This window comes from Pocillopora verrucosa, chromosome 4 (assembly GCF_036669915.1).
Source record: "Pocillopora verrucosa isolate sample1 chromosome 4, ASM3666991v2, whole genome shotgun sequence".
NCBI classification, from domain to species: Eukaryota; Metazoa; Cnidaria; class Anthozoa; order Scleractinia; family Pocilloporidae; genus Pocillopora; species Pocillopora verrucosa.
This window is the reverse complement of record NC_089315.1, coordinates 19,177,570-19,462,164: the sequence shown is the minus strand read 5'-3', so window position 1 is coordinate 19,462,164 and position 284,595 is coordinate 19,177,570. Positions and strand designations below refer to the sequence as shown.

At 37.7% G+C, this 284,595-nt stretch overlaps 20 protein-coding genes, 4 long non-coding RNA genes and 2 pseudogenes across 32 annotated transcripts; 14 read left to right on the top strand and 12 right to left on the bottom strand.

Annotated features, from left to right (window-relative positions):
- Window positions 1-6,423, bottom strand: part of LOC131798294 (putative uncharacterized protein MYH16) — a 41,104-nt pseudogene extending 34,681 nt beyond the window's left edge.
- Window positions 6,424-12,783: 6,360 nt separating this feature from the next.
- Window positions 12,784-16,396, top strand: LOC136280601 (uncharacterized). 2 transcript variants are annotated; one of them, XR_010717392.1, is made up of 4 exons: window positions 12,807-13,188; window positions 13,286-13,917; window positions 14,231-14,272; window positions 14,549-15,372. It is a non-coding gene; the product is annotated as an uncharacterized lncRNA (long non-coding RNA). The 2 variants fall into 2 exon arrangements; XR_010717391.1 differs by having other exon boundaries at window positions 12,784-13,917; window positions 14,549-16,396.
- A 9,816-nt stretch (window positions 16,397-26,212) lies between these two features.
- Window positions 26,213-27,197, bottom strand: LOC131799263 (uncharacterized). Its single transcript, XM_059116972.2, has one exon. The coding sequence runs from the start codon at window positions 26,933-26,935 to the stop codon at window positions 26,213-26,215; it is 723 nt and encodes a 240-aa protein (XP_058972955.2). The 5' UTR covers window positions 26,936-27,197.
- Window positions 27,183-27,895, bottom strand: LOC131799265 (uncharacterized). The gene is made up of 2 exons (XM_059116975.2): window positions 27,323-27,895; window positions 27,183-27,242 (listed from the first exon to the last, which is right to left on the bottom strand). The coding sequence occupies exons 1-2, from the start codon at window positions 27,893-27,895 to the stop codon at window positions 27,183-27,185; spliced, it is 633 nt and encodes a 210-aa protein (XP_058972958.2).
- A 1,366-nt stretch (window positions 27,896-29,261) lies between these two features.
- On the top strand, window positions 29,262-29,952 carry LOC136280078 (uncharacterized). Its single transcript, XR_010717117.1, has 3 exons — window positions 29,262-29,318; window positions 29,647-29,673; window positions 29,914-29,952. It is a non-coding gene; the product is annotated as an uncharacterized lncRNA (long non-coding RNA).
- An 8,544-nt stretch (window positions 29,953-38,496) lies between these two features.
- LOC131798295 (tetratricopeptide repeat protein 28) lies at window positions 38,497-51,946 on the top strand. Of its 3 annotated transcripts, XM_059115957.2 has the most exons (12): window positions 38,497-38,664; window positions 40,205-40,245; window positions 42,389-42,457; window positions 42,908-42,958; window positions 43,161-43,226; window positions 44,169-44,228; window positions 44,526-44,687; window positions 45,130-45,207; window positions 46,030-46,097; window positions 46,836-46,967; window positions 47,266-50,452; window positions 50,968-51,946. In XM_059115957.2, exons 4-11 carry the CDS (start codon window positions 42,910-42,912, stop codon window positions 50,413-50,415), a joined length of 3,765 nt encoding a protein of 1,254 aa, XP_058971940.2. In that variant the 5' UTR covers window positions 38,497-38,664; window positions 40,205-40,245; window positions 42,389-42,457; window positions 42,908-42,909; the 3' UTR covers window positions 50,416-50,452; window positions 50,968-51,946. The 3 variants fall into 3 exon arrangements, with proteins under 3 accessions (XP_058971940.2, XP_058971941.2, XP_058971939.2); XM_059115958.2 differs by lacking the exon at window positions 40,205-40,245; XM_059115956.2 differs by lacking the exon at window positions 38,497-38,664 and having other exon boundaries at window positions 40,130-40,245.
- Window positions 51,947-57,023: 5,077 nt separating this feature from the next.
- On the bottom strand, window positions 57,024-60,194 carry LOC131779999 (uncharacterized). The gene is made up of 7 exons (XM_059096617.2): window positions 60,138-60,194; window positions 59,482-59,638; window positions 58,363-58,499; window positions 58,235-58,260; window positions 58,068-58,142; window positions 57,431-57,496; window positions 57,024-57,165 (listed from the first exon to the last, which is right to left on the bottom strand). Exons 1-7 carry the CDS (start codon window positions 60,154-60,156, stop codon window positions 57,058-57,060), a joined length of 588 nt encoding a protein of 195 aa, XP_058952600.2. The 5' UTR covers window positions 60,157-60,194; the 3' UTR covers window positions 57,024-57,057.
- A 77-nt stretch (window positions 60,195-60,271) lies between these two features.
- Window positions 60,272-74,811, top strand: LOC131779998 (nuclear cap-binding protein subunit 1). Its single transcript, XM_059096616.2, has 28 exons — window positions 60,272-60,409; window positions 61,315-61,403; window positions 61,489-61,589; window positions 62,042-62,126; window positions 62,300-62,371; window positions 62,756-62,863; window positions 63,271-63,318; window positions 63,815-63,888; window positions 64,014-64,083; window positions 64,408-64,461; window positions 64,576-64,635; window positions 65,500-65,601; window positions 65,964-66,061; window positions 66,421-66,484; window positions 66,888-66,998; window positions 67,529-67,593; window positions 68,070-68,132; window positions 68,433-68,507; window positions 68,713-68,813; window positions 69,266-69,400; window positions 69,898-70,006; window positions 70,746-70,839; window positions 71,094-71,197; window positions 71,933-71,993; window positions 72,081-72,146; window positions 72,538-72,681; window positions 72,946-73,059; window positions 73,796-74,811. The coding sequence occupies exons 1-28, from the start codon at window positions 60,370-60,372 to the stop codon at window positions 73,907-73,909; spliced, it is 2,421 nt and encodes an 806-aa protein (XP_058952599.2). The 5' UTR covers window positions 60,272-60,369; the 3' UTR covers window positions 73,910-74,811.
- A 1,076-nt stretch (window positions 74,812-75,887) lies between these two features.
- Window positions 75,888-86,398, top strand: LOC131779993 (death-associated protein kinase 2). Its single transcript, XM_059096611.2, has 11 exons — window positions 75,888-76,202; window positions 76,336-76,557; window positions 77,955-78,093; window positions 80,105-80,228; window positions 80,325-80,373; window positions 81,443-81,469; window positions 81,859-82,014; window positions 82,225-82,270; window positions 83,336-83,422; window positions 83,764-83,847; window positions 85,353-86,398. The coding sequence occupies exons 1-11, from the start codon at window positions 76,129-76,131 to the stop codon at window positions 85,545-85,547; spliced, it is 1,203 nt and encodes a 400-aa protein (XP_058952594.2). The 5' UTR covers window positions 75,888-76,128; the 3' UTR covers window positions 85,548-86,398.
- A 1,057-nt stretch (window positions 86,399-87,455) lies between these two features.
- Window positions 87,456-93,734, bottom strand: LOC131779995 (TNF receptor-associated factor 4-like). The gene is made up of 8 exons (XM_066165563.1): window positions 93,523-93,734; window positions 93,273-93,330; window positions 91,751-91,855; window positions 91,161-91,319; window positions 90,307-90,384; window positions 89,078-89,155; window positions 88,169-88,587; window positions 87,456-87,763 (listed from the first exon to the last, which is right to left on the bottom strand). The coding sequence occupies exons 1-8, from the start codon at window positions 93,696-93,698 to the stop codon at window positions 87,712-87,714; spliced, it is 1,125 nt and encodes a 374-aa protein (XP_066021660.1). The 5' UTR covers window positions 93,699-93,734; the 3' UTR covers window positions 87,456-87,711.
- Window positions 93,735-93,860: 126 nt separating this feature from the next.
- LOC131780004 (uncharacterized) lies at window positions 93,861-101,263 on the top strand. 3 transcript variants are annotated; one of them, XM_066165562.1, is made up of 9 exons: window positions 93,861-94,292; window positions 95,456-95,591; window positions 95,680-95,764; window positions 96,039-96,175; window positions 97,508-97,611; window positions 97,868-97,969; window positions 98,608-98,718; window positions 99,449-99,971; window positions 100,528-101,263. In XM_066165562.1, exons 2-9 carry the CDS (start codon window positions 95,507-95,509, stop codon window positions 100,617-100,619), a joined length of 1,239 nt encoding a protein of 412 aa, XP_066021659.1. In that variant the 5' UTR covers window positions 93,861-94,292; window positions 95,456-95,506; the 3' UTR covers window positions 100,620-101,263. The 3 variants fall into 3 exon arrangements, with proteins under 3 accessions (XP_066021659.1, XP_058952605.2, XP_058952607.2); XM_059096622.2 differs by having other exon boundaries at window positions 93,861-94,612; XM_059096624.2 differs by lacking the exon at window positions 93,861-94,292 and adding an exon at window positions 95,194-95,215.
- Window positions 101,264-102,323: 1,060 nt separating this feature from the next.
- LOC131780001 (methyl-CpG-binding domain protein 2) lies at window positions 102,324-105,295 on the bottom strand. The gene is made up of 2 exons (XM_059096619.2): window positions 105,122-105,295; window positions 102,324-103,651 (listed from the first exon to the last, which is right to left on the bottom strand). Exons 1-2 carry the CDS (start codon window positions 105,232-105,234, stop codon window positions 102,976-102,978), a joined length of 789 nt encoding a protein of 262 aa, XP_058952602.2. The 5' UTR covers window positions 105,235-105,295; the 3' UTR covers window positions 102,324-102,975.
- Window positions 105,296-105,385: 90 nt separating this feature from the next.
- On the top strand, window positions 105,386-122,018 carry LOC131780000 (ankyrin repeat domain-containing protein 24-like). Of its 2 annotated transcripts, none has more exons than XM_066164700.1 (26): window positions 105,386-105,720; window positions 106,919-107,019; window positions 107,961-108,020; window positions 108,669-108,757; window positions 109,306-109,428; window positions 109,592-109,662; window positions 109,937-110,043; window positions 110,153-110,256; window positions 110,707-110,790; window positions 111,172-111,224; window positions 112,066-112,164; window positions 112,588-112,626; window positions 113,529-113,606; window positions 114,048-114,125; window positions 114,557-114,616; window positions 114,771-114,833; window positions 115,401-115,457; window positions 115,939-115,980; window positions 116,225-116,282; window positions 117,096-117,143; window positions 117,240-117,325; window positions 117,808-117,897; window positions 118,571-118,648; window positions 119,036-119,161; window positions 119,846-119,911; window positions 120,339-122,018. In XM_066164700.1, the coding sequence occupies exons 1-26, from the start codon at window positions 105,679-105,681 to the stop codon at window positions 120,411-120,413; spliced, it is 1,977 nt and encodes a 658-aa protein (XP_066020797.1). In that variant the 5' UTR covers window positions 105,386-105,678; the 3' UTR covers window positions 120,414-122,018. The 2 variants fall into 2 exon arrangements, with proteins under 2 accessions (XP_066020797.1, XP_058952601.2); XM_059096618.2 differs by having other exon boundaries at window positions 112,066-112,158; window positions 120,339-122,017.
- Window positions 122,019-122,388: 370 nt separating this feature from the next.
- LOC131779996 (uncharacterized) lies at window positions 122,389-131,178 on the bottom strand. The gene is made up of 12 exons (XM_059096613.2): window positions 131,021-131,178; window positions 130,810-130,910; window positions 129,333-129,498; window positions 128,328-128,488; window positions 127,405-127,551; window positions 126,868-127,004; window positions 125,819-125,882; window positions 125,085-125,172; window positions 124,305-124,417; window positions 123,713-123,810; window positions 123,082-123,174; window positions 122,389-122,981 (listed from the first exon to the last, which is right to left on the bottom strand). The coding sequence occupies exons 1-12, from the start codon at window positions 131,127-131,129 to the stop codon at window positions 122,894-122,896; spliced, it is 1,365 nt and encodes a 454-aa protein (XP_058952596.1). The 5' UTR covers window positions 131,130-131,178; the 3' UTR covers window positions 122,389-122,893.
- Window positions 131,179-132,144: 966 nt separating this feature from the next.
- LOC131779997 (cyclin-Q) lies at window positions 132,145-137,251 on the bottom strand. 2 transcript variants are annotated; one of them, XM_059096614.2, is made up of 6 exons: window positions 136,999-137,251; window positions 136,082-136,179; window positions 135,420-135,505; window positions 134,646-134,778; window positions 133,612-133,836; window positions 132,145-132,435 (listed from the first exon to the last, which is right to left on the bottom strand). In XM_059096614.2, the coding sequence occupies exons 1-6, from the start codon at window positions 137,150-137,152 to the stop codon at window positions 132,343-132,345; spliced, it is 789 nt and encodes a 262-aa protein (XP_058952597.2). In that variant the 5' UTR covers window positions 137,153-137,251; the 3' UTR covers window positions 132,145-132,342. The 2 variants fall into 2 exon arrangements, 1 of the variants encoding a protein (XP_058952597.2); XR_009339829.2 differs by lacking the exon at window positions 132,145-132,435 and adding an exon at window positions 134,286-134,350 and having other exon boundaries at window positions 133,729-133,836.
- A 40-nt stretch (window positions 137,252-137,291) lies between these two features.
- LOC131780009 (uncharacterized) lies at window positions 137,292-138,485 on the top strand. Its single transcript, XR_009339830.2, has 3 exons — window positions 137,292-137,423; window positions 138,113-138,242; window positions 138,333-138,485. It is a non-coding gene; the product is annotated as an uncharacterized lncRNA (long non-coding RNA).
- A 12,810-nt stretch (window positions 138,486-151,295) lies between these two features.
- LOC131780003 (RNA-binding protein MEX3B) lies at window positions 151,296-154,079 on the bottom strand. Its single transcript, XM_059096621.2, has 2 exons — window positions 153,726-154,079; window positions 151,296-153,625 (listed from the first exon to the last, which is right to left on the bottom strand). Exons 1-2 carry the CDS (start codon window positions 153,952-153,954, stop codon window positions 152,319-152,321), a joined length of 1,536 nt encoding a protein of 511 aa, XP_058952604.2. The 5' UTR covers window positions 153,955-154,079; the 3' UTR covers window positions 151,296-152,318.
- Window positions 154,080-156,761: 2,682 nt separating this feature from the next.
- Window positions 156,762-158,840, top strand: LOC131780012 (uncharacterized). The gene is made up of 2 exons (XR_009339831.2): window positions 156,762-158,569; window positions 158,723-158,840. It is a non-coding gene; the product is annotated as an uncharacterized lncRNA (long non-coding RNA).
- A 1,554-nt stretch (window positions 158,841-160,394) lies between these two features.
- LOC131780011 (conserved oligomeric Golgi complex subunit 1) lies at window positions 160,395-179,288 on the bottom strand. Its single transcript, XM_059096630.2, has 28 exons — window positions 179,066-179,288; window positions 178,885-178,969; window positions 178,296-178,340; window positions 177,438-177,504; window positions 176,789-176,895; window positions 175,507-175,579; window positions 175,218-175,337; window positions 174,641-174,706; window positions 174,250-174,291; window positions 174,044-174,167; window positions 173,223-173,336; window positions 172,971-173,045; window positions 172,756-172,827; window positions 172,079-172,160; window positions 170,990-171,095; window positions 170,294-170,413; window positions 169,646-169,911; window positions 168,986-169,231; window positions 167,821-167,937; window positions 166,940-167,047; window positions 165,903-165,930; window positions 165,457-165,530; window positions 164,740-164,833; window positions 164,077-164,154; window positions 163,923-163,999; window positions 162,654-162,948; window positions 161,766-161,972; window positions 160,395-160,915 (listed from the first exon to the last, which is right to left on the bottom strand). Exons 1-28 carry the CDS (start codon window positions 179,148-179,150, stop codon window positions 160,811-160,813), a joined length of 3,078 nt encoding a protein of 1,025 aa, XP_058952613.2. The 5' UTR covers window positions 179,151-179,288; the 3' UTR covers window positions 160,395-160,810.
- A 103-nt stretch (window positions 179,289-179,391) lies between these two features.
- Window positions 179,392-185,478, top strand: LOC131780002 (HCLS1-associated protein X-1). The gene is made up of 9 exons (XM_059096620.2): window positions 179,392-179,563; window positions 179,860-180,092; window positions 180,864-180,988; window positions 181,432-181,482; window positions 181,996-182,059; window positions 182,369-182,520; window positions 183,511-183,558; window positions 184,080-184,185; window positions 184,581-185,478. Exons 1-9 carry the CDS (start codon window positions 179,487-179,489, stop codon window positions 184,682-184,684), a joined length of 960 nt encoding a protein of 319 aa, XP_058952603.2. The 5' UTR covers window positions 179,392-179,486; the 3' UTR covers window positions 184,685-185,478.
- A 1,214-nt stretch (window positions 185,479-186,692) lies between these two features.
- Window positions 186,693-203,775, bottom strand: LOC131780008 (recQ-like DNA helicase BLM). Of its 2 annotated transcripts, none has more exons than XM_059096628.2 (22): window positions 203,536-203,775; window positions 203,418-203,466; window positions 202,749-202,798; window positions 201,267-201,344; window positions 200,347-200,489; window positions 199,904-199,953; window positions 199,050-199,310; window positions 198,180-198,976; window positions 197,141-197,186; window positions 196,476-196,624; window positions 195,935-196,017; window positions 195,111-195,674; window positions 194,298-194,566; window positions 193,370-193,557; window positions 192,527-192,709; window positions 191,433-191,564; window positions 190,851-190,977; window positions 190,233-190,417; window positions 189,319-189,658; window positions 188,503-188,721; window positions 187,566-187,789; window positions 186,693-187,139 (listed from the first exon to the last, which is right to left on the bottom strand). In XM_059096628.2, the coding sequence occupies exons 1-22, from the start codon at window positions 203,703-203,705 to the stop codon at window positions 186,950-186,952; spliced, it is 4,497 nt and encodes a 1,498-aa protein (XP_058952611.2). In that variant the 5' UTR covers window positions 203,706-203,775; the 3' UTR covers window positions 186,693-186,949. The 2 variants fall into 2 exon arrangements, with proteins under 2 accessions (XP_058952611.2, XP_058952612.2); XM_059096629.2 differs by having other exon boundaries at window positions 203,424-203,466.
- Window positions 203,776-203,907: 132 nt separating this feature from the next.
- On the top strand, window positions 203,908-227,171 carry LOC131780007 (integrator complex subunit 3). The gene is made up of 30 exons (XM_059096626.2): window positions 203,908-204,084; window positions 204,176-204,259; window positions 204,747-204,830; window positions 205,499-205,612; window positions 206,490-206,641; window positions 207,819-207,960; window positions 210,135-210,193; window positions 210,827-210,897; window positions 213,319-213,416; window positions 214,171-214,218; window positions 214,559-214,702; window positions 214,934-215,021; window positions 215,301-215,380; window positions 215,635-215,726; window positions 216,523-216,611; window positions 217,804-218,209; window positions 218,364-218,421; window positions 219,246-219,340; window positions 220,001-220,045; window positions 220,123-220,242; window positions 220,823-220,919; window positions 221,016-221,075; window positions 221,238-221,306; window positions 221,785-221,863; window positions 222,541-222,703; window positions 223,758-223,931; window positions 224,364-224,458; window positions 225,191-225,263; window positions 225,445-225,556; window positions 225,952-227,171. The coding sequence occupies exons 1-30, from the start codon at window positions 204,001-204,003 to the stop codon at window positions 226,033-226,035; spliced, it is 3,159 nt and encodes a 1,052-aa protein (XP_058952609.1). The 5' UTR covers window positions 203,908-204,000; the 3' UTR covers window positions 226,036-227,171.
- A 4,792-nt stretch (window positions 227,172-231,963) lies between these two features.
- LOC136280152 (putative uncharacterized protein MYH16) lies at window positions 231,964-238,289 on the top strand. The gene is made up of 7 exons (XM_066164871.1): window positions 231,964-232,140; window positions 232,857-232,914; window positions 233,829-234,104; window positions 235,482-235,670; window positions 236,402-236,578; window positions 237,525-237,668; window positions 238,138-238,289. Exons 1-7 carry the CDS (start codon window positions 231,964-231,966, stop codon window positions 238,287-238,289), a joined length of 1,173 nt encoding a protein of 390 aa, XP_066020968.1.
- Window positions 238,290-241,154: 2,865 nt separating this feature from the next.
- Window positions 241,155-241,895, bottom strand: LOC136280353 (piggyBac transposable element-derived protein 5-like; annotated as a pseudogene).
- A 9,515-nt stretch (window positions 241,896-251,410) lies between these two features.
- Window positions 251,411-257,768, top strand: LOC131769583 (putative uncharacterized protein MYH16). Its single transcript, XM_059085308.2, has 7 exons — window positions 251,411-251,587; window positions 252,128-252,185; window positions 253,204-253,479; window positions 254,871-255,059; window positions 255,827-256,003; window positions 257,008-257,151; window positions 257,617-257,768. Exons 1-7 carry the CDS (start codon window positions 251,411-251,413, stop codon window positions 257,766-257,768), a joined length of 1,173 nt encoding a protein of 390 aa, XP_058941291.2.
- Window positions 257,769-267,074: 9,306 nt separating this feature from the next.
- Window positions 267,075-273,387, top strand: LOC131779992 (putative uncharacterized protein MYH16). The gene is made up of 7 exons (XM_066164870.1): window positions 267,075-267,251; window positions 267,968-268,025; window positions 268,919-269,194; window positions 270,572-270,760; window positions 271,461-271,637; window positions 272,643-272,786; window positions 273,236-273,387. Exons 1-7 carry the CDS (start codon window positions 267,075-267,077, stop codon window positions 273,385-273,387), a joined length of 1,173 nt encoding a protein of 390 aa, XP_066020967.1.
- Window positions 273,388-284,595: the final 11,208 nt, after the last annotated feature.

The following is a 284,595-nucleotide window of genomic DNA, read 5'->3' as shown; positions in this document are numbered from 1 at the left end:
TGGTGGCATGGTCCGTTTGAGCTCGTGAAAGAAAGGAATATTTGGCCCTACGTTGGAAACTCCCACGAGCCTTCAGACTACAGAATGCTACGATTCCATTCAAGGCCAAGTTCCCAATTTCCTACCAATCAGATCAGTACCTAACAGTTCTTATGATTGAAGATTGCCACAAGCGAGTCCTTCATAACGGAGCGGGAGAAATCCTGGCAGAACTTAGGTCTAGATTCTAGATTGTGAAAGGAAGACGAGTCGTTCGAAGATTCTTTCAAAATGCGTGGATTGCAAGAAGATAGAGGGACAGCATTATACTATCCCGACGACCGCGCCCCTGGCTCAATTTCGTGTGAAAGAGAATCCTGCCTTCACCAATACTGGAATCGATTTTTCTGGGCCGTTGTTTGTTAAGAGTGGCTATAAAGAGAATGGTAGTATGGAGAAAACCTGCATCGTGTTGAACATTTGTGGAAGTAGCAGAGCCGTTCATCTTGATTCTTAATGAAACATTCATACCAGAAGTTCAGAGTTTCCTTTTGAGTCACAAGAATAAATTACATTCAATTTCGAGTTAGTGCCGTGGTGAGGCAGTTTCTTCAAACGCATGATTTGTTGTGTTTAAATTTTTTTCTCGAAAAATTTTGAAGAACGCGTAATTGACGTATGACGAGCTTTTGACTGCTGTGGTGGAAGTGGAATGTGTACAGAACTCGAGACCACTCACCTATGTATCCTCATACGATACAGAGGAACCTCTTACGCCTTCTCATCTGTTGACAGGGAGGAGAGTTCTGTCCATCCCTGACGAATTTGCAACCGCTGAAGAAGATGAAACTGATGTCCAACTCCTCACCAGAAGGCGTTATTTTTCTAAATTGATCGGTCAATATTTGGAACCGTTGGAAACGTGAGTACGTGGTGGATCTAAGGGAGCACCAAAGGCCTGCTAATGAAGGTGCCAGCGTCGCACAATCAGTTGCACTAGCTGATATTGTCACCGTAATGGAAGAAGGGAAGTCAAATCGTCGTACTTGAAAACTTGGAAGGATTATAGAGGTACATCCTGGAAACGATGGAGCTACTGTGGAAGTTGCTTTGAGCAGTGGCAAAAGAAAATGTCCGACAAGACCCTTACAAAAATTGTTTCCGTTAGGAGTTCGAGAAGTTGTGGGCACGGAACAAGTTCCAGCAAGTCCGGGAACAAACACTTTCAAAGGCGGAGGAGTAATACCGCCATCACAGGGGAAGTTAGAAGAGGAGAATTCGATCAGTTTCTTCAAGAACAAGAGGACTCCTTTTAAAGGAAAACTTATCGAGGGGGAAAGATGTAGAAAATCTCTTTCGTTTGGAAATTTCAAGTAGCAGTTTTTCTCTTCCTCTCCCCCATTTGTTCTCTTTTTGTATTCACAAATCAAATTAGCCAATCATGTAAAAGAACTCTAACCTTGACATTGGAAAACTGACATGGACATGTTTCGCGTACTTTTAGTTTGTTTTTCGTGGAGATTTGGTTTGCTATTTTTGAGCTTTCGTTCACGTAAATTTGTCACTACTTTGTTTGGAATTTTAAGAAGTTTCGGAGTTTTTATTTTAATCAAATGTTGTGGTTCATTTAACAAGTGATGGGCTCTTACTTAATACACTTTTTCTAGGCTCTTTTTTCGTTCCATTTAAGTTCCATTTAGACCATCATATGAGTTAAGCTTTCGCTTTACTAATCCTGATGATTATTATGATTTAAAAGAAAGCTTCAATTATGTCAGTTTTTTATGTATGTTTTTTCTCCTCTGTCAAGTTCGCTTAAATTATCTGATTATCTTTCTTGAAGATCAATCTGCATCTTTTTGTCCTCATCCTGAAGGAAACTGACCTGCTTAACCAACCTAGAGTTAACATCTACAAAGGGAAATAAAATAAATCATTCAAACTTTATGAACTGAAAGTGCTCCTGCAAATGGAAAAAATAAAAAACAACAAAAACAACAACAACAAAAAAAGAAACAAAAAAGTAACTTTGTTAATAAATCAACCTTATCAGGTGTTATTGGCAATAAAACAAATAAATCAACTTTAAGAACAGATAACACTCTTTCAAGTGGTAAAAAAACCTGACAATTCCTTCATTTTTGCTTCGGCATTAACCGCCGCCTTGAGGACCAAATTTTTCACATGGAAAAAGACACTTTCTTCCATTTCAGTAATTTAGTCCTCAAGGCAAGTGTTATTCGTTAACAATTCGGATTTATCGACTGAAAAATCTCACTAAAACAGATAATTACTCCTGCAAGTACCTAAAACGAAAAAAAATGTCACCTGACAATTCCTTCACTTTTGCTTCGGCATTAGCCATTGTTTCTTCCATAACGAAAATTTTTTCCTCAAGGCAACTGTTTTCATTCAACAATTCTTTATTATTGGCTGAAAATGGCAACAAAAAAAAGTAAATCTAACTTTAAGAGCAGGAAACACTTTTTCAACTGGTAAAAAGCGAAAGAAATTGTTACCTGACTATTCCTTCATTTTTGCTTCGGCATTAGCCACCGCCTTGAAGACTAAATTGTTCACACGGAAAAAAACGGTTTCTTCCATCTCAGTAATTTGGTCCTCAAGGCAAGTGTTCTTCGTTAACAATTCTGTTTGTCTGGATTTTCTTTCTTTTTTTTTTTTGATGTACGCAATAATGATAAATTACCAGCTACCTTTGTTAAAAATCGTGCTTTGAATAATTTTGTGTTGCCAAGTATTAACCCGCTATGTTACACATACCTAGAGAAACCTTCAATCTTTCACTGATTTTGTCAACATCGTCTGCAGCTTTCTGCAGGCTCTTGTGATAATTCCGCGTATCAACCGTTAAGTTTTTTATAAGATCTTCATATTTGTTCAGCTGAGATGTAAGCTGTTTAATTTTTTTATCTTTCTCACTGATTGTCTCCTTTGATGCAGAAAGAGTCGCTAAAATGAATAAAAAAGGGAATATTACAAAGCCATTTAGTAAGTAAGGCATTTAATAATTACTAGTAGTCAGGCACAGAATTTAAAAGCTCCTCAGAGATAATACAAACGTCACTCACATTGGAAATATCTCAGATTGCTTTCAGCCACATCCTTCGAGTTTTCATAAAAATTGTATATTTGATTAATCTCGTATTGCCAAAACTGAACCACATCTCCCCCAAATGAAAGCCAAGTCCAACAGAGAAAGTTTTGAAGTCGGCTAAAGATTTCTTCAATTTGTTCAATCATTTTTTATTTTCTCTTCCAGCTCAGTGAAATCTCTTTCAGTCGGCCACTCAAGAAGAGTTGACGGTTTATAATCATTCTTAATCTCGGTTTCTAGTGATTGTAAAAGCCTAGCTCATCAGAGATCAATCGTATCTCTATATTTCCATTTATTTCCTCCTTCGCTGCGGGTGTAAACATGAGTAGTTTATGAATATCGCAAAAATCAGGTGGAGTTCTAAACTTCTGGTACAAACAGATTACTGGAGAAGAGGACAAGTTGTCTTCTTCGCCTGTAATGTGCTTGTACAAGAAGTGAACGAGCATCCAGTTCATTGGATGTCCTTTCTAAAGCCAGCGTGTGAGGCAACGACAAACAAACAATTTAGAGCCGATTGAGGAATCAGTTGGCTCGTAATTGTGGGTGGGAAGACTGGGGAGGGGTGGAACCGACTGTATCCCAGCCATTTTGTCATGCATCGTACATTGAACGTAAATAATTGCATAATATGTACGGGCGGCTGACTTCAGTTTCAACCATGTGATTTTTTTCCAGAGTATTCTCATTGTGTTTACGGGTTATTGTTTGATCCTTTGTAACGTTTTTCTTGCTAATCTGCGGTTATCTACAAAATTGACTTTGTACATTAGACTTACCTTCACAACCCTTCATCCCTTCAGAGAGATTAGAATTGACCGCCCGAGCTTTGTCCAGTTCACTCCGGGAATTAGCTGCCATCTTTTTGAAAATATCTTTTTGTTTTGTATGACACTTTTCTCTGATTGACAGAGTCTCCCTCAAGTCTTTAATTTCAGTCTGGAGAGATTCGTTTTCCTTTCCTTGCTGGATGCGTAGATCTTTCATTTTTTCACTTGATTCTTTCAGCTGGTTTTCCAAGACAGAGTTCTTTTTTAGGAGTTCTTTCTCCCTCTCTAAAGTAATTTTAAAAGCTAAGCTCAGTGGTGGATAATCGAATCGTTGTTAATCTTAGAGTGTGGTCTTACATGGTCTAATATCAACCAAATTTATGGAGCTTCTCTAATAAGCCTTAGAAAGTTAGATAGTCAGTTATGAGCAATGAGCCAATAATCAAGTTACTAAGCGGTGACGTGTCACATGTCATACCAATCGGGGATGAGTCAATGTCAATTAGCATGGTCCTTTCCGGTTGGTCAGTCAAACCGTATGTCGGTCAGTCATTCAGTCATTCAGTCAGTCAATCAGTTGGTCGGTCGATCAGTCAGTCAGCCAGTCAGTTCGTGGGTCAGTCGGTCAGTCAGTCAGTCAGCCAGTCAATAAGTTACTCGGTAAGTCGGTTAGTCAGCCAGTCAGTAAGTCAGCCAGTCAGTCGGTCAGTTAATTAGCCGGTCAGCCATTCAGTCAGTTATTCAGTCCGTTGACCAGTTAGTGAGTCAGTTGGCCGGTCAGTGTGTCATTCAGCCAGTCGGTCAGTTAGTTAGCCACTCAGCCAGTCAGTCAGTTAGTCAGTCAGCCAGTCAGTCAGTCATCTATTTGTTCGTACGTTAGTTGGACAGTTAATCAATGAGAAGGTATATCAGGTTGACAGTCAACCCATGTGTCTGTCAATCAGCTATAGGTCAGGTCAATCAGTCGTGTGCGACCTGTCAGACACCCAACTGATGTAGTCGGTCAGACTAGGTTTTTAAGCCTTTATTTACTTTCAAAGGATTTTCTCTTTTCATTTCTTGTATCTCCGTCCTTTGCATAATCTCCTTCGAACTTTCGAAGTTGCAGCTTTGAAAGTCTCTTATCGGCCAGGCTAAATTTTTAATCTTATTTAGACAGATCAGTTATAAAAATATTACCAGTACATCATTCACGAATACCTTGATGCGTTTGGGCCGGGATGTGACATAGCTTTCGAATATTTGATAACTATACTCCTTCCCCCGACTTTCTTTCCTTGTGAATTTGTAAAAAAGGTATCTTCTCTTTGCAGAGAGCAATTACCTTTGGTAAGTTCTAAGTCAATGGAGACAAGAGAAAAGGTAAGGAGGCGGGAAGGGGGTGCAAAACAAACGACGAGGATTGCACTAAGAAATATGACGAACAAACTCGGCCGTTTCCAGGGTTTTCTTCGCCCACTCGCTCTTACGTTGGTCCGCACTGACTACCAGCCTGGATCAAAGTTTGAAAAAAAAATCTTACCTAGGAATTTTTGTTCAAGGACTGCCATCTCTTCCTCCAATTCTCTCTCCTTCTTACCCTTGAACAAGAAAATTGGGTAACTTTGACGTTTATGTAAAACGCATTTTTTTTTTGACTGAATGTTAAACCAATATTGGCCATCGAGCACAAAGGCTTACTTCATACGAATTACTGATTTCTGCCTTCTAACAGAGTCACTCCCAGTATTTATCGTCTCGTGATTATTTTTTGTTTTCGCTGAGAAAATGTATCGAGCCAGGACCATTTAAAGTGCGCCGACCATAAGAACTCCGCAATATATATACTCGATAAATCTAATTTGGGGTTTCGAGGAACGAAACAGATCAGGATGTAGATAATTAGGTGTGTTGGAAAGTCAGCCGAATTAAATGTAACTTGTTCTTTTGCTTATGAATTGGAATGAAAAAAGATGAAACAAGGGTTTTAAATTCCACCGCCGCTGTGATTTGAGGCAATTGGACTTTTGAAAGCAGAATAAAAAGATAATGATGGAATAAAAAAATATTTAAACTCTCTTCATAACAAAATAATTACCAACTAACTTTCAGCCTTTTTCTGTTCAGTTGGAATAGATGGGAAAAACTTTTCAAGGTTTTCCTTTAATGACGTTGATCAAAAGGAAACGCAATTGGTGCGTCATAGTCGAAGGGCATTTGCGCGCGCTTGGTTCTTCTCAAAATTGAGAAAAAAATGATGGAGAAGAACAAAGTCCTCAACGTAAAAAACATTGTCAATCAGTCCGTTTAACTATCTATTAATTTGCCTGACAGTCTTCAAGTAGTGCAAAAATGAAAGAATAAATAAATAAAGACACCTACGTTTCTTGTTATCTTTCGCGCCCCGAATGATTCCTCAATCGGTTCAACACTATTCGTGGGAAGATCTTTGATCCATACATTGCCTTTAGAAAGGACGTCCAACGAGCTTGATGCTTGTTCATCATGCTCTCCTGTCATTTGTTTGAAAACGAAGTTTAGAACTTCAGATGAAGTTTTTGACATCCACGAAGTGCTCATGTTTCTCCCTCGCAGATATAGGCGTTTCTCTCGAAATCGCAAATGTTTCCAGTCTGATTAGTTGTTATGGTTACCCGCGGTAAACGGATTGCATCGTCATATAATTATTAATCACTTGGTGAAGGGAAGCGAGAGACCTGGGTCGCAGCAAAGATTTTTGTGGCCCAGAACTCCATTTGCTTTATTCTAAGTTAGCCTGATAAAATTCTAATTAAAAGAAAACAATTCTTCAAAATAATCCTTGCACCAAGTTAATTACATTTTAAAATCAAATCAAAGATGGAAGCGAAAGACCGAAAATCGGAATTTGGATCTGCGTGTGTTATGATAAGAACAAATTGCGTTGAAAGTTTAAAAATTGGACCATTCCCAGTTAATTATCATGCCAGATGTCGAGATTTCATTTCTGTAATTTTTAACTCCGGATATTGCGTTTCTAGTATTCTGATTTGTTCAATGAATTCCAGTCATTTAGCAAATAAACCCCTTCATGCGGCTGATAATGTCTGCGGGTGAGATATTGTCTGAAAAATGGCAAATGTGAAATTTTGATCACAATCTCTCTTCAGCTAAGAACACTATCAGCCGACAAACAAGAAGCAAGAGGGGGTTTTTCTATTTCATTCAGGGCCTCCCCTATCACATGTTGACGGCAAATTTTGTAGAATTTCACACTTTCCAGAGCGCCATTACCGCCGGACTATACAAACGAGTTCGTTTTTCTTTCGCTGACTTCGTTTCTTCGCTATTTGTAGCATGATAACTGACCAGTGCTTGTGCGCCAGTACTGCCAAGTACTGGCACACAAGCACACGCGACGGTATATATGCCATGGCTGAATGCCATATAGACGACAAAATGGCTGACAATATATATGCTTTAAGGTTCATGTAAAACTTACAATATGTCCTAGTTAGCCATGTTCTACCACGTTAACCCACATCTACCCTAAGTTAACCATGTTCTACCACGTTTACCCACATCTACCCTAAGTTAACCATGTTCTACCACGTTAACCCACAGCTGCCCTAAGTTAGCCATGTTCTACCACGTTAACCCACATCTATCCTAAGTTAGACATGTTCTACCACGTTTACCCACATCTACCCTAAGTAAGCCATGTTCTACCACGTGAACCCACATCTACCCTAAATTAGCCATGTTCTACCACGTTAACCCACATCTACCCGAAGTTAACCATGTTCTACCACGTTAACCCACATCTACCCTAAGTTAGCCATGTTCTACCACGTTAACCCACATCTACCCTAAGTTAACCATGTTCTACCACGTTAACCCACATCTACTCTAGGTTAACCATGTTCTACCACGTTAACCCACATCTACCCTAGGTTAACCATGTTCTACCACGTTAACCCACATCTACCCTAACTTAACCATGTTCTACCACGTTAACCCGCATCTACCCTAAGTTAGCCATGTTCTACCACGTTAACCCACATCTACCCTAAGTTAACCATATTCTACCACGTTAACCCACATCTACCCTTAGTTTGCCATGTTCTACCACGTTAACCCACATCTACCCTAAGTTAACCATGTTCTACCACGTTAACCCACATCTACCCTAAGTTAGCCATGTTCTACCACGTTTACCCACATCTACCCTAAGTTAACCATGTTCTACCACGTTAACCCACATCTACCCTAAGTTAGCCATGTTCTACCACGTTAACCCACATCTACCCTAAGTTAGCCATGTTCTACCACGTTAACCCACATCTACTCTAGGTTAACCATGTTCTACCACGTTAACCCACATCTACCCTAGGTTAACCATATTCTACCACGTTAACCCACATCTACCCTAAGTTAACCATTTTCTACCACGTTAACCCACATCTACCCTAAGTTAGCCATGTTCTACCACGTTAACCCACATCTACCCTAAGTTAACCATGTTCTACCACGTTAACCCACATCTACTGTAGGTTAACCATGTTCTACCACGTTAACCCACATCTACCCTAAGTTAGCCATGTTCTACCACGTTAACCCACATCTACCCGAAGTTAACCATGTTCTACCACGTTAACCCACATCTACCCTAAGTTAGCCATGTTCTACCACGTTAACCCACATCTACTGTAGGTTAACCATGTTCTACCACGTTAACCCACATCTACTGTAGGTTAACCATGTTCTACCACGTTAACCCACATCTACCCTAGGTTAACCATGTTCTACCACGTTAACCCACATCTACCCTAAGTTAACCATGTTCTACCACGTTAACCCACATCTACCCTAAGTTAGCCATGTTCTACCACGTTAACCCACATCTACCCTAAGTTAACCATGTTCTACCACGTTAACCCACATCTACCCTTAGTTTGCCATGTTCTACCACGTGAACCCACATCTACCCTAAATTAGCCATGTTCTACCACGTTAACCCACATCTACCCGAAGTTAACCATGTTCTACCACGTTAACCCACATCTACCCTAAGTTAGCCATGTTCTACCACGTTAACCCACATCTACCCTAAGTTAACCATGTTCTACCACGTTAACCCACATCTACCCTTAGTTTGCCATGTTCTACCACGTTAACCCACATCTACCCTTAGTTAGCCATGTTCTACCACGTTAACCCACATCTACCCTAAGTTAACCATGTTCTACCACGTTAACCCACATCTACCCTAAGTTAGCCATGTTCTACCACGTTAACCCACATCTACCCTAAGTTAACCATGTTCTACCACGTTAACCCACATCTACCCTAAGTTAACCATGTTCTACCACGTTAACCCACATCTACCCTAAGTTAGCCATGTTCTACCACGTTAACCCACATCTACCCTAAGTTAACCATGTTCTACCACGTTAACCCACATCTACCCTAAGTTAACCATGTTCTACCACGTTAACCCACATCTACCCTAAGTTAGCCATGTTCTACCACGTTAACCCACATCTACCCTAAGTTAACCATATTCTACCACGTTAACCCACATCTACCCTTAGTTTGCCATGTTCTACCACGTTAACCCACATCTACCCGAAGCTAACCATGTTCTACCACGTTAACCCACATCTACCCTAAGTTAGCCATGTTCTACCACGTTAACCCACATCTACTCTAAGTTAACCATGTTCTACCACGTTAACCCACATCTACCCTTAGTTTGCCATGTTCTACCACGTTAACCCACATCTACCCTAAGTTAACCATGTTCTACCACGTTAACCCACATCTACCCTTAGTTTGCCATGTTCTACCACGTGAACCCACATCTACCCTAAATTAGCCATGTTCTACCACGTTAACCCACATCTACCCGAAGTTAACCATGTTCTACCACGTTAACCCACATCTACCCTAAGTTAGCCATGTTCTACCACGTTAACCCACATCTACCCTAAGTTAACCATGTTCTACCACGTTAACCCACATCTACCCTTAGTTTGCCATGTTCTACCACGTTAACCCACATCTACCCTTAGTTAGCCATGTTCTACCACGTTAACCCACATCTACCCTAAGTTAACCATGTTCTACCACGTTAACCCACATCTACCCTAAGTTAGCCATGTTCTACCACGTTAACCCACATCTACCCTAAGTTAACCATGTTCTACCACGTTAACCCACATCTACCCTAAGTTAACCATGTTCTACCACGTTAACCCACATCTACCCTAAGTTAGCCATGTTCTACCACGTTAACCCACATCTACCCTAAGTTAACCATATTCTACCACGTTAACCCACATCTACCCTTAGTTTGCCATGTTCTACCACGTTAACCCACATCTACCCTTAGTTAGCCATGTTCTACCACGTTAACCCACATCTACCCTAAGTTAACCATGTTCTACCACGTTAACCCACATCTACCCTAAGTTAACCATGTTCTACCACGTTAACCCACATCTACCCTAAGTTAGCCATGTTCTACCACGTTAACCCACATCTACCCGAAGTTAGCCATGTTCTACCACGTTAACCCACATCTACCCTAAGTTAGCCATGTTCTACCACGTTAACCCACATCTACTGTAGGTTAACCCTGTTCTACCACGTTAACCCACATCTACTGTAGGTTAACCATGTTCTACCACGTTAACCCACATCTACCCTAGGTTAACCATGTTCTACCACGTTAACCCACATCTACCCTAAGTTAGCCATGTTCTACCACGTTAACCCACATCTACCCTAAGTTAACCATATTCTACCACGTTAACCCACATCTACCCTTAGTTTGCCATGTTCTACCACGTTAACCCACATCTACCCTTAGTTAGCCATGTTCTACCACGTTAACCCACATCTACCCTACGTTAACCATGTTCTACCACGTTAACCCACATCTACCCTAAGTTAGCCATGTTCTACCACGTTTACCCACATCTACCCTAAGTTAACCATGTTCTACCACGTTAACCCACATCTACCCTAAGTTAACCATGTTCTACCACGTTAACCCACATCTACTCTAGGTTAACCATGTTCTACCACGTTAACCCACATCTACCCTAGGTTAACCATGTTCTACCACGTTAACCCACATCTACCCTAAGTTAACCATATTCTACCACGTTAACCCACATCTACCCTTAGTTTGCCATGTTCTACCACGTTAACCCACATCTACCCTTAGTTAGCCATGTTCTACCACGTTAACCCACATCTACCCTAAGTTAACCATGTTCTACCACGTTAACCCACATCTACCCTAAGTTAGCCATGTTCTACCACGTTAACCCACATCTACCCTAAGTTAACCATGTTCTACCACGTTAACCCACATCTACCCTAAGTTAACCATGTTCTACCACGTTAACCCACATCTACCCTAAGTTAGCCATGTTCTACCACGTTAACCCACATCTACCCTAAGTTAGCCATATTCTACCACGTTAACCCACATCTACCCTTAGTTTGCCATGTTCTACCACGTTAACCCACATCTACCCTTAGTTAGCCATGTTCTACCACGTTAACCCACATCTACCCTAAGTTAACCATGTTCTACCACGTTAACCCACATCTACCCTAAGTTAGCCATGTTCTACCACGTTTACCCACATCTACCCTAAGTTAACCATGTTCTACCACGTTAACCCACATCTACCCTAAGTTAGCCATGTTCTACCACGTTAACCCACATCTACCCTAAGTTAGCCATGTTCTACCACGTTAACCCACATCTACTCTAGGTTAACCATGTTCTACCACGTTAACCCACATCTACCCTAGGTTAACCATGTTCTACCACGTTAACCCACATCTACCCTAAGTTAACCATGTTCTACCACGTTAACCCACATCTACCCTAAGTTAGCCATGTTCTACCACGTTAACCCACATCTACCCTAAGTTAACCATGTTTTACCACATTAACCCACATCTACTGTAGGTTAACCATGTTCTACCACGTTAACCCACATCTACCCTAAGTTAGCCATGTTCTACCACGTTAACCCACATCTACCCGAAGTTAACCATGTTCTACCACGTTAACCCACATCTACCCTAAGTTAGCCATGTTCTACCACGTTAACCCACATCTACTGTAGGTTAACCATGTTCTACCACGTTAACCCACATCTACTGTAGGTTAACCATGTTCTACCATGTTAACCCACATCTACCCTAGGTTAACCATGTTCTACCACGTTAACCCACATCTACCCGAAGTTAACCATGTTCTACCACGTTAACCCACATCTACCCTAAGTTAGCCATGTTCTACCACGTTAACCCACATCTACTCTAAGTTAACCATGTTCTACCACGTTAACCCACATCTACCCTTAGTTTGCCATGTTCTACCACGTTTACCCACATCTACCCTTAGTTAGCCATGTTCTACCACGTTAACCCACATCTGACCTAAGTTTGCCACGATTTACCACGTTAACCCACATCTCCCCTACGTTAACCATGTTCTACCACGTTAACCCACATCTACCTTAAGTTAGCCATGTTCTACCACGTCAACCCAAATCTACCCTAAGTTAGCCATGTTCTACCACGTTTACCCACATCTACCCTAAGTTAGCCATGTTCTACCACGTTAACCCACATCTATCCTAAGTTAACCATGTCCTACCACGTTGAGCCACATCTACCCTAAGTTAACCATGTTCTACCACGTTAACCCACATCTACCCTAGGCTAACCATGTTCTACCACGTTAACCCACATCTACCCTAGGTTAACCATGTTCTACCACGTAACCCACACACTGTAAAATGAAAAGAGCCAAATTGACCCCAGAAGCCAAATTGGCCCCAAATTCTCGAGGGCCAGTTTGGCCCATCAAGGTTCGTTTTGGACTATTTGAGCCAAAACGGGCGGGACAGGTACCATTTCGACCCCTCCAAAATCTGAATTGGCCCCTATGAATTCTACTTTGGAACTTTTTCTCAATTTGGCCCTTCCAAGAGCCAAGTAGGATTGACCAATTTGGCCCCAACGAGGTGCAATTTTTGAAAAAAAAAGAAAATATAAAAATAATTTTCTTTTTTCGACCATATTTCGTTCCCCATACTATTCCTTATAAAGTGTTCAAATTTTCAACGGTTCCTCTCGTAACTGAACACCGAGTCACACAACGAATTAATCGTTGGCTTTTTCTCGAGACGTGAGCGTGAGCTGCCTGTGATGGCATTAGTCGAACCTAGACCACGTGCGTCGGAAACAATAATGAATTATAGCAGCGAATTCGTCACTGAAGAGGCTGTTTCTTGGCTACAGTCGCATGGAATGAGACTTAAGAAAGGAAAGGTAGGCAAAAGAAATTTCTTAACAACGTATTTTACTGCAACTTTACATTCACAAACTTGACCGCTCCATTGATCTTTGTTCGTATCTTATCTTGCAGAAAAAGACGGTTGCGATGGCCAAGATCTCCTTGCCAGCGCCCAAGATGCAGACGTACCAAGGCACTACATCCCTATTATAAAAGAGCGTCTAAAGCTCAAGAAATTGATTGCAATGAACGCTGAACCTAGAGATGACACGAGTTCTTCGTCGGTACGATAATTAATTTTCCCACCAGAGAATTTGACGCATGAATGGTTCGCCTCTTCTCCCGAGTCTTGTTGAGTCTCAGCGGTTTCGCAACTAAAGTCACGTGATCAAATTTTGGCGCCGAGAGATAGAGACGGTTACAGTTCGAATACTGCATTTGCACAAGATGGATTTAACTTATTTCAAGATTCACTGATTTTAGGATCTCTCACTCTGAATTCTTAATCTTTTTCTTGAAAAGATGAACTGATATTTTTATGTCTATGTCTTTGTTTGCATCCACTTAAGCTGATTTTTTGGCTCTCACTCTTTCAGCGTGCAGAATCAAGTCCTTCGAGTAAGACGGTTCAAACGTCGATTGATGATTCAGATAACATCAGCGATTATGAAAATTTAGAGGTGACATTGGCACCGAAAGAAAAGGGTAAATCGCCCAAGGATCTCTGTTTTACGGACGAGGCGACAGAACTGAGCACTGTCTAAGTAAGTTCTTGTATATTAAATTTAGCAGGATGGTGAAGAGTACATTATCGATTACTTTCTTTCGATTATATCCTAAAGGAAAACACACAAGGTGCCAGTTGGTCAGTTAAAGATGACAAATCTCGGGGATTGCACCTGCAAAAATTGCGAGATTTGCTTTATTTTTATTGAAATATATTAGATATGCATTTACTTGCACCATGCATAAAACAAAGTAAACCCAATTTTTAAATCTGGTAAATTAAAAAATTAGTGAATTGATAGGATGTTATCAGACAGTTTAATTTTTTTGAAAACAAATATTTACCTACAGGTTCCTCCTGAATGGCTTTCAAAATTCCAACTACTATCGAGGGTAAGAAACTTTTCTTTGTTTTGTTTTTTAAGTCTACAAGCAATCCTTATTTATTCATGAATGCTGAACTAAAACTGAAGTGCATAGAGGTATGATTTCTTTTCTTGATAAGTACATATACAGTTTGGTGAAAATACATCATTGATGATCACCATTATTGTGTTTTTACTTCTTATGCACAGTTTGCTTACAAATATTTTGCAACTTTGTAGTTGCAAAAATTTACTGTTCTTCAACAACAAATTAATTTGCTCATTTGTTTGTTTTTTGGTACAGTTCTCTTCCTCAGTAGAGTTGGATTCCCGGAAGGGATATCTCATCAGCAGCCTAAAGTACTCTGAGCAACAGTGGATTGCCAAAAAAAAATTATTGCAGAGTATCCTTGTATGGTTAGCAGGATACTAGACTAAGTTGACTTGGAAACTGAATGGATTGGTATGGTCTAAAAATCTATTGCTTCACCTCTTCTGCTTGCAGTGAAGAGAGACAATTTTGTGGTGCTGAATCTCTTGCCTTAAACTAAAAAGTTGCAAAATAATCACTCTCACCTTTTAAGTTCATGACCTTTGTTCTTGTGTGGTTGTCATCACATGCATTTAATGAAGTTGTGACCATTTTGGAGGTACAAGTCCAAAAAACTGCTACTTTGGTACTGAGATGAACAGCTAAAATTTCTGAGCCCATTTGCCAATGAAGTCCAGATACAAAGGTTCAAGTACTTTGGGGTTGTATTAATTTTGCCTTTTTGTTTAGTTTTTTTGATTTTGCAATTTTTTTAAATATTCCTGTTGTCAAACCATTAGATAAATATTGGACATAGAATAGCTGATTTTTTTCAGATATTTTGGGAGTCATGCATTAGTTTTTCAAGTCTTGAATGGGAGACAAATTACACACATTGAGCTAAACTTCCACTTCCATTTCTGGTGTTTTAGCTTATAGTTTTAGCTTATAGTTAAAAACAATATATATATATATATATATATATATATATGTAAATGTGGGGGTAGAGTCTACCTTGGCATAAAGTGCTCAATGCTGTGGTAGCAGAGCTAAGTATACACAAGTTAAAGAATTAAAGAGGACACATCAATTCTCTGTGACTCTGAATTTCACACCTAAGCGCTTGTCAGACAGAACTTTTCTGTCTGACAAGCGCTTAGCCACAAAACTCAGTCACAGAGAATTGATGCGTCCTCTTTAATTCTTTAACTTAAGTGTTTATATATATATTCTTTTTTTTTCTGGCTACGGGCACTTTTTGCACTTTGGCTTGATTTTAATGTGGTTGTAAAACTTGTTTTTATTGCATAGAGTAGCTGATGTTGATTCAGCAATCAGAGATTATGTCCAGCACAAATTTTAATTGTTGGAGATCTTCAATACATCAATCACCTGAATATAGTAACAGAGGGAAGTGTAATTTGTCACTTCTCACAAGAAAAGATTCTTGATGCTCTCATTGGGTTACTTGGCTCATTTATATTTTCTTACAATCGGTCAAAGGCAATTTTTTTTTTAGAGCAAGCATTGCTTGAAATTGGGCACAGGCAGACTCTTGTCACTGTTTCCTCTATTTTCAATGACTTGGCAAATGCCTGCGGTAGTACTTGCTGATAGTTTATATTTTGATAATATCTAAAGTAGCAATATGAGTGCATGTATTCTCACATCCATTGGAAGAATACTCTTTGCTGCTCTAAGGCTCTTTGTTTTTCATATGAAAAAATCAAACAAGATCTATATTCTTGTGCAGGAACTGGACCATTTGTTGCCTCTGTCTTATTTTGATAATTTTCTGTACTTTAAATCAGTCTTAATTATAAGCTGCTTTACATTACCACATTTGCTAAGTCATTGAAAAGGGAAGCTTTACTCACAAGTGTCTCTTGGGTGTAATTTCTTGCAATGCTTGCACTGTTAAGAAGTATACTGATTTAGGGAAGAGATCTATTTTAGAAAATGGTTGAATTAATGTTAAATATGTATGTATGTTATATTCTTTCACATGATGTTTCAAAGTTTGTCTGTTTTATACCACAATTAAGATTCTTAATAACTGTAAAATCAGGTAGCATAAAAGGTTTCTACATAAACAATATCTAGAACCTAATAAATGAGTGTTTGAAAGATAAAGTATGTGGTGTATTTTCATTATTTGAATGTAAGGGGGAAAATCAGCATGGAGAGGAAAGAGCCCTCTACTTCTGAAGTGGCCCACATTGGAGCCGAATTGGCTCTTTTTAAAGGGGCCATTTGTGAGAGGGCTGAAATTTCGGGGGCTGTTTTGGCCCCTATAAATTTCAAAGTGGCCCCTGTATTTTTCAAATTCACCCTTCACATGGTCCAATTTGGCCCCTACAACAGGGTCAATTCAGCCCCAAAATTGGTACCAAAAACAGCCCCATTCCAATGGGGCTAAATTGACCCTAAGCGAGTGCCAAACTGGAATCACTCGTTTTGGCCCCATTTTTGGGGCCAAATCAACTCTTTTAATTTTACAGTGCATCTACCCTAAGTAAACCATGTTCTACCACGTTAACCCACATCTACCCTAAGTTAGCCATGTTCTACCACGTCAACCCACATCTACCCTAAGTTAGCCATGTTCTACCACGTTAACCCACATCTACCCTAAGTTAGCAATGTTCTACCACGTTAACCCACATCTACCCTAAGTTAGCCATGTTCTACCACGTTAACCCACATCTACCGTAAGTTAGCCATGTTCTACCACGTTAACCCACATCTACCCTAAGTTAGCCATGTTCTACCACGTTAACCCACATCTACCTTAAGTTAACCATGTTCTACCACGTTAACCCACATCTACCCTAAGTTAGCCATGTTCTACCACGTTAACCCACATCTACCCGAAGTTAACCATGTTCTACCACGTTAACCCACATCTACCCTAAGTTAGCCATGTTCTACCACGTTAACCCACATCTACCCTAAGTTAACCATGTTCTACCACGTTAACCCACATCTACTGTAGGTTAACCATGTTCTACCACGTTAACCCACATCTACCCTAGGTTAACCATGTTCTACCACGTTAACCCACATCTACCCTAAGTTAACCATGTTCTACCACGTTAACCCACATCTACCCTAAGTTAGCCATGTTCTACCACGTTAACCCACATCTACCCTACGTTAACCATGTTCTACCACGTTAACCCACATCTACCCTTAGTTTGCCATGTTCTACCACGTTAACCCACATCTACCCTTAGTTAGCCATGTTCTACCACGTTAACCCACATCTGACCTAAGTTTGCCATGATTTACCACGTTAACCCACATCTCCCCTACGTTAACCATGTTCTACCACGTTAACCCACATCTACCCTAAGTTAGCCATGTTCTACCACGTCAACCCAAAGCTACCCTAAGTTAGCCATGTTCTACCACGTTAACCCACATCTACCCTAAGTTAGCCATGTTCTACCACGTTTACCCACATCTACCCTACGTTAGCCATGTTCTACCAAGTTAACCCACATCTACCCTAAGTTAACCATGTCCTACCATGTTAAGCCACATCTACCCTAAGTTAACCATGTTCTACCACGTTAACCCACATCTACCCTAGGTTAACCATGTTCTACCACGTTAACCCACATCTACCCTAGGTTAACCATGTTCTACCACGTAACCCACATCTACCCTAAGTAAACCATGTTCTACCACGTTAACCCACATCTACACTAAGTTGGCCATGTTCTACCACGTCAACCCACATCTACCCTAAGTTAGCCATGTTCTACCACGTTAACCCACATCTACCCTAAGTTAGCCATGTTCTACCACGTTAACCCACATCTACTTTAAGTTAGCCATGTTCTACCACGTTAACCCACATCTACCCTAAGTTAGCCATGTTCTACCACGTTAACCCACATCTACCCTAGGTTAGCCATGTTCTACCACGTCAACCCACATCTACCCTAAGTTAGCCATGTTCTACCACGTTAACCCACATCTACCCTAAGTTAGCCATGTTCTACCACGTTAACCCACATCTACCCTAAGTTAGCCATGTTCTACCACGTTAACCCACATCTACTTTAAGTTAGCCATGTTGTACCACGTTAACCCACATCTACCCTTAGTTAGCCATGTTCTACCACGTTAACCCACATCTACCCTAAGTTAGCCATGTTCTACCAAGTTAACCCACATCTACCCTAAGTTAACCATGTCCTACCATGTTAAGCCACATCTACCCTAAGTTAACCATGTTCTACCACGTTAACCCACATCTACCCTAGGTTAACCATGTTCTACCACGTTAACCCACATCTACCCTAGGTTAACCATGTTCTACCACGTAACCCACATCTACCCTAAGTAAACCATGTTCTACCACGTTAACCCACATCTACCCTAAGTTGGCCATGTTCTACCACGTCAACCCACATCTACCCTAAGTTAGCCATGTTCTACCACGTTAACCCACATCTACCCTAAGTTAGCCATGTTCTACCACGTTAACCCACATCTACTTTAAGTTAGCCATGTTCTACCACGTTAACCCACATCTACCCTAAGTTAGCCATGTTCTACCACGTTAACCCACATCTACCCTAAGTTAGCCATGTTCTACCACGTTAACCCACATCTACCCTAGGTTAGCCATGTTCTACCACGTCAACCCACATCTACCCTAAGTTAGCCATGTTCTACCACGTTAACCCACATCTACCCTAAGTTAGCCATGTTCTACCACGTTAACCCACATCTACCCTAAGTTAGCCATGTTCTACCACGTTAACCCACATCTACTTTAAGTTAGCCATGTTGTACCACGTTAACCCACATCTACCCTTAGTTAGCCATGTTCTACCACGTTAACCCACATCTACCCTAAGTTAGCCATGTTCTACCACGTTAACCCACATCTACCCTAGGCTAGCCATGTTCTACCACGTTAACCCACATACCCTAGGTTAGCCATGTTCTACCACGTTAACCCACATCTATTCTAGGTTAACCATGTTCTACCACGTTAACCCACATCCACTCTAAGTTAACCATGTGTTACCACGTTAATCCACATCTACCCTTAGTTAGCCATGTTCTACCACGTTAACCCACATCTACCCTTAGTTTGCCATGTTCTACCACGTTAACCCACATCTACCCTTAGTTAGCCATGTTCTACCACGTTAACCCACATCTGACCTACGTTTGCCATGATTTACCACGTTAACCCACATCTCCCCTACGTTAACCATGTTCTACCACGTTAACCCACATCTACCCTAAGTTAGCCATGTTCTACCACGTTAACCCACATCTACCCTAAGTTAGCCATGTTCTACCACGTTAACCCACATCTACCCTAAGTTAACCATGTTCTACCACGTTTACCCACATCTACCCTACGTTAGCCATGTTCTACCACGTTAACCCACATCTACCCTAAGTTAACCATGTCCTACCATGTTAAGCCACATCTACCCTTAGTTAGCCATGTTCTACCACGTTAACCCACATCTGACCTAAGTTTGCCATGATTTACCACGTTAACCCACATCTACCCTAAGTTAACCATGTTCTACCACGTTAACCCACATCTACCCTTAGTTTGCCATGTTCTACCACGTTAACCCACATCTACCCTTAGTTAGCCATGTTCTACCACGTTAACCCACATCTGACCTAAGTTTGCCATGATTTACCACGTTAACCCACATCTCCCCTACGTTAACCATGTTCTACCACGTTAACCCACATCTACCCTAAGTTAGCCATGTTCTACCACGTCAACCCAAAGCTACCCTAAGTTAGCCATGTTCTACCACGTTAACCCACATCTACCCTAAGTTAGCCATGTTCTACCACGTTTACCCACATCTACCCTACGTTAGCCATGTTCTACCACGTTAACCCACATCTACCCTAAGTTAACCATGTCCTACCATGTTAAGCCACATCTACCCTAAGTTAACCATGTTCTACCACGTTAACCCACATCTACCCTAGGTTAACCATGTTCTACCACGTTAACCCACATCTACCCTAGGTTAACCATGTTCTACCACGTCAACCCACATCTACCCTAAGTTAGCCATGTTCTACCACGTTAACCCACATCTACCCTAAGTTAGCCATGTTCTACCACGTTAACCCACATCTACCCTAAGTTAGCCATGTTCTACCACGTTAACCCACATCTACCCTAGGCTAGCCATGTTGTACCACGTTAACCCACATCTACTCTAAGTTAGCCATGTTCTACCACGTTAACCCACATCTACCCTAAGTTAGCCATGTTCTACCACGTTAACCCACATCTACCCTAAGTTAGCCATGTTCTACCACGTTAACCCACATCTACCCCAGGTTAGCCATGTTCTACCATGTCAACCCACATCTACCCTACGTTAGCCATGTTCTACCACGTTAACCCACATCTACCCTAAGTTAGCCATGTTCTACCACGTTAACCGACATCTACCCTAAGTTAGCCATGTTCTACCACGTTAACCCACATCTACTTTAAGTTAGCCATGTTGTACCACGTTAACCCACATCTACCCTAAGTTAGCCATGTTCTACCACGTTAACCCACATCTACCCTAAGTTAGCCATGTTCTACCACGTTAACCCACATATACCCTAGGCTAGCCATGTTCTACCACGTTAACCCACATACCCTAGGTTAGCCATGTTCTACCACGTTAACCCACATCTATCCTAGGTTAACCATGTTCTACCACGTTAACCCACATCTACCCTAAGTTAACCATGTTCTACCACGTTAACCCACATCTACCCTAAGTTAGCCATGTTCTACCACGTTAACCCACATCTACCCTAAGTTAGCCATGTTCTACCACGTTAACCCACATCTACCCTAAGTTAGCCATGTTCTACCACGTTAACCCACATCTACCCGAAGTTAACCATGTTCTACCACGTTAACCCACATCTACCCTAAGTTAGCCATGTTCTACCACGTTAACCCACCTCTACCCTTAGTTAACCATAATAATATTAAAAATAATAATATTAAAATTTATAGTGCGCAAATTCCATAAAATGTTCAAATGCGCATTACAAGATTAAAAATTACCATTAAAATAGACTTACAATAATTTTAAGAAACAATTAAAAGTAAACTTAGAATGGCTAAAAAAGCTATAAAAATGCACTACGAAAAAGGTGAGTCTTAAGTTTAGCTTTAAAAATATTTACTGTTCCTGCGCTCCTAATATCCAGCGGTAGTTCGTTCCATAGTTTCGGAGCAGCACAGGTAAAGGAACGGTCCCCCAGTGTAGCTTTCGATTTAAATGATGGATGGCTAAGTAAAAGCTTATCGCTGGAATTTCTTAAATTATATTTGGAGGGGGGTCTAAGGGAAATAAGAGAGGATAGATAGGAAGGGGCTAAAAAATTAAGAATCTTAAAAGTAATTAACAATATTTTAAACTCAATTCTATATCTAATTGGTAACCAGTGTAACTTAAAAATTAAGGGCGTAATATGACAAAATTTCTGTTCTTTAAGAATAAGTCTGGCACAAGCATTCTGTACTTGTTGCAGCTTATTCAACAAGCAGTCCGGTAGTCCATATAATAGGCCATTACAATAGTCCAGGCGGCTCGTTATGAATGCATGGACAAGAGTTTCAGTTGACTGCTGTGAAAGGTACTTTCTGATCCGACGAATATTATAAATGTAGTAAAATGAAGAGGCACAAATTTTCGTGATGTGTGTTGCCATGGAAAGCCTTGAATCAAACCAGGAACCAAGATTTCTCGCAATTGGCACGGGGTGTATGTCTGAGTCGCCCACACGTATACTGATATTATCGAGCTTTCCCAGCTGTTGTGATGTGCCAATGATAAGGAATTCAGTCTTGTCGTCATTTAATTTAAGATCATTATTCAACATCCAAAGACGAATGTCTCTGATGCAGTCCTCCATACTCCTCACTACAGCAAGTAACCATGCTCTACCACGTTAACCCACATCTACTGTAGGTTAACCATGTTCTACCACGTTAACCCACATCTACCCTAGGTTAACCATGTTCTACCACGTTAACCCACATCTACCCTAAGTTAACCATGTTCTACCACGTTAACCCACATCTACCATTAGTTTGCCATGTTCTACCACGTTAACCCACATCTACCCTTAGTTAGCCATGTTCTACCACGTTAACCCACATCTGACCTAAGTTTGCCATGATTTACCACGTTAACCCACATCTACCCTAAGTTAACCATGTTCTACCACGTTAACCCACATCTACCCTTAGTTTGCCATGTTCTACCACGTTAACCCACATCTACCCTTAGTTAGCCATGTTCTACCACGTTAACCCACATCTGACCTAAGTTTGCCATGATTTACCACGTTAACCCACATCTCCCCTACGTTAACCATGTTCTACCACGTTAACCCACATCTACCCTAAGTTAGCCATGTTCTACTACGTCAACCCAAAGCTACCCTAAGTTAGCCATGTTCTACCACGTTAACCCACATCTACCCTAAGTTAGCCATGTTCTACCACGTTTACCCACATCTACCCTACGTTAGCCATGTTCTACCACGTTAACCCACATCTACCCTAAGTTAACCATGTCCTACCATGTTAAGCCACATCTACCCTAAGTTAACCATGTTCTACCACGTTAACCCACATCTACCCTAGGTTAACCATGTTCTACCACGTTAACCCACATCTACCCTAGGTTAACCATGTTCTACCACGTCAACCCACATCTACCCTAAGTTAGCCATGTTCTACCACGTTAACCCACATCTACCCTAAGTTAGCCATGTTCTACCACGTTAACCCACATCTACCCTAAGTTAGCCATGTTCTACCACGTTAACCCACATCTACCCTAGGCTAGCCATGTTCTACCACGTTAACCCACATCTACTCTAAGTTAGCCATGTTCTACCACGTTAACCCACATCTACCCTAAGTTAGCCATGTTCTACCACGTTAACCCACATCTACCCTAAGTTAGCCATGTTCTACCACGTTAACCCACATCTACCCTAGGTTAGCCATGTTCTACCATGTCAACCCACATCTACCCTACGTTAGCCATGTTCTACCACGTTAACCCACATCTACCCTAAGTTAGCCATGTTCTACCACGTTAACCCACATCTACCCTAAGTTAGCCATGTTCTACCACGTTAACCCACATCTACTTTAAGTTAGCCATGTTGTACCACGTTAACCCACATCTACCCTAAGTTAGCCATGTTCTACCACGTTAACCCACATCTACCCTAAGTTAGCCATGTTCTACCACGTTAACCCACATATACCCTAGGCTAGCCATGTTCTACCACGTTAACCCACATACCCTAGGTTAGCCATGTTCTACCACGTTAACCCACATCTATCCTAGGTTAACCATGTTCTACCACGTTAACCCACATCTACCCTAAGTTAACCATGTTCTACCACGTTAACCCACATCTACCCTAAGTTAGCCATGTTCTACCACGTTAACCCACATCTACCCTAAGTTAGCCATGTTCTACCACGTTAACCCACATCTACCCTAAGTTAGCCATGTTCTACCACGTTAACCCACATCTACCCGAAGTTAACCATGTTCTACCACGTTAACCCACATCTACCCTAAGTTAGCCATGTTCTACCACGTTAACCCACCTCTACCCTTAGTTAACCATGCTCTACCACGTTAACCCACATCTACTGTAGGTTAACCATGTTCTACCACGTTAACCCACATCTACCCTAGGTTAACCATGTTCTACCACGTTAACCCACATCTACCCTAAGTTAACCATGTTCTACCACATTAACCCACATCTACCATTAGTTTGCCATGTTCTACCACGTTAACCCACATCTACCCTTAGTTAGCCATGTTCTACCACGTTAACCCACATCTGACCTAAGTTTGCCATGATTTACCACGTTAACCCACATCTCCCCTACGTTAACCATGTTCTACCACGTTAACCCACATCTACCCTAGGTTAACCATGTTCTACCACGTTAACCCACATCTACTTTAAGTTAACCATGTTCTACCACGTTAACTCACATATACCCTTAAATTGCCATGTTCTACCACGTTAACCCACATCTACCCTAGGTTAGCCATGTTCTACCACGTTGACCCACATCTACCCTAGGTTAGCCATGTTCTACCACGTTAACCCACATCTACCCTAGGTTAGCCATGTTCTACCACGTTAACCCACATCTACCCTACGTTAACCATGTTCTACCACGTTAACCCACATCTGCCCTTTGTTAGGCATGTTGTACCTCGTTAACCCACATCTACCCTAGGTTAGCCATGTTCTACCACGTTGACCGACATTTACCCTAAGTTAGCCATGTCCTACCACGTTCACCCACATCTACCCTAGGTTAAGCATGTTCTACCACATTTACCCACATTTACCATAAGTTAGCCATGTTCTACCACGTTAACCCACAGCTACCCTTTGTTAAGCATGTTTTACCACGTTCATCCACATCTACCCTAAGTTAGCCATGTTCTACCTCGTTAACTCACATCTACCTTAAGTTAAGCATGTTTTACCACGTTCACCCACATCTACCCTTAGTTAGCCATATTCCAGCACGTTAACCCACATCTACCATAAGTTAGCCATGTTGTACCTCGTTATCTACTATGAGTTAGCCACGTTGTCCCACGTTGACCCACATCTACCCTACGTTAACCAGGTCGAAAACGTACAGAGACAGGTACCAAATGTTAGAAAATGCCATGGGTGAGGCAAGTGCCAGTGTGGCAGTCGTAACTGCATTAATGAGGCAGAAGTTGTCGGCTGCCATAGATGGCGAGATTGACAATTACACGGACCGTCTGGTCGAAATGGCTGATTTTCAAGAGCTTGTGATAGATCAGAGGGCCTTGGTCTCCTACTCTCTTCGTTTTCGTATGCAAAATGGTGAGTATACGAATATAAACTGGGGAACAAAGAAAGTTAGCTGCACTGGGATGGAAGCCATCGGTTCTATATTACGACACATCAGTTCTGATGTTTAGTGATTAGATTAATCCATTTGAAACAGAGCGAAAGTGATAGGTGCATGGATGGGAAGTTAAACCTTCAAGCTGAGCAAATAAAAATAACTGAAAACTAATAATTAATGTTCTACCACGTTCACCCACATCTACCCTAGGTTAAGCATGTTCTACCACATTTACCCACGTTTACCATAAGTTAGCCATGTTCTACCACATTAACCCACATCTACCCTTTGTTAAGCATGTTTTACCACGTTAACGAGGTAGAACATTGCATTAATCCCGTTTAAATCGTGACTGTAAGTTAATTATGTGTCACGTTAGATGTTGTCTATTCAATTTAATGCAGATTCTTGAGAAGGTTGGCCTACCAGAACTGTTCATCCTCGTAGAGGAGAAAATTGAAAAGGTTGTCCTTCCGAGTTATGTGGAGGCCTCACGTGTCACTGAAACGTCTGTTCAGTTGCCGAAGGAAGTTAGTAGTGACACAGACAAAGCGTTGAAGAATTTCTTCGCGTCAATTAACTTTCGACGTTCAGAACGTAAGTATTGATAATAGTTTCATGATCAGTTGTTATTTGTCCCAACTCATTATTCATATAAATAAATATATATATATATATATATATATATAATTTGCACAATGGAGAATGTGCTTCCGTTTTCAACGCTTTATTCAAGACCCGACGCGTTTCGGCATTTGCCTTCCTCAGGGGCCTTAACATGCAATTGTTACAGAGTCGTAATTGGTTAATTGTGTGACGTAGTACAGTGCATGTTGCTTAATTAAATGCTGAGTAAAATCTCTCGTAAACAATTAGTGTTTCTAATTGGTTAACAGTTTTAAAACCTTTATAACGTATGTTATAAACAATTTATGTACCTAAAACTTTATAAAGGTTTTCGCGTAAAAGCTTTATCCAGTTCTTTTGTTTAGTCCATATGGCTGAAAGGAGTTTAATGTTCTTTGCCAAAAAATCTCTCTTTCTCTAAGGACTTCTTTCTTTTTGTCAATCTCTAAATGATCTTTTCGGATTTGCTCTATAATGGTTATGGTAACATTATTGTTAAAGTCGTGAGTTCGTTTGTTATGTAAAAAGTGTTCCGTGAGTTCGCAGCTACTCACTCCCTTTTTAATATGGTTTCTGTGATTGTTTAACCGTAGGTTAAATGCAGTTTCGCTTTTGCCAATGTATTGAAGTTTGCAAATGTTACACTCGATTATGTAAATGATCCATGACGATTGGCAGTCCACTGTATGAAATATGGTATAGGTCGTGTTGTTATTGGGACTGGTGAAAGTTGTGGTCTGGTTGATCTTTTTACACCAACTACACTTCGTTCTTTCACATGCTCTACATTCTTTTGGTATCAAATTCTGAGGTGTTTCATTTACAAATCTTGAACGAACAAGTCTGTCTCGTAGACTTTTCGGTCGTCGGTAGGCTACTAAAGGTGGCTTGTTGAAGATGAGTGATAATCTTTCTTTTGATTTGAGAAAGTTCCAATTTCGTTTAGCAATTTCTGCAATAAATGTGGTATGGGGGTTGAATGTAGTAACCAGAGGAATTCGATCTGTTGGTTCACGTTCTTTGGTCTGTAAACATTCCTCTTGAGTCAATGTTAGCACTTTCTGCATTTCGTGGAGAACTTTGCGTTGTGCATAACCACACGCTACAAAGAAATCCGAATATTCCAGGATTCGTTTCTTCAATGTGTCTGTTGAAGAGCATATTCGCCTCAACCTCAAGGCTTGACTGTATGGGATGCTCCGTTTCAGATGAGGTGGATGTGCTGATGTCCAATGGAGGTATGGATGAGTATCAGTTGGTTTCTGATAAACATCTGTACTGATGTTGCCTTGATTGTCCTTTAGAACGGTCGTATCAAGGAAATTCACTGAATGTGCAGAGATTTCGTGTGTAAACTTGATTGAGGGTGCTACACTGTTAAGGTAATTTATGAAATTAATCAAAGAGTCTTTATCACTTTTCCAGATAAGGAATATATCATCTATAAAGCGTACCCAGAGTATGATATGGTCCATCCACTCTGTTTGGTACACGAATCTTTCTTCAAGTCTACCCATGTATACGTTTGCAAAGTTAGGAGCGACTCTGGTTCCCATGGCTGTTCCTTTGATTTGAATGTAGTGTTCATTGCCAAAGGTGAAGTTGTTAAGCTTAAGAACCTTCTCGAGGAGACACGATAATGTCATCGGTGATGGCTTGTTCTGGTTCGTTTTGCCTAGCTCTTCCTCCACAATAGTGAGTCCTTCGTCTGTGTCTATATTCGTATATAGGCTTGATACGTCCAGAGTTGCTAAGTAACACTTTTCGGGTAACTTGCCCAAACTCCGTATTCGCTTAATGAAGTGTGTGGTATCTTGTATGTATGACGGTAGCTTTTCTGCTATAGGTCTCAAAAATTCGTCCACATAAGCTGATAGCTTCTCCGTGTGGCTGTTCACGGAGGATACTACTGGTCTACCTGGATTGTTAACTTTGTGTATTTTGGGGAGCATATAGAATATAGGAGTCCTTGATTGTGCTGGTCTTAAGAGTTTAGCTACTTCTTCTTCTAATTCTCCGTCGTCCATAAGTGTATCTAAGCACTGGTTTATGAGCTGTTCGTGTTCAAGAGTGAGATCTCTTCCTACTCTCTCCTACTCTCTCTTCCTACTCATCTGCCCACATAAGTAGGCGTTACCTTGATGCTGAAATTTTGGGTGGACTTGATAAAGGTAAAATTATACGATGCAAAAATATATATATATATATTGTGTGCATTTTATTTATTTATTTTTTTTGGATGTTGTAAAATTTGGCTGGCCATAATTACTATTTTGACTTCCTTGTCAGGTTGCTCCCTTTGTCAATAATAGGATAAAGCCCACTCGATGCGGCTGTGGGGAAGCAGTAGCTTTTAATGTGCCTTGCTTAGCTCGGCACATTAAGGTTACTGGCACCGACCCGGTAATTACCGATGCCAACATACGGCATTTTATAACGTCGAAAGCGATTGGTTGCGTAGGCAAGTCGAACAAGTTTTGGAGCCGAACAACAAGCTCGACATCTGCCCACATAAGTAGGCGTTACCTTGATGCTCAAATTTTGGGTGGACTTGATAAAGGTAAAATTATACGATGCAAAAAACTGATATGCTCTTTTAACAGTAGTTTTAATTTTACTTTGCCCATACCATTTTGTGCAAATAAGTGGGCATAAGTGGGAGAACCTAGAGTCCAAAAAGGTCTTGCATTCTTACAAAGTACAAATATATACTACACACGTTTTCAAAAACGTCGTAATTTGAAAATATATAGATATACCTTTCCTGTTCTCATTTAAAATGTGATAGACGATGCATGTATATTTCAAATCAAAGGAACAATACTTGAGGAACTAAAAGTGAACTGCCCTTATGGGCAATTGTTGCTTTTTCTACCAATTTATATCGGTTGTCAGCGTCTTTCGGAGGAGACTATAGCCTGTTTGAAGAGAATTGTGTTGCTTTGAAGGCCTCTTTGATGTTTTTAAAATCTTTATGTAAAACAACCTTGACTGAACTATGACTGTCTATACACCACAACAAGTACAAAAATACACAAGGCTTCTGTGATAATTCTGTTTCGCAAATGATTATTGTTTTATTTTCTTGTTTTCAGCTTTTTCATCACTGACTGCCAGTACATCATCTATAGTAAGTACTAATGAATTGAATTAATTGATTTAAGTACAAGTGTTTTACCATGAAAACAACCAAACCAAACATGTTATCAGTGAAAGTCAACCATACAAATTTCACATCCAGTTCGATTTTTTTGTGTCTTCTAGATAATGATTTATTTGGAGTAAGAAACTATCAAAAAGGAAGCATTTAACAAAAGAATCTGATAAAATAATACTCAGAGATTGAAAATTCACTAAATGAGACAAAATACTTATTGAAGCTCCCTGTTCTAGATGATTCCCCAAGAGGAACAGACATAGGCGAGACAAGCTCATCTAGCGATGTTCAAGGCAAGTTACAATTTTTCCAGCATCCCGTATATTTCATGGCTTTTTTACGTTGCTTCTATGACATCTTTTTACTCGCAGGATGAAGTTTTGACCTCATTTTATGCCAGCGTTTTCCAATTTTCTTAAAACTATGATGAATGTTGTCAAGCATGCTCGCCTGCATCGTCTATATGTGACAAAATCTTATATGCCCTTCCCCACGTTGAGACTTAAGAGAAAAACCAACGAGCAATCTGGCTATCAAGCAATCAGAGATTGAAATAATACGATAAAGCTCAGAATGTAATTTTTCAGTGCCACTTATTAGCCGTGTTACCTTTTCCTTCAGGTGATGTACCAACAGATGCTGAGCAAGGTAATCTTAAGAATGTTGATGAACTTGATCTCCCCCGCCCTTTAGTATTTCAAGAACTCGTCAATTAAAATTTACCAGATTAAACATAGACAAAGAAACAACAAGAAAGCTGTTCACACGGTTGAAAAGCAAGGTTATCTCCATTATACTTGTGAAGATTTTCTGTCGGCACCTCGATTTCTAGATTGTTTACTTTGAACTGTCCTTTTTGGCTGTTACAAATCTCTCGAACTTTTTCAGACGCAATAATCGTGAGTGATGCTGAAGAGAAACAAGAGGTATTTTTTGTTATCGTACAACCATAAAATATGTTTACTTTTCTCTCCTTTCTTCTCTTATACTTGATTCATTTCCTGCAAAAAACGTGCATCTTAATTATGTTGGAAAAAAGGGTAGGAAACCATTTTTGTTACAGATTTGTTCTGAGGACTTATCAACGTGGATTTATCATCGCTGTTCTCAATGCCCAAACCTACATGAACGATGCGCAGAGTTATTTCCATGGCAGTATGTTAGTATCATGTTACGTTTTTGCAACTTAATAATGATATAAATTTATCGACTGTTGATAGGGAGTGGAGAACCCGACGTCTTCAAAAGTTACAGGTAAAATTCCGCGTATTTCACACGGAACCATGGAGGATGGAAACCTCCTGTTTTAATGTAATAATATTAGTCTGCCATTAGAGTGTGCCCAAAAGTTTCGAAAAGACATAAATGACTAGATTCCATTTTTCAGTGCGTATATACTCTAGTTACGCATAGAGGGCGTCCAAACGTAGATCGTTTGCTGGAAGTTTAACCTGTGCATGTCAATTACCAGTCGGTTTTGCATTTTAATCACTGCCTAGTGATTCTGTTGTTTGAGCACCTGGAAATAGATTCTTCTTTTCTTACAGAAACAAGGACTGGTGGAAGACAAGTCTCAAAGACGAAAGAGCGAAAAGGTATGAAAAAACCCTTTTAGTTTTCTCACAATTTTTTCGGTTGTCGCTTTAAAATTTAGAATTAAAAACGCCGGTTCATGTGTAATTGGCAAAACGGTAAAACTTTGGTCACAGAGGTGAAGAGATGGATGTATTTGAAAGCGTGACTGTGGTTGATTGACGAAAAAACGTTTGAGATAAAAATTGCTCCTTTTCTGATAGATAGAAAAAAGTCCTAGAACCTGTGTGGCATTTTCGTTGGACCTCTTATCTTTCAGAATCTATTTCGATTATCCTCACTCATCGCTGCACTATTTATTGATAGGGACTGAAGATACTGAAAAAGAGTGGAGGGAGAATTACTGGAGAAAGAAAAAGTGAAAATGCTGCATGACTCAAAGGATTAAGCAGCATTTCTAATCAATGAATTTTTGCACCCGTTGGAAACGACCAGCACCGTACCTTGTTACGTCAACTCAACGACGCATTCCGGCACCCCTTAAGAAGTGAAGCTTAGTTCGTCACGAGATGTCAAAACTTGTAAAAACAAAGATTTGAGGAAAAGGGAAAACGATTTTCGAGTGTGTGCAAATATTTATAGAGTAGAGACATATGTTGGGCTTGCTTACACTTTTTAAACAACATTTTGGTGCATGAAAAGATAAAACAATCAAATTTCAAAAATATTAATGAATGCTTGCCATAATCAGTAATCTATAAAAGCTCCAAATATTATTGTGGAGTTTGAACTACTTTTCAGTTCGCGAACAGATACAATATCCAATTTAGTGTTGATCTTTATTTGCAGATGAATTGGTCTATCTCTACAAACCAAAAAAAAAATAGGTGTGAACACCAATAACAAACTTTCTATTTAAATTTCCCGAACGAAAAAGTAGAATTATTCACCTCTGCTCCAAACCGACTGGAGGTAGATCAGAAAAGTTGTTTGCCAGAGATAGGAGTATCGGTTGAGAGAGAACCGATGGGTTCTTAGAAATGACGAATTTCAACGTCTAAATAAGTGTTGGTGTAGTTAAATCGAAATATATCTTTAAGTGCTTGACATTTGTCAGAAACGACTGGCCAAACCGGTGGATTTACTAGTGAATACGCCTCTAAATCCTTTTTTTTTTAGAGTGTTTACCCATATTTATTATAACGTACGGTACCGCCCGGAAAATGATCGATCTGATATACAGCTCTGATTAGTGACGAAATTTCCTTTATACAGATATGAAAACAAAACAAAAACAAAACAAAAGACAAAGAAAAGAAAAAAAAGGTTCTGGCGGCCAGTTCCGCATTAGAGTAGTCACCCTTAGTTACATAGTTTTTGGTATGAGCTCCCACTTTTAGTTGACCAATTTTGTGAGAGATGATCACTCCAAACCTTCCTCCAGTGCCTTCACTCAGAAATGATAACTGTAATAATAAAACCTTGCAATACTTTATTTAGAACCTTACTTTGTCGTGATATCAGGGGTGTTTCTCTCTTAAACAAACAAACTACACGAATGCTCGAAGTGGGATTTATGTTATCGTCAAGAACCCCATCACCCTTCCCGAGATTTCTTAGCAAAACTTCTGCGAAGTACACCTGAGTACGGCATCGTTTTCCCCTGGAGAAAGTAATTAGTCAATTCTTTTCGTAACTGCGTTATTAATTGAATTTCTACTCCCTTATTTTCTAAATAACCTTTAATTCATAAAACTCAGGACAGATGATTACCTCATGAGTTTTTAAATTACTTGACGATAAACGAGCAATCTTACACTGAAAAGGGAGACGCAACGGACAGATAGGAGGTGAAGAAAAAAGGATTAAGTCTAAAGGAATTGCATGGATAAAGGGCAACTTAAAACTATTTTCTTATATTCTGATGACGAATCAAATAATGAACTGCATTTCGTTTTTGCTAGTTCTAAGAATATCTTGTTGACAATATCCCAAACGTTGCTTTTCAATACGATGCAATGATAGTCTTGTTGGTGATAGTTAAATATATAGCTTGACTGTTTTCTAGCCACCAATAGAGCCACTTGAGAGAAGGCCATCAAACCCGTAACAGCCTATTTCTTAAACAAAACTTTCTACGCTTCACGGTATCAAAAACCCTCTTTGCCTTTATAAATAAGAAGCCACTAATCATATCGTAATATATCAATATTGAAACCCTAATCAGTTGTCATGAGGATGAAAGTGCAAATACGTGCCTAACTCAGAGTATGTGTGGGTGAACAAACTTAAACGAGACTCACTTGAGTTAAGTGGGCCTAAACGTAGGAAAACAAGGTTAACTTTACGTATATGTCAGTCAACCAAAAAACACGAACTTAAAATGGGGTAGATTAGGGTAAACGTGATTAAAACGTGACTAACTCAGGGTAGATGGGGGATTAGAGGTAGAACATGCTTTCCTGAGGGTAGATGAGGGCGAACGTAGTAGAACGTGGGTTAACGTAATAGAACATGGCTGACTTAGAATACGTGGGGGTTAACGTGGTACAACATGGCTAACTTGGGTAGATGGGGGTGAACGTGGTAGAACATGGGCTAACTTGGGTAGATGGGGGTGAACATGGTACAACATGGCTAACTTGGGTAGATGGGGGTGAACGTGGTAGAATATGGGCTAACGTGGTAGAACATGGCTGACTTAGGGTAGATGGGGGTTAACGTGGTACAACGTGGTTAACTTAGGGCAGATGAGGGTTAACTTTGTAGAACATGGCTAACTTAGGGTAGATGTTGGCTAACGTGGTAGAACATGGCTAACTTAGGGCAGATGTGGGTTAACGTGGTAGAACATGCCTAACAAAAGGTAGATGTGGGTTAACGTGGTGGAACATGGCTAACTTAGGGTAGATGTGGGTTAACGAGGTAGAACATGGTTAACTTAGGGTAGATGTGGCTTAACGTGGTAGAACATGGCTAACTTAGGGTAGATGTGGGTTAACGTGGTAGAACATGGCTAACTTAGGGTAGATGTGGGTTAACGTGGTAGAACATGGCTAACTTAGGGTAGATGTGGGTTAATGTAGTAGAACATGGCTAACTTAGGGTAGATGTGGGTTAACGTGGTAGAACATGGTTAACTTAGGGTAGATGTGGGTTAACATGGTAGAACATGGTTAACTTAGGGTAGATGTGGGTTAACGTGGTAGAACATGGCTAACTTAGGGTAGATGTGGGTTAACGTGGTAGAACATGGCTAACTTAGGGTAGATGTGGGTTAACGTGGTAGAACATGATTTACTTAGGGTAGATGTGGGTTAACGTGGTAGAACATGGCTAACTTAGGGTAGATGTGGGTTAACGTGGTAGAACATGGTTAACTTAGGGTAGATATGGGTTAACGTTGTAGAACATGGCTAACTTAGGGTAGATGTGGGTTAACGTGGTAGAACATGGCTAACTTATGATAGATGTGGGTTAACGTGGTAGAACATGGCAGGTAATTTAGTGTTAACAACTGGGTTGAAAACGTAAATTAGCCACCGCAAAGGGTAAAAAAGCTGACGTTTCGAGCGTTAGCCCTTCGTCTATCGCTCTGACGAAGGGCTAACGCTTGAAAAGTCAGTTTTTTTACCCTTTACGGTGGCTAATTTACGTTTTCAACCCAGCTGTTAACACTTAATTACCTGCTATACTCTCCCACCGACGCAGCACCACAGTTTCTTTAGAAACTTACCCCTTTATTCATTTGTGGTAGAACATGGTTAACTTAGGGTAGATGTGGGTTAGCGTGGTAGAACATGGCTAACTTAGGGTAGATGTGGGTTAACGTGGTAGAACATGGTTAACTTAGGGTAGATGTGGGTTAACGTGGTAGAACATGGTTAACTTAGGGTAGATGTGGGTTAACGTGGTAGAACATGGCTAACTTAGGGTAGATGTGGGTTAACGTAGTAGAACATGGCTAACTTAGGGTAGATGTGGGTTAACGTGGTAGAACATGGCTAACTAGGACATATTGTAAGTTTTACATGAGCCTTAAAGCATATATATTGTCAGCCATTTTGTCGTCTATATGGCATTCAGCCATGGCGTATATACCAATCACAGTTTTGAATGCGACTACAAATCGTCTTTTATCCTCATATTTATAAAAGAAGGATATCACGTTAGGAAGTATAAGAGATACATAGATGATCCCAGTGTACCAGTACCTAAATCTACAAAGCTTGACCGCAGCAAGCGTTCAGCAACACGTTCCAACACCGCCATCTCGATTCCTTCAGTCAGTCGTTTCCACTGAACTTAAAGCAGTGGTGACAACAGAGTAGAGTGTGTCTTACAAAGGAGAAACATTTTTTCAAGAGACAGAAGTAACTATATGCGATTACAGAGGTGCGTTGGAACTCTAAGTCCACAATTAGTTATGCACTGTCCGAAGTATAAAACAATTTTGTTGATAGCTGACAGACAGAGAAGAACAACAAGTAAACTTTAGAGCTGTTATTATTGAAGTGTGACTTGCACTTTTCATTTGTATATAAAGAAGGACTTGTATTTTGCACCAAAAATGAAAAGATGTGATATTTTTGGGGAGATCCAGTGATTGAGACATTTAAGAAATTAAGTTATGAAGGGAAACTTGGTTTGTACTTCTCACTACTAACAAGTCTTGTTGACAAATATTTTCAGATCAGAGTTTCAAATTAAGTAAATTGAAGACGTCATTTAAAAGGTGTTTTTTCTCAAAGAGAACATTGACTACCTCTGTCTTGTCTGCATGCCAAATGTTTGCAAAGGGTGTGGATGATCCACAAGTATTGGAACTCTTACAAAAATGTTTTGCAAGAATAAAAACAGCAAAACGAATTACAGCAATTAGTCACGAAAACAGAGCACAAAACTGAAAAAAAAAAACCAGCAACAACAATCATGAAAAAAGAAAGATTAATTAGGTGTTGAATTTGTTTGTCTAAGGCATGAAATTTCTACTAAAAATAATGAAGTCTCTGACAGTGTTTGAGGCAACTGAGCTTGACTGTTCCAAGGTGTTCTAACAAAGGCAACCAGTAATGTAGGTTAGGGAAGTAACTTATGTTCATAACTAATAAAGTTCTTTAAGTGTAGATAACAATGTAATTATTGTTAATTATTGTGGAAGTTGTGTACCAAGGAACAGCTAATGAATGTTTGATGATTTTGGCACATCAGTGAACATGAAACATTAATTTGCATCACAATAAAAATATTTTATGAGCATGGAATCCAAGAGTCCTTTGAGATTAGAAAGCAAATCTGTGATATGAGTACATTGGATTAATTGGCAATTTCAATAATAATAAGTTTCATGATCTTTAAGTTATAAACATATACATGTATGTATATCTCTTGGTAAGTTTTGTATCACATACCTTTTATCGAGCCAAAGTTTTAAGCCTCTGAAATTACTCCTTTTCTTAAAACCTTCACATTCAAGGTATTGAGAATTTTTTAGAATTCATGTGGACCTCAGGGTATTTAAATTGCCTCAAATTCAATTCCCAGAAATTCCCAAGAATTCCACCCTTCTTAAATTATAGGTAGTTTGTATAGCTGAGAATTCCTAGGAATTCTTAGGAATTCCAAGTCCTCACAAAACTGGAGTCTTCCTTTCCCAGAAATTCCCAGTAATTCCAAGCTTTTTAAATCAGAGTTAATTTGCATAGTTGAGAATTTTTGAGAACTTCTAGGAATTCCCAGAAAACTGGGAATTCGGTTTGCAAGGGTAATTTGTATACTTGGGAATTTTTGAGAATTCCTAGGAATTCCCAGAAAACTGGGAATTCAGTTTGCAAGGGTATCTCTAAAAAACTCATAGCAACACTACCTGGGGATAAGAAAACACAAACATTAAAAATCAAAGTGTAAAAACAAATAGTGTTATGGGACAGTGTTCTCCTTTTCAGGTGATACACAGTGAAATTCACTGCCTGTTGTACATGTACCTGTTATTACAGGCTAAAATCAGTTGGAAATTGGAAGTCTAGAAAATTAAACAACAACAGCAAAAAGGTTTGCTTAGTTGAAAAATTTATCTCACCTGTTGTGACCAAAAATAAGCAAGAACATTGTATGATATACTAATTATAATATAAATTTATATCATAATATATAGAAACATATTGTTTAGTATACCTTTTTTGGCATTCTTTCATCTCTTTGAGTTCTTACTCAGTTTAAAATAATATGTAAATGTCACATCACTATCATAAATATGACTGATTTATTGCAAAAAAATTTCATGAATTTCTCACAATTTTGACCACATTAATAACCCTTATTGTTACAATTCAAATTCTTCTAACTGTTCTCTTTACATTTCATCTGGTAATGACAAGGAGAATTTGGTTGACAATCAAGAGCTTCCCAAATTGGAGATCATTTCCATTATTCTTATGACCTTTCCATTTGATTCATGGGTGATACTGTAAGGAGAAATTTGTCATTCTTAGAGGTTAAAGAGTTATTTAAAAAATTGGTGATTCAATCCAAAACATGTAGAACAGTTTATACTCACTATCATATTATGTTCTTCCAATTGTCTGTATTAGAAAAAGTTGTGTCCATTCACCAACTCCAATCTTCACAAACAAAGTCAGTAGATATCCTGCACTTAAAACCCACAAAAATGGACTGTGAAGCATTGTAATAATGTAGTCCTTCTTGTCCTCTACTGTTTTGTTTTCAGTTATTGATTTCATGGTAGTTCTTTGGGTAAATTCCTCCAGTCCTATTTTAGATGGAGAATCACAAATAAGGTAGTAAGCTAAAACAGACATTGCAGCAGTACTGACTTCAGGAGTAATGAGTGCTGCTGACCAACCAAAGTTTGAAGTAAGAAATGCTGTAAACATGGGAGAAATGCTTGTTGCTAGGTTACAGCCAGCTGTAAGAAGACTCCACAGAGTACCCAGCATAAATAGACATTCACAGATAAATAAAGAGTTTCAACTGCATATTAGCCAAATAGGTACAGGATGTAAGCAGAATCAGTATTCTACCGTAAATGCAGCTGTAATCTGACTAGTTATGCTACTTGCTACAGTATCTATTCTGTGATAAACAAAATAACTGACACAAACATGAGCCCTTCTTGTTTGTATTTTGATTGAACAGTAGATAAACTTAAACAATCAGATTATTTGCTCTCCATTTTTATGCATGATAGAAATCCCTCTCTATGTAATTTTTAATTGGAAAGACAAAATGCTTATCCAGGCTATGATGTGTTCAGGGAGTTAAGGTCTGTATCAATAGATTATGTACCTCACCTTTCTCCTATTCATAAATTTTGAGTATAGTTTAAGGGAAGAAATTCAGCGAGCTTGAAGCTTAAATTTCTCAAATGTGTACCATATTTCAATGTAACTATACTCTGTTATCGACGACGGATCCCCCCTCCGTTTCTCCCCCTCCCAAAATTTTATCCGGGATTTCTCCCGACCTCTACCCCTGACCTCCCCCCCTTATTACAACAATGCACAAAATTGACGTCAAGATTTCCGCTCTAGTCCTGATTTCAATTTTAAGCGTTCGACTTCATTTTTGAAACTCCAACAATCAGTCAATTTGTATTTATTTTTAGTTACGTGCATACCTGATATCAATAAAGCAAACCATACAGTAAAATTAAAACATATTTTCACAATATACATTTGCGGGCAAAATGGAGTGAGCTCAATTGAAGAAATGTAGAATGGTTTCCGAGTTTACATAGCCTGATGTAAACACGCGGGAGGTTGGGAGAACACGAGATAAGCGTAGGAAACCACGACGCGAACACATACGCTCATGTAAAATGGTTTTATGGCCAATCAGAGCGCGCGTACTATTTGAATTATTTTATAAAATAGCGTTACGCTTTCGTGACGAAGATTTCCGCTTTCAGTTTCTAAAAGCTAAGTAGGGGAGCCCCCTAAAAATATTGGGAAATTTCCCTTTTTTAAAAGGTTAAAACGCCCCTCTGTTTGGGCTGGTATATTTCGATAGCTGCCGTGGGATATTTCCAAATTCATGCTGCCGATAGAGGCTAGAGAAGAAAACTAGATAGAAGTCGGAAACGCCAAGGTGAGATTTTAGTTGTGGTATATGAGAATAATCTCGCCCTCCCGATAACTCAGCGACACAAACGTAGGTACAATTACAGATGTCCGCTAATGTACATAAATTTTCTTGTTTGGCAAAACCTTCTTTGAATGAACTCAAAAGCAGATGAATTTTGTCAGCTTACAATATTAGCGCGGCTTTTAACTTTCTTTAGCAGTGTAATTTTACTCAGACAGGAGCTCCTGACTCAGAATATTTTATTTGTCGGCGAAAAGCCTGTCAAAATTCGCAGATGGCGGAGATATGAAATTGGCTTCGTTAGGTTTACTCAGATCCACAATGCCACATTGAATTTAAACGGGCATAAATCTGGTCGATGAATTTACTGCAAAGAAAACTGAGTTAACATGTCCATGGTTGTACAGACGATAGATTATCACTTTACAGAGTGAAGTTCTTATTTAAATGTAGTTATATTCCATGTCAGCAGTCGTAACGCTGTAAACCACATCCAAATTTCCTCCTCATAAATGGTTAGTTTGATTGTTTGTCCATATTCTACGGTTTACTGTGTCTAACGTCAGTCAGCTGAAGATATTTGGAATAACTCACGCGGTCTGGAGAAGTTAACTCCAGGTGAAGTTATAACCTCATGATTTATTTGTAGCTGATGACTTCCGCTGTGTCTGTTCTCTAATTTGGCTTTCATTTAGTGACTCCCAAAATTATTTGTAACTCGTGCATGTTTTGTAGGTGACTAGAAGTGAGGATTTGACGATTTTTTAATGGTAAAAAAGTTGCTTTTAAAGACTAGAAAAATCGGTCCAAGGTTTATCTCACAAAAACAAAATGGCTGACCTCGTTTCAATCGTTATGAATCTCTAAAACACCAAACCAACCAGCCAAAGTTACACGAGACCAAAATAAACCTTTTGTTAGGAACATGACATATTCATCATGTCAAGGATTCCACCTCTGTTCTCGATTTTGAAAATTAGGAGAACCCAACACTTTCCGGCATTCAACGTCCTTTATTAAACTGTAAAACCGCTATAGTCTCCCACTTTATATCGTACAATTTAGCTTCGAGTAACTTTGCCCATTTGTTTGGGAATTACAAACAGCTTTTTTCAGTCTTTTCAATAGGGGAGATGAAATTTAACTCCCGAGGGCAGCATCAATCAGTTACTGTCAATCATGAACCGACGCCTTCCTGTTTGTGCCTGTATGTGAAACTACCATTGCCAAATACTAATCGTGGACGAAATATGAATTAAACCACCCATGCAGAAAAACTTAAACCATTTTTTACAATGTTTTCATTCGACGCAAAATGGGAGTAAACTTACTAGGACACCCAATTTGGCGGAATATTTTCGTAATAATTATTGGGTTACGTGACCTAAGCATTTCCGCTAAAACTAGGGGGAACCCCCTCACTTGAGAGGTCAAAACTCTCGTGCGTCTGTGCGAGTTCCAGTTGTATATTTGCATAGTCTTGCAAACGGAGCTGTTGCTTTCGGTTTATTATATCAGCTTTTCTCTTTGACTCTTTGTTAAGGCTGGTAAGAAAACTTAAAAAAGAAGGTCGGAAACACGGAGGTAAGATTTTGGTTGTTGTATATGTGATTAAATAATTTTGCCGTCCTGATGGCTCGGCGACACAAACGTAGGTACCTTTGGGCAAGTCTATAGTTGCCGTTAGATATTTCCAGAGTCCTCCAGTAGGTTACTAAAAAAGAACTCAGGAACTCCGCGGTAAGAGTTTGGCTGTAGTAGGACTAGTAAATGTGGTTGAACTCACCCTCCTTAAAACTCAGTGACATACACGTAGTTGCAGTTATAGATGTCCGCCAAGTTAAAATTAATATTACCCCGTTTGACAAAACCCTTTTTTCAATGAAGACCCCTAAAAATAGCGGAATTCTGTCAGCTTGCAATGTTGGGGTGGCCTTTAATTTTTTTTACCAGAGTATGTTTACATAGAATATTAATTATTCGTTGAAGAGTCGGGGACATTGATCGCATTCATAACTGTATCACGGTCAGGATACATTTTGCTTTTCAAATGTAGTTACATCTCTTGTCATCAGTCCTAACACATCAAACATCGTGTTCATTGCACCTTTACCTACGTAAATCGTTGGAAAAATCGTCTGCAGATATTTCACGGATTACCGTGGATCTAACACAAGAATAAACAGATCTAAATGCTAATTGTCAGTTCACCAAAACTGACAATTAGATTCTTGATTTGGGTAGAACTGATGGAAAACTGCCAGTAATGACACACTGTCGATGATTGCCTGTCAGCGAAACCAAGTTGTAAATTTTTCCTTGCTAATATCGCAGAAATAACTCCAAGCTAGTCCATGGGACAAAACTAAAAACTGCTTCTACATTTTACATTTATGTTCAGAAAAAGATCTGAATGTTCGAGGTTTACGGTGAAGGAATGGGTGACGTCATGAGTTCCGGTTTCAGTTTCTAATGGAGGGGAACCCCCTTTTCCCCACTTTCGGGGAAATTTCCCTGTTACGCTTGAGATGTTTAAAAAACTTCCGGCGCGTTTTAGAAGGTCCACTATAGTAGTGATTGAAACTGGGTCTTTTTAAGGGAAGTTCCATCGTGGACAAATCATATTCCCTTCTGTTAGGCTGTTATAGGAACAGTTTTCAATAAAAGGCGAGAATCTGGTTGTAGTTTCGTAAACTTTGCCCCGTTTACTAGAGATAGAATCCTAACGAACTAGAATCAATCCATAGACTCGATTAAGCTCAACTGTTTAATTGCACTCTCCTATTCACTCAGTTACAACGGGTGTGTAAAGAGCTACTCTGAATAACTTGTAACGAAATCACTCTCTTTACTACATTCTCTACATTGTGATTGGTTGTTGCTAAGTACTGATATAAAAGGTTATTCAAGGTTGCGTCGATTATGCAAACCTTTCAATGTGCCAAAATCACAAAAGGCGGTGCTTCTAGCTCTTGATAACAAATGACAGTCTCTTTAACTTAAAAATTGTCTCTCTTGATATAATGTTTACACTTATTATCTGATATGTGTCACGCACGAAACACAAGGTCTCCGACAGTAGCAGAGGTGTTTATTACATTCGAACTCAGATGATCTTTAAACGTTGTTAAAATACAGCTGTCTACGCATTTACCTTTAAGTGATTCCAGTAACATGTGTTAAGTTGGCACAAGGTTTTGTAAGCTGTTTTTTGCATTATGTATTCTTTTGCACTATAATTATATCCGGGCTATGGGAGATGGTGTCAAATTAAGTGAATTGGCTGTTGATTTACATTAAGCCTTGAATAAAGGGGTAAGTTCTATTAAGGCTTTGTCAGAAAGCGAATCTTGTGATCTTTTCCCTTTTCCGGTTGAAAGGTTATCTGCCTTTCCCAGTTCAGAGCTTAAATCTGTAACCGAAGTTACCTTTACAGACTCTCGGTACCAATAGGCGCACATGCACGCATAGCGTAGCCGTTATCCAGGGGAACCGTAAAAAACTCTTCCCTGGGTTATAAACAGGCACTTTCCTCAAACTGTTCTCATTTCAAACACTGTGACTGATATCGTCAGCTCTTTAAACTGTTGCTGACCCCTTTACAATGTTTTGCTGTTTCAAAAATATTGAATCTTGTGCTCTTACAATCATATTTGTCAACCTTTGGTCTGATTGTGGCTGATTGATTTTGCTGTTAAGGGCTGAAATAGCGTGTTTTTTCCTTTAGGTTGACAGGTCATGTGACGTATCTAACGCTTGTGCGCCAAGGTCGCTCTGTTTACTCTGAATAACACAGGTTGGTTGTGGCTCAAAATCAATGTTACCAATGGTGCTATAATAGCTCTAATTCTCCGAATGAACCCCTCGATTTCCTACTATCTGGGAATTTCATTTTCCGTCGAAGCCTTGAACTTTCTTCAAGAAATAATTGTGGAATACTCAACTGTCTTGATTGTTTTCGCCCATTTATATCATTATCAGAAAAGTTATTACGAAAAATCAACTAATGACGGGTGAACGAAGAAATGGTTATGTTGAATTTTGGGCTAAAAGGGCTAATACTTAAATTAGTTAGGAATTATACATGGCTGAGGCTTGGTTGTGGACTGAGGCATGCCTGCAAATCTAAGCAGGTATAAATGTTGAAAGTCCTTCCTTTTCGATTTCAGTTTAATACAACCAAAGCCGGTAAGATTGATCTCAAAATTGATATCATGAAGTTTTAGAGTATTTCGTTCTTTTGCAGTGATGGCGGAAGATGGTAAGGTCAGCGTTGATGATGGGAAATCTACAGACGGTAAGAAAAAAAAAACCTTAATTACAACTAACTTTCTGTCACGGAAAATGTCACATGATTATCATTTCCAGGGTGAAAAGCAAAACACATTATTTTACAGATTCGCTCAAGCATGATGAAAAATAAAAGTAAAACCACTTGTGAAAGGTCTTGTTTTTTAAGGGTAATGGTTTCACCATGAACGTGATGTTGTGTTTTCCAGCTGCAGAGGAACGTCAAGTCAGATCTGGTGACTTAAAAGTGAATTTAGCTGATGATATTCAGGCAGGTGAGTAAAGTGGTCTTACATGCAGGTCATAGTCACAACATGAATTTATGGTGTGATTCATTTCCATGTTTCAGATGCCAATTCTTGAATTGAAAGGAAACTCAGTTCCACGCCAAAACTCTTATACTAAGAAAAAAATATGGGAGTATGAAGTTATCGACTGCTTGACCTAACCCAACCTTTAGGATAGCGTATTTCTCAGACTGTATGGAATAATAAATCTGATCTCGTAAGGAACATAAAAATAAAACAAAAAAAACTCAGAAAAATTGTTGTCCTTTTCGTGCCTTCGGGTATCTAACCTTATGAAAAAGGACCACCAGTACGATCTTTTCTTCGCTTTGTCCTCAGAACCTCTCTCCAGGTAAATCAGTTCCTCTTCATCTACTTTTCCGTTGTCCATCTTAAGGTCTCTATCGTTCTTCCTCTCACCCCCGCCTCGATGGAGTCCAGCACCTGACGTTTTTGTTGATTTTGTCGATAAGATCAACATATATCTCTCCGTTAAACTCATTAATCAGTGTTTAATTGTTTAATCACAAGGCATGCCGGTACCGTGGCGTGTATCTTATGTATCATATCTTATGTATGGCAGGAATCTTCTTTACATGGCGTACTTTTTTAAAACCTTATTTCGCCGCTTCTACATCTTAATTTTAGTTTCGATGGGTAACATATATCAAGCACTGGAGATGGAGTTCGACTATTTTCCCAAATACTTCGATTCACGTTGTTTTGAATGAACTTATCAGTGTTTGTCTATGTTTGCTAAATGTTCCAACGTATTTGATTCTTTACTTTACTTGAGCTGGTATGGTACAATTTAGGTTTGAAACTGTTCAGTGGCTGAACTATCACGCCACAATGCTTCGAGGCCAACAGAAAGATCAGAAAGATCCTTGTCCCCTATATACTTGTCTGATTATTTTTCTCTCGTCATAGACGTTCCGGCCGTTTTACCGTCAGATGGTACATCGCAATTTGATGATGCAACCTTAAAAGGTAATAATAACAATTAAAATAAACACAACCTATTCAATAAGGTATGGTCATCGAGTCAATTAGGGTTACGCAATCCTTTTAAGAGAGGCACACAAAGGGACCTGTACCGCTTAGTGATCATGGAACAGGAAAAATGCAGACAAATTTTGCAAGTCAACAAAATGACTTTAACGTTTGACAGCCGGTTCAAACTGCTGCTCTCCTGGATATTCTACGCATCTGTATATGTCTGGCTGCTATTTTGTGCATCCCTATTGAGTTATATTCTATATCATCATGTTTTCTTCTTTCTGTTAGCGATGGCGGAGGTGTACTTGAAAGAAGGTGACAACGAGTACAGCAAAGGAGAAACCAACAATGCTGTACACTTTTATTCGGAGGGACTGCAAGTGAACTGCAAAGATGTCAAACTAAACGCCATACTCTATAGCAACAGAGCAGCGGCTCAGCTCCTTCTGGGTAAGAATTAATCAATCATTCCAGTTTTGTATTCATTTTGATAGAGATTGATTACAATCATCTACAGTTCGAATGGTGTGCGTGAATGAAAACTTTCGCCGTGCTTGCAGCAACCTCAAGGTAATATGGGAAGGTAGCGCTGGCATGACTGGGACAGGCTCAATGCATGGCCCCGTCACCAACATCACTCGTTCTGGCCGATTCTCTATTCGTCCGCTGGCTATTTGAAAGATGGGATAAAACCTGACACTAAAAATTGTGAACCTCAAATTAGCCAATCAGATATATGAAAATCAGACAGACCGAAATTCAGATGCTCTCGCAAGACTTTTTTGCTTTGGCAACTTACCCAGCACTGAGAAGACTGAAACGTTTAAAGTAGACTCTAGTTCTGAAAGTTGAGAATTTGTCCTTCCGTACTCACACCAAGTTATTTTGTCAGGAAATTGGGAAGAAGCTTTGGATGACGCTACAGTGTCTGCTCAATTGGCACCAACTTTCATTGAAGCAATAGAAATCGGTAAGTTCTCTGCAATTCCTGAGACATGCAGAAAATGTCTCCGAGGATGACCGAAAGATTGGACTCATCTGACCAGTTGATCATTCAGGAAAAAAGCTTGTGCTGGGGTTCCGCATTGTCTGATCTCCTTAAATCATTTCACAACCTAATTTATTGTCTTAATTTCGACTTTGCATTTGACAGATCTTCTTGCAAAAGCACAATGAAAATTCCAAATTTCTCATTTTGAAAAGTAATCCGCCTACTCTTATAGGGTTTTGGATTAAGTTGTAAGTTTTGATAGTTAATGAAAAAGCTGCTATATCATTACGTATATTATATAAACTGTGATGTTTTACAATGATTACCAGGCCTGAGAAATGTCTTACCAGCACACGTGTAAAATTACGATGAGCCTTATCGCCCACGCACTTTACAACTTTTTTTTCGAGGGTCGAGGATCCTTTTTTCATTTTATTGTCATAAATTAGTATTATTTTTATATAATATACAGAATAATACATGGCTGCTTAAAGAAATGGAACTTCTCTTCGAGTGTTCAACCGGATATCCTCCTCTTCCCCTGTTCTCACTCGTAAGCTATCGTGTTGATCACTCGAAGAGAAATTCCATATCTACGCGCACCCATGTATACCTCTCAATTTCTTAACCAGTCTCCATCTCACACTCGGTCTCGAGTCTGGTAATTTACTGTGTACATTGCGAGACATCACTAAAGTTAAGATTTGTAAGATTGAAATAGAAGTACAAGTTGAGGTCCTTTATTATCCGCAATGCGAAAAATGATCTTTCTTGATATCAATTTTTTTCAATTTCTTTAAGGGGCCAGTGCATGTGTACAACAACACTTGTATCAAGAAGCCATTACCTGGTGTCAGAAAGGATTGGCAGTATCCTTTGACCAATGTAGAAAAAGCCAATTCTGCTTTGGAGATTTCTTTCATTTAATTACTCATGTAAAATAGCGAAAAGTAGGCGGTTCCCATATCTTGTTGACTCTGATAAATATACGAATTCAAGAAACCGGGCGACTTGTCATGTATATTAGAAGGCCAACAATACCAGAAATCATCTTAAACAGTACTGGGTTCAAACGTTCACCTGAGTGATGCCCTTAACTATATCAGCTCTTACCATAATGCTCAGTAGGTGCCAAACAACTCCAAATTCCTTTCAAACCTCGTGCCTAAAAACAAAGTTCTATAATTCCTTTTCTCTCATGTCTTATCACTGGAGTTAAAACCGTCTGCCTGCGCCATTGGCAGTGTCATTGCCAGCTCCAGTCACCGCAAGTGTGCGGAGTCAGGTGCACATTTACTTGTATGCTTATATATTCGTTAACACAACTAATCTAGATCATGAGAATTAAGTGCACAATTTTGCACAATAATGCTGGCTGTGCTTCTTGCACTGGTAGTACTTCTGCTTCTACCACCCTCACCATTACCGGTAATAGAAGCAGTAGAGGTGGTAATAACTGTATTTGTATTACTTTCAGCTATTGTGACCAATTTTCATTACACTGGATTGAATGCTGGCATGAACTGTGTTGAGTTTGAAATTGTAGTGTAAATAGAACTGACCTAAAACTCTTTAGAAGGCAAATTCTTTGACTCGAGCCTTTTAAGATTAACAACAACAATAAGAAGTTACTTGATTTGTGGACCGAGTGTGATAATCAACCAACTGATGGCACAGATGAAACGAGAATTAATCAGGAAATTAACACTAACCGTGACGATACCAAAGAGAAAATCGAGGTAAGAGAAAGTTTACGACTTTAAAATTAATCAAAAACCAAGAGGTAACGCGGAAAGGGACGCTTCCATGGAAGACAGACCAGCTCAATTTTTCCGTATATATATATATAGTAGTTAAGTGCACTATAAGGGTAACCTTCTCAGTCCATATCCAGCTGGCTTTGTTGCATAAATTGAGTAGCACCATAAGCAAGTCTGGCCCATATAATAAGCCATCGAGAAACGTAATTAAGGATAGATAAGCCAAGGGGATAAAAGGTAGTCAAACCATTTCAATATTTCTAATTTTAAACCTTAGGATATGCAAATCAACGATCAGCTACCTCAAACGGCTGTCCAAAAGATCCTCCACTATGCAAACAATTTGCATTTTTCTATTGAAGTAGGGGACAAAGCTGGAGAAGGGAGGAGTTACTGCAATCTCGGCAATGCTTATCATAGGCTTGGAGATTTCGAAAGAGCCATCCAGTATCATGAACGTCATCTAAAAATTGCCAAAGAAGTGGGAGACAAGGCTGGAGAGGGAAAGAGTTACTGCAATCTCGGCAATGCTTATCATAGCCTAGGAGATTTCGAAAGAGCCATCCAGTATCATGAACGTCATCTAAAAATTGCCAAAGAAGTGGGAGACAAGGCCGGAGAGGGAAAGAGTTACTGTAATCTCGGCAATGCTTATCATAGCCTAGGAGATTTCGAAAGAGCCATCCAGTATCATGAACGTCATCTAAAAATTGCCAAAGAAGTGGGAGACAAGGCTGGAGAGGGAAAGAGTTACTGCAATCTCGGCAATGCTTATCATAGCCTAGGAGATTTCGAAAGAGCCATCCAGTATCATGAACGTCATCTAAAAATTGCCAAAGAAGTGGGAGACAAGGCTGGAGAGGGAAAGAGTTACTGCAATCTCGGCAATGCTTATCATAGCCTAGGAGATTTCGAAAGAGCCATCCAGTATCATGAACGTGATCTAAAAATTGCCAAAGAAGTGGGAGACAAGGCTGGAGAGGGAAAGAGTTACTGCAATCTCGGCAATGCTTATCATAGGCTAGGAGATTTCGAAAGAGCCATCCAGTATCATGAACGTGATCTAAAAATTGCCAAAGAAGTGGGAGACAAGGCTGGAGAGGGAAAGAGTTACTGCAATCTCGGCAATGCTTATGATAGCCTAGGAGATTTCGAAAGAGCCATCCAGTATCATGAACGTGATCTAAAAATTGCCAAAGAAGTGGGAGACAAGGCTGGAGAGGGAAAGAGTTACTGCAATCTCGGCAATGCTTATCATAGCCTAGGAGATTTCGAAAGAGCCATCCAGTATCATGAACGTCATCTAAAAATTGCCAAAGAAGTGGGAGACAAGGCCGGAGAGGGAAAGAGTTACTGCAATCTCGGCAATGCTTATCGTCGCCTAGGAGATTTCGAAAGAGCCATCCAGTATCATGAACGTGATCTAAAAATTGCCAAAGAAGTGGGAGACAAGGCTGGAGAGGGATGGAGTTACTGCAATCTCGGCAATGCTTATCATAGCCTAGGAGATTTCGAAAGAGCCATCCAGTATCATGAACGTCATCTAAAAATTGCCAAAGAAGTGGGAGACAAGGCTGGAGAGGGAAAGAGTTACTGCAATCTCGGCAATGCTTATCATAGCCTAGGAGATTTCGAAAGAGCCATCCAGTATCATGAACGTCATCTAAAAATTGCCAAAGAAGTGGGAGACAAGGCTGGAGAGGGAAAGAGTTACTGCAATCTCGGCAATGCTTATGATAGCCTAGGAGATTTCGAAAGAGCCATCCAGTATCATGAACGTCATCTAAAAATTGCCAAAGAAGTGGGAGACAAGGCTGGAGAGGGAAAGAGTTACTGCAATCTCGGCAATGCTTATCATAGCCTAGGAGATTTCGAAAGAGCCATCCAGTATCATGAACGTGATCTAAAAATTGCCAAAGAAGTGGGAGACAAGGCTGGAGAGGGAAAGAGTTACCACAATCTCGGCAATGCTTATTGGAGGTTAGGAAATCTGGAAAGAGCCGTCAACCTGTATCGTTCTTGCGTCGTAATTTTTGACGTTATCCGAGCCAATTTGCGGTTCAGAGATGATTGGAAGATTAGCTACCGCGACATGCAAAGAAGCGCATACACTTGTTTGTGGTGTCTTCACTTAAAACTAGATCAAATTTTGGATGCGCTTTTATCTGCTGAACAAGGACGTGCACAGGCTCTTAATGATCTGATTTGTTTCAGGTATGGGTCGGGAGGAACACAGCCTGGGCCTCACACTCCAGGGAATTGTGATCTTGAGGTCCTTGCAAGCTGTGCTGTTTCACATACAGTTTTCATGGCTGTAGATGATAAGGCACGCAAGATATTCTACTGGTTTATTAACAGCTTTCAAGATATTCAATTGAGAAGTACTGAGATAAGTAATTATGGCTCGTTCGAAGATGTCAATACCTTTATTGGAAGCTTAATGAACACAGCATCAAGAGCGTTTAAAAGAGGTGTTATTGAATGTGAAGATCGCTCTCTTGATGAGCCATGCGCTGAAGAATTAGCGAAGAAAAGGTCAGGTCGTGGTTATTTCTCTCCTGAAAGCTCACCGAAAGCTGCCTTGAGGATGTTGTATGACGTTATCATTGAGCCGATTGGTGATCTGATCAATGGCGATGAAATTATCTTTGTTCCCGAGAGTTCATTGTGGTCTGTCCCTTTTGCTGCATTGATGGATCCCGAGTCAAATTATTTGTGTGACTCTTTCCGAGTTCGAATGACTCCATCCCTAACTACTTTGAAGTTGATAAACGATTACCCAGACGACTTCCACAATAAGAAAAGTGCTTTACTTGTGGGTGATCCATGTTTAGAGGGGGTTCTTTACGAGGGGAGGAAGTTCGATCCACTGCCATGTGCGAGAGAAGAAGTTGAGATACTCGGGAGAATCCTTGGCGCTGATCCTCTTATTGGTGAAGAAGCAAGAAAAGATGAAGTGTTGAGGCGACTTCCCTCTGTTGCCTTGGTGCACTTTGCTGCACATGGCCGAATGGAAACAGGCGAAATTGCCTTGGCGCCACGAATTACCTGCTCATCACTGCTCTTTGTTGAGGAGGATTTTATTCTAACAATGAAAGATGTGCTGGATGTTCGGATGCGAGCGAGGCTGGTTGTGTTAAGTTGTTGTCACAGTGGTCGTGGAGAGATTAAGGCTGAGGGAGTTGTTGGAATTGCAAGAGCGTTTTTAGGTGCCGGCGCTCGCTCTGTTCTCGTGTCGCTGTGGGCAATTGATGACAAGGCTACTCTCGTGTTTATGAAACATTTCTATGAAGAACTGGTTACTGGCAAGCTTGCAAGTGAAGCTCTTAACCAAGCTATGAAGAGCATGAAAGAGTCTGAAGAGTTCAGCGATGTGAAGTACTGGGCACCCTTTGTACTCATTGGGGATGACGTCACTCTGGAATGAATTTGAAGATAGGAGTTTGGGATATTGTCAGATGGAGGTAGGCAAATATTAATTGATAATATATTTTGAATCAAGCCCGCATCATATTTGCATGAAGAGAATCAATCACGCCAAGGTATAAGTTTCTGCCATTCAAATTTTAGTGCTCCGAAAATGATCAAATTCGCGAGCGGCTAACTGCAACGGCTTTTATGTCTTCAAAGATGATTTGCTCTTAGCCACGCAATCGCAACGTATGATATGCAAAGAGCAGCAAAATGATATTCTGGTTTAATGGAAGACTTTAACCAAAACTTTTCCAAGGATATGTAATGATGAACATGATGACGTAATATCAATCTCGGAGTGTGTACAATGTATATCGTTCCGCGCTGTTGCTACGCATAGCTCGTATCGTAAATGTTGATTATTAAGTTCATCACTCCTTCAATTTCTGATACTTCTACATATATCGGTGTGTTAAACAGGTTTCTTACTTCAGGAACGTATTCAACCTATGTTAAAATGAACAGTTTCTATTTTCCTTTCTGACCCTTTTTATCCTGTTTGTAGAAAAGACGAGATCCTTGCTGATGGTTTTTGGCAACGATTTGAAACCAACTTCTCCGGCGACAGGAATTTCCTTGGTATTTTCGGCGATTTAGCTTGGTTTTAAAGGCATAATGTCTCAGTTTTAAAACGTCCTGATTATCTCGGCATGTAGCGATACTGTCTGTCAGTAAAAATACACTAGTTTTTAAATTAACTCAATTTTAATTTCTTAGTGCATAGTGTGAAAGACAACAGTGTGTTGCAGAATAGTCGGTGAACTATGGTAGATTTTGCTTACAATTGAATTTTAAAAAACTAATTTCCGTTTTACTGATCACGATTGAAATAGTAAAAGTATTTTAAGAGACTCAAGAAGTAGTGGGCACTTCCTCAGTTAAAAAATTTTGGCGAATTTTTCATTTGTTTCTGGAATGAGTAGAAAGTTAAACTTGGAAGATTTATTCACAAAGAATTTATTTCAAAGGACCATCTACTTTATTTGTAGATTGGGAAGCAGTTTATTTCGCTAGTAGGTCGTGTTGGTGATGGTTTTCAATATGAATCTTACGAATGATTCAGTTGCATCGTAAAATTTAATTCAATTTTAAGTTGAGATTTCCGTTCTTGGTCAATTGCAGCATCGAGGTAGTTTCTATGCAAATTGAACATTAAAGTTTGCCGTATGTTTTTATATAACTGTGAATCTATGACAATCATATTTGTCTATATACTTCATATTAACTTCATTACTGCGAAGATCGCTTTCATATTTACTATCTTTAATATAGTGTTTAGTTTTCGGTTTTTAGAAAAGAGTTTTGATATCATGTCAAGATCCTTGTGTCTTTTAAATTTGCTTGAGTTGGATTTTTCTTTCATCAAGCCCTCTCTGTAGAGACAGTTTTTTTAGCGAGTTAGGTACAGTGATTGACTCGGAAAGTTATTGTAATCCCTTTGACTTACTTTGTTATCACGTGAAAATAAAAACTGAGTAACAGAATGTCCTTTGTTATAGATCTGGGCCCAGTTGTTCAAAAAGTGGATAACGCTGTTCAACAGATAAATCACTATCCAGCGGATAACTGTTTAGAAAACGTACTGCGCTATCCAGTGGATGGCGATTTATCCAGTGGATAGCGTTATCCTACTTTTGAACAACCGGGCCTGATGATGGAACTCAGCCCGGCAACATCTTGTAGCCCCGAACATGGACGGATTCGAAGCTCAAGCATTTTGATTTTGTGGTTGGATACTGCTGTGGTTGATCATTGTTAATAACACCCTCTGCGAAATTGGAAGGAAGGAGATTCGATTCTCGAGGGGAACTCAAATCTTTTCAATCAATTTGAGTTCCCCTCGTTTAGTTCCTCTTCCCTTTGTGTCACGTTCGTTACGATTTTGGAACAGCGTTTTATTTTCTTCTTTTCTCGTTTGAGTCATTGAAGATGTCGTAAATTGTTAAAGGGAGTGTAATACATGTTTTCCTTATTCAATGTAAAACAGTGTCATAGAAAACGAACTTGCAGTTCGTTTTGTCCATTTGATACGAGGATGGAGAGCTTAAGATGTTGGATATTCAGTCGATGATCCTCGCACAGAGGGTGATGGTATTAAAAAGATTTACAAATAAAGATTATAACAGCTCTTGGAAAATAACATTGAATTACTTCCTTTCTCAGGTAGGGGGAGAATTTGTTCTTAAGTCTAATTTTGATACCAGTCAGTTACCTATCTAACTTCCGACCTTTTATAAGGAGTGCCTGGACGCTTGGTCCATGTTAAGGCAACCTTCGATACTTTCGTATGAAGATGTAGGTCACCAGGTTATATGGAAAAATAAAAATAATACTGTCCAAAAGATCTCACTTTTCGAAAAACACTTGCTTTCTAAAGGAATTGTTACGATCGGTGATCTCATTTCTGACACTGGAATCTTCTTAAAGGGTGTGAAGGTATTACATGCAAATTTATCTCCGATACCACATTTTGGGTTAATGAGCGTCGTGGACGCCATTCCTCGTGACTGGAGGCGTATTATTAGACAAAGCGCTCAACATCTCCCTTCTCATACCGATGACATAATTTATTTGAAATTAGAAAATTCTGATGTAATGCTAGCAAAAATCACGTCCAAATCACTTTATAACGCGTTTAAAAGCAAAAAGCAAATCCCTCCAACTGCGCAAAAAAAGTTCGATGAAAAATTTCCACAGTTTCCGTTTGACTGGAAGAAAAATATACTCCTTGCCTTTTACCGTCACAATTTAAACTAAAATTAGAGAATTCCAATATAAAGTATTAAATAATATAGTATTTACAAACGAAAGATTGTTTAAGTGGGGATTGTCGGATTCGCCTTTATGCACTTTTTGTAGAGTGGTTGAATCCTTCGAACATATATTTTTCTACTGCAATGTTACAAAGGCCTTCTGGGAAGCTTTCTGTTCTTGGCTTGGTGAATGTCAATTTAACTTTCAAACATTTTCAATAATGGATATATTTTTTGGAGTTTTCAATGCAGAAGAGGACTTGATTATTCTAAATCATCTAATATTGACAGCTAAATTTTATATATACAAGTGTAAATTGAATTCTAAGAATCCCTCCATACGAGTTTATAAGGCCAAGATCGGGGAGATATAACAGATAGAAATGAAGATAGCAGCAAAGCAGAATAAATTAGCAAAACATTTTCAGAAATGGGATAAGCTTTTGCCACATATCGGTTTATGTGATGGGTGTCATCCAAACAATGCAGAGTAGCAGAAGAAGTCAAATTTTATTGTAAAGCATACAATTTCGCTATATACTATTAGTAAGATACTGTAAGTAATTTACCGTAACATATTAAAAGTAGTGTAATTTGTCGTAAAATAATGAAAATGTAGAGTATTGTGTCGGTAGTGTAAGTAATCGAGAGTAAGTCATCTTCTGTAATCAAGTTTATTGTAAACTATGCTTTGTTAGTAGTGTGTTCTCAGTAAATTATTGTAAGTGACGCATTGTAACTGAGTCCTGTAGTGTATTGTAAGTAGAGTAAAGTTTTGTAAAACGCAAAAAAAGAAGAAAGAAATCACAAAAAAAAATCTTGTGCGGTAAACAAAATCCGAAACACTTTTCCGGCGGATTTTGGAACGTTTTTCACTGTATTAAACCCCTAGCCTTTGAGAGAAAAGGTACATGTTAATGCAGATATGGTTATTTATGTCTTACAGCACTAGCGGTTGTGCCTGTTTGTTAGGAGATATTTATGTATTGCTTTCCTTTATCTCCAAAGCATTTTCATCTTTAAGCAAGTTATAACTTCTACATTTCTTTGTATGGCCTGCATAATTATCGAATCCTGTTTGTGTTTGCTTCCATTGAAAATACTAAAAGATAGTTTCGCAATCTGGAATCGGGATCTTTTGAGCTATATTCAGAATAAAAAAAAAATAGTCCTTCTGATCTTTGAATGTAATTCAACTGCTGTGAAAACTGTGACATAAATTCTTCAACTGTTGTTTCTTTGCAGGGTTTCTCAAAGGAAGCGGCAAGTGGGGTTGGCATGGATTCCCATATAGAAATAAGAGTCAATTATAGCATCATGTATAAAATTCTTTATATCAAACCAAAAAAATTGCTCATTACATCACAAACCCACATCAACGAATTCTCTTTCTTTGACATATGTTTTGAATTCATGCAAAGGTTCAGACAGGTTAATGTCTTCTATGGGCTCAGCGCTGGCTCCCGAACTGGCTTCCCCACAATCTTTCAATTGATGAGAAAAAAGGTGCTTTTAGAGAATCGATAAAGCTTTAGTTATTTAATACTCGTAGGGTTTCCATGTCAATCAATTTAGTACTTACTCTGATGACCTCTAACTTTTGAAGAACTTCACTTCTCCTCGGTTTTTTGTCAGTGCGGTCGGCCACTTCCGAATCCTCGCCGTCTGCCGACTGTATGGGTCCCCTTTTTACTTCAGAATCATTTGCTTCCGGTAGGGCCTGAATCGTCGGTACAGCACTAGGAAGAAGTTGTTTTTGCAGTTTAAGGCCCATTTCAACCATGTAGCTTTTCTCATCGCAATCGGGAGAAAAATGACTGCTACAAACAACAAAATGTTCAAACGGCTCGACGAAATGGACTCCTTTTACTTGAACAAATTTAACCCTTTGTTGTTTCAAATTTGCTTCATTTGGAAATCTTTGCATTGTATGCCCAGTTTTGTTTGAATCAGTACAAAACTGGACGACACAACGCTTTACCGTTATGAAAAAAATCGAATATATTGAAACAAACTATAAGTAAACAAATCTTGACGACATCAGTAAACAACGGCTGTGGAGAAGACTTATACGTATCTCCCGCGAGTGTGAAACAAAACTTTGGAGGTCACAGAAAAGATTGCGCCATTCAAGATGGCGCTTGTCTGACGAATGGTACTTTTGGTATACTTGATATATTTACTAAACGTGAAAAGAAAATGTAAAATGTAGATGTGGGTTAACGTGGTAGAACATGGTTAACTTAGGGTAGATGTGGGTTAACGTGGTAGAACATGGCTAACTTAGGGTAGATGTGGGTTAACGTGGTAGAACATGGTTAACTTAGGGTAGATGTGGGTTAACGTGGTAGAACATGGCTAACTTAGGGTAGATGTGGGTTAACGTGGTAGAACATGGCTAACTTAGGGTAAATGTGGGTTAAGGTGGTAAAACATGGTCAACTTAGGGTAGATGTGGGTTAACGTGGTAGAACCTGGCTGACTTAGGGTAGATGTGGGTTAACGTGGTAGAACATGGTTATCTTAGGGTAGATGTGGGTTAACATAGTAGAACATGGCTAACTTAGGGTAGATGTGGGTTAACGTGGTAGAACATGGCTAACTTAGGGTAGATGTGGGTTAACGTGGTAGAACATGGCTAACTTAGGGTAGATGTGGGTTAACGTGGTAGAACATGGTTAACTTAGGGTAGATGTGTGTGAACGAGGTAGAACATGGCTAACTTAAGGTAGATGTGGGTTAACGTGGTAGAACATGGCTAACTAGGACATATTGTAAGTTTTACATGAATCTTAAAGCATATATATTGTCAGCCATTTTGTCGTCTATATGGCATTCAGCCATGGCGTATATACCCACGCGACTGCCAAGTAGCCTAAGCAGTCGCGTGAAACTTAGTAATGGGTGAGTTAAAAATAAACCAGAGCCTCCAATTGGCGCCATAATATGCACGGATATTTATCCGCTGACATTATTCGTTGCGGGATGCGAACAATTTTTGAAAATTGCGAGCTTCGATTGAAGGTTATTGTGTTTATTAATCGTCAAATATTTTTCAACGCTCGGGAAAAGTGCTACAGTTGGGATTTGTCGACCCTGGACCTGTTTTAAAGTAGTTCGTTGTTTTGATTTCTTATACTCTGGTGCAGTAAATAAGTCATTTGAAGGCAGTGGTTAGTTATTGACATCTCATGAAAGAAGAAGTTTGTGGAAGTTGATAACCCAGCTTTACATAATCAATCGTTCATTGTATTCTATGTTCCAGGTTGAACGTTAAGCGGAGTTTCGAGCACTACATAATGTGGTTCATAAGAAAGAGGCCAAGCGAAGTGTTCAAATCCGTTAATGAGAGAAAACTCGAGAAATTTCCGTTTCAATTTCAACAGTCAACAAATAAATGGGTAGTATAAATATTCCTAAAATTTGAAAGCCTCCCCCTGAACTTATTCTTTAATAACAAAAAATGGGGCAAAAATCAGAATCATATGAGAATGATCTTGAGGGAAATTATGAGCCGAAGTAAGATTCGTCCCTTCACTCAGCATTCACCGGGCTGAGGCGGAAAAGAATACACATTGAAGAGCAAATTATTAGAGCTGATTATTTCACACCATAACTCAGTTCAAACGATTGGAAAAAAGGCAACAGCAATGACAAGAATGTGGGTAAATGTCTTGGAACTGGTACGTTGTTTTGTTTCTTGTTCTTTCTGTTGAAGCCTCCCTGTGTAAACAAATATACACTGATTTCTGAGAGCTGTTGCAATTTATGTTCCCTAGATGTTTAGAAGAACAAACCACAATCTGCCTCAAATTGAGAACTTTTTTTAATACTTTGTCACTTTACACTCTTCTAACTTTTCTGGGTCTACAGCCATTATGAGGAACAGGGGTCACATCTGTAACTGAGACCACGTCCACTCCAGCAAATACAATGCCATTTACTGCACCCTAAAGATAACAAGAAAAAGAGTATAAGGGTACCACAGATCTGTTTCAAACAAAAACAAGGATGCAATAGCGTTGAAACTGGGAAATATAGACTATGGGTAGTCCCTCTTTTACAGCGTAGTCCTTAAAAAGAGTAAAACACACCACAGACTCTATTTTACTCATGGGAAGGACTTTGCCAAAAAACAAGGAGATTTCAAACAGATTTTCATACAGTATTCTAAGAAGAGAAATTTATGCTATTTGGGAAATACACTGTAAATACCTGTCGTCCAGTTCCAATACCACGGATTTTTATTCGTGCTTTGTCTACTCCTAATGAAATTGCTTTCTGAATTTCAAGAGAAAAGTAAATAGACACTGTAAACCAAAAATAATCAAATCAAAATGTAAAAGAACCTCATAAATAATAGTTATTTCACCTTAGTGTGTGGGAAATGCTGCTTCATAAGCCCTTTGATTATCATTATCATTGCACTATCATAAAAATATTTTAATTTTTATTACCACTAAATAAATATAAGTAGAAAATTCCAAAAATTATAGAACAAAATTATTATTAAAGGCCTTTTATCACTTTTTTATTCCATCAGGGGATGAAAATTTAATAGACTTCAATCTAAGTAAAGAAGATAATTTGGTTTTAACAACTGAGTCAACACTGTTAACTCTTCCCACTGTAGAGAGTTTCTTAAGCTGATTTTGTAAGTTTTAGCCTGAGCTACTGCTTGAAACATCAGCTTTAGAAACTCTTCACAGTGGCCAATGTATTTGATCAACTCAGATATTAAAACCAAACTATCTTTTCATATCCCCAAAAGACACATCACAGTTTCTTACGAAAGTCCCCCCCCCCCCCCGCCCATTATTCATTAGGTAAAGAGAGCTTACAAAAATCTTACCTGAGCAGCTGCTATTCCAGCCTGTCGTGCTGCTGTAGAACTTCCTCCCCTTGCATTCTTGAATCCCTCTGTTCCCTGACATTCACAACACAGAAAAAAAATTTTTCTTAAAATCAAAATCTAATGGAAAATTTATTGAGTGTGAGCAACCATGTTCACTTACTTACCGCTGAAACCCATCCCAACGTTTTTTCTAAAAAATAAAAGTAATAATGTTTTCAACAGAAAAAAAATAAAAAAGAAATCACAGATATTGACAATGAAAAGATACAATAACTTGTTAACCATCTCTCACCATTTTTGTCCAATATTGTAATGACTGTATTGTTAAATGTTGCTTTGATATGTATCACAGGAAGATGATTGAATTTTAATATTTGAGAGCCATATGCCCTGTGATGCTTCTTTATGTCCAAATATGACCCTGCTGATCTATAAATGAAAAGTCATTTCAGCAATGTAGCTAATTTATCTTTACAGTATCACTGGTGAATCAAAAATTAAAATCAAAATGTAAAGGGAATTCTCACCAACTAAAGAAGCTCTTGATTGTTAAACAAATTCTTCATGGCAGTACCAATGGAAATTTATAAAGAACAGTATGGAGAGTATGCACACTGATGTTAGGATGAAGAGGGTTTGTAAAGAATTTACTTCCAATATCATATTGGCAATCAAGCCCTTATTTTGCAAGTATAACACAGTTTCTAGCTTATGAAAGCCTAAAAAGTTTAACAAAATCCAAATATCTTTCCTGGGATTTTTTTGTGTCTAAACAGATGGAAAAAAGTTCACACTAGTGCCAACTAGAATTACATGTAGTTGTTTGCATAAGATATGTACAGCCTGAGTGTGCTTCTTGCTCTTTGTTTATTGTTTTTTTGAAACTAAAGATTTTGTAATCCCATTATTTCAATCTATCCTCCACACCCAAACCTTGTATCTTTACTACAAGTATAGGAAACAGAAAATTGTAAACACAGAATTAATTATTCCCAAGATGTAATTGTTAAGTCTCCCCTCTAGCTGCTTGTAAATAGGTTACAACAATTTTATGTTAGAACACGATAACAATTTCCACCTGATAAATTTGAGAATTCTCTTAACCTGTTTGCTGGACAATTTATGGATACTAAAGGGAGAGGTTACACTTTAATCACTTCTGCAAGCTAAAGGGTTACAGAAAAACCAGTAAGCCTTGAGTATTAAACTGCTAGAAAAAAGTTAAGAAGTTGGTTGTTTTGAGGTGTCCTGGAAGGTCTTGAAATTTGTTGCGATTGGTTATGACAGACTACTTAGAATCAAATCACAGTTTTCTCAGATGGTTTCCTAAGTTTCACAGTAAAGAGCTGAAACATGATTATGTAAATTTTCACAACCCTTTGTTCTAAACCCTACAAAGCAAAGAAATTACCTTCTACCAGGAAGTATGTTATTACTTTGTAGTATTCTTGCTCTGTCATTCCCAAAAAGTGCTTGAAAAACACACCAAGAAATAGGATGAAAACTCTGAACTTCACCAAACCAAAATTGCCGACTTGAAAGTACTTGAAAGCGACTTCTAAACAATCCTTCAAGAGAGATGACATGCAATTCCATTCATGTATGATTCAACAACATGCAAATAAGTGGCCCTGTATTTTTAAGTTTTACCTTGTCTCTATCTCGTGGAGATAACCATCTCAGATCTCTAGTCAGATCACAATAAGAAAACGGTTGTTTTTTCCAGTAAAACTACAGAATATAGGGCCACTTATTTGAATTTTCCCTCATTGGTTTGTTTATAAAATAATTATATGCATAATTAAGCATGGAACTATACGGAAATATCGCCCAAATATGAACTGATGTCATTGGCGAAGCAGTTTACTTCAGCGATTCAACCACCGTCATTTCATGTTTTACAGCTGAGTAGAGTTGATCTACCTCTCCTGAACCCCAGATCACTTGTGACCAAAACTTTTATACTACCTCGAAACTTTTATATTTAATTTCTTGGGAAGCTTCGCGAAAATTCGCACAATTCGTTCCACTCTTCCCTTTACTGAAGCTACAAATCCACAACCCTACCTTGCAAAATAGTCGCCATCTTGTATTAACTAAGACACCGAGCCTTTTACTCATGTCGTGAGGGAGATGGAGAACGAGGCGAGTAACCGTTGGTGGTACACTATAGTAACAATATACGACGTAGCTATCCGTGCGGAAACGGTAACACAAGGAGCAACGCTCAAAAGCATTCACCGAGAGTTTGTCTTCTCTCGTCTTCTCTAGCTTACTAGAAAAGCTTGGAGCTCAAACCATGTCAAGAGAGAAAAGAAGATATTATAGTGAAGAAGAAGGTTTGCTCTTATTTCCTTTCTCGTGTGATGTATTTATTAGAGTTCCCCTTTGTTGAGGTGCTCGTGCGATGGTGACTCTAAGTTGTCACGTTTAATTCATCTGCTGTACTACAGATAAAGATTATATCTTCTTTACATGCGACAGCCTCGAAGTGTTTTACTTTTCCGATTCCTGATTCAAAGACGACGTGAAAATGGTGGGGAACAAAACTGTTGATCTAAAGAAGAAGCCGAGGACGAGTGGCTCATCGTTGTTTTTCTCACTAAGGATTTCTACTGTCAGCTGTGTGTCTTGCTTTTGTGCTTGGAAAGGCTGGCGAGATAGAAAATATTTTGTTTTTTTAAACAATAGGATGCAGAGCCACTTGCTGATGTTATTTTTCTTCTATTGTGGTGTTTTTTTTCGTTGGTTTGTTTTTGTCACCGAATCATCATATGTTAGTTCCCATGTTCCCATTCTTTGAAGTGTGCGGACAAGGTGGGCCTCATTGGACCATTTTATATCTGGGTGCCACGATAACTTTCAAAATCAGCGATTTAACACTGATGGACCCTGCTTTAGATGTACAGCCAATTAAATCATTCTTTTCAGGGATGACCAATCAGTTTCCTTTGACCAACTAATTTAAATGTAACAGTTGACTGACAATTTCATAAACTCTAAAGATAATTAATAAGTTTTATTACGACTCCAACCTTTCATATTGCCAAGTCCATGCTTCAGGACCATTTATCTTGAGATACACCATGTACAGTAAATTTAGATGTTTTTCATTTTTAGTACCTTCATGTTCTCAAGGGAGTGTTATGACATCTGTCCTTATTGCTTTGAAGAATGAGTTTGTGACTTAAATGGTTTGTTATTGATACTTTATGTAATGCTTTTTGTTCCTGTAAATTCTCAGATGGGAGAGCACGCAAAAGAAGAAGAACAACTGAAACTGTGGATATTGAAGATCGGTTAGAATCCCTCATTACACGTGTTGGAGAAAAGGTACAAGCTCTCAGTGCAATACATGTATATTAAACTTTCACTGTCTATTAGAAATACCTTTCTTTGAATTTATCTCTTGATACAGAGTACTTCATCGCTTGAAAGCAATCTGGAAGGTCTTGCCAATGTGCTAGAAGCTGATCTGCCAAATTATAAAGAACGTATCCTGAAGATTATTTGCACTTGGTAAGAAACCATAGCATATTTTTTTTTTTTGATTGGCTACACAAGAGTTTATTATTCCACTACTATGCCATAACAATGTAATACCGTGTCATATCTTGTGCATTCTGATATGGCATCTTGGTTGATTTCCCTTTTGGGGGCTGTTAGCTAACTGTTACATGTAAATTTATTGGTCAAAGGAAACTGATTGGTGATCCCTGCAAAGAAAGACTTAATTGGCTGTTCGTCTAAAGCACTGGAAAGCAGAGCAATAAAACAGTTGCGCTGATTGATCCATGACTTTTGAAGCAACAAAATTTAAAGAGCGTCACATTTTTTGTTAGTCATGAAAAGCACTTCTATGGTTTTACTTGTGTTGTACATTGTAAATTTATCAAAACTTCAGTGTGTTTCTCACTTTTCTTTGTTCAGTTTTACAAGCTTGAAATTCGCATGTGAATTTATGCTTTCAGTGCTACAAATCTACCAGAGAAAATCACTATCTACAGCACACTTGTTGGACTTTTAAATGCAAAGAGTTACAGCTGTGGAGAGGAGGTACTCTGTCAACTCAAGTTTTTTGTTTCAGTTCATCAAGTTTACACAAAAAATTGCCAACTGAGGTTTTGATTTTGATTATACATAGATCAGAAAAGAAATGTCCTTAGTGAGCTGTTTTTCCAGTTTAACCCACTTTCTGCTGGATACTAATGGCTCAATCTATTGTTTAGTTCCTAGACATGATTTTGGAAAACCTCAAGGAAGTGCTGATTGCTGCTCAATTTGATAGAGCTAGATTAATGGTAATCAATTAGCTTTTGATATATTTATTTCTAGGGTATTTATTAATTTCATTTTAACTGATCTTTTGTGGGTTGCCACTGATGTGGAGTAACTTGGAGTGTTAATGCTAGTTTGTTGCAAGTAACCCTTGACCCCTCTTGGTTCCTGATAATTCAGTACTATAACCCATATCCTTAGGTTTTGGGAAAGATTGGGTTACAGAAGCACAGAACACAGGCAACCCAGCAAGTACTTACGTCTAAACCTTTCAGTCTGGTCTGATTTAAGGATCCTAATCACCATAAGTAGGATCTGAATCTCTTGACACACTATTATTTCTCTTGCATGTAATCAAAGTGTTTTTAATCAAATTGTACAGTTTTGACATTTATTGTTTTTACTAGGTGCGGTTTCTTGCTGATCTCGTTAACTGCAGAGTTCTCATGCATAGTGGACTGCTGGAGTTTTTTGATAAGTTCCTGGCTGCTACTATGGAGGACAATGCTCCACAGGTGAAAACATCCTTGTTTTTGTACATGTTATACCTTAAAAAAGCATTCCATGTAAAGAATTTTGTTTACCATTTATAAGAAAATTCTTCACTTTTTTTTGCTTAAAGGTTTTCTTATTCTTTGCTGTATAATGTGCTTTCATTACTTTCATAAGATGATTCCTAGTCATTTGATTTGAACCGTTCACTCTGCAAGTTGTCATCCCTTTAAATCTGCGATCACATCTAATTTCATGATGCATTTTGTAATATTTATGGTAACATAAATATTATTTATGATATTAATGATAATCCTGAAAGTAATGGTAATGATTGTTTTATTGTGAATGATCAGTAAATCTTACACATTGTCCTGACAGAATTATCTTTTCAATGGGAAAATACTATTGCCTGTTTAATATGTTTTAGGCCCGGTCTGACTGGTTTGTGTACACAGTACTATCTTCATTGCCATGGGTAAGTTCAACCGCAAAAGTCGATTTAAATGGGAAAGTGTTGACATAATTTCATCTTATCTGAGATAGTGATCTTTTGACCCCTAAGAGTGACTGACAGTCTCCCTACCAATATATCACCCCTGAATCAAACATCAGGGTTATAAGAATATGAAAATGATCACCAACTAAAAAAGCTCTTGATTGCTAAACAAATTCTCCTTGTCAGGTCAACCCCTTGTCCACATTACTTAGCTTTTACTTGGTCCTATAAGTAAATGTTGTCAGTAGATGTACAGTATGACAACATCTAGTAATTTGAACAAAACGCTTAATTTTAACAGCCTAAGCAATACAAAAAACCAGGATTAATGTAAGTCTAAATTCTAATTTCTCCATATCTGTAAAACTTAAAAATCAACCAAGAAATGGTTTCAACCCCCATCCCTTCACATGGATTGATTTTAGCAGTTTCTTTTGTGATTAATAAAATTATTGAGGTCTCTCTCTTATTCTAGGCTGCCAAAGAACTCTCTGAGAAGAAGAGTCTGGAATTTGAACGGTTGTTGTCAACAATTGAAAGCTACATAAGGTACAATTTTAAATAGAGGTCAACTGAGCTGCTTGTGAAAAGACCTGCTGACTTATCTACTTGTACATGCAAATCTGTCAGATGTTATATAAATGTTCTTGATGTTTATTTTTTAAATTGACCAGTCAAAGACAGAAGACCCACATTCCTGCCTTGCGAGTGTGGTCATCTGATGAACCTCACCCTCAAGAAGAGGTAAGATGTCATAACTGTTACACTGCACAAGGAAGAAATTTTTATCTTGCTCTGTCATACTGATTAAATTTAAAAAGTTAAGCTTAGTCACATCTAAAATTTTTAAACTGGTTACATATGGCACTATTATTTTCCATTTACATTATTATACAGTTATATGGCATAGGAGCTGATAACCAAGATTTTTAGTGAACCAATCAGAATGCTGAAAATGTGATATGGGAGGTTGAGCATTTGATTAATTATTGTTATATTGCATTCAAGGTCCTGCAATTGATATTAGTTTCATGTTTAAAGCCCCTGAAAATTTTATTGTCTTAACAGTATCTTGATTGCCTATGGGCACAGATTAAGAAGCTCAAATCAGACAACTGGCAGGTTTGTGGCAAAAATAGTCTACTTGTTTTGAAAGCAACCTAAAAATGAATGGACAAAACAAAAACTGAAATGCTTCTTGGCATTACATCAATATGCTCTTTTTCTTTTCTGCAGGAAAAGCATATCAGGAGACCTTATCTAGCTTTTGATGATGTGTTGGGAGATGCCTTACAGGTAAAAAGTCTGAAGAACATTCAATCTTATTTAGCAAGCAGCATGTTTATTGCATGCTTGATAGGGTCAAGATTGAAGAGGTGTAGGGAAAACATCCCAATGGACTTCTGCAATATTCCTTTTCCAACTTATTCCCTCTTGTTATAATGCACCAATGGTCATGAAGGACCTTCATGTTGACACCCCTTCAATTTATTTCTCTTAAATTACAGTCAACTCTGTCGTAGGCGGACACCCTCAAGAATTGGAAAAGTGTCTGTTGATAGACTTACATTGTAGTCTACTAGAAATGGTTTAAAGGAGAGTGTAAACAAAAGAAAACTAAAATTTTCACTCCCAAGTCTGTCTGTGTCCTCTTACAAAAGAGTGTCTGCTTATGGGAATGTCAAAATACAAAGTTTGACCGGAGGCAAAACAGGGAATTCAAAAAAGTGTCTGTAAGTAGAGCTGTCCACTTACAAGAGTGTTTGTTGGTGGAGAGTTGACTGTAGTTTTTGGTCTGTTTATCAGGGAAGGATGATGTACAGTGTATTCTTTATGTGGAATCAATACATAAACCACCATTTTACTATGGGATGATGTGCAAGAAAGGCTTTATTTGTTTTGGTCAAACCCTATCAGTATTTTAATTAATTTCTGTTTAAAATGTGACACAGGCTGTTTTGTTAGTCAGTTTTATAAACAGCTATTGCAGAAAATTGGTCATTCACATATAAAAATAGCTGACAGGGTTTTATACTAAGTTAAATTTTGATAAAATTTTATGATTCTACTACCCTAGTTTAATGGATGATATTGATTTTGTGATTGCTTTACTTATGAAAATGAATAATCGCAAAAAATTGAATCGCATTTTTTCCACAGCACACCCTTCCTTCATTCGCACTTCCAGCAGAGAAGGATGGCACTGTTTACCCACTTCCATATGTAGTTTATAGAATGTTTGATTACACTGATGTACCAGAGGTAAGTTTATTAATGCAAAGCTGACTTTTGCAAAGAGTTGTATCTTATTCTTCCTTGCACATTTTACCTTTAGAGAGGGTGATAGTACAGAGACATTACTGGGGGAACAACACACCGTACAAAGTTAATTTTTCAATGATTTGCTATAAATGCTACTATTGAATATTTGATTGGGGATTCTTCTGAAATTGAGGACCAGACTATTGATATCAGTGATTTTTTAATCTCATTAAGGATGCAATGCTTGAATAGTTTGCTTGAAATTGTGTGAACTGTTTTTTTAGAAGTAGAAGTATTTAACAATTCTTTTATTGTGTTTTCAGAAAATCACAAAAATTAATCGGTCACTTTGCTTTTCCTAGGGTCCATCTATGCCAGGAGCTCATGCAATTGAAAGATATCTGATAGAGGAGGGTATTCGAAGAACAATTCATGCTCATTTCAAGGACAGAAAGGAATGGTGAGAGATGTGTTGTTAGCTCCATTGTAGCACCTGATGTCCTCTCATCTCATAATAAAGTGTAGTTGTGTTCTTTGCTGCAGTTAATAATAAATGTTATTGTTGATGAGATTTTAAATGCAAAGCTCAGGTTTTCATGGTCTGTTTGCAATTTGCTATCATGATGGATGAGATATTGAGTTTTATGAGCATGGGGTAGTGATCCTAGGGACTATTTAAATATGTCCCTAAAGCCTGAGGTCTAACACACTCTCTCATGATATTAATAACTATAAGCAATTTTTTTGAAAATTTGCATTAATTTAGATTTACTATTACAAGAAACATTTTTGACATATTAATGCATTTTCCCCTTTTAGTGCGAATCAGCTGCTAAATTTACCTGGAAAGTCTAAAGTGCCTATTAATTATTGTGTCATTGAGGTAAATCATGGTCAAACTGTGACATATGAGGTTCTAGTTAATAAAGTTATTTTAATCTTTTATTTGGCTTTTTGTTAACTGCTATTGTTGGTGGAGAGGATAAGCTGTGAATATCCACTACAACTCTCTGAGAAGTGAATCAGCACAATATTTGAATTTGATTAAATAGTCTACTCAGAAATAAATGTGGGGAAACAAGTCTTCCTTTAACTGCTTCTTTTGAACCTAAGACACTATCATGATTTACATGCACATACCTACGTATGTGAAAACCTTAACCAAGAAAATGATCCAAACAGATGAAAAAAAGAAACTGAATACACTTATTGTTGGATGACATTAAATTTTTATTTCTGTTATTTTCTTATTACCTAAAGGTATTGTAATTGTATTTCTCTTTCAGGTGATCTTTTCAGAAATGTTCAGACTTCCAATGTCATATCATACTCAAGTATTCTATGGTTCCTTGATTATGGAACTGTGCAAACTAAGATCAGACACAATTCCAGGCATTGTATCCTTCCTTTACTTAAAACTTAAATATACGTAGTCAACAAGAAAGATTTTTTGACTGTTAATGGACAAATTAATGTAAACCCAGCACTTTTTTATTTTCAGTTCTTCTGTAGTCCTTTACCAATAAGGATCTCAGGTTGGGATGAGCCAAACACAATGATTTTGAGTTGTTTTGACAAAGGCAGAAGTTGAAAAACTGATAAAAGTCAAAACAAGGTGAAAGTTAAAACACTCCTTAAAGGTGAAAATTTAAAAACATTTCAGCTTAATTTTCAAACTGAACAAACTTTGACAAATTTTGAACTCCTTTCTGTGAGAAACTATGTGCATGCTGCAAAGTTGTAACAGCAGCTAGGAAGTTTTTTTTGCTGTATATAAAACAGTACAGAACATGACTATTAGCTGCTTTTGTAAGATAACGTGAAAATATAAGTTTAGTACCACAATGTGATTTGCAGCAAACTAAGCTGTACATAAATGCATGTCAGCTGATTCAAATTAAAGTTCTTCCTTAATGGACATCTTCAGGTTGCCCAGGCAACAGAATTATTGTATGAAAGGATAGATACAATGAACACAACTTGTGTAGAAAGGTGAGTTCTGAATTAAACAACCTCTGTTTAAAAGGGATAAGCCTTACTTTTGTTGCAGCATTCTCTTGTTGTATCCTTTGAGGGACAAGCCTGTACTACACAAACTTCTCACAAAAATTTCATCCCTGAACTGAATGGCTATCCTAACCAACATCTACTTTGCAATGCATTAGCTGCCCATTCAATTTTTTGCTGTGCACAAGTGCTCCTGAACATTTTTTTCTTTAGACACTTTAGCATTATTTTAAATATTTTATTTTATTTATCATATGTTTTATATATCTTACAACTTTTTAATCCAATTAGTTAGGGAAACGTTACAGAGTTAACTAGTATTTTTTTCCTTTTTAAGATGTTGTTTTGATAAATTGATTCTCTTATCTTTAATAAATATTATGCCGTTATAGAATTTGTCTCAGGTTTGATTGTCCAACTAGGATATATTCGTTATGAAGATTGATGAAATGTCTTCATAGGTTTGTTTGTTGGCTTTCGCATCATCTCAGCAACTTCCAGTTTAAATGGAGTTGGGATGAATGGTAAGTCTGTTAATTTTGTTGAAGCATCATTTTATCCCAAAAATGTACAAGCAATGATTATTTAAATACTTTAAAATCGCTTTTCGTAAGAGGCATAGAGAAGACGGTTTGCAAATCTTTCACCGTGCTGTAGAAGAAGATCTTTCAACCTCCCGGAGGGAAAGAAGAGGGACCCTGGGAATGGGGTTACTGGTCGCGATTGCGACCTGAAGATAGTACCATCTTCGTTTTGACCTTGGCCAAAGAAATGAACGACAAGGAACCGTCCTGTCAATTTTGTTCTTTTTTTTTATTTTGAAGGGTATCTGCAACTGACGCTGGACTGGAAACACCAAGATGTGTGTTCTTGAATGAACTTTTTGAAAGAATTCGAAGGTTAGTTATTGTGGATGGCAAAATGGTAATTTTACGTGCCTTTGCAGCAGTGCGCATTTTATATGTCGAATTCATAGAATATGACAAGAAATTGCGCTTCAGATGAGAGAAGTTCGCACTTAAAACTAATATTACAATTCTCTGAAAATTCTTGAATTCTGACCGTTTACCGTCTTTGCTTAATGAATGATTTTAATTTCTTTAGACTATCGTACCATCAGTTCCTGGTTGAGAACATCCCTGAGGGATTACATGGCGTTCTCCCCGCTGTACCTACACCCAACTACCGATACTCAGACGAGGAAGGTATGAACAATACGGTACTTCATTTTAATGATTACGAAGATACTTCCGATTAGCAAGCTCACACTTTTTACCTTGTTATTGAATTTTCTGCGGCATTGTTGCCATGTTTTGGCCGGAGAAAACTGAGAGTGCAATACGCATAAAACAGTCAATTTTTTTTTAAATGCTCCGTTCCTGCCTTGCTTATTCTCTCTTATTTCCTTCCTGCGAGAAGGCAAATTAGGAAACTCCTGCGTAAAGGTGTTTAATAGACAGGATTTATTCCCCTTTCTATTTTCAATTCATAACTTACAACATAAATCAGTGATAATGCAGTACTCTATACACAACAATGTTGATTCAAAGTACCTACCACGTTAGTTTACTTACGCTACGTGTTATCAGTCCACAATTCTAGTCCAATACTTACGAACTACAAAGCATCTTATAAGTTACTTCTAATTTTCTGCCAGGCAAGTTGGCTGGACAAGACAAAGCGAAAGAGCTTATCGACGCAATCAGAGCCAAGAAAGATGTCGATCATCTTCAGACTATTTTAAACAACATACCAGCAAATGCAACTGGTCAAGAAGATGACAATGCTGATGGTAATAGTTTTGTGTTTTTTCGTAATCAGGCAATCTTTTGTAGTTAAAATTTGATGCAGCACGAAATTCTAAAACTTATTTAACACTGCAAGAGGAGGTAGAAGCCTAGTGGAAACAGTTTCAATTTTCTGCGCAAATCCACATTGTTAATCATGCCTTCTCCACTATTTTTTGTTTTTCCCTCCTACGATGTAACACTGAAGCAGAGGAATGTTTTTGCGTCTCGACTAACAACCGGAAGAACGCAACAATTTTTGCTAGTGCGCTTTGACATAACAAAAGATAACTAGAAACCCCTTGTTTTAAAATTTTGCACGCAAAGCAACAGAATATAGATTTGTGGCAAGTGCGAGGATGCAGAACACTTTACTTCCGTTATCCATTTACGTCACAAAAACGTCTGGGTTGCGCGATCAATCTTAATCTAGACCAAACCTCCTCATTGTTTGTGTAACGTGATGATTCATAGCCTGTAAGTGTTTCTCTTATCTTTTCAGCGCCAGTAATCGACCATACTTTTCCAGTATTACGTCTGGAGGTCTTGCTTCAAGTTGTGTTCAAACTCGGTTCCAAGTCTTTAAGTCATTCATTCAGTGCTCTTACGAGGTAACAAATGGAAATATTCGCTAGAACTATACTCGGGCTTGCTATCGAAGAACGGAGGCCAACTCGAAATCGTCCCGATGAAATTCTCCCCTTATAATTATTGAAGTAAACAATATGATCTTAGTTGATATTCAAGTAAATGATTGATCGTCGCCGGTTAGCTGCAATCAATAAAATTGAGGGAAAGAAGCCAGAGAAAATTCAGGCTTCGACGAAATTCGAACCCGTGCCTCCTATTCAAGTCTTCTCAGCCCAACATCAGTATGCGTATTCTCCATACTGCTCTCTGTTTACTTCCTAAGGGCTGACTTGGAGAATTTGTGTAACCATCAAGAGCTTCTTTAGTTAGTGACCTTTAATGTTTGAGAAATAAGACGCTAGTCACTCTCAAAGGTCAAAGAGTTAAATAATCACATTTGTATACCATCCGTTTTGGGGATTTTCGACGGGCCTCGAGAGTGGCTTCATAGTGGGAATCCGACTGTAATAGTGGTGTAGTGTGAGAGTTACTTGAAAATAGAGAATTTGACGAGGGAGAAAAACAGTGCTTTGTTTTTGCAAAGATGAACACCTGTGATAAACTGCTACGTGTAGTATAGTATACGTGTAGTATGTTTAGCTGAGTTGACAATCGAGGAATAGGGAATTTAGCATCCTTTGGATTTTAATTCTCAAACTCTCAGTAGGATGTACTTAGTAGTTTTTTCTTGGAGAGGTTATTTTGAACTTTGATTTTTAGGTTTCATAAGCTGTTAAAAAATGTTATCGTGAACGAAGAAGCTCAGATCCATTGTTTGAAGATTTTGCACGAGTTTTGGTCATCAAATCATCAGGTTTGTAATCACCACATTTAAAATATTTAAATCTTTACTTATTTCTGTCTGGGCTTTTCATGATAAGTTTTCCTGGTAAAACATGCACAGTTACTTGAAAACTGTTGATCTTGGTAAACTTTTACGGTTTATGTTCACACGCTATTATTGCGCAAATAGTTTGCAGTTCAGGCTACAGAACGCCAAGTATTTCTTTCGTGGCCAAAATTTAGTGGTAGCATATCAGTGTATGATAGCTGTGGTTCTTTCTTTAGATCGTTGTGGTGCTGGTTGATAAATTGGTTCGCATGCAGATCACTGACTGTTCAGCGGTTGTCAACTGGCTTTTTTCCAAAGACATGAAGGAGAACTTTACAAGGTATTTTATGATGGAAATTTTACTTTTATGGATCGCGAAAAATTGTACTTACAAATAACCATGTTTTTATATCAATCATTAGGATGTTGAAATTATATACTGCATGTAGAAGGAAATTACAGTTTTATCAAGACTTAAGTTAATAAAAGTATGTTTCAAGATGTTACATCTACCCACGTGGTTTTGAAACTCAAGTAGGTAACATTTTGTGGTTGAAGAGTTGAACGTAAGTAATTTTCAACGTCACAAAAAGCGATTTCTTTCGTAGCTCAGTTCGGTTGTTGAACCCTTCCACTCTTAGGAGTGACCGAAAAGTATTTTCTCTTAACAAAATCGATACCTTCCAAGGGGACAGGTGATGAGAATTCAGAAAAAAAATACCAACAAGGGGGTTTATATTAGTTGCCGCCAATTTCTCAGGTCTAAAATGAAAAGAAATCTGTGGCAGACAGTTAGGAGAATTACTCTTGAGATATTGGAAGAGGAAAAGGGCAAATGAATATTGCGAACTCTGTTGTGACATAAAGTATCAATAATCTAGATTTCCCTCCTTTTCTTACACTCTTACTAGTGATATCCGGTTGCTGTTTATCATTTGAGCAGTTTTAATCCTCAAGAAAGATTGTGCACTTAGTCGTTTGTCTTTTGTAGCTCCCCTGTCTCTTCTCTTCGTTCTTTCTTTCTTGTTCGATCCCTTTCTGTTAAATAATTTGATTCTTTTATCTCCTTTCTAAGATTATACGTGTGGGAAATAATGACGAGTACCTTAAAGAAAATGAGCAAGCATACTTGTAAGGTAGGAAGGGTTGCACGTTGTGCTTCAAAGGTTCTTAAAATTCGAGTGAATTTTAAAATTTTAAAGTCGTGTGTGTTGTGTCTGTAGGTTTCAGGAGAAGTACAGGAAGCCAAGGAAAAGGTGGCGAAATTGGAAGAAAAAGCCAAGAAACAGGTCAATGGTGTGATTGATGAAATGTCATGTAACGCATAGTTCTAATGTGGTTTTCCCTTGAATCGCGTAACTTATTTTTCTTGTTCGGGATGAAAACCTGTACTGAAAAAAAGTTAAAACTCGAACAGATCGTGACATTTGCATAATAGATAGCCCTTACATTAGGACTACGCTGTGCGGCTATTTCGTCAGTGCAACCACCATGTGTAAAGAGACTTGGAGGTCCGGTCATTTTCAATCCTGTACTTTTTCTCTCTCTATTACAGATGACCGCTGGAAAGTTTTTTTGCACGTGATCACGCACAATTACCAACGATCTGCGGCGATGATATAAAACTAGTTGCACGTGTAGGTGTTTCTCTCTTTTAAATATGATTTCTTTTTGAGTCAGGCAGGAGAAGCGAATGGAAATTCAAACCTTGAACCTGGTGTAGCGGAAGATTTAAGTAAAAAACAAAAGCAGCTGGAAGAACTTACAGAAAAACTGGAAAATGCCCAAAGAACGCAAAAGCAACTCTTCCTTATTGTTTTCCAGGTTAGAAATAGCATGAGTTTTGAACGTGATAAGTAGAGAAATTTAATGGTATTATGTTGTATAAAAATTAAATTTTAGGTAGTCAAGATCGTTTAAAATGAAAGTTGAGTTGGTTGGCTAGATTGACCTATAAATCTTTTTCTGTCAATATTATCATTTTGATTATTAAGATTGTACAGTTCGTAATAAGAGTGTTTGCAGTTGTTGTGAAATAATGACAAATTTCTGATCTGTGTGTTCTCTGTCTTTATAACCATATTCCAGCGTTTTATAATGATCTTAACGGAACACATTGTTCGCTCTGAGCAACAGCAGTTGGATGTAAACACTCAGTGGTTCAAGTACACAACAGAAAGACTCCGAGAAATATTAATCACGGTAATTTCTCATATTGTTATTTGATAGCTAAGGATTGGCGTATTCCTTTAAGAAGCTATAGAAGAAAAACTTCTAATGATGTACAGAAAAATAAATTGACCAGCCCTTAAGAAGCTTGCACTTGCTTTAAACTGCTGTATTGCTTGGTAGACTATGTTATTATCCCGCAGCAATAGATTGTGTTTTTTTAATCATCATCTCCATCATTTTTGTTATTATTATTATTTTATTATTAATTAAAGTATTGCCACTGTTCTTATTACTTGCATTATCTTTTTGAATTTCATGATAATCGACATTGTCATTATCATCGTCATTAGCATAACAGTTATTGTCACCGTTATTACATAAGTATGATTATCATTATTATCATTAATATTATTCTGAATTTTTTTAAATGAGCTACGTTCGTAATTTGGAGTCTTTTTCGCGCACGCGCAATACCACCTTCGTTCCTCGAGAGAAAACAAAAATTCTCTCAGTAAGATAGAAAAACATGACAACAATAATTCAGGTAGAAGCAAGGACGGCCAAGATTGTAGAAGATTGTAAGGGACGAATCTAGGCTAACTTTCTAAGAAGCACAACCAGCCTTAGCTCATGTGAGCTGTTTCATTTAGAGAAGAAGCATTTCTTATGATCCTCAGAAGGAGTGGAAAAGATTGCAGTTAGGATTGAGGGGTGTGTGTTTACACCAGAAAACGTTAATTGTCTTTATTTCATCTGTTCATTTCAGAATCATAATCAAGTGTTCCAGTACCTGAGCTCCCTCGAAACCTTGCTCTTCACATCTGATCTTGATCCGCGCATTTTGAACTTGTTCAATCATTTTAAAGCCTTGAGGTCGTAGATGGATGGTATTCCTAACCTTTAAGTTTAAGTTAGAGTAGTATATACACCACACATATGGCGGAAAATCGTAAAAGTTATTTTACGAAGGTTTCCTCTCACTCGAGCAAGGAACAATATGTTTTTTCTCATGCGCTAATTTTCCAGAGTTTTCTTTGTTCCGCTTCACTCGTAAAGCGATGAAGGGTCTATGGTTTGCTCTACGTCTGATTTTAAGTGTTTTATTTCTTGTCATCATATATTTTATTGCATAATTATTTTTTTCGGCATAAATTATCGCTCAGTTGCACATGCAACGCAACCATTCTCAGTTGGGTAAGCAACGGTTGGGTCGTTTTTAAGCCAATCCCTGGCTTTGTTCCTCTCTCCACACGAAAACAAAAGGCCTATTGTTTAACAATCGGTCGCTTCTGGTCGTCATAGTAAGCTATGAGTTTTTATGACTTTGTAATTGGCAATTTTAAATATCCAATAATTGGAAAAGTGCTGAATTCTTAGTCAGAATCTCAAAGATTTGTTGTCGTTATGAATTTTTAATTTAGTGTCAAAAGTAATTCGGTATTACTTTGATTTTGCTTTACCTCGCACTCTGATTGGCCTAGAATACTCGCGCCATCCTTTCAACCAATCAAACGCAAAATGACTTAATCACCTGCGCTTTCACGTCCTTGAGGCAGTTTGCCTGAGTTTGCTTTGAGTTCTTATTGGCCTATTATGATGTTAAATTTTTTATCTGATTGGCTGTGTTGATTACTCTACTTTTGGTTTTTTGACATTCAATTAAAAACTTCCCTAACCTTTGATAAAAATTGAGCATGTGTTTTTATCAAACAGCATGTAAGCTGGGCACCCTCGTTTTAACAAAACCATTACGTTATCTTTTAATAAACAATAACCAACTTGCTAACGGTGTCGTTCCTTATAATTGACTCCATCGTGTCGTGCAGTTTTACGTGGTTTTGTAAGAAACCTTTTCGGTGTTCGGTGTAAAAAGACCAAGAGTAGTCGCTTTTACCCCGCCTAGTCCGTTGCATGAGTCAAAAGGAATCAGCGGCGTTTAGATGTCTTCCCCCTCCTCCCATGCCATTCAAGGTTATCAACAACCCTCACATCCGGAAAGAAAAAGTCTGAAGAAAGAACAGAATGTTGTACCTTGTTGTGCCAAGTTTGGGGAGAAATCTTTCTCTTTTTCCTTTAGAAGTAAAGCGTGACATCCATCTCGCTTTATCCGTTTCATATTACATACGTCTGTACCAAACTGCATTTAATCATATTATGATGTTGATTCTAATATTCGAGCACATGCCAAAAAGCGAATAGGTTAGAAGGTTAAAGTGAAAATTGGGGAAAGGAAATTTGCGACTTTTTAGTTACTTGTATTTATTTCTTTCTTTTCAACACAAGAACGTTATATTAAGTAGTGATGCTGGTTGAAGCTGTGCAGGTCCTAAATAGTAGCATCCTTGAGAAGTCGTTGATCGCTAACAGTATCCCATTTATCCAAAAAGCCTTGACAAGTGTAATCATGAAGATATGCTCGGAAGTGACAACAACAAATCTTAAGTTTTCCACTGATTTCATCAAACTGCGTCAGACAAAGCTGCCAACCTTGACGATAAGAAAGTTTTGGTTCAGTTGAAGATGGCTACTATGCGTTTGAAAGATTGCTAGAATTTAGCGCGGAATAAATTCAATTATACGTGATACATGGAAACGAGAAGAATTTTTTTGTAGACTGGGTCCTAGGTTACGCTTAAACACTTTAACACGATCACGCACGTTTGAATTTTACGGTAATTTACGCTGTGATCTTATATTAAGTTTCCTTTTTTCGTTCTTTCATTTTATAAAATCTTATTTCGTAGTTTTATTTGCGTGATTTACATGACTGACTTTTCTTCCTTTGTATCGGTTGAAGAGATCATTATCAAATTCTCTTTCATTCGATTAATTTTTTTCCCTAACTGCTTTCGTTACATGGAGACCAAAGCCGGAAAAGTCCTACAAGGCAAAAATGAGGATTACTTTTGGATTGGATTTGAAATGTTCTTCAATAACTTAGTCCTGGGCCCGCAGCCCATAGTCCGCTGTCCACAGTCCATATTCCCTGTTCACCCTTTCTGTGGCAAAGCAAAAGCTCTAAAATGAGTGGACGAAGAGTGGGAGTTTACAATTGAATTAGCGCGCGGCCGGCCCACAACTGTGTTTTCCATTAGCTGAATGATGACGGACTCATTAGTTTTCAGAAAGGACAAAGTTGAAGATTTTTACGATATCGGTGATGAAATTGGGCGGTGAGTAATTTAACTAAATTGATGAAGTCTTAGCTGCTAATTTCCTTAAGCTTCTTATATTTGAACATTTATAGTTTGTAAATAAAATACTTGAAATTTTATGATGTAGATGTGTGAATTTTGTTCTCTTTAGAGGACAGTTTGCCGTCGTTAAGAAATGCGTGGAAAAGAGCACAAATACAGAATTTGCGGCCAAATTTGTGAAGAAAAAACGGAGCTTAAGTTCGAGGCGAGGGGCTACGGCAGAGCAAATCGCTTACGAGGCAGAGCTTCTTAGAAAGGTTCAACATGATGGGGTTATTTATCTTCACGACGCTTTCGAACGCGCTGCGGAATTCACTCTTGTCCTGGAACTGTGAGTCATCTACTTTTAACATTTTTTGCTATTCTTATCGTTCAAGCGAAATATTTATTTGTTTTTTTCATTGTGTGATTTATTTGTGAACAATCATAAGAAAGATATTCTCGAATGTTCCAGTGGGACTATACGTGAAAGAAAACCACTTACCGGTACATGGACATGCTATTGGTTCTTTAAGCTTATTTGTTGAATCATCTCAATAAAAAGTAATTTATAATTAATGATCTATGTTTCACCGGGTTATGGGTACTTTATGGACTAAGTTAAAGATACAAAAGGATTTTAAATTGATCCTTTTCCAAAAGTCAAAATTAGCATATGTCTCCTTAGGCAATCTCAAACCTTAATGCGAATTTATTAGACTTGTCACTGCAAATCAAGAGGTATTGGCAGATTTAATCAATAACATTCTTTCCAGCGTCCCTAGAGAGCTTTGAAAGAATTTCCTGACGTTCAAAGGTTAAGGGTTTCGGGTTCTTAAATTTTTGTGGCTCAAGTTTCCCGACCAGTTTCCTAAAGTGTTGTCTCTCTCATAGCATTTTATTAAGTAATACTTCAAAGCATGGGAATCCGAAACTCAAAAACTGTGAAAATTATTTTTTTCCTTTGATAATCACTGTGTCTCGGCCCTTTAACAATTAAAAGTAACTTCAATTATAAAACAATATATTTTTTTTGTGGGCATAAATATGTTTTGGGTCAGACTCAGCATCATTTTACCCCCTGCCTAAGGGTTAAGTGACTCTGAAAAAGGCTTAATACTATTTTGACAAAAAAAAAACAACAACAACATTCTGAACAATCACTCAAGTGTGAGAGTGTGCCAAAATACATTTTAAGCCGTCAAAATGTCTATTTTAGCATGGAAAAATATACCACAATGCACAAATAAGTGATGGAAATGAGATAATTATTGTCCAAGGAGTCTCTCTGTATGAACATTTCACCATTGTTGTTTTGTCAGTACAAGATTTATACTCCATTGAGTAGACTGCTTGTCCAAATATACAATTTTTCTCGGGATGAAACGCAAGGAGACTTAAAAAAAAAGGTTCACAATTGTGTTTTTTTACAAAATAAATTGTAGTGTTTGTTGCAAAGGAGAACGCAGGAGCCATTGTTGAATATTATCAATGGGATGTTTAATATTCACCATTACAAACATGTAGATAGAGCTTACATTTTTAAGGGAGCTTCCCAAAATGTGGTTCTGATCAAGTCTGTATATGTCTGTGGATACAGTTCATTGGCAGGGTCAGCAGACCTTGAATGAGGAGTGCACCATAATAGTTTATCAGCCTTGCTCCTTAAAGTGTATATTTTATATAACATTTTATATGATTACAGCGGATGAATTGACAACCATTATTATTTATGCTAAAATTAATCAGATTGAGTGGAGGAGAGTTATTTGAGTTCTTGATTGAACAAGACTACTTGACAGAAAATGAAGCAATGAGCTTTATACAGCAAGTTGTGGAAGCAGTTGATTACATTCACAACCGTCACATTGTACATTTAGATATTAAGGTGAGTTGAATTTTGCTTTTTTTCTCAAGCCTTATGCCCCCCCCCTCTCCCCCTGGTGGGAGACTCACTGGTTGTGCAAGGATATATTTTTTTCAGGGATATGTATGCATACCATTTGAATTTTAAAAAGCATAAACGTAAGTCCTTTTGCAACAAATTTAAATTTTGTGGGAATATTTATTTGAAAATCATTCCTCTTTTGCTTGCCCAAGCAACTTGGTCAACTGTGTGTTGCTAATTTATTGATGTAGAAAAGCTCTAATAAGGATGAATCAATTAATAGGAGATTCACAACTGCCACTGATGTTGGTCATTTACCATGCATGAAATCTAGATGGTTAAATCGTTGCACAGAGTGTACTTTGCTTGGAATAGAAGAGCAATCTTGAATTGGTTAAAACTGGTAAAGAAAGCTGTCTGGCTGCACAACATGAATTGCTCCACACCTTTGAGCAAAAAGATTTTAAGTGCAAAAAAACTGCAGGTTAAAGGTTTTGCAGCTCCTCAAGCTTAGTTTATGGTCACAATATAATGAACTAATTACAGCTTCCTGTTAAGTGAGTTTGAATTTTTAGTTGGAGACCTTGGTTACTCTTATTATGTGTCAGTCATCATCATGGGTCATCTTCATCATCATCATCTTTGACAGATCATTTACCTCTGTCAATACAAAATTGAAGCTGTTTTTAAATGAAAGAAACAAACATTTCTCAGATGAAAAGTCATTTAACTTTATTGCCTTGGTTGAGCTTAGTTTTTTTCGCAACAATCTCCTATGCGAACTAGCTCACTCCAACTCTGGTTGAACATAGACAAAGAAGCATAACATTCTAGATTTTATTTATCCGTCAGAGTCAAGATTATTTTCTATGGTATTTTTCATGCTGGAGGTTTTACTGACATCACATTGTACACATGCACAACACACTGTAAGGAAACTTGGGAACTAGTGCAGTCTGTTGCAAGTCCACAATACAATTATCAGAGCTTTCAGACTTTTTTAATTTACTCCGTAACTTCTGAAGATGTGTTGGGGCTTTGATACAGTGGCAAATTTTGAATGAAATTGCATTTTGATCAAAAGAAAAGATTGCAGGGTGCAAAGAACCAATTGAATCATAAAAATTACTATTTTGAGCAAGATATTGTCTAATGAGTGTGGATGGTAGATCATGGTCACATCATGGTTTGTATTTCATGAGTCATAGCTTGTTTTTGAAGTTGGAGCCCTTAATATTCCATTTTGTATTTCATGGCAAAAAATTAATTATTATGCAGAAAGTATTTTTTGTTGGATTGGGAAGGAGGATAGGAGTGCAGTAAATCTTACACAGTGACTGCAATGTATTTTACCTAGCAGTCCTATTACAATGACCTTTACATAATGTGAAAACTTTTCACTCAGTACAACTTCAAACAAAATGCATGATCCACAATGCACAGCCTACAACTAACAAACCACATCCCATCTTTCTTTTTCACAAGTCAATTATTTCCCTTTCAATTCCAAAAATCTGAGTATTAATTCTCCTTACTGTCTACAATTTCTATGATGTCAGTTGAGAGAACATGGCATTAGATCAACTAATGATCCCCTATTTTATTTTGTTCTTTATTCTCATCGCTTAGCTGCTTGATATTGTATGGATGTTGTAAGGCAAAATTTAATCTTGGTCACGCGTTGGAATTACAGGCTTAATAATCTTTTGAATTTGACAAAGCTTAAAGTTCATCATCTTCTCCTTTGATTTACCAATGAAATGACCAATTTTGGAGCCATGCTTTGCATTATGAAGGGTTCAAGAAGTAATTGTCATATCTGATCTACACAAACAACTCAGCTTCTCTTGGGCATTCTTTTATTAAATAGCCACTCCACATTGTTTACTGAGTTTATATTGTGTCCTTTTTATTTTTAGATTGTTTATATCCAATACAATGTGATCTTTTGAGTCAAATTGAATTACAGGGTATTTCACAGTGAAACTCTGGAATTGAATTGTTTTTTCAGCCAGAGAACATTGTGTTAAACAACAAAAAAGAGAAAAAAGTGAAGCTGATTGATTTTGGACTGGCAAAGATTATTCCACCTGGAGATGTGGTGAAGGCTATCATAGGCACACCAGAGTTTGTAGGTAATTATACAGCTAGCATGGGTCAAGTTTGCTGTTGAGTTCATGACAGAGTTTTATTGAATGTATCATAACTATTCTATGGTAATGTTTCCACAGCTCCTGAAGTCATCAGCTATGAACCAGTAGGAACACCAACAGATATGTGGTGAGGCTATGGTATTACGTCATTATATCACTCAGTTAGTACATGAGCTATGATTGGTCAGTTTAGCAGGCTGTAATTTACTGTATTTAAGCTCACTGAATTCAAAAGTCTGATTGAATTGAATAAAAATCACCCTCTATTTGAACCCAGAGATTATAATGCATATCTGCTAACCTTGTTTTCTTGGTTCATACTGTAAGGTACAGAACCTTGCTTTTTTTTCTGTTTGGATTTAAAACCTGCATGTTTTGTGCCACTCAGTTAGGAAGAGGTGTACATGCACTTTTTGTAGTAATAGGAAATGCAAGGAAATGCACCCATGTAAATGTCTTTCAAAGGTCACCATGAGTTCCTAGTGATATTGTATCAATAGAAATGATCTCCAAACATCATTGAACTAATGGAGATTAAGGAAGTGATTTATTTATCTGAGACTGTTAGAGATTAAAGTGCATTTAATCCTACCTGACTAGTCACTGCATAAGCATAGCCACTAACGCTATTTTCATATAGTAGTTCAAATTAAACTTTAAATTATTTTTCTTTTTATGTGAATGTATAAATATATAATAATTTATTATACAATTATTGATACACCCGTTTTGAAAATCTGAAAATATGCATTAATTATATGTACCTCTTCTTGTATCATCAAAAATGTGTTGCATGATGCATTTATATTTCACATCAAAGAAACAATACTTTTTTTGATATTGTGCATGTTAAAGTGAAACAAAGACTTTGGAAATTTGTCACCAGCTATTGTACTTTTCTTTTGTCCCTATAATTCATTCTTTCCATACCCTTTAATGGAAAAGCAAAGTTAATTTAAACTGTAAAGTTTTTGAAAATGGGTAAATATGTATATATTTATATGTATATGTGCTCCTCTGGTGGTTACTCAGTTTCAATATTAGTCCTGTAGGTCCAGTTCTACTGGATTTACAACTATGTCTGTTTCCTTTTTCAGTCATCAGGGTATTTTTCTATCAATAACAAGTAAATTCTCTAATGTAAGTTACTGACTGCAGATGATGGCTTGTTGACTTCCTCTTTTATTTTTTCCTAGGGCAATAGGAGTATTGACCTATATACTGTGAGTACTTAAATTTATTTTCTACTCTGTTTTGAGGTTCAGATTTCCCAAGGAGATGGTTATGACATCACTGGAAACAATATATTGCTATCTAGAATAGTGGCAGGCAAAATTCCTTTCCATCTAAGATGTTGTTAAGGCACACCATTTCAAAGCTAACACCACTGTGGTTTGGTCACCTTAAGAGCCATGCCATTTTCTAATTGTCGTCAAATACTTCAGTTCGTCAACTACTTACTCTTTAGGTTTTAATGCCTTAACTGAAAAAGTTGTGTTGATTGCACTTTCTTTTTAAATTCTTTTTTATATTGGTGACTCAATTATGCTGTGCTACTGGCTGCTCTTCTTCATAACCACCTCTTACAATGTCTTTATCTTTTCTCCTCCAGGCTCTCTAGTGGGGCATCCCCATTCCTTGGAGAGGACCCTAATGAAACATTCGTTAACATACAGAATGTTGAATATAGATTTGATGAAAAATATTTTGCTGATATTAGCCCTCAGGCAAAAGATTTTATTAGTTCCCTTCTAATTAAAAATTCAAGGTGAGTGTGATGTATGAGTCATTGCTTAGGGTTAGTCTCTCTTGAGAGTCAAATTGTTAAATCGGAACTTTTATTTAGCCCACGAAAGTTTTACGTTTGGTAATAATGTAGCATTTTGAGGTAGCCTTGGTTTATTTAGGGTTAAAATACCTTCGATTTCCAGATTATATTTTGGTTTTAAAATAACAATATTTTAATTTATTTTTTCAGTGATAGATTATCTGCAAGAGATTGTTTGACACATCCCTGGCTGAAGGTAATTTGCTGAAGCACTAATCAATCTGCAGTAATTATCGAATGGGAACTGTTCGTATTTCCTCGCCATAGCATTTTCCAGAACACCTTACGAACTTTTTGATGTCACCTATGTGGCACTTATGTATTCCTCGGAAATGAAGAAGCAATAGCCATCATTTGGCGTAAATGTAAGCTCGGATATTTGTCTGCGGAAATTGTCTTTTTCCTGAAGCGTAAAGTTTTCCAATAGAAATCTCGAAGAAAACTGTGGGTTTTGAGGATCAGATGATGAAGAAGGATAAATATTCTGTATCAGCCTATTTTAGCCAGGTGGAGCCTATTTTGTTTTATTGTCTTTCAAATATCTTAAAGCGCGCGGGAAAAAATGGGTACAAACAGCTTACCGCAAAACAACTTGTACAAAATGCGATGTTGATTGTCGACCAGTGATCTGTCGTGGCCAAACCAGTTTACTCCATCTCTTGTTCCAATGAAAAAACCCTCTACCATCTTAAGTGAAATCGTTGACGACGACGGTTATCGAAATGAATTTGAGGTCTAAAAATCAACGAATATCACCTGGGATTATCATTGGGTTTACCATATTCCCAACGTTTGGTTTATTTCGTCATGTGATGTGTCCTCACCAATCGCTACCAGTTGGTAGAAGTTGAGTTAAGGTAACCACACCACGAGAAAGACCTTTGGGACCTTGTTTGAAAGAACTACGAGGTATAACTATCAACCTGAACTTTACAACCCTTCAACAACAGCAGGTACATTAGGCTGGCGTTCATATCTGGAGACAAGGGCGAAGAAACACATACATATTTTATTTACCCATGAAGATCTCCAGCCTGTATTATTTATTTCATTCAATTTTTAAGTCTAGGAATATTATATCACAGTTTGAATTGCAACCCTTTCTCTCTTGCGAAAACCTTCATGGCCGTATAGCATATCTTTTATCAGTCAGCAGGATTGTTAATGTGTCGTCCAGGATTATGAAAGTCACCTTTGAAAACCAACGTCTCTTCCTCTAGTGCGTTATTACGACACTAATTGACTTTTTTTACGATCTTAGACGGACCTTGAAGTGGCTACGAAGAGAAAGAGTACCTTGATCAAAACGGACACTTTTAAGGCATTTCTGGCCAGGACACAATGGAAGGTAAAAGTGAAAACATGATGTCAGAATACTGAATCTTTTGATCTTTTACAGTATAGGTGGCAGTTCTTCAGTTTTCCTTGAAGTTCTCCAGTATTGAGAAATTGAGGAGGCACATCGCGTGGGTGTTTTTATGCTAATAACTAACGACTCTTAGAATTCAATTGTTGTAAGCCTGTGTTTGGTCAGGGAAGAGCTATGAAATCATTTAGTGGATTTACTTTGGTTGAAATTCGTTTTCTTTACTCAAAACTGAACGTCAGCAGCTCTGACTAAATTTTTTTAGGAGCTTTCCCCGTTTACAAGATTTTCATCATATGCAAAAAAATTTTCTCTTCCAACAGAAATCCTTGAAGAAAGTAATAGCTATAAACAGACTAGCGGTTCTTGGAAAGAGGAGTGATGCATGTAAAGACTTGTTCCCTGAGGTTTGTATGCAGTGTAATTCTATTTCTGTAGGTTAATTTAGTTTGCTGGACCTTTCTCCGTCGTATGTCAGCATTACAGGTGGCAATGCAATCAGAGGGATACAATCTTAAAAGTTAATGTTGAACAGTGCTCAGAGGTTAAAAACGTGAATTTTGGGGTTCCGCAAGGCTCCATCTTGGGTCCGGTGCTATTCAATATTTATGTTGCTGATCTTCAGGAGAACGTAAATGTCAAATGCTTCCAGTATGCGGACGACACAACAATCTACGATCATGCTCAAATATCTGACCTAAATAACTGTAGAAACACTATCTCCCAATCAATTAATAAATTAAGAGCCTGGTCTAAGCAGAGTACCCTCGCCTTTAACAACGACAAAACCAAGGTTATGATCCTATCCTCCCCGCAAATGTCCAGAGTACATCACCTTGACGAGTATGATCCTAACATCGTAGTCAGTGCTTATAAACTATAACGTATTAAATCTTGCAAACTGCTTGGAGTTCACATCAATGAGCATCTTAAGTGGGACGATCACATCAAGCACATGGTATCTGGATGCTACGCCACTCTATCGATACTAAGAAAATTGAAATACCTTGCCAAATATGAGCTTAGAAAGCAACTGGTAGAAACATTGATTTTGTCAAAACTAGATTACGCCGATCTGGTTTTTTACCTTTTAGCACAATTCTTACTTCGCCGTTTGCAACGAGTTCAATTTGCTGCCGCAAGTTTTGTACTCGGTCACTATGTCAAGAACTTTCGGGATGTACTTAAAATCGGATGGCTTCCAATCAATGAGAGAAGATATTTGAACCTCCTGAAATCATGCTTTAAAGCTTTGCATAACACTGAGACTTGGCCAGATTATCTTAAAATAATAAAACAGGAATGCCGCATGGAACTGCGCCCAAGCAATTCAATTAGATTAGTGGTCTCGACTGAAAACAGCACTTTCCAAGATAACGCGTCGAAGCTATTTAACAATTTACCAGAATCTATTAGAAACTGTAAAGATTATGGAACCTTTTTAAGACTTTCAAGGAATTTTTTATGTAGTAGAGTACAGAGTGATTAGTTAGTTTTACTGTAATTTCTATTCTGTTAATCCTACTTCTACTTTTAATTGCATATTGCGTAATTTGTGAAATAACTTAATTTAATTTTTTTACTTTAATTGTAATTGATGTATTTTAACAGGGAAGAGCCACCTGGTGGATCTGTTAATAAAACATTATTATTATTATTATTATTATTATTATTATTATTATTATTATTATTATTATTATTATTATTATTAAAAGGGGCAGGCATGGAGTTGAACTCGGGAGAACCGAGAACAAATACAGAGCGTAGCAGGATGGAGGGCGTGAACCCAGGACAACCAGATTACAAGACCATCGCCCCAACCACTCGGTCACACTGCATGCCTCCTCAAATATGATATCCCTCACTTCAAAAAACCAGGATACCCAATCATGGATTGTGTTCTATCCTACAGGGTGATAGCTGCTCAGACGCATCAGACAGTGAGACAGAAGGGCCCGATTACAGTCCAGAGAAGAGAACCGCGCTAACGAATTCAAAATTGCTTGAGGATAAAACCAACGCGGTTCTTCAGCTGAATGACGGCGAACTGTTGAAAAGTTCAAATATCGATAGCACACCGAAAAACTCCTCGGATGGTTGCTCTTAAAAGTAATATTCTTATGCTATCAACTAAACAAGGCAGATACAAAGTATGTAGGACTGAAATGTAGCTCACTCAGAGAAAAGAAACAAACAGTAGTGTAACTAGATTATTCCTTAGAGATAGGTAGCAGGGGTTTCAATAAAAGCTGGTTATGGCCTGCTAGCCCCTAGATTTCAATTTTTATTGTCCCGGGGAGCTTGAGTTAGAAACTGAAGATGAAGGAAATGACGAAACGCTCCGTGACCATTGAAAAAATTGAAAAATATGATCAATATAAAAAGAAATATGACCATCATGATGAAATATAACATCATTATTTGAACATTAAAATCAAAACCAGCCAAACGCAGACGTCGTTCCTAACCTATAGAAAGCGAAAGTAGATAATGTTATTGTAAACCTCTCGAGGCCAATTTTTTTTTTCGGGTAAACTTTGCCAGGATTTTCAGTATAACAAGCGACGGGTTAGAAATGGTTACTAACCATTAATGGTTATTGATGGCTATCTACTTTTGTTGCTTATTATGGGTAGTAAACATTTATATATACGTAAGATTTCTTGTCATAAATATTTTATTCATGGCATGCATAAGGTGAGCTAATGGGTGAAATAGACTTACTGAAGAAGTTAGCCCAACGCAGGTTTTCTCATGAAATGAAAACAACACATTTACTATTGTTGTTTATTTGTTACTTTCAATGGGTTACCATCCCTAAGCTGGGAACTTCCCAAAATATAAGAAGTAGTTTCTGTAACCTGCTGAGCGTGCGTGAGTTTGGCAAGCGAGTGCTCAGTGTTTTCTTGGTGAAAATTGTAGCTGCCTCCTTTGACGTTTACGGCAGCGGAAGGCTGGGAAGAGAAATAAATTTGTACCAAGGGGACGAGGAACTGTCAAAAGGAAGGAGAGGGGAGGGGGTGCGGCAATAGAATCTTTACCGTCCACTCTTACTCAAAATCAAGCCCTCGTTTCATTAAATATATTTTGTTTCTCTCGGAAATTGTAAAGGTTATGATTAATTGGTACTGGCTCTTCTTGTCTTCCTACGTTCCAAAATATATAAGTTCGGATTAAGATTCAAATTGGAATATGAAGGGCATCGTTTGGTTAATGGGAAAATCCAACTCGAAACAAACATATGATGCATTCGGATCTATCTATTATATTGATATGTTGTTTCTGTCGTTTTTCTCTTGGTGTTTTACTTTGGTTGCCTTTCTATATTTTCGATGCCACGTGTCAGTAATCATACTCGTGGTTGACAAATCAGACCCCCGCGATTATTACTATCGTGTACTTCAACGGTCCATAAAATGATCTTTTTAAGACTAGTTGGTTACAATTTCCCCCCCCCCCTTCGGTAAAAAATTGAATGAAATTATCCCACCCAAGAACAATTTGTTATTGAACAATTCTTTGTGTGATCAACGAATTTCCTATATAGGAGTGATGCCTTTTACGGCTAACGGTAAAAATTTTGCAATTTTACAGTTAACGATTAACTTTTTTTCGATTAAATGAAAAATTTAGGGTTAACTTTTTTTACGACGAACGGTTTCAATATGTTAAACTTGTACGCTCAACAGCTAAACGGCGAACTGTTAACCCCATTGAGGCCCTTCTATTAGTTTTTGATACCGCTATTTGGTTTTTCGCTTGGAAGCATCATTGTATGATGTGACAATTTTCTTCTTAGGCATTTGCTCAAGATAGCGTACTCTTTTCCGTTAAAGTTCTCCACATTTAAAATTAAAATATATTTATACCGTTGGTTCAATTTCCCACCCCACCCAGGCAAAGTTCAATTCCCCCTTCGGGTGCATGGACGACAGGCAAATTCCCGTGGGTTGCTCGGGGGAATGTTGCAACTTCGAATGGATCAAAACATGATAATAAAACAAGGGTATTAAAATGGTTCAAATCTATCGCCAACAGCGACGATTTCCGTTGCTGGACCTTTATTTTGTGCCCTTTATCCAAATTATACATGTAGTGACAACGTTAGGGTAGCCATCCTCGTGGTGTCTGTATTATTTGGCAGAAAAAAAAAACTGATCTCTTAGGGAACTAGAAAATGCTATTAGACTAGAGGAAAGTGTCTTGATGGTAAGGTAAGACTAATATTCCTATTTAAGTAAATAAAGCAAAATACAACAGTCAGTTTAACACTAATGTGGACTTGGAACTCTTCCAGACGATCTTCTATAACGCGATGGTTTCCTGAAAAGACAATAACATGAAACATTACGGTAAATACGAGCCCTGCGTACCTTATGTTTGCTTTGCTTTCGCATATTTCATTAGTTATATAGGCTTCCTGCAAGTTGTTAAAGAAAGAGTGGAGCAGTGTTTAGAGGGAAATATATTTTACAAAGGGTAGCATGCCAGCCATTTCAAAAATCTCTTCATAACTTTCTGGGAGGCTTAGAAGGGTCTGAGCAAATCATTTGACGCGCCCGCAGCTATAGTCTCCCCACTACGTGTTGAAAAACTCCTGAGAATGGTACAATACAGAATAGAAAGCTATGACAAAAATAACTTAGGGGTAGATTTCAGCATTCTTAAAATTTACTGGGGTATGTTGCTTCTGAAGTAGACTCATAATTAATACATTTAGATACTTACGGCTTTTTTAAGCGAAGAAGACAATCCGTTTCTTCATGTAAGGAAAACGGATCTACCACTTTCAGCACTTCTTCCTTGTTATCGGCCACCTCTGTTACCTCAATAACATCAACGAAATTCTTTCTTGGTGAAATGACATTGTGATGCAACTCTTTAAGTTTCATTTGCAGCTCAAGCACATCCTTTTTCAATTGCAGATTTTCAAGTTTTCTCTCCGCCTCTGACAGCTTAAGTTGTTCAACATCTCCTTTGGCCTCTTCCAATGACTTTTTCACGGAATCTATATCGGCTTGCATGTGAAGTTCCACTTGCTCCAACTCATTTACCCTTTCTGTTGTCTGAAGCAGCTTGGACCAAGTTTTGCTCAGATGTTCTTCACATGAAGCATCGATGTGGGCGTTTAGATTGCTCCTCTTGTCCTATAAAGATTGTATAACAATACCAATTACGTTGATAGGTTTTTCCTGTACATTTGATATATAGCGCTGCCAAAAAGACTATAATTACACAATCATAAAACAATCTAGTTATACAGATCATAATTACCTTAAAATGTTTGCAATGATACTCTTATTCTACTAAAGCTACGATCTTTTGTAAACACAGCCTGGATTGGATTGCATGCCAAAAAATTTCACACAATACACTCTACTGAGAAACTGCTTGGTTCATAAAATAAGAGCAAATAGAGGATGAATGCAAAAGATTGCAGGCAAAACAACAACAAAAAACTAAAATCTGAACATAACATCATGTTCTTTAGCTTGAAACCTTGCGACACGAATTAGTTCTAGAGCTGCGAATTCAAACCCGGCCAACAGCGAAGATTCAAGTGCTCTCTAACATTTATCAGTACAAATTAGTATCTTCCTGTCATCAGTAAAGTGGCTCTTTATCTACTTTACTTACATAAAAGTTGCATCCTGCTTCTTCATAAGGACAAGGGACCAATGTCATCATACAATCATCCATTACGTGGGACTCCACCTGAAATAGAAGGTCAAAAATTAGTTGTTGTTGTTGTTATTGTGTTTACATGAGCAAAAATTTAGCCTTGAGGAATTTGGGGACTTTTGTGTGTCTTGCGATCGTAGAGTGAATCCTGGAACCCTAATCTGAGTAAAGTTGATTTCTCCTTCGCAATCCATTCTGAATGAGTCTCCTTTTCATAGTCCTCGCGTTGGCAGAAATACCATGATATTAACAAGAAAGTGAAAAACGGTCTGATAGCGAAACTCTCTTTCACAGAAATGTTCCCTGGTGAATCTTTCGTCTACCAAAGTGTAGAACACACTTTTCTATTCACTTCACTCTAGCATTCTACACCTTTATATTTATGGCAGAACACCCTACTTTACATCCTGGCTTCATTTCTCACGCTCCTCTGGCATTTTAGATAGCGGCAACGCAGTAAACCTCTATCCATAATTGACTGCTGACGCGAGTAAAAAATTTTCCGCAATTTTGTAAATTAGTGGGGATTTCACGGCCAATCTTGGATCGCAAGTCATATTTGTTTGTTTGTTTTTTTAAGTTATATATGGATCCATAGAGCCAATAATTCAGCCAGATTTGTAATAGCTTTTTGGAGTAAGAATCTCTTCCATAAGGTTTGTATGAAAAATTGAGATTTGGAACGTTGGTTTGTATTTCAAAGTTTGGGATTGTCCCATATCGACTTCAACAAAGAAGGGGACGTGAATAGACGGTAGAAAGCAATTTTAAGTAAGTGAAGAAAACGAATCCCTACACTGAAAATATGTCAGGCTTTGACGAGTCTTGAACCCATGCCCTCACGATACACGTACCGCCCCGCCGTATATCTGTTTAACAAGGTTCGCTTTAATTGCGTCTCCCATCTTATTCCATTTGTGGTTGCAAGGATACAAGAATATTCACAATGATGATAACCTGATAATGGTAACATTACTAATAATGACAATAATAAAAACAGCAATGATAGAAATAATGTACTGTAATGGTTCAAATGCAACACATCTACGCCAAACTCCTAAAAGCAGAAAAACGAAAAAGACTGTACTAACTAAACAGACATTTAGGACATATTTCTCTTAGGTATAAGCAGAAATTATTAATTAATATATAATGAACACTTGCATCGTGAAAAACAATTCTACCTGTTCTCGAGGTATCCCGAGTACTCCACATTCTTGAGGACAATCGAGCGGCCAACGCAGGCATTCATCTTCATGACTCTGTAGATTTCAGGAGAAATACAACTTCAATGTCATGCAGATCAATATTATCAAAAGACATTTCTCTTTGGAATAATTGCCATTAAATTCTACTTTCATGCAAATGATCGTTAACTCGCAACCACACGTGAAAATACGACATAGTACCTCAGAAAAAGATATGGTAAGTAATACTTGTCCCCAGCTTTAGGAACCTTTAGCCCTTAGCGTCTCCTCATTCTCCTTTCAGTTGAAAGACTTTCATGAAATCAGGTTCGAAAAGGAAAATTGGTCATTCAAAAATTATGATTGTGACAGAAAAAGGAAGCTGAATATTCCTCGAAATATTTGATACTTATGACATTGTCTTTATTCCGATCTAGTACAGTACGGAATTCGAAACTTAGAAAGAAGCCTTAACTGTGCTCTGTTATGTTGCAAAGCACGCAGTGTTAGCTGTGTTTGATTTTTAATAATAATTTGAGCAGAGTTAGGAAAATGCGGATTGCACTAAGAACCAGTCAGATTGCAGGGTTCGTTACCGTACCCTCTGAGAAAAAGTGAGGTACAATTTTGCAGATGGCGTGACAGCTTTAGCTCAGTTCTATGTTTTGTACTCTTATAAAGCATGCTCTTTCAACCAATGACAGCGCGCGTTATATCCGAACTTTATTATAAAAAGCTATTCATAAGTTTGCCACTAACCAATCAGGAGCACGATAGGTCACAGGTGTAAAAATTCTGTTAAATCTCTTAGATTTGTTAAAAAGTTAATTCCACAGACAGTACAGCCTCACCTCTATTAGCCTGAAGGCAAACTCTATTGCGCAGTGTTCACATTGCACAATCCTGTTGTGACATTCTGTAGTTTGGTGCGTGTTTAGGGACCTTCTTTGCAACTCTTCGTTACAATCATCACAAAAAACATCTTCATATTCACACAACTGAACGTGATCCTGAAGGTGAGTGGAAGAAACAGCAATTGCTTTTCTCTCTACCTTAAAAGATTTATTCTATGTTCTAGCATCTTATCAGAAACGTCAATCTGAAATACCCCTCAATTGAACTCTGTGACATACTGAGGTGAGAGAACCCTTTTTGCGTTTCTTCGTCGCATTAAAAAAAAAACTCAATATCTGCCATTCTTGATCCGGGGTGTAAAGTGTCGATTTTATTCTTTACATTTTTGGTTTGGAATAAATCTTTGACTAAAGGAAGTAAAAGTCTAGTTTATAATGTGGATCGAGTTGTCTTAAGATCGAGTGTCTTATTTCGTGCCATTAAACAGTGCTTCTTGCTACGACGAGATGAGATCTGAGATAGGACAAAAGAAGTTAACAGATGTTTCGTATGGTATAAAACTTCCCTTGATCAAACAGTGAATCACCTCATAGTAACGGAGCATTCCGGTCCAATCACATCCTCTCGCACTCTTCTTGCATTTGACTCGTAGAGAAAGTATATCCCTCTCCCACGCCACGTCACGAAAATACTGTGGAACATGCAGGATAAACGATGGTGTTATTAAGTATAGTCTTAAAAACATGAAAGACACAGCCCTTTGGAATTTTGTATCATGCTGGGTCGATTAAATCCTTGAAGTGTCAATCAGTTGAATGCTGCAAGTCAAGCATGTTAATTTCGGCGACAGAAAAGGGGGCCTTGAATAAACATGACGTACGTCGTCGTCTCCGCAACTTGTATTTAACTTTGTTACTATTTTACTCCTGCCAATATTCTCCAGTTCTCCGTAGCCTCTTCTCTAGAGCTTACTGCCTTACCTTGTCTCCTCTAGTGTTCCTCGATCGTAAGGAGAAGGTAGAACTGACTAATTTACTGAATACTGTAACTCAAACTTTCCATTAGCTCGAAGTTAAGGAGTTTTCACGTTACGCTGGGTCAATAATGCTGCAAAATGAAATCTGAATTGTTCAGATTTTTCATTTGAACAACGTGGTAATCTTTCCTACTTCCGGCATGGTTTATTAAAAACTATTTGATAGATTGACAATTGGCTTCGAAGGCCTTTATAAAGAACTTGAGATATTGGGATGGTAGTGGTTCTAAGGCCTAGTTCAAACGTCGATCTTTACATGTACCGAACCTAATTGCAATTTGGGTCGACTCGAATAATTAAGAGCGGCAGTTGATTCAAACGTCGATCGGAATTTAGTCGATCCTAATTGCAACACTGAACATAACTCCATTGTAGTCAGCGGTTAATGCCTACCAAAATGGCGGAAAAAAATGCGGAAAGCACAACTTGTGGAAATGAAGAGCTTGTTTTTCTTGCAAATGCGATTAAAGAGGGTAGAAAAAGGCGACTCAAGATGCAGTTAGCATTAAACAACCTTGCTGCCAGGAGAAGACGAGTTTTGAATTTGGCTTGCCTTCTATTATTGCTTATTTCCCAAAGGAACATCACAGTTCTTCGTCCAGTTCGTTCGTGTCGTCGACTGAAAAGAAATTCTGGCTGGTGGAGCCTTCCTACTTTCCGCCATATTGTTTGAATGGTTCGAAGGCTTTCGCGCATGGCACGTAAGCGAACTTTCTTGAATTGTGGGTAAAACATAATTGTTTTAACGTATGTATAATGTATGCATTAAGTTCGGTACATGTAAAGTACGACGTATGAATCAATGCCGATCTTTTACCGTTCTATCCGACTAGCCGAGTCGGATAGAACGGCACTGTCGATCCGAATACAAATCTGCCGATCCTAATTGATTCAAACGTCGATCTTTACATTTACTTAATAGAAACGTTAGGTTCGGTACATGTAAAGATCGACGTTTGAACTGGGCCTAAGAATTCGCGACTAAGGTCGTCATTTATGACGAAACAAGACGGCCAATATATATGTGCTACGAAAGTACTCAAGGCTACGTTTCCAACATCGATTTACTCACCCCCCCATCTTCAGGAATAGAAGTCCTATCTTGAGGACAAACCCGGCCAACTCCTTCCCTGAAGTGCAAAAATACAAAGCTGAGTTATTTGTGCATAAATAGTTGCATATCTTTGACGGAAATATTCAGCCTCCGAGTATTCTTGGTCCCTCGTTTATGTCAGCGGTGTATAAACACACTAGCTTTCGACAAATAGGCTTCAAATTAAACTGAAGCTAGCTATTTACAAAGATGTAATAAACGGAAGTACCTAAATGTCCCCAATAGACAGCTTTCGCAAAAGCGATGGCCACAAACCGTCTGTACGGGATTGCACATCGCCACAAGACAAATTGGGCAAATTTGGCCGAGAGACAACTCATCTACAAACACAAAATCGTGGCCACCCAATTCGGGTTCTTCTGCGGAGAAAAATTCCTCCTCCATCGCTAAATGGAAGCGTAACTGTAAAGTGAAAGTGCATTCACAGCACCCAGACCAGTAGTGGGCGTGCCTCTATTCCATCACTATGATTGGTTTTTATTGATTGTCACTCAAGTTGAAGGCGGAAATGAAAAGTGGTCTTACGCTTAAATCAGTAAGCGGCCTGTTTTCGTTTCATCATTATTATTGGCTGACCTTTTACTTACTCGCACGCACTCTTCTGTTTGCAGATGGAACCTCGTGGTTTCGATATCAGTCTTTCTGATCATGGTTTTACACAAAATGGAGCCTGAGATGGTTCACCCGATAATATTTTTGTAATAAACTTGAGTGAAGATTAGGAAGAAACACAAGACAGTTGTGCCATTACAGATGACAATCAAAGCGACGATGAAGAAATTAAACCCTATTTTGGTGGCTATGAATACGAATTTGTGGACGAAATATTACGCAATCAGAAGTGTCAGTACGGAGTTGAGAGTGTGGCCATTGATTTTGAAGGGGAATGTCAACAGAGGATTCTAATGGAAACTCTCGAAACACTTCATTGTTTGAAGCCTGAGCGATTGAAATAAAAAGTCGGACCCTTGTGCTTAGGTCAGTACAAACCTGTATTTCTGAAAAAAAAATGCTTATTTTTTGCATGAGTGTAAGCTACCATCATCATAACCTGCCTGAAATTCTGAGAGGTGAAAAACTTCTCCACGACCTGGTGACAACAACCACCCGATGGTAGTCGAGAACAATAACGCCTGTGAAGTCAACTGAACTGTGCGACGTAGTTCTCCAAGATTGCAGCTCTTCAGTTTATTTAAAACCAATTATCTTATGCGACGTTTAATTGATTTTTTGTGCCTCCGAGTGGATTGATCAGTTACCTCACGTGGAGGAACAAGTGACTATAGTACATCACAAAGGTATAACTGATGTGTGGAAGTGAAACATGCAAACGTTTTCAAACATCTTTTCGTACAAGTTTAACTATATTTCCATAGCTTACGCAAAAACAGATAAATAAAAAAATGTATTGATAGTTAAACAGAAAAGAATAAATTACGCTGTCAATTTTATGGAAATACGATTGTTAGGTAACATTCATCATCGACAGGACTCTGAACGCCTACACATTTATGGAATTCCATTTGCTCTGACAAAGGGTTAACGCTCTTAATGTTAGCTTTTTAACTCTTAACGGTGGCCAATTCACGTTATCAACTCAGTTGATAAAACCTGATTTTTATTCAGTTAGCCCTGTTTAACTAAACATGTTTAGCTGGTGTGAATGGGGTAACAGTGTGTTGACTGCCAGGACTAGTTCTTTTTCATCGAAAATCAGGCAGTTATACACATTATTGTGTTATAAAAATAGTTGCTTGTCGAAAATATTGAGCTCCATCTTGAGTTTCATTGATTCAGTCTATCAATGTCTTAAAGTCATGTAGCACTGAAACGAGTTTTAGGAACAAACTTCGACAAACTGCTGAGATCACACGTATAGAATCAGAAAAGGGTTAGCAATGGTAATAGATGAACTCTTTCTTTCCTCAGGAACAAAATAAGTCTTTTCCTCTTGTAATGGAATAAATTTCATGTTATCTGTGGATGAAAATCATGCAAAGAGATGATCTTCGAAAGTGCACTGCTTTCTGTGACTCAGGGCCTAGTTGGACTTACGTCATTATGGGATGGGGACATGACCGTTCTGCTTACACTAAATACTTACCTCTAAATACGCAGAATTTCGTGATCGTTTACTTTAGTTTACAGATGGAGGATGATTAGCCAAGGTTTTAACTTAGCTATGTGCGAGAATGATGTTTGACGAAACTCAGGTGTTCGAAGGATTGACTGCTTGGTTTTCTACGAGTGTACCTGCAAGTTTGAAGTCTCGATGGGGTACGTCGAGCCATGTATGTTTATTTATGGTGATGCACGTCAACTTGGCGGTTTTTTTATTCTATGTTTATGTTTACTTGATTTCCAGTGAAAAGTGGGGGACTTGTCGGGAAAGAGTTCAGTGATGTAGACTACATTTTCAGCAGCAATGCCTCTGCAAAAGATACGTTAAGGTGCGTTTAAAAACAAAGTTTCTTTACTTACTTAATTACTCACCGTTGCCTATGGCCCCTCTTGGCGCCTAGTGCAGCGACGAATTCTCTCTATTTTTCTCCATCTTCTTCTCCTCCTCAAATGTCCGCCGTCTTTTAGGAATACTGAAATTTGACTTGCTCGAATTCAAGTCGATAAGAACCTTTGGTGCTGAGTCTTTTACTTAGCTTGTTTTGGTGCTATTTGTTTTAGGTTCATAGATTAATCACCTGAAAAGCTTTCTTCATTTTGCAGGATTTTCGATTCACACAATGAAGAGCTAACCATTTTTAATTCTTCATTAATTGAGGATGCTGTTAAAAATGGCAAAATCGTTTTGAGTGGAAAATACTCTGGGGATTATATTCTCATTCATCCTGCATATCAGAAAGGTAATCATTTTCAGCTCTTTCTATTAAATTAAGTAAATATCCTACGTACATTAAACACTAGACTATTACAACAAAAGTATTCAACAGATACACCAAACAATGCTTCATTAATAAATTACAAACACTTATGAAATACAGAGACAATAAGTTATTAATCAGGAATAAATTACAAACATAGATTCATATTAGTGGAGGTGTTATTCACATAAAAAAACAGAATCTAGGCAAAAATTATTTAATGCTGTTTATATTGCAAATAACAATATTCTAATTTTTATACATAGATAGTTTCAAATTTTGATTTAACAAAACATAAAAGAGGCACTGAGTGCCAGTAGTTCAACAGAAAGGTTGTAACTAATCTTTTTGCTTTCTGCAAATTAGCTATTTGCTTTCATCCTTTTACTGATCTTACTTGTGAGCCATATGTGTAGGCTGTTACCATGCAAGTCCAAGGCCATTTATAATATTATACAGAAATGCGATGTCATGTACTTACAGCTGACTCTGGATTTATTACCCCAGGTGCTAAATAAGTTTGAAATTTTAAGCCTTTTTCTCTCATGATTGCACAAGACAGAATTTTTTCCTCAAGTATCAATAGAATGTCAAGCAAACTAGCGATAGGAATAAAGAAAAATATCAATTAGGAGATTATTTGTTGATCAAATACCAAATTCTAAGAACTAACGTCATAAGAATTGTTTGGCAGACAGTAAGGAGAGTCACCAATGAGATCTGGGATTGAAAGGGTTATTTGCAAGGACTATTTAATGAGGGAAAGGCATTCATTTATTTAGAGGATCTCAGTACAAAATCACTGTTTTTTGTTTGTTTGTGATGATTTTTTCTCACATTTACCAGAGATAATAAATTTCAGGAAGAGAAAGTGATAAATTTTCCCTTCTAATCCTTTATTACAAAATCACCTTAACAGTAATTCAGGAGTTAGCTTGCAACACTTTAAAATGTTATGAAACCTCTGAATAAAACCCTTATCTATAACAAATCTAAGTGTGAGAATGAACTGCTCTGTGCTCCAGAGACCTGTAGTCCAGTTAAACAGTGTGCTACATATTCATGGAATTGAAGTCCTATTGCAAACACTCAGGGGAAGCTTATCAGCTGGTTACCAGCATCTATGATTTTTAGATAACTATTACCAACAAGTTATTTCTATTTTAATTTAGTCTCTCGCAAGTTTTGTTGTCTTTATTACACAGAAGTTAGATTTTACAATTATGTGATGATTTGTTTCTTTTTTTTATGTAATAATTTGCTCACTTGACACAGTGAAAAAAAAATCTCTTGAAATTAATTTTATTATTACAGAAATTGACAATTTTTATAAAAATAAGTGTCCAAGACTGTACAGAAGTGATGTGAGACTCACAGGAATGAAAGATGGCAAGAGAAGTGGTTTTCATGAAAGTAAGGTAATACACAAAGTTTGTAGCAGACAAATGAAAGCAACAACTTTTTTAGGCCTTTCATTCCCAAGATCTCATTACTAATTCATCTTACTGTCTGATATACAATCCTAATGATGTTAGTTTGGAAAATTTGGTATTGGATCACCTAATACTCCCTTAATTGATATTTTTCTTTAGTCTCATTACTTGTCTGCTTGATATTGTACTGTCTCGATCATCTTGATCACTCATGGGAGTTAGTTTTTGCCATTATTTGTAGATCAAGAACAGTATGAAGAAAGCTAAGAAAACTAATGATGATGAAGATTCAGATGAATGGGAATTTGAGGACAGTTCTTTGCCTAAAGTTCTTGATAAAGTGGTGAGCATGTCTGGTTTGCCTTGAAACAGAATAAAGTATATCTTGGACTAGATATTTTCTGACCTACAGATTCTACTACTGTAACAGTAATTTTTTTATTTTGGCACATTTTACCAATTGAAATAAACTGGCTTTGTTCACAGTCAAGTTATTGAGGAAAGGATCTTGCAAATCACACCCAGACCATGTCAGATCAGCTGATTTAACTTTACTTTGAGTAGATAGAGGGGGTAAGGTCTTACAATCTTGATCTCACTTTTCATTGACAACCAGCTGTCACTCAAATTTGTTTAGTATGGGAAAAAATCAGAGATAAATGTGAACAAACAGAGGACTGGAAACAGTCCATCCCAAGCCACACTCTTACTAACTCTTTAAACATCAGTTACTAGGGTAAGTAAAACCATTAGCCAATTTTTCTTTTTAAAGGAGCAAATTCCAGTTAGTGATAACCTGGTGTAATAAATGTAAAAATCACTCCTCCATCATCTCCTCTCACCATGCCACTTATACAAACCTTTCCTTACAGGCCCTTGCAGTCACTAACCTCTAATTTGAACACTGTAGAGACAACTGATTTGAAAATCCTTTGGGAAAATAGGCTTTAGAGAGACATTGTCAGTTTTGTTGTCTTTTAGAAGAAGAATATAGCAGAACAGATTGGTGATGATGACTCAGACATGTGGGACGTAACAGATGACTCAGAGATCTCCTTAACTAGTATGAATGCAAGGACACAGCCTAAGGATGTAAGGAAATGTATTATGTCACTTTGTGGTGTCACCATTTTCATTAAATTTACAGTTCACTTTACTATAATTTATATCATCATGCCCTTAATTATGCCTTTATATGGGTAAATCTGATGATCAGGATCATTGCTATGGTAAAACTCTTATAAACTATAAAGGGGGTAAGTTTCTAAAGAAGCTGTGGTGCTGCATCAGTGGGAGAGTATAACAGGGTAATTTAGTATTATCAACCATAAAGAGTTAAAAAGCTAATGTTTCAAGTGTTAGCCCTTTGTTAGAGTGAAGGGCTGATGAAGGACTAACACTTGAAACATCAGCTTTTTATTGCTTTATGGTGGTCAATTTACACTATCAACTCAGTCAATAATACTGACTTACCCTCTCTCAAACTATGTTGAGTCTATGACACCATTCAACAATAGCCTTGATTATGATGGTTGATTTCTTCAGAGAAAATTGGAAACTCACATGCTGGGGCCAGAACTTTTCATTTGAGGGAAAACCATCATGTCAATAAGATTATCTATGGACATTTTTAAGGCATAAAGAAATTGAAACCAGTGTGTAGGTGCTTAAAATGCTTTTGGAGACAATCAGGCTAACTTGTCAATAATTTGATAGTCAAGAGTAAAGTTGACCTGTTGTGTGAAAAGATGTTATTTGAACTAATCTTAATATCTGTCATTGTATTTATGAAACATTGCCTGATTTGATTCATACCTTGCAGATTGAAAGTCTTCCAAGGGAGATTAAGAATACAGAGCAAGAAATGTCTGATGAATGGGATTTCAAAGATGATCCTGACCTTCACACTAAAAACTTAAAAGATGCCGAGAACAAGAATGTACAGAGGGACAGAAGACACTCGAAACTGTGTAGATCATCCCATTTTAATCTTGTTGCAGCTCCTCAGAAACAGCCATGGATCACTGTACAACCAAACAAAACAAGTGAAGATGTTAGAAATTTGTCTAACAATCCCAGTGCAACATTTTCAATAAGTGACACGTCTCATGATAATTATAGTCAAGCTGACGAGAAGCAACAAGACCAGGGTGGGTACCACCCACAGAAACCAGTAGAGCAAGATAGAGAGCAGCAAATGCACTGTGGTGACTGTCAGGAAATGCATACATCACATTCACAACATACTGAGCAAGGGGAAAGCTATCTAGATGATACTAAGTCGAGAAATAAAGTTTCACCTGATAAAGGCATTAGACCCCACTTTCTCAGCAGTATGGATGATGGTGAGTTTGGCTATTGCAGTCTGACCTTTGCTTTGTTGAGGTTTATTAAGAAGGGGTCTGTAGAAGAGGATCAAATTTCTTATTGAAATTGGTTTTTATTCTGTAGATTTTGTTACTTTGTGTAAAACCATACATGGCTGTGAATAAAGCTATTTTACTACAATGATACCTTGAAAAAGATCAAAGGAGACCACTACTGATGAATGAGCATTTAAGCATTTTTCTTATTTAGAGTTAAATTCTGTGCCTTGACAAAAGAAGAAGTCTAAACATTTCAATCAGTATTGATCAATAATTTACCTACCAGAAACAGGGAGTAGCTAAATTTGTAACCCCATGTGGCCATCAGAAGTGGTGGTAACCAAAAGGTGATCATATTATTGTTGGCTAAAATTCAGTGCTTCTATGGACTAATACTATTACAGGAACCACATTCATAAAAGAAGTGGGTTAGAGTCTCCATCTTTCCCACTTTGTAAAATCATGACTTCAGTTGAGAAAGAACCGTATTACTTCTAATTTAGTTTTTCTAAGTATTTTTTTCTTTTACTTTCAGGCTTCGTTCATATTGATGACATCACACTGCCAGATACACCTATATGTGACTTCATTCCAAATCACGCTGGCTGCAGAGTGGATGCCAAATAGACAATGCCAAAACACTCTCTTAAAGATTTTGACTTATGTTATAAATTATTGCTTTCAGTTTTAGTTGCTTTTTATTGGAAAGAAGTTTATCATGTTCATAAAAAGTTTAGAGTGTACCGGAAGCTCCATTTAACCAGATTTTGAAGGGTTTTTTTTATATTCATGATGGTGCTTAAGATGTACATTTTTTACTTCATTGTAATAAAATCATTTTTCCATTTTGAAATTTCTATCCTTCATATTATTCCTTGGAACAACAATGCTATTTTTGGCTGGCATCAATTTGTTCTGATGAGGATGTTTTAAATGTTACTTGACAAGCCATGTTACTTGAGTTGATTTGCACTTGTTCACATTGAAATGGTTGCCACAGGTCTGGAAGTATTTAGGGGAAAAATTCTTCATTCCTAGGGAAAGTCAGTGAAATTACAACATCTCAATTCAAACTTCTCTCCAGTTCCATGTTTTTTTTGTGTATGTGGCTGCAACAGGTTGTCCCTATCATCAAATAACAGGCTCCATTTGCACAGATACACATAGACATGAGGCAGCCTAGAAAAAGCCATCCGGTTTTGTGCGCTCTTTTGTATCTTCTGAGAATGTGAATTGAAATTGTGGATGTCAACTTAAAATAAAACAATTGAAAAAAGGAGTCACTTCTTGGTGAATTACAAGTTTTTTGTCTTGACTTGAATTAAAAGCAGGAGAATTTCTACCTTCTATTAATTGGCCAGTGTGTGCCCTTCTTTTGTATGCAAGTACTTCCTATTTTGGTTGTAAAAAAGTTTTAACACTAAGTGGTCAAGTGATACAATGCTTTTTGCCTTTAGTGTGGTTTCAACAAAATGCAAACTCTGAGGTTCAGGATAAAATTTGTGCTTCATGTTATACTTGTGTTAAGTATTAAGGAAATGGAAAGTTAGCAACTGAAATTGTCTGGTACAACTGAGGAGTTACATGTACATGTCAGAAAACCAATGAATAACATGGTTGCTACAGATGAGGAAAAAGTCGGAATTTAACTATGGGTTGGGACAAATTTACATTTTTAAAAGAAGTCAGGGAAAAGTGAAATCTCAAGTTGACATGAACTCATTTGTCATGTCTCAGCCCTCTTCATACTAACAATTTCTTTGAAATCAATGTTTCTCATAAACAACTTGTTTAGTAGTTCCTAGCTTGCCTGGAAAGCATGTTACTTCCCCTTGTAATGCAAGTTCAGGTTGGTTTGTGAATGAGACTGTACACTTACTTTTTCTCCTTTTTCATTGTTTGTGTGGTACTTTCTATGGACATAAGACAAGTAGGATTGATAGGATATTTTTTAAGAAATTGAGTGACAAGCTGATATTGTGTTTCCAAGAACAAGAATCCTTTTTCCATGTTATGTTGAGGAACTATCAATTCATGTACACTGCATTTAACTGGTTAATAGGATGAATAAATGGGTGGAGGGGATGGCTGCGATTGGTGGTTGGACATAATTAACAGGAATTTGACATTTGTTGGGGAAAAGTTGGGAGAATTTCTAGCTTGCAGAACAGGCAGAAGTTTTTGTGTTTTTCAGGTGAACCATGGTCATCACGAGGCAAGCCCAAAGTGATTGAGGTGCTCCTCCACTGGTGCTGGCCTCTGTTTGCATGAAAAATGCAAACAGATCATGCCTACTCTGCATGCAAGGGAAAGCACAAATGAGATTGCTAGAAATAGCAGGGTAAACCTAGGACCAGCTAGCCTACTTCAGGGACTCAGTTACTAAAATGGGGAGAAATACTAAACAGCAGTATATTAGTGGCAGAGTAAAACAGCAAGGGAAGTTTGGGTCATGTCACATAAAGAAAGCTCATAATCCACCCTGACCCAAACCTCTCTGGTTTTCTCACTCTCCTACTACCATCTTGCAGTTTATTATAGTACTTTGTTCTACAAACAGAATGCCTGGAAAAGGCTTAGGACCAGCCAGGATAGAAAAATAGAGGTTTCTATTTAAGAAGACATCAGTCTACTTTTTTATTTGGTTTAAGTTTTTTTTCTTTGCAAATGGAAAAATATATGTCATTCAATAAGATAGACAAACAAGTTGCTCAATGTGTTCAGGCCATTCAGAGAGAGAATTTGAAAAACTCTAAATTGTCACATTGCCTCTAAAAAGCTTGTTCAGTCATGTCTTTCACACTGTCCAGGGAAAACTATATTATTAAGTTTTGGCACCTTTGTTTCCCATAAACCTTGTTCTCTTCTATTAAGAACACATCACATTGATGCTGAAGACATAATTCACACATTCTATGACTGTAATGTGCATACAGCTGTTCCTTAGCAAGTTTTCAGTTGAGTTGCTGCTTCACAAAGCAGTTTACTTTGGTGGTGGATCCCTCTTTAAATGCTCATATTCAACTAAGGCCTCATATAACTGCCTTCGTAATGTGGACACCTTTTCTTCTTGTTTCTTGACATCTGCCTCTGTGATAGTAAAGGGAGTACACAGAGGTTGCTCAGCATTTAGCCAGACCTCTGGGTGCTTTTCCAGAGCTATAGCAGATCTGTCTTGCCCTTTTACACTTGCTTTGTTATGCAAATTTGTCACTAAAGAATGAATTAAGTTCTTTTGGCTTATTCCAGGGCCTACACTCTTTATTTGATCTGGCAAGCGAAAACACTTGAGCACATCCTGTTCCAATGAAGTAACTGAAATCCCTTGTAGACGTTTTTCCCAAAACAGCTGCTTTGGTTTATCTTTGTCAGTTCTTGCATTTAATGCCTCGTGTTTACGTTTCTTCTCTTTTGAAGGAGCCACTGCCATAGAAGGGTAATATGTAACATGTTCCCCTGAAAATGATTTGGCATATTGACGCACAGGAGCAGGAATTATCCCTCGATTCAAATCTCTGCCAAAGCTTTGATCTCTTTCTCCTTGTCTCCTCTTACTTCGCCTATTGAAAGTACCACTTCTAAAGTCAAAATTTCCAAGGTCCAATTCTGGAAGGTGTTGTTCTAGCTGAGGCTTGGAACGGATTTTCTTACCATCTGGACTGCTCAAAGAAAAGTAGAAAAATGTTACACATTTATGTCTTTGTAATATTATCACATCTTCTAGACCAAAAGACTCCATATTGTCATGCATCTGTTCTGCAATAGATCACATATGACAACAAAATGTGGTGAGAACAAAAAAAGGGGAGCACATGAGGCACAGCTGAGAAATTTTCAAGACTCCAACAGGAACTTGTTTGATTATCGAAGTGATCTTCATGGTAAAGAACACTACTTAAACAGCATGACCTCTGCAAAGTGAAGTGGAAATATTCCATTCATGTTAAAGCTTTGTGGTCAGTCTCTATGTTCAACAATTATTTTATCCCATTATTAGATCATAAACAAAAAGTGTTTCCTTCTGCTGGTAGGAATTCTATATTTTGAGATCTTCTCTTCTTTAAGTCCATTCGAGGAAGAAAGAAAGAGGAGACGCTCTCAATTAAGCCCATATTATGCATGTACCCATGGGGGCATTCAACAACTTCTTCCATGGTCTGAGATTATTGTAGGTAGGGTAAACTCTGTACTAAAGTCAAGTGGCCCAAAAAGCCAGAGCTTATCCTGGTATAGTTCACATTAATACTACTCTTCTCTAGTTGGGATGCCAGTCCAGTGCAAAGTTATCCCCCAGCATCTGCTTAGGCTTCCCTGAAAATTTGCAGGTACCCATTTATACTCCTGGGTGGAGAGAGGTACTGTGAGAGGAAAGTGTTTTGCCACACTATGGCATGACCAGGTCTCAAACAAGGATCTCTTACCCTAGACCCAGACTTCAGCACAATAGCCATCAGGCCCTCATGCCACCCCCCCATGATCAATGTATTGTGGCCTAAACTTCAATGTAATTTCAAAATGTATCCTGCATAGCAAGGATTTGGCCTGAGACTTGATAGTTCATATTTATCCAAATGTGAATGACACATCTATTAAAATTTCAGTAAATGATCATATTTGTGTATCTCTCTAAATTAACAATTATGTGCTGTTTTTTTTCTTGAATATGTTTGCCAGCTGAAAACTTTATCCACTTATTGTTTGTTTGCTATTATTACATAAGTTATAATACTGCATGACATCACTGACTCTCCGTTTCTCTCATACAGTAAGTCCCACAGTTTGTATTTTTCTTTAAAACTTAACACTCGGGTGAAGGATCACCAGAATTGTGTGGATTGAAAAACTGTGCACATGTTTACCAACTAAAACGGATAATTCGTTTCGTCGACACATGTGAAGGTCTCCACGTCTTTTGTCACCGGTGCACAGAATTTTTAAGTGTATGTTACAGTTAAAATCTTAGGATCGCTTAGATCGCGTCTTGCCTCACCGGAAAATGGTAAAAAACCCTTTAAATAAGGACTTCAAGGCATTATATGGCACTTTCCAGTTGAAGAAGAGTGATACAAGAAATCAAAACGTGAAGGACTTCTTCTCAAACAAATTAACACGTTCCCACGTACATGTACCTGTAATAATAAACGTCGCTTCTCCCGGCTGACAAACCTGACTTCCTCATCACAATTTCGCGCTGCCAGCCGTTAGGAAGACTGGGGCACTCCATTCTCGATTTCTCATCCATATCTAACGGAACAAAAACCAAAACAGTAAGAAAAGCGGAAACTCAAACGAAATGGTGGATTTTCGATCCACCTTCGTCCCCAGGTTTCCTTGTTTCCTAATTCTGAGGACGAGCCTCCCTGGGAACGACGTTGCTTGGTTCCTGGATTCCAATACAGGCTTTGGCATGATGCGTAAAGAAAGCGTAAGGAACAAGCAATCTCGTGCCGCATCTTACGAAAGGATGGTCTAGAAAAGCATTTTGAGTGGTTTATTTCTCCTAACTGAGCCTTTCTGATGTGAAGGAAATTATTTTTAGAGATCAAAATATTGAACATATGCAAACAAAACTATCAAATATATTGGAAGCCTCACGGATGATCGCATCAAGGCGACCTCCCAGCTGGAAAGATGGATTAGAAGTCAAGCTACTGCCGCCGTTATTGGGAAAAAGATCTAGTTTGGAATGAAGAAGATTAAGGGGAAGCTGGTGAAGCGCACCTCACAGGTGGGTGTGATTTGCACAATCATGCCGTAGTAGGAAAATCAACTCGAAAGCGGCCTTATATAAGGTATCAAGTGTATCTTCAGTCCGGTGATTGTTTCAAGACAAAAGTTTGTAAACAACACGAGCTCAGTTTATTTACTACAGTTATTTACTACAAGGCATTATATTGTACATGCGTGTGTGCACAGAAGTAGAAGGTGCTGTAGTGATTGTCTCAGATTGTTTTGGAAAGTTTGACAGTCTACAGTTTACGTACAATATCTATTTCCGCCAAAAAAAAACGTAAGTGGTACATGTCAACTCAAAATTTGTCGAAGGCTATAAAACTATCCTACATTTAGTATACAGCAATATCGCTATTATTCTAGATGTTGGTTGCTCCACTTTTGTAGGTTATTGCCTTGAATGAGCAATTACAACCGATATTTCTTTAGAAAACGTTCAGTTCTTGGCATTATCCACTTGAGCTTACTCAAAAGTGACTGGTCAACAATTATTCACTGGTATAGAGGTGAATAATCGTCGTAGTATGTACCACACAGAAACCATGAAATTAGTTTATTTCTGTCAATACACTGAAAACTTGTCTCCTCCATTGTGTGGATGTGACAAGTTCTAATTGCTCATCACTTCCAAACTAGCCCATCAGTGCATGAGGAAAGCACCATCCACTTGTGTGGTGTATAACAATTATTTGCTGAGGTGGAGGTGGATTTTATAGAGTTAAGTGGATTTTATAGAGCCACAAAGCAGCAAAGTAAATATCCACTGCTTTTCACAGACATTAAAGTGAATAATTGTTTTAGGATAAGTATTACAAGACCATACAAGAACCAAAACATAGGTTTATTTCTGTCAATGTACTGAAAAATTTGTGGAAAGTAAGCTCTTGACAAACAATTTATCTCCTTGCTTCTCTGAGGTGAACAGTACTTGCTAATCACTTCCTAATCAGCCAGTCACTGTGTGGAGAGCACTCTTCACCTGTTTGGTAAATACTTAAAGTATTAATTTTTAATTAGTAAATGAAGCAGGATATTAATTTACTGATGTGTTAATTTATTTATGAACCTGGTCCTCATAATTTCTTTTTAAACATTTAGAAAACATGTTTTATTGAGGACATGAACATTGACATCCATTTATTCTCTGACTAGTTTTTTGTTAATCCAAAATAAGTATTTTGTTAACTATGCAGACTCAACTTCAAGTAAATCCACCTAGTGAAGATGATGCTTGGACTAAATATGATGAACGGCTCATTGAATGTGTGGTGAATGGAGATGTAGAAAAACTCAAGTAGGTTCAATTAAAAAAATATACGATTTGTATTCATAAATGTATATGTCACCTGTGTTAGGGTAGTGTGAAGGTCAATTAGAAAAGACACAACACTGGGTAATTCAGCAACAAAAGTAATTAACTGTTCTAACAACAGTTAATTATGTTCTCAAGACAGAAAGGTCAATCTTGTTGATGGTGAACCCCATCACACAAAACTATAATATAGACATTAAAATTTGAATTGCATAAGTGAGGTAAAGAAAGAAGTGAAGTATGAAATGAAAAAACATATAAGTCCCCCACTTTGTATGAAACCTCAAAATTTCAGATATAATGGTATAATTGCTCTATACCTCTGAGATTCAGGGAACTCATTAAGTTTTATATTAGGTTCATAAGTGACAAGTGTGATTATCAGTGATGTTGAAGTGATGAGTGTTAATATAAAATAGATAAAGAAAATGTTCCTTGTTCCTCACTGGCACAAGGAAAAAATGACAAATCTGAGTCCTTTGGACTCAAATGTTATCTCCTTTGTTTCACTCTTGTGATGAATAATCAATGAGCAAGTTTAAAATTTTATCAAGTTTTTTTACTTCAAATCTGGGAATGATTGAATACTCTGATGCATAAGGCTACTCTTTTGATAAACACATTCTACTCTCAGTCTTTGTATCGATTCTCGTTAAAAAAAAAAATGATACAGTAAATAACTACTCCTATACAAACAGGAGGGCAGTGAAAATATCACCCTTAAAGGGCTTCAATCCTATGGAAGGCCGTAAAATTTTTTAGGCCACCTTTATGGCTGTCATTGTTCTTAGAAAAGGTGCCTTTGTTAGATTTCATCATGATAATGATTTTCAATTTCTTTTAAAGAATATAATGGAACTCCAACTACCACTCCAACAAAAAATTATTTTATTAATGAGTATAGTATATTTCCTCTTTGTTAGGACTACTCTTGCAAAAAAGGGGACATCAGCAATAAAGTTGGGACCAAATGGGACAACAGCGTAAGGAAATCTCTTACCAACCTTTATATTAATTAGCTTGGGGTAATTGTTACATGTACATTAACTGGTTAAGATGAGGACTATTGGTTTACAAAGAATTTGTGCAGTGAGAAATCTTAAAGAAACAAAACAAAATTATAGTAAACCACATATTAAGAGTAGTGAAGAGCATATGAAAAAGTAACAACAAAGTTATTTAAAGCAGTTTAGCAACAGGACATCCTTAGAGTAGTTCTCCATCAATTGATTCCTGGCTAAATGGAAAAGTAAAGTGTTGTAGGGTGGGAAATTGGAGAATGCACAAAAAATCCTTTTGGGTACCAATAAAAAACAAATACAAACTCAGTCACCTTGGCAAGTTCATGAATTGAACATGTGCCTCACAGAGCAAGGCAAATTTTTGTATCACCCCTCCATCCCTTGTAATCTCCCAAAGTATAAGCTCTCCTATGTTTGGAAAATGCTAAGTAACTATAGGAAATAATTGACTTCAAATTATAAGGTTCTTTATATTCATATCTTACATCTGTCAGTTAGTAGATGAGCTATATATGAAAGGCTAACTGGGCCTTATTTTGAGTGTGGGCTCTTCATACATCAAGAGCATGTCCTGATGAACAAAGTAATTTGTTTTTCACTTTTTCTTAGTCTTCACACAGCATGTGAGAAAGGAAATGTTGAGTGTTTGGAGGTGTTACTGGGAGAACAACCAGACCTATCATTAGTGAACAAAGCAGGTGAGTCCTTTATAAAGCTACTATTTATGTGTATCTGATAAAAATACCTTCGCAGTCACTGTGTTACATGTAATTCGTTGATTGATCCTTTTTTTAAATTTGGTATTGAATGCAAGGTATTGAGTGATTACAACAGCTTTGATAAAAGGAGGATAATCAAAGAGTGTTTGTGGTTTAAAAGCAAGTCTTTGAGTATAGGTGTTATCCACATCAGAAGTTTCTTAGCTTAATTGCAGTTCTAAAATGCAGTTAATGTACTTTGCATAGGAATTGATTTTGGAGTTGTGCTATTACATGAAAATACTGTAAAAGTGAAGTGATTCTCAACAACTAGTATGTAGCTGTAAAATTTATAGTCTCTTGAAGGCGATTAATTTTCGACCGTATGTTAAAAGTTGACACTCAGTTTTAAATAAGTATTATATTTTCAATTAAAATACTTCATGTAATATTAATCAATGAATGATGTTCAAGTTGGTAAAGCACTGACAGAGGTGTTCTTTAGGTACCACTGTATCTCCTTATTTTTTGAAATATTTTTCTTTCAGGCTGCAGTCCTCTCCATGTGGCTGCATATTCTGGGAACACAGAATGTGCAAAGAAAATCTTAGAACACAAGGTCCATGTTGGAACTCAGGATGGTAAAAAAATGACAGCACTTCACCATGCAGGCAAGTTGTAATGTTTATTCTTTTTATCAAAGCCAATCTGTTGCATGAGCAAAGCATCATTGATGTTGGATAACTTATTATTTTCTGGTGTTTTTGCGCCTAAGAATTTGTTTCAATTATTTTCTGTCACTGATGTTCATTTCATTTACAATGCTAAATACAGCTGCCAAAGGTCATAAAGAATGTGTTGAACTTCTTCTTAACAACAAAGCTTCTCTTAATGGCAAAGACAAGGTAACTTTTGTTCATGCAGTTAATTTATTAATAAGGACATCATGAATGGAATGCTGAATTACTTACTTACGTAAAATTGTAAACTATTTAGCTCAACTACCTTTTATAGTATTTAAAAGCATCTTACAAAAAGTCAGAGATGTGTTCTAGAGTACTTCTGCATGTAGTACCCTAACATATGGTTCCTTCAGTTAATTATGCAACACTTGTATAGAAAAGATGCTGTTTTTGAGTTATCCAATGTATGAGGGGTAATTTATATATTTTTTTTCAGGATGGAAGAACTCCTTTATTGATGGCTATACAAGGTGCACATGAAGATGTTGTCAAGTTATTACTTGACAGAGGAGCAAAGGTTAACATAGCAGACAATTCTAAAAAGTAAGTCAGAAAAAACCTTAAACTTGCTTTTGGTGCATGCTGGTTTGAAGAGTAGTTGTTAGGTTAATCCTCTTTGTGCCTCATGTACCTCTGTCATTGTAATTTATAGGACAGCACTTATGTATGCATCACTTCTGGGGCTTTCCATTACTGTAGAGATGTTACTAAAAAGGGGTGCTAATCCACAACTGACTGACAGTAATGGTCATACAGGTATGTTGGGCAAAAATTCATCATTTATATGTGAACAGCATTTGAATACCTCAATCTCTTTTAATAACCTTCCCCACCACCTTTGGATTTATTTTTTCCTGCTCTTTTTGAAGAGATGGGTAATAGGAAAGACATTTTCTGTAAAACTTGACAGAAGGAGACAGTTGTAAGATTTAAGGGCTGCCAATTACAAAATACAAACGTAGGGTTCACATTTACAAATATGCAGTGTGTCTAGCAAAAGAATATTCTGACTCTGTTTGTCAGAAAGATGAGGAATGCTATCCACTAGATGGATGTCTATCTTGTGGATAGCACAGTAATATTGTTTAGCTAAAACTTATCCACTGTTGAATAACTGGGTCAACAACTGGTGTGGAAGCACTGATAGTGGCACTAGAACCAAATTGAGGTGTTCATGTATACACTATCTTTTGTTTTCGTCAACAGCTGAGGAGTTTGCTCGCTTGTGTAATTACCAAGATATCATTGACCTTATGCACAGTGCTCCATCTGTTGCAATGTGGGATGCAGGTATTGTTATAATCTAGATCCTTTCTCAGCCAGAAATTGATTGCTAAAAGATGACATGTAGAAAATTAAAGTTTGGATTGAGAATTTGATAGAATTTATAAACATTCTGGTATAGCATTTTTTCGAGGCATTACACTAGATTAGATAATAATTGAGTTCATTCTCTTAGTTACACAATGTTGATAAAATCAGGAAAAATTAATTTTGCAAATTAAAGAAGCTAAAGTCCATGATCAGGGGTGTGAAGGACCCTATGTGTTAATGGTCCCAAACAAAATAGTCTATGTCTTATTATTGTAAAATAGAAAAGAGTGTGAAAATTGTCAAACCATCCTATGGTTATTTATATTAAATCTTAATGAAAAAAATTTTGTATACCAGGGGAAACCTCAGAGGATAATGAACCGGATGAAGAGGATTCAGTTGTTCCAAATGTAATTAATTTTATTAAAATAAATAATAGAAAATTGTGTAAATGCCATCAAATAAGGCATTCTTTTTACGTGAATTTATAAGTAGCTATTGTTTTCGTGGATTGATGAAAGATGACCTTCTTTAACTTAATAGCTCTTTGTACTTTGATTAAGTTTCATTACTGTAACAGCTTCAGACAATGTCAATGAAAGCATCTCAACAAGTTTGGGAAAAAGGGATATTTAGTTGGTTTGAACACTGTGAAAACAATTAGTGTTTTTTTTTTTTTTAACTAATTCAATAGATACACTAGGAGGGGAATTTGGTGTACATGCTTACCTTGCAGAACTGAGCTGTTTACTGGCAGAGAAACAGTGATTACTGATGGACAAAGGCTCACTTTGTCAGGCTACCAAATTAAAATTGTCAACCTTTAACTTTTCTTGATTATAATGGATGCAATTGTTTAGCAAAATGCAGGTCATTTGCCATTACTGTAGGTAATTTTGTAAGTATAGAATGAAAATCATCCCAACTTACTAAAGAGTAAACTGTTTAACACTGTTTTTAACTATACATGGACATCAGTGTTTGAAGGCAGTTTACAACTTGGAAAACATGCCCTAACACTTTAACTCCCATGAGTGACCAAGACAGAATTCTCCTTACAATAACAATACAATATCAACCAGAAAAGTAATGTGAATAGAGAAAAATATCAATTTGGGGATAATTAGTTGATCCAATATTAAATTCTCTTAACTAACATTATAAGAATTGTATGGTTGACAGTTAGGAGAATTACAAATTTGATCTGGAAGTTAAATGGTGAACATGCATATGAATTTGATTCTTTGTCAGGGTGAGTTAATAACAGAGTTCAGCAGTTTGGAAGAATCAGAGACAGAGGTAACTGTTTCACTGCACCATGAAACAGTTTCAAGTACCACTGGGGTAAGTGTAAGTCTGATCTTGTTTTTTGTCAGGGTGGAATCAAAGATAAACTACCATTAGTATCTATTCTATACAACAAAAGTTTTCTTTATAATTATCACTTTGCCACTGAAAGTAAATCTCTAAGTTTGCACTCATCTCTGAGCAGCAAATTTAAATCATCTTGACTTCTTTTATAATGGTTTGTTAGTGTCTAATTTTACTGTAGCAGTGGTTTGAAGTTTTTGGCACACTTTCTTTTGGTGTGTTATTTTTTTCATGAACTTTGATATTATAAAAATTTTAGGGTGCTGTTATGGAAATGAAAAGCTGACTTTTTGTTAATTTTTAACTGGAGAAAGTTTTTATCAAAGGCAATTGAAAATGATTTTAATGTGATAAAGCTTACAGAAAAAAGTTCATCGTAATGTATGATGTTCATTATTTTAGGTTCCAAGCTCAGTCAACAGTGGTAGTATATCACAACAGGTAACTATATGTACATGTAGAAACACACTCAGATAATTTGGGGTTTTTACCGTTTTACAAATATTCAGTATGATGTGATATGATAGCATACACTTCAATTCTGTCTTTCCATAAATGATTGACTGTCATAGACAATTTACATTTATGAAATGTACTCATTTGAATCTGAGAATAATTCATATGATTGTGCATAACTATATGTACATTGGCCATTTATGTGCATAATTAGATGTACATGCACAGGCCATTTTTCTGCTATCACTCAAAAAAAGATTCGCCATCTTATTAAGTGCTATATTGCAATGACTTAATTACTAGACATTAAGCTGGTTTCCCTTCCTTCAAGATTGGCAACTTGTTTGGTGTGAAAGACCCTGTCCCTGACAGGCTTCGTTCATGTGTGGTTTATAAGTTTGTATGTGCTGGCTGTAATGCCTGTTAGATCGGTGAAACATACCAGCATTTTTCCACACGTGTTAGAGATATCTTAGTCAATGACAGGTCCTCTCATGCTTTCAAGCATCTGCAAGATTCTGCACATTGTCGCACTTTGTGTTCAGCAGATATCTTCCATGTTTTAGATCACGCCTTTACTGGTTTTCAACTTAAGATAAAGGAAGCTATTCATATTCAAAGAGAACAACCATCCTTGAATCAACAATTACACCGTGTAAATCTGAAACTATCCTTTTAATTCTCACACTTTCATGCTTTACCTGTTTTCTTCTTGTCACTATTTATCATAATAAGCATTGTTCTACTTGCTATATAAAATTAATTCAGCTTACAAGCTTTATACATTAATTAACTGAAGACGACAGAAGTTTCTGTTGAAACATGTATTACAAACTTAAAAGTTTTGTTGCTTTCTTTAAATTCTATGTTCTGTTTGTACATTGTAGGAATCCTTTTCATCCAAGGCTTCAACAACGCTGTCCTCCCCAAGAGCAGCCAACCAAGATCTGTCTCAAGATATCACGGTAGACAATTAATGATGAAGAGAACTGGCTCATATGGATAATGTTGCTTAAACTGTACATCACTGTGCTAGAAAAGTTTTGTCATCTTAGATAGGTCAATTATAATATTCAAAAGTACTGTCTGGTTTTTTTTTTATGAGAAAGCAATGTTATATGATGTAGTAAGTCATATATCATTGCTTTCTTCCTTCGTGGGGAATAAACCATTTCCAGAACTCAGTCCTTTTGAAGTGGCTTCAGTTGGTAGTCTAGTTACAAGAAGCACTAAATTATTATCTGGAAGGCAATGGTTCCATTCCTTTCACAACTTGACTTTTTTGAAGCTTTTGTCATCACAGCCAATTCTTATAGTCCAGGGATTACCTTCTATAAATAACTGTCTGCTATGAAATGCATTTGTGTATGTCTCTTCATTTTAGGTACTTTGAATTCTCTTTTTAGGAACTGGAAGAGGAAAATGAAATGCTAAACCAAGAATTGAATAAACTAAGAGTTCAACACCAGAAAACTCTAGAAAGGGTAACAAAATTTACCAACTGAACCTTTTTCAGTCATTTCGCAGATAATTATGATACTTTATGTTATGATGTCTTTGTGTGTGTTTACATTCAGTTGATAAACTAATAGTACTTCCAGCCTTGATAAGCCCTTCAGTTTCCTTACTTTTCTGTGGCCCTGTTATCTCTCCATAAGTATATTTTTGTTTATTTCCTACATGTGAGCCCCTGTGGCAAATAGTAATCAAGCCTGATCTTTTTCCAGACTTTAATTTTAAAAGTTTTATGTTACTGAATGTGTTATACATTTCATCATCCTTTAGTACATAAAATCTTTATTCCTTAAAGTTCACATTGTGAGCATCCAAGGAGTGTTTGCCATTAAGAGAGGTTAAAACATACTGTATGTACAAATTCTCAGAGTAAATCATGTTGACTTCTTTTTGGCTGCAGCTTCGTGGCCTTGAAGCCCAGCAAGAGAGCAAAGCACCAGTAGTGACAAATCATATCAATGTAAGATATTGTAGAATTAATATGTTGTCATTTCCTATTCATAAGTTTACTACGTACTCTCTGCACTATAATCTTCTTTTTTGTTTTTTCCTCCATTTGCTTAAATGTTTGAGTTTAAGTAAATACATGGCTTCTTTGTTATTGACATATTTAGGGCCATATAGAGGAAGAATTATTAGAAGAAAAAGACAAAAAAATACAGGAGCTAGAAAAAGAGGTAATGGCTTCTTTCTGAATTTCTTTTGCAAGTCCTTTCAACTGCTTTTCAACTGGGTCTGAATTATTTTTTTTTTGGGGGGGGGTAGGGTGGTGGAGGAAAAGGTACCAAGTTTTCTCTGTTCTAATGTGGTGGACAAGTAGTTAAAAGGAGTTTACAAAACTCAGAGTGAGCAAACATTTTCTTGAACCACTCAGTGTAGTCTCTTTTGTGATCATAACTGAGTATCTGACAATATTGTTGGGTAAGTCCCTTAGTTGATATCTGATCTTCTGCTTAGATTTGAGTGGATCAGCTTTCCCTTCTTACCAAAAATAATTGAAATGACATTCATTGCAGTCTTCTATTTAATACTCTTGATTAAGTAAAATATTAAAGAAAGGAGCAAGTAAATTAAAACAAACGAATTTCAATTAATTTCAAAAGTAAGGAAGTATGATTAGAGAAGTGGTTGGACTGAAAAGATAGCGAGAATTAGTACATTAATTTCATTCATAGTTGAAAGCCTGTTATCTGGTGAATGCTTCTTTAATGTTTGATAACAAGTCTTATTCCTTAAATGACCAGGTTGAGAAATTAAAGGAAGATTTAACAAATGAGGAAGAGTCCAGATGTGAAGCTGAGGTAGGAAACTTACTTAATCCATTGATCCCTAAGAGTGACCAGCATCTAATTTCTCCTAAAAATATCACCTCTGAATCAAACAGTAAGGTCACAAGAATAAAAGAAATGATCACCAACTAAATAAGCTGTTGATCATTATTAAAATAAATTCTCCTTTTCAGAACCCTAAAGAATGTTTAGAAAACAGTATGGAGAATAGGTATACTGATGTTAGGGTGTAAAGGGTTAACTGTAGATAAAGTCTGTAACCTAAAGCCCACTACCCCTTCCCTTTAGATTAGACAACTGGCTCTGAAGCATTCATTTTGTTCTCTCTGTTTTGCTAGTTTCCTTTGTTTCTTAATTTATAAAATTTCATTGGTGAAAAGGCAAACAGAGGCAATGTTCATCTATGTACTTTTAAAATGGTGCTGACTGAAACAATAAAGGATTACTTACATTGATCTTGAAATAATTAATTTGTCATTTGCTTTGGTTTCAGCAAGAAGTAGAGAATCTCAAAGCTCAAGTGGCAACATTCCAGGTCAGTGACTGTGTTAAAAAAACTATGTGATACTGGACATTTGAATTACCGTTGTTTTCCCAGGGTGGTTAATGCTTTTTATTAGTGAGTGCTGCAAAGCACCTTTTCGGACATACACTATGAGCAACCCTGTTTGAGAAAGATTTGCTTTATTCAAACTTTAATTTTTTTTAAGGTAGGTACTCTGTGTCACTAATATTCTTATTGAGGCACCCTGATATATCATTATTTACTACTCTTTCAGGATGAAAATCAGGGTGAATTTAACTCCAGTGAAACTGATGATGATATTGATTTACCAGGTCAGTCCTGTCCTTTTCAGATCAAAGCAATTCATATTACTGAAATTGCTCTGATTCAAAAAAATAAAGCATCAAGGACTTTCCAAGTGTTATGTCTGTGTTTAAACTGATGACTGAACAGATGATTTAGACTGACCATACTAGTAAAACAATTCCACAATCGATCAATATTTTTTAGTTTTCAACTGCCACCAAAAGGATTCACAGTGGATGCCTGGGATTTGGGAACCAGAACAGGAAGGAAAAAATCCAATGGAATGTTATGAAACTTAATTTATCTTGAAACTGCACCCTTTAAAAATAGGATGTTTACAGAAAAGTGATTTCCAGAATCTATTGAATACATTTACTCTCTTTTCATCTAACTAAGTTGCACTAAAGTTTTGGATTTAGTGGATGTCATTAAAATGCTGTAATTCTATAATAGCCCAGATTATAGTGCAAAAAAATAAAAGGCTTCAACAGCAGTTGATACTGAGGATCTTGTGTTCCTTTTCTTGTTTAAGTGGAAGGGAAGGATTAGTGGTAAACACACTAGTTCAGGGCTGAGGGGTCAATTAATGAGCATAGTAGGGTCAGTGTGTTTTGTATCAGGGTAAGAACACTTTCCTCTCACAATGCCTCTCCACCCATTAGTGAAAATTGGTACTGGTTATCTGTCAGAGAAAAGAATTTCTGGGAGGGGGGTGGGAAGGGGAGAGAGTAACCTGTGACAAAGCCATCATCCAATGAAGTGAGAGTGGCCAAATGAGCTACAAGAGTGAGGAAGCAGATCTCGACTTAACCTTTATGGTGCATTTTCTTTCAATGCAGGTGTTGATCAGAACTGGGATTCAAAGAACAACAACAAGCTCTCCAAAAGTAAATTACTGTTTTATTGCTTTGTGTTTTTCTTGAATTTTTCCAGCCTCCTTTAAAAACATTCAGTTCTAGTAAAGTTGCTTGTTTTCGTGCTAGATGCACAGCCGGACCAACTCATTTCACTGCATGGTCAGGTCACAACTCTTAAACTTGAGAATGAAATGCTAAAAGAGCAACTCCAGGTAAGTTCTGCTAAAACAAAATGTCCTCCAAACTGTACAGTCAGTAACTGATGTAAATATCTATGTTTCCCTTTGGTAATAATTGCCGGTACGTTGATAACTTTAATTCTATGGTAATTTGTGTTAATTTTAGACCCACTTAAATTTAGAGAGTTCGTCTTTCTAGGAAAACTCCCTCAAAAACAAAATATGATATTATGACTACTCACTTAATAAGACGAGAACCAATTTGTTTTTGAAACTCACTAAGTTTTGATTGTATTTTTCAATGATCTCTTTAGGCCCGAAATGTTTTGTAATTTCTGTTTTTTAGAATTAATTCTTTTTCTATAGAGGCTCTTTATGTTCTAATATTTGTCCTCGGCTTTTCTTCCGTTGGAATTTTTTAAAATTGATGTCTCAGTACCCTATCAATGTTTTTTCGTCTTTTAACTTTTCTCCCTATGTTGAATATATTTTTTTTGACTTGTAAATCTCCACAGCGGCATTCTCGAGTCAATGGAGATTTGATTGATAGCCGGGTCGATCGCGACATACCCACAATTCCACTGACAGTTTATCAGCAGCTCAAGGTAAGATACATTTACCCCACAGCAACTTAGCGACTACACTGTTTACAATCAACTAAATACGTTATAAACTGCAACAAAAATTCCTTAAAATGCGCAAGATTTGAAATAAGTGCAGTAGTTATAGGAGGGGAATGAGGAAAAAATTTAAGAAGGTTGTGTTATCGCAGAAAAGCGAAATATTTGATTAAATGACAAGGCCATCTAGAGAGATGAAGAAAAACTTTTATCTTTGGCTACATTTTGAATATTTCTCCTATGAAGGTCAGTTTCCTTACCTATGTTCTACTCTATCTTTTCCTATATTTTTCTCTCACTTTGGAAAAGATAAGAGCGCCTTCAAAGTTACAGTGTCTAACACTACCTGAGCTACTCTTCCTCGCACACTTTTTCACGCAACGCTCTCTCACTTATTATTACTCTCACTCTCACTCTCACTCTCACTCTCACTCTCACTCTCACTCTCACTCTCACTCTCACTCTCACGCTTATGCTCATACTCACGCTCACTCTCACTCTCACGCTTATGCTCATACTCACGCTCACTCTCACGCTCACTATGATCCTTGAGTTTCATACTCTGCGTTTGAGATTCACATGCTTCAATCCCGACGATGTAGCTTATGAATGAATGTTAAATATACACAGGTGTTGGAATTGTTTCCTTCTCTTGTAGGAATCAAATGAAGACGAAATATTTAAGTTGACGGAAGAATTGGAAGAGCTCAAGATAACAAATGAATCCCTTCAAAAGGTGTTTTGATAAATTTAATTTTAAAACTGAAGTAAATACGACGAGGGATAACTCCATGATTCAGTCGTACGATAAAAATTTTTAATTCTCAGATTATCTAGTAACGTTTTTAATATTTTTGTCACAACTGGTCGTTCCTTTGAGGAATATCTCGATAAGTTTAAATTGTATGTAATTGGCCTTTAGTTAGTGTCTCAACAAATTGTTTATCAGATTGCTCCTAATTCTTTCTCGGTTGTCTGTTAGGGAAAGAAGCTGGATAGGAGCGCTTTAGTTGATAGGCTTTCTCCTTTCCCATTACCTCTTAAGCGCAAATAAATGGTCAGGATTCCAGTCGGGTTTCTATTTTCCCTAACAATTTGTGATTTTTTTCTCTATTTTCAACAGTCAATCGCCAACAGTGGATCATGTCCTCAATGCGGTCAGCTCAAAACCAAGTCGGGAAGTTCATCAAATAATACAACAGAACAGCGATTGATTGCAGAGTTAAAGGAGCTCGAGTATCAATTTCAGGTATAAAAACAAAAAGAAAAACAAAGAACATTGTTATAACTGAACATGTCATTTAAACTTTATCCAGCGTAAAAAAAGATGTTTCATCGTCTTATCGCGAACTTGGGATAGAGAAAAATTGTCCTCATTAGGAATTCAACCTCAGACCATTTGATTCCGCGCTCCGATGCTTTACCACTTACCGCGGTATCTGAAAGTTTCACCCCATTGCGGTTTTGCCCCCTGAAATAAAACAAGTTCGCCCCCACCTTTACCAGTTCGCTCCCAAATCTTTCAACTTGTTCCTTAACTGCAGAACGTATTCCTTTTCTGTTTAGATCATACTGTATATCGATCCGCGTGAAGTTTTCTTTTTTCTGAGTCAAACGTTTGATCAAGAAAGCGTGCTAAGTCACGACATATGAGTTCGAGTATCAAACCACCAAATGCTTACTGGGCGTTGGTCGTTTAGAGCGTTCGTCTCAAGCAACTAGTTTGTAATGTTAAAATCAAGGCTTTAAAATTGATGGCTGGTTCAAAACGTATCCAAGAAGTTGCTCAAGTCTTCCGCCCGCCGTTTGCTTCTCAGCCGAAAAAAATCTTTTCAAAATGGTTTTGATTGTCAGTCCCCAGATTTAAGGGGATTTATGACACAGGAAAACTGCCGTACCTGTATTACTTAATCCACGTAATTGTATTCGGTAGGAGGCTGAAAGAGGATACAGAGAGACTATAAACATGTACAGACTACAACTTCTAAATGCAAGCCAGGTAAGACTCTCTTTTCGATTTCGTGTCTCGTCCCCAATTCTCTTTTTATAAAAGTTCAGAAAAAGTTGGCTAGGGACGAATAAGTCTGCGAAGGGCTGACTCTTAAACCGTGGGCATTTCCAAATTTGTTGCAGTCGAAGATTAACCCTTTACACCCTTACATTAGTATTCATATTCTCCACACTGTTCTCTATACATTCCCTACGGTACTGACAAGGAGAATTTATTTGACAATCAAAAGCTTTTTAAATTGGAGACCATTTCCTTTCTTCTTTGGACTTTAATATTTGATTCAAGGGGTATACTGCAAGAAGAAATTTGAAGCCAGAGAATCTTAGGGGTTAAATGGTTACACTATAACCCAATGGATAAATGTTAGTAAGTAATTGTGTAGCGATCAATGACACTTGTTTTTCTTTTTACTCAGCTTGAAATGGACCCTGAGATACAAGAAGTTCTTCAAATGATCGTTAGGTTAAGAAGCAGTGAACAGTTTTGCTAAATAATTACCTGCTGTGTATAAGCAAAGAAAAGTTCCTATCATTAAATACGAGGACCTGCAGTTGAAGTACTTCCGAAATAGAGATAATTTAAGTCCGTTGAAATGAGTTTTGCGATGAAAGAAGCATTTATCATACCAAATTCTTCTCAATTTATGCAAAGAGAACTTAGTCTATATCAGATAGTGTCATATATTTATTTATTTGTAAGAATTATTCTAGTGTACGTTTTTTTTAAAAACTTTTTGTTTCAGTCCTCTCGCGGCTCCGGCGTTAAACGCAACATGGCGCCGCAAACCTGCGTACGCCGGAAGTTTAAAGCTTAGTTTTAGTTTGAAGGCTAACTATAAGATAAACGAATATAATTGTCTCAAGTGCTAGCACTTTTTTCTACCAGCAGTATGGTTTTCAAAAGAGGAGACACTGTACAGTGGAATTTTTATATTTCGCAGTTTTCAACTATCTTAATTGGTTGAATTGGTATTTTGTAAGATATTTCATACCTTTCGTCAAGTTTCCATTTTATTTTAGAGCAAATTTTTATTTTAAACGTTCGTGCGGATTTTGTATTTACCAATCTCTTGTACATTACAAAACAAATGACCTGTTCTTTAAGTTATTTGTTTTTTTTTTTATCAAGTTATTCTTAAGTTATGTTATAACGTGTAGTATGTATTTTGCATGAATGAATTTTACCTAGTTTTGGTATATTGTGTTGCCATACAGTTTATTGATAGTCTGTCGGACTTCCTCGTAGCCTATAACAGCTCTACATCCACTTCACCCGACTGTATTATCAGAGGAATAACAGTGACAGTGGTGGTGTGCGTACACATTACATAGGAAAAGGAGTTATCGTGGGGATCCGAGATGGAAATATCTCTCGTTATATGAGTGACGTCATAGTGAAGGGAGCATGTCATAGTCGCACAATACCTGAGGGGGCTGGGGTTGGGGGTAACACTGCATGACGCCAGAATCCCAAAGGCTTCTGTAAAAACTTACGACTAAATAGACATCGAAAGACGAATCGACTGAGTTTCATTGACACTCACGAACAAAACAAAGGAAAAAAATACCATTTTTCTATTGCGCGGGCATCGAAATTGCATACAAGGCCTCGGCTGGTCTCACCCATGCTTAGTCGCTCGGTAGTGGCTATGGTTATTAAATAACATACTCACTAGATCAAACGTGCATTCCCCGAGATAATTAATTTCTCATAGGTGTTTATAGAAAGCCCTCGATTACTGCTTCCTCTCGACATTCATTCTGCATTTTTAGTGTTTGCCTACAATCTCCCTCTCTTTTCGCCACGCGGTTTAGGTTAGAACTTGCGGTTTCACCTGGAACTTTGAAGGTCCAGTCCGGTTAAAAGAATTTGAGAATAAATAATATCCTCTATGTGGCGCGAAAGTATGTACGGATAATTGTTCTCGGAGATTATCGGTTCCTGGAAGCTCACTTTTCATCTCGGAAAAGATAACATCCAAGGACAAATGTCCGTACATGTTTTCGCGCCAAATAGATGCTATTGTTATTTATCCAAATAACTACTTAAATATATCGAAACGAGCTTTGAGAGGGAAGATGATTAAAAAAAGTGTTGGAAAAGGGAGATTGAAGTCATTATCATTACCGCCATCGCGTCAGCCAATAGGATTCAAGTATTACTTACATTGAACAAAGTTTGACGATTGAAATCGGACTTTCAGTCAGTCATACGGTCTAGTCGTACTTCTCTTGGTGAAAAAAATAATAAGTTGATATCGCCATCGTCCTTTCAGTGCAAGCAAAGAGAATGTTGGAACCGTGACTAGCCACTGGATGAAACCAAGGGTACTATGAATGGTCATTTAATCAAAGGTTTCTTTGTAGATTTTACAAAGTGGCGACTTACCTGAGCCGATGAACAACTTACCTTCCTCCAAAACTATCATAACAAGAACACATTTTCATCCGTCTGAAAAGACTCGCTCACTTTTAAAATCTTAGCAACTTTATTTTCTATTTTGCAAGTACATACAATAAACCACACATTATTCACACTACAGAAATTTTGAGTCCTAACTACAGAGTAAGCTTACTAAAATTTTTGGCAGCTTGTTTCAGATCACAAGTAAAAGATACGTTATTGGCACTCACATTCACCACACAGCATATCACATATGCAAGAATTTGCCACTGATACTGAAAGGATAGGACTTGACTGGCCTGACCACAGAATAATCATAATATGAAAGCTCAGGCAAGTGCCCGTGTGCAAAATACATTAGTAAAATTGAACTGATTAGTGCCAGTTTTTAACAAAAAATACATTAGTGATAGTCACACTCATCTCAAAGAAAATTGTATAGTAAGCAATAGCTTGGAAATAGTTCTGTCCTAAATTATAATGAACACAATTACAGGGCTAAATCTGCCACTGTATTATCAGTCTAAAGGATTATCTGTAGCAGGAACTTTGATGGCTGACTCATCATCATGCAGGAGGTTGATAAAGGTCGTGAAGTTGCTTCTCAACAGCATCAAAGTACTGTTCAGTTGAGCAGTACTGGTCCCGCTTTACACTATACAAAGCAACAACAAAATTTTAAATTCTCTGCTGAAATAGATAAAAAATAAAGCAACATGAAACATTCCAATCTATCTCGGCCAAGTTCAACTTACTTGCTAAGTCCATAGATACAAGCAGCAAGATCTTTAGTCATATGACCGTTGTCAACAGCATCAACACATGCCTTCTCAAGTGCCTTGCAGAACCTGGTGGAAAAAAATTAAATCATTTGGTAATCAACTGGGGTCATAAAATACTGCTGCTCCTATTAGGGTTTGTAGATGTGTTTGTGTTTGCTTGTTCATGTTTCCATAATTTTTGGGGTATAGCTACTTATGGTGATATGTTACAAAAAAAAATTCAACTAAGCACAAGCTAAATATTGCACTAGAGAACTAGTTCAGTAACTTTGTTATTAAAAGAGACTATTTTGTACATTAGACCTTTTCAAGACATTTTGCAGTAATGGCTGAATCTATGTGGGAGAGAAAGGCAGTTCCTAATCTAATCTGTTAGTCTTCCACTTAGGGTCTTAGTTTCCAGTTTCAAGCACTGGCCACAGCCATTATGTTCTGTCTTTGGGGGGGAAAAATTGTGTTCTCTCGATTTTTTGGGGATACTGAAAAAAGGTGCTCAAGTGTTACCTATATTGGAATACTCTAGATCTGTTTGCATAGCAGGTACATGTTGGAAGGGGGTTCAATATGTTGAGGCTTCAGTCACTAAGCAACTTTGAAAACATACTTTTTGAGCTCAGCATTCTTGTCTAGTCTTGCTCTGTGACGTAAACCTTGAGTCCATGCAAAAATACTGGCAATGGGATTGGTACTTGTCTCATTTCCCTACAACATAAACATCAAAACAAATATCAAATACTACAACTTGTCAGGAGTTTTTCAAGCACTTCATTCATGACCATTAGAATACAAAGAATCGACCTCCTTAAAATCCCTGAAGGTTCCCTGATGGGTAGATACCAAAAAAAGAGTAAAAGGAGATTAGAAACAACTTAGCAAAAAAGTCAATTTGGCAGCCCAACCACATTGAATCCCTGGCAAGATATCTGTTCAGAAATCACTAAGAAACCAAAGTGAGGGATGAACACTCACAAAGAAAGCACAGGAGGGTGGAAGGGTGAGGGACAGAGTGGATGAAGGGGAAAGTGGAGGGACAAGGAAAGGTTGCTATGGGAGCTGGGAGAGAAATATGGAGGGAGGGTGCAATGGAGGGAAGGAAAAGAACATGTAGATGACTTTGCCAGAATGATCAGCCTCATTGAGAAAACACCTTGATTGAGTAAAAATCCAGGATTTCATAATAATCATGTCAGCTGTACCTTCTGGTACTCCCTGTAATGTCTTGTCACAGTACCATGGGCTGCCTCAGCCTCTATTGTTTTGCCATCACCACATACTAATACACTTGTCATAAGACCAAGGGAACCAAAGCCTGCAAGAAATCAGAATCATTAACACCCTCTAGCTAATCAATGAGCTCACTGGCTAGAGTAACACAAGCTTCAACAAATCTCTCCTCATACCCTATCATGTATATGTGCATTTACATTATACATTGTACATTGTATATGGAGCCATCATGTAAAAAATTAAGGAATAAGCCAAAAGTGCTTCTTGTAATTTCTCTCCACCTTGTTCTTGTTCAGACTCTTTGGAGATTCATAGGCCAGGGTAAATTTTGGAATTATGGGGAAAAGTTTGCTGTGTAGTCATCACTATCCTGCATAACAAGTTTGACTCACTTTTTTTGAGCCTTAAATACTCAAAAATATGATATCCAGCCAGTTTTAGCCCTTGAGAACTTACTCAAAATAAATGGCACCCCAACTGATAGTCCTGTATGCCACACAAGTGGCACCTTATTAACACAGCTGTACTTTGTCTTTTCATGGACTAAACTCTCAAGTATTTTGTAAAGTGACTGAGACTACCTTAGATTAGACCAGTAAGAGTCTGAAGTTTCATTTCGACTGGATGACATTCAGTTAAAATTCAATCAGACAGTAATTTTCTTCAGAATTTAATTTGGAACTGACTCATTAGTGAAGCCAATTACTACACTTTGTGTAACCACCACAAATGTGAATTATGGCACATACCTTGTGCCAGTGTATCAGATTGGACATCCCCATCATAATTCTTTGCTGCCCAAACAAATCCACCAGGAGATTTCAGGGCATAGGCCACCTAAAGAAAAAGAAACCTCACTTGTCATGACAAAGCTTGATACAACCATAACACGATTCACACAAGAACACATGGCATTTTGGCATATCAGTAATTAAAGGCTTCTTTGTGTAACTTAATGCAAAATTACTGGACACCATAGATGTCATACTGATTCATGTAGGAATATCTAATAATCATCTTCTTGTCTAGGGAAGTTACTATTATTATAGTAGTGGTGCAACCTGCCAAACTTGAAAGTTTGCTGATACCTAAGAGTGACTAACATCTAATTTCTCTGTACAGTATCACCAATGAATCAAACACTGAGGTTAGAAAAAAGAGGAAATGATCACCAAATAAAGCAACTCTTGATTGTAAAAAAATTTTCCTTATAAACACCTCAGCAAATGTATAGAGATCACCATGGATAATATGTGTGCCAGGGTTAAACAGCTGGTAATTTACCTGCTTCAATACAACCTAAATTACAACCAAGTTATACAATGAATAATGGCAGGCAATTGGGCAGATACAACTGACCTGCTTCATACTCATTGAAGAAAATGAGTAAAATGGTCTTTAGCAATGGCTAGCTCCATTGGAAGAAGCAGGTAATGTTATAACATCCAGTCCATACTTACAACAAACACTGACTTTCACTTACCATGTCATCAATAAGTCTGTGCTCATACCAAATTCCAGCTTCCTTAAATTGATCTTTGTAACTCCTGAAATGTAAAAACAATCACTATGCATTTGAATGATCCTCACTTAACATGTATCTTTAACCCTTTAAGTCCCAATATCTAATTGTTAATTCTCCCCTCTAGCTGCTACACATTTCCTTGTACATTGGTAAGGAGTATTTGATGTAAGATCAAGGTAAATACTCCCACCTGATAGGTTTTAGTATCCTCATTACCTGTTTGCTGGATAATATAATTATGTAATATTATAACCTGGAGAAGTTAAACAAGTAAATCACTTGTGGAAGTTTACGGGTTAGGTCATGAAAATGGTTCATCCAGATTTAATGCTAAGCATGACATTCACCAGAGGTTCCTTATGATGTGAGTTTGGATCAACTAATAATCCCTTAGTTTATTTTTCAAAAAAAAAAACCAAAACAAAACATTTCTTTATTCTCTGCTTGATACTGTAAGAAGAAATTCTATCTTGGTCACTCATGGAGTTGTGGTTAGTGCGCTCAACTCCAGATCGAGTGGTCTGGGTTTGAGCCAGGGTCTATGTGTTGTGTTCTTAGGTAAGACCCTTCACTCTCACAGTGCTTCTCTTCACCCAGGTGTACAAATGGGTACCAGCAAATATACTAGGGGTAACACTGTGATGGACTAGCATCCCATCCAGGGGGAAGTAGCAATATTCCAAGCCGCTTCATGCTAAGGACACTGGAGCTAAGCCCCAACCATGGGCAACTTGGGCCTGTATAAAGGCTTTACTTTACTTTTTTCACTCATGGAGTTAAAGGATTAAATAATTCAGTCTGTGAAATAAATTTACAAATTTACAAATTTACACAAGAGTCATGTAGTTTTACCTTCAAGGTAAGCATGAAAGAAAAAACTACCTTTAAGACATCTAAAACCAGCTACTATAAATAATTTTACAGAGAAAATAAATTTATAATACTACTGCCCATTGCTTGACTGAAGGGAGTAAGGAACCAAGAATAAACACCAAATACCATTATACCTTTCGTAAATCTCTTCAAAGATATCCTTAAATCTGCCATCATACTTCTTGAGAATTGTATTCTTGGTGCTCATATACAGGGGCCATTCTTTACTCAATGCATATTGGAAGCAACTGTGAGCAAAATCCCTGATGGACTGAAAATCACCAACACAAAATAAAGCACAGAGAATGAAATTTTTACATTTCATATCTGCACAAATGTCATATCAAAGAGTGCTTTTTTTCAAGGTTGGGCCTGCTTGAGGAAGAAAGAAATGAAAATAACTTGCATTGAGGCATCCTTGATAGCACTTTTTCCATATTTCCTTACAGAAGAAGATTTCTTAAACTGGCTAAGACAATGAGAGAAAACAACACAACAGCTATGCCTTGGAGGAGTTCTGAAAAGGAAGCCTCCTCCCTAAACTATATTAAGACTCTTCTCTTTCCTCTTTGTATGCACAATAATTTTAGAACAATTGATACAAAACTGACCAGTCCAGTTGAAGTAGTCAATATAAAAAGAAAGCAAGAAATAACTCAACAAATGAATACCTCATCAGTGTTATACATGCCCATGGTGACACCTCCAGTCCCTGTAAACTCAAACACCTCAGTGGTCAGCTTTTCACTGCCATCAGCAGGTCTGTAGGAGATTTCAAACACTCCTGGTCCATTCACGACAAAATCTCTTGCACGATACTGGAAGCAAAAAGAGAGTTTCAGTCAAGTCACACAGCAAAATAATTAGAATACTTTCTTCTCGAGACTAAGGTTTAAGAGCTCAACACCTAATTTCTTAGGATACTAGCGGTACATGCATTTTTAGGACACATATCTATGCATTAATTTGATCTCTAATTTAAACTGCCCCTCAGAAAAATGTTATTTATTAACAACTGGTTCATCACTTACTTACAAGGGTGCTTTCAGAAACAGTAACTCTGCAGAAAATGTTCCAGTATCCATCCAGTTAATGAAATGGTAAGCAGATGGGAATCAGTTGAAACTGTTGTCAATCATGTGTCATTTTTGTCTGCAGTGACTTGCAACTGTCAACCCTGTGATCTAATTTCTGTACCCACTTGTCTCACATATATAAAAAAAGATGTGTTTGTTGTTTATCATGGTTCTGAATAAATAAATGTTTGATCATTCCTTTCATGATAAGGAATTATTATCAATTGTTTCAGTTGTATATTAAAACATTTTGACTGCTTCTGAAAAGTGAAAGTTTTTGTTGAGTGAGGAGATTGTTTTTATGCATCACTGTATGTAGTACATTGCTAGGCTGCTACTGATTCATTTTGGAATGCTGCAAGGGGTGCAAATAAGTCCTTAATATTACTCTCACAAGTCAGTGTAGTTATCTCTGGTTTAGTATTTGATTAGGCTCAAACTTTTTTCCCATTCTTTCACTGCTCAATACTTTTATGGAAGGAGCTACTTTTTTATATAACCTAGTCTGATATGGTTACCTGGTCGCCATGAGCATGCCTTCCAATCACAATTGGCTTTTCCCATCCAGGGACCAGTCTGGGAACTTTCTGGCAAATGATTGGTTCACGGAATACAGTACCACCAAGGATGTTTCGAATGGTGCCATTAGGACTTCGCCACATTTTTTTCAGGTTGTACTCTAGAAAATGTGTATAAAGGCGGTTTGAAGGACATTTTGTTAAAATAATCAATACTCACCCACAAACAATATTTTTGCATGTTATGATTTGAACAAAATTGCACATTGAAGGATATCATAAGCAAAAATTGTTTTAACCCTTTACACCCTAACATCAGTATTCATATTCTCCATACTGTTCTCTATACATTTAGCAAGGTGCTGACAAGGAGAATTTGTCTAATAATCAAGAGTTTCTTTAGTTGGTGATCATTTCCTTTATTCTAATAACATCAATGTGTGATTCCATGGTGATATTGTGAGGAGAAAATAGATGCTAGTCACTCTTAAGGGTTAAAGGATTCAAAGGGACACTGTCTCAGTGGGTTATAGAGCACTCTTAACCCAATACATGTGTACATAGGGAAAAATGAGAATATTGTACTTGCAATTTAAAGGAAAATTAAACAAATGAAAGCAAAACTCTCGTTACGTTTCTAAGAAGTTTACATTTTATCGAGTTAGAGTCACATCAAAAACAGCAAAAACATCTTCACAAAAATAAAATTAGAAGATCTTGAACACTAGAAAAAGAGTGATGACTCGCATAAATTCACTCTTTCTCTTTAATTTTTAAGGGGTCAGAGATTGTTCTTTTCCTAATTAACCTAGTCACTTAAAGTAGGCTTAAAAAATGTCCACAAAGATCTTGTTCAACTGTATCTGCTATACACTGTAAAATCATGGTCTGTGGAGGTGGAGTTTGGTATATATTAAATAAAATGGAGATAGCTGATATAAGAACGCTGATAGATGAAATTCTTTGCCATCCTTACTAATATCATTTACATACAGTTACATGTACCTTTAACCCTCTCCTCATCTGGAGTGATGGTTGCACATTTAATTCCTACACTGTAATGCTTGATGGCTTCAGCAGCTTCAACTGTTACTTTGTCATCTGTATCGTCTCGATGTGGCAAACCAAGATCATAGTATTTTATATCCAGATCCAGATATGGTTTAATGAGCTAGCAGGAAAAAAATATCAAAGCTTTTAAATTACCCTTACTTTAACCTTTGGCCTTAATTGATGACTGCTCTATAATGAAAACTGATGGCTAACAACTCTGTGTCTTTCATTATCAATTTTCGTGACAAGTTTTTTTCAGTTTTTTTAAGTCAGCATTAAATTCTACATTCCAGAGTTTGCTCCTTCTTTACCACAGCTATGTGATAAAAGTAGCCACAACAATCATGTTCTTATTGAGGTCATTAAAGCCTAGTGCTTTCTACTATCATAAAAATGCATTGAATGTTGCCTCACTTCATTCACTATCGCCTATCACTTCATATCTTCAGTGTTACTTTAATCCATTACTTACCGCTGCCTTAAACTGTTCCAGAGAATCGCTGGGAAACATTGATTATCAGTGAAAACCTTATTTCACTGACTACCCGTAGAATTACGGAGAAATCCCCTTTACGTATCAGTTTAAAAAAAAAAAAACGATAATTTTACTGCTAACAGTGACTGTAATATCCACCACAGACGCAACACCTCAGATGATGAGCGAAATTCACAATACTCCAACCCAAGGAATGAAATAGAGGTACATAGATGGCGTTAAGTGTTACAAATTCGTTTTTCCTCGCAATTCTTAATTCGCAATTACACTTCCCTTTCATTATTGTACCGCAAATTTGCACAAATTCTCATTGACTACCGCACACAATATCTTAATAACACTGGTTCCAACTCTGCAAACACACCAGCAGATTATTTGTGCTTCTTATCCTTCTTTCACAGTATTCAAAATAATACAAACATTGGTTTGGGTACTTAGCACACAAACAGTCTTAATCAAAATTATTAGGTAGCTACAGTTAACGGTTTCCATGAACACAGGAAGAAGGCTTTGAAATGAGACCACACATTGTATAGCTTCAAACCAGATCGACTAAACTTACCTGAATGTCAAGGTTAATACGTGCGACTGACTTCCTTCCCGTGTAAAATAATACATGTACTTAAGAGCCGGGTGCAAAATTTCACGCCAAAACGAGAAAATAGTAACTTGAATAATTATCCCTTCCTCGAAAGTTGCGTGTAGTTTTCTCGAGCTCAAACAATATTATTCAAAGAAACACTTCTAAGCCGGACTAAATCTTACGTTCTTGTTGCATAGGGACTTGCAAAGGCACCATGTATCTTTGTTAATAAGAGGCTTACTTCCTTAGGTATCCGAGTATAAATAACAATTCCTTTGTTCACAAATCGTTGCCAAACAAAATTTGTGCTGGCCAATTAATTTCTAGATTAGAAAGATCGGTTTTGTTACCCTCTCTTTAATCATTGTCCATATCACACGAGTCATCTCATCGCCGTCCATCTCAACAACAGGCCCATCCACTTTGATTTTTGTGTGTCCATGATGGCAAACTAAAACAAACAACATTCACGAGATCAAAATCAACATTCGAAATTCCATGTGCTTCGAGTCCTCCGCGCCTACTAGAAAGAAAAGAAACAAAAAATTATGCATCGCTTACAGTTCTTTTGCTGCCTGTGAGTCTCGAACGAAGCAGAAGAAACGAGAGCTCGCAATGTACTGCGTGCTCCAAAAAGAAAATTTGGAGAGCGTCTCACAATTGCCGCCATCCTTCGATACCTGAGGCCCGGAAACTGAAAACAAACCGCAAAGAGGCTGGGTACTAGGGGAGTGTCAAGGTGTTAGCAGAGGTATGTGCTAAGCAGGTCATGGTTGGTCAGTTATCGATTCCAATAAAGGTCATATTTGTGTAGCTATCAAAAGCTCCAATAGCTCTTAGCTTTTTCACATGAAAAGAAGCTTTACACGCACAGTTCTAGAATCATTCCTTTTGCCCCCCCTCTTTCGGGAGGCAAAAATTAATTACAAATCGAATGGCCTTGTAGAAATATGTAGGTCAAATGTTGCCTTCATTTTTGGGACGGTTTACCAATAGCACTACAATAATTAAAAATACTGTGAGCGTTATACAGAGTCTATACGTTTCAAAAGCGAGATATGAATTTGACGCGCTCACAAAATTACATTCGTAAGATTAGAAACGTTAAAATTCGTTTTGTTATTCGCTGGGTCTAAAAAATTAAACCAAAAACGATAACTTCGTCCGAGGCGCAATTCACGAAGAGTGAACAGGGCCCCAGATATGAAGTATTGAAACAGCACATGCGGTTTCAATATCTGGACCAATACAAAGGCAAACACGCCAGCAAATAACGAAAATTTCTTGTAGTGTGACCGTAAGTTCCATCCGTGATCTGTTTCATATCAAACAGAGAGGAAATAATGTCAATGGTGACATCATCTTCCCGTCTTCTGTTCAACAGATCATCAACGGAGTCACGGCCAACCACGAAGAAGATATTCAACAGCATTCCTCGAGAGTAAGGCGTATTCTAGCCAGTATAAATGGCACCTAAAAGTGAACTGTCTGACAAAATTTAATTTAAGTGGAATCGTTAGCTTTCCTTTTACAATATAGACTGTAGCGAGTCAGAGGGCAAAAACACATCTGGATTATTCCTCCCATCTTCGTTCGTCCATTAGCCCTTTGACACATCTTACTGGTAACAAGTTCGTCGCCACGGCGTCTTCGCCTTCCCATAAAAGCCCCAATCAGATAAAGCACACAGGTTTCAGATAATAAATATATTTATTTCAAAACTGGTGTTTATACATCTTATAGCGAAAAACAATATTATCTACATTATGGTCTCACACTTTGACAGCGCAGACGGAGTTCTTTACCAAGTTTCTTTTTCCTTCCGTGGAACTGGGGTAATTGGGCATGAGTAAACGGTCTAAAGAATTAGTACGTTCAAATTTTCAATCGCTAACTACGTTTTCCAATGAATAGAAGTCAATCATATGGAGTATTATAGCTTGTATTTCGTCTTCTGTGCTTCTTGGACACAAGGCCTGCCAATCAAACAGAATGAGTATTTCAAAATTACTCCAGGTAGGCTCATTCTGTTTCAAAAGCATTAACAAGAGAAATAAAAACAGTTTTGGTGGATTGCCTGTCATACTGACAAGATCAATTCGCTATTCCATAAACAGTTTAACTCCACACTTGAAGTAAACGCGTTTCAGCGCAACACCGGGTCTTCGTTCCAGTCTGGCGAACCTTCGTTTTAGTTCAGATAGCCTTTATTTTTGTCTGAGTTGTCTCCGTTTTAGTTCACACCGCCTTCGTTTTGGTCTGGAGAGTTTTCGTACTGGTTCGGAGGTTCTTCGCTATAGTTCGAAGGCCTTCGCTTTAGCCTAGTGGGTCTAAGTATAAGAGATTGACCTTTGAGACCTGGTTTTAATGACACCCTCCCTCAGATCTTGGAAGGAAAAGACCCCATTATATTGACTCTACTATGGTACATCTCCACTTTCGTCTACCAGATGAAAGTGGAGATGCATTATTTTGAACCATCAGTCAATGGTATTGACGTTCAAGAGGGCACAACTCCATCAAACCACGCAGTGGTCTCATGGATTCATGATACTTAATTGATAGCAAAAAAAATTGTTGCTGGAGCATTATCTCTCTGTGGAGCTAATTACTCAGCGCTTTCATTTGGACGAAAAAAACCGAAAGAAATCTTTTATCAAAAATAACGGGACTCTCCTTTCTAAGAATTGCCGTAAAAAAGATATTATTTCTGAATTTGTTTCCCCCATTTTAAATGGAAAAAAAACTACAGCAAAAAGGGCCGTATTAATTGAGTTCCCATCACAAATGGAAGACGCCCACTGTTTTACATGTTTGAAACTGATTCAGTATGAAGGTACAGCACATTTAATTGAAGTGTTGTGTACCAAATACTTCAGTAATTATGACAGCCAATCAGAGAAAAGGTACAAATAACAAAGAGCCAATGGGAACTCAAAGTACAATGAGGCAAACCGAGTCAAGCAGGGAAATCGGAAGTGACCAAGTCGTGATTAGTTTTGGACTGTTTGCATCTGAATGTGCGTGATTGTGCGTGTTTGTGCAAAATTGTGGGCGATTTTTCTAGACCAATCACAAAGCGAAGTCAAACAAAACCAGTAAGGACCACATTACTTTTGATACTCAATTTAAAATCACTTAAGAACACCAACCTTCCACCATGAATGTCTTGCACCCTGTGATGGAACATCAATCCCAAGGCATGTTAGAGAAAAGTAGATCATCGCTATTGCAATAACAGCTGGACTGTATTCCAAACATAATGTAGTGTGGAAACTATCTTGCAAAATACTCCAGCTAAGTTGACTTAAAGAACTGGTGATAGTACATTCCTTGTCTAGCCAGTCTTCAAGTGAGTTCAGGTAATGGAGAAGATACTATGACCAAAAAAAACCTTAGTAATCCATGACTGTCCTTAAAATAACTAAGGGGCCAGATAAACAAGTTGAAAAAAAATAAAAAAAAGGAGAGACTACCAACTCTTTCAGTAATCAATATTAGTGAAATAAAGCATGATGTTTAAGGTAACAGCAATTGGCAAAAATAAGCTCTGATTTTATAGGGCCTTTCATCTTGTCATCACATTAGGGTACTGATGTATAAATCTCATGTCTGACTACCAAATAGGGCAAAAAAAATTGTGCCAAAGGATAAGTATGTTTTATGTTCTATGTCTTCAGTATTTGGAAACACAAGTGACAACAACATGGATATGATAGCTGCTATATACAATTCACTAGCACAAACTTAAAGCCTCTAACACTCTAAATTGGCTTTCTCTTCTTTGATTTCTATCTGATTAGACTTTACAAATATGTTTAAATACCTTTTAGGATAACCCAGCCCTTCTTGGGGTCTCGTTCTTAACAAGAGGGCCACCAAACTTTAACCCTATAACCACAAAGAATGACTAGCATCTAATTTCTCCTTACAATGTCTCCACTGAATCACACACTAAGATCATGAGAATAAATGAAATGATTACTAAATAAAGAAACTCTTGATTGTCAAAAAAAATTCTCCTTATCAGTGCCCTAGGAAATGTATAGACTGGTATGGAGAATATCCTTACTGATGTTAGGGTGTATAGGGTTAAAGTGGAAGGCTAATTGGGCCCTCTTTGACCATTTCTTAGAAGAAACCCTCATATGGATTCAAATTAAGACAACATTTTACTCAGTTTTACCTTGTGTGGACTGTCAAAACTGACTTGAAACTGAAGAGCTCGTAAAATCATCAGCTCACAATTAGCCACACTGTCGTGAAGTTCCCAATACAGAGACCCTACCTCCAATGGTGGTTTATCTCTGTGTAATAATCTGTTGGGTTATAATTAATTTTATTCATGGTGAGATTAGTTTTGAAAAGAATGAAACAAATGAACCAAAGTGACTTCATCTTTAGATAAAAAATACAGTACGTGGATAGGAAGGTTTTGAGTTATTGAGGGTTGCATTTTAACAAAGTGGCCAGAAGGGAAGAAAAACACTTTCATTCAGTGGGAGATTCAAAGGTTATCAAGTGTCAGCTGTTTCTATCAACTGTAAATCAGTCTGTTTCTATCAACTGTAGATTCCACCCTTTCACTGCCAAAATTTAAGTCTAAATTCTCTGCACTGTCTGCAGTACATATCTCATTATCTGAGCCCCTACAATGAATTGATATTGTTATTTCTTGTCATCTTTTTTCTGCTTTTTTATAGTTAATCCTGGAAGCAAAATGGTTAAAATAACTTCATCCCTTCCTCCATTACATTAGTTTACTTTGAGCAAATCATGAGTTGGTTTAGAAACTCAGTTTCCAAAATTTTACATCATAAGCATCATGCAAAGTTCATAGCATGCTTTGCACTTGGTTCAAAACAAAAAATTGGACAGAAGTTATCAGCTTAACTCTGGAACCACACTGGGATTAAGAAAGGTGAAACAATTAAAAGAAATAGTTAACAATTATCTTCACCTGTAAGATACATTTATCACATCTCGTAACTTGCAAGGAGATTCCTCAGTTTTGGATGCTAAATACAAAGCAGCAATGGCAACAAGCTAATGATGTAAAATAAAAAATTATTATACATGAACAATAGAAAATCATGGGAAAATACTAGTTTAATAATACTCCAAGACCTCTCTCTCTGTCTAACTCTTCCATATACTACAATTCTAATTCAGTAAAGAATTTGGGAGGGGGGGGGGGAAGGGGAGGGGGGAAATATTGGAAAATGCAATCGGAAGAGCATTCATCTAAGCTAACTTTAGACTGACAAGGGTATTTTTTAATTTTTTCTTCAGCTTGAAATATTCACACCCCAGGTATTCAGCTTTTGAGTGGGCTTCCTACCATTTCCACAATCAGTCCACATGAGGTATTACATAATCATATATGCAGATTAAATCCTACACCTGTTAGCTGATAAGGATCTGAGACTGTACCCTCTTTGAAATTTTCAATTGCTGGAGTCCATATACCCCCTGGAACCTTTAGCTTACAATATGCTTATAATATGCTCACCCAAGGGCAAACAAATTATTTGTGACATTTAGGGAGCATCTTACCATGCAAGGAAATTTATCCTATTGCTACAATTATGTCATTTAATATGAAGCAAAATGACAACTTACATTTGGATCATATTCACTCTGAAAATACTGCTTGTACAGACGATGATATAGAACACAAGCAGAAGCACAAGTGCCTGGCGGGAGCTTTAATCTTTGGCCTGAATTAAGAAATGTTGAAAAATCTAAACACAAATAATCTTAAAGAAAAACCTATTTCTACTATTTTAGTGACATCTTATTGCTTATTCAAGATTGATACATTCCTGGGCAGGGGGAGACATATCTTATCAATTATCACCAGCTGGATTGTTCAGCTTGATTTTTTAGCTCCTGCCAGTTGTTCTCCTTCTAATAAGAGACAACCACAACTAAAGTGTCTTCTTTTATTTAGCATTGCATGCATATATATTTCACAGAGTTTCAAACCATCTTTAAAAATCTATTTCACAATTTCAGAAACTGTCACAGAGTTGTTCTAAGTATGTGAAGGTTGAAATGCTTGAACTCTTTAAAATATCTTAGTCCAGTGCACGGATTGCATACAGTGATCATAAGCAAGAGGAAAAAGGGATGATGCCTTCTGCTTTAGCTCAAACTAAGCAGTATGAGTTTGATCAAGAGAAAGAAGTAATTGCAAGCTATACTATAAATATGTCTTAATGTGTGCTGTGTGGTTTTTTAAAGATATTTGTCTCTTTGAGTTTTCTCAATAACGCTTGCTGCTAATAAATGATGGGCATCAATTTTTTCCAATGCTGCTACCAATTCAATTCATACATATTATTGCTCTGGATTAATAGTGCAAGAAAGTTTGTAACATGAGCAGATGTTTCAACATTCACTAGCCAAGAGCCCCTCCCCCCCCTCCCCCAGCACAAGAGGTAGACCAACTATTCATACCAAGCAATAAGTGGAAATAAATGATACCGTTAAAGACTTCTATTTCATTCCTGTGTTCACATCACGATCTCACTTACCAGCCTCCATGATAAATGTTGTGATCTTCAAGTGATTTTTGCGCGCTGTCTTACTTTCCACTACATTCACGTTGGGACCACTTTTAATCTTTTTCTCGCAACCTTGCCTGTCTACATTAGAGTTCTTGCTTGTTAAAGCTACTTTACGATCCATTGGTGTAACTACTCCGTAAAAGTTTTGTATTTTGTCAGTTTACATGAAAACATGGCGGCTTTACATCTCTTTTCATCCTTCCTAAGTCTACCATTTTGATTTGAGCCGTCAGTATTATGTCCAGCAGTTGATAACTAAACTCATGCTCAAAGTCAGCTGCGTGATATCGGTGAACCGACGGTCGGATCGTACTACTCTTGCTAAATATGAGGGAGTTAATGAAACGTTACCAATCTTTATCGAGATTCTACGCCACCCTTGGAAAAAACTGGTAAGCAATTACATTTCTACATATATTTTAAGACGTGCCATTGCCCCATTTTACATTGAAACCCCTCTGAAAAGAACCTCTGGTTTTTCGTGAATGGGTGTCTTTAAACCGGTCGAGATTTGTAACCAGGAGTTACCTTCGTCTGGGTATCAACTGTATGAATTGACTAGAACTGGTTTTACTTCTGAAAAGTCACATTCCTAGTTATAGCTTTGTGTTAAAAGCGCACTGAGTCCGGGTTTACCACAACACTAGGCCTAATGACTCTCGAGGTGATATATATTATTCAGGTATCCATATTGAGCAAAGTTTTTCGGTCTCTTTGCAATTCTTAGGTTACATTTAAGTTGCATTTCATATAAACCAAGAAAATGTCACATGACTCAAGAATTAAAACTGGACGTTATTAAGTTTTTGTTTTTAAACACTTTTCCAGCTATTGCAATTGTTAATGAAAACCCTTATTATAATTAAGCAGTGCTCTCAAAATTTCTTAACTCTTCAACTCCCTTCAGTGACTGCCTCTATGAATAATGTGCTCTAATAAATTACATCCTTATTAACCTGGTTTCCATTTTATAAACATCAAATTCTTTTAGCCAAAGGTTGGTCATATTAATTTCATCCAGCTGTATCTGTTCCTCACAAAGCATGACATTTTCCCATACTTTTTGTGTGCAATTTTACAGGGTACTAACAGCTGGTGCATGGGGAACAGGACTGGGAGTTGTTTTCTTGTACGTAACAGACTGGAAAGTTGTCACCCAAAAGATTCCTTTTATTAAGGATAAATATGATCATGAAATTCCTAAATGAGCGGTAAGTTGGCTAGTTTATCCATGATGTAGAAAATCACAGGTTAGATTTCATCATGATTATTGTTCCAACCTTTTTCTTATTTCATTGCAGGAGAGCTGAGATTTGCACAGATGCCATGTTGCTTTAAGATGTCAGAGGACTGAATAATTATTTTACAGCTTCAAATATTTCCATTTCTGAAGCCAATGACCTTCTGGTGTTGTAAAGACTGTTGATTATTAAATGGTACATTTGTTTATAGAAGTAGTGTTAATGTTGTATGGTTAACTCCAATCAAAACCCATAAATGATGAAAGGAGATTTATGCTTTACAAATCATGGTCTTGTAAAGCAAACTAATTTGACCACTGTGAAAGTGCTTTTGTTTCAAAAACCTTCAGTTTTCTTGTTCCTGTTCTTGTTCTCTGTGGGCACTGTGTGAATGCTTGTGTGCCTGTAATTTCACCTGTGCTTATTTAGACTTTGGTCCTCAAGAGTGTTAAGATAAATATATCCTATTACACATTTTGGTGTGTAGTACCTCTGACTATCTTTACAAGTTTTGACAAATTTTTGTGTGCCCATAGGGCTTGCAAAATGCAAACAATGATTAGAAATACTCAGTGAGACCACTCTCCAAAATGTCTAATAACTTATTTAAAATCCAACTGCTTCATTTTATGCAAATTTATTATATAGCAGGAAAAGCAAAGCAGATAGAGAAGCATAGCATGCACAGCTGACAGGTTAAACAGGTTTTTTTTACATTATAAAATAAACAAGATGGCCAAATATTGGATGATACTCGATTCATTTGTTATTTGTGTTCTGCTCAGTTTTAAGTGACTTTGGAAAATACTGAGACTTAATTGTCACTTTCAGGATCATTTTCTAGAAAGGCCAATTTCTTAAAATGTGTAATCAGGAGATGGTTGATTTTTTAATTTGCTTCCAAAATCCCCCTCCCCCCCCCAGAAAAAATCTTTCTTTAGCTTTCTTTTGTTGTCCAAAGTCCAGATTCATTAAAAAATGACCATAAAAATACTATCCTTGACCAAAATAAGTTTTCATAGAGTGAAAATTTACTTGATTCCTTTCTTAGATGCACATAGGTGAGATATCCTAGGTAATCTAGTGCACTGAGACTGGGAGACTCCCAAATATTTATTGAGAGTTGGAATTTGAAATTTCTGAATAAATGTTCAGTGGAAGTGCTCTTGGTGGGACAGAGGTTGTGTTGATAAGTCAAACTGTAACAATCTCCCATTCAGAGTTATTGTCCTACAGGCCATTGATCAACAATCAGTCAAGTGTCTTGAACATGTGAAATGTCAATTTTTTAATATTTTTGGCCTTGAAATACCCATACAAACATATTGACCAGTAAACAATATCTTGAAAGCTAATTTCCAATGGTGATACAATTGCGGCTCTGTAATGACATTGAGTTTAAAGAAGATACATGTTACTGAATGCATGAGTATATTTCTCCCACCTCTATTGTTAATGCATCCTTCACTTTGTAGAAGGATGTTTCTCTTTGCCACTAAACAAAAGTCTCCATTTGGGGCGAAAATATGCGCTGATATTATTTTTTCCAAGATGCAAACAGTTTTCTAAGAGCAAAGCTCAAGAAAAACTGTGAGCTTAGAGGAACAGATTATTTCCAAGGACAAATACAAGTGCATATTCTCGTGCCAAAGGGAGGCTGTTGTGTCTATTATCCTTTAAATATTTTGCAACGTTGAAAAAGCGTTTACGAACAGCTTACTGTTTGCTGCGTGGGAGTTTTTCTTTTGAGTCTTCTCTCTTACGACTTACGAACAAACAAATATTTACCTTCTTCTGTAACAGCCACAAAACACCCTCTCATCTTGAATTAAATTTGAAACCGAGACTTATTGAAGAGGACTTAAGGTTTGAAAATGGGGAGTATCACTCGGGTGATTAATATCCCCCCTCCATTTTAGCTGGAAATGTTCGGACACGTGATGCGTTTAGACCAGTCGCGCTTGAACAAGAATATTTGATTGATCATAACTGCGGATATTCCCAGTTTGAGCGCGGGTATATTTGGTCTTTGATGCGTTTAGATCAATTGCGCGCGAGCAAAAATATTTGATGGGTAATAATTCAGAATGAAGTGAACATCCTCTTGAGATTAATTTTGTCAAGGATTTTTTGGGAGAAGATTGATGCAGTTAATAACGGTTAATTTTTTAAGCAAAGTGACGAAATCAGTCGCTAAACGATCGTGAACCAAAATGTTATATTGTTATACCATAGTTACTATACCTCTACTAACTATGGTTATACTGTTACGGTAGTGGGGTATATTCGGTATATTCGGTATCAGAACACTCCCTTCACTGCTATGTCAATCTAATGCTTTACCCCCCTTGAACACTTAAGCTAGATCTGAGGCATGTTCTTAATTACAAATATTTATGTATCATTTTCTGCAGCATCACGAAGAAGTTACCGATGTGTTTGTCCCATAAGTTTCAGTGTTGTCTCCGTGTGGCTCCAGTCGAGAGTCCAAACATCTGACCACCCCGAATATAGGTGCAATACCAAAATGATATTTGACAGCCGACAGACATAACTGATCAATTCCTGCTTGAACTGGTCGAGGAATTGTTTGAATATTTTATTGCCGAGAAATTTGACGACAGATATTTTGAAACCTTTATACTGGAAAGCTCAGTGAGGACTGCATGTTTATTAGAAGATCAAAATACGCTCAGAATTTAGCCATGTTGTAAAGATCGGTGAATAGGTCGCGTTGATGCAAAACATGAAGTACTAAGACTATGCCTGCTAAAGAAAAGGCTATTTAAGATAAAAAATATGTTGGAAATGTGCCTTTTGAACATTTCTTTTGGACAGATGGTTTACCTTAAAAAACAAAACCCTCACAATTCATATTGGGACTGCTTCCCGGCTAGAATAGGAGTGAATGTCTTCGAAATTAGGGTCGGCAATTATTTTCAGCATGGTTCTGGAACCTAAATAAACAAAAGATACTTAACTTTATCAAAAGGGGAAAAAACTCTCATTTTTTAACCTTGTGCGAAAAGATGATGTTCAGTGTTCCTTATAACTGAATTTGGGGAATGGTATGTCTGAGAAGAAGCTTTCACGGCGTGATGGTGAGATATACATGTTTGAACAACTTTTGTGAAAGCGGTAAGCCACTGACCCCGATATTTGTTCGCAAATGGTATTCTTAAAATGTAAATTTATCTTTACAACAAAAGATATATGTATATATTCACAAACGCTTGTGTTCTTTTCCTGTTGTAAGCAAAAGTGTTCAGCTGCTTGCTTTAAGATTCAAGACACAGCCAAAAAAAAAATTATTGCCTAAATTAAGGAGGTATTGTACAAAAAAAATAAATGGATACAACACAATAACTGATGATGGCATTAGTTGTGCAGCCAAAACATATCTTTAAAAACTACTTTCGTTAGTTTGAAATTTATTTTGATTCGATTATTCTATAGATTTCTCCCAGTGAGCAAACGAGGTAACTCGGTATTATTCCTCAAAAACTGACAATTTGATTGAGCCGGCGACTACGTTAGCATTAGGAGCATTAGGCTCATTAGACTCATTAGACCATTTGACGTGATGTGCCTCTAGCTCTGCTCAGTTGCGAAGGAGAGTTAGTAGGATTTCATACCGCAAGAGAAATCTTAGGAGGAGTTTAGATTAACGATTAATTTTCAATTTGATTCTATTTCCATGAATTTGATTTTTACCGGTGATAGGGAGCCGAGAATCTAAGAACTAAGTTCTCGACCCAGAAAGCGTAAGATTCTCAAGCCACTTGAAAGAAAAGAGTAAACTGCGGGTGACGTTACTACCATAGAGCTCTCTGAAGTTAGACTTGTTCATTATCGCTAAAGTTTGACTCTCTCTCTTGGCGGCAAAATGCGGAACTGCAAAGCGAACGGCTGCTGTACCTGAATGCGCCCGATGGCTCATAGCGTTCCATCGGGAGAACAATCTTGCGCAATAAAACATCACCTCAGAATCCTAAAGCAGCAATTGTGGTGACATCACCAACCCGTTACTTACATCACCTCGCGAGGAACTGACCTTATTTGTCTTATTGTCCCTAAACATGAAAGTATTGTAATGTTATAACGCAAAATGAATGTGTGCATCCACTCCTAAGTAAGTCTCCTAAATTTAATTCCTAAACTCTCACGCTCTTTTGAGGGGTTAAACCCAGGAGCTCGGCCGCCAAAAATCCACCCCTGGAAAGGCCGCTGAAGGAAGAGTTTGAGTTTAAGGACTGTTCTGTTGTCACGTCAGTTAGCTTTCAAAACTGTCCTGATTATCAAACTTTGATCATTAAGTTGTATCTGGTGATTTGAATAGGCTTAACAACATGGTCAGCTATAATACCAGCTGTGACCCGGCAGGCGATGGGTATGCTGGAGCGGGGCCAGCTGTTATTTACTTTCCACCACACTTTCATCCCTAGTAGGAAATTTAAGCAGTCAGGACCACAACACCGAGGAAGACGTCGCTATAAAAATAAATTTATATTTTAAGTTAGAAATTCTCGAATGGCTGGATGCGTTTACCTTCTCTTACGGCGCCCTATCTCTACTTCAGCATAACGTATGTGAGACTGAAGCGTTTACTTCAAATTGGAATTTTAAATAATTTGCCCTCGAGGTTTCCGTTCTTAGACCATGCAAATTTTGGCGATTTGTGTAGGACGGTAAAGAAAATGTACACATTTTTAAAACGCACGTGCTGCATGAGTTATTGCCCTGCTCGTTAGAACTTTTGTTTTGCCACATTTGAAGAAGAAATGCTTGTCAAAAATGTAAAGGCGAAATCAAGTTAGCTGTGATACGACTCAACTCCTTTATGCAGCTTCTACTTCTACTGACAGTGTAGGAGTATCGAAGAGTAGTTGTGTTTTTTATTCGTAACACTGCCAATTGCTAGCTAGGCGATGCTTCGCTTCTATGATGCCCGAATGAGTTTGACAACTTCGTGAGTAATTTCCTGGATTTTAAATTACCAGTGTAGGATGAATGGCTCTCCTTCTGTTTCCTTATTTGTTTGTTAGGACTGCTTTATTTACATTTGTGTTGTAACGTTTTAATCATATGGCTTAGGCTTGTCGCCGATGTAAGGCGCACTTTCATTGGGCGTGAGCATTTGAAGAGGTTTGATACATTTATCTGCGTGCATTTAGGTACGGTCATTGATTCCTAACTCAGACCGAACTTTCTCTTGCCATGTTGTGCCATAACTATACTGAAATACGTTTTGTGACTGTTAAAATCAATTGTCTCGAAATAGATATCTTTTCACGACGGATTAACCACCAATACATTTCACCTGTGCGGTTTGACCCCGGTTTGAATCGAGTGCTGTAAAGTGAAATTCTTGTTATTTCGTTGATTCATGCGGTTTGGCAATTGTTTTCATTTACTGTTGTGTTTCGTTTACCTTAAGAATCTTATGACCTTAGCCATACAAGTGCTTGTCTAAAATTGTAAATGCGTGGTAATTGAGTTTTGGAGTCAAATTAATCTAAAATTAACCAAACATTTATCCAAACTAGGCATGCGATTTGTTTGTCTAATTCAGAAGTGCACGTGAACAGGAGATCAGGTGCAGTTGCTGTATCAAGAACACCCAACTCTCTAAATCGATTGAGTTCTATCTGTCTTTTATCCAATCAGAGGCTAGGCTAACGTCATGTCCGTAGTTGTACTTTGAAGGAACGACTACGAAAGGAACACGGAAGGAAAGGCAAGGAATTATCTTCGGCAGCCATACCTTCCAGGGATCGTATTTGTGGTCAAATGTGCTGTCACCTTCGGCTCAGCGAAAAACCTCCTGTATATAGCGTGTTTTACTCAACTTTTCCTTCAAATGTCTGTTATCAACAAAACTGGTACAACAGACAATAAACGAGTAATATTCCATAGATTCTCCATTCGCATCTTTACACTGAGTAAATAGATAGTTAAGCTCGCGCCTCGCCCCTTAACAAATGACGACATCAGCTTAAATTAATTTTTCTTTCGTAAGAGCCGTTTTTGTAGCCATACATAGCAACAACTTTACAAACTCGACTGTTCGCTCTTTTCGAGTAAAATCGCTTTATCATAAAGGCAAGGCCTCAGGGTGAAATTTTTCAGTAACGACTAAGTTCTCTATGGCAAAACTGTTTATGGTATGCATCAAAGATGACGATTGTAATTTTCAAATGATTTACGATTTTGAAATGCGTTTATTCTGTTTGAGGGAGTAAGATTTCCTGGTTCCAATTTCCAACAGCCGCAAAATTTAAGAAAATAATACGATCTTACAAGGTAATAAAAAATTGAAAACCTGCCAGAGTTTGGCTAACAGAGCGCGTTATAAATTTTGGAATAGTAAAATACACTGTTTAGTCATTTTCGGAAAGCATGAGGAGATCTTTATAGTTTGCCCTTCTGCGGACTGAAATGAAACTTTGGAAAACCTAAATAGGTTGAATTGAAGAACGAACATTTTAGCAATTTGTCTGAGCGATTGCAGATTGAGGGGGCTTGGGCGAGTGGTTAAGGACACCGGGCTAGAATTACGGAGTTCCTAAGTTCATATCCTCCACCCTCGCCTACGACTTATCTGAATTTCTTCTTCCCAACATTTCAAATTTTCTACAATTTTCAGCTTGTACCACGATATGGATTTAGATAATTTCATATTATATCAATCTATACTCCCGTAACTATTCAATTGTTCCAAGATCTATAAACCTCTCTCTCAGCTAAAACTCTTGAAAATTTATTGCAGTAAGATCGATCGGAGAATAGGTTTCAGGCACCGTGGTGGAGTGAGAAGTTCACCGGCTAAAACTGACCTGTAATAAATGACCTTTTTAGCTGTTAGTGCTTTAGCAAATGATATAGGTAGAAATGACTGTATTTTTTGCAATCAGACATTTGTGACTTCAAGTGTTCTTCATAGTGAGGTAACCGCCTGTACTCTCGACGATAGCTACGAAAAACCTTGAATAAATTACCTCGACGAACGATATTCTCACAGTTATTGTTATTCCGCGTCAGCGAACGTTTTTCCTTTTTCGAAAAAGTTGTTAACCCTTATAACACTTAGATACAAGCCACAAATGAGCGTAAGGGTATTTCTGCATCATCATTTATTCAGTTTTCTTGTGCAAAGGTAGAAAGGATCCCATTTTGCAGCGCCTTTATGCTGACGCCTATTCTGGTTATCACAAGAAACTTGCCTTACACGGTTTTTTTTATAACTTAATTTCAAAAACAAGTTGACTTTTATTCAAAATATCTATGAGCTTTTGACGGAGCATATAAAGCTCCTGTGATGTGTAACAGCTTAGCTGATACCCTTGTTGTATACCCCTCGTTATCATCCACATCACATAAAGGGGAAAGCTTTGGTAAGACAATGGCTAATCTACTGGTATTTTTTCAGCTGATTTAAGGCAAATAGAACTGGCTCAATGTAGTTTCTATACCGCAGAGCCTCTTCTAGTCAAATTAAACGTATTCAACCGCCATCAAAAATGGATTAGGTCTCCTTTTGAGATGACAGATTGATAAATAAATGCTGTACACTCAGCTGATTTAACAAACAGCCACTCACTGTTTGCCAATCCGCGTGTTCTGTTTCTTCCCAACCTTCCTCGTTCTTGGCAAACATAGTTCGACCTTTGCAGTACCAAGGTGGACATACTGCATCGTTATTTTCACACTATGGACACCGGCTGCCTCAGCAACTTTTAAAAATCGATTTTTATAAAATAATTCAAATAGTACGCGCGCTCTTATTGGCCATAAAACCATTTTACATGAGCGTATGTAAACACGATTTTCATACTGAATGATCTGCTTCGCGTCGTGGTTTCCTACGCTTATCTCGTGTTCTCCCGACCTCCCGCGTGTTTACATCAGGCTATGTAAACACGGAAACCATTTTACATTTCTTCAATCCTTCATACTGAAGATGAATTCCATCTACACACTCGGCAGTCTTCTTTTCTTCCAGTCTGAAAACAATTATTTCTATCAAAATGACCCGCACGGTCCTTCGCGCACTAGCCCATGGAAAACCATGGTGAAACCTGACGTGGATAGAGCAGGAGATGTTGGTCGGGAAAAAGCCGTCCGGCCCTGCACTCACACCGCTCTTTAGCAATTTCCGAGAACGTGAGGTGACATTATTGGATTCTACTTAAAATAAAACAAATGGAAAAATGATTCGCGTTTTTCGATGAATCATGAGTTTCCTGCTTTGACTCGAAGAAAAAAAAGGAAAAGTTTTTCGATTTCTGTAGAATCTTTTATGGGTTGCCAGTGTACGCCCGTCTTTACTTTGCAAGTACGTCCTATTTAGGTTCAAAAAAGAAAGTTCAAAATTTTCAACTCTTAGTGAACGTGTGATAAAATCTTATTGAGAGAGTTTGGTCGGGCCTTATGGGAAATATTTGGCTCCCGGTCATGACGCATACGGGGACCTCGCCTCGCTCGGTCTGTACGTCATGACCGAGAGCTAAATATTTTCCCGTCCGGCCCGTCCCACTCAATTAATAGGTACCAATAAGAGAAAATAATGGGACCATTATTTTATCTTGGTACATCGTCTGGTGAAAATTTTGACTCGCAAGTGTTACTTCACAATAGAAAAACAAAGCCTAAAGAAGAAAAATCTTAAGAAAAACCTTACTGTTTATTTTCATTGGGGCTCAATTGTGTTGGATTCATTTAATGAACATGAAAGTTCTTGACTGTGCATCGCTGTGTAAGGTTTTAACACTGTTGAAGTTTTATTTAATGGTGAAAATTCTGCCGAATGCTATGGATCTTTAATTTGTCAATCCTTTCATCCAGTGCAAGCATTTAGCGGAGTTCTTGGGTTTAAGCAAGCACTAAGCTTGCACTTGTAGTTTGTGCTGCACCGGGCTTGAAATTAGACGGACAACGTTGAAAGGTAAAATAACACAACCGCAGTTTTGACACCGGCGTCTGAGAAAAGTACGAAACAAACCAATCCTAGTTGCGTACAAGTGGAGTTTGATCAGATGAATATTGGCGAACTTTGATTCCCTGAGATAAGACATATATTATCGGGATTATGGAGAGCATGTTTTGCCTTCTGTTTACGCACAAATGACGTAAACGAAAACGTATAAGTATATTTTCAAATATGCTCGCTGAAGTGGATACATAGAAGCGGGCAAAAATCACGCTCATCATTAATCACTTTTGGACAAAATTTTCCTGAGAAACTAACAGGGAAAGAGGATTTCTTTTTATATTAAAAACCCAAGCCTGGGGTTCAGGAAAATCATATAATCTTTTAAAGTTGTGCTCAAAAAAGTGACAAACAGGGTGTTATGAGTTGTGGCTACAAATTCTTCGGATCAGCTCAAAGATAGAGGAAAAGGTTGCTTTCAAAGAAAGAGCCTAAATTTGGTGCATTGAATATTTCTGAAGAAAAAGTTTTGAAAAGTGAGTTGTTTGATTACTTCTTGAACCTAATTTCCATATGAAAAAAATTGCGTTCTACCAAAAAAAGGTTTCTGTGTCATACGTGTCATGAAACTAATCAAGTTTAAGAATGTGTTGTACAGCCTAAAGTATTTCTCCTTCGATATAATCTAACTTTCGTCAATAGCAGAAACAAACTCTTTGTATTTTATGGTAAATATGTGTGTCATGTTAAAACTTTTGTAATCTTTACGCAATTTACAAATCAGATTGTTTGAAAAAAACGATTTGAATACGACAAATACAGCATTTACTGAAAAAGAGGAAGGGATTAGTCTTGAATCTTTAGTCCACGTTTTCCAAATACCGCATGATTTTAGGTACGAAATACTTCAAACATTTGAGAATTCACTGAAACCTATTTTAGATGTTGAGTTTGCACCGCGTATATTGGCTTCGTCTCTCTTGTTTCTAGCAAACCGCAATAAATTCCTTGTTTATAATCAAACAATTCTGAAAAATAATTTAAACCTTATCAACCCTCTTGGCTGCCTTGTTTCATTTTCGTATTCCAATCAAAAGAGCCACCTCAAATCGTGTTCAATTTTTTCAGGAAATTAGCGTGGCTCCCGTTATGTGAAGTAGTTAAGATTGAAAATGTTCATCGGTCCCTTAGCGCTTACTAGGAAACTGCCCCGTTTGCATGTACGATCTACTTGCATGTAATGCAGACTTATATATACGAATTGTTCGCCACCGTAACTGAAACCTCCTCTGCCCTCGCTGGTTAAGACTAATCCTTTTCTGTACTTTAGTAAATGCTGTCTTTGCTGTATTCAAATCGTTTTTCAAACAATCTTATTTGCAAATTCTATGGCCACTTTTTGAAAGGCCTGTCACAGCTCATTTCTTTGTTAAGATATAGGGAAGTGGAACATTTTATTCCGAATGCAATATAAATTTCATTTAGCTACCCAATCTATTTTTGAAATTTCCTATTCCGTTTAAAATTAGACCTTCAGTTTCTCTGTACAAAAGTTGTTATATAGCTGTTTTTAGGATCGAGGCCACTCCAGTAGTTTCGCAGTTGAATTACTATAAAGTGATGCTCTCGTTAAATAAAAATTTACTTATTTTTTTCATTTATCCATCTACTTAACCTAACAAAAAGTTTTTTACAGAACATTTTTTTTTGCGGTCTTAATGATAACATATGAAAGATTCCGACTTCCTCTCACCAACTAAGCAAGCTGATGTCATTACGTCAACTTGATCGTCATAATTGATATTTGATTTTGTAATAAGGTATAATATTGTTAACAAAGTACATTAGTCGTTCCCTGAAGAGAAATGGCAAGTTTACTGATGAAGAAGTAGTTTTAAAAATAATAATTATAACTGGATCAGAACTCACTTAGAGCATCTTTAAAACTTGTGTGAAAAGTAATAGACGTGACTTGTTTTTATTTGGAGGAGGAGTAGTCATCACGTTTGATTGCCGAAAAAAAGCTTAGGAAATTCTGTAGGTGTATTTTGTTCTTTTGAATACCCTTTTCAGTCCCTATTTCAAAGGTTAAAAGAAACTGAATTGTAGCGTGTTTTAACGCATTGAGCCGGCATCACACCTCTGAATGTCTGCGTCACATCAAAGAACCTAGTCAAAAAAAAATCAGTAATCCCAAAAGAATCTTTTTTTAGTCTTTTTATTTTGCTTTTCATGGCTGTAGCTAGTTTCCATCGTCTGAATAGGCTTACAACACAAAGATACCGCTACCTAATTAATCCTGTAGGTGCAACAGCCATAGTCCTTATTTAAATAAAGAGAACAAACATCGGATTCCTATAGTTTCCTCTTTGTTATTTAAACGGAATTTCGACAGAAATATTAAGGACAGGAAACTCATAAAAGCAGCAGAAATAATGGCTTAAATGAAAGGAAATTATTCATCGTTTAAGTAGAAGATCTAAAGTGGTGTTTATAAGGAAGTTCACGAGAGTTGCCAAGGAATAAGGCAAAACATTTTAGTCTTTGTATATTGATTGAGTTTTGAACAGCAAGCTGCATTTAGAACTTCTAGAAGGCACCTTTTGTGTCAAAACAATGACGCCTAAGTACTATAGAAATTATTTGACTGAACATAGCTGAAAGATCACAACTCATTGTAAAGCGTTCTAGCTTTGCCGTGGCTGTTCTTGTACAACATTTGCGAAGACTTTTGATATTGGGATACCATTTTTAACTGTCGGCGGAAATATATTTTAATTACTTTACTAACTCGTAGGACCTTTCGTAATAGTTTAAAAACCTCAGTCATTGCTTGACTAAACGGTACTGGTTAATTCCTGAATTATTATGCAAATAGTTCTAAACGTGGAGGCATTCGCTTTGTTGCTTGAAAGTGATAAATTGTTAATCCATCCATACACACGAATAGACTTTATAATGCCAGATTGTTTTCGCAGCGTAGTTCGTGTTTCGTTGCGAGGGCAATATCACTTACCAGCCTGAGCGATAAGCTAGAACCTCCCATATAACTGCCATACTGACCATAAAAAAGGAATTTTATTTGCTAGATTGTGTATAAGGAGGTTTGCAATCTGGGGCACTGCTGCAGCTGGTCTTTACTGTTTGCAAGGGTTTTTAATTAGGTCTTGCTAGGGAGACTCTAACACAATAGCTCTTGACAGTTTGCCAAAACATTACAGGGAAAACACAGTTTTGCCAGAGGGACAATTTATGCAAAACAGCTGATACACTCGAGAGAGCGTAAACAGTAAATAATTAATGTCATCGACAGCCAATAAGGTGATGATATGATAATCGCGAGCTCCGTGTGACGTCAACGTAATTGGCGCCACTTCGATCGTTTTGTTTGCAAAGCGTGTAAAGCTTGGACTTTGAAATAAAGAAAATCCACATTAAAGCTTTTCTGTAAATTTTGACTCTTGAGAATCGAAGTTTCACCAAGTCCTGCAAAAGATCTATAGTTACCTTTCCCAACCCATTTGAAATCTAGTTTCTATAGCACTGCTAAGCGTAAATTTCACGCACGACATCCTGCAAGACTCTCGAACTAAAAACTATGGAAACTACTCCTGCTGCTCCGGCAAACTAGATGGCGAGACTCTTGATTACTATCAGCTGTTTTAAAGGGCCGCCTTCTAGATTTTCACGCGAGTAGCTTGCGAACTATTTGCCCCAATATCTCCAAATATATGCGTATTGCATGGCGAAACGAAATACGTAAGATGCATCCATCTTTCCTTTAAGGGCGTAATGACATGCAAAGTTCAAGACACGTTCCGTGTGTTTACTGAGGTCATTAAAATTTAAATACGAAAGGGTGGAAGGCGAGATATGATAAACAAAACTTCAAATTTATGTTAACCCGATGAAAATATGTTTCACGCGTTTTCTGCGTCGAACTTTGTAAAATATGAATATGTTGGCCCACGAAAGGCGTATTGTATCGTGGAGTCGTTTAACTAGCTTGACATGTAGTTCCTTCTTCGACAATTTAGCCTGCGTATCCATGAGAGACGCCTGGTATTTGAACGCAATCAATGGCAGCAAAGCTCTTCTAAAACTTCTCAGTCCATTTTATTTAAACAAATCTAATACAACTACGTGACCATGCAAAAAAAATTTTCAGAAGCCTTCCGGCAGCCAACGATACTGATATCTAAAACACTGCACGCAAAGCTTCTTAATCACACTACTGTAACATCTAAATTTTAGAGCTAAATTTGATCCAAGAATACACATTATAGACTCAATTTTAATAGCAAAAAATAAAATTTACACTTTATTCTCTGTATAATTCATATAGTATTATCAGTGTGCCATAAAATAAAAATACTTTAAACTCTCAATTCTCGACCAAGAAAAATCTGCGAGCATTTGCTGCTACTAAATATACAGAAGAACTATAGTCTTGGCCGAGTTCTCTCAGCAATATTAAAATAGTAAATAGAACTATGGTGCAACACAATATTATATAGAAATTATGACTATTTATACAAATATCATATATTTTAAGGCCATAGAATTCCTTAGAAGACTGTATCAAAAAAGTTATCGAATATGACATAAAATAGTCCACATAAATATACCTATGCGTTGTGCTGGGTAGAGGAATCTAACCCGGTTATGTTTCATATATAGCATGTACTTTCATTTACTGATTCCAGATAATTTTGCTATGACGGTTTATAAACTTAGAAACTAATTTTTGAATATAAGATTTGGGTAAGTTGGCTCCAAACACGGCCAAGCGTGTTTTTATTTCTCTAGATAATTTAACCCAGCAACGTGGTTTCTTTACATAACTTAAGTCTTTCTCATTTGTACTAATCTTAAATTAGCAAAAAATCTAGCTTTACATAACGTTATCACTAACAAAAGTATAGATTAAAAGCATCCTTGAAAATTTCAACTAAATATACATAGAGAAAAATTCTCTCTGAATTAATTCAAATACACTCCATAGATTACTTCAAAATGTTTATAGCATTACATGACATTTCAATTCATAGATTTCAAATTCACTGAACTTCGTCGAAATGTAGTATCGTTATATCGCTCACACTCGTGCTTAGATCTTAAGAAAATATACGGAGAACTTGGTCTATATTTTTCTGGCAAACTGGGCAAGAATTATTCTCATCTTTGATGCGGTTGGCACACTCCATACAAAACAAGTTGTGGCCGCACGGGACGAGAGCTGCCACAACTTCGCTTTCACAACAAATGACGCAATCCTTCTTTTTGAGATCTTTACCGAGCGGGCTTAATGTGGTGTTGTTATTATTCGCTTCCTCTGCAGAATTAAAACCAATGGTACTCACCCCGTTTGTTTCGCTTGTGTTGACAGTTCCATTGGAACTTGTAGCTGGAATGGATGAAACATTTGATGTGGTAACCTGGGTGGTAAATGGAGTAAATGCTGACAGTGGCGAAAAGTTCCCATTTAGAGGATCGCTCTTCATGCGTCTTGCGGTGGTATGTGGACTTGTAGGCCGACCGATTGCTGAGTTCATAGCTTGGCTATTTAAACTGGAGCTACGTGTAAATGCTGCCGGCTCGTTGATGGAGCGAGTAGACTGCACGTTTCCCCAGATGGACGGCGACGGTGGAGCGGGTGCAGGATCAAATCCTGAACCAGACGAACTCCCTTCTGATCCAACATCGCGGTCCGGCGAGGGCAGTTCATTGAAGAAGAAACTATTCGCGGAAAATGGGCTGGTGATCGGATTAAATCCGCCATCGTTGATGCTAGAACTCTTGCTGCTGGGGTAGCCGTAGAATGAATCCGAGCTTGTACGCTGAGGCAAAACCAGCGAACTGCTCCTCTCACTAAACGCAGAGAAGCTTGACGACACGCTGGAATATATCGAGCTGGGAGTGAAATCGTTGAAGGAGCCTTGTAGTCCATCACTGATGAAAACATCGTCTGTTGTATCCATTCTACCGCCGGTACGCGTAGTAATGTGGTTGTCGATTTCTTTTCGCGCACTTTCGACGTTGTCAGGCATTCCAGTGACTTCAAACACAGGCTCCTTGTCTCTTGATGGAGTTACAATGTATGTGTTCGTTTGCTGCTGAATTCGTTTGATCGTGGCTCCTTTTGGACCCACAACGAGACCAACAACTCTATACGGTACTCGAACGTGGATTGTAGTTTGTCCCGGAGTGGTGGGGCTCGGTGGCCCAGGAGCAAGTGAATTCAGGCTGTTGTTCTTTCGTTGAGCTCGAATTTGCGAAAAGTGCTCTGCAGCTGAAATAATTTCGCGTTTGGCCAGAGCTACATCTTCTTTCCTCCCCGTTACTACGAAGACGGGATCTTCACCACGTACAGGTGTTTTGATGTAAGTGTTCGTCTTCGCTCGCAAAGCCTTGATTTTGCAACCTGAAATACAGCCAAGCACAAAAACACGTCAAATACACGCGGTTTCCGCAAGTCACTCAGCTAATTTGATTACATACTAGCTAGCGACTCCAAAACGTACCTTGTCTTCCAACTATCTCGGCTACATGCTCGGAACTTGGTACAGGAACACACTCCGTCATGTTCATACTTTTCTTATTACGAATATCGTCAAACGCGTTCGAAGTTTGATCGTCGTCATTCGTTAGACCGAGCATGGAGAGCTCGAGGGCGATTTGCAGAGCTCTCTGATCTGCCTCTAATTGCCCATTTGTGGAGCGGTCCATTTCGACAAGAAGTGAGCTCGGCATATGGAAACAGTTGCTCCGAGAGCCGTCAGCTGCAACTCCGTAATTGTGCCGTGGTTTACGTTGCGAGGTTCGAACCACCTCTAGATAGTTCTAGTTTTGCTTCAAGTGAAAGCCGGAATAGACGTCATTTGGTTTTGACCTCAAGTCAGGCCATAATGCACCACTCATTAGCAACATCTGCTACACGTGGGGCTCTTGTCGTGCTCTGATTGGTTGAAGTTGGCGGGAGGTGCAGCGTCTTGTCAATTTCAACCGCCGCTTGTCAAATATGTGTCACAGTGTTGATTGGGAGAGTTTCAAAGACCATCACGCCCTTACGTGGAGTTGATATATTATTTCCTGATTCAGGTTGAACAAGACTCGTAACAAACATATCCAACTGTTTTCTCTACATTCTTGTGGACAGCTAACAGGACGAATAGTCTTCATCAAAGTCGCATTGCAAAATAGGGCATCTTCAGAGCGGAAGTCTAATATGCAAAATCTTCCCGTGTATTGTTGTCACCTTGTCTGTAGCACACCCAATATGCAAAATAAGAACATTGTTTATGATCGCGTCTTCACATCTGCTAAGCGATGCGAAATAAGGAGAGAATAACAATTGTTCAGGTCATGCAAGAGCTCTACGCTAGTTGGTTTTCACAAGCAAAGATTTTTCAGAAAGAAGTCATGTCCAAAGGGCAGAGAGTCCTATGTGTTTCGTTTTAGCAGGTGAAAGAGAACTAACCACGGCAAACAATAATCTTGAGTCTTAAGCATATGAGGCCACCCGCGAACTTGTAATTTCCAAATACCTTACGACCTCCTAAAACAGCTCAGGAAAAATTTCTTTTGTCATGGGCGTCACTATCTGTAGCGCGAGTAACAAATTTGAACTGGTTATCTTTATTTTGTTGTCATTTTTGCCAGCATAGAGCATTACATGACTTTTTCCATATATACGATCGGCTGAACAAAGGTTATGATTTAAACATAAGGGGTTTTGAACATTTGTAAACCATCGGTTCAAATCTATCAATCTGAGATACAAACATACACGCAGTCTGCGAGACTATTGGACTATAATTTACATGATGATCTAAGGCGGCGAGGCCATAGTTCTAAATATTCATTGTTTCCGACGCAAATTATATGCAGCTCCAATGTTTACTTGAAAAAGAGCTGTCAAATTTAAATTCATAGTTCTATTATTAGGCTGTCGAGTTTGGCTGTGAGTTTGAATATTGACTGAGTCATCTCATGCATAAAGAATATCGTCTCATACATGGACCCGTCGACTTGGGGAGAGACCTGGAGGTGCATGCAGGCGTTTTGCTTTAGCTCTCGTGTCCTTGGAAAATATTGCTGATAGGAGGCTGAACACAAAATTTTCTTTTTAAAACATCAAATTTTGTTCTTTTTGTATTTAAAAGTTTGCATGATATCTCTGAAAACGAAACATTATCTTCTATTACATCTAATGCCGCAAAAAAACTTCAGCAAACATGATACAAACTGCTGTGAATGGGGAACACGACCACAGATCATTGAGAATAAAAACATTATCCTTGAAGTCTCCAATTGTGAGTCTCTTAATTATAGATATTTCATAAAATGAATGAAACACAAAACAGAACTAATTAATGTAGTTTGCCTGATATACAATTCATCTCGCGGCCGTTTCAAAAAGTAAAGAAAGACTTTGTTTTGCGAATGCTGTGCCTTCGCTACTTCTTCCTCGAATTTTCCATCTTAAGCTTTGTCTTGCCAAACATCAAGTTTTATCAAAGATTATCTAAAAATAGCTTGAGTAGGTGCAATCGGCTACATTACATAGGGGAATGAATGAGGTTTTTAGAACAAGCAATGGCCACTTTTAGCACGATCGCCTTTTATGCGGTAAGCTTTGATGTTTCTTGCTATCAGATTACTATTATGGAAAGCTTTGTCGATAATCGTATGCGGAATTAAGTGGAGGAGGCGTGATTCACCGTCGTGTTTACGACACATTGTTCGTAAAAAACCACAGAAACCATCAACGGCACTGCATAATAAAAGGATAAAACTCAAGTACTAAAGGCGATTGTTGTTGTGATCTTGGCCTAGAAATATAGTTTTAACAAAATTGGAGAGTTCGTAACAAAACCTGGACACACAGTTTAACATCACTAGTAGGGTAATTAATTTTCATTCAACATCCTGTCAAACTTAAGGCTCTTTTTAATTTTATTCACCCTTCGCAGTACCTCTGCATCTAGTTAAATGAAAACCTAAGTCTCTGAATTCATTTACAGAGCTGATTGGATCCACAAAAAGTGTTGTGACGGGTATTAATGGACCACTCGGGTCGCCACTCGACAATAAATAAAGGCTCTTTTCACAAGAAGGTGCGAGTTGACCGTTTCGAGCAATTAACTTCTGAAAATTCATCTTAACTTAATTCATTTTGTTTTCTACCTCCAGAATGTCTCGCGATCCAAAGTTGTAACGAAAACTCAGAAAGGAATGAATAATGTTTGTATTGCCCTCATATCATGCAAATTAACGGTTACGACCTTAGATAGCCGTTCAGTCAGTTACGTAATGTAGATTTACTACACTAACTCTACTGCCCAGAAGTTTGTTCTTAATGGGTAATTAATAATCAAACTTTCTATTAAGCTTGACAAAATGAGCACTGCGTTGAATATAGAGCTTAATTAGCAAAGATCTTGACGTGGCGCTGGTATTTCTAATTACAACCCCCGCAAGGGAAATTCGTGACTTAAGCGTTAGTTCCAAACTTCCTTTCCTACTGAATCGTATCTCCTCTGGTATGTAGAACCAAGGTCATTTTTTGGCGAGTGATATTAATCTAGGACGTTCTTTCCAATTGTTATATTGGACTTTCCACGTGCGATTTCTTCGGAGCTCTAAGTGTATTGACGTCAACCCAGCTCCGTGTCTGTATAAAAGCCAAGAAGCTGTATACAGGTCTGCTACAAAACTTGAAGAAATATCTTACCAGTTACGTAACAAACTGCAACAGACGATAGAAACAAAGACGACAACTCTCGAACTGAGTGATTTTTGCTAAAGAAAACCGTAATGGTGATAGACCTAAAAATGGCCAAAACGTTATTTTTTTGTAAAGAATGTAAAATGTGGAAATAGGATCTAAACAGCAATTGTCTATGGGCATTTATAAGTTTTACACATTGTGATAGTTTTCACTTTAGGGAAAATAAATCGCTATCCATTCTCGTAACAGTCCTAAAAAATCAGGTTTCCACAGTGAGCCACCCGTCTTCTTCAACTGTCACGGGACATAAAACAAAATTGATTGGCAGATAATGCCGAGCTGTATTCTACAAATTAGACTAAATTAGAGAAATTTAAAATAACTCGATTTAGTTCTCCTAAGAAGGTGTTCGAAACTCGCGCAATCGCAACTTGTATATTATTCACGAATTCAGTTGCATCAGGGCACTCATTGCTAAGAAAACTGATGGCTCCTTATACTTAGCTTATATAAACGTCTATTCGCGGAAGCTAATAAAAGACCAGCTTCCAATGAGATCGTCAACTGATTTCTATTTTCTGATCTTATGATCATTCAAACTTGTGATCGAAGTTTCCTTGCAGGTCACGGATGACCGCACCCTTGTAAACAGACAAATAGTTTTTTCAGTTATTGACCACTTGCTGTTCATCACAATTTTCCATTTTGAAGGAAGAATAAAAGGAGCTTCAAAAGACGTCCTTACACGGCAGCGAAAAGTTTTCTGACAACTCAGTGCCTGAGAGAATCGAGTTTGTGTCTGTTATGAGTAGTGAAGGTGAGTGATGCTTGTTCAAAGGTGAGATGGATTCGGGCGATACCAAGTTCTTCTCTGAAAAATGTTAGTGACAATATTTCAGGCACAGTCATTTTTTGAATCAGCATTTGAACTAGAAGCAATCTCATTCCTTTATCATTGCATATTTCAAAGTATATGCTCTTCAGCATCATTACGCAACTCAGTGCGTGTGAAGCAGAAGTGTTTCGAGTAGCCTGAAACTAAAATGAATGAGTGCTGTTCGTAGGAAAAACGCTTTAAGTAACGGAGTTGCATGTTACCCAAGCACAGGGTAAAGATAAGTCCTTCTGAAAATCGAAGGTTTGCCATTTTGGCACGCAAATTTTCCTCATGCTAGCGAAACCAGCCGTCTGTAAAAATCATTCAACACAATGATAAGCTCCGTACTTATATTACTTTCCTCTAGCAGTTCTCTAACGAGTTTGAAGATTCCATAGCGGTGAGAACGTGCATTTACTAAAGCAGTTATTCCCTGACAATGGTCTGATTTCTTTTTTATTGTGATCAACCGCGCCCGACAGGTCGGTACTCCTGATTCAAAAGTAACGCCCAGGGGAAGTGAGAGAGTACTGAAAAACAAATCAACCAATCAAATGGATAACTGAATGATGTACCGGACAAAACTTAACAAAAAACCCCACGCTCCATTTTACGTGCACTAGACATTTGTCAATGTTCCCACTACTTCAAACCACAGAAATCCTGGTAAAGTGAACTTCAACTGACCCCTGTGAGAGTTTCAATAACTTTTTCCATTAGCGGTAGCCAATGGTACGATGTAATAGCTGATATAAAAGGTAACGTAAGGCGAAAACAAAACACGACTGATAGCCTCGGAGGCTAATCAGACGGCGGTAAGAGATCTTATTAGCGACAGTAGACTAAAGGTAACCAGCTTTCATTGAAGTCCCTGCCTTGTAGGTAACTTCTCTTTCACCTTCCCTCCCAAGGCAACATCAAAGGAACAGCAGAAGTTTAAATGGAACCCAAAGCTACAATCCGGTTGTTAATTGCAGACGAAACATGGATAATTTCTCCAAGAGAATCAATACAAAAATTTTTAATTTGGACGGTTCATTCATTCAATGGGTTTGGGGGGATGCAACTATGACCGAAAGAATTCAATGAATTTTTTTGGAGTGCGACTTGAAACAGAAATTCATGAACAACGAATTGCACGGCTGTTGTCTTATGTCGTCAGTTGCCATTATCAGACTCCATTTGCCACTTATCACATTCGTCATTTTCGTCTTGAGAAAGTTGCTTACGTGACTGGTTGCTATTTTCAATGCTTTTCTTTTCGATAAAAATTACCTAACGGCTTTATTTAGTACGTACGTATCGCCGAATTTTCCATTTCTTTCCATTCAACCACGTTCCGCATTGTTTGAAAATCTTTAATCTGAACATAAAACACTGAAAAGGTTGTTGTCTTAAGGCCTATTTACACGGCACGACTTTGTCGCATGCGACAAGCTTACGACAGGCCTACGACATGACTTAAGAGTCGTAAGCGAGTTGTAGGTTTGATTTACACGAAACAATTCGTGTCGTAAGCCTGTCGTAAGCTTGTCGCATGCGACAAAGTCGTACCGTGTAAATAGGCCCTTAGAGACCCACTCAATGCCGGCCCTTGTGTCGTTGTTTAAGAATATTTGTTTCCGGGCTTCGCGCTACAATGAGCGTGTATTTGATAAAATGTCCGGTCCTCTGTTTTACATGACACAGCCTCCTTGTTTTACAATGTCATAAAAAGGAAGTCATTACATGTGCCGAGTCAGGTAACCATGAGGTCACTTCCTTTACTGCATGCTGTCACCAGCCACTGTCCTTTTCACGTGCAGTCAAGTCATGACGGTCATTTAATGGAAAATGTCTTTTTTAATCGAAATTGGTGGTTTTGGACTTCGTCATCGATTAATATATATCGCCACTATATTTGAAAAGAGGCATGTCTCTTATGGCACATGACGTCATAAAAAAAGTCTCAATCTTTTATCAACGTACATGTCAGCCAGATTTCAATTTTTTTTGTGTGTTAACGACTCTTCGATGGAGGTAAACAATTTAGGAACTCCTATCGGGATAACATCGGGGTTTTTCTTCTAGAATTATGAAGAATCATCGTGGTACGTCTGGTGCGTGGCAGTTCAATGATATATGCTTACAATTAACTGATACTGTTAAGTTCAAACCAAAGACTGACCCAGCCATTAGGTCGGAAACAGGTGGAATACTGAATGAATCTTGAATGAATAATGAAGCGCGGAAGATTGATTCATGACCAAAGCACAACAACCTCCCAATCAAATTGTTAAGTAATGGATGTCACAATCAGTTTCCTAGCCGATGTCAAGTGTTTCAGCTACGCACGATGAGTTATATTGTAACGGCTATCTGTGGATTATTCTTTTGTGTTGGTGTGTTTTTTTTTCCAAGTAAAAATTCGAATAGTATTTGATCTATGTAATAAGACGCAAATATAAAAAATCAAATTGGAACCGACTAAACTGACTCACAAGCTCAAGGCATTTGGCCACGGACCGGTGTAAATGTCCTTTTCACATGCACCATAACGAGGCCACATGTTCCTAAGTTATAAAGCACGACAATGACAACTAATTGAGGTTAGACCGAACATAAATATAATATTCTGTGCGGAAAAAGACACAACTAAATTTGAGTTCCGTATTCGCGAACCGCAGATGTCCCTAACTTCTTTCAAGACCTTTACAGTTACAACGGACACGGAGTTGGATCAGTTCATCTCTGCTGTAATCTGCGATTTTTATCCTGGATATCTTCAACCCTTAGACCAACCTCTTTCTGGGGCCTTTACCCAGAATTTTTTTTCACCACAAAAGCTACATCCCCGAATATCATAAACACCTTTTTTAAATCATGGGTAGTTGTTAAGAGCCAGTTCCTTATATCTTGAATTTTTCGGAAAAGTGTTCATCACATGAGCGAGAATCCACATCTGTTACTTCTACAGTCGAATGTCTAAAAGTATTACCAAACATGGCAACGTCTTGTCTTCAGCCCTTCACATAACCCACGTCTGAGTTAAAAAACTGATAGTGTTTAAATAACGCTGTGCGAGTCACCACCTGCTGTGAATCTTCATGTTGGTTCAACGACTCCTGAAAAAGAATGAGATAAAAGTAAGTGGTACAAGAGGATTGTCTGAAGACACAAGCTATGGTTTTACAGTCAAATTTATCACTGAAAATTCTTAAGACTAAGCCAGCCACGATTACGCTTGAATTTTAGCGGTATATTTCCATCCCATAACTTTTTAACTTAAATACACGAATAAAACAAGCTTTTATATGAGAAAAAATAAAATTATTAAATGAGCAACTCAAAACAGCAGTACACCTCCTATCGAACGGGAATGGATATAAAGGTAATAAAATGCCTACCAGCTAAGTCTAAATATTTTGGACAGTTTTCACCTCGTAGAATATTTCTTTAGGAAAGGAACCGTGGCCGCAAGGGTCGCGATTCCAACAAATCTTTAGCTATCAAGATCTGATTGTTAATTCTCCCCTTTATTGTAAATTGGTCAAGTGAATTTAGTGTTGGATCAAGATAACAACTTCTACCTGATAAGTTTGAATATTCTCATTACCTGTTGGCTGGATAACGTATGGATGTTAGAAAAGAAAGTTACGAGTTAATCAGTTCTGGGAGTGACAGGGTCAAAAAGTTAAGATTAAAATTAATGAAGAACTTAAAATATTTCAGACTGAATATTCAAGGATGCATAAATTGTGATGAAGACTGGAGGTCACATTTTTAGAAATATATAACGGCACTGTACTCTTTCACCGCTCCTAGTTTGAATCTTTCTTTGGATGTAATCAAGAGGGAGCTTTGATATTTCTTCCCTCCCAGTGGTTCTGCTAGGTCTGTTTCAATATTTCAGTTTGTTGAGTTTCAAACAAAACAAACACAGTGAAAAACAAATATGCAATTTTCCAGGTATACCTTTTGGTGGCTGTCGTTGTGATCTCCAGTTTGGTACGCAGGTCCCACGCTTGAATAGGAACTGAGGGGCAACAAGTTAAATCGAGGTGGATTGGGAGCCAACGGCATAACGTTGTGTTGGTCTTGGGAGCCTGGGGAAGGACGTTGCGTAACTCCAAAGGAATGAGAAAAGTGCTTGTCAAGACTTGATAAGACGCCAAATAAAACCTAAAAACAAAATATTCATGAAGGAAAATTTTGTCTCACGAAATACGACATCAAGTGAAGTTTTGACTTGAGTGGGCAAGAAAATGTCTGTCTAAATTCTGCTTCGAGTGCTTTCATAGGAGCACAATCAAAACTAAAGCCATTAGCGTAAGGTACCCAGTCACTTCGCCGACGTGTCAACTCACCGATCACCAACTCGCCGACACCATTGGTCAAAACGCCGACATCCTGATTGATATCATTTGAACAAACAGGTTAGCTACCTTCCGTGAATGTATTGAGTTGATCAGTGTTGTAATCATGTCACTAAAGGTGTCGGCGAGTTGACGTGTCGGCGAAGTGACCCTTCATCTGACGGACAAAAAAAAAAATCATTTACCCATGGAAGGTCCCATGTTAGGGTTCTCAGCATGCGTCTATCACTCCCGTTTCATTACCCCTTTTAGCTTTTACATGTGAAAGTATCTGAAGTTACATTTCACTGTATGAATACTTCACACTTATCTATGTTTGCGTAAACCCAAGAAACCGGCGGATAATCAAGGAATCAATCTTTTTCAGAATTAGACACTTCATTCAACGGTCCTTCTCGCGGCATGAATGCGTCAATTCACGTAAGGAGCGCAGAAATTCGTGACTGTGAAACCCCACGAGAAGATTCTATCTGCGCCTTGCACTCACCCCGCATTTTTGAAGCTGTCGGTTGACATTTGTTGTCATGTGAGGAGAAAACACATCTAGATCAAACGGATCGATGCAGCTTTCTAAAGTGTCTATGACATGTTCCAGCCGCTTTGAAAACTCTGAATCATCATCCTCGGCTCGTCCCATGAGGATTGTTGTTATGAATCTGAGGTCAAACAGTATCTGTAGGGCGCGGTTTTGAGTTAAACTCGATTTGTGTTCCTTGACTAATTTCTCGTGTGTTGACAAAACCCCATGCGCCAGGCTAGTCACCAGCTCTTTGAGCAATGTCCTAGAAAGGCAACAAAGTTCCAGGTATTCATTAAAGTAAAATATCATATGTCGTCAAGCTAGAACTCGTTTTCATCCGAGACGACGGTAGCAAGAAAACTGAAAGGATACAGTCTACTGTGAGCCTTCAAAATTTGCGGCTTTGAATTTGAGCGAATTGTGCGTATTGTCCTTTGATCCACACAAATAACTTTCTCCAAGAAAAACAAAATACAAACCCCACAATACAATATACATAAAAGAACGCCGAAAAAAAAATTCACTTCCATAGTTTCATTGAACAATGTCCAACGTGTAGGGCGCTTTTTCAAACTTGTTGCTCTATTGTCAATCCTTTAAGACAGCAAAATAATTTCTTTAACCTTAAAAAAGGTCAGTAAAATATTTATGGTGTGTAGTATTTCCTGGGATAGCGTTCAACTGTTCTGTCCCTATCAGATCCTACTCATTGAGAAAAAAAATCGCAATAATAATAACAACAGTAAAGGCATTTCTTTATACACGATAAAATTACAGCGTGGCTGAGGTGGTCGCAAACAATTGCTCCCGCAAAAACAGAAACAAAACAAAACAAACAAACAAACAAGCAAAAAAACCACCACGCTTCGATTTAGATAACCCTGCTAAGTCACAGGTAAGCGGCGAGGTTGATAAGCAAGATTCGAGATGGTGGTGTCCACAGTCGAATATCACGCACATCTTCTAAGGTTTTGTTGCACTTTGCGTTTAAAAATAAGAACAATGCGATAATTTCAAATTTACTTTCAAATAGTGGAGATGAAAACTGTATGGTTTCTGGAGCATACCACTCTATTAAAAGAATCACTTTATGGACCCTCGGGTGTCAGTTTGTCACTGAGCTACGGCAATAGCTCTGAAGTTTGGTTGAATGCGAACTTTTTTTTCTTTAATGGAAATACAAGGAAAAGAACATCCGGCTTTAGCAAATAGTATGTACAATTGCCACCACGTTACCTTTGTACGGTGTGCGCACCAGTTCTGTTGAGCTCTTGGCATAGACTGAACAGCAAAGACATAACATAAGAAGACACCTACGGGTAAAGGTACACCACCCATTAAAACTAAAGAAATCTTACAACATTAAGAACCTTCGATCAACAACAAATACCTGGGAAGGAACTTTTATGATGGACTCTATCTTCCTCCCTTCTTCCGTTTCCTCTTCAATTTTGATTGATTCCCAGTTCTATGGAAAGAACGACTCCATTGCAAAATTCGAAATATAGAATCATTATCCGCTTTATACAATTATCACATTATAGTAATACTAACGGTAACTAAACGATTCACAGGGGAACATGGTGTGCTCGCTGATCATCAAGTTGAAATTCTGAATTCACAAATCCGAGTCAAAGGCGTCCCGATATTTTCGGCTGTGTCGTAGGTAATATGTTCGTGAAAAAATGAAAAAAGAGCCTGACTTGAAAACCCTGTCAAGTGATTCTTATCCATTCATTTTGCGAGGACTAATATTTGTGTTTCAGTTGTTGCCAAACGTTGCGATTTCAGAGAAACGAGGCAAAATGAAGCTGTGCGCGGCCGAATGTAAACGCTTTTAATAATTTTCAGTCAGGAACACCACGCTCGAGAATTTTACTCCCGGCAACCTATCCTACCCCTTCTTTAGACCAAATAAACTGCGAGAAAACTCTAGATTGCCACTCAAGTAACTTGTCTTGCAAAGGCACCACAAAATTTTCAAGACAAGTTGGAAATACTGAAATTGTTTACAATCAAATGGCCCAGCTTGCCATTACAACGAGTAACTTACAGTTATGGTCAACAAAAATGAGCTTTTGTCGCCTTGAATCAACGTCGCTTCCAAAGAAGACAAAAAGAGTACTGATATCCAATCTTTCCACAATCTGAAGAACAAATAAACGGACACTTTGTTAACCATTTGAACTCTGAGGGTGACCAGCACTTACTTTCTCCATACAATATCACATCTGAATCATACTTTAAGGTCACGAGATTAGAGGAAATGATCTCCAGCTAAAGAAGCTCTTGTTAAACGAATTTTCCTCGTCAGCGCCTCAGGAAATGTGTAGAGAACAGTACGGAGAATATGCATACTGATATTAAGATGGAATCAGTAAATAACAATTTAGTAATGAGAGTTGTTTTATGAAAATCTCTAGCTGGCACCAAGACAGGAGTTTACTATGGCTCGATTTATCACTTAACACAAAGATGGACATTGGCAAGATGCATTTCAAACTATAAAATACGTCTAGTGAGCTTTTTATTTTTGTACGTAAAAAAAAAAGAGGCAAAAAGTCCTTGTCAAAAACATGTACCTCAAATCTTCCAATTAAGGTGACGTTTTTAAGAGCGGTCATCGTTATTATAATTATATGGACAAACTTTTCAGTCTCTATGTAGTCATTTCCTCTTTAAAATCAAATGCCACAAGTATGCTTTGTTTCCAGCGACAAAATAGTTACAGGTTCGAAACAAAACTTGCGAATTCAACAACTTTCTTTACCTGTATGTTGTGAGATATCTCCGTCTAAGAAAACTGGCCAATTCAACCATCTTACCGCCTTGGCCTGGTTCTTCCTGATTAAGGATTCAAAGCGGAACAACAGAAACCTTTGTTATAGTAGCTGTGCCTTATAGCAGTCACGATGAATACAACGCTGTAGCTAGTGACAAGTCGCTGAAACATCCAATCCCTTGCCCCTCCCCAATATTGGATTGTTCTTCCTTCCGGGTAACCAACACTATAGCGGTTGTCCACGGCATCCAAAACAATACATTACAGTAGTTTAAAGAATCGAAACAGTTATCAAGTAAGATGTTATGATCTATTCATTTCACCACTTTTTCTTCGCCATGTATGTAAACTGTATGATGTACGGTCTGTATGATGCACGGTCAAGTCGTAGACGACCAGTCGTCTCGAAAGCCATTGTCAACATTTACACTAACCTTTTTCTTTGATGAGCTGGAAGACTTCCTGTTGAAATAATGTCATAAGTACTTTTTTAAGATTTCTTCTTTAATCTACTCGTTTGAAGGGGAGGGAGGGCGAGAAGGAAAGTACTACGTTAAAATGGTAAAGCTTGAAATAATATATATCAGTTGTAAATACTTATGAGAAGCTTAACATCTTCTGAAACAGATGCAAACACGTCATTCCTTTATAATTTGGATTTATCAACTGAGTTGATAAACTAAATGCAAATGGCCGCCGTAAAAAGTTTCTAAAGGTGACGTTTCGATCGTTAACCCTTCGTCAGAGCGAATAAAGGAATTTTGGGTTGTGTGTGGTTTGTACATAGAAAGCCGGATGCACTGCACTATTGGTGCGAACATGGTAACTTCTTGTTCGACGCAACACCATTGATAGTTTCATTTGAGATTCACCCCCTTTATTCATATGTAATTCCTTTAGTTTTGAATGCAGGTTTAACATTGAATATAGCATTATTAGCACTGATATAGCCCGATGATACAGCTTTCACATCATTTACAAAAACCCGCTCTTCTTTTCGAGGAGTCTAGACCTCAACAGCTCGGCAATAATGGAGTAATTGAACTTTGGTACAAAATAACGATGCTCTTTTCCAACAGATACTATCTAATGATCTCAACACACAAATATTAGAAATTTCGAAAGAATTGTTCATTTTCCTGGCTTTTTCGTAATTTCCAAAGTGAAGGTTTCCGTAAAGTGGCAACTTTCTCAAAGCTTCGTTTATAACAAGTTCAAATCGACTGGAGTGTGGTTGAGGGAGGAGGACTGGGTCTGTATGCCTGAGGAGCTTTGGAGGATAAACAAGCTAAAACACAGTAGCTGTGCATTTTGTATGTCAATTCAGCGTTTTATATAAAACTTCTGTTCCGTTTCTTTTTCACAACTTGTCTGTCTTAGCAACCTGGGAGCAGTTGCTACCCAAACGTAAAGATTTAAGCCTGATAACTCTGGAAGAACCGATTTAATAACCAGGTAAATCAACACTAACCTTGGCGTTGCTCGACCTTTTGTCTCTGTTGCTTGTCCCTCCATGACCAGCTTGATATTACTGCACTGTTCAGTAAAAGAGTGACACAGTCGACCAAGGAATAGAACTCTGCAGACAAAAAACCTGATTTCAACTGAGAGAATATTTACCTTGGTGACACACACACACAAAAAAAATCAAAACAGAAACATAACACAGAGAAAAACATCATTACATCATGTCGGTGCTATCAATAAGACCCAGCACCCGTCGCAGCTCTGGCGGGTATTCTGTTGTGAATCGCTCGATATGCTTTGAAGCTTTCAAGCAAAATCGAGATCTCGAAATCTTATAGAGTTCTTTCAGTCGACTTTTACTTTTATTTTTAGGTATCTACAACAAAAATTAGCACAAGGCTGGAAATTGTACCAAATGTACTTCTCGATAACGTATGAGCCTTTGATAAGTAGATGCATAACGGAAACGCATTTCACTCCAGACCTCTGGGTTCAAAAGATGATGTTCCTAAATCGCGATTTCAACCCACTTTGTCTTTTATTCTGGGTTCAGATGATTGACAACAGAAAACAAAATCACACGTTCAAATTTAAGTCACAGCTTCAGAATGTGCCTGTTTTTGAAAGGCGCACTAAAATAATCAAGTTAAAAATATAATTAGTTTTTATCAACTAAGGTGATTATGTCAAAAGCTGATGTTTCGAGCGTTAGCCCTTCGTCAGAGCGAGACGTCAGTTTTAGAAACTCTTCATGGTGGCCAATTTACATTATGAACTCAGTTAATAAAACCAAATTATCTTGTTATACCACCCTCCCCAACCCCCCTCCCTCCCCACCCCCCACCGATGCAGCACCACAGGTAGTGAACAGCAACGTATTATTACCTGTCAATACACACTGTGTCGAACAATGATTGGGATCTCGTCGTAAATACTCCCTCTGGTTCTAATTTCAATTTGCTTGTAAGATTGGTTACGATGTCGTCAATATATTGCAATAACCTAAAGAATAAAAAGAACAAATAAAAATCTAGGCACTCAAGACGCACGAGAGTGTTATACTATTGAAGAGAAGCAAGAACATCCCTTGAATACCTTCGCAGAATTATTCACATAACTGATAGTCTCTTGTTGATTCGGACTATGCTATTATCACTCAAGTGATTTTGAGATTATCCGATGGAAAGTGCGCACGAACGATTATTATTCACGAGTTGCGATGAATAAAAAAAACAAACAAACAAACAAGTGAGCGCAGCGAACGAGTGAGTTTCTCGATGCATCGAAACGAGTGAATAAAAATCGTTCAAGCACTTTCCATGGTAAGATGTTTTTATTTTATACATACTGAGATGTTTTCTCAATGACTGACATAGATCGGACGCGAACGACTGTGAAAATACATCGTTCGTCCAATCAGAGACAAGAACGATAGTACTTCACAGTGCAAATCTCAGTATGTATGAAATAAAAAAGGATTCAAAGAAAAATGAACAATAAGGTACGCCATACCGAACTACAACAACCAACCAAAACAAAATGGACTTTTTACTTTCTTTCTAATTAATAAAAGCTTCAAAACAAACACTGACAAAAAAAAAAAACGACATCGACATGTTCATTTTAGTACATAACTGAGAACAGTGATGACTCTTGCCTGTACCAGTTTCCATTTCATAGATTATAATACTCACATAAAATTAATGTTCCCAAGGAGCTCTGATATCAATAAATTACTTAAGGCATTCAGTTAGATTACTAATTACTTAGACCTTCCATTCTCTGTCATGGGCAAACGTGCAATTGTGCGCACTCGTGATACACAAAGTTGGGTGTAGTTAGTGGAGGTATTGGACTCCGCTTTGACGCGCGCGCGCCAACCGCTTCTACGTTTTCACTCACAAGAGCAGCTGCTGTATGTTTTTCTCCAAAGATATAGTATAAGCAAATTTTTCGAGCTTCCCCCATGCCTGGTTCCCTTATTACCTAAACTGATATGCTCCAGAAGCAAACTGTCTTCTTAAGAACCTTTTATTAATATCTTACTTACTGGCTAAAGGCAGAAAAGCAAGTTTCTCGCAGGAAAGATTGGATTTCACCTGCGGTGCCAAAGCGATCGAATGGTTCTGTTTCCTCAGATGTTGTCTTGTTTTTGTTAAGCAAAGGCAACTCGAACGCTTTCCTAACTGGCGTTCTCTTGGTCAGGTCTGGACCTGAGACTTTTTGCACATCAAACATGAAGTGTTGAGCGTCTTCAAGAATTGCAGCTAACTTCTCGTCAACTGCTTTACATAATCTGCAAAAGAATTACTCGTCATACGGTAGTAACCATAACATAAAAGAACAATGGACGGAGAAAATCCTCTATTCTGTAAATATTTGGATAATCTAAAGAGGGACCAAGCCATACACTGCCGAACCAGCTCATTTTGTCCCGATTTAATCGAACTTCCGTTCATTTCCCTATTTTGAAGACCGATTATTCAATTCCAAAATACCGTTCCTGCGACTAGATGTTGATGGTCAAGCGCTTGTCCCATTACCACTTAAGTCTGTTCAAGATGCTAAATTACGAAAATTGTATACCTTGTTTAAGTATTTTAAACATTTCAACAACGGTTTAATAAAATTTCAAGTTACTAATTTAAACAATGACTTGTCCGGTCACCCTGGCCAACAATCGCGTGATACAAAGCCCGCAGTATGTTACCTCTGTACAGCAGGAGTGCAAACTCGTGCTTTCAGGGCAAGACCGCTTTCTTGCTCGTTATTTGCTGCATTGTTTGTCTGTGATCCCCGCCAAACTGTTCTAGGGACATCATTTGAACACTCCTGCCAAACATACATCGCTATGTCTCTTTCCCAGAGTACATTGAGGTCGGTGTTAGTGTTATGATCAGAGATCTCATCTAGTGTGTTGGTAATCATGTTCTTACATGATGACATCGTGGCATCGAATAGACTTCGCAAAATATCCTACAATGTAACGAAAATCATTCAGAAAATATTTAGATCAAGACCGAATAGAAAAGATTAAGGAGAGTAGCCAGTATATTCCAGTGGTACGCTAAATATTTCAAATCCAATTTAGTCTATTCATTGGAAAACAGAAGATGGGACGCCAAAACAAGCTTCCTTCAGAACTTCACATCTGTCTCTGTGGAAACAAATGTTCGTGTGAAGAGAGAGAGAGAGATCAAGGAACAGTTCCTTCCAGTTCACTTCTACTTATTTAATTTTCCTCGAATCTTTCTTCCCTTTTAATTTTTTCTGACATTCATATGCGCACAGGTCCCCTAGAAAACTTTTTCATTTTGGCGTTTACTACTATTGGGAAGACAATACACGTACTTCATACCTGAGCTCTAGAGAGGAAAGGACTTTGAAGAAACTCATTCCATATGGATAAATCACGTCCTAATATGCTGTTACAAACAGCTGACCAGTCAAGGGTGCAGTCTCCTGAGGCAGCACTGGTCTGGAAAGGAATTTCAACAGAGAGAAACCTATTGGGACGCTTGTACAACAACCAGTTACAAACTTATCTTTCACTCTGTATGGGAACTATGGAATTCCCTCTCTCTATACAAGTTAGTTTACGTTCATGCGGCGCTCTTAACTTCACCTCAAACTGACACAGCGTCGAATCGTGATTGAAACTTTAGTAATGTACGCTCAATGATTCCACTGAACATAATTTTTTCAGCCATTAACCATTCATTTGAGAATCGAACAAACTATGCGAGATTACAGTGATCAATAATCGTCGGGTAACGCGAGGACAACATAGTCCATAATTTCACTAGAAGTGACACCAAAACCTGAAACTGCAGACTAACGGAGAAACTAAAATGAGGCACAAATTATCTCCACCCTCATTCGTGTAATTTTCTTTTACACAGAGGTGGATCAAGTATGAACGGCATCACAACTCAATTTGAGAAAGAGCAGTCTCCCATAAAATGTGAAAGTTTCTGGTCGCCACAACTACATGTAAAACTCTGGTTTTGTATTATTCACTTAACTGCTATAATGATCCGAATATCCACAGTACCTGATTGAGCAGGTCCCACACTGCATCTCGTATAGAGGCCAAGCCTTTGAGACTGCCCACGTATTTCAGCAGATTACTCACTGCAGCTGTTACATCCTTGATACACCTAACATGAAGAAGTTGCCGGTTAGTTCATGCAAACAAGAAACCAAGAACACACCTGCGAATTAGATCACTTGCCTATTAGAATACATTTTGTATGAAAGAAGAACATTAACAGCTGGAAAACAGGTACTATCGAATCTCCCTAGAACTACCACTAGGAGAGACGGGGTCGTTATGGGGTGTAAAAAGGCACAAGTTTTTTCTTTGAAGAGTTGTGTCAACAAATTCCTTTTTAAAAATACTCAGAGCACTTTTCTATTGAGTGTCGTAAAACCAAAGCCAGAGCAATATCAACGGCCAATCAGAAGAAAGCAAAATATCACAAGGAACCTATGAGAGCGCAAAGAAAAACCAGATGGCCGAAAGCGCGGGAAAACAACCAACTAAGTCGTGAGTGGATGATTTGGTTATATCAACTGAATTGATAATGTAAACGAAACGGTTGAAGATCAGATACAATCAGATGCAAGACTAAAAAACCAATCATGACTTATGAATAAAGGAGGGTAAGTTTCTGAAGAAACTGCGGTGCTGTGTCGTTGGAAAGTATAGCAAGATAATTTCGTTTTATCGACTGATTTGATAATGTAAATTGATTGATATAAACTGGAGTTTCTAAAGCTGATGTTTCAAGCGTTAGCTCTTCTTCAGAACGAATTGAGAAATTGTGGGTTGTGTGTGTGTTTACATCGGCAGAAAATGGAGCTACGCTATTGGTGGGAACATGGTAAGGAGGAAACAAGAATAAATTAGTTGAATGATGCGGTGTGCACTCTTGAACATGCTTATGGATGTTCACTAAAAGGTCACTTGCCTCGATTTTGGTTTGTCTCAGTCTTTTGCAGTATTTTTTTTGCAAATCTGAGTTCAGTCATAGCCTTTTAGGGTTTTAGAATTTGTTAGTTACAAGTATAAAATTTGAGTGTATCTTTATCTTTTGCATAATTCAGTTGTACAAGTGTATTAGAAATGGAATAAACTCACATTGAAATCCACTCGGCACAGTTTTGTTGAATATTCTTTTTGGATATTAAGGATGGAAACACTCTCACATGTGGTCTGTATCCTACAGATGAAGAAAAAAAGTGAAGCCAGTTTACAGCTGGGCAATGTACTCAAATTCACAGCATACAGGAGATGCCAGATAATGCAGTAGAGGGTGGGGTTGGGTGGGGTGGGTTACCGTTACTGATACTAGGCTCCCAGCAAGGTCTTGATTTTGCAATTCATGACCTGTAACGATGTATCCATATTCAGTATGTTCTCTTCCATGAAGTGTTATATTTAAAATAAAAGCAAAGTTCAGTTGCATGTCTTCTGTTATTTGTATAGAATCATTAAACAAGATAGGAAAAGAAAAGAAAAAAATTAACCAAGGCAAAAATTCAAAATGTGTGCTTAGGGTTAAATGAATAAAAAAGGGTTTAAATTTCTTTGCTGCATGCATAATACACATGTAAGTGTTAAAGAAATAACAAATAAATACATTTCCGTATTGGGAATCATTGTGAATATAAATTAACTCCAAAGTACAGTCTACATGACACACATAAGCTGGATAGACTTCCAACACGGCTGGAGATTGAGTGGGCATCAAATACCTACTTGTTAATAGCTGCTATCCAAGTCATTAGATTTTCTGTAGATATTATTAAACATACCTAAAACACTCTTAGGAAGGAATCTTGCACTGGTTACTAGGTCAAAGTCTGGACCAAATAATGCCTCCAAAGCTTTAAAAACAATAAAACAAGAAACAGAAGGTACAATGTAGAACTCTATTTTATACACCTGGGGTAAATTGACTCTATGACTGGTATAAAGAGCAATTTGCTCTGTTTCCCTTAAATAACATAACAGTTCCTCATCAACTAACCTTCCTCATCACTGTTTGGAGAAGAGTCCCTTTTCATTACATTTGCAAGGGTTTTGAAAACAAGTGCTGGATTATCTGGAAAAAAATTGTATGATTTGTTCTGAGTCAATCATTTACAAATCAACATTTTTAATTATCTACTTTTACTTACTACTTTCAAGACACTGAACAAAAATTCACACAAATTGTCTCTCAAACCAAACATTATTTTATGACCATGATGCATAAAGCCAATTGTTGGAAAAAACTGACCTTTTAATTCCATTTGTTCATCTTCATCATCACAGCAGAACAGGGTGTGTATTTGGTAAAGACTTCTTTGAATCACCTGAACAACTTCACAAACTTGGGACTTGATACTGGTGGCTGAGAAGAAAGAGACCATTATTACAAGGTGAAATCAAGAGAAGTTCCTGGTAGACTTTTTGGTATCCTTGTGTCTCTTGCACAACCACCTCTGTCTGCTCTGAGAGCCTGGAACAGACTCATCATGATATGATTTATGTTATATGGCATCTTGGATGATAAAATTTGTAATGCACTCAACCAATAGTTTCAATTTTGCCATGTGTCTGTTCAATACAAGATCATAAAAGATGTCAAAATGTGCAGTGCCGTAGTAAGAACAAAAAAGGCACCACACACGGCAAGTGTGCCACTGGTGTTCTTATCACATTTTGTTGTCTTCTGTGATCCATTACTAAAAAGACCTATGGCAAAATGAAACTTTTTAGGTTTATAAAACAAAAAAAGGAAAATGTTGTTGATAGTGACATCATTAATATGTCTGTCTTCCAATAGATCATAAATAAAAACCAATCAAAAGGCACGTATAATTCAGTTCCTTGTACAATTTTATATAATCCTAGTACATGCCCAAATCTGAGGAGTGACTTTTCTGCCCAATAGGAATACAGTGCTCACAACTAGGAAACAGAGTACATGTATGTACATGCACTTTGCAGATAACCAGCCAAACGGGATTTTGTCACTATGATTGCAAGGGGAGCTAACCACTAATAAGAATGTCAGCCAAATGAGGTGTGACTGTGTTTCAGAAAAACTGTATTTACCATGTTGATATGGATGAAAGATTTCCTGTAATGTTGCTTTCCTTGCCAAGATAAACTCACTCAGGACTTGGCGAGGTGAGCTCTCCTCCAACAGAAGGATTGCACACAATGACTCTGCAAGCATCTAAGAGGCAGCAATATATAAATTGTAAATAATGGAGTGAGGAGGTAATTGGTCCAAAAATGATCCATAAATGATGTCTCACCTCTTCAGTTTGAGCAGCATCCTTTAACAGACCATGGCTTCCCTTAAATTAAAATGGGTCAATGTTAAAATACTCAGAGAACTGGTGCTTACAACAATTTCATTGGTAGGAAAAACTTTCTTTTTCAATTCATTTCATCAAATACATGTTTAGGTTGAAACTGTTTGAGGTTACACCTATTTCAAACAAGTTTGGTTTACATTTTCTTTGTTTAAGGAATATGGTACTGTTGTTCCTTGAACAAAGCACAAAACAAATGAAACTAGTTTGAAATTATGACCTAAAATTTATCTTTTACTTCAACATGCACTCACTATGATTTTAAAAAAAAAACTAAAAAAAAACTTTTGAAGAAAAATAAAAAAGGAAAAAAAGAAACTCATGATGATACCTGAAGTATGGAGTCCTTGAAGTGACTGATTGCTGCCCATTGTTTTGGCAAGATTGGGAATGAAGACTGAGGAGGATACATTGAAAAATAATCACCAAATCAAACCCTTTTTCTAATTAATAGATGTAGTGGTTGAACTTAAGCAAACCCTTTCACTTCCAGGAGTGACCAGGAAGGAATTTTTTACCACATTATTGATGTTATAGTAGACTTGGAGCAAGGACAAGGACCAAAAACAAACTCAACCCACACATGACACCAAGTCTGGGGATCAAGGCCAGCACTCTATCCCTTCTCCCCTTAGGCTAGAGTTTCCAATCAAAAAGGCAACAATATGAAGAATTTTTCAACTAAGAGAAAACATTTAATGTCATACCAAAAATTATAGGAAATGTGTGACAGACATTATGCAGTGTGCAGAGTGGAATGTTTACATAGTAGATCTTGGGTGTTAAAAGTACAACATTTTGAGCAAAATGCGTCAATTAGAGCATTGTGGGGGGAAATTATTATATCTTTCATTGTGTATACAAGAGATGTACAGTGGCATTGTAACAATGGAAAAAAAAATACCCACCAGTAATTTAGGTGCAGATGTGTCTCCAGTATCAATGTGTAGCAGGCTGACAATGTGACGAGAGAAAAGATACAACTGAGCTGCTTTTAGGTACTGTTTTCTTTCCAATGCACTCCAAACCTGTTTAAAAAGTTTTAAGACAACAGCAAATTAGGCTTAGAGACTGATGTAAGTAAAAAGAGCAACTACATGCCCAGATTGGCCGGAGAATAAAAATGAAATTCATGTACTTGAAAGTTATTCTATTTCACAATGACACCATTAAAAAAAACTTCAAACCAAGCAGGACCTTCTCTGGGGTGTCCACCAAAAGCTTCATTTGAGAAGCAATTCCATAGAAACCACTTTTAGATTGTGAAGGACTGGAACAAGAGAAATGCAATTGAAATCAGATACTGGTAAGTTTCCTGAAAGCATGTTGTATTCTGTACATACATTATATATGTGCTCTTTGTCTCTATAACTTACATAATTCATTCACATAAATATTCATACTTATAAAACATAGTATGTATCCTATACTTCTCTAAACTGTTCTGACAACAACCCCACAAGGACTTAGCACAAGTCCATGCCCTCTGTTTGTCACAGAACTTTTCTGTGCACCATCTCTGAACAGGCAAGCATTCATTGTTGTACAGTGATGTGCTTTTCAAACTACAAATGATGTAGATGTACACTGTACAGCAAATATAGCTGTGAAAATGTTTGCAATCTTATTGTTTTCAACCAGTAAAGTAGCACACTGCAGCTGTACAATGTATCGGCAGGACTGCTACAATTCTGTATATTTTGTCCAATAGATGATCATCAGAAAATGTCTAATGGTTCAGGAGTATATATTGACAAATTTTTTTGATAGAGCCCACTCACATGGAATTGTGTTTACATGTTCATATAAAGTCACCAATAACCAACGTAGTAAATCCTGGCCCTTAAATTCAAGTTACTCAAAGTTATTTGAACAAGTTTCTTCAAATTTTTAGTTACAAAATTATTTTTAAAAAGAACTTTGGTTATTACAACCATCACTTAGCCATTTTAAGTGTTGTATCAAAGATACATAATATATGTTCATACTAGCAGGGTAGTGGTGAGTCACATGCTGAGTTTTCATTGCTGTAATCACAAGTGAAACCAAATGGCAACAGTGTGCAAGCTTTACTTCCAAATCCACATTGTACAACATACTAACACTCCAACAGTAATCTAGCAACTCAAATATGCATATAAGTAGGTATCAATATCCCTTGGGTACCAGCCTTAGGTCCATTTGCATGTTATACTAATATATGTAACACTATAACAATTTCATTACAATAGTCAACAATAAACTAACTAAAATTTCACAATGAAGATTTAAGTTTGGAAAGAGTCAATAACAATTTGTTTTTCATTGCTATTTGCAAAGGACTTCTTGTTTAAGTCTAGGTAGTAATAATGAATGGATATGATAAAACATGAAAAAATGTTTTTTACTGGTGATCCATCTATTCTTAAGGAATTTGACACACCATGTTACTATTTATTCTTGGATCATGAGATGTTTGTCAATAGAATAAAACACTTACATTCTGTCAGTGGTACTTGAGGCCTGGGAACCGCCCATCCCATAGCATTTGTGAGACACATGAAGGTCCTTGCATTGCTTTTGAATATCCTGAACAAAGTTCATGATCTACAAAGAGAACAGAGGTTACATCCCTGATGTGAACATCGTAGATAGCTGGTGCAGGTATTTGGCAAAATGGTGAACAAAAAATAAAACAATGTAGAGTTGGTGTAATTAAAAATCAAAAGCAATGTGTAGGTGAGCTTGGGTGAGTCATACTACAAACCAACTAAAGAGAACCTAGCATAATTTTTCATGAACATATAACAGTATGAAAAATCAAAAATATGTTATACATGTCACCGTAAGAAGGATTATCTGGTCTTCTAAAGTAAGTATTTGCCATCAGGATTACAGATTATTGTTTACCTTGGGACCATTGTCTTAAGTCCCAGATAAGTGAATTTCAAGTATCCTGACTGTTAAAGGACATCCTGTTGACTACCCCCCCAGACATGGAAGAAGGTCAAATGCCCATGGGTTGCAGGGAGAAGGGGATTTGAAGCTTCATATTGCTCAGTGCATTATATGAATTGAGTTCTCTCAAAAGTGATGAAAAAGACAAGATGTGTTCAGATGATATTAAAATCACAACAAATGATGCTCACCTGGCCAGCACATGTCTTCATATCAGTGACTGTATCAGCAGCATCAATGAGATCACGATATCTTTCTCTAAAAAATGAAAAAAGAGGGCTTTGATGAGCTTTTCATCAATAAGATTATATTCGCTATGATTTAGAGAACACCTCAGGCAGCAAAATAATATTATCTGTGGTAGCATAACTTTTATCTTAAGTACTTGTCCTGAAGTCCTAAAGTCCTGAAATCCGATTTCTCACAAAGGCAATTCAAAATTGCACATTGTCAGTTTATTGAGTGTTTATTAGTGAATTTGTTGGTGGGCTAGGCTGTATACAATGTTACAATGATGGTGTGACAAGAGGATCGTTCAAGATGATGATGTTCACACCCTCTTCAGAACTCACAAGTGAGACATTGTGAAAAGGGTGTGAATATTTTTCACCTGTGAAAAATTTAAGTTGCCTTTTGAGATTGACCTTGATTTCAAAATGGGTAAAAAATGTACTTTGAAATCAAGGTTGATTTCAAAATGCGCCAGAAACCCCATTTTCTATTGACTGAATGACAGAATTTTGTGAATGACAGAATTTTGTAAATGTTAATTTAGCTTTCACTTGAGTTTAACCCTTTACCTCCAGAAGTGATTAACATGAAACCTCTCCCTATTATATCTATACATTATCCAGCAAATAACAAATAAGAATACCCAAACTTATCTGGTAGAAGCTGTTATCTTGATCTAACACAAAATTCTCCTAACTTTACAAGGAATTGTGTAATTAAGCTGGAGGAGAGAATGTTACATTTAGTAGTTAAAGAGTTAAGTTCTTCAGTTTTTTTTACATCCTATTGTAGTTCTATTACTTCCTATTGTAACTTACCCAACCATGAGACGCAGATCTTCCTTCTTTTGTTCAATGTCACCCCTGAAAAAAAAATTGGTATCTTATTTCATACTCAAACATATGATTTGAATGTTAGAGATATTTGGTGAGCTGTAAAGCAAACATAACTGAGAGTATTTCATTTATAACCATTAAAGAAAGGATTTATCATTCTACTTATAACACAGTTGTGTTATTTTCAATTGGCTTTCTAGTACAAGTACAAGCACAATAAAAATGTTGACATGTATTCTTTGATACCTAGCATCATTGAATTAATAATTGATTAATAAAAATAACGGTTAATCCATATAAAGATAACAATAACTATAGTCATCATTTTCATATTGATTATCACTGATACTATCATTATCATAATCGTTCTTTTCTTTTTAAGAAAAATGAATTATTATCGTTATTATCATCAAGATTTTGATTATTGCAAGAATTGGAGCATTGTACAGAGACTCTAATAGATTTAGAAAACACTTACAAATTGAACAAATTAGTTCAACTAGTACAGAAGCATATAACATGCTTCTGACAAGTACTTGTAGTGCTTTCCCTGATGTTTTCGAGGACTGACCTTGTTTTATGTTCAACTGCTCGAATCTCTTCAACTGTATGATTGGAAAAGAGTGCATCACTGTCCACTTCAGCATCCCAAGAAACTGTTCAATAAAATAAACGAGTCAGCATCTCTATATAGAAGCGCAGAATTAACAATTTAAACATCTAAAGGTCGATAATTAGGATCGTAAACTAACTTGTCTTAGAGTTTCCATGACGTGGCGACAAAGGAGAAACTGGCGTTGTTCCTTTGGAGGATGTGGAGCTACGTGCAGTCGCCATGATGGTTTTAAATAAGGGCCCTTGAGATCGTACACAATGATCTACATTCAAGATTTACATTCTGATTTTCATAAAGTAGATATTTAAGAGAAAATATTTCAGAGAACTCAGTACTCTTTAGCTTCACAACATCTTCCGAGTTATCACCAAACTCTGTGGGGACACTGGGAACGAATATTGATCGGTCAACGCTTCATGTAGAGTCACTGGACAACATAGGTGTACTTACATGATATACTAACATCATGATGACGAATTTAATTTGGGTTTTTACGAGGTTTGATCAACAAGCGAATTGAAATATTCCTGTGGACCAGCTATGTGCATTTGAAGGAAATGCCGAGTGTAACTGAGATTTTCAGATTGTTATTTGGGCCTCCAAAAGAGCGACTCGACACAAACGAATTACCAAGGTGGGTAGAAGCCCATAAAATTAATGAGAAATTCGTGCATCGTATTACTCTCTCTCGTATGGTGGTTTCACTTTCAAGAAATAAAAACGTGTGGACTTTTTTTTCTCGGAGACGTACTTGGCCAGAATCATAGTTTTCTGTTTTTTCGTTTTTTGTTTTTACTGTTAAAAACCGTAGCCTGAATGTCTGTGGATTAGTCATTAGATAAATTATAATGAACTACAAATGCAATGCAAGAATTAGACCAAATATATCAACTTGAAATAAATTTCTATTTTTGACTGTTCCTAATCCAGAGAAATTCAACAGGATTTTGATAACCTTTATGGAAGGGGATCAGTGCTTCATTTGGAGGTAGAACCTCCAGATTATCACGAAGAATGGAGAATATATGGTGGACATAATCCAGAGCAGGGAGATCTTGAACACTTTTTTCATTCCAGTGAGGGTGATTTCCTACAGGAGTTTGATCAGATGTTTCAGAACATTTTTGAACGATTTCTTGGGGATTTTAATCCACCATCCCAAGGTTTGTTTAGCAGTCTTTCACCACTTTTGATTTTGCCTTAAATTAAGTTGCGCTTTCCCTGAAAGCAACCTTACAAGGATTTCGTTGTGTAATTGGTTGATCAGTTGAAATGCATCTAAACCTTTAGAAGAAGAAAAATTGAAATACAATTATGATAAGGTGCTTTGTCTTGAAATGAATTAATGAGTGTGTGTACATGTACAGTTGACTGAGTGCTGTGAAATTAATATTTTAGCCTGAATGTTAATTCAGCATAGAGGAGCTGATGAAGTGTATTGGCAATTTTTCAATCAAATATTTTCCTCTTGGTGAAGGTAGAATGCAACATACATGTATCTTGAAATTTTTTAATGCTAGAACTTGACAGATCTAATAAAAAAATTTATAGGAATACAGGAAAATGTTGTTACATTTTAACAGACTGAAGGTTTTTTTGATTAACACTCTGCATGCAGTTACATTTCATCAGATATTAAGCCTGACACCCAATTAATTTGATAGAATGGCACTCTGTCTTTTTGCTGTTTACAGGCTTCATTCACCTCTGAGGAGAAAACACCAAAATAGCTTATAATTTTATTGGATTCTGCATTAAATAGCTTTCACAGTAGTGGAACCTATTAATAGATATTTCACTTTTGTGGATGAGAATTGTGGCAGTTTCCTGTAAGTTGTAATTTTATTTGTGTAGTGTTTTGAAGGAAATTTCACCATCCAGTTTTTGTAACCCTAGCAACCAGTAAGTTCTAAACCTTGTTTTGTCCATAACAGCCTTACCACCAGGTTCACCGTCAGAAAGGCCACAGGAAAATTTTTCTCAATGCCCCAAATCCCTAAGAGATAGAATGCTTAAAGGCCCTGATACACCTCATGGCAATGATGACCTCCCTGATCAGGTAATTCACACTCAACTACAATTGTTAATTTTGAACTGATTCAGTTGTGTTAGTCAGAGTTACTATTAGTAAGAGGAATTCTTAACTCCTGTAGAGTACTTTTCAAAAAACTTAATAATTGAAGGAAAATAATTTGGTTTTATCAGCTGAATTGATAATATAAATTAGCCACCATAGAGAGTTTCTGAAGCTGACATTTCAAGCTAGAGCCCTTTGTCAGGGCAAAATGGAATGTCAGAATGTCAGCGTTAGAAAATCTTCACAGTAGCCAATTTATATTACCAACTCTGTTGATAAAACCAAATTATATAACAACCCCTTTCTTTGTTGCACACCATAGTTTCTGTAAGAATGTACCCCTTTTACTTTTAGAAAGGGCTGTCAATAACTTCCATTGTCTCATCTCTTACACCTCTGTATAATTATGTTTTACTTTGATTTAGCTTGGAGGCAGTCAGTTGGATGGTCCTCCCTCTCCTCCTTCTTCATTTTTGGTAAGTCAAATAACAACACACTAGTGTTATCAAATTGTCCTTTTGCTTTGTGGAGGAAGGGGAGGGAGCAATGAAACTCTTACTATTTAATAATTAGTGATGATAAAGTTGGGTGCAAATATAAGTTAGCCATCATACTGGTGTTAGGCAAGCTACACACAGAAACAATGTCAGTCAGTTTACTTTAAATTAAAAGTTTGCAAAGTTCATTTTCAATTGATAGGTGATATTTTTTAATCCAAAAGGGCATTTAGAAGGGGAAGGGGACTGGATCATACAACATGTTACTAAATGGTGTTGGTAGATTTCTTAAAGAATGGAATTAACTTTGTTCATTAACTTTGTTCAGTTGGGATTGGTTGTCTTCACCAAGGACATAGCAAATGTGTTGCAGCTATCTGTTGGTCTCTTGAGTTTGACAGTCAGAACTGCCAGTTGGAAGAGAAGAAGGATGGTTATTGTAATGTTTCAGATTTGTCTGGGCATTTCCAACACCTATTTCATTTTTTTCAGTTTGGTGATTTATGGAAATTACCATTTGGTGGAATGAGGCATCCTGATCAAAGAGCTGACGTAGGTGTGTAGAAACTCAAATTGGCAGAATATTGTACATGTATATTGAAAACTTTCTCAACTGGAGGGGGGAGGGGGGTGTTATTGATTTCCAAAGCTTTTAGATTGGGGGTGTAGGTATATTCAAGAGGGAGGCTTCTCAGAGAGAAGTGACTTTTTAATTTAAATTGAGCATCCCTAGTATCCCATAGTTGCAAAATAAGCAATACTCCCAGTTGTTTGTTCCCTAGTAGAACCAGGATAGGCTCCGCCTGGGTGGGTCACTTGGTTGGAGTTCATCTTTAACCCTTTTTTCACCTTTACTTCTTTTAAGACCTGGATAGGCAAGTGGAAATGGGAACCCAAAGCTTGGATGACATCCTTGCTCCAAGGGAGAATAACCAAGGAGGAAGGCATTATCTCACCATCATCGTCGTCATCATCATCATCTTCTTTTCAAGTGTAACTATTATGGATTCAAATGGTGTAAGTAGAATATTAATTGTCTCATGTGTATTCTTTTCAGATTTGTTTATGACATTTACTTTCATCATATTTTCTTCTGTTGGTCAACATCCTATGTTATTTTTGTATTATAAATTGTTGAGATTAATGTGTCTGACAGTCCAGAGAGGGTGTGACACTCTATTAGGCTATACCACAGTTCAATGAAATTTTTGAAGCAATTTCTACACTGTGAATTCATGGGCAGCACCTATGTTGTTTCTTGGAATTCAACTGTATCCTACCTTGTGACAAGTGATTAAGAGGAGACTAATAAAATGACAATTGTAATTTAATTGCCAACAGAATAAGGTTTCTATCCTGTGGAAATGTATGGAGAGAAAATACCCTTACTAACTACTTTAGAATCCCTCAGAAAATCCTTGGGAAAACACTAAGAAATTTTAGACACAATGCTTTTCTACCTGGTTGTGGTTGTTTTTGTTGCTTTTTTTCATGCAGAAATGATCCACAGGGAGTGTTTGACTTTCTGTTTGTGATTGTTGTACACAGGTCTTGCTTAAATTTTGTCATCTTTTAACATAGACCTGAACTTAAATGTCACTTCTAAAACTATGTTTCCAGATATATCTTGTGAGATTATTTTAAATTGCCTTGGTGATTGCACCACAGCCACTCTGTGTAAAATTTAATTACAAGTAACCTTTTAACTCTCATGAGTGACCAAGACAGAATTTCTCCTTACAATGTACCAAGCAAACAAGTTATGGGAATAGAAAAAACATCAATCAGGGGATTATTAGTTGATCCAATACCAAATTCTCTTAACTAACTTCATAAGAAATGTTATGATAGACAGTGAGGTGAACTACTAAGGAGATCTTGGGTGTGAAAAGGTTAAGAATTCTGTGTTTTTGAACTGTTTTTAATCATTTCATACTCTCTTGTCTCAGATGTAGGATAAGTGGCTACATTAAAACAAAGTATTTATCTTCTTTTTCTTATTGACAGATTTCTGAAACAAAAACCACAAGAAGAGATTCTAGTGGGAAAGAAGAGGTGAAATTTATACACTTTGCTAACTGTGTTTATGTTTTACTCTTTCCTCCCATTTTGCTTTATTTTACTACTGGTAATCTTTGTTCTCCTTAGGATGTGATTCATTATTCCTGCAGACCAAAGCCTTGAAGGATGATTATGCCCTAGAAAGTTTTAATAAAAACAAATTATGAAATTAAGACACCAAACACATTTTGAGATTCTAAAAGAGTAGCCTAACTTTTGAAAGATGTGCCAAAAATTTCACTTCATATGTGGCCACTTTTTTAGTACTGCTTAGCAACCTAGCCATGTACCTGTGATTCAACCACCCTTTTCCCTTCGTTTACAACTTTGATCGAATAATTAGGAACTGCTCAGTCAAGAAGGTAAATAGAAGTAAATTAATATGTATATTTCTCAATTGGCACAGAAAAAGAAATTGATTTCTGAAGCATACCTAATTATCCTTTAAAAGTCTTACATCTGCCAAACCCTACTCTTGGTATAGTAGTTTACGAGGTTTGCTTGATTTTCTGCAGGTGACGATAACGCGAAGAATTGGTGATGAATTGCACACTATTAGAAGGAGAAAAGACAGTTCTGGGAATGAAGAGACAGAGGAAGATACAGTTAACGTAAACAGTGGTAAGCACTTGTGTGCAAACAAGTGATTATTGCCTCTATCAGTGCAGGAGGCCTTAATTGTTCTTCAGTAAGCTGTGAACTACAAGATCAGCTTTGGGGTTACATTCAAAACTCATCACCTTTACCTTGATAATTCCGGTCTTAAATATTTTTTTAAAGCTTAGTGGCGTAGAAGTATGTGCCGATGTAAATCTCCACCGCTAGCCAACACTGGGGTGAATAGTTGTTTCGGTATTTACTAAAACAGTGACATGATATGACACAGGGATGATTAACTCATTTATTCCTGCAACGGAGTTAGAACAGCCAATCAGAGCGCACCTCTGATGCTATCCACTGTTTATCTGTGGGTGAATTTCCTTAACGCTCTTTTTTATAATTCAATCTATTTGCAGAATCGTTTCCATATTTGTCGGATGGCAATGCCTCAAACCCACAACCATCCTTGTTCTCCATAGTCGAGTCTCTCATGGAAGACTTCTTCCCCCGACGAAGGTAGCACTTTGGAATTCCGACAGGGAATTAAACACTTTGAAGTCTCAAAATTCAAGCCGTTGTGGAAATTCACGTGTAGTTTATCACGCACAGAAATATCTTTTCTGGCAGTTGTTAAATGGGATAGAGAAACGTCGTGGTCAAACGGGAACGTCAGTTTTATTGAAATCGTTCACTTGTGCTGTGGGAGTTTTATTATCACCTAAGAATGATTTTCGAGGAATGTTAAAGTAATGTGGGATTGCACCAGCTCTGCCTCTATTCGCTCTGTGATTGCTTTTTAATTAGCACCATTTTCCCAACCAACTGGATGCAAAACTAAAATCAATCGCGACTTGGTCAGTCATTCGCGTGTTTTGCACGTCAGGAAGTTTGCATTTGATTGATTCCTGTGGATAACTTTGTTTGATTTGCTTTTTGACTACTATTTGATTTCTTTGTGTTTGATTTCACGATGCTCAAATGAAAAGCGCTCTATGCAAATACAGTATAGTCCAAAAATACATATTCCCTTGAACCCATACAAAATGTTTTTCTCTGTAACACACAGTATCGTAGGGGAAAAAAGCTACAGGCTCCAAGAAAACGTCAGTTTGAGTGAGAGAACAAAATTTTGGAAATTGCATAACAAAGTACTTTGTCAGCTTTAAGTCTGATTCTCAGTCTGATTCTCAGTCTGATTACGGAAGCTATCTTAATTAACAGCTACAAGGTAACAACTTTAAAATTGTTCTGTTTATTAACGCTGGAGAATTTGATCCACCAGAATAAAGGAATACAGAGCAGAGTAACTAGTGACGTGTGTGTGTGTGCGTGCATATTTGTCAATTCTTTCCTTTGTGCCCAACGTTGTTGTATTTTTTTCCCCAAACTTTCTCAACTTCTTCAAGTAGCCCTATTCAACTGTATCTTGGCATTCTCTCTTATCTTTGTAGCCATGACTCCAGCTGTACAAAAGAAATTGATATGCGTCATACAATGGAGCTTGAGGTCGAATGGAAAATATAGCAAGGCCAAGGTATATTATTTTAACGGAAAGTTCATCTTCCTTGTCAGTGGCCAAGAGTCCACCAGCAAATAACTACAACATCAAGATCTATCAATTCATCATACCCCACAAGCTCTTTCGTGAAATGTTTTAAGAAATGTTCAAATTCCACTCGCCTAGAACTCTGGCAATTCGAAAACCTTTAAATTATTCCATTCTTAGGGTAAGAAATTCCCTCCTATACATTCACGCATATAGTTGTCCGTTTAAAACCAGACGTGAGCGGTTGTATTTCAGCTGTTAAGTTATTATCAAGTTAAACTGCAACTTCCTTTTGCTAAACTTACCGAAAATCAATGGAACAATCCACTGTGGAGCTTCCAAGTTACATTGCCATTGACCTTATAACCAGCAATAGAAAGGGTAGCGTGCATTTTGAAACCTCTTTAGTTTCGCAACTGTACGCGGTTTTGTCGCACAAATTTTCGTCTGTTCTAAAATTGGAACTGCTTTTAGCAGTACGTATATCGAGTAATGGATGCACTTGTTAGATTTTGAACGCAAAAATCATCCAGATTTGCCGTTAGCTGAACCCAACAAAACTCTTACTTCCTGTGTGCATGCTCACCGTATTCTATTTGTCATTGGAGAAAGATGTTTTTCGTCTTGTCACGAGCGTGGGACGAAGAAAACATTCTGAGTTCCAATGGGGAATTGAACTTCAGACCTTCGGTTTACGCGCTCTGATGCTCTAACACTGAGCCACAGAGACTCTACGGTAAGCGCGGTCTCAGATTACGAAGTTCTTATGACACGCGTCCTACATACTACTAGAATCAGCAATTTCGATAGCGTCATTGCCCCGCTAATCAATAATTTGCCTCAGGCGTGGAAAATCATTGACATGCTCGCTTCTGTCGCGCTACTTTGCTCAATCTCATGCAATCATAGTTATTTGGTTCTAAGTTACCCGGTGTTCTGAGGTGCCACTGTATTACTCAATGAATTTAAGATACCAGTGATATACGCCTTTTTCTTTTAATTCTGGAAGAATGAGAGAAATGAAACTATCTATCGAAGAACTTCCAAGTTATATTGCCATTGACCTTATAAACAGGTGTAGCGTGCATTGTGCATAGTCTTCAGGACATCTCGCCACACAAAATAATGTCCAAATGAATCATTGGCATCGCATTTGTGTAGCATAACTGCCACTGCCCCGAGTGAGGTTTGTGTAAATACCTCGTGAATACATTCCTTTTCCAACCAATCTGTTTTATGTCACCTTGTAAACCGCTTTGCTGGCTGAGGAGGTGCCATAAGAGCAAGGCCACTCCTCTGATTCCCGGGATCAGTCCCTTTACGATTAAAGCTTGTTTCAGAATTGTTTCGGCGAAACTTTTTCAAGTTGTTCTTTCCCTGCTGTGCGGAGGAGAAGGTACCTTTGCTTGGTCCTGAAGTTGAGTTGGACCTGATAACGGCAAAGACCGAAATAAGACTCGATTGATCGACTACTGGCTTACTAACTGGCTTTTTAAAAACTCAGATTTATAATTCTCCTATCACGTAACAAAAAAATTGATTGTGAGACTAAGTTAAGAATACACCACGTTCAAGATGTTTGAAGATGAAAAAGGATAACTGGAAACTTCCCAGGGAAATATATGAAAAAGAGACAAACTCGTCTGTTTTAAATGATGTTTTTTACGAGGTCCTACCGCACAAATGAAAGTATTTCTAAAAGTAACTTAAGAAAAATAATGGCATTTAATTTCTCCGTGTTTACATTTAAGCTTTGACTTGATTTATTCGAAAGGGTATACCACGCTTAAGTGAGTTGTTGAAAATAAATGTCTGGAGAGTAAATCGATGAGTTAACCAAACTATTGATCATTACCTTGCTGTCGAGCCGGCCGGTTTTCGTTTCCTCTTCCGACCGACAGGAGCCTTCTCATCCTGCTTCCAGTAATGTGAGTGGTTGGCGCTCTCATCATAAGTGTCTCCTGTATCAGTCGTGTAATCTGAGCTGGTGTAGTTACTGTCTGACGTTTGATTCATTAATTCCTTCCGTTTAGATTTACTGACAGACTTCTCCTTTTCTCTAACGGGCAAGGGAGGTAGCTGATCCCCAAAAAAGGAAAAATTTTTAAGAACAAACTTTTTTGGCGTCATTTCTAACACAAAACGATTAAAAAACAGAACACATTAAACAGAGTAACTAGCAAGGGGACTGAATAGTCAAGTGACCTTGTTAGTGATTCAGTCTCCTCACCGTCTCCCTAATTGACTTAGAAAATTGTTACTTGGCGTGAAAAAATAAGTAGAAGTAATAAGTAAGTAATTTTACGATTTCGCTGTCAAAGGCGTGATAAACTTTCGTTCCTGCGCAGCTTGTGGAATTTTGTAGGGAATGCTTTTTATCCTGCTGCGGATTCTATTTAGTGGAATCGGAAAGGTGTGGAAGGAGGAGGGAGGAATCCGCGAAAATGAATAAAGATTCCACCAATCATAACAATGTAATAAACATAGAAATTCCATGCTGCCGTGCCTGTGCTCAGTAATAGATCACAGATGATGTCAAAATCTAGTCAGAACAAAAAAGTGGCCCAAGGGGGCGCAGCCGAGTGTGTCACTGATGTTCTTACTTCCCTTTGCCGTCATCTGTGTTCTTCGGTGTTTACTGGAAAGTCGTATAGCAACACGGAAACGTATCTGTTTTGTATAATCTGTGTTTGTGTCCTCAAATAGATCATAAGTAAGAACCACTCAGAATACGTGGATAATTCAGCTTATCATACAATTCTAAATATCCTGCCAAAAACTACAAACATTACCTTTACGCGACCCTGAAGGAAATCCAAAGCCTTGGGTCCTAACTTCACATAGCTGAGGACATTGTCATGGTTACCAATCATGATATGTTCCGCAAGCACACGTTGTAAGATCAATAGATGGCCTAGTCTTTCTGCATCATTTCTATGGTAGGATTTTCCCAGACCATACAGGGAACATCTGTCGTGACCTTCAGACGTCACACGGGAACCACCTGAACCCTGCAAGATGACGAGAAAGTTCATGTATGTAGACATGCGTGAAAAATGTCGTGGATTGTTGAACTGTTGAAGTAGATTGCTTTAACAAAAATTAGGACGAACAGACATCACAACTACATATCCACCAGATGTTCTGTCTCGCCATTCGGATAACAGTTTTGAGAGAAAGTGACAACTTTTTTCTCTCTCCAATAGGCGTTGCAATAGGATTAAAACGGACAACACAATTACGCCAAGTGGCAATTCGAAAACACTGTTAAAAAAAGAAATGGGACAACTTTCCATCAATTGCATGTTAAATACATATCACAACAAGGAAACGTAAAAAAGAAGGTAAACCTCTTTAATAATGGACGCATGCTTGACTTCACAAGTCTGACGATATTTCAAGAAAGAAATATCTTAACGGCTGTTTATCTTTGCAACATTTAGACCCTTAGTTCCCCTATAGTTTTTGACTTACAAGAAAACAGAGAAATATATTTCAGATTGAAACGCGGAGAGAGAGTCAACAAAATTTTGAAGCCTCGCCAAGGAAATTAGTGCCCCTTTTCTTTACGTTCAGAAAACACAACCAGACTGCCATTTCGAACTTGCCTTAAATATGTCGATAAAATGGTTTAACGTAAAGTTCTTAACAGGTTTCCTCCAGTTCCTGTTTCCGCCATGGACTATGGAGTTGACATTTTCGACAAATGCCTTCGCATCAGACGTAATTTCCTTATTCTCAAACGTTGCAGAAGTAGCACAGGTGTCACACATGCTTTCTGGCCGAGCACGGCACTGGGACGGCTCAAAACTCATTTCGCCAAAGTAATGTAACAACTGAACTCTCCTACACTCGGAGACGTTCTCACAGTACTGCACCACTCGAAAAAGATTGTCCATGTCCACCTGTTTGCTGTCAGCTGTCCTGTCGCTGTTGTTCTGGATCATCCTAAGAGACAACGGACAACAGAAAGAGTAAATAGCAACCTAAACTGCGTTCAATACGTTACTGCCAATCTATAAACTGAACTGTGTGTAAAGAGAAACTAATAATTACGTTGGGTGTTTTGTGCCCAAAAAACTCGCGTCGTTCTCTTAACCAATCAGATATAAAACTACAGCCAGTTACGACTTAGTCACTTAGGTTTTCCCGCACTTTACGCAGTTTGTGTTTTTACGTGAACTTCTCATTGGCTCTTTGAGATACCTACCTTTGTTCTGATTGGCTATCGTAATTACTTCCGCTTTGAGTTTGTTTTGTGACACTCAAATGCAATGTGCACTAGAGGATATATGCACTGACTGGACAGATAAAATGCAGGTTACTTTTTCTTTTTCGTCACCAAATCACCCCAAGTGAATTGACAGGCTGTCAATAGCTTAACTAACGGTGAATGAAGACTTCAATGCCCACCATTCTGAGCAACTTTTGCAGTCACTTGTACGCTGTTTTTCACGTCATAATTTCAACTCCATTAATTGGAGGAGTTGATATCATAATCTTACTGAAACAAAGTAAGTACCTTTTTATCCTGTTGGTATCACCATATAAATAGAACAAGATACATTCAGCCAGTTGACCATCTCGCCCTGCCCGTCCGCACTCTTGATAGTAACCCTCAAGTGACTTAGGCATTGAATGGTGAATCACATATCTCACAGAAGCCTTGTCGATTCCCATACCAAACGCAATCGTTGCACACACCACCTGAACGAGAGTAAGTGATATATTTTTTTCAATAATTTCTGACCACGAAAAAGTTCAATAATATGCATATAGGGTAAGAGCACAATGTTACACTACAGTAATGAAGAAGGTAAACCTTACCATATTTTATAGGGGAGTTCATATGTATTTTAGTATTCCCATTTCGACGACATTAACACGTAAATCCAGTTGTGAAGTCTCCATTCCTTTCACAAATTACGACACGAAATCCTATTTTAAATTGCCCAACGGACTCGAAATGACAGAAAGAGTTTGCGTTTGTATACAGAGAAAAACGGATACGTTGTCATGGCCTTAAAACCTAGAGAACTTCAGTTAAATCAGTTTTATGAGACTCAAATAATGAACTTTATTACAATTCTACTACTAAGTTTTAAAGCGACAATTTCCACTACAGTACATTGTAACTAACCTTGTATCTGTTATTGATCCAAGCCTCCTGACACTGTGTTCTCTGGTCATCTGAAAGTCCTGCGTGGTATGCTATTGCTTTGATGCCAGCTTCATTTAAAGAGTCTGCTACACGCTCACAGTCATTTCTTAGCAAAGGGAAAAAAGATATTGAAGGGCACATTTACAACGACATTCTTCAGATAAGAAGTGCTATGGTTTCTGTAAACCGGTTAAAGAACTATTTTTCTAGTCGAAGTTAACATGCTCTGAAAAAGGAAAGACGAGAGTTCCAGTCACCGATTGCGAATTCGAATGGCCAATTACTGAGCCTCAGCAAACCCGTGGTAGCTGAGCTACACACTAGGTTCGTGTTCATTTTGATTTAAAGTCGTTTTGATTTTAGATGCAGTAAAATGATGACAAGCTAGTTCTAAAAGATTCTGATAGGTTAGGGTTAGAAGCTCGGTTACCAATACGTTTGTTTGTTGTTAGTGATGTCAACCAGGTAGCACTTTCTCATAACAAGAAATGAAGGGTTCAATACAGGTTACTGATACTGATCAGTGGTGGATCATCCACTACATTTTTTCAAAATACCAACCTGGAAAGACAGTAGACAATTCCAGAAGAGACAGGTTGCTTTGTCTTTATGTACTGCAGTATTTCTTCCATGACTTTCTTTTTCGGTTTCACGATGAAACGTAAGTTGGGACGATTGAAAGTTTGGGTAAACCTGTTATTTAAGGCAAGAGACTTACTAAGAATTCTTTAGGAGACCTTTTCACCTGCTTACTGTTAATTACAAGCTTTTAACAGAAATTGTCGAAACCCTATATACAACAATCAAGTTCGTCTTGTCAAGATCTTCTTCATGTCATGCAGTCTTTTTTGACTTCTAACGTTTAGCACCATACAGTGAACAGTAATTTTATCACGCACAACCTCGCTAAATTATCCACTAAGAAATGATTGAACTTCATCTTTTGTTCACCCTTTATACCCTAACATCAGTATGCATATTCTCCGTATTATTCTCTATACATTCTTAAGGTGCTCACCAGGAGAATTTGTCTAACAATCAAGAGGTTGTTTAGTAAGTGATTATTCCCTTTATTCTTGTGACGTTAATGTGTGATTCAAGGGGTGATATTGTGAGGAGAAATTAGTCATGTAGGTGATGGTCAGTTTTGGGGGTTGAAGGGTTAAAATCATTTTAGAACGTGCAAGTGATATTCGTTCCTTTACTTCTAGTCTTAGTCAAGGTAAATTTATACACGAGAGAAGAGAAGAAGCGCGAGCTTCAATGTCGGCGTATTACATCTTAGATTGGGAGGTCTGGGTTTAAGCTTCGGCAAGGTCACTATTCTGTCTTCTTGGGTGAAAAGATGATTATCTGTTAAGTAGCATACGAAATCCTTCTTGGAAAAAACATTTTTCCAAGTTAAAAGGATAACATGATTTTTTAGGTCGCAACTTCCTGAGTTTCCTTACAATTGAGAATTCATCATTGTACAGTCTGTCAAAGGCAGTTGAGTAATGGGAATAGGAACGAAAAAAACCACTGTAACCTCCCGAGTTAATCATCACCTGATCTGAGTTGGATGGTAACGAGAACATAAACCCCACCGAATCTGTGTAAAATTTATTACCTTTCTTACTAAAAAAGCATTGCATGCAAGGCTCCATTGAACGTACCATTTTGGTTTTGTCATCTTCAGCTGATGCAATATGTCCTTTTGAACGCGTGGTGTAGCAGTAGCAGTGAGAGCCATAAAGGGAACTCTAGGGAACTTGCTTCTTAACACTGACAGCTTCTTGTAGTCTGGGCGAAAATCATGTCCCCACTGACTCACACAATGGGCCTCGTCTATCACAATCCTATCAACAGTCATTATATGTTAGCAGAATAGAGTCTATCACTGATTTGAAGAAATGGAGATGGAATCAGTTATGTTCAAATACAAAAAAACAAGCACGCTAATTGTGCGTATGCTTCTCACACCCCATCTTCTATAATGGCAGGGCTCCAAGCTAACTGTTTCTCAAAGTAGCCCTTTGATGGCCTAAAATTGAAAAATGTTCACCAGAATAAAATTTTGTTTACCAGAAATTTGTAAAATATCATATGATGGACAAAACAACAAACCACACCGATTGCCTTTATAAAAAGCGGTATGGCTGGCATTCGTTTTCAGTTGAAGATTTACGCGACATCAAGGCCAAATACTCGGGAAACCAACGAGAGTGTGGCACATTTTTATAGAAAACGACAGTCAACGTGTTTTATTCCTTGAAAGAGTTAATATCATTTTGGCTTTAGGCAACAACAACAAAAAGTTATTAAACGTTAACTCTTGCGACGTTACCATCGAAAACAGGTTGCAAACTTGGCGACTTAGGGTGCAAATATATTCGCCAAAGTTTTTCTAGTCGCCATGGTGACCAAAACGGTGGCAGCTTTGGGCGCTGAATGGCGATAATCAACCGACACTACCGTAGTGTAAGCAGCGGGGAAAGAATGTTCCCTTTTTAACTCACCTATCGAGCAGTCCACGATTATACAGACTCTTCATAACAGAATCAAGTTTCTCACTGGCTGAGAGTTTCTCTGGGGTAACATACACAAGCTTGATAGTTGGATTTCTGAGAGACAAATCCTGATATACAGAGTTCAGGTGTCTAGTTGAAGCACTTCCTGCATCACCCAGCAAGTGAACAGCAGGCAGCTGTGAAAAAATTACTACTGTAAGACATATGAGAGATTCATTACTTTGTGGGTAGGGGCAACAACTGAGATCTGGCTCTAAACTAAACAATATGAAATCATTAGAGCTGTCATAAGGCTCCAAGCGAGGGGGCGACAGAAAGGGACATGGCTAAAGAGAACTTATTCCATAAAAGGAACATCTTTTGACGACAAGAAAATCTTAAAGAAAGACGGCAAGTTTCGAACTCGCTTGTTGAATGGGTAGATGGATTGTTGACTTAAAGGCTGACGTGCTAGCTGAATTATTGCACGAATTGTAGAGTTGATGTACAGCACACAAGAAAATGCCTGTGTTAGAGATCAGTCTTATTCCTGTAAATAAAACAATCAGTGGGAAAGTACTTTAAAACTGAATTAAATAAGGATTTGTCTACAAAGTCCTCTAAATTTTAGAAGTTCTCATCCAATATAGAAGCCACCATTTTTCCTCTGACCCCGGTTGAAAATCAACCGCAAGTTTAGGTAAAGAAACCAACATTGCTCCAGGGGTGGAGTGGGTGAACACTGATACAGCCAGGTACATCGCCAAGAAAGTTGCGATATATGCGGGACTTTTAAAATCGTACGTCGGAAAACGAGGAAACAATGAAAGAAAATGGCGTGGAACGGTTAAACGCTGACTGCGTTTGGTTAATTTTTATACTGAGGTATTAAAGTATTGTCACGAAAAGTATGTTACTGTTATCATATGCATTTTACCTTCATTGACTGAAGTCTTTGTACTTGATCTTGAATAAGGGATCTGAGAGGTGAAATAACAAAACTTGCTCCAGCACCCATAAGTGCAGTCAGCTGGAAGCACAAGCTTTTTCCCCCACCAGTTGGCATCAGAATAAAACAATCATGTTGCGTCATGGCAGCATTAATGGCTTCTAGCTGATTTGTTCTTAATGAACGAATGTTATAAACATTTTTCAATATTTTCCACATTTCTCTGTGATATGGTAAATCTCTTCGTTTTAACTCGACTGCAAAAGTGAAAGAAGCACTCATTATCATACTCAGTGCTATTAGTTAAAATGTTTCTATTACAATGGAATTCAAAGGATTTGTCCCTCAATGGAGAGACAAAATGTAGTAGAAAAAACTCATAACATCAGATAATTTAATCAGGGATCATCATTCACTATGTGAAAGCCACTAACTTTCTCTTAAGTTCATTTCTTGAGAAATGTCAAAATTCCTACGTTTCTCACTTTGATTGAGGTGTTTTGGTATTTTGTGGGTACAATATTGTGGGTTGAAGATGAATTAAATTTCTGCTGGTACTAGTCCAAATACAATTTACAAGCAAAGGTATTCATTTGAGTGAAAGTAATTTATATTCATGGCATTTATCTGGTAGTATTCTTTTTTCTGTGGTTATTTGCCTTGGCTAGTCTAGGCAACGTAGGCAATTTGCAAAATTTGCAAAAATTAGGTAATAGTCACAAAGTTTTCAAGCTACACAGTGAATTAATATTTTAATTTTTCAATGAAAAATCATTTATTTAATTCTATCCGTAGGCTCACCATCATTGCCATTGTTGGGAATTGTATTGATCCTGTTTGGAGAATTGAAGCTTGAGTTCAAATTGTTGCTTTGAGTGGCACCTGGTTTGACTTTAGTTGATAGAACAGGAATTGGTCGTTGACTACATGTATTGGGTGTAGATGCTACTGAATGAGCTCTGCTGACAGATGAATTCAGAGTTGCAGTGGCAGGACTAATAGACATCTTCTGCTGACCATTATTATCACGAATACCAGTATTTGCCCATTCATCATCACTGCTATCCAACAGTTCTGTTAACAGTAAAGAATCTTTTTTCATATCATCTATTACACTTGCAGAACTCATAGAGACTGAAGTTTGAGTTTTCACAGAGTAATCATTTCTGCTCTCTGGTAGAGAATCATTTTCACAAGATAGTTTGCTTGACTTTTTAAAGGTTGTTGGAATGTTCTTCTCTTTATTCAACCTTGAGCTCAATGAACAAGAAATACTCCTGCTTCCCTCATAGAAACTTTCTCCACATGGTATAATGGATGTATCAGACAAGGTAGTACTATTACTGTGTGGTGATTGCCTTAAACCTGCATGTAAGAGAAACAGTAAATCAAATCAAGACCAATTCATTATGAATCATACAAACAGGAAATACATTCATCTCTAGGTTCCATCATATCAGTCTACAAATCTTTAGTCAGCAATTTAAATATTTCACCTTCCTTCCTTGTCAGTGTCTGCGGTGACAAAATTGGAGTACAAAGACTTGATGCAGAGCAGGTTTTTCCAAAAAAACCTTAATAAGAGTTGTAGAATCAATAGCAAACTGTTTATCTTTTGTACTTACAAATCTTGAAGGTGCAGTCTTTGCTTTCTCCTCCCTGTTGCAAAATGTTCTCAAGCTGTAAAATTTTTGATCTTAGCCTTTTCCTGTGGGAAAAAGTACACTTTTTACCTAAATTGAACAAGACTAAAAAAGGTCAGTTCAAAGGTAATAATCAAGCCATCTACAACTATGCTAAGTATTTCTCCCTTTTAAAATGCAAGTATGCATAGTGTGAAATTGGGAGAGCATGGCAACATGATGTAGTAGTCAGGTCATTGGTTATCTTGAAGTCATGCCTTCAAGTCCTTAAACCCGAAACTGGATTAAACCAAGTGGACATCTTTAAGATCCAACTATATCTTTCTTCTGAACAGACATTAGGACAATGTATCAGCTGTAACAGCTGCACATTGATGAACTTTACACCATGTATGAACCAATCAAGAAAATGGCCCTTCAGTCTAAAATTCCTCTTGCTTCTTGCTGTATCTTTAAGAAAGAACTTGCCCAGATAGCTGTCTATAGGTAAATTGATAATTTAACTGTTAAGTAGATGAGCAACCTTAAGTTCTGAGCCTCTTTAATACTTTTGGGTAAGCTGCTGACGATGGCTGGATCAGCTTTATCTAACAGGGAGCATATATTTTCTAGTGTCTGATAATGCATGCCATGCACTTCTTCCAAGTGAAGTTGGACCTTTATCAATGGTGTCTGAAAGCAATCCAGGATAACAAACATTTATAAAAAATATATAAATGCAAATGTGGTTTAATAACTCACATTGTTTTAACAGACTTCTAACAACATGTATTGTCAACATCTATCAAGGATATGATACTTCCATACCAAATACAGGTGCCCTTTCTAGCCAATCATGAAATTAGGTGAATGTTTTATGGTCTTTTGTTTCCAAGGCAATGAAGATGGATGCATTTCACTCACAGTATTTTCAAGTTAGTTTGTCACTAAGCATGCCCTAATAACGCATCTCTCTCTAGCAGGGGGCAGAACAGTTGCCAATCCCCATTATTGTTTAGTAACAACATATATTCGGCAGTAATCCTCAATTTTGTGTCTATATCTACTTAACAGAAGTTTGACTACAGGTTCATTTCCCAGTGATTAAGGGAAGACAAAATAAAAATTTCAACTGTCATCTTATAAACTAGTTACCAATGAACCTGTTAAAGTAAAGTTGTGAGTTTTAAAGTGTTTGTAATATCTTACTTGTTGAGAAACTGGTTGCTGCAGTACATGAGAAATTTTATTGCTTCTGGAAGAGAAGAAAGAGTACCAAGAGATTTTGTTAGCAAGAATATAGGACATAAAGAACTGTTCTCGCAGTCTTGAATCAAATGACTGCTACTGCTGCTAAGTGATTTACTTAAAATGCTATATCAGGAAAAAAAAACACACACACAAAGATAAGACTTAGAGAATGCAAATCAAAATTACCTGATCATGGTACTGAAGTTTTCAACTGAAATCAAATCCAGGAACAAGATGTCTTTTTCAGAGTAAGCCAAGTTTGCTGAGCAGTATGGCAATTTATTTTTTTCTCAGTTTGTGAGCAGGCAGTATTCTACAAATCCTGCAATCTGATTGGTTCTGAGAGTGGGCAGTATTCCTCCCATCTGGCCCGCTCACAGCAGGTGGTATCCGAAAAAATGTTTCAAAGTTTTCTTGGAAGCCTTTTAAATCACTTTTTAATATCATTACACAAATAAATATGTTTTGATGAAACTTCTCTCTTTCATTTGCATTGTCCCTGTTTTCTCTACTGTCTACTTGCTCACAAATTGTTCCATTTATGGAGAATCTTGCCCTAATTACAGCCCTTTATCCTTCAGGTTCTTTTCGCAAAAAAATAAAAATGTTATTCACCAGCCAAGGTCAGTCTGTATTGGGAAAAACTGTGCCCTCTGTCTTGTGTACCAAGACCTCGGGCACAGTTTTTCCCAATACAGACCAACCTTGGCTGGTGAATAACATATATAACTTTTGGACAATTGAAGTATCTTAGTCCTGCTCCAAAGAGCAGGAAAATGCATCTCTTTAGCAAATTTCAAAATTTGCTGCTGCTCAAAACCCTTAAGCAATATTTTCATATTTCCAATACTTAAAAGTTTTGTAATATTTGACTACACCTGTATCATTGTTCTATATTAATTTATTCCCTTTATGAATTTCACTCTGTGAATGACATTAATAAAGTAAATTAGCATATCACTAGGATAATAATTATTGCTTAGTTATCTTTATTTACCCATAAGAATGATTTTCCTTATCCCCACAAGGCATCCCATTCTCAAGTTTAGTCTCTGCTGCTGATGGTATGTTAGGTGATTGTGGGGGTGAAAAATACTCTGGGGGTGGTGGACTGTTTACTGCTTGGCAGACCTCTTGAGAAGGAGGACTGCATACAGGGAGAACATCTTCTGAAGGTGGGGGACTATCCTTTGGTGGGAAGACCTCTGGGGGTGGCAGACTGTCCATTAAAGGAAAATCCTCTTGGGGAGGTAGACTTTGCATTTCAGGGAAATACTCTTTAGGTGGTGGACTGTTTACTGCAGAACCATCCTCTGGGAGTTGGGGACTATCCCTTGGTGGGAAGAACTCTGGGGCTGGTGGACTGTCCATTAGAGGGAAGTCCTCTTGGGGAGGTAAACTTTGCATTTCAGGGAAATACTCTGTGGGTGGTGGACTGTTTACTGAAGGACCATCCTCTGAGAGTTGGGGACTATCCATTGGTAGGAAATACTCTGGGGGTGGTGGACTGTCCATTGGGTGGAGGTTTTCTTGTGAAGGTGGACTGTCCATTGTTGAGAAATACTCTGGGGGTGGTGGACTGCCCATTTGTGAGAAGTACTGTGGGAGAGGACTGTTTATTGGAAGAACATCCTCTGGTGCTGAGAGAGTGTTTGTTACTGAGAGACCATTCTGAGGTGGTGGACAGTGTCCTGGGGAGACACTCTGTAAAGGTGTAAATCCATTCATAGGGCCTATAGATTGTGTGAAAGGTTTTCCATCTGAGGGCAAATGACTTGGCTCCTCTACAGAATTCTGAAAGAGAATAAATATTTCATCATTTTCTCTGTTTCAAAAAAATAAATAAATAAATAAAAAATAAAAGTACCTCAAGGGGAACATCTGAAGCATCGTAACACTTTGGCTGAAAGTCTGTGCTGAAGAGTAAATCTGCCACATCACTGCAGTCACCAATATCTGCATCTTCTCTATTTTTCCATCTATATTGTTCATCAACACTTTCACTCTGTTCTTCAGTACTTGTTAGATCTATGACTGGCCCAGTACTGCTGTTGGTACTGTTCTTCCTACTACAGTGTTTCTTTTCATGGTCATGATTGCTGTTCTTTTCTACATGATTTTTACCATTCTGGTCAAAAAAACAACAAAAAGAATTGATTAACTAATAGATGTAATAAATAACTACTAAAAACACTGAATTAGTTGCAGTCACTTGAGCTTATCTTTATTCATTGCTGACTTACCCATACTCTGGATCAAAACAGAAATATTTAGACACATGTAAGTGAGGCTTCACAGGTTAGAGGCTCAAGTTATCAGGTTGAATTATCTAAAATTTTGGAATAAGGGAACTTCAAGGTGTTTCAACATGTTTAATGACTTTTCAAAGTATGACACTAAACAAGTTTATTGCAAACAAAAAAGTCAGAAAAAGAAAAACAGATTTGAAAAGATATATTTTACATTAACAAACTAAGGGGTTTGAGTCATTGAGAATCATGATTATTCACATCACATTAAAAATGAGCTGAAAGAAACAAATCACTTCAAGTTAGCAGGATCTGCAAGTCACTCAGGGTTTGAGTAACTGAGAGTTATATTACTGGATTAATTAAGGGGAAACCAATTTTAGTTTCTCTTACTTGGCATAAGGTCTGAGATACTGAGAGTTGGAGGTACTGGGATTCAACTATTCATAGACTGCAAGTTAGTTTACCTTACCTTGGACACAAAATTATTATCCAGTTTGCGCTTCTTTGTAACAGGAAATTCTGTATGGAAAGGTGAAATGGATACAAAAAGAAATTTAATTTTGTTGATATCATTTGCATAAAAAATTTGTATGGAAACTTATTCATAATAGTCAGTGTGGTAATTAAGAATAAAACATTTTCTAAGAATTGGCTTTTAAGAGACCAGTGGCAAACGGCTCCTGCTGTTATGCCATACATGTTAAGTGGTTAAATAAACTATTGAATTGAATAGTCTATTAGCTTTATTGAGCATTGAAAACTTCACCTATATGAAGTCAGATGTGGTAAAACTGATGCTATAGAAGGATAGAGTGAGGATACATGGCAATAGTATAGAAACAATTCTAGCATAGAAAAAAGCATATATCATAAAACAATATACAAATACAATACACAGCAACAAAAGTATACCTGCTGTGACTTGAAAGTCATTTTCATCATCTTTGTCTCTAGCATCATAATGCTTTGGTCTTTTGAAAACCAGTTCCTTTTTAAAAGGTGGTACAGACCTCCCTGCCTCTCCAGCTGATCTTGAAGTTGATGTGCCACTCCCACTTGTTTTAAGACACAATTAACAGGTAAAGATGATTTTTTGGTAAAGATTATTTACAGATGATGTTTTGGATAACAGGTTCCAAAAAACCTTAATGGTGAGAGAGAGAGTAAGTCACCAAGACATCTTAAGGAAGAAGTGTGAAAGACGTGCAAGAGTAAAGTACATTGTAAACAACTGTTCACATCCAAAGTTGGAATGTCTAATATAAACTTATTCTAAATTAGTTTTGAGTACATTCATTGTCATTTTAATTAATAATAAAAATAAAATAATTCATTAACATCAATGTACTGACACCATTTGTTAGTAATGACATATTAACTGACTTGCTCAAGCTCCAGCTGTGAGATGATCATCTTGCAAAATAAGAGTCATGGTGAAATTAAAGTTTGTATGGGAATATTTACGACAGCTCTTAGGAATAAAATAATACAGTCAAATTCTCAATAAAAATACCTCACCCTACTTCCACAATGCATCACTTGTTGTCTGACCTCTTACTATGTTGAAAAGAACCCATTTTAGCCAGTTATCTATTTCTAGGTTTACTGTATTAGAGAAGAACCATCCTTCTCTTATACAGTCAACCTAGAAATAAATAACTTGCTAAAATGGGTTCAGAAATAGTACTACACAAACTCTTATAATTTGGCCATGACTCTTATTTTGCAAGATGATCGCCTCACAGCTGGAGATTGCGTCACCTGTGATTAGCTCTTGGAAAAAACCCATAGGTAAGTCTAATCTGAAGCTACTGTGAGGGCTGAGAATTTACCTTTTGGATAAAAATGGTGTTACACGAGCAATCTGGCGTGATCCTGGTCCTTCAGTGCCATTTTCTCCAAGAGACTCCCTATTCAGTTAATTAGAGAAACAAAAAATGTATAAAATACAAAAAGTGCTTCATGGTTACTGTGTTTATCATGTTACTTTGCTAAGTAGTAGTCTCTAAAAATAATACAAGTAACTGACTGTGTTTATTTTAGCAGATATATACTAGAAGTAATTAAAGAAGTACTGCATGTAAATATGACGTGTTTGATGCATCAGAACAAATACTAAAGCTAAAGTCAACCTTTAGCTCAAGTTTGATGAAAATCAGAAATCATGAAAATATAAAATATGATGGTGCAATTTGTTTCCATTGGTCTTTAGAAAAGGGAAGTAGTGCACAACCATCCAACTAACACAGGCAAACCAAATTGAAAATATAGTTAATTTGCATTAAACATAGCAAAGGACTAGAGGCAAATCTGGTCTGAAGTGTTTTGCTGGCATTCTTTTAGCATCTTAACCTCCCTTTCGTACAGTGTTTGTTGTGTTCAGTAGTATTTGTATTAGTCATAAGGTAGTGGTTCTCTGTGTAACCTCCCTCCCATTCCCAACTGTAGTTTAAATAGATATAAACCTCCTTGTTCAGAAGGTTTATACTTCTTTTATTTATTTTTATTTATTAATTCAATAATATTTCATTTTATTGTCACTAAGCCATTTAGCTCTAGTGTGATGGGTGCTTGTAGGGGCTTAACTTATGGAGGTCATGGCTGGGTTGTGGGTTAGGGAGGCCAGTCAGGCATTCTAGCACCTTGGGGTGCAGCTGTGGTTGCAGCTGCCAGGCCCCTCAGCCACCTAGCTTCCATTTGTGACTTTGGTGTTAATTTCATTATCATCTTACACTGTGAACCCTCTACAGAGCTCCCGGGACCTTCAGGCAGGTAGACCTATCAAAGATGGGGAGCATTATTGAAAATGTATTGAGAGAATGACTGTTAACCAACTGTTATGTAGCATGTAGCCAGCCAAAGCCCCCTAACCCTGGCAATGTGCCATCTTTAGACAGCTAGATTTATCTTATTTTATCACAATTACTGAAGAAAGATTGTAAAACCAATCAAATACCATCAATTAAATTTTTCCACTTTTGAGTCCATAAGAATGTATAATTTATCAGCAGAAGGCTCAGATATGTGAAAAAATTCCACTCTCAGAATTCTGGTCAAAGGTTTGTGTGAACTTCAAGGCTTAGGTTGTAAATTTTGACTGTTTGGTTCCCAATGTTGCCTGTAATCTGATGACAAATGATTATATCCACAATGACCTGACCACACAACATTTCTTATTTACCCTCTACTTTGTAATTCATGGACAGCCTTGAAAGTGAATAACAAAGTTAGATTTTTTATTCAAGGAAAGGGGAAGGAGAAAGGGCACAGAAACTTAGAGCACCTGAGGTATGTCAGTATACCTACAGTAGTACCTGCTATGAATTCCTGTTATCCTTGATCCACTTGGAAAAGATGCATTAGCCTTCGAGATAAAAAATGAGTTAATTTAATTTATCTATGTGAGCAATGTGCATTATGAAGCTTAATTAACCACATGCCATATTTATTTTCTGATTTCTGAATTCCTGGTTCCTTGGACAGTAAAGACAGAGTTGAAAAATGTCTGCACATTTCAATAATTTTTATACACTAACACAGAACATTAAAGCAACACTGAGTAAAATGGTGGAATTTTGAAAAAAAAATTAAAATTAAAGCAACAAGGTTTTCTGCTCTGGTCAAGACATAATTATATTTTGTACGCCCTGGCCTTAAGCAACACACATTTCTGCAACAGAATCATTGAAAATGTTTTGGACATCAAGGTCTTATAATTGAAAACTTGCTGTCACTTAATTAACATTAAAAATTAGTGATTTGATCACTAAAATGAACTTCGTTAAGATTATATATTGCAATTACAGGTACATGTAAAGTGCTTCCATAACTTCGAGATAACAGCATAACTAAAATAAATTTCAAATTCACGAGAAAACTGTAGAAGAGTTTTCTCGTGATTTGATATTTATTTCAACAATCACATGTATGTTGATAATGCAAAAGTCAGCATAAGTATGCAACATTCACTAATTATGCGGTACCTCTACCTTTTCCTTTTGGCTCTTTTTTGAGATGAAATTGAACAATTTGCTGCAAAAAAATTTTTCATCAGTCAAATTCGACAGAGAGGAGATCTTGGTGACAATTTGTTTTTCTTACCCTTGAGTTTGAGTTTTTTGTTTCTGTCTTGATGCAGGTATTGCAGACGTCGAAGTCCTGTTAAGGGCCGAGCTTGAATTTTCTCTTCTTAATTTGCTAAGCTGCTGAGCGAGGTTGTTTATCGGAGGATTGCCAGGAGATATACGGCTCTTGCTGTCATGAGATGACATCTGTTAGATACCCTGTAAATATTGAAAGACGGCCGAGAAATTCATAGAAAAGTTCTTAAGTTTTTGTCTACCAACTTGCGCTCGTAAGCGGCGAGGATACTCAGCATTTTTTCCCGCCAAAAATACATGACTGCCCGTAGCCTGAGAACTAAAGACAAATTCCAAGTCAAGCTAGTACCCAGTTCTCCTGACTGTTTAAAGATGGCTGCACTGACTGCACCTTGAGGAAGCGAGGCTGGGAATTGTGCGGAGATTATTTAGCTCTATCCTGCATTTTATATACTCTCGTTGTGCGATGATGGAGGCAGCTAGCAACAAAATCTACAAGTCAAGACTATTTACATCAAATGTTCTTTTACAGAAAGATGAATTGGAGGAGGTATGCCGGCTAGATCATATTTTCTGTGTACGAGAATTTCATTTTGATTAATTTAATGGGTCTATAAAAGTTGTTGTTGTTTGATTTTTAGAGATTAGAGAAGTGTCACGGCCTTCTCACTTCTGTTGTTTCCAACCTGTCTGAAAATGAAGCTCACGATGCTCTAAATCAAATGGTTAGTAATCAGTGATGATTTTACTAAATATTATTTCTATAACATAGTCTTAGATGCTGCCTGGAACGTTTTTGATTTGGCTGCATGTAGGTCTGTTTTTTAAAAATTTTTTCATGACTCTTAACCCTTTAACTCCCGAAACGCAAAGATTAATTCTCCTCTGTAACTTCCTCATATTTCCTTGTGTTTTCTTTCCTTTCACTTCTCACCAATGAGGTTGTCAGTTCTTATAACCTGTTTGGAAGATATCATATTGGAATTGTGAGGAGAAGTTACATGTAGATCACTTTTGGGAGTTACAATATTAATGGTATTATTGATGTTCTGTTTTTATAGTCTGTTTAACTGTTTTATTTCCCATATGTTGTCCACAATTTTTCATGAAAAATGTCAAAAAGCCACAGAGTAATCAAGGTATATGGTAGAAATGAGAAAGCTCTCCTTGATTTTTCTACCAAGGAAAAACTGGTTTTGGTGAATTTTTCAGGTGTCCAAAGGTCCACAGCAGCATGAGGAAGCATCTCTTGGTCTGCTTTATATTATATTAGTGGAACAAACTGCTGCACCAAAGGTTAGACTTCATAAATTCTATGACTCCCAAGTGCTTGCCACATTGAAATTGTCTTGGTATATTTAATAAATATGTTGTTTGTAATATGTTGCAATCTACCATATATGTATATACTACGACAATGGTAGCATAGAAGGCCTGTTCTGATTGGTTACTCAAACTCTGAATATCCTTGCATCTCCATGATTTATAATTTAGACCTGAAGATATTGTAACTGTTGCAGGAGTAAATAAGTTAAAATAATCTTTTTGAGCTCTTTTATCTCACTGTTTAAAAATATCGCAAAACAGCTATTCACCTTAGTGTTGGTTGTTAGTCACCTCATTTTTGGTGAAAAGTTTTTGATTGTTGTACAATTTTTGACATCACATTTCTACCATAAATAGTCTTTATTTCCTCTTTTGTTGTTTATTATTCTCACCAGTGACACAGGTAAATTCTGGTATGAAGCTGATCTCTGAACTTTTAATAATGAATGCTACCTGAGTGGTAGCATCCAATATGAAAAGGCTCAAACCTAACTTCTGACTATTTCTAAGTACAAAAGATCCAGCAAGAGTTATTGATAATGCTTTTAAATGAACAGCTTTCATCCTGACATTGCATTATTCCATATTTTTTTTTATCAAACAAGTGTGTTGAATTCAGTTACTATTATATCTGAAAGGCTTACAGAGATCTGACATGTATTACAAGAGATGGATTGAGTTTGATTATGACAAGATTGATTGGAATTGTCACAGAGAAGCTGAATAAGCTACTTGATGCTGTTAGAACACAGGTAAAAGATTTTAATTACACTTCACATGTATATGTCAATCTGACAATTGCTGAATTATCATGACTCAATGGCTTACATGAATTTCAGGAGTATCCTTTGTTTTCATGAAGAGGGTTACATTTTGAGATTATCAGATTCACGGGAGATGCTGTTGCCCAATTTTTAGTGTACCTGACTTCTGATTTAAAATACCATGTGGCAGACCTGGTTAAAGTGTTGCTTTATTGAACAAGAAACTTTCCTCTCACAGTGCTTCTCTCCACTCAGGGATTACAAATGGGTACCAGCAGACTTACAGGAAACTAGACTGATTGTTGGCTGGGATGACCCTGTATCTGGCATTCCTTTTGGGGGCAGGGGTGGGGTAGAAGGGCAGGCAAGAAGTGACATACACTACATGTAGGAAAAGCTCTGGCAGGGTGGGCCATGCAGCCATCATTATTAGGTGAATCTCAGGATATGGTGCTTGATTATGTTCTCCATTTGCTTCAGCCCTTGTCTGTAGCCCAGGAAGTTGCTTTTCTTTACAAAAATTCTGTAAATTGGGTTGTCCAAAACTTTTCTAATGACTGACAACAACAAAGAGAAAAAGTCTTGGATAATACACACTGGCTTTGTTACATCTAATCACATGTATACAAACATACAAGACAAGGTTATGGTGCTGGTGTTGCTTTGGGAATGGAGGTATTCGGAATAATTTGATATATGGAAGTTTATGGATTCAATGCTATGCTTTACCAGTCATAACTGATCTCTTTAATTTGGAAATGAGATCTTAAAGGGTATACAAGAATCATTAGTCTTTAATCTGCAAGATGAAACAATTGTACTGTGTATTGTCATGAATTTTACACACTGCTTTAATTGTCCAAAGGTATTGTGGCTTTCTAATGAACTCATTAAGAGCACTGTTCCTGGTGTGGAAGGACTCTGTCAAGTTCTCCTTAGGCAAATTTCTGGAGGTGATAATTCACCCTCGAATGTCTGGCTCGCAGAAAATGTATTAGGATTGTTGAACACCAACAGGTAAGTCTAGTGTGTAATTACTTCAGTGTCAAGAATGCTCTAGTGAATGGTTCCAGACAGCTGATCAACTTGTTCATTAAGGATTGAAAAGAAATATACCTATTTAATTTGCTGGAAATATACTTCACTTCTGTTTTATGTCTCACTACCCTTACAAACTCCATCCCAGACACTTCCTTTTTGGTGGTCATATATTAAAAATGGATGCCACAGAAACAAACCTTATTAAATATAGATTTTAGTGCTATTTGAAAAAGAAACCTGTATCGTCTTTGATAACGGGAAGAAACACAAGAAGACCAAACAAAATGAGGAAAATAAACTTGCAATCACATTCAAACTGACTTTAATCAAAGGTAACTCAGACACACAAAATACCTCATTTATATAAACATGAAATCTCCTCATAATTCATTTAGCAAAATATTGTTAAAAAACCAACCTTACTTCAAACATAGTTAATGTGGAAACATACTTTAGCAGTATGGGTATGAAACAGCTGCATGTAAACTGACTGGGTACAAATTGACTGAATCTGAAATGTCTGAAGGAATGAAAGGACTGGAAATTTAGTAGTACCGTAATTTAATTTCACTTCAAGAGGAAGTAAATCCCGTGTTTTGACAGGCAAAGATGAGCTCATCTTGCTCATCTTTCTTTGTTTTGATTTACAGCTTTGATCCTCCCCAAAAATACTTTTTAAGACACTATTTGCTATTTTCACATCTTGCAAATGCTTAAACATGTCTTGAGGACAGTCAAAACAAAGAAGACTGCAATAAATTTTGTGAATCTATTTTGAAAGCTATTGTTGAAGGAAACCTTTTTGCAATGGAGTAAGATGGGTGGATATATATTGGTCTAAAAACAGGGAAAAAAGATCCTTGCTTCTTGACTTCATGGAAGGTCAATAACTTAATCGTCTAGGCATCACTTGGAATGCCACGATGCAGAGAGAATCTTCCTCCAGTGTGCTTATGCACAAAAAATTGTTGAAAACCATTTTTTTTTGTTTTTACATTTAGAGTAATTTTTTTTTCCCATTTGGTATCTGTGAAAATTGCAAGTCGTGTATCTCTCCTAATAACTATGCTCAAGAATCTACTTTCTTTTATACAATATACAGGTTAACATAACAGATTTCTATTAATGATAATTTTGTGTTATTTTTTATCAGAGCTTGGCTGGAGAAAAACCCTATACTCTTGGCCACTGCTGTGTATACTTACCTTAGATTATTAGAGGATCATGAAGCAGCGCCATTCAAGAACTTACGACAAATGGAAATTGAATTCTGTTCCTCCTTGTTGAAAGAAAGGGTATAAAAAGTCTATAAATATTCTGGTTATATGGTCACAACTTACCAACACTTAAATAAATTTCACAACGTTAGTATTCATAGTGAACATACAGTCATGCAGTTGTGCCAATGTATTTCCATGATGAAAGCATTCTTAACAATACCACACTACTTTCCCTCCTTTTCTCAAAAGAAAACTTAATCTGATCTTAATTTAACAAAACTCTAAATACTTACAAATAAGCACACACTTTACAAATTAAATGAACGAGTCCTTCACCTACCAAAATCCAAATACTGGTATTTACAAAAACAAGCATGCACTCTATGCACAACTTTGAATCGTAAATCAGTCTCTTAGAAACTAAATTCCTATTTGCAATAGTCCCTAGTTCAAAACAAAGTCATTAAACCTTGCTGGTCTCTGAATCTGATATATCGAATTTTGCACCTGCTGCTGTGGCCAAATCTCTTCATCTTACAGCCAACATCTACTTGTTTATTTTACTTGTTTACTTCTGCATCTGATGTGCCTTGCCCTTGTTCTTCTCCTGCATCTGCACAAGTGTTTCCATTCACTCCATTTTTTATTGTGTTGTCAGAACCTTCCTGGGTGTGGAATTCCTTGACAAAAGCTTGATTGCATCTGAGCGTCACTCTTGTTCATTCCAGACCACAATCTCACTTCCCATCCTTTGAACAACTTTTACAGGACTATGGCAGAAATTACCTGGCAGTTTGTTCTTCTTCTCTGCCCTCAAGAGCACTGCATCACCAACTTAAAAAGACTTTAAAATAGCTCCTCTCTTCTCGTTTGCGCAAGCCTTTCCTTTCAACTTGCTCGACCAGTCCTTCTCATGAACCTCCTCTGTAGATAAGATAATGTTGAGTACATTTAACTCTGAAATGACTTGTTCCACCACACTTTCTGTGTGTCTGACCCCGTGCAGGACAATTTAAATCTTGCCCACAACTGAAGCATGTCTTTCTTTTCCTGCAATTTTTGCAGTCACTTCATTGACCTGATAATCCACTTGGTCAGAGCTAAACTGTCTCAACTGTCGATCATTCATTTCTTGGGATCTTGCAGTCCGAAACAGGTCATGTTAAGAAACTATTCCTTGTTTTTGTAAGAATTCTTGGTGCAGACGGCTTGAGAAACATTTGTCAGTGAATTGATCACAAATTTGATCATCTTCGTTGGTGCCAAATTTGCAAGCAACTGTGTGCAGATGCAATCTACAGACAAATTGGTCCTCAGTTTCACCACTTGCCTGCAAAGTTTGTTGAAGCAAATGTCGCTTGAAAGGAATGTGGGGACAAAATAATCTTCAAGCACCTTGAGTGTTGCCTCAAAAACATTCTTGTCATTCTCACTGGCCAATGTGTAGTAGATCTCTTGAATTAGCAACATGTAATACTAGAGCTCACTCTTAACCCCTTTTTCTGTTACATACAAATTAAAGGCTTGCCTCCATCTATTTTACCATTGAATTTAATTGTGTGGTTCTCCTCTCAGATTAAATGCTTCTTATCCCCTGACATCTTTGGTCACCATAGAATTTCCTGAACTGCCACTGTTTGTCGTGTTTTATTCCCCTGATCCACCACCTCCTGGCATCACTGGAATAAATCCTTATTAAAGCCATTTATGAAATGCCTTACAAAGTTCCCAGGGAAGTCCTTGAAAAACCTTAAGAAATTCTCAACAAAATAATTATTGCTTAATACCAAAAATCCTTGACATCCTTGAAATCCTTAAAATCCTTGTCGCCAATGCAAAGTCTATAAATATTCCGGTTATACAGTCACAATTTAATTTACAATGCACTTTAATAAATATTCATCAACTTAAATACATTTCACAACTTTAATAATCATAGTTAACATAGGGTCATGCAGTTGTGCTGATCTATTCCTATTATGAACACATTCTTAACGGTACAACACTACAGGGTATGGTCAATGAAAGATCAAACTTAAATCACATCTTACTGCCACATTCCCATTGATATTCAGTTATGATTAATAAGTGATCAAGTTAAAAAGTATGGAGTTACATCACCATGCACCCACAGTTGTGATGTGCAGCAGTCTCATTTTACCAGTATAATATTAACTTCATTGTACACTACCAGCTGAATATAAAAGTAGGCATGTGTCTTATCATTGTCATTTGAATGTTCTTGACAGTTTGCAGACTGCATTCCTATTGGACGAGACCTTGTGCGACTGCTTCAAAATGTGGCTAGGTTTGTCAAAATCAATCTGTTACATAGTGCTTTCCTTTTCTCATGGATTCACAAGAGGTGGTATTTATTAATATATAGATTTAGCCAAGCCTAAAAGTGAGCTCGCATTTTTTTTTTCCTGCACGTCTCATGGGCACAATGCCTTGCCCAGGCCAGGACTAGAACCTGGGTTGTCCGACTCGGAGCCCAGTGTGCTGACCACTGGACTAATGGACAAAGCCGTGGCGTTGGCATGCCTGCAGTACAGTTGATCATGAATGTTGAAAGTAGCACCTTGTATGGTCATACGGTTGTACGGTCGTACGGTTGTATGGCCACACGGTCGTATGGTCATACGGTCGTACATCCAAATTTTTTCAGCTTGATGGGTTACTACTATTTTGTATAATTATGGGGCTACACTCTGCGAGCTCTGCTAATAATGAGACATAGTCTTTGGCCTATTTTGGAATCAAAAGTTAAAACAACTACCCAATGAATTAAACTCTGTAAATTCTGCCAAGAATCCTCTTTATCAAAAGCCAATTCTGGAATTTTCTGTATGTATATGAGTCACAACAAAACTGTTGGCTGTGTGATGACAAGACAAGGGGCCAAGATTATAATCAAGTACTTCTTTGTCTTGTGTCTAAGAATACCAGAGTTCAATGCACTGTGGAAGGATATTGTACACAAACCTCAGTCGCTGTGTCCACAGTTTACAGGTATTTATGCTTTTGTTTTTTAAATGTTCTTCTCTGTTTAAGTGTAATGGTTATGAATACAACAGATAGCTTTCATCATGTGTGACATTCTTGGACCTGACTGTGAAAATATTTGAAAACATTCTGATCATGTTGATCAGTAGCACGATCCAGGGTGGCAAAGCATGTTTACGAAAACCATATTGAGCAAAAAAATATATATTTCAAACAAAACACTTTAAAACTTATATATCCTGTTAGATATAGTTAACCTCTTTGTATTAAACCAAAAATCGTGGTAATAGAGGAAGAATTTATTTTTTTATGGATTTTAGTATTCAGAAAAGTGAGGCGAATTCTTATGTAACGCGTAACATAATCTGACAAAGCATCAAACATATTCAAAAATTTCTTACTTAAAAATTTAAAATTTCAAAATAATTTTGACTTAGAAATACACTAGAAACATAGACTTTTCAATAAAATAGTTAAAATTGGAACACTGAATTGTAATATTCGCGCTACGAAACAATTTTCTCGGCGACCGAACATGTAACGCTGTTTATACAATATTGTACTATACTTCATAGTCACCAAGATTTTGTCACAAAAAAAGCTCAAATCAGTTTAAAAAAATACATACAATAATTCTCAGATGATTTATTTTCTGTATACAAATTTTTATTCCATTTAATTCAAAGACAGCGTAAAAAATCCAAAAAGTCTGAATCGCGAACACATAAAATGCATAGAAAATTTACCTTAAAATTATTTATCCTCATCTCCAAAAAGGTCTGTGATAGCCGCGCTTAAAATGAAATTGCTCTTCAACTAGCAGATCTGTCATTCTCAAATTCTAAACTTTCTATCGGTACCAAATGTTCACGAATCTAACTCAATTTAACATCTAAATTTATGTCTTTTTTGAATCGCGAACATATTCGATCTTGGAACAGTATTGTTTGCATTGGTGTATCAGTTTACACGCGCAAAATAGTGGCAGTTTTAGAAATCTTCGCATCTAAACTTCGCTTCTTCCTCGCTTACAACAACCTTGTACATTACATCTAGAGGGGGTATACAACAATTAATTGATATACACCCATGAACAAACGATCGTTTGAGACTGGAAATTACTAGAGAACGTGACTTCCCTAGCGTGACTTCTTCCGTCGAGAATTTACACGCTTCGCTTGCGAAATATTCAATGGAAAACAAAAATATTCTGCTGATCAATGGAGAAAAGAAAAAGAAGAAAAAAAGCTTAAACAACAAAGGGAATACTATGAAAGAAACAAAGAAGTTCTTGCACAAAAAGCAAGAGAAAGAATGCGCTTGCTTCGAAGCAAGAAAAAAAACGCGACAGTCGCCGCAGTGAAAACACGCACATCTGCACAAAAGGCTGATGACAAAAGAGCCAACCGTGAGCGGAATGCTGCATCAGCTACCAAGAAGAAGGTTTTGAAGCAAAGAGAAAAAGAGAGGGAAGAGAAAAAGCGACAGCAAACTCGAGAAAGGGTTCGAAAACTTCGTCAGAATAGAAAAGAGTCATCATTTGCGCAACCGAAACCGGAAGTCAACATCAGAGAGAGGTTGAGATGTCAAGAGAAGGAGATGTTGCAGTCACAAGGCAGAATCAAGACTCAGTCAATGTCAGTAAAACAGTCAATGCACTCACTGATCTTGTTGAAGAAGGAAGTACTGTCGCCATTGCAGCAGCTGATGACGCCATATATGATTACTACCTCTTCAAAGTTACAAGCAGTGGTGCCATAATTTTGGGTGAAGATGAAGTTGATGACTATAGTGCTGCTTATCAGAAAGGTTCCTTTGTCTTCAAGGGTAACTTTTTCCTAAGGGACAATATTATAGACATGACCTACAAGCTTGACAATAAACAAGCTATTGTGTATGCAAACACTGTCAGGACTATCTGTGGAGAACTCAAGAAATTAAATAGGCGTAGAAATGTATTATTCCAGCTTTTACCCAACCAGCATGAGGAAATTATGTCTTCTTTTTAGTTATGTAAATAAAACTGTGTTATTTCTAAACAGAATCGTGAATTTAAGCCTGCAAATGTGTAAATAGAATATATGACCACGCCTGCTATGCATTCTGGGTATTAAGTAATGAGGATAATTTAACAGATAACATCAAATATTTTCTCAAAAAGTAGTTCTTACAATAAAAGTTTATGAATAATCTATGTTTTGATGATTTTTTGGTAATTTTATGAAGTTGCTAGTTTTTCCCTAATGTTACGCATTTGTACCCCTGGATCTTGCAACTGATCGTTGAACTACTGGTACATATAACTGATTAGTAGAGACATATACATGCAGTATAAATTTATCTAGTTGCAACATGTGAGCCTGGAAGACTTTGCATTTAGGTGAACAATGTTGATGGGATCTCATTGATGTATCACATTTTTCAAAGGTATTGCTCAGTTGCTTCACACAAGAACTTCTCGAAAGTTCCTCGCATGTAGACTGCATCCTGAGATGGAGAACAAGATTTTGTTTTTAACGTCTAAGGTACAGAAAGAGTCCAAATCTATCAGCTGCCTGATACTAGTGTACTTTATATAATAAGCTCAGTTATGCATGCATTCTGATTAGTTCTCACTTATGATCTATTGGAGGACAGACATATAGACGATGTCATCAATAAAACTTTTTTAAATTCTTTATTATATAAAACAAATAGATTCCAAGTTGCCGTGCATCTGTTCAGTAATAGATCACAGAGGACGTCAAAATGTGGTAAGAACGTCAGTGACACACTTGGCTGCGCCTCGTATGCCAATTTTTTGTTCTTACCACATTTTGACATCATCTGTGATCTATTACTGAACAGATGCATGGCAACTTGGAATCTATTTGTTAAATATTTAACTATCACTGACCAACAACACATCATTAAGTTTCCATGTAACATAACTATTAAATGAGATCTGTACAAGAGCAATGTGCATTTTGTTTTTGTTGCCTTGATTTTCAAATAAATTGATCAGTCCTTTGAGCACAGCAATCAGAAACCCATGTTTATGGCTTTCTCTCATTATCAGGTGCCTATGATACTAAATTAAATGTGAAAATGAGAAAGCACTTACAAAGGTTTCCAGGTGTCTATTACAAATGTGAGGTTCCAATATTGCAGTCTGTGGACCCGCCTTAGAGCTACATGTACAAAATTGATAGTTTTTATGAAACATACTCTCCAAGAGCAATGTAAATGTCACTCTCTTGCAGTGTATTATAATTGAGATTTATCCTTCATTACTGACAGGTTAAGTTTGGTCAGCAGAAAAGATATCAGGACTGGTTTCAAAAGCAGGTCAGACTGATTGTTCTGTTCATAATCATTTTCATTATGGTACAATGTTCACCTTGAAGAGCTCTGAAAAGTGCATGTACATGTGCATGTAAACATGTAACTTCTCCCTATAATATTCAAACATTAATCAGCAAACAGATTACAAGAATACTCAAACTTATCAGGTAGAAGTTATGTCTTGATGCAGCACCAAATTTTAAAAACTTATTCACAGGGAATGTGTAAAATTAACAATCAGATCATGAGAGTTTAAGGGTTAATAATTATTTGTCTGTATTCATTTGAGGTGATGATAACAATATTGATTAAAAATTAATATTGATATTGCATTCGATTTCAGTATCTGTCCACCCCTGAAAGCCAGAGCCTGCGGGGAGATCTGATTCGCTACATTATTGGTGTGGTGCATCCTTGTAATGAAGTGCTGTGTTCTGATATTATACCACGATGGGCCATTATTGGCTGGCTTTTGACATCTTGTCAGGTTATTGGCTATTATTTTGATGTGTGTATTACATCAGGGAGGTTTCAATTTTATTTTAATTCTTTATTTACTCTGACAGACATCATGCCAGGAACTGCTATTATATTAATTTAGTTTCAGTGTATTCATTATTTATGGTTCCACAGATAGAGAATGACACTCCATTCTACTTCTACCTGTTTCCTCTTTTACCTCCTCTCTGATTATTTTATGCTGTGTTTTTTGTTCCAGACTGCAGTTTCTACAGCAAATGCTAAACTTGCCTTGTTCTTTGACTGGCTCTTTTATCAACCAGATAAAGATAACATTATGAATATTGGTAAAGCAAATCTTTTACTTTACATTTTTGAGCTTTGATCTCCATATTGTGTAAAATTAATGATAAAATTATATTAAAACTACAAACCTAGAGAATTTTTCTTCATGTCTGTTTTGCAGTGACATCTATAGTGAAATCAATTGCTTAGGTGATATTTCTTTTAAGGCAGACAGGCAATTACTTTTTTCCTCAAGATCTGTTGTTCAAGCCACAATTTGTGTGTTCCTTTCTTAACCTTAAAGCAGTGTTTACAGCCAAATTAATCTTTTTGATCTACAGAACCTGCTATTTTGTTGATGCACCATTCTATACGAAGTCACCCAGCAATCACAAGTACCTTGATGGACTTTCTCTGTCGGGTAAAATCAATTTTTTTTGCTGTTTTATTACTTTCACAATTCTACTAATTGTATTGGAAACTTTTTTGTAATTGCGTGCTGGAAGGAGGTTATTTATTGATTACCCACTGATAATCCATGTGTTAAACTTGTACCTTAATGCAATGCAAAGTATGTTTTTAACTTATTAAAAACTTGTACCTGAAAAAAAATAATATACTGTGGTTATTTCTGTTTGGCAAGATTGCTTAAAATGGTTGGTCTCTTTTCACCAGATTATTCAAAATTACAGCACTTTACCTGATGTTCAAGTTAAACAGGGAGTTATCAAAGCATTTCGGCATATTCTCAGTAAAAAAGTTGTAATGTAAGTATATTTGGATGTCATGTTTACATTTCTTATTTGAGTGTAGTCAGTCTTTAATATGCCTATCTCTCCAGAGGTAGCAGAGCAATTTGAAGCATGGCTGGGGGGACGGTCGGGGCTTTTCCAAAATACTAAGCCAAGTGCATACCCTTTTGGTGATCCTCAGAAGAAGAAAGTGTTAGAAAGATATGATAAACCAAACTTACCCTATTTATACATGTACAAGCACTAATCATGTCCACCATTTTTTTGGTTTATGGTACATTTTGAGGTCGCTGGAAGCAAGGGTGTTTAAAGCAACACCTTAAGATGGTAATACTGACTATTTTGACAAACTACACATAATTTTATGCTGTGGGAGCAATATTGTCAGCAATGAGGTGTGAGGGGGGCTGAGACCTCCCAAATTTTTAGCTGGAGAGGGCTGTAGTCCCTTCCCCTCTCCCCCACCTGCTCTACCACATGTATGCTATCTTTCTGACTGTATATGTATGTCTGTCTGTGTCTATATATCTGTTTGTCAATTTCCTACTGTGTAAGTTATTTTAACTTGCTTATCAAGCAAGCTCAAGGCTCACATTTTTCATCAAACTTTGCTTTGGAAAACTGTTCACTTTTTGAAACAGATGATATCCATGGACATATATCATTGATCTTTTCCTGCCAAATGGAGGCCTTTGTGTTTATATTGTTAACCTTCATTTTTGAAAACAACAATTAATTATCTTCAGCTAATGTTAGAGGGGTAAGCCCCATGCAGTGATTGAGTTTCTGATGACTATTTCTTTCCATCTAGGTCCTTGTCTCCTTTGTTTGACAACCCTAAGATGGACAGAGACCTTAGAAGTTTGATAAGAAACACCTTGGCTGAGTTCTGTGACTCAGGTACTCTTTCATTGACTTGCATCTCTCTGTGAAAATCAACTCAGCACTGTGTGTACTGACCTAGAAATGATTAATCATTTTGAAACTTGAATGAAAGTATCCAAGTGAAGAGCTACATGGAAGTTTGATCTTACCTCCATAAGATTTGCTTTCAAAGTCAAAATCTAGAAAATCTGATTAAATTGGCTCTTAACAGATTCCATTGCTAGAGAGTGTAGTGATGTCAGTAATGACACCCTGCTTCAGAACTGTTCACGTAGGTAATAAAAATGTGATATCAATTTTAAATTATTGGCTGAGCATTTTTTTAGGGAAAATTTAGGTATATCATCACTGCATAACAGCTTAGCATAGCAAAATTATGAGGTTCAGAGCCAACATAGGTTACTTCCGTGTTTTCAGTGGTTGTGTAATCTCAAGATAGGGAAATTTTAACCCTCGGACCCCTAAGAGTGACCAGCATGTAATTTCTCTTAACAATATCACCCCTGAATTGCACATGAAGGTCATGAAAATAAAACAAATGATCATCATCTAGCATTATGGAGAATAGGAATGATGATGTTATGGTGTAGTTGTATCTTGAGAAACCAGCTGTTCTTTAAAAAAATGGTCTGTGACCCTACTTTTAAATTATTACCACAAAAAGCAAAAGTCATGGGTATCTTTTACAGGTTAAAATGATGTTATGTTACCTTTTCTGGTTGGAAGGATGCTCTTAACATGGTCTTAAATAAATAAGCTTTTCTGTGATGCTAATAGTTTCCTTGCAACTGAAGTTGGTTAATTGTGTTGTCAAAGTGATAGTGCATGAACTTACTGGAAACAAGAGCCACCTAACTCGTTTTTGAGTCTCAAGCACACAAAGTAAATTTAAAGTTTGCAGAAGCTTTACTTTGCTGTAATAACATTACATGTGAAAGAAATCATCACAACTTGTTTAGAAATATTTGATAATTATTTTCAAGGAGAAAAGCAATCAAGTATAATGTTGGTACATTATAGAATTGGTGTTTAAGAATTATGAGACAATTTTGAGCCACATTAACACCACATCTGTCGGGGTATGATTCTCAAATAAGGTTCAAACAATGGAATCTCTGTCTCTGATTGATTTGGATTTGTGATCAAGAATTGTTTTCTGTTCATCCATTTTGTGTTTACCTTTCCTTGGCTTGTTACTAATTTGCAGGTTCAAAACTTGAAGAATCATCAACATCAGCGTTTAGCAAAGTAGAGAGCTCCTCAGCTTCTTCATCAAGTGATATGCTCAGTTCACTGGGATCCAGAATGATGGAGGCAGACACGAGTAGCAGCTCAAAGGACACTGAATTGGCGGACAGTGGGGTTGATGAAGAGCTGGAGCCACCTGACGAAGAAGCTGTGTTCTCTGACCCTGATGAGGACGAGGACAGTGACATGACAGCCAACAAATCAGACAACAGTAAAGAGAAGGACTACGAGTTTAAACCAATTGAAAAGGAAGCTTTAGATGAGAATGAAGAAAGAGATAGCAATGAAGATATCACTGAGCTTGAAGATCTTGAGAATTTGGGAGATGATCTGAAAGAGCTGGTTATTAAATTCTCTCAACAAAGGTTAGTATCGCCCTTTTTGTGTGTACCCTGAGGAAATAATTATGGACAGGGAGATATTTGATCATAGCATTTAATTCAAGATCTAGCTATGAATCTTCGATAAATGCTGAAATAATTGCAATTTAACCAATTAATGTTTCATTTCTTTCTGCAGCGACCCGGCAGTGCGATCCAACAAAATGGAAGATATCCTTAAATGTATTGAATCCCTGGTGAGCCACTTCATTCTTTAAATTAAGATTTCCGTCTTTTTAAAATTGTATAAAAGCATCGTTCCAGGATCCTGCTGCATCAAAAGAAGTACACGATGCTGATAGCATCTAGTAATAATGATCAATTCCAAAGACTTTCGTCAAAGAACTTCGTCAAGATTGGTGGTGGAGTATGCATAAACTGCCACATTGTGTCTCATGCGTCGAAAAACTCTTTTGAGTATTTAGAAGGCAATAAGGCAAATGATTCAATTATAACTATTATCATGTTTTTAAATGGTATTGAGTACTACTATCCACCCTAAGACAATTTACCGTTACACTGCCAAATTGTATAAATTGTGTCTTAGATCTAGTTTTCTTATTGGAGCGCTTTTCGATTAAGTGTAACACTAACCAAAGTTATCAAACGGATAACTTTGGTTTGATGAAGAAAGGAAAATACCTCTAAGAGACAAGGAGAACTCAACGTAAAAACAACTATACTGCCTTGTGGGGGCAGTTGTCAGTTGGGACTTTGTCCTGTTACTGTCCCCTGTCACGAACTTGTTTTTTTAAATGTATTTGTACATTTTTTTAGGCGAATGAATTAAATTAAATCAAAGTGCGAGAAAACGTGGGTGACCAAGTCGTGAGTGGTTTTAGTTTCGCATCTGATTTTCACAGAGCTAAGTAAAGTAAAATCGAAGCAAACCCGGATTACAATCTATGCTCAATTGAAAATTGCTCTAATTAGACTTTACTTTCAATCTCTGGTTTCTTTGACATTATTCATTGATTCTGAGTTAGTTACTTGTCTTTTGATCGTCACTTGCCTTTTTCAGGATGAATTTGAAGATGAAACAGCAAAGTCTTTAGCAGTTTGTCTCAACTTTTGCCTGATAGATGAATTAATGACTCCATGTATCTCAAAGGACAGGTTAATACTATTATTATATATTAGACTTACTATTTAAACTCTGATTGGTCGAGAGCATGTAGTCAATGTACCAAAGCGTGTGAAGTTGCAGCAGATATTGGGTTAGCATGTGAAATACAAAGTCTGCCTAGTTTCGAAGCCCCTCGTCCGTGTAATGGTCTCAAACTTTTGCAAACTTAGAGAGAAGTATCTTCTTTTGCAGATTGTTTAAGCAATGCGTAATAAAACAATTACTGTTTTCGCATGTTATCATGTTATCATGTTACCTCGTGTCCTAGTTACCTGGCTCAGCCTTCGGCTTTGGCAGATAACTCAGACCTTGGCACTGACAATTCATGATATCATACGTAACCTCGTTCAATGATTTCTAACTGTCGGTTTTCAAATAAAAAACGTAACGCAATGATTGGGAATGAAGTTTTGGTATAATGAGAAAACTAGTACCCCTGTTAATCGTGGATTTCCTAAAGCGCATTGTCAGAGTCTTTTTTGTTGTTGTTGTTGTATTCGAATTAATATTTAATAACACAAGCCATCAGCGAGAAATTTAACACTCACTAAATGTCCTTGTTTCAGTGAGCATGTCAAAATCAGATCAAATCGTTCATGGTTTTTTTACTTGCGCACAAAACCACTAAAAAACTTTGCCATTATTTTCAGGAATCCAGAGGACTGTCTAGATGGACCAATCTATGTGCTGTGTCGGTGAGTACCAAATGTCTTGCCTCAGTTCATTCCTGCCCATCTTGTAATACATTACCAATGTTCATTTTATACTTTAGGAGTATCTGTGTTCTTCCCACCCATGATGTTGGTAGAGAGAGACACCTGACATTGCTAGGGGCTCTACACACAGTGGATCAAAAGTTTGGCTATCGTTTTCTCTTCTTCCTAAAAGCAAGGTTAGAAAACTGCTTGTTCCATATTCTTTATCCTTGGTTTCTGCTTGGTTTCTGCTTGGTTTCTGCTTGTTGTTTCATTAGTTTTAATAGATACTTAAGATAGACGGTATCTATTTCAAGTATCTGATTTTCTGTTAAATTGATGAAATACAGCATTGTGTTATTTTTTCTAAGGCTCTGAAAGTTAATGAAAGTCAGGTCTACGTGAATCAGTCACTTTCAAAGAAATAAAAACAGCTGTAACTTGAGTGGTCACAAAAAAATTGCGTGACATCCTAAGGAATGGCCGGGAAGGAAACTAGGCCATGTCATCAACAATGTTTATTCCTTAACTCCGATAACCTGCTTTCTGTCAGTTGATGGGAAGTGTTTTCTATTGGATGTCCTAATACAATACCAAAGTAATCACAAAAGCCATCCCAACCAAAGAAAATAGCACAAGGAGCCACTGAGTAATGAAAAGAAAAACAATCAAACTGGACGGTGAAGTGGACGGCACAAATTTCAACAATAGTCACAGAGCTGGTGCAGTCCCCAAATACTTTCGACAAACTGCTCTAATCTATTTTCGCTGTGATAGTGTTACAGATGACGAGCGGCTCACAATATACGAGGACTTTGCGAACACGTTCCGAGGAGAGAAGACACTTCAAGGATGCATAAGAGATGATTTGAAGGTCTGGCGGTTACAACTGTATCTAGTTATTGCTGTTACGTTTAACTGCTTTTCTAAGCTTCATTATAAAGTTGTTATTATTTCTTTATGCACACAGGTTTGCCAGGATTATGATATCAAGGCCTTCCGCTATATCATATGCTCTATTTACAAAAAGGTATGTGCCATATCCGTTTGCTGGTACTAATCAGATGATCGGTACTGGCATAAGTTGTTAACGTGTTCATCATTATTGGTCAAACTTAGATGGAACTTCTTTCTCAAGTATCTGCGAAGTATCCCAAGAGGTTTGTAACCTGTTGATTTCGTAACTTTCTAGTTTCCAGAATACGTTGTAGGAAACTCTGAAGTTCTTCACATGCTTGTTGGAACCATGGAGCCAAGACAGGTAAGAATAGAGAAAAAAGGGCAAAACAGTTTATTTCGTAGTGCAGTGGAGTAATAATCGGTATTTTCTCAGCTAAAAACACCATATAATTATAAAAAATGTGTCCTTAGATGTAAAGTACTTTACGCTGGTTACTGCTAGTTTTGCTTTCGTTTATAGCCGTTCTTTGGTTTTTCACGCAACTGTTCATATTAAGTGTGTGGCTTGACATTACAAATGACGGCTGCGTCACTGTAAAAAGATTCAATGCCTTCTCTATCCTGGCTCGTTCTGTGTGTCTACCCGTCTTCTTTTTGCCTACTTTAGAGTCAAATTCGTTTCTTTTCTTTTTGGGTTTCCATGAGGCGCTAGTAACCGTTTCTTGTGGAGCACATAATAGGCTCACTTTCGTAGCAGTTGTCACTTCTGTTGCTGTCTGATTTGTTGAAAACGTTATAACTCCTTACCCATCCCTATATCTGTCTTTATCGTTTTACAGTTAAACCAGCTGATGAGTGAGATAACTTTGGGGGAATTGACAGTATTTGGAGAGGATAGCAAACTTGACACTTTGCTAGGTAATTAAATAAATGGCATTCCCTCCTTTTATTATTTAGGGAATTAGTACTTTGCCTCAAGTTTATAGGTCTTATGGTTATCCAAACTCCCGCAGTTACCTTTGTCCGATGCATTTCATAAGTATTAATCGAATTGTAGATTTAATCATCAAGTGTTTTAATAACTTTTAACATTTACATTTACATCACTTCACTGCAAATGATCAGCAATCAAAAGCATAGGAGGATTTGAGGGTGGTTCTTATGAACAGTTATCCAAGCCTTTCCTAATTTTCAAGTAATATCAGATTTCATTGGTGTGACTTTATTTTTCTCTGTAATTGGTCCAATTGCGCCATCCCATCACCAATCAGATACGAGTTATCACTGATTTTTCTTTCTTTATCTATTTGTTTATTGGCCACGAAAACGTAAAAATAGTTTTCTTCAATCTAGCATTGATTGCCTCAGGGAAGTAATATTACTCTGGGAGAATTTGGTTTTATCAACTGTGTAGATAATGTAAAATGGCCGCCGTTAACAGTTTTTAAGCTTACGTTTCGAGCGTAAGCTCTTCGTTAGAGCAATAGATGGCATCAGTCAACCAAGAGTTTCTGAAGAAATAAGGTGAGGAAACCCAACAGACTCTGGAAACAACTGATCATATTGAACATCCTATTTACTTCTCTTGTGTACAGAGAGTACTCTAGAATGGGAGTCATTTGAACAGCAGTGTGTGTGGCACCTTATCCAAGCTGAGGATGTGTTGCTGGAGTCATTTGTCAATATTCTTCCTTCACTTAAAAAGGATCTGCATGCGGAGGCTTTGTCAAACTTACTTATTCTCATGAAAAGTGTTGCGTAAGTCTCCTCACTATCAGCCTTGGCCCAGTTGTATTAAGGTCCGACAACATTATCCAACGTATAAATCGTTATCCAGCGGATAAGTGAGAGCAAAATGTACCACACTATCCAGCGGATAGAGATTTATCCAGCGAATAGCGTTATCCAACCTTGGAACAACTGGGGCCTTTTTTACAGCTTACATCCAGAGCATCGGTGTATGTTTCTGCTGATAGTACATGTTAATCTGTACCCAATTCATGGTCAAAATTTCACTTCCATCCGACAGTCGAAGGATCGTTTAAATCAGTGTACTTTTAAAAAGATTCAGGTTTGGCCTTAAAAGTCCTGCATCAGTCGAAACAGCTTATTATTTTATAGGGGGTTTTAAATTTGACTGCAATCATAAATTTTTAATTATGGGTGTGGTTAAACGATGTAGTTAAACGGTGAATATCACATGGAGTCATTGAGAAACAATTCAACAGTTTAGAGCGGGAAATACGAGAGAAACAACCTCTGGATTGGCTGGGTTTTGAGTTTCAAAAGGCATTCACAGGTGAGGAGGGGTGAAGGATAAATCTAATCTTAAGTATTTTCGGATTACTTCCCCTTTTCAAGTCAAAACTGCTTGGCTTCAAATTGAAACCTTGTTGCTTTCTCCGTCGAAAGCAATTTTAATTTTGGTGTGGAAAGCATTCTAGGATCGCATTGGTTTTACTTTTCCTTGCCCTGTGATTGGTCCAAAAAACACACGTCACCCTTTCGACATCTCAGGCTCATAACTTCTACCAATCAAGACTTGCGCTTACTTCGAGCTCTCATAGACTCCTTTTTGTTTGCGGTCAATGCAATGGGATGTTGTAATTGGTTTGCTCTCAATCAGTTTGGAATACTTTACTTTTTAGCCAGATTTCCAAAGATTCTTGGTTTAACTGAACTTTGATCTCTGAGTACGAGGGTTCTTAAACATGTTGACGTTGAACGAGTTGCAATAAGAGCCAATCAGTACTTAGTTTCTCTAGCTCCAATCCCTTCCTCCTCTTAATGACCAATTGAATTTTTGTTCCAGTCCTTCTGCGGACCTTGTTATTCCAGTCTTATCAATGGAATGTTCCGAAAAAAGGCCTGGAAACCAGTTTAGCGTTTCGCTGCTTAGATACTGGGCACAGGAATACCCAAGAGAACTTGCACAACTGATTGGCCAACAGCTTTGTAAACAAGCCTCAGCAAGCAAGAAAAGAAAGTAATGCAGTGTATTTATGCTACTGATTTTTTGGTTTTGAGTATGCAACACTTAATAGAAAAGTCCACCTATAATTTTGCGCTTTTTACCAAGCTAATATTGAAGCAGGTAACTTTTAAGTGAAAGAAAATGTTACTCAGTGAATGACGCAGGAATACTTCGAGGAAAAGAAACCAGAGTGCTACTAATAGGAGTCGAACCTACGACCTTCCGATTAGTACTTGGGATGCTCTACCTCTGAGCTGTAGGAGACTTGCGACAGGCTTGAGTATTTAACTGGGTCCATGGTGACAAACTTCCTGTATACTGCTAGAAGAGGAATGTAGATATTTAATGCTTCTGTGCAATGATGGGGTAACTCGTGTATGTATTTGAAGGGACCTGCACCTGAGAGTTTCTCGTCACTTACATTTTTGCCATGTTTCTTTCCAGAGGTGCTAAAAGTCAGCTAGGTACAAATTTGGAGCTTGTACTGAGCCATTTGGACTGGCTTCACAAGATATGCCAAGAGCAAGAAGATTTGAGCTGTAAGTTTCGTGCGTTTTTTTTTAATGATTCGGCACAACAATCGTCTCACAGCACTGCTCAAACAGTTTGTATCGCGAAACATAACCGATTATTGGTCATGTCCAAGAGACAACTATCGTTTCCATCAAAAATTTTCCCACAGCACATCCACCTAATTTTAGTGTTTTGAACATTTTTTCTAATAACATATAATTAATGAAGTTCTGTTCCGAAAAGATTGGTTGTTGGAATAGAATGGTCGTGGAGCTTCTTTTTTTGAGGTTTTGTCACTGAGCTTTCTTTACTGGTTAGGTGGGCATTTGGTTGAATACTAATTAGTGTACTTTTACCTAGAGGAAATGATGGGGAAGTGAGGGAAGTATCTGGTCTTCTAGGTCTTGCAATACGTCAATGTCAGAGAAGTGATCGATAGATGGAGTTGTTTTCTGTAATATCAGCATAACGGGTAATCCTGATCTGATGTACTTAGAGAACGGGATAGTTTGGTTGACAGAGTGGAGAGGTGTTCTGTCCATGAAAAAAACTGCGGGAAGTGGGGAGAAGGTATTACGTAGGCCCTAATTCACGGAGCGGATCTCTGGGGAAAGGGACTTCCGTATACATCTTCAACTTGAAAATGTCTTTTGAGGGAATCTACATATCCAAGCCAACGCCCTAATTTTTCTTTTCTATGTCCTTATTTCTCCTTGATTTGATCTTGTTGAATTTTGTTTTTGATATTTTGTGGGCAGTTTTCAAACACGATGGCCTGAGATCTGCTTTAGATCAAGTCAAGCAAACTGCAAGCGAAGCAAGAAAAAATAAGTATGTTCACAATTTTATATTTGACTGTGTTCGTTATATTCTGAATACTTGGTGAAAACACTGCTAACTTTCACACAGGCCCTAGGAGAGAGCCAGTGAACTCTAGGGTACTTTTGTGGTCGCTGTTTTTTGACATTTTCCGAGCGGATAACTGGAAGTTGTCTTTGTTGGTTTGTTACAGGTTTAAGCAGTTATTTTCAATGTGTGAAGATAAAGACAGCAGGAAAAGGACTACACGGGCATCCATTCTAGCTGCTAACAGGGCAGCATCATCTTCCTCTGAAAGTGAAGAGGTTAGCCAATGAATCTCGCACACTGATGATGATGATTACTTTCCTCGTTTTTATTAGAGAACTTAAAAAGGTCTAGCGGGTAGAATCAAAATAGTTAACTTTATGAATTTCTTAGCCGTCTCCGTGAAATTAACAAAAACTTTGTGGTCTGAGATCGGAAATCTGACGGCCAATTGTTTGAAAATTGAACGCTGCTCGCTTATCTTGTGATGAACATTATATATGGCGCCGTTGAAGACGGTAATCACATCCACCAACTCGTGAAATTTTCAAGAAAAATATAAATTCAATTTTGAGTTGACCATCTCTGATAATGTTAATTGGACGCACAGGACTAAAAAGAACTTATTAGAGATACTAGTAAATTAGTGTGACCTTCCCTCTTTCATTTGCAGGAAGAAGAACAAGCAGTGAAACCTCGCAACGCTAAGCGAAGGAGGAAAGCCAACACCACTGTTGATTCAGACAGTGATGAATAGTAATAAATCGCTCTCTTGCTGTTTTTTACCCATGGATTGCTCTCTCTGTAAGAGTGCGTAATAACGGCAGCATCGATAGAAGGAAGCGAAACGTTTTGGCTCCCGGAATGAATTAGGCTGCGTTAAATGTGGACTTGAAAATGACGTGCTCGAGTTAAACTTGCAAGGATCTAGAAATTGCGCAGGTAAATGAAATACTTGAAATTTCGGCAGTCGGCATCCTGCAAGGTGATCAAACCACGATCTATAAAGTGGAGTTGAATGATCTTCTCAGTCCACTCAAACAATCAGTGATGCATATTTAGCCATTTCTACTTTTTCAACATTGTAACTCTTGAGTACTGCCTTTATGTTCCTTTAGGGGAAGAAAACTCTGTCCTCTTTAAACATAGTATTTTCATCCATTTTACCTTCACCTTAATGCACTACATCTGCCTATAATTGGTATTTTCATAATCCAAAAACATTGGAGTTTAGTGCAAACTAAACAATGAACGAAGAAACTCTTGCTATTCGATTATATCTCTGTCTTTGCGGAGGTCTGGGTGCTTATTCACTGGAATTTTTCTCATACCAAGAAGAGTTTCAACAAAGTTCTTGTTTCATTCTGAGAACTCTCGTTCAACGAAGTGTTGTGTTCTCTTACTAAGTAACATAAAGGGCTGGAGTATTTGCTCCTTTCCTCGGCACGATCTTCCTCGCCGGCTGCAAGATACAAGAACACGAAACGTATTTCGATCACTACTTCACGTTAACGCGGTTTTGACCTCTAAAAAAGTGACCAGCATCTAATTTCTCCTCACAATCACACATTAAGGTCTCGAGAATAAAGGAAAGGACCACTAATTAAAGGAACTGTTCATTGATAAAGAAGTTCTCCTTGTCAGCACTTTGGGAAATGTATGGAGAATAGTATGGAGAATATGGATATTGATATTAAGGTGAAAATAGTTAAACAGGAAACGAAACAGTCAGAAATTACTTGGGAACCCTGTGGAGCAACTACGTTTCATCTTGCCTAGAACTTAAATTCGTGTAGCACACCGGCGTAGCCAGAAAGGTTCCGGCGACGCTAATATCCAGTCATCTCGACCGCACAAGTTGGTCAATAAAGGATTTATTATATGTTTTCACTTTATAAAGAATCAACTATGAGTATGACTTGTTTATTTCGAGAGCCCCCCCTCCCTCCCTCCCTCCCCGGAAAGAAAGCCAAATGCCAAATGTGTTTGTAGCACAATAAACCCTCTAGAGTCGTTTATGTTTTCTTTGTTTCGACTGTCTTCTAGTGCTTTTTGCGTCTCCGTCGCTGACAACGTCCAAAAATTAAGAACTTTGTAAGTCCGCTCCATGCTGCTCCACACAGTGTTTATCTTGCGCGGGATCAAAGCGGGCAATCCCGAGCTGACGAACGGACAGACCCACTGAATGTGTGACTGACTGCCTTACTGATGGAGAAAGGACGGACGGACGGACTGACTGATTTAGCTGGTTGACTGAATGACTGCCTGACGGACGGACGGACTTACTGACTGACATACCAGTTGGTTGACTGACTGAAGGATGCAAGAACGGACGGACGGCCTCACTGACTAGCTGTTTCACAGTCTGACCGACGGGGACGGAAACAGACGTACGGACTGACTGACTGACTGAAGGACAGATTGACTGACTAGCTGGTTGACTGACTGACGTACGTGACAGACCACATGATGGGGTCAATTTAATACTCGCTCATTACTCACGTTTGGCTCTCTAACTTTCTAAAGCCTATCGAAGCTTCATTCCCTAAATTTGGTTGGTTTTAGACAATTTAAAACAAACATTCTCTAAGAGGGTATTTCATAAACAACGATGCGATTGTCCGCCACTCAGCTTTGCTTTTATAATTACTTTAGAGAGGGAGAAAGAACTCCTAAAAAAGAACCCTGCCTTAGAAAATCAGCTGAAAGAATCCCGGGACAAAATGAACGATCTACACATCCACGGCAAGAAAATGACAACGAGTCTCTCCAGACTGAAATTAAATAAGTTTGCATAAAATGTACGGGCGGTTGACGTCAGTTTCATCTTTTTTAGAAAAATAGTGTCTTGCATGACATTATCTCTTATAACCGGAGTCTCCTTGAAGGAGACTCCGGTTACCAGAGAAATTGTCGTGCAAGACAAACAGATCTTTTAAAAAAGATGAAACTGACGTCAACCGCCCGTACATTTTAAGCAAATTTATTTACCTTCAACAAACAATCAATTACAAAATGGCTGGGATACAGTCGGTTACAACCAAACCTGATCTTCCGAGTCAATTGACTCCTTAACTTGGCTCGTAACTGTTTGTGGGAAGATCGGTAATCCACACATTGGCGAACTGGATGCTCGTTCATTGTCATTGCCTGAAATGTGTTTGTACAAGAAGTTTATAACTCCACCTCAGATGGAGTTATAAACTTCGGGTACAAGCACATTACACAATCTTTCAAGCCTTTGCGAAACATAATTATTTGCTCAGTTGGTGAAAAGACGGGAGAAACTTTGGTCGAAGCCTTAAGTTTACGCCCTAGAATTCAACTTGCTTTACTTGGAGTTAGCCTCAGAAAAATCTTGTTTATCGAAGTTCATTCTTTAAAGCCATCCCTGAATCAAATTGTTTACATTTCAAATAGAATGAACATAGAAATATAGAAATGCGATCAATCTCTAATGAGCTCAGCTTTTGTAATCACAAAAAACCGAGATGAAGAATTATAAATGATCAACTTTTCCTTGCGTGGTCAACTGAAGGAATGTCAAGGCCCACTGTATGATCAATTGATACCGAGTTACTAGTCACTTACTGGTAAAGTTTGTTCCACTTAAGTCGAACTCTCTTGAACTTCTGGCGGAGTTTAAATAGCTTCAACTGGGCTGGAAGAGAAAATAAAAATTAATTGCAAACCGAAGAAATCTTCAGCCGACTTCAAAACTTTCTCTGTAAGAATTCAGTAGCTTTCGAGAGGGTGAGATGTGATTTATCTTTGGCAATACAAAATTAATCAAACGAGCGACTTTTGGGAACGATGCGGCTGAAAACAATCTGAGATATTTCTAACGTGAGCTATGTAGATATTATCTCTAAGCTTAAGTCTGCTGCTCACAACTAATAACTAATAGAATGCCTTACTTACTACATGGCATTGTAATATTCCCTTATTTTTTCCCATTTCAGCGATTCTTTCTGCATCAAAGGAGACAATCAGTGAGAAAGAAAAAAAATCAAACAGCTTACTTCTTCTCAGATTTTTAATGAGATCTTTATGTGTCTCTCTGAGAGAGACACGTATAAAGATCTGATTAAAAAATCTGACGATAGATACACGACATTTTCACAAGAGCCTGCAGAAAGCTGCAGACGATGTTGACAAAATCAGTGTAAGACTGGAGGTTTCTCTAGGTATGTGTAACATAGCAGGTTAATATTTGGTAACGCAAAATTAATCAAAACACGATTCTGAACAAAGGTTACTTGTAATTCCTTATTATTAAGCCCAGCAAGAGACATCCAGAAAAGATCAAATAAAATCGGTGAAAAAACTGATCTTTGTTTATTTAAAGACTAACCGAACTAGCCGCTCGTGCATTCTCTCTAATTAAATTTGTCCTCAAAATCAGTTTCGCTATCGGGTAATTTATTTCCTTTGTATTTCCTATGTATTTCCGGGAACTTTGAGGGTTGGAGCATGTATCTCGCCCGTTGAGTGGCTGTTTCAGTCGAGAGAAGGTCTTTCGTGAAGGTCTTTCGCGAAGGTTAAACTGTATTGAAAATTTAGATCTTTTTAAACTAATAATGCATTTGATGAAAAATAGATTAAAGGTAAACATAAGTATAGCATGACTAGAATAGGAGTCATTCACCATATTAATGTACAAATCCGTTTAAATATAAAATATTTGTATTTGAAATTTCTTTGATAATCGGCAGAATTAGAAGAGCTGGCAATAACGAATTCCTCCCATAAACAGTGAGTGAACCAACCGTGACTAGAAGAGCTAGCCCGTTAAATGGCCGTTGTGAGGAGCAACTACTGATTTTAAAAATCAGAGTTTATGCACCAACTCAATGTGATGGCCACTAAAAAGCAAGCTGAATGGAGGACAGCGATACTATGTAAGCGGACCGATTTCATGTCTCAGCATGCTTAACATAGCTCCTAGGAGCATATAACTTCCTGGCATGACTTTTATAACTCAATAAACTTGCAACTAGAGGTAAAAGGTTTAACGTTCATATCAATCTATGAATGGCTTAATCAGCTTGGGTTCAACTCTGAAATCAGATTAATCATCAAGATTAAAATTTTTTTGCTTGTGGTGGAAAACTTTTTACTCCAATTGTTGCTAGTGCGCTCTGATGAAATTTTGAAAGCAGCTTAACTAAAACAGAAATTCACATCCATTTTCATCTACCCATCGATAGAGCGATTCAATTCGGAAAAGCCGGACAAATTTCTGATTTGTTGTGATTTACTTGTTGGCACTTACCAACAACTACAACTGATTTTAGAAAAAATAGTTTTCTACGTAGCAAGGAAACGGATATCTTACACCCTATCCCTAAAAAAAGTCGAGACTTTTCTCTTTTTTTTTCTTTCGGCAATATTTCAAATACATTGATTCAATTTGTATATTAATGCCTTCAACTCTTCAGCTTTTCTCTCTGATTTACGGTCACTGTTTATGACATTTTTGAGCTCTGTGCAAATGTATTGAATTTGGTTCAACGGACCATCAAATTTAAACGTTATAGTGTGGTTTTAACAAAGTGTAGCGAGCGAAAAGTAAAAAATTGTAATGCCAAATAAAACCATTGTACCTCCATTTCATTGTTTGAATTTCTGCTTCTTTCCAGAGATTTTGAATCCAATTTCATCGACTTTTCCTCTCCAGATTACTAAGGCTCTAAAACGAAATATAATGTTGGAAACTTCAATTCAGCTTTCTTCGCAAAGAGATCAATTAAATTTTCTCCAAAAATGAATCCAAATACTCTAGACAAACTGCAGATGACAGCGAAAAATATAACCTTATAATTAATTTTGCTTAAGAGGCGCAATTTAACTCCAACAGCCAAAAAGTCAGTTTTTTCTCAAACCAACTAAAGAAAGTTCGCTTTCTTGGTATGCGCGAGTAAATTCAGTCGTAATCAGATTTGAAAAGTTTTCGATTAGCGACCGTTACAATCCATCAAATATTCTTGCTCGCGCGCACATCTCGTGATCGAATATGCCCCGCTAAAACTGGGAATGCCCGAGGATATGCACTGAGTGACATTCGCCAATTATCAAACGTATAACTACCCCGATAAAAGAGTTCGTTGAAAATTTTATTACAGACGTAAGAGCATTTAGCTATTATTACAAATGAAGGGACAAATTGGTTTGTTCATACCGTGGTACCAGAGAACAAGGACAACTGTTCGTATTTCGGACCGGCTAATGCCCTCAAAATAAATCGCGGCTTTGATTGTTTGCTTAAGATTCAGTTTCGGGCTAAACCAGCTGAACTGTCGTTTCTTGGCTCAAGATAACAATTTGCATAGAACGAAATACATCTGCAGTGGTTTTGAGTGAATGAGTCGTTTTTTGAGAAGAAAGCTGAATTTCAAGTTTCCAACCATTCACTTCCTTTTAAGAGCGTTAGATATTCGGAGAGAAAGAGTCGATGAGATCGGGAAATAATGAAGTGGGTAACTCTGAGTGAAGTAAATTAAATTCTTGCGCGCAAAATTCTTGGCTGCGATCCAGGCTTCTCGCATATCTTTACTAAGTAATAGTATTGTTATGTTACGACATCGTGACGATACAATTGTTTACCGCACGTAACCATAACAACTTCTCAGACAGAAATCATTTGCAATTTCGAGTGAAACGTGTATATCTTGGAGGGGAAAACATGAGCAATTCGTGGATAAACTACGTGTACAAACAGTTCACTGGAGAAGAAGACAATGAACGCGCAACCAGCTCATTGGATGTCCTTTCTAAAGCCAATATCTGGTTCACAGATCTTCCAACAAATAACTTAGGTCCGATTGAGGAATCATTCGGGGCGCGCAAGATGACTAAGACGGTAGGTGCCTAACTTACACTTCTTTTCTTTTAATACATTATTTGTAGACTGTTTAGAGATGAGGAGACTGATGGGACAATATGTCAATCAGTTTTTAAGTTTAGGACTTTGTCTTTTTCTTTCTTTCTTACTTTTGTACTCAATTTTGAGATGAATCAAGCGCGCCAAAATGCCCTTCAACTACGACGCACCGATTTCGTTTTCTTTTGAAGAACGTTATTGAAGGAAAAAGTTGAAAAAATATTTCCCATCTATAACAAGTAAACAAAACAGGCTCTAAAGACCAGTTTGGTGATCATTTTGTTATGAAGAGTATTTAACCGTTTAACAAATCAGACTAAATTATAGCTGATTTTGCAACACACCAAACTATGTACATCCTTGTTCTTTGAAAACTAAAATTTCATTTATTGTGTATTATGCGCCTTTGCGGAGTTCTCATGGTCAGCGTTCTTTAAAACGTCCTGGCTCCATATGTAATGTTCTTGCCGAAGACAAAAAAACAGTGACACAAAAAAATACTCGGAGTGCTTCTCTAAAAGAGGGATTTCATTAAGCTGGGATATGTGAAGAACTGTCTACTGGATGGCTGCTTACTTTGGTTTAGCGTTTAATACAAGAGAAAGATTAAAAGTTGTTATTGCCCGGTGTTACCAATTTCCAAACACAATGTTTTGTATGTAAAACGTCAAATGTACTTAATCTTATTGAACTAGGGTAAGAAGGAGAAAGAATTGGAGGAGAAGGTGGCAGTCCTTGAACAACAATACCTAGGTAAGATATCTATTTTTTCCAACTTTAATCCAGGCTGGTGGTAAGTGCGGACCAACGCAATAGTGAGTGGGCGAAGAAAACGCTGGAAACAGCAGAGATTGTTCCTCATATTTCTTAGCGCAACTCTCGCCGTTTTTTGACAACTCCCCCCCCCCCCCTTCGACCTTTTTGCCTCCACTGACTGAGAACTCATTAACTCATTAAAGGTGATTGCTCTCAACAAAGTGGATAATCATCCAATATGCAGGCCTTTGTCTGTTTTTGTCGTCAAATCCGCGAAAAAAGAAAATAAAGTCGTGAGGGTGTATAACTATAGATTATTTGAAAGCTTAGTCACTTGCCGACTGAAATACATCAAGGTATTCGTGAATGATGTGCTGGTTATATTGAAACAACTGATCTGTCATTAAATAAGACTGACTGAGTCACTGACTGACCAAGTGACTGACTGAGTAACTGCCTGACTGACCGAGTCACTGCCTGACTGACTGACCAAGTGACTGAGTTACTGAATGACTGACCGAGTGACTGACCGATCGACTTACTGACTGACTGACTGACTGACTGACTGACTGACTGACCAACCAACGTATGGTTTGACTTATCGACCGGATGACTGAAGAAAGGACCATGCTTATTGACTGTCTGTTTGTCCGTCTGTCTGTCTTTCTGTCCGTCTGTCTGTCTATTCAGCCGTGATCCCCGATTGGTATGACATGTGAGACGTCAGAGCTTAGTCAGTTGACTATTGGCTCGTTGCTTATACTGACCATCTAACTTTCTAAAGCATATCAGAGCACCATTCCCTGAATTCGGTTAGCTTTAGACAATCTAAGACAATCATACTTTCAGAGGATATTTGAGACAAAAATGCGGTTATTCACCACTGAGCTAAGCTTTTATAACTACATTAGAGAGAGAGAAAGAACTCCTAAAAAGGAACTCTGCCTTGGAAAATCAACTGAAAGAATCACGTGACAAAATGGACGATCTACGCATTCAGCATGAAAAGGAAAACGAGTCTCTCCAGACTGAAATTAAAGACTTGAAGGACACTCTACTTAGGAGAGAAAAGTGTCATACAAGACAAAAAGATCTTTTCAAAAAGATGGCAGCTAATGCCCAGAGTGAACTGGACAAAGCTCGGGCGGTCATTTCAAATCTCTCTGAAGGGATGAAGGCCTGTGAAGGTAAGTCTTATGCATAAGGTAAACTATTTATTCATTTTTTTTATTTCAATATAGAACTGATCATAAAACGTGCTTATGAACTAAATATTGTTGCGTTCAATCAAAAGGTTTGTAGATAAGCACAGAAAAGCAAAAAAAAAAAAACGTTAGAAACGAGCAAACAACAACCTGTAAAAAGATATTTAATACTTCCCCGACATAATATGTAATAATTCACAACGTACGATACATGACAAAATGGCTTGGATACAGTCGGTGCCATACCTCCCTGATCTTCCCACAAACAATTACGAGCCAATTGATTCCTCAGTCGGTTCTAAATTGTTTGTGGGAAGATCGGTGACCCACACGTTGGCTTTAGAAAGGACATCCAATGAACCGAATGCTCGTTCACTTCTTGTACAAGCACATTACAGGCGAAGAAGACAATTTTTCCTCTTCTCCAGTAATCTGTTTGTACCAGAAGTTTATTACTCTACCTGACTTTTATGGTATCCACAAAGTACTCATGTTTACACCCGTAGCTATAATCGTTTCATTCGAAATCGCAAATCTTTCCAGTCTGAGCAGTTATAGTTACGCGCGGTAAACAGATGGCGTCGTCACGGTGTCGTAACATGATTATTTAATCACATCATGAGGACAATCGAGAAAGCTGGGTGGCAGCCATGAAGTTTGCATCCCAGAATTCAATTTGCTTGACTTAAACTTTACCTAAACAAAATCATATTTTAAAAATATCATTCTTGTAACCCATCTCTGAGTTAAATTATTTACGTTTTAAATAAAATGATCAAAACGATGGCGAACACACAGCGCTCCTTTGACAATCCTTGTCCAAGGAATGAAGCTGTTTGCGTCTATTTTGTGAACGTTAACATTTGGAAGATCGTTAGAGAATGTGCAAAGAAGAAGAGGAAGCGAAGGAGTCAATAAAAATGGAAATATAGAAATGCAATTGATCTCTGACGAGCTAAGCCTTTACAATCACCAGAAACCGAGATAAAGAATTATTATAAATGATCAACTCTTCCCTGCGTGGTCAACAAAAGAAGATTTCATTGAGCTGAAAGAGAAAATAAAAAGTGATTGAACATACTGAAGAAATCTTCATTCGACGTCAAATCTTTCTCTGTTGGACTTGGCTTTCATTGGGGGGAGATGTGGTTTATTTTTGGCAATACGAAATTAATCAAATATACGATTTTATGAAAACTCGAAGGATGTGGCTGAAAACAATCTGAGATATTTCAACGTGAGCGACGTTTGTATTTTCTCTGAGGAGCTTTTAAATTCTGTGCCTGACTACTAGTAATAATTAAATGTCTTACTTACTAAATGGCGTTGTAATATTCCCGTATTTTTTGTTCATTTCAGCGACTCTTTCTGTATCAAAGGAGAAAATCAGTGAGAAAGATCAAAAAATTCAACAGCTTACATCTCAGCTAAACAAATATGAAGATCTCCTTAAAAAATTAACGGTTGATACGAGAAATTATCACAAGAGCCTGCAGAAAGCTGCAGACGATGTTGATAAAATCAGTGAAAGACTGGAGGTTTCTCTAGGTATGTGTAACATAGCGGGTTAATATTTGGCAACACAAAATTAAGCAAAACACGATTTTTAACAAAGGTAGATGATAATTTATTTTATTGCGTCCATCGAAAAAAAAAAAAAAAAAAAGGAAACCCAGACAAACAGAGTTGTTAACCAAGAACACTTGCCCTGAGAACCAAATTGCTGAAATGGAAGAAGTCGTTTTTTCCATGTTAACTATTTGGTCCTCATGGCGGTGGCTGAGCCGATGAAAGAAATGTAGGAATTCGCTTTTTACCAGTTGAAAAAGCGTTTTCTGTTCGTTAAGTTTGATTTATTTGTTTTATTGCCATTTTCAGCCGTTAAGAAGAAACTGTTGAGGAAAAACAGATGCCTCGAGGAAAAAGTTGTCATTATGGAAGAAACAATGACTAATGCCGAAGCAAAAGTGAAGGAATTGTCAGGTGACTTTTTGTTTTCGTTTTTAGTACTTCCTGAAGTAATTTAAACTGTCTGTTTTGATGACATTTTTCAGACGATAAGTCCGAATTATTAACGAAGAACGCTTGCCTTGAGGACCAAATTGCTGAAATGGAAGAGACTGTTTCTTCCTTGTTAACAGTTTTATCCTCAAGGCGGTGGCTAATACCGAAGCAAACATGGACGAATTGTTTGGTGACAATTTATTTCACTCTTTACCGCTTGAAAGAGTGTCTTCTGTTCTTGAAGTTTGAATGATTTATTTTCTTTCTCTTTGCAGAAGTCAACTCTAAGTTGGTTGAGAAGATCAGTTTCCTTCAGGATGAGGACAAAAAGATGCAGTTTGATCTTCAAGAAAGAAGAAACAAGGAGAGGCTAAACGACAAAATGGGTATGGTGAACCACTTAAAGGAAGATCTGAAAACAAAACGTACTGATGTGACAGTAGAAATACTAGGTTCGTGAAGCGATCTTATGAATAGATAAACGTAGCATAACTTCATTAATGAGACATGAGATATTTTCCGCGTGCGATTGGCATAACGCGACCGAGTTAAAGTGATGAATATCTATTGGTATTACGAGGGGGTGGTACCAAATTTTAAGAGATTGTCCAGTGCAATGAAGGTCGTTCTATAATTGTTGATTCAATCAGAAAGTTTTTGTCCTTGACACTAATAAGGGGATGAGCTTATTTGTTGACAAAATTGCTTTAAAATTTCAATCCCCGTTTTATAAAAGGAGTTGTTGGTAAACCCTTTGTGTCGAGAAAGTCTCTATTGGACTTAAAAGTATGAAGGTTTATTTTTCCTTTCAAATATCTAAAACTCACAGTCTTCCTCAAAATTTGCTTCTAGCTTGAATATTTGCCCTTTGTAATGGATGATATCCGTGAATTAATATTCTGGTGCATTTTCGCACCAAATAGAGGATGAGATTTATAGTGGAGCTCGCAGAGCGTAGCACCATAATTATACAAAATAGTAGTAATCCATCACGCGGAAAAAATTTGGATGTACGACCGTACGACCGTACGACCGTGCTAATTTTAACATGCGTGGTCAACTGTACCGCGGGCACGTCAACGCCACGGCTTTGTTCAGTAGTCCAGTGGTCAGTGCACTGGGCTCCGAGTCGGACGACCCGGGTTTTAGTCCTGGCCGAGGCAAGGCGTTGTGCCCCTGAGACGTGCGGGAAAAAATGCCAGCTTCGCTTTTAGGCTTGGCTTAATCTATATATTATAATTCATAAACTGGTACGCGTGGAACAGACTCCGATGAACATATGGGCATATTCGATGTTGGAAGGGAAGTTGTTGCATACGATATCTGTCAAAACTTAAAGAAGGGGTTTGTGTTGGAAATATGTCCAAGTTTTAATACGTTCAATTTTTTTTTCTCTAGCCGGTGTCTACGACGACCTGCAACCTACAGAGCTCAATGTGAAAAGCGGGGACTGTTTTCTCCCAAAACAAAAAAGTACTGTGCTTACAAAAGAGACAGAAACGCCTAAAGGCGATGAAGCAAATGTAAAGAAGACAGTAAAAGGTGTTGATAATTTAACATTTTGTTTTAATTGTAGTAACTTGTACTTTAGTCATTACGTAAGATATCATTGACGCCTCTTATCTCTTGTGGGGGGGGGGGGGGGGAGGGAGTGGGATGAGAATGTTGTCGGCATAGACTAGCCAAGTATTTATCGAGTAAAAATGTTACATGATTATTTCATTTCTCGTCATTTAAGTCAAAGAGAACAGCGAGCCTCGCCCGTCAATGTTATCATCTGCAGCCAGAGTCTCAACGAGTGGAACTTTAGTGCAGGACACCTGTCTGAGAAAAAGGCATAGAAATGATCAAAGGAAGGGATTCAGTTGCGACAGCAAAACAGCTGATCCGTTGTCCATGCCTACCGCAGGTAAGAGCAGTGAAACACATTACCAAAAAATAAACGAAGAAACAAAGCAAATGGGAAACGGGTTTTTTAAAAATCTACTAATCTCATTGGCGTCTCTTTCAGACAAAGGTGGCCCCATCAGGCACCATCAATCACCCCTCCCTCCCATATTTGCACGACTATCTACATCTGAAGTAGGCCGAGCTAAAAAGGATGACGACTGGCTGGTTAGGAACCAAGGAAACTTTCTACCTTTCTCCCAAAAGGGTAAGTGACATTTCTATGAAAATGCTATTTTCATATATTTTCCAGTTTACTACTGACAAAAGTTGTCAGGGTTTTGAGGTTTTTGGATGCCTTTCTTTCTTTGCAGCCGGTGGCTTTGATTACGATCCTGATCGAACTCTGCATGAAAGCCATTTAGAAGAAAAAGATGAAAAATATTTTGCAATGAAAGGAAACTCATCCTTCGAGGCGGAAAAAGGTATAAAATGTTTTGATAATATGTACTTATACGTTTTTTTAGTATATCCCATGACAGTGAGTAAGAGACGGGTCATTATTCATCGCCTGAAGGGGTGGGAGCGGAGGATTTTGGTTGTATCAAAATGCAATGTAATTTTAAATACTCTAACTTTTACTCTGTTAGTGACGACTGATCCCCCTCCCCTCCCCCCCTAAAAAAACCATGTGATTCCTGGAAAATCTTCCGAAACTCGGAGAAGAAGAAAGCATCAGCATGTCAAAGTTTTTTAATGTTTTATTGACTTTCAATTTTTGTAGACGGAGCCTGTCGATTAGTAGAAGAAGACCATTCTAAGTATGATGAAAAGTCGCATGATGAGTCCTCTGTTAAGAAAATGTCCTCTGCTAAGATACGAAACTCATCGAAACTCTTTTCTGATGCAGAAAAAGGTAAAAATTCTTTGAAAATATCTTGTTATAGTTTTCATTTGGTATGTTCCATATCAGTGATATCAGTGACTTGGTGAGAAAAAAATGATACCCTGTGGAATAACTAGAAGGTTAAAAAAAGGAAGGAAAAAGAGTTACGTTTTTCTTTCTTTCTATATTGCCTTTAAAAAATGTAACTCAGTGGTGTAGTGTGAAACTTTTGAGAGAGTTTTATCTTGCGGATTAGTCATGTTTTATGTCTTCTCGCCTTTTTAGTGGGTTTAGAAAAGTGTGCATGGATATACTGACAAATTAGATTACCTGACCCATTTGAAAAGTCAAAAGCAAGATAATCTTGCCAAAAGTCATCCCCGTTGGTTCAAATTGTTTCACAATGTTGGTGGGAAAGTTTTCGGTCACAAATCTTCCAAAACTCAGAGGAGAATACAGCATCAGCACGTCAGAGTCTTAATGCCTTTCGATTTTTGTAGCCGATGCTTGTCGATCAAAAGAAGAAAGCCATCCGTCATGTAAGACAAATGATGAAAAGTCCTCTGCTAAGAAAGAAAACTCATCCTTGGAGACGGCAAAAGGTATGAATACTCAAACAGTGATCTGGTAAAGAAGAAGAAAACGAAATTAAACCCTAGTTGCGTAACAATCAGAAGTCCTTGTTCGAACCTAATCTCGTTCCCAGATTTTCTCTTAAAGTTCAGATTCTCTCTGTAAAGGAAAAGTGAACTTGTAGGGCGTTAGTGTATGTGAGCCGAGTGCACTTCTGTACTTCGGTAAAATCTGCATAACTTATTTGTTCTTCGTAATTCAATGAGTATACTTCCAATTATGGCATAAACACTATATCTTTTACTGGTGTCAGAGCGTGAAACTTTTTCTAGATGAGTTGCATCCCCTTACTGTGGAACGAGACTTTCGTTGAGGTTCGTCACTTTTTCGCATGTAAAAGATCTTTGGTTATTTTTAAGATTTGGGATTGTTTGATTCTTAACAGAAATAATTTTTTTCAATTTTTTTATCGTTGTTATTTTGCGCTGAACAGTATAATGGTTCGTTTATAGTATTTTTTTAGCTTACCATTACCACTCCGTGCGTTTTAGGGAAGTAGTTTTAAGTATCACAGTACCGTACAGTTGACTGAGATCCTCTACGATACTTATTCATTTCTTTGTTTATGTAGAAGAACAAGGATTCTTTGGCAAAGTATTTTGGGCATTTTTACATCACGCTCCCTCAAAGCTATAGGTTTGTCTGGCTGTGTTTGAACCAACCTTCGTCCCTTTCAGGTACATCATCTTTTTTTTTACTCTGGTATTCATCTGTCTTCCCATATTTGTATTTCACGGTTTCCCTCATTTCTGTATACTTTAAATGGCTCTCGAACACTTATTTGACAGGCTCCTCGACGACAGTTATTTGATACTGTGGTTGATTTTTAACATATACTGTAATTTACGACGGTCGATTTCGGCTAATTCAGGTGATTGAGGGAAATACCTAAAAATATTTGCTGCTTTTGATTCCTTGCGTCGTTTTGTTCACAGTCAGATAACATAAGAAAAGTCTCACTTATTTTGGTTTTGTGTATAGTCTCGAGTAATCTGGCGGGTTTTTGAAACGGTTTATTACCTTCTGCCCTCTTTCACTAAACTGTCACTCCACCAGATACAAATGAATCATTTCCTTTAACCCATTGAGCCCCACACCTTAGAGCTCAGACCACCCCCTGAAATTCCAGAGAAAATGGCTGCCACAGTGAACACACAGACCACTGCCAAAATAATTTAAGATTTTAATGTCTTCATTTCACTCTACTGAAGGGAAACTGCACAAAGTTGCATATTAAATAATATAATTTCCCCCTGTCAAATTTTATTTTCAATTTGAGCATCAGGCTCTCTCAAAAAAAATTCTAAAGCTAGAGAACGGATTCAACTTCATGATGTACAGCGAGTCATTGGCAAGGTTGCCTTCAGCTTTGAAAGTATTTATCAGTACGATGACTCTCTTTTGCACTCTTATTCCATCAGAATCATGTAAAAAGCTTTCCCTCAAATACAACACCAAAAGACAGATCGCAAATTCCTCCTCAACAAAAGGAATCCTAAACTTTCTAACGCGGGTCAATTTTGAATTTGCCCGCCATAGCGACATCGCGACACGTCACAAGGCGCAGCTATAAAATTACTTTTTGCGAGTCATGAGCAAGAACAAACCATTTTTACGCCTAAATGAAAAGTTTCACTTTGAACAATGCATATATGTTCTTCGCTTAGGCAAACTTTTGCTCCAAGCGAGTTACAAGGGGGCAAACTTTGCAGAGGAGATCGTTTCGGTCTTCTGCGGTCGGGTCAGCAAGATGTAAATATTTCCCGAGAGTCATGAAGCGGTGCTCTGGGATCGTTTTTTTAAGCAATCAACTCCAACAAACTCGTCAGAATCCCAGTACATTGCCAGCTGAGGAAGTTCATGGATTCCAATGAGAATGTTTAGCCCAAGATACGCTGAAATTTCCGCTTGGGTAGATGTGAACGATCGATCTCCTTTCGAACGAGCGTACGCAACGGTGTATCGGACGTCTTCGTCAATGTAAGCATCGTCGATAAATACATTGAAGAAATCTTTGGCAGTTGCATTTTCTCCGAGATCTCTGGTCGGGCCACGACGAATGGAGAATTCCTCAACATTAAATTTTCGCAATTAGCTAGACCATTGAAGAGCATTTGGTCAGCTTTCTTCTGCGGCAGATTCTTCATCACTACTAGCGTCGCTTTCTTCTTCCTCCTCACTAGCATATAGCTCAACATCGGAATCGCTTCCCCTTTCTTGCGACCGTAGGTCGAAAAAGTCTTCCATCTCGTCATCCACATTTCGAAGCAAGTTTTGTTCATGCTGTGCTTGACGAGCTTGTCGCTTTTTTCAATTTCTTCGATGATAAAACCAGCGAAGACTTCTTGCTCTTCATCGGATGAAAATTAACTTTCATCAATTCTTCCAGAAACCATGTCTAAGACCACGACACATTTTTTGAAAAATTTGTAAAAAATCGCACGGTAAACGTGTAATAGTGAGTTTGGTCTCAAACGAAAGCTTATTTTTTGCATGTCACGTTTCACTGCTTTTCAATACCCAGGGGAGTTTTGTTTCTAAGCTACAGCCAATCAAAACAAGCCAATTTTGACAGGGCGCATGAGGGCGCATTGGAATTTCAGAGGGGTTTTATTTCTGGGCGCATGAGGGCGCATCGGATGTCAATGGGTTAAGATATGCTGCTGATCACAGCTCATGTATCTATTTTCTTGTCTTTTGTGCAGGTTTTCAGGACTCGTCCTTGCAATTATCAATTGCAACTCAGTATATATTGTAAATATTAATATAATTTAATGGAAAATATGGGCATACACTTACATGCCATTCATGCAAATAAATTCTTTTCATGTTTGATGATCTGTTTGATATGTGTTAAGTGGCAACATTCCGATGGTCTGGGTATAACAACCATTTACTTTTCCGGGTTGAAAACAAGATGGACTTCTTCGTGTCATCAAGGCGATGTGTTCTTCTTTCAAAATGATAAGCTTCAGTTTTTAGTCGAAATGTTGTGTTTTGATCAGCAGTGATAAGTGCGGAGCCAAGAAAGCATACATGTACTCCACTGGTCAGAGTTAATTTTGGGGTCGCTTTTACTACCCTTTACTGATACCGAGGGGGTCAAAACGTCCTATCTTGGAGACGGTGTAAGATAAGAAGTGGCTGGGACCTTCTGTTTATCCTGCTGAACTGGGTTCTCCTCTTCCCCCGCCCCCCCCTCCCCCTCTAACACATTAATAGGAGTACATGGTATTCATGGACGTTTGGACGACTCTTCTGTTGATTCAGACAGTGATGAATAGTAAAGAAATTTATCACTGTCTTGCTGTTTTTTACCCATGGATTGCTCTTTCTGTAAGAGTGAGTAATAACGGCAGAATCGATAGAAGGAAGCGAAATGTTTTGGCTCCCGGGATGAATTAGACTGCGTTAAATGCGGACTTGAAAATGACTTGCTCGAGTAAAACTTGCAGGGATTTAGAAATTGCGCGGGTAAATGAAATGCTTAAAATTTGCTTTGCGAAATTTCGGCAGTCGGGCATAAGTAAGTGGGACTGTTTCATCCTGCAAGGTGATCAAACCACGGTCTATAAAGTAGAGTTGAATGGTCTTCTCAGTCCACTCAAACAATCAGTGATGCATATTTAACCATTTCTACTTTTTCAACATTGTAACTCTTGACTACTGCCTTTATGTTCCTTTAGGGAAAGAAAACACAGTCCTCTTTATATATAGTATTTTCATCCATTTTACCTTCACCTTAATGCACTACATCCGCCTTTAACTTGTATTTTCATAATCCACTTTCGTCCATTGAAATGTTGTCTTCTCTTACTAAGTAACATAAAGGGTTGGAGTATTTGTTCCTTTCCTCGGCACGATCTTCCTCGCCGGCTGCATAATACAAGAACACGAAACGTATTTCGATCACTACTTCACGTTAACGCGGTTTTGACCTCTAAAAAAGTGACCAGCATCTAATTTCTCCTCACAATCACACATTAAGGTCTCGAGAATAAAGGAAAGGACCACAAACTAAAGCAACTGTTCATTGCTAAAGAAGTTCTCCTTGTCAGCACTTTGGGAAATGTATGGAGAATAGTATGGAGAATATGGATACTGATATTAAGGTGAAAATAGTTGAACAGGGCCCAGTTGTTCAAAGGCCGATTAGCGCTAACCCAGGGTTAAAATTTTAATCCAGGTTTCTATATTTCTCTGTTCAAAAGCCGTTTAGGGGCAATTTTCCTAATTCTTTTTAGAAGGTTCAATCATAAAATTGTAGATAAATGGAATTAAACTGAATTTTCTTCGTAAGCTTTCAGATCTGACATCAAATTTTGTCTTGCATGACACTATCTCTTATAACCAGAGTCTCCTTGAAGGAGAGAGAAAGTGTCATTTTATGCAAATTTATTTACCTTCAACAAACAATAAATTACAAAATGGCTGGGATGCAGTCGGTTACAACCAAACCTGATCTTCCGAGCCAATTGATTCCTTAGCTTGGCTCGTTACTGTCTGTGGGAAGATCGGTAATCCACGCATTGGCGAACTGGATGCTCGTTCATTGTCATTACCTGAAATGTTCTTGAAGAAGAAGTTTATAAATTCACCTCAGATGGAGTTATAAACTTCGTGTACAAGCACATTACATAATCTTTCAAGTCTTTGCGTAACATAATTATTTGTCATTTGAGCGATTGTTAGAGAATGTGCAAAGAAGAAGAGGAAGCGAAGGCCTTGAAAAAATAGGAACATAACATAGAAATATAGAAATGCGATCAATCTCTAATGAGCTCAGCTTTTGTAATCACAAAAAATCGAGATGAAGAATTATAAATGATCAACTCTTCCTTGCGTGGTCAACTGAAGGAATGCCAAGGCCAACTGTATGATCAATTGATACCGAGTTACAAGTTACTTACTGGTAAAGTTTGTTCCACTTAAGTCGAACTCTCTTGAACTTCTGGCGGAGTTTAAATAGCTTCAACTGGGCTGGAAGAGAAAATGAAAATTAATTGTAAACCGAAGAAATCTTCAGCCGACTTCCAAACTTTTTCGGTAAGAATTGGCTTTCGAGATGGGAAGATGTGGTTTATCTTTGGCAATACAAAATTAACTTGAAACATGCGACTTTTGGGAAATCTTGAAGGATGCGGCTGAAAACAATCTGAGATATTTCTAACGTGAGCTACGCAGGTATTATTACCTAAGCTTAAGTCCGTTGCTGAGAACTAATAAAATGCCTTACTTACTTAGTGGCATTGTAATATTCCCTTATTTTTTTGCATATCAGCGACTCTGCATCAAAGGAGACAATTAGTGCGAAAGAACAAAAAAATCAAACAGCTTACTTCTCAGAGAAACACATATAAAGATCTCATTTAAAAATATGACGGTAGATACACGACATTCTCACAAGAGACTGCAGAAAGCTGCAGAAGAGGTTGAAAAATCAGCCCAAGACTGGAGTTTTGTCTAAGTATGAGTAGCATATCGGGTTAATATTTGGTAACGCACAATTAATCAAAACAGGATTTTGAACCAAGGTTGCTGGTAATTCATTATTATTACTTCCATCATTAAAAAGAAAGAAAATTCAAACTTTACTGGCAAACTTTACTGACTTTCTAACTGACAAACATCACTGGTAATCTTTCTTTAAAAGTCAGCGTTTAATGTATATTTGTAAAGATCACTTGATCTCTCGAGACTTTCACATGACCTAAGAACAATAGCAATCTGATGACTCATTTCCTCGGTAAAGCCCCTATGATTTCATCATTGACTTCCCTATTTTCTGAGAATGTCACGCAATGGAAAAATGGTGTGGGATCATATCGCTAGTCTCCTATAATATTCCAACGCTTTCATATCATAAAATAATTCCACCAAATGATTCCATTAAAAAATTCTATCAAATGATTTCGTTAAATAATTTCCACTATATGGAAAGTAGTATAGAGAGTTGGCGTCTTTGTGCGCGATCACTTTGTTATCTCGTGCCGCTAACTTCTATACTTCTGTTTCTACAGGAGATGTTTGTCCTAGATGTATTTAGTTTTTTCGGAAATTGTAACGGTTATGATTAAATGGTGACAGGATCTCGTGTCGTCCAATTCTATCTGCAATCAAACTCGTGATGACAAATCTGACACCTGCTTCGCGGTCGTCCGATTTTGTTTATCACTCGTATGATTACAGACCGAATTGGACTCCACTCAGTCCTATTACCATTATTAACAGTACATGGAAATATCTCTTCTCTCTTCTTTCTTTGCCTTTTCATATTCAACATCTTGACCTTCTTTTACCTTTGATTGTTTTGCTTTTTTATTATTTATAATCTATTTTTTCTTTAACACTGCAATGCTCTCTCCCCACCCCCTACTCAGGCCCAATCCACAATCACCGTCACAGCAAGTATTCACTACCGGTATAGTCACAAAACTGAGGTGTTGACCTCGGTTGTCGCGTGAAACATATTTCCTCCGATGTTTCCTAAATTGCTATCATGTCTGCCATCATAACAGCAGTTTTTAAAGCGACTATTGGATGGATTGTGGATAACGGCAGAGATAAAGCAGCGGAAAAGCTTAAAGATGGCGATGTAACAGATCAACAGTTTTGCGGAATCATCATGCGTGAGATCGACGCCATGAAGTCTAAGTTGGATGGATTATCAAGAAAAGATTTGTTAGCAAGTATCAGCTTCTCTAAAGAAGGAATCGAGTTGCTGTATGAAGCTTTTGACTACACAAAGTCGAGGAGCGAGTATGGCGCGGATACCGTACAAGCGGCTTGTGCTGAAACTGTGTCGCTCACTGAAGGAATGCGAAACTTGGAGCTTACTGAATCTGGCACAAGAAAGCTTGCCAATGCAAAGAAGAGATTCGAAGGTGCTCGTGAAATGGCAACAATTGCTTTTTCAAATGAAGCACTCTCAACAACTGACCGCATCTTAGCAATGCAGTATCGAGTGATGGCAACAGTACTAGAAACAATAGACCATCCCGCAGATGCTGTGACACCATGTAAAGTGTGTATTGAAGAGCTAAACAGTCTGCCAGTAGTTCAACAAAGTGTCAAAGTGCAGATCAAGAGAGGAATCAGTGCAGTGAAGGGTTTGTTTAAAAAAGAAGAGCGAAGGAAAATAATTTCTGACGTCTGTCGCGTCAATCGAGTCGTCTACGATGTCACACAAACTATATACAATAGGGGCATGCTGCTCCTTGAGCTACCCTCAGTTGATGCAGGAGAGAAGAGAGTTGACTTGTTACGTGACGGAAGAGTAGGTGAAGCGCTGCGTAAACAGGGTACGGAGCACCTTAGTGTATCATGGATACATGGTCAGGATGGTGAAGAGCAGCACAGGATAAATCAGCCACGTGATATCGCCACCAATCCAAGCGGGCAATATATTATAGCAGACGATGACTTGACAATCAAGGTGTTTGACAAAAGTGGCAAGTTTTTGCAACGTTTCAGACTTCCTGCTCTCATTGATGACCATGGTACTGAGCTATTAATTGAAAGCTGGTCCGTTCGTCTTGCCACAGACATAAACAACAACATTTATGTACTGGTAAGAGACACAAGACGTGTCCGATCCTGTTGGATTTTTAAATTTGATAGAACCGCTGACCAGCATCACACGTTTCGGGTGAGGAAAATGGGTTTCGACTGCTACCTGTGTAAATTGTCAGTCAGTGAAATTGGAAAAGTGATTGTACTGAAAGGCAACTGGACCAGGCAGTATTATACTGTGGATGTATATGGGACTGATGGTCAGTTTGTTTGCAGTTTTGGAGAACAAATATTCAGGAACCCGGTGGACATTACCACTGTCAGCGATAGTAGAGTCATGGTTGTTGACCGATTTCCTTCTTGCTCTGTTCACATATTCAGCGAAGAAGGTGATCATCTGAACAAGTTTGATCTCCGAGGATCGTTTAGCCTTTCATGCATTGCATATCACTGGGAAAGTCAAGAAGTAGTCTTGGTCATTGCTCATGATGAAGAGGAGCTCCTACAATTCCAAATATACACCAAAGATGGCGAGTTTTTACGAAGCATTTTTATCCATGTAGAAAAGCTCGCTTGGCTGTATGGGATGGCAGTGTCTACCGAGGGACGCATTGCAGTTGTAACTGATTTAAAAAATTCAACAAGCACAGTAAACATTATGTGAATATTGCAATAATTTTTTTGTCATGCTTTTACATTAACCTTGGAGTCAGTTCAGCTGCACACACTAATAAGAAGTTTTCACAGTCTTTTATGGCGGGGTTTAAAATGATTTAATTTTTTTTTCGTGGTAAACTTTATTGGAAGACTTCTCAAAGAACATAAATGTTCCTTAACAGATTATATGATGTCAGACTCGAACCATAAAGCGGCTATTTTAAAAACGTTCTATGATATGTTTCTCAGAAGTTCTTACTGTTTTGGCGAAACGAAAATTAAGTATGCATCCAAAGACCGTTGATTTTGTGTGAAAAGCTGAAGCTCACATTCTAAAACTTCTCAAGTGGATAACATCATTAACATGGATAAGGAGCAAAATATTCCGGGAGTGAAAAGGGGCAACAAGAGAAAATAACATGAAGCGGTTAGAAAAGAAGACAGGCTTACATGAAATTTGATGGGCAATTTTGGGAGGTAGCAGTGACCTCTAATTGCAAAAAAAAAAAAAAAAAAAAGGAAAGCAGAAAGAAAGAAAGAAAAAGGAAAGAGAAAAAAATTAAGAAACGCGTTTCATATAGGTCACCTCCGACAGGCACTTTGGCTAATTGTGCCAATTTTAATACCCATAGCCAATCAGAAATTTGGTTCTTACGGCAACTGTTAATCCTTAACTTTACGGACTTATCAGCTGAAAATGGCAATTAGACAAATAATTGAAAGCTTAACAACAGAAAGTGCTCTTTCAAGTAATAAAAAGCGAAGTAAATTGTCACCTCAAAATTTCCTTAGGTTTGATTCGTTGCCTTTAAAACCAGATAGATTGATTGCAGGACTAAGTAGTCCTCCATGAATCTATCCACCTGGTTCTGAGGGCACCTGGTTTGCCTGACCAACTCAGAGTTCTCAGCTAAAAAATCGTAATAACAACATAGCTCAAACTGCTGCAAGTAGAAAAAAAAGACGGTCACCTGACAATTCCTTAAGCTTTGTTTCGGCATTCGCAACCGTTGCCTCCATCTCAAAAATTTTGATTGTTTCCACTTGTTCCTTTTAGATAATTTTTCATCTTTCAGAACCAGGTCGAAGAATTGAAGGAATGATCCCCTCAATTCTTGGACCTGGTTCAGAAGGCAACTGTTGTGTCGAACCAACTTAGATGCATCGGCTGAAAAACGGCAATAAAACAAATAATTCAAATTTTAAGTCTTAGAAGTACTCCTACGAGGAGAAAATAAAACCGTTTTTTAGTAGGGTTGTTTACGGCGATGTTAACGCCTACAACCACCGTTCCAATGTTTTAGCCACGTGTCTGGCACAATTTATGTTTCACTGAGTAAATCACACACCCAATAAGACAGAGAAAAAGACATAGAAGTGATCAAAAAGTTTGTAAGAAACAGATTTCTATATAAGTGGACAGTTTATGGGAAAAACGGAAATTGTTGAAATAATCTCAGTGGCTTCTTTTTCAGACGAAGGTGGCCCCATAAGGTTCCATCAATCACCCCTCCCTCCCATATTTGCACCACTATCTACATCTGAAGCAGGCCATGTTAAAAAGGATTACGACTGGCTGATTAGGAACCAAGCAACTTTGTATCTGCCCCCCAAAATGGTGAAATTTGTTTGGAAGTGCTATTTCCATATGTTTTTCAGCTTACTTTGAGGGTTGGAGCATGTATCTCGCCCGTTGAGTGGCTGTTTCAGTTGAGAGAGGGCCTTTCGTGAAAGTTAAACTGTATTGAAATTTAGATCTTTTTAAACTAATAATGCATTTGATGAAAAATAGATTAAATGTAAACATAAGTATAGCATGACTAGAATAGGAGTCCTTCACCATATTAATGTACAAATCCGTTTAAATATAAAATACCTATATTTGAGATTTCTTTGATAATCCGCAGAATTTGAACTGCTGGCAATAACGAATTCCTCCCTTAAACAGCAAGTGAACCAACAGATAGAAGACCTAGCCCGTTAAAAGGCCGTTGTGAGGAGAAACTACTGATTTTAAAAATCAGAGTTTATGCACCAACTCAATGTGATAGCCACTAAAAAGCAAGCTGAATGGACGACAGCGATACTATGTAAGCGGACCGATTTCATGTCTCAGCATGCTTAACATAGCTCTTAGGAGCATATAACTTCCTGGCATGACTTTTATAACTTAATAAACTTGCAACTAGAGGTAAAAGGTTTAACGTTCATATCAATCTATGAATGGCTTAATCAGTTTGGGTTCAACTCTGAAATCAGATTAATCATCAAGATTAAAAAGTTTCTGCTTTTGGTGGGAAACTTTTTATTCCAATTGTTGTTAGTGCGCTCTGATGAAATTGTGAAAGCAGCTTAACTAAAACAGACATTCACATCCATTTTCATCTACCCGTCGATAGAGCGATTCAATTCGGAAAAGTCGGACCAATTTCTGATTTGTTGTGATTTACTTGTTGGCACTTACCAACAACTACAACTGATTTAAAAAAAAATCGTTTTCTACGTAGCAAGGAGACGGATATGTTACACCCTATCCCTAAAAAAAAGTCGATACTTTTCTCTTTTTTTTTTTTTCTTTTTGCAATATCTCAAATGAATTGATTGAATTTGAATATTAATGCCTTCAACTCTTGAGCTTTTCTCTCTGATTTACGGTCACTGCTTGTAACGTTTTTGAGCTCCATGCAAATGTACTGAATTTGGTGCAACGGACCATCAAGTTTGAACGTTATAGTGTGGTTTTAACAAAGTGTGTAGCGAGCGAAAAGTAAAATGTAATGTGAATAAAACCATTGTACCTCCATTTCGTTGTATTGAATTGCTGCTTCTTTCCAGAGATTTTGAATCCAATTTCATCGAATTTTTTTCTCCAGATTACTAGGGCTCTAAAACGAAATGAAATGTTAGAAACTTCAATTCAGCTTTCTTCGCAAAGAGATCAATTAAACTCTCCAAAAATGAATCCATATACTCTAGACAAACTGCAGATAACAGCTAAAAATATTACCTTATAATTTCATTTTGCTTAAGTGGCGCAATTTCACTCCATAAACGTATAACTACCCCGATAAAAGAGTTCGTTGAAAATTTTATTACAGACGTAAGAGCACTTAGCTATTATTAAAAATGAAGGGACAAATTTGTTTGTTCATACCGCGGTACCAGAGAACACAGGCAACTGTTCGTATTTCGGAACGGCTAATGCCCTTGGTCGAGTATCCGTGCATATTTTCGCGCCTAATGGTGGCTATTGTTCATTTAATGCCCGAGCAAAACCACACTTGCAATTGTGGATTCTGTTTCGGGCTAAACCAGCTGAACTATCGTTTCTTGGCTCAAGATAACAATTTGCATCGAACAAAATACATCTGCAGTGGTTTTGAGTGAATGAGTCGTTTTTTGGGAAGAAAGCTGAATTTGATGTTTCCAACCATTCGCTTCCTTTTAAGAACGTTAGATATCCGGAGAGAAAGAGTCCATGATATCGGGAAACAATGAACTGGGTAACTCTGAGTGAAGTAAATGAAATTCTTACGCGCAAAGTTCTTGGCTTCGACCCAGGCTTCTCGCGTATCTTTACTAAGTAATAGTATTGTTATGTTACGACATCGTGACGACACAATTGTTTACCGCGCGTAACCATAAAAACTTCTCAGACAGAAATCATTTGCAATTTCGAGTGAAACGTGTGTATCTTGGAGGGGAAAACATGAGCACTTCGTGGATAAACTACGTGTATAAACAGTTCACTGGGGAAGAAGACAATGAACGCGCAACCAGCTCATTGGATGTCCTTTCTAAAGCCAATATTTGGTTTTCAGATCTTCCAACAAATAACTTAGGTCCGATTGAGGAATCATTCGGGGCGCGCAAGATGACTAAAAAGGTAGGTGCCTAACTTACACTTCTTTTCTTTTAATACATTATTTGAAGACTGTTTAGAGTTGAGGAGACCAATGGGACAATATGTCAATCAGTTTTTAAGTTTAGGACTTTGCCTTTTTCTTTCTTTCTCTCTATTTTGTACTCAATCTTGAGATGAATCAAGCGCGCGGAAATGCCCTTCAACTACGACGCACTGATTTCGTTTTCTTTTGAACAACGTTATTGAAGGAAAAAGTTGAAAAAATTTCTCCCATCTATAACAAGTAAACAAAAAAGGCTCTAAAGGTTAGTTTGGTGATCATTTTGTTATGAAGAGTATTTAACCATTTAAGAAGTCAGACTAAATTATAGCTGATTTTGCAACACACCCAATCTTTTTTCTTTGAAAACTCAAATTTCATTTATTGCGTGTTATGCGCCTTTGCGGAGTTCTCATCGTCGGCGTGCTGGCTCGATATGTTATGTTATATTATTATATGTTACAATGTTTTGTATATAAAATGTCAAATGACATAAGATTAAGTTCATCTTATTGAACTAGGGTAACAAGGATAAAGAATTGGAGGAAAAGATGGCAGTCCTTGAACAACAATACCAAGGTAAGATATCTTTTTTTCTAATTTTAATCCAGGCGGGTGGTCGGTGCGGACCAACGCAATAGTGAGTGGTCAAAGAAAACGCTGGAAACGGCAGAGATTGTTCCTCATATTTCTTAGCGCAACCCTCGCCGTTTTTGGACAACTCCCCCCCCCCCCTCGGCCTTTCTGCCTCCACTGACTAAGAACTCATTGAAGGTAATTGCTCTCAACAAAGAGGATAATCATCCAATATGCAGGCCTTTGTCTATTTTTTTATTTTTGTCGTCAAATCCGCTATAAAATAAAGTGGTGAAGGTGTATAACTATTGATTATTTGAAAGCTTAGTCATCTGTCGACTGAAACACATCAAGGTATTCGTGAATGATGTGCTGGTTACATTGAAACAACTGATCTGTCATTAAATAAGACTGACCGAGTCACTGACTGACCGACTGACCAAGTGACTGACTGAGTAACTGCCTGACTGACCGAGTCACTGCTTGACTGACTGACCAAGTGACTGACTGAGTAACTGAATGACTGACCGACTCACTACTTGACTGACTGACCAAGTGACTGACTGAGTAACTGAATGACTCACCGAGTGACTGACCGATCGACTGACTGACCAAGTGACTGAGTAACTGAATGACTGACCGAGTGACTGATCGATCGTCTGACTGACTGACTGACTGACCAACCAACATATGGTTTGATTTATCGACCGGATGACTGAAGAAAGGACCATGCTTATTTGACTGTCTGTTTTGTTTGTCTGTCTGTCTGTCTTTCTGTCTGTCTGTCTGTCTATTTTCAGCCGTGATCCCCGATTGGTATGACATGTGAGACGTCAGAGTTTAGTCGGTTGACTATTGGCTCATTGCTTATGCTGACCATCTAACTTTCTAAAGCATATCAGAGTATCATTCCCTGAATTCGGTTAGCTTTAGAGAATCTAAGACAATCATACTTTCAGAGGATATTTGAGACAAAAATGCGGTTATTCACCACTGAGCTAAGCTTTTATAACTACATTAGAGAGAGAGAAAGAACTCCTAAAAAGGAACTCTGCCTTGGAAAATCAACTGAAAGAATCACGTGACAAAATGGACGATCTACGCATTCAGCATGAAAAGGAAAACGAGTCTCTCCGGACTGAAATTAAAGACTTGAAGGACACTCTACTTACGAGGGAAAAGTGTCATACAAGACAAAAAGATCTTTTGAAAAAGATGGCGGCTAATGCCCAGAGTGAACTGGACAAAGCTCGGGTGGTCATTTCAAATCTCTCTGAAGGGATAAAGGCCTGTGAAGGTAAGTCTTATGCATAAGGTAAATTATTCATTCATTTTCTTCTCAGTACAAAACTGATCATAAAACGTGCTTATGAACTAAATATTGTTGCGTTCAATCAAAAGTTTTGTAGATATGCACAGATAAGCAAAAAAAAACGTTACAAATGACTAAACAACAACCCGTAAAAAGATATTTAATACTTAAAAAAAAACACAAGGTTAAAACTTCCTCTATATAATATGTAGTAATTTACAACGTACGATATATAACAAAATGGCTGGGACCCAGTCGGTTCCACCCCTCCCTGATCTTCCCACAAACAATTAGGAGCCAACTGATCCCTCAGTCGGTTCTAAATTGTTTGTGGGAAGATCGGTGACCCACACGCTGGCTTTAGAAAGGGCATCCAATGAACTGAGTGCTCATTCACTTCTTGTACAAGCACATTACAGGCGAAGAAGACAACTTGTCCTCTTCTCCAGTAATCTGTTTGTACCAGAAGTTTAGAACTCCACCTGACTTTTATGATATCCACAAACTACTCATGTTTACACCCGTAGCTATAATCATTTCATTTGAAATCGCAAATCTTTCCTGTCTGAGCAGTTATTATAGTTGCGCGCGGTAAACCATGGCGTAGTCAAGGTGTCGTAACATGATTATTTAATCACATCATGAGGACAAGCGAGAAACCTGGCTGGCAGCCATGAAGTTTGCATCCCAGAATTCAATTTGCTTGACTTAAACTTCACCTAAGCAAAATCATGTTTTAAAAACATCATTCTTGAAAGCCATCTCTAAGTTAAATTATTTACATTTTATATGATCAAAACGGTGGCGAACACCCAGCACTCCTTGGACAATCCTTGTCCAAGGAATGAAGCTGTTTGCGTCTATTTCGTGAACGTTAACATTTGGAAGATCGTTAGAGAATGTGCAAAGAAGAAGAGGAAGCGAAGGAGTCAATAAAATGGAAATATAGAAATGCAATTGATCTCTGATGAGCTAAGCCTTTACAATCACCAGGAACCGAGATAAAGAATCATTATAAATGATCAACTCTTCCCTGCGTGGTCAACTAAAGAAGATTCCATTGAGCTGGAAGAGAGAATAAAAAGTAATTAAACATACTGAAAAAATCTTCATTCGAAGTCAAATCTTTCTATGTTGGACTTAGCTTTCATTAGGGGGAGATGTGGTTTATTTTTGGCAATACGAAATTAATCAAATATACGATTTTATGTAAACTCGAAGGATGTGGCTGAAAACAATCTGAGATATTTCAACGTGAGCGACGTTTGTATTTTCTCTGAGGAGCTTTTAAATTCTGTGCCTGACTACTAGTAATAATTAAATGTCTTGCTTACTGAATGGCATCGTAATATTCCCGTATTTTTTGTTCATTTCAGCGACTCTTTCTGCATCAAAGGAGACAATCAGTGAGAAAGATGAAAAAATTAAACAGCTTACATCTCAGCTAAACAGATATGAAGATCTTATAAGAAACTTAACGGCTGATATGCGGAATTATCACAAGAGCCTGCAGAAAGCTGCAGACGATGTTGACAAAATGAGTGAAAGACTGGAGGTTTCTCTAGGTATGTGTAACATAGCGGGTTAATACTTTGCAACACAAAATTAAGCAAAACACGATTTTTAACAAAGGTAGCTGGTAATTTATTTTATTGCGTCCATCGAAAGAAAAAAAAAAAAGAAAAAAAAAAAAAAAAGAAAATCCAGACAAACAGAATTGTTAACCAAGAACACTTGCCCTGAGAACCAAAAAACCTGAAATGGAAGAAACCGTTTCTCCATGTTAACTATTTGGTCCTCATGGCGGTGGCTGATGCCGAAGAAAAAAAATGTAGGAATTGTCAGGTGACAGTCTATATCGTTTTTTATCAATGGAAAAAGCATTTTCTTTTCTTTATGTTTGATTTATTTGTTTTATTGCCATTTTCAGCCGTTAAGAAGAAACTGTTGAGGAAAAACAGATGCCTCGAGGAAAAAGGTGTCATTATGGAAGAAACAATGACAAATGCCGAAGCAAAAGTAAAAGAATTGTCAGGTGACTTTTTTTTTCTCGTTTTTAGTACTTCCTGAAGTAATTTAAACTGTCTGTTTTAATGACATTTTTCAGCCGATAAGTCCGAATTATTAACGAAGAACGCTTGCCTTGAGGACCAAATTGCTGAAATGGAAGAGACCGTTTCTTCTTTGTTAACAGTTTTGTCCTCAAGGCGGTGGCTAATACCGAAGCAAACATGGACGAATTGCTCGGCAACAATTTATTTCACTCTTTACTACTCGAAAGAGTGTCTTCTGTTCTTGAAGTTTGAATGATTTATTTTCTTTCTCTTTGCAGAAGTCAACTCTAAGTTGGTTGAGAAGATCAGTTTCCTTCAGGATGAGGACAAAAAGATGCAGTTTGATCTTCAAGAAAGAAGAAACAAGGAGAGGCTAAACGACAAAATGGGTATGATGAACCATTTAAAGGAAGATCTGAAAACAAAACGCACTGATGTGACAGTAGAAATACTAGGTTCGTGAAGCGATCTTATGAATAGATAAACGTAGCATAACTTCATTAATGAGACATGAGATATTTTCCGCGTGCGATTGGCATAACGCGACCGAGTTAAAGTGATGAATATCTATTGGTATTACGAGGGGGTGGTTCCAAATTTTAAGAGAACGTCCAGTGCAATGAAGGTCGTTCTATAATTGTTGATTCAATCAGAACGTTTTTGTCCTTGACACTAATAAGGGGATGAGCTTATTTGTTGACAAAATTGCTTTGAAATTTCAATCCCCGTTTTATAAAGTGAGTTGTTGGTAAACCCTTTGTGTTGTGCATTTCAAAAATATATTGAAGAATAATAAACGAGAAAGTCTCTATTAGGCTTAAAAATATGAAGGTTTCTTTTTCCTTTCAAATATCTAAAACTCACAGTCTTCCTCAAAATTTGCTTCTAGCTTGAATATTTGCCCTTTGTAATGGATGATATCCGTGAACTAATATTCTGGTGCATTTTCGCACCAAATAGAGGATGAAATTTATAGTGGAGCTCGCAGAGCGTAGCCCCATAATTATAAAAAATAGTAATAATCCATCAAGCCGAAAAAATTTGGATGTACGACCGTACGACCGTACGGCCTTACGATCGTACGGCCGTAGAAGGTGCTAATTTTAACATGCGTGGTCAACTGTACCGCGGGCACGTCAACGCCACGGCTTTGTTCAGTAGTCCAGTGGTCAGTGCACTGGGCTCCGAGTCTGACGACTCGGGTTATAGTCCAGGCCGAGGCTAGGCGTTGTGCCCCTGAGACGTGCGGGAAAAAAATGCCAGCTTCGCTTTTAGGCTTGGCTAAATCTATATAGTATAATTCATAAACTGGTACGCGTGGAACAGTCTCCGATGAACATATAGGCATATTCGATGTTGGAAGGGAAGTTGTTGCATACGATGTCTGTCAAAACTTAAAGAAGGGGTTTGTGTCGGAAATATATCCAAGTTTTAATGCGTTCAATTTTTTTTTCTCTAGCCGGTGTCTACGATGACCTGCAACCTACAGAGCTCAATGTGAAAAGCGGGGACTGTTTTCTCCCAGAACAGAAAAGTACTGTGCTTATAAAAGAGACAGAAACGCCTAAAGGCGATGAAGCAAATGTAAAGAAGACAGTAAAAGGTGTTGATAATTTAACATTTTGTTGTAATTGTAGTAACTTATACTTTAGTTATTACGTAAGATATCATTGACGCCTCTTATCTCTTGTGGGGAGGGGGGGAGGGAGTGGGATGAGAATGTTGTCAGCATAGACTAGCCAAGTATTTATCGAGTAAAAATGTTACAGGATTATTTCATTTCTCGTCATTTCAGTCAAAGAGAACAGCGAGCCTCGCCCGTCAATGTTATCATCTGTAGCCAGAGTCTCAACGAGTGGAACTTTAGTGCAGGACACCTGTCTGAGAAAAAGGCATAGAAGTGATCAAAGCAAGGGATTCAGTTGCGACAGCAAAACAGCTGATCCGTTGTCCATGCCTACCGCAGGTAAGAGCAGAAAAACACATTACCAAAAAATAAACGAAGAAACAAAGCAAATGGGAAACGGGTTTTGTAAAAATCTACTAATCTCATTGGCGTCTCTTTCAGACAAAGGTGGCCCCATCAGGCACCATCAATCACCCCTCCCTCCCATATTTGCACGACTATCTACATCTGAAGTAGGCCGAGCTAAAAAGGATGACGACTGGCTGGTTAGAAACCAAGGAAACTTTCTACCTTTCTCCCAAAAGGGTAAGTGACATTTCTATGAAAATGCTATTTTCATATATTTTCCAGTTTATTACAAAAGTTGGCAGAGTTTTGAGGTTTTTGGATGCCTTTCTTTCTTTGCAGCCGGTGGCTTTGATTACGATCCTGATCGAACTCTGCATGAAAGCCATTTAGAAGAAAAAGATGAAAAATATTTTGCAATGAAAGGAAACTCATTCTTCGAGGCGGAAAAAGGTATAAAATGTTTTGATAATATGTACTTATACGTTTTTTAGTATGTCCCATGACAGTGAGTAAGAGACGGGTCATTATTCATCGCCTGAAGGGGTGGGAGCGGAGGATTTTGGTTGTATCAAAATGCAATGTAATTTTAAATACCCTAACTTTCCCTCTGTTAGTGACGACTGATCCCCCTCCCCTTCCCCCTAAAAAAAAACCATGTGATTCTTGGAAATCTTCCGAAACTCGGAGAAGAAGAAAGTATCAGCACGTCAAAGTTTTTTAATGCTTTATTGACTTTCAATTTTTGTAGACGGAGCCTGTCGATTAGTAGAAGAAGACCATTCTATGTATGATGAAAAGTCGCATGATGAGTCCTCTGTTAAGAAAATGTGCTCTGCTAAGATACGAAACTCATCCTTTGAGGCAGAAAAAGGTAAGAATTCTTTGAAAATATCTTGTTATAGTTTTCATTTAGTATGTTCCACATCAGTGATATCAGTGACTTGGTGAGAAAAAATTTATACCCTGTGGAATAACTATAAGGTTGTTTGAAAATTTTGAAAACCCTGAAAAAGAGTTACGTTTTTCTTTCTTCCTATATTGCCTTTAAAAAAATGTAGCTCAGTGGTGTAGTGTGAAACTTCTGAGAGAGTTTTATCTCGCGGATTAGTCATGTTTTATGTCTTCTCGCCTTTTTAGTGGGTTTAGAAAAGTGTGCATGGATATACTGACAAATTAGATTACCTGACCCATTTGAAAAGTCAAAAGCAAGAGAATCTTGCCAAAAGTCATCCCCGTTGGTTCAAATTGTTTCACAATGTTGGTGGGAAAGTTTTCGGTCACATCTTCCAAAACTCAGTGGAGAATACAGCATCAGCACGTCAGAGTCCTAATGCCTTTCGATTTTTGTAGCCGATGCTTGTCGATCAAAAGAAGAAAGCCATCCGTCATGTAAGACAAATGATGAAAAGTCCTCTGCTAAGAAAGAAAACTCATCCTTGGAGACGGCAAAAGGTATGAATGCTGAAACAGTGATCTGGTAAAGAAGAAGAAAACGAAATTAAACCCTAGTTGCGTAACAATCAGAAGTCCTTGTTCGAACCTAATCTCGTTCCCAGATTTTCTCTTAAAGTTCAGATTCTCTCTGTGAAGGAAAAGTGAACTTGTAGGGCGTTAGTGTATGTGAGCCGAGTGCACTTCTGTACTTCGGTAAAATCTGCATAACTTATTTGTTCTTCGTAATTCAATAAGTATACTTCCAATTATGGCATAAACACTACATCTTTTACCGGTGTCAGAGCGTGAAACGTTTTCTAGATGAGTTGCGTCCCTTTACTGTGGAACGAGACTTTCGTTGAGGTTCTTCACTTTTTCGCATGTAAAAGATCTTTGGTAATTTTTAAGATTTGAGATTGTTTGATTCTTAACAGAAATAATTTTTTTCAATTTTTTTTATCGTTGTTATTTTGCACTGAACAGTATAATGGTTCGTTTATAGCATTTTTTTAGCTTACCATTACCGCTCCGTGCGTTTTAGGGAAGTAGCTTTAAGTATCACAGTACCATACAGTTGATTGAGATCCTCTACAATACTTATTCCTTTCTTTGTTTATGCAGAAGAACAAGGATTCTTTAACAAAGTATTTTGGGCATTTTTACATCACGCTCCCTCAAAGCTATAGGTTTGTCCGCCTGTGTTTGAACCAACCTTCGTCCCTCTCAGGTACATCATCTTTTTTTTACTCTGGTATTCATCTGTCTTCCCATATTTGTACTTCACGGTTTCCCTCATTTCTGTATACTTTAAATGGCTCTCGAACACTTATTTGACAGGCTCCTCGACTGCAGTTACTAGATACTGTGGTTGATTTCTAACATATACTGTAGTTTACGACGGTTGATTTCGGCTAACTCAAATGATTGAGGGAAATACCTAAAAATACTTCAATTTGCTGCTTTTGATTCCTTGAGTCGTTTTGTTCACAGTTAGATAACATAACATAACAAAAGTCTCACTTATTTTGGTTTTGTGTATAGTCTCGAGTGATCTGGTGGGTTTTTGAAATGGTTTATTACCTTCTGCCCTCTTTCAGTAAACTGTCACTCCTCCAGATACAAATAAATCATTTCCTTTAAGATATGCTGCTGATCACAGCTCATGTATCTATTTTCTTATCTTTCGTGCAGGTTTTCAGGACTCATCCTTGCAATTATCAATTGCAACTCAGTTAATATTGTAAATAGTTGAAAAAATGTTGTGATATGAGGATTTGCAATCAGTATATATTGTAAATATTTATAAAATTTAATGGAAATATGGGCATACACTTACATGCCATTCATGCAAATAAATTCTTTTCATGTTTCATGATCTGTTTGATATGTGTTAAGTGGCAACATTCCGATGGTCTGGGTATAACAACCATTTACTTTTCCGGGTTGAAAACAAGATGGACTTCTTTGTGTCATCAAGGCGATGTGTTCTTCTTTCAAAATGATAAGCTTCAGTTTTTAGTCGAAATGTTGTGTTTTGATCAGCAGTGATAAGTGCGGAGCCAAGAAAGCATACATGTACTCCACTGGTCAGAGTTAATTTTGGGGTCGCCTTTACTACCCTTTACTGATACCGAGGGGGTCAGAACGTCCTATCTTGGAGACGGTGTAAGATAAGAAGTGGCTGGGACCTTCTGTTTATCCTGCTGAACTGGGTTCTCCTCTTCCCCCGCCCCCCCCTCCCCCTCTAACACCTTAATAGGAGTACATGGTATTCATGGACGTTTGGACGACTCTACTGTTGATTCAGACAGTGATGAATAGTAAAGAAATTTATCGGCAGAATCGATAGAAGGAAGCGAAATGTTTTGGCTCCCGGGATGAATTAAACTGCGTTAAATGCGGACTTGAAAATGACTTGCTCGAGTAAAACTTGCAGGGATCTAGAAATTGCGCGGGTAAATGAAATGCTTAAAATTTGCTTTGCGAAATTTCGGCAGTCGGGCAAAAGTAAGTGGGACTGTTTCATCCTGCAAAGTGATCAAACCACGGTATATAAAGTAGAGTTGAATGGTCTCAGTCCACTCAAACATTCAGTGATGCATATTTAACCATTTCTACTTTTTCAACATTGTAACTCTTGACTACTGCCTTTATGTTCCTTTAGGGAAAGAAAACACTGTCCTCTTTATATATAGTATTTTCATCCATTTTACCTTCACCTTAATGCACTACATCTGCCTTTAACTTGTATTTTCATAATCCAGAAAGATTGGAGTTTAGTGCAAACTAAACAATGAATGAAGAAACTCTTGCTATTCGATTATATCTCTGTCTTTGCGGAGGTCTGGGTGCTTATTCACTGCAGTTTTTCTTATACCAAGAAGAGTTTCAACAAAGTTCTTGTTTCATTCTGAGAACTGATGTCACTTTGGTTTGTTCTCTTAATGACAACATCATTAGTTTAGGATTTGAGTCTCGGGAAGTGTTCTGCAACTTTCGTTCATTGAAATGTTGTGTTCTCTTACTAAGTAACATAAATGGCTGGAGTATTTGCTCCTTTCCTCGGCACGATCTTCCTCGCCGGCTGCATAATACAAGAATACGAAACGTATTTCGATCACCACTTCACGTTAACACGGTTTTGACCTCTAAAAAAGTGACCAGCATCTAATTTCTCCTCACAATCACACATTAAGGTCTCGAGAATAAAGGAAAGGACCACTAACTAAAGGAACTGTTCATTGCTAAAGAAGTTCTCCTTGTCAGCACTTTGGGAAATGTATGGAGAATAGTATGGAGAATATGGATATTGATATTAAGGTGAAAATAGTTGAACAGGAAACAAAACAGTCAGAAATTACTTGGGAACCCTGTGGAGTAACCATGTTTCATCTTGCCTAAAACTTAAATTCGTGTAGCACACCGCCGTAGCCAAAAAGGTTCCGGCGACGCTAATATCCAGTCATCTTGAGCGCACAAGTTGGTCAATAAAGGATTTATTATATGTTTTCACTTTATAAAGAATCAACTATGAGTATTACTTGTTTATTTCGAGAGCCCCCCCTCCCTCCCTCCCTCCCCGGAAAGAAAGCCAAATGTCAAATGTGTTTGTAGCACAATAAACCCTCTAGAGTCGTTTATGTATTCTTTGTTTCGACTGTCTTCTAGTGCTTTTTGCGTCTCTATCGCTGAAACCGTCCAAAATTACGGACTTTGTAAGTCTGCTCCATGCTGCTCCACACAGTGTTTATCTTGCGCGAGATCAAAGCGGGCAATCCCGAGCTGACGAACGGACAGACCTACTGAATGTGTGACTGACTGCCTTACTGACGGAGAACGGACGGACGGACAGACTGACTGATTAGCTGGTTGACTGAATGACCGACTGCCTGACGGATGGACGAACGAACTGACTGACTGACATACCAGTTGGTTGACTGACTGAAGGATGCAAGAACGGACGGACGGCCTAACTGACTAGCTGTTTCACAGTCTGTCCGACGGAGACGGAGACAGACGTACGGACTGACTGACTGACTGACGGACAGATTGACTGACTAGCTGGTTGACTGACTGACGTACGTGACTGACCACATGATGGGGTCAATTTAATACTCCCTCATTGCTCACTTCTGACACTCTAACTTTCTAAAGCCTATCGGAGCTTCATTCCCTTCATTCATTTGGTTGGTTTTAGACAATTTAAAACAAACATTCTCTAAGAGGGTATTTCATAAACAACAATGCGATTGTCCGCTTCTCAGTCTTGCTTTATAATTACTTTAGAGAGGGAGAAAGAACTCCTAAAAAAGAACCCTGCCTTAAAAAATCAGCTGAAAGGATCCTGTGACAGAATGAACGATCTACACATCCACAGCAAGAAAATGACAACGAGTCTCTTTAGACTGAAATTAAATAAGTTTGCATAAAATGTACGGGCGGTTGACGTCACTCTAATCTTTTTTAGAAAAATAGTGTCTTGCATGACACTATCTCTTATAACCAGAGTCTCCTTGAAGGAGACTCCGCTTACAAGAGAAATTGTCGTGCAAGACAAAAAGATCTTTTAAAAAAGATGAAACTGAGGTCAACCGCCCGTACATTTTATGCAAATTTATTTACCTTCAACAAACAATAAATTACAAAATGGCTGGGATACAGTCGGTTACAACCAAACCTGATCTTCCGAGCCAATTGACTCCTTAACTTGGCTCGTTACTGTTTGTGGGAAGATCGGTAATCTACGCATTGGCGAACTGGATGCTCGTTCATTGTCATTACCTGAAATGTGCTTGTACAAGAAGTTTACGACTCCACCTCAGATGGAGCTATAAACTTCGGGTACAAGCACATTACACAATCTTTCAAGTCTTTGCGAAACATAATTATTTGCTCAGTTGGTGAAAAGACGGGAGAAACTTTGGTCGAGGTCAAGAAGTTTACGCGCTAGAATTCAACTTACTTTGCTTAGAGTTAGCCTTAGAAAAATCTTGTCTATCGAAGTTCGTTCTTGAAAGCCATCCCTGAATCAAATTGTTTACATTTCAAATAGAATTTAAAAAATGACTCGAACACCTAGTGCTCCTCTCACAACCCTTGTCCAGGAAATGACGCTGTTTTGCATCTATTTTGTGAATGTTGACATTTGAGCGATTGTTAGAGAATGTGCAAAGAAGAAGCGAAGGCCTTGGAAAAATAGAAACATAACATAGAAATATAGAAATGCGATCAATCTCTAATGAGATCAGCTTTTGTAATCACAAATGATCAACTCTTCTTTGCGTGGTCAACTGAAGGAATGCCAAGGCCAACTGTATGATCAATTGATACCGAGTTACTAGTCACTTACTGGTAAAGTTTGTTCCACTTAAGTCGAACTCTCTTGAACTTCTGGCGGAGTTTAAATAGCTTCAACTGGGTTGGAAGAGAAAATAAAAATTAATTGCAAACCGAAGAAATCTTCAGCCGACTTCAAAACTTTCTCTGTAAGAATTCAGTGGCTTTCGAGAGGGTGAGATGTGATTTATCTTTGGCAATACAAAATTAATCAAACAAGCGACTTTTGGGAAATTTCGAACGATGCGGCTGAAAACAATCTGAGATATTTCTAACGTGAGCTATGCAGATATTATCTCTAAGCTTAAGTCTGCTGCTCACAACTAATAACTAATGGAATGCCTTACTTACTACATGACATTGTAATATTCCCTTATTTTTTCCCATTTCAGCGACTCTTTCTGCATCAAAGGAGACAATCAGTGAGAAAGAATAAAAAATCAAACAGCTTACTTCTTCTCAGATTTTTAATGAGATCTTTATGTGTCTCTCTGAGAGAGACACGTATAAAGATCTGATTAAAAAATCTGACGATAGATACACGACATTTTCACAAGAGCCTGCAGAAAGCTGCAGACGATGTTGACAAAATCAGTGTAAGACTGGAGGTTTCTCTAGGTATGTGTAACATAGCATGTTAATATTTGGTAACGCAAAATTAATCAAAACACGATTCTGAACAAAGGTAACTTGTAATTCCTTATTATTAAGCCCATCAATAAAAAGAAAGAAAATTCAATCGAACAGGAAGAGACATCCAGAAAAGATCAAATAAAATCGGTGAAAAACTGATCTTTGTTTATTTAAAGACTAACCGAACTAGCCGCTCGTGCATTCTCTCTAATTAAATTTGTCCTCAAAATCAGTTCCGCTATCGGGTAATTTCCTTTGTATTTCCTATGTATTTCCTGGAACTTTGAGGGTTGGAGCATGTATCTCGCCCGTTGAGTGGCTGTTTCAGTTGAGAGAAGGTCTTTCGTGAAGGTTAAACTATATTGAAAATTTAGATCTTTTTAAACTAATAATGCATTTGATGAAAAATAGATTAAAGGTAAACATAAGTATAGCATGACTAGAATAGGAGTCATTCACCATATTAATGTACAAATCCGTTTAAATATAAAATATTTGTATTTGAAATTTCTTTGATAATCGGCAGAATTAGAAGGGCTGGCAATAACGAATTCCTCCCATAAACAGTGAGTGAACCAACAACTAGAAGACCTAGCCCGTTAAAAGGCCGTTGTGAGGAGAAACTAATGATTTTAAAAATCAGAGTTTATGTGACTCAATGTGATGCAAGCTGTGATGCAAGCTGAATGGACGACAGCGATACGATGTAAGCGGACCGATTTCATGTCTCAGTATGCTTAACATAGCTCCTAGGAGCATATAACTTCCTGGCATGACTTTTATAACTCAATAAACTTGCAACTAGAGGTAAAAGGTTTAACGTTCATATCAATCTATGAATGGCTTAATCAGTTTGGGTTCAACTCTGAAATCAGATTAATCATCAAGATTAAAATGTTTTTGCTTGTGGTGGGAAACTTTTTACTCCAATAGTTGCTAGTGCGCTCTGATGAAATTTTGAAAGCAGCTTAACTAAAACAGAAATTCACATCCATTTTCATCTACCTATCGATAGAGTGGTTCAATTCGGAAAAGCCGGACCAATTTCTGATTTGTTGTGATTTACTTGTTGGCACTAACCAACAAATTCAACTGATTTTAGAAAAAAATAGTTTCTAAGTAGCAAGGAGATGGAAACAGACATTCACATCCATTTTATCTACCCGTCGATAGAGCGATTCAAATCGGAAAAGTCGGACCAATTTCTGAATTGTTCTGATTTACTTGTTGGCACTTACCAACAACTACAACTGATTTTAGAAAAAATAGTTTTCTACGTAGCAAGGAGACGGATATCTTACACCCTCTCCCTAAAAAAGAGTCGAGAATTTTTTCTGTTTTTTTTCTTTTGGCAATATCTCAAATAAATTGATTGACTTTGGATATTAATGCCTTCAACTCTTCAGCTTTTCTCTCTGATTTACGGTCACTGTTTGTGACGGTTTTGAGCTCTGTGGAAATGTATTGAATTTGGTGCAACGGACCATCAAATTTAAACTTTATAGTGTGGTTTTAACAAAGTGTAGCGAGCAAAAAGTAAAAAATTGTAATGCCAAATAAAACCATTGTACCTCCATTTCATTGTTTGAATTCCTGCTTCTTTCCAGAGATTTTGAATCCAATTTCATCGACTTTTCCTCTCCAGATTACTAAGGCTCTAAAACGAAATAAAATGTTGGAAACTTTAATTCAGCTTTCTTCGCAAAGAGATCAATTAAATTCTCCAAAAATGAATCCAAATACTCTAGACAAACTGCAGATGACAGCGAAAAATATAACCTTATAATTAATTTTGCTTAAGAGGCGCAATTTAACTCCAACAGCCAAAAAGTCAGTTTTTTCTCAAACCAACTAAAGAAAGTTCGCTTTGTTGGTATGCGCGAGTAAATTCAGTCGTAATCAGATTTGAAAAGTTTTCGATTAGCAACCGTTACAATCCATCAAATATTCTTGCTCGCGCGCACATCTCGTGATCGAGTATGCCCCGCTAAAACTGGGAATGTCCGAGGATATGCACTGAGTGACATTCGCCAATTATCAAACGTATAACTACCCCGATAAAAGAGTTCGTTGAAAATTTTATTATAGACGTAAGAGCATTTAGCTATTATTACAAATGAAGGGACAAATTGGTTTGTTCATAGCGTGGTACCAGAGAACACGGACAACTGTTCGTATTTCGGACCGGCTAATGCCCTCAAAATAAATCGCGGCTTTGATTGTTTGCTTAAGATTCAGTTTCGGGCTAAACCAGCTGAACTATCGTTTCTTGGCTCAAGATAACAATTTGCATAGAACGAAATACATCTGCAGTGGTTTTGAGTGAATGAGTCGTTTTTTGAGAAGAAAGCTGAATTTCAAGTTTCCAACCATTCACTTCCTTTTAAGAGCATTAAATATTCGGAGAGAAAGAGTCGATGAGATCGGGAAATAATGAAGTGGGTAACTCTGAGTGAAGTAAATTAAATTCTTGCGCGCAAAATTCTTGGCTGCGATCCAGGCTTCTCGCACATCTTTACTAAGTAATAGTATTGTTATGTTACGACATCGTGACGATACAATTGTTTACCGCACGTAACCATAACAACTTCTCAGACAGAAATCATTTGCAATTTCGAGTGAAACGTGTATATCTTCGAGGTGAAAACATGAGCAATTCGTGGTTAAACTACGTTTACAGACAGTTCACTGGAGAAGAAGACAATGAATGCGCAACCAGCTCATTGGATGTCCTTTCTAAAGCCAATATTTGGTTCACAGATCTTCCAACAAATAACTTAGGTCCGATTGAGGAATCATTCGGGGCGCGCAAGATGACTAAAAAGGTAGGTGCCTAACTTACATTTCTTTTCTTTTAATACATTATTTGAAGACTGTTTAGAGATGAGGAGACTGATGGGACAATATGTCAATCAGTTTTTAAGTTTAGGACTTTGTCTTTTTCTTTCTTTCTTACTTTTGTACTCAATTTTGAGATGAATCAAGCGCGCCAAAATGCCCTTCAACTACGACGCACCGATTTCGTTTTCTTTTGAAGAACGTTATTGAAGGAAAAAGTTGAAAAAATATTTCCCATCTATAACAAGTAAACAAAACAGGCTCTAAAGACTAGTTTGGTGATCATTTTGTTGTGAAGAGTATTTAACCGTTTAACAAATCAGACTAAATTATGGCTGATTTTGCAACACACCAAACCATGTACATCCTTGTTCTTTGAAAACTAAAATTTCATTTATTGTGTATTATGCGCCTTTGCAGAGTTCTCATCGTCGGCTTTCTCTAAAACTTCCTGGCTCCATATAAAATGTTCTTGCCGAAGACAAAAAAACAGTGACACAAAAAAATACTCGGAGTGCTTCTCTAAAAGAGAGATTTCATTAAGCTGAGATATGTGAAAAACTGTCTACTGGATGGCTGCTTACTTTGGTTTAGCGTTTAATACAAGAGAAAGATTAAAAATTGTTATTGCCCGGTGTTACCAATTTCCAAACACAATGTTTTGTATGTAAAACGTCAAATGTACTTAATCTTATTGAACTAGGGTAAGAAGGAGAAAGAATTGGAGGAGAAGATGGCAGTCCTTGAACAACAATACTTAGGTAAGATATCAATTTTTTACAACTTTAATCCAGGCTGGTGTTTGGTGCGCACCAACGCAATAGTGAGTGGGCGAAGAAAACGCTGAAAACAGCAGAGATTGTTCCTCATATTTCTTAGCGCAACTCTCGCCGTTTTTTGACAACTCCCCCCCCCCCCTTCGACCTTTTTGCCTCCACTGACTGAGAACTTATTAAAGGTGATTGCTCTCAACAAAGTGGATAATCATCCAATATGCAGGCCTTTGTCTGTTTTTGTCGTCAAATCCGCGAAAAAAGAAAATAAAGTGGTCAGGGTGTATAACTATAGATTATTTGAAAGCTTAGTCACTTGCCGACTGAAATACATCAAGGTATTCGTGAATGATGTGCTGGTTATATTGAAACAACTGATCTGTCATTAAATAAGACTGACCGAGTCACTGACTGACCAAGTGACTGACTGAGTAACTGCCTGACTGACCGAGTCACTGCCTGACTGACTGACCAAGTGACTGAGTTACTGAATGACTGACCGAGTGACTGACCGATCGACTTACTGACTGACTGACTGACTGACCAACCAACATATGGTTTGACTTATCGACCGGATGACTGAAGAAAGGACCATGCTTATTGACTGTCTGTTTGTCTGTCTGTCTGTCTTTCTGTCCGTCTGTCTGTCTGTCTATTCAGCCGTGATCCCCGATTGGTATGACATGTGAGACGTCAGAGCTTAGTCAGTTGACTATTGGCTCGTTGCTTATACTGACCATCTAACTTTCTAAAGCATATCAGAGCACCATTCCCTGAATTCGGTTTGCTTTAGACAATCTAAGACAATCATACTTTCAGAGGATATTTGAGACAAAAATGCGGTTACTCACCACTGAGCTAAGCTTTTATAACTACATTAGAGAGAGAGAAAGAACTCCTAAAAAGGAACTCTGCCTTGGAAAATCAACTGACAGAATCACGTGACAAAATGGACGATCTACGCATTCAGCATGAAAAGGAAAACGAGTCCCTCCAGACTGAAATTAAAGACTTGAAGTACACTCTCGGTATGAGAGAAAAGAGTCATACAAGACAAAAAGATCTTTTCAAAAAGATGGCAGCTAATTCCCAGAGTGAACTGGACAAAGCTCGGGCGGTCATTTCAAATCTCTCTGAAGGGATAAAGGCCTGTGAAGGTAAGTCTTATGCATAAGGTAAACTATTTATTCATTTTTTTTTTTCAATATAGAACTGATCATAAAACGTGCTTATGAACTAAATATTGTTGCGTTCAATCAAAAGTTTTGTAGATAAGCACAGAAAAGCAAAAAAAAAAAAAACGTTAGAAACGAGCAAACAACAACCTGTAAAAAGATATTTAATACTTCCCCGACATAATATGTAATAATTCACAACGTACGATACATGACAAAATGGCTTGGATACAGTCGGTGCCACCCCTCCCTGATCTTCCCACAAACAATTACGAGCCAATTGATTCCTCAGTCGGTTCTAAATTGTTTGTGGGAAGATCGGTGACCCACACGTTGGCTTTAGAAGGGACATCCAATGAACCGAATGCTCGTTCACTTCTTGTACAAGCACATTACAGGCGAAGAAGACAATTTTTCCTCTTCTCCAGTAATCTGTTTGTACCAGAAGTTTATAACTCTACCTGACTTTTATGGTATCCACAAAGTACTCATGTTTACACTCGTAGCTATAATCGTTTCATTCGAAATCGCAAATCTTTCCAGTCTGAGCAGTTATAGTTACGCGCGGTAAACAGATGGCGTCGTCACGGTGTCGTAACATGATTATTTAATCACATCATGAGGACAATCGAGAAACCTGGGTGGCAGCCATGAAGTTTGCATCCCAGAATTCAATTTGCTTGACTTAAACTTTACCTAAACAAAATCATATTTTAAAAATATCATTCTTGAAACCCATCTCTGAGTTAAATTATTTACGTTTTAAATAAAATGATCAAAACGATGGCGAACACACAGCGCTCCTTTGACAATCCTTGTCCAAGGAATGAAGCTGTTTGCGTCTATTTTGTGAACGTTAACATTTGGAAGATCGTTAGAGAATGTGCAAAGAAGAAGAGGAAGCGAAGGAGTCAATAAAAATGGAAATATAGAAATGCAATTGATCTCTGACGAGCTAAGCCTTTACAATCACCAGAAACCGAGATAAAGAATTATTATAAATGATCAACTCTTCCCTGCGTGGTCAACAAAAGAAGATTTCATTGAGCTGAAAGAGAAAATAAAAAGTGATTGAACATACTGAAGAAATTTTCATTCGAAGTCAAATCTTTCTCTGTTGGACTTGGCTTTCATTGGGGGGAGATGTGGTTTATTTTTGGCAATACGAAATTAATCAAATATACGATTTTATGAAAACTCGAAGGATGTGGCTGAAAACAATCTGAGATATTTCAACGTGAGCGACGTTTGTATTTTCTCTGAGGAGCTTTTAAATTCTGTGCCTGACTACTAGTAATAATTAAATGTCTTACTTACTAAATGGCGTTGTAATATTCCCGTATTTTTTGTTCATTTCAGCGACTCTTTCTGTATCAAAGGAGACAATCAGTGAGAAAGATCAAAAAATTCAACAGCTTACATCTCAGCTAAACAAATATGAAGATCTCCTTAAAAAATTAACGGTTGATACGAGAAATTATCACAAGAGCCTTCAGAAAGCTGCAGACGATGTTGACAAAATCAGTGAAAGACTGGAGGTTTCTCTAGGTATGTGTAACATAGCGGGTTAATATTTGGCAACACAAAATTAAGCAAAACACGATTTTTAACAAAGGTAGATGATAATTTATTTTATTGCGTCCATCGAAAAAAAAAAAGAAAGAAAACCCAGACAAACAGAGTTGTTAACCAAGAACACTTGCCCTGAGAACCAAATTGCTGAAATGGAAGAAGTCGTTTTTTCCATGTTAACTATTTGGTCCTCATGGCGGTGGCTGAGCCGATGAAAGAAATGTAGGAATTCGCTTTTTACCAGTTGAAAAAGCGTTTTCTGTTCGTTAAGTTTGATTTATTTGTTTTATTGCCATTTTCAGCCGTTAAGAAGAAACTGTTGAGGAAAAACAGATGCCTCGAGGAAAAAGTTGTCATTATGGAAGAAACAATGACTAATGCCGAAGCAAAAGTGAAGGAATTGTCAGGTGACTTTTTGTTTTCGTTTTTAGTACTTCCTGAAGTAATTTAAACTGTCTGTTTTGATGACATTTTTCAGACGATAAGTCCGAATTATTAACGAAGAACGCTTGCCTTGAGGACCAAATTGCTGAAATGGAAGAGACCGTTTCTTCCTTGTTAACAGTTTTATCCTCAAGGCGGTGGCTAATACCGAAGCAAACATGGATGAATTGTTTGGTGAAAGAGTGTCTTCTGTTCTTGAAGTTTGAATGATTTATTTTCTTTCTCTTTGCAGAAGTCAACTCTACGTTGGTTGAGAAGATCAGTTTCCTTCAGGATGAGGACAAAAAGACGCAGTTTGATCTTCAAGAAAGAAGAAACAAGGAGAGGCTAAACGACAAAATGGGTATGGTGAACCACTTAAAGGAAGATCTGAAAACAAAACGTACTGATGTGACAGTAGAAATACTAGGTTCGTGAAGCGATCTTATGAATAGATAAACGTAGCATAACTTCATTAATGAGACATGAGATATTTTCCGCGTGCGATTGGCATAACGCGACCGAGTTAAAGTGATGAATATCTATTGGTATTACGAGGGGGTGGTACCAAATTTTAAGAGATTGTCCAGTGCAATGAAGGTCGTTCTATAATTGTTGATTCAATCAGAAAGTTTTTGTCCTTGACACTAATAAGGGGATGAGCTTATTTGTTGACAAAATTGCTTTAAAATTTCAATCCCCGTTTTATAAAAGGAGTTGTTGGTAAACCCTTTGTGTCGAGAAAGTCTCTCTTAGACTTAAAAGTATGAAGGTTTATTTTTCCTTTCAGTGACAATATCTAAAACTCACAGTCTTCCTCAAAATTTGCTTCTAGCTTGAATATTTGCCCTTTGTAATGGATGATATCCGTGAATTTATATTCTGGTGCATTTTCGCACCAAATAGAGGTTGAGATTTATAGTGGAGCTCGCAGAGCGTAGCACCATAATTATACAAAATAGTAGTAATCCATCACGCGGAAAAAATTTGGATGTACGACCGTACGACCGTACGACCGTACGACCGTACGACCGTACAGCCTTACGACCGTACGACCGTACGACCGTAGAAGGTGCTAATTTTAACATGCGTGGTCAACTGTACCGCGGGCACGTCAACGCCACGGCTTTGTTCAGTAGTCCAGTGGTCAGTGCACTGGGCTCCGAGTCGGACGACCCGGGTTTTAGTCCTGGCCGAGGCAAGGCGTTGTGCCCCTGAGACGTGCGGGAAAAAATGCCAGCTTCGCTTTTAGGCTTGGCTTAATCTATATATTATAATTCATAAACTGGTACGCGTGGAACAGACTCCGATGAACGTATGGGCATATTCGATGTTGGAAGGGAAGTTGTTGCATACGATATCTGTCAAAACTTAAAGAAGGGGTTTGTGTCGGAAATATGTCCAAGTTTTAATACGTTCAATTTTTTTTCTCTAGCCGGTGTCTACGACGACCTGCAACCTACAGAGCTCAATGTGAAAAGCGGGGACTGTTTTCTCCCAAAACAAAAAAGTACTGTGCTTACAAAAGAGACAGAAACGCCTAAAGGCGATGAAGCAAATGTAAAGAAGACAGTAAAAGGTGTTGATAATTTAACATTTTGTTTTAATTGTAGTAACTTGTACTTTAGTTATTACGTAAGATATGTGGGGGGGGAGGGGGGGGAGGGAGTGGGATGAGAATGTTGTCAGCATAGACTAGCCAAGTATTTATCGAGTAAAAATGTTACAGGATTATTTCATTTCTCGTCATTTCAGTCAAAGAGAACAGCGAGCCTCGCTCGTCAATGTTATCATCTGCAGCCAGAGCCTCAACGAGTGGAACTTTAGTGCAGGACACCTGTCTGAGAAAAAGGCATAGAAGTGATCAAAGCAAGGGATTCAGTTGCGACAGCAAAACAGCTGATCCGTTGTCCATGCCTACCGCAGGTAAGAGCAGTGAAACACATTACCAAAAAATAAACGAAGAAACAAAGCAAATGGGAAACGGGTTTTGTAAAAATCTACTAATCTCATTGGCGTCTCTTTCAGACAAAGGTGGCCCCATCAGGCACCATCAATCACCCCTCCCTCCCATATTTGCACGACTATCTACATCTGAAGTAGGCCGAGCTAAAAAGGATGACGACTGGCTGGTTAGGAACCAAGGAAACTTTCTACCTTTCTCCCAAAAGGGTAAGTGACATTTCTATGAAAATGCTATTTTCATATATTTTCCAGTTTACTACAAGAGTTGTCAGAGTTTTGAGGTTTTTGATACCTTTCTTTCTTTGCAGCCGGTGGCTTTGATTACGGTCCTGATCGAGCTCTGCATGAAAGCCATGTAGAAGAAAAAGATGGAAAAGATGAAAAATATTTTGCAATCAAAGGAAACTCATCCTTCGAGGCGGAAAAAGGTATGAAATGTTTTGATAATATGTACTTCTACGTTTTTTAGTATGTCCCATGACAGTGAGTAAGAGACGGGTCATTATTCATAGCCTGAAGGGGTGGGAGCGGAGGATTTTGGTTGTATCAAAATGCAATGTAATACCCTAACTTTTACTCTGTTAGTGACGACTGATCCCCCTCCCGTCCCCCTCTAAAAAAAACCATGTGATTCCTGGAAAATCTTCCGAGACTCTGAGAAGAAGAAAGCATCAGCACGTCAAAGTTTTTTAATGTTTTATTGACTTTCAATTTTTGTAGACGGAGCCTGTCGATTAGTAGAAGAAGACCATTCTAAGTATGATGAAAAGTCGCATGATGAGTCCTCTGTTAAGAAAATGTCCTCTGCTAAGATACGAAACTCATCATTTGAGGCAGAAAAAGGTTAGAATTCTTTGAAAATATCTTGTTATAGTTTTCATTTAGTATGTTCCATATCAGTGATATCAGTGACTTGGCGAGAAAAAAATTATACCCTGTGGAATAACTAGAAGGTTGTTTGAAAAGTTTGAAAACCCTGAAAAAGAGTTACGTTTTTCTTTCTTCCTATATTGCCTTTAAAAATGTAACTCAATGGTGTAGTGTGAAACTTTTGAGAGAGTTTTATCTCGCGGATTAGTCATGTTTTATGTCTTCTCGCCTTTTTAGTGGGTTTAGAAAAGTGTGCATGGATATACTGACAAATTAGATTACCTGACCCATTTGAAAAGTCAAAAGCAAGAGAATCTTGCCAAAAGTCATCCCCGTTGGTTCAAATTGTTTCACAATGTTGGTGGGAAAGTTTTCGGTCACAAATCTTCCAAAACTCAGTGGAAAATACAGCATCAGCACGTCAGAGTCTTAATGTCTTTCGATTTTTGTAGCCGATGCTTGTCGATCAAAAGAAGAAAGCCATCCGTCATGTAAGACAAATGATGAAAAGTCCTCTGCTAAGAAAGAAAACTCATCCTTGGAGACGGCAAAAGGTATGAATACTGAAACAGTGATCTGGTAAAGAAGAAGAAAACGAAATTAAACCCTAGTTGCGTAACAATCAGAAGTCCTTGTTCGAACCTAATCTCGTTCCCAGATTTTCTCTTAAAGTTCAGATTCTCTCTGTAAAGGAAAAGTGAACTTGTAGGGCGTTAGTGTATGTGAGCCGAGTGCACTTCTGTACTTCGGTAAAATCTGCATAACTTATTTGTTCTTCGTAATTCAATAAGTATACTTCCAATTATGGTATAAACACTATAACTTTTACCGGTGTCAGAGCGTGAAACTTTTTCTAGATGAGTTGCGTCCCCTTACTGTGGAACGAGACTTTCGTTGAGGTTCGTCACTTTTTCGCATGTAAAAGATATTTGGTTATTTTTAAGATTTGGGATTGTTTGATTCTTAACAGAAATAATTTTTTTCAATTTTTTTATCGTTGTTATTTTGCACTGAACAGTATAATGGTTCGTTTATATCATTTTTTTAGGTTACCATTACCGCTCCGTGCGTTTTAGGGAAGTAGTTTTAAGTATCACAGTACCGTACAGTTGACTGAGATCCTCTACAATACTTATTCCTTTCTTTGTTTATGCAGAAGAACAAGGATTCTTTGGCAAAGTATTTTGGGCATTTTTGCATCACGCTCCTTCAAAGCTATAGGTTTGTCTGGCTGTGTTTGAACCAACCTTCGTCCCTCTCAGGTACATCATCTTTTTTTTACTCTGGTATTCATCTGTCTTCCCATATTTGTATTTCACGGTTTCCCTCATTTCTGTATACTTTAAATGGCTCTCGAACACTTATTTGACAGGCTCCTCGACGGCAGTTACTAGATACTGTGGTTGATTTCTAACATATACTGTAATTTACGACGGTCGATTTCGGCTAACTCAAGTGATTGAGGGAAATACCTAAAAATACTTTAATTTGCTGCTTTTGATTCCTTGAGTCGTTTTGTTCACAGTTAGATAACATAACATAACAAAAGTCTCACTTATTTGGTTTTGTGTATAGTCTCGAGTAATCTGGTGGGTTTTTGAAACGGTTTATTACCTTCTGCCCACTTTCACTAAACTGTCACTCCTCCAGATACAAATGAATCATTTCCTTAAAAGATATGCTGCTGATCACAGCTCATGTATCTATTTTCTTCTCTTTTGTGCAGGTTTTCAGGACTCGTCCTTGCAATTATCAATTGCAACTCAGTTAATATTGTAAATAGTTGAAAAAATGTTGTGATATGAGGATTTGCAATTAGTATATATTGTAAATATTTATATAATTTAATGGAAAAATATCGGCATACACTTACATGCCATTCATACAAATAAATTCTTTTCATGTTTCATGATCTGTTTGATATGTGTTAAGTGGCAACATTCCGATGGTCTGGGTATAACAACCATTTTCTTTTCCGGGTTGAGAACAAGATGAACTTCTTTGTGTCATCAAGGCGATGTACTCTTCTTTCAAAATGATAAGCTTCAGTTTTTAGTCGAAATGTTGTGTTTTAATCAGAAGTGATAAGTAGGGAACCAAGAAAGCATACATGTACTCCACTGGTCAGAGTTAATTTTGGGGTCGCCTTTACTACCCTTTACTGATACCGAGGGGGTCAGAACGTCCTACCTTGGAGACGGTGTAAGATAAGAAGTGGCTGGGACCTTCTGTTTATCCTGCTGAACTGGGTTCTCCTCTTCCCCTCCCCCCCCCCCTCCAACACATTAATAGGAGTACATGGTATTCATGGACGTATGGACGACTCTACTGTTGATTCAGACAGTGATGAATAGTAAAGAAATTTATCACTCTCTTGCTGTTTTTTACCCATGGATTGCTCTTTCTGTAAGAGTGAGTAATAACGGCAGAATCGATAGAAAGAAGCGAAATGTTTTGGCTCCCGGGATGAATTAGACTGCGTTAAATGCGGACTTGAAAATGACTTGCTCGAGTAAAACTTGCAGGGATCTAGAAATTGCGCGGGTAAATGAAATGCTTAAAATTTGCTTTGCGAAATTTCGGCAGTCGGGCAAAAGTAAGTGGGACTGTTTCATCCTGCAAGGTGATCAAACCACGGTCTATAAAGTAGAGTTGAATGGTCTTCTCAGTCCACTCAAACAATCAGTGATGCATATTTAACCATTTCTACTTTTTCAACATTGTAACTCTTGACTACTGCCTTTATGTTCCTTTAGGGAAAGAAAACAACGTCCTCTTTATATATAGTAATTTAATCCATTTTACCTTCACCTTAATGCACTACATCTGCCTTTAACTGGTATTTTCATAATCCAAAAAGAATGGAGTTTAGTGCAAACTAAACAATGAATGAAGAAACTCTTACTATTCGATTATATCTCTGTCTTTGCGGAGGTCTGGGTGCTTTTTCACTGCAATTTTTCTCATACCAAGAAGAGTTTCAACAAAGTTCTTGTTTCATTCTGAGAACTCTCGTTCAACGAAGTGTTGTGTTCTCTTACTAAGTAACATAAAGGGTTGGAGTATTTGCTCCTTTCCTCGGCACGATCTTCCTCGCCGGCTGCATAATACAAGAATACGAAACGTATTTCGATCACCACTTCACGTTAACGCGGTTTTGACCTCTAAAAAAGTGACCAGCATCTAATTTCTCCTCACAATCACACATTAAGGTCTCGAGAATAAAGGAAAGGACCACAAACTAAAGCAACTGTTCATTGCTAAAGAAGTTCTCCTTGTCAGCACTTTGGGAAATGTATGGAGAATAGTATGGAGAATATGGATACTGATATTAAGGTGAAAATAGTTAAACAGGAAACGAAACAGTCAGAAATTACTTGGGAACCCTGTGGAACAACTACGTTTCATCTTGCCTAAAACTTAAATTCGTGTAGCACACCGCCGTAGCCAGAAAGGTTCCGGCGACGCTAATATCCAGTCATCTCGACCGCACAAGTTGGTCAATAACGGATTTATTATATGTTTTCACTTTATAAAGAATCAACTATGAGTATGACTTGTTTATTTCGAGAGGCCCCCCCTCCCTCCCTCCCCGGAAAGAAAGCCAAATGTCAAATGTGTTTGTAGCACAATAAACCCTCTAGAGTCGTTTATGTTTTCTTTGTTTCGACTGTCTTCTAGTGCTTTTTGCGTCTCTATCGCTGAAAACGTCCAAAATTACGGACTTTGTAAGTCTGCTCCATGCTGTTCCACACAGTGTTTATCTTGCGCGAGATCAAAGCGGGCAATCCCGAGCTGACGAACGGACAGACCTACTGAATGTGTGACTGACTGCCTTACTGACGGAGAACGGACGGACGGACAGACTGACTGATTAGCTGGTTGACTGAATGACCGACTGCCTGACGGATGGACGAACGAACTGACTGACTGACATACCAGTTGGTTGACTGACTGAAGGATGCAAGAACGGACGGACGGCCTAACTGACTAGCTGTTTCACAGTCTGTCCGACGGAGACGGAGACAGACGTACGGACTGACTGACTGACTGACGGAGAGATTGACTGACTAGCTGGTTGACTGACTGACGTACGTGACTGACCACATGATGGGGTCAATTTAATACTCGCTCATTGCTCACTTCTGGCACTCTAACTTTTTAAAGCCTGTCGGAGCTTCATTCCCTAAATTTGGTTGGTTTTAGACAATTTAAAACAAACATTCTCTAAGAGGGTATTTCATAAACAACAATGCGATTGTCCGCTTCTCAGCCTTGCTTTATAATTACTTTAGAGTTGGAGAAAGAACTCATAAAAAAGAACCCTGCCTTAGAAAATCAGCTGAAAGGATCCTGTGACAAAATGGACGATCTACACATCCACAGCAAGAAAACGACAACGAGTCTCTCCAGACTGAAATTAAATAAGTTTGCATAAAATGTACGGGCGGTTGACGTCACTTCATCTTTTTTAGAAAAATAGTGTCTTGCACGACACTATCTCTCATAATCGGAGTCTCCATGAAGGAGACTCTGCTTACAAGAGAAATTGTCGTGCAAGACAAAAAGATCTTTTAAAAAAGATGAAACTGAGGTCAACCGCCCGTACATTTTATGCAAATTTATTTACCTTCAACAAACAATAAATTACAAAATGGCTGGGATACAGTCTGTTACAACCAAACCTGATCTTCCGAGCCAATTGACTCCTTAACTTGGCTCGTTACTGTTTGTGGGAAGATCGGTAATCCACGCATTGGCGAACTGGATGCTCGTTCATTGTCATTACCTGAAATGTGCTTGTACAAGAAGTTTACAACTCCACGTCAGATGGAGTTATAAACTTCGGGTACAAGCACATTACACAATCTTTCAAGTCTTTGCGAAACATAATTATTTGCTCAGTTGGTGAAAAGACGGGAGAAACTTTGGTCGAAGCCAAGAAGTTTACGCGCTAGAATCCAACTCGCTTCACTTAGAGTTAGCCTCAGAAAAACCTTGTTTATCGAAGTTCATTCTTGAAAGCCATCCCTTAATCAAATTGTTTACATTTCAAATAGAATTTAAAAAATGACTCGAACACCTAGTGCTCCTCTCACAATCCTTGTCCAGGAAATGACGCTGTTTTGCATCTATTTTGTGAATGTTGACATTTGAGCGATTGTTAGAGAATGTGCAAAGAAGAAGAGGAAGCGAAGGCCTTGAAAAAATAGAACATAACATAGAAATGTAGAAATGCGATCAATCTCTATTGAGCTCAGCTTTTGTGATCACAAAAAACCGAGATGAAGAATTATAAATGATCAACTCTTCCTTGCGTGGTCAACTGGAGGAATGTCAAGGCCAACTGTATGATCAATTGATATCGAGTTACAAGTCACTTGCTGGTAAAGTTTTTTCCACTTAAGTCGAACTCTCTTGAACCTCTGGCGGAGTTTAAATAGCTTCAACTGGGCTGGAAGAGAAAATAAAAATTAATTGCAAACCGAAGAAATCTTCAGCCGACTTCCAAACTTTCTCTGTAAGAATTCAGTGGCTTTCGAGAGGGTGAGATGTGATTTATCTTTGGCAATACAAAATTCATCAAACAAGCGACTTTTGGGAAATTTCGAACGATGCGGCTGAAAACAATCTGAGATATTTCTAACGTGAGCTACGTAGATATTATCTCTAAGCTTAAGTCTGCTGCTCACAATTAATAACTAATGGAATGCCTTACTTACTACATGGCATTGTAATATTCCCTTATTTTTCCCATTTCAGCGACTCTTTCTGCATCAAAGGAGACAATCAGTGAGAAAGAAAAAAAATCAAACAGCTTACTTCTTCTCAGATTTTTAATGAGATCTTTATGTGTCTCTCTGAGAGAGACACGTATAAAGATCTGATTAAAAAATCTGACGATAGATACACGACATTTTCACAAGAGCCTGCAGAAAGCTGCAGACGATGTTGACAAAATCAGTGTAAGACTGGAGGTTTCTCTAGGTATGTGTAACATAGCAGGTTAATATTTGGTAACGCAAAATTAATCAAAACACGATTCTGAACAAAGGTAACTTGTTCCTTTTTATTATTTATTATAATTCCTTATTATTAAGCCCATCAATAAAAAGAAAGAAAATTCAAACGAACAGGAAGAGACATCCAGAAAAGATCAAATAAAATCGGTGAAAAAACTGATCTTTGTTTATTTAAAGACTAACCGGACTAGCCGCTCGTGCATTCTCTCTAATTAAATTTGTCCTCAAAATCAGTTTCGCTATCGGGTAATTTCCTTTGTATTTCCTATGTATTTCCCGGAACTTTGAGGGTTGGAGCATGTATCTCGCCCGTTGAGTGGCTGTTTCAGTTGATAGAAGGCCTTTCGTGAAGGTTAAACTGTATTGAAAATTTAGATCTTTTTAAACTAATAATGCATTTGATGAAAAATAGATTAAAGGTAAACATAAGTATAGCATGACTAGAATAGGAGTCATTCACCATATTAATGTACAAATCCGTTTAAATATAAAATATTTGTATTTGAAATTTCTTTGATAATCGGCAGAATTAGAAGAGCTGGCAATAACGAATTCCTCCCATAAACAGTGAGTGAACCAACAACTAGAAGAGCTAGCCCGTTAAAAGGCCGTTGTGAGGAGAAACTACTGATTTAAAAATCAGAGTTTATGCACCACCTCAATGTGATAGCAACTAAAAAGCAAGCTGAATGGACGACAGCGATACTATGTAGGCGGACCGATTTTATGTCTCAGCATGCTTAACATAGCTCCTAGGAGCATATAACGTCCTGGCATGACTTTTATAACTCAATAAACTTGCAACTAGAGGTAAAAGGTTTAACGTCCATATCAATCTATGAATGGCTTAATCAGTTTGGGTTCAACTCTGAAATCAGATTAATCATCAAGATTAAAATGTTTTTGCTTGTGGTGGGAAACTTTTTACTCCAATTGTTGCTAGTGCGCTCTGATGAAATTTTGAAAGCAGCTTAACTAAAACAGAAATTCACATCCATTTTCATCTACCTATCGATAGAGCAATTCAATTCGGAAACGCCGGACAAAATTAATATCTCACCTAAAGACTTGAAGGTAGCCCATCTAAATATCTGCAGTCTACGCAACAAAGTCGAAGAACTGCGAGTACTACAGACAATTTTTGGATTTGATATTCTCGCTATCACCGAGACCCATTTAAATTCGTCTGACAGAGATCAAGATCTACACATTGACGGGCTAAAATTCATTCGCCGAGATAGACCTAAATGCAAAGGAGGAGGTTGTATTTTATACTACTCTGAACACCTTAAGGCGACACACTGCAAGGATTCAATTAACGACAACCTTGAAGCTGCATGGATCCAGGTAAAGTTCCCTTCGTATAACACATTATTTGGTGTGGTTTACAGATCGGAAAGACTATCGATTAATTTCTTCGATAATTTACATTTCGCACTTGAGAAGGCTTGGATGAAATCAAACAATATCTTTCTGCTAGGCGATTTTAATTGTGACCTGCTGGGCGCCAGAGAACGTACCGATCTTATAGACAACAACCACAAAACGAGGAAGCTACTGGATCTGTTCGACCTTTTTAATATGCAGAATGTTGTAAACGAACCTACTCGGGTCACACTAACTGCACAGTCTTTGATTGACTTGATTGTGACGACCAAGGTGAGCTTAGTCGGAAAATCTGGAGCACTATCGCTTGGGTTATCAGATCACTGTCTTACCTACGCAACTCTCAAGCTGCAAAAAAAACAGCAAAAAACCCCCACCCAAAATTATCCGGATCAGAAATTTTTAAACATTTTAACGACAAAGATTTTAAGACAGATATTGAGCGAATACCATTTCATATGACAACAGTTTTTGAAGACAAAGACGATTCCCTGTGGGCCTGGGAGCAGTTGTTCAGTAGCGTCTGCGACCAACACGCACCACACAGAGTTGTGAAAGCACGAAGCGTGTCCTCTCCATGGATTATCAAACAAATTAAGCTTAAAATGAATCGAAGATTCAAATTGTTTAAGAAAGCGATCGAAACCAAAGAGGCCGACAAGTGGGCAGACTACAAAAAACTAAGAAACGAAATAACATCTGATATTAGGAAGGCCAAATCAGCTTATTTTAAGAGGAAATTTGATGAAGTTAAAACTACCTCCGCCTATTGGAATCTACTGTCCAGAGCAACTAACCCCAAAGCTCGGAAACCAATTGGTCCGCTAAAACGTGACGACGAGTCTCTTGCTGTCGACGATAAAGAGAAAGCTGACTTACTAAATTTTTTCTTCGCTACTGTTGGAATGAAACTGGCTGAAACCATTAACCCACAGTACCAGACAATCACCACTATAAAACCTAAGCCTGCCCCATGTATATACGATGCTCGAGTATCATACGGCGAAGTTGCGAACAAACTCATTACTTTGAAGACAAACGAAGCTACTGGCCCCGATGGCATTTCACCACGGTTACTTGCAGCTGCCGGAACATCTATCGCTGTGCCGCTGACTAACTTATATCTACGCAGCTTGAGAGAAGCGAAAGTTTACGATGACTGGAAGGTCGCCAGATTAAATCCTATTTTTAAGAAAGACGACGAGTCAGACAGAGGAAATTATCGCCCATTTTCATGCTAAGCGTACCAAGCAAAATCCTTTTGTCTTGTGTCACCGACTCTATTGTTGACCATGTCTTCACTCGTAACCAGCTAGTAACCGAATATCAGTGGGCCTACCGCAAAGGCCACTCTACCGATTTGTTATTAGCACACCTAACTGAAACCTGGAGACGCGCCTTAGACTCCAACCTCGTTGTTGGCGTAATATTTATCGATTTCCAAAAAGCGTTTGACAGCATTTCCCATAAAAACTTAAGAGCGAATTTTTTTTATCACCGCGTGGGAGGTGGCACATGATCGGAAAAATCACTATCCTCATATTTCGCTCAGAGATACCTTAGGGTAAGTCTATAAACGTGGTATAATTTTTTTGTTCAGAGCTGTTTTTATTTTCTAGAAAATCACCAAACACTGTATCGAGCCCCAACCGCCATAAAATGACCGAAATGAAGTCGACGAGTAGGGCAACAAAACCTTTATTCCTCAAAAGCGCAAAAGAAAGCAAGTCTTTCTGAATTTTACCTATTTGTATACGAGGTATTAACAAATGATTTGAATCTAATAACGGGCTTGTTGACATAACTATGAATTATTGGCGAATATTTGAAAATAGCCAAAATTTGATTGATTAAAAATTACATTTTGGAGCAGTTTTTCAATAAAAATGTTTCTTACCTGGTATAACTCGGAATCACTTGAGATGAGCATTTTTACAAAGTGGAAAGAATGTTCTTTCCATGGATATAAAAATTAATTTGGGGCTCTTAATTACTGCGAAGAAGTAGCCCGGTCTATTTCGTGCAAATCGCAATGCCGCCATGTAAACAACCGCAGATAATCCAATTAGGCTTTTTATTATCGAAGCCATAATTCCAACAAAATCTTATCGCTTTGACCTATACTAGATTGTAAACTGGATTTCTTAGGCTCACCTGGCGAAAAATACCTTTCTAAGATTGGTTCCTTGCCTCAATCTTGTTATAAAGAGACTTGACAACAGCTTCGATACTACAGCACTACAGGCGGTATATACCAAATCACAGTGAAAACATCTCACGAAGGTTCCTGCCGGAAACGTCGCATTGCTGGACAGTTATAACCATATTTCAGCTTGGAACACTCACATTTTACAAGTCTTCCTTTCACAATAAGAATGGAAGTTTGTTTTTTATAGAACGAGCCAGAGCATCCTGACAGATGAAATGAATCATTGACGTTCGTTTTTTGCGATGGTGTCACGCAATAACATGTCACTCGAAAGGAGGCTCGGTTACCAATACGCTCTTATTTTCTTTCCTTCTTATCCCCTATTTTTTATTTCCGGGAAAAAGTTTTAAATCTAGAATTTAAAATTACCGTTGTTTGCATTTTTTAAGCGCGATACCACTCATGCGTCACCCTAGACTGCTAAATGAATTAGGTATATGTTACTACAGCATAGAGGAAATTTCGCTGCATTAATTTTTAACGACGTAACAAAATGTGTTATCCTATTTTGTAAATTGTGACGGCTTGCAGGGTAGACAGGTGCAGGAGTGGAAAAATTAAATTGGGAGTAGCTTTCTGAAATACTCAGCGCTAAAAAAATAAATTAGATTAGGCACAGTTTCTAATCATATAATGAGCGTCGCGCCATAAATTTTCCAAAGCAAACTAAAATGGTGTTTTCGTTTGGCCGCCGATTTTTTTAAGAGGTGAGCGTACCAAATGGAAATCAATTGCTCCTTTCAAAGATTAGTTGGGGGATGCTGCTCCCAAGATAAGCGAAGTCGAGTTGCAGGAAAAGCTTCTCTTATAGTCCCTCTGCGCTTATGTGAGAAAGACATCTCAGCACACAAACAGGCTGTGGGCGTGAATGATGTTGAATCGGAAGTCGATCTCATTTTAGCACGGGCATCGATATTCACGTTGCCTTCCAATAT

Coding starts and splice junctions, on each gene's coding strand:
- LOC131799263 (XM_059116972.2), bottom strand. CDS start 26,935: ATGCAGAAAGTGCTAACATTGACTCAAGAGGAATGTTTACAGACCAAA.
- LOC131799265 (XM_059116975.2), bottom strand. CDS start 27,895: ATGGACGACGGAGAATTAGAAGAAGAAGTAGCTAAACTCTTAAGACCA. Junction 27,243..27,322: donor TGGACCATATCATACTCTGG/GTACGCTTTATA, acceptor TTACCTTAACAG/TGTAGCACCCTCAATCAAGT.
- LOC131798295 (XM_059115958.2), top strand. CDS start 42,910: ATGGCGGAAGATGGTAAGGTCAGCGTTGATGATGGGAAATCTACAGAC. Junction 43,227..44,168: donor AGCTGATGATATTCAGGCAG/GTGAGTAAAGTG, acceptor CTCTCGTCATAG/ACGTTCCGGCCGTTTTACCG. Junction 46,968..47,265: donor ATACCAAAGAGAAAATCGAG/GTAAGAGAAAGT, acceptor TTTAAACCTTAG/GATATGCAAATCAACGATCA.
- LOC131779999 (XM_059096617.2), bottom strand. Junction 58,261..58,362: donor TACAATATTGGACAAAAATG/GTGAGAGATGGT, acceptor TTTATTTTTTAG/AAAAAACGTTGGGATGGGTT. Junction 57,497..58,067: donor CTGGAATAGCAGCTGCTCAG/GTAAGATTTTTG, acceptor CTTGAAATTCAG/AAAGCAATTTCATTAGGAGT.
- LOC131779998 (XM_059096616.2), top strand. CDS start 60,370: ATGTCAAGAGAGAAAAGAAGATATTATAGTGAAGAAGAAG. Junction 64,084..64,407: donor AACCTCACCCTCAAGAAGAG/GTAAGATGTCAT, acceptor TTGTCTTAACAG/TATCTTGATTGCCTATGGGC. Junction 69,401..69,897: donor AGAAGATGACAATGCTGATG/GTAATAGTTTTG, acceptor TTATCTTTTCAG/CGCCAGTAATCGACCATACT.
- LOC131779993 (XM_059096611.2), top strand. CDS start 76,129: ATGATGACGGACTCATTAGTTTTCAGAAAGGACAAAGTTGAAGATTTT. Junction 76,203..76,335: donor ATCGGTGATGAAATTGGGCG/GTGAGTAATTTA, acceptor TGTTCTCTTTAG/AGGACAGTTTGCCGTCGTTA. Junction 76,558..77,954: donor TTCACTCTTGTCCTGGAACT/GTGAGTCATCTA, acceptor AAAATTAATCAG/ATTGAGTGGAGGAGAGTTAT.
- LOC131779995 (XM_066165563.1), bottom strand. CDS start 93,698: ATGGAGGAGGAATTTTTCTCCGCAGAAGAACCCGAATTGGGTGGCCAC. Junction 89,156..90,306: donor TCGGGATACCTCGAGAACAG/GTAGAATTGTTT, acceptor CTTCTATTTCAG/GTGGAGTCCCACGTAATGGA. Junction 87,764..88,168: donor CTTCTTCGCTTAAAAAAGCC/GTAAGTATCTAA, acceptor TTGTCTTTTCAG/GAAACCATCGCGTTATAGAA.
- LOC131780004 (XM_066165562.1), top strand. CDS start 95,507: ATGATGTTTGACGAAACTCAGGTGTTCGAAGGATTGACTGCTTGGTTT. Junction 95,765..96,038: donor TCTGCAAAAGATACGTTAAG/GTGCGTTTAAAA, acceptor TTCATTTTGCAG/GATTTTCGATTCACACAATG. Junction 96,176..97,507: donor TCATCCTGCATATCAGAAAG/GTAATCATTTTC, acceptor TTATTATTACAG/AAATTGACAATTTTTATAAA.
- LOC131780001 (XM_059096619.2), bottom strand. CDS start 105,234: ATGGATGAGAAATCGAGAATGGAGTGCCCCAGTCTTCCTAACGGCTGG. Junction 103,652..105,121: donor AGCGACGTTTATTATTACAG/GTACATGTACGT, acceptor TTCTTTGAGCAG/TCCAGATGGTAAGAAAATCC.
- LOC131780000 (XM_066164700.1), top strand. CDS start 105,679: ATGAAGAAGATTAAGGGGAAGCTGGTGAAGCGCACCTCACAG. Junction 107,020..107,960: donor GGAGATGTAGAAAAACTCAA/GTAGGTTCAATT, acceptor CCTCTTTGTTAG/GACTACTCTTGCAAAAAAGG. Junction 110,044..110,152: donor ATAGCAGACAATTCTAAAAA/GTAAGTCAGAAA, acceptor TGTAATTTATAG/GACAGCACTTATGTATGCAT.
- LOC131779996 (XM_059096613.2), bottom strand. CDS start 131,129: ATGGCGGCAATTGTGAGACGCTCTCCAAATTTTCTTTTTGGAGCACGC. Junction 129,499..130,809: donor GGACAATGATTAAAGAGAGG/GTAACAAAACCG, acceptor TTTTCCTGCTAG/CTCATTAAACCATATCTGGA. Junction 127,005..127,404: donor GCATGTATAACACTGATGAG/GTATTCATTTGT, acceptor GGTGATTTTCAG/TCCATCAGGGATTTTGCTCA.
- LOC131779997 (XM_059096614.2), bottom strand. CDS start 137,152: ATGGATCGTAAAGTAGCTTTAACAAGCAAGAACTCTAATGTAGACAGG. Junction 136,180..136,998: donor AACATTTATCATGGAGGCTG/GTAAGTGAGATC, acceptor TTCTTAATTCAG/GCCAAAGATTAAAGCTCCCG. Junction 132,436..133,611: donor CAAGACATTCATGGTGGAAG/GTTGGTGTTCTT, acceptor TTTGATTGGCAG/GCCTTGTGTCCAAGAAGCAC.
- LOC131780003 (XM_059096621.2), bottom strand. CDS start 153,954: ATGCCGAGCTCACTTCTTGTCGAAATGGACCGCTCCACAAATGGGCAA. Junction 153,626..153,725: donor CGAGATAGTTGGAAGACAAG/GTACGTTTTGGA, acceptor GCTGTATTTCAG/GTTGCAAAATCAAGGCTTTG.
- LOC131780011 (XM_059096630.2), bottom strand. CDS start 179,150: ATGGCGACTGCACGTAGCTCCACATCCTCCAAAGGAACAACGCCAGTT. Junction 178,970..179,065: donor TCATGGAAACTCTAAGACAA/GTTAGTTTACGA, acceptor TTTATTGAACAG/TTTCTTGGGATGCTGAAGTG. Junction 162,949..163,922: donor GGTGCGCACACCGTACAAAG/GTAACGTGGTGG, acceptor TTGCCTTTCTAG/GACATTGCTCAAAGAGCTGG.
- LOC131780002 (XM_059096620.2), top strand. CDS start 179,487: ATGCCGAGTGTAACTGAGATTTTCAGATTGTTATTTGGGCCTCCAAAA. Junction 180,989..181,431: donor ATGATGACCTCCCTGATCAG/GTAATTCACACT, acceptor ACTTTGATTTAG/CTTGGAGGCAGTCAGTTGGA. Junction 184,186..184,580: donor TACAGTTAACGTAAACAGTG/GTAAGCACTTGT, acceptor ATCTATTTGCAG/AATCGTTTCCATATTTGTCG.
- LOC131780008 (XM_059096628.2), bottom strand. CDS start 203,705: ATGTCATCTCATGACAGCAAGAGCCGTATATCTCCTGGCAATCCTCCG. Junction 195,675..195,934: donor AGACTGCACCTTCAAGATTT/GTAAGTACAAAA, acceptor TCTTACATGCAG/GTTTAAGGCAATCACCACAC. Junction 194,567..195,110: donor TCCCAACAATGGCAATGATG/GTGAGCCTACGG, acceptor TCACTTTTGCAG/TCGAGTTAAAACGAAGAGAT.
- LOC131780007 (XM_059096626.2), top strand. CDS start 204,001: ATGATGGAGGCAGCTAGCAACAAAATCTACAAGTCAAGACTATTTACA. Junction 213,417..214,170: donor TTTTGTTTTTAACGTCTAAG/GTACAGAAAGAG, acceptor CATTACTGACAG/GTTAAGTTTGGTCAGCAGAA. Junction 221,307..221,784: donor GAACCATGGAGCCAAGACAG/GTAAGAATAGAG, acceptor ATCGTTTTACAG/TTAAACCAGCTGATGAGTGA.
- LOC136280152 (XM_066164871.1), top strand. CDS start 231,964: ATGAGCAATTCGTGGATAAACTACGTGTACAAACAGTTCACTGGAGAA. Junction 235,671..236,401: donor AAGACTGGAGGTTTCTCTAG/GTATGTGTAACA, acceptor TTCTCTTTGCAG/AAGTCAACTCTAAGTTGGTT. Junction 236,579..237,524: donor TGTGACAGTAGAAATACTAG/GTTCGTGAAGCG, acceptor TTTTTTCTCTAG/CCGGTGTCTACGACGACCTG.
- LOC131769583 (XM_059085308.2), top strand. CDS start 251,411: ATGAGCACTTCGTGGATAAACTACGTGTATAAACAGTTCACTGGGGAA. Junction 253,480..254,870: donor AGGGATAAAGGCCTGTGAAG/GTAAGTCTTATG, acceptor TGTTCATTTCAG/CGACTCTTTCTGCATCAAAG. Junction 257,152..257,616: donor TGTAAAGAAGACAGTAAAAG/GTGTTGATAATT, acceptor CGTCTCTTTCAG/ACAAAGGTGGCCCCATCAGG.
- LOC131779992 (XM_066164870.1), top strand. CDS start 267,075: ATGAGCAATTCGTGGTTAAACTACGTTTACAGACAGTTCACTGGAGAA. Junction 268,026..268,918: donor CCTTGAACAACAATACTTAG/GTAAGATATCAA, acceptor TAACTACATTAG/AGAGAGAGAAAGAACTCCTA. Junction 272,787..273,235: donor TGTAAAGAAGACAGTAAAAG/GTGTTGATAATT, acceptor CGTCTCTTTCAG/ACAAAGGTGGCCCCATCAGG.